A 288358-nucleotide genomic window follows, 5' to 3' on the forward strand; every position below is an offset into this window, starting at 1 on the left:
ATGATGTGCATATGATGTTCATGTACAGAAGACAACATAAATATTAATCAATAAATTTTCTATCGTAGTGACTCATTTTTTTGGTGACATAACAAAATACTAAAGTGGTAGGTCCAAGATACATTTACAGTACAGTCATTTAAGTGTCTAGAATGTAATGCTGGGAATTTACCATGCAATTCTCCATCAGATAGATAGCTTGATAGATAATTTCCGACACGTTCGATCTGATTTCTACTCGTTTTTCTGATTGATTCGTATAGAAGTGATCAGAAAATCGATCAGAAAAACGATCACAATCAAATCTGATCTGTCGTAAATTATCTATCGACCCATTTATCTAACAGGAAATTGCATGGTGTATTCCCAGCTAAACTTATCACTCTTTTCCAAAGAGAAAAATCTTAAAGGGGTCTCGGGGCTGTTTATGGGGGCCTCTAGGAGTACGTGCCGTAGAACAAAGTAAGAGGTAAAGCTGCACCCTAATCAATTTTTCCTGTTCAAGTAAAATTACTATTTTGTTCTTCACTTGAAAACTATGGTTGATAAGGTTCATTAAAATATTTGGATTCATAACCCTGTAACCCATCAGCAGCTTCAAATGAAATATTTAGTTTGATAACTGCTGTGCACTCTAAACATCCGCACTATATAGCCAAACAAGTGGTTGGCAGGGAGCAGTTATAGTTACCTGCTCCGGACAGCTTCTTCTCTTCCTCTGCCAGCACCTCTGAACATGCGGCATGTCTTTTGGGTCCCGATCACATCCGATCACATGATATGACAGAGGGGTGATGGAAGAAACTCTTCCACCACCAGGTGGCACTGTAACACTGACACGGTCTCCTGTCATATAATGTGATCAGATCAACCGCGGCAGAGGAGAGAAGAAGCCGATCCAGCCGTCCGGACAGGCAACTATAAAAGCTCCCTGCCATCTGCTCTGCATACCCTGCCAGGCTGGGGAAGGCACACTTCATACTATAAGAGTCCACATCTATTTACCTAATGCGTGTGTGTGTGTGTGTGTGTGTGTGTGTGTGTGTGCGTGCGTGCGTGCGTGCGTGCGTGCGTGCGTGCGTGTGTGTGTGTGTGTGTGTGTGTGTATGAGAGAGAGAGAAAGGGAGAGACTCAAATGACTACCTAATACTGCTAATTAGGGTACATGTCTGGCTACTTAATACTAATATCTAGGGCAGATCTGAATTTACTATAAGGCACTGTGGGCACATGCCTGCAGGCGCACGATGAAGGCAGCTCACTCCCCTCCCCTAGAGCATAAATGAGAGGTTACTCACCTGGCTCTCATCATTCCAATGATGACATCTCCTTTCAGTCTGGGGCATCACTAGCTGAATACTTCTGGCTAACTAATGCTAAGGGGCACCTGTAGCTACCTATGATGGGCAAGGGAAGTAAGAGAAAAGTGACAGCTGGGACATCCAGCCCACATGCGTTGCAGTTCGGCAGGGGTTTCTAGGTTCATGGTGGGCGAAGTCTAAGGCACCAGGACATCTGTGCCTATAGGCTCCTGTGATGTAAATCCAGACCTGTTCTAGGGACACATCTGGCTTCCCAATACTGCTATCTGGCTGCCTAATTCTGATGAAGTGGGGACACATGGCTATTTAATTATTTTATTTTGGGAAATATGAATACTTAATTATCATATCAGGGGGAACATAGCCAGTTAATTATTGTATCTTGGGGCATGTGGCTACTTAATTCCTTTATCTAGATCATGTGGATATTTAGCTGCTGCATCTGGACAGCTACTTTTTATTTTTGAATATAAGGGGTCACCTAGCTACTAAATTATTTTATCTTGAGGCACATGGCTAATTAACTATTTTATCTAGAGGCATGTGACTTCTTAATTGCTTTATCTGGACTGGAGGAACATAGCTACTTAATTCCTATACCTGAAAGCACATATACAGTGGGATGCAAACGTTTGGGCAACCTTGTTAATCGTCATAATTTCCTGTATAAATTGTTGGTTGTTACGATAAAAAATGTCAGTTAAATATATCATATAGGAGACACACACAGTGATAATTGAGAAATTAAATGAAGTTTATTGGATTTACAGAAAGTGCGCAATAATTGTTTAAACAAAATTAGGCAGATGCATAAATTTGGGCACCACAAAAAAGAAATGAAATCAATATTTAGTAGATCCTCCTTTTGCTGAAAATACAGCCTCTAAACGCTTCCTGTAGGTTCCAATGAGAGTCTGGATTCAGGTTGAAGGTACTTTGAACCATTCCTCTTTACAAAAGAGCATGGACAGCTCTCTTTAACTCATACTGCAGGTTTTCAATTATATTCAGGTCTGGGGAATGAGATGGCCATTCCAAAACGTTGTACTTGTTCCTCTGCATGAATGCCTTGGTGGATTTTGAGCAGTGTTTAGGGTCGTTGTCTTATTGAAAGTTCCAGCCCCGGCGCAGCTTCAGCCTTGTCACTGATTCCTGGACATTGGTCTCCAGAATCTGCTGATACTGAGTGGAATCCATGCGTCCCTTACCTTTGACAAGACTCCGAGTCCCTGCACTGGCCACATAGCCCAACAGCATGATGCAATCACCACCATATTTGACTGTAGGTAGCAGGTGTTTTTCTTGGAATGCTGCGAATGCACAACTGAACGCAGACTGACAAGCCAGAACTGTCCATTTGCGGCACCACCTGCAATGGACAGAACACGTCACAGGAGGAATCCTAACAGCATCACTCTCGCATACAGCATCTCCTTGTGTAAAGTGCACCGAGTGGTTGAACGATGCACAGTGACTCCATCTGCAGCAAGATTATGTTGTAGGTCTGTGGTGCTGGTCTGTGGGTTGACTCTGACTGTTCTCACCATTCGTCGCATTTGTCTATCCAAGATTTTTCTTGGTCTGCCACTTTGAGCCTTAACTTGAACTGAACCTGTGCTCTTCCATTTCCTCAATATGTTCCTAACTGTGGAAACAGACAGCTGAAATCTCTGAGACAGCTTTCTGTATCCATCCCCTAAACCATGATGGTGAACAATCTTTGTGTTCAGGTCATTTGAGAGTTGTTTTGAGATGCCCATGCTGCTACTCTTCGGAGACAATTAAAAGAGGAGGGAAACTTACAATTGATCACTTTAAATACTCTTTCTCATAACTGGATTCACCTGTGTATGTAGGTCAGGGGTCACTGAGCTTACCAAGCCAATTTGAGTTCCAATAATTAGTTCTAAAGGTTTTGGAATCAATAAAATGACAACAGTGCCCAATTTATGCACCTGCCTAATTTTATTTAAACAATTATTGCGCACTTTCTGTAAATCCAATAAACTTCATTTCACTTCTCAAAAATCGCTGTGTGTGTCTCCTATATGATATATTTAACTCGTGTTTGATACATTGGTCCAATTTTTTAAATCAATCAGGAAAATTGATAGTAATTCTCAAATAGAAATTAAATTTAAAAAATGGATGGTGTGTGGCTAGCTACCTTTAGGCCCTTTGCACACTGCGCCGCACTGCGGTACTCTTCCCCACCACTTCCCCATTGCAAGGGCCATGGCAGTCTATGGACACTTGCACAGTTCACACAATGTGACTCAGTGCGCCAGAAGTATCCAAATGGCTGCAATGCTGACACAAAGGCTGCAGCACGTTATTGCATGATCTGTGCCTACCGCATGGATTATGCAGTAATACAAGACAATGGGCAACGCAGGCCAGTGTGCAAGGCGGAAGCACGGTGCGACGTGGCACACACACGCGGAACGACGGCAATCACAATGACATGCTGTACTTACTGCCGAGCAATGAGTACTTCACTAGCCGGAGGGCAGGCATATGCATATGACCATGTTGCCACACCGTGGTGCAGGGTCATATGAAACCTCATACTGTGCCTTGCAAAAATCCAGTGTAAAACCGGCCTCAGACTATGGTGGTCTGATTAGATTGTAAGCCTTTCTAGGTCACAGCTACATGAGCTTTTAAAATGTTCCCTGTGTGGTGCACTGGAAAATGTGTCATTGCAAAAAAAAAAAATGATAATAGTAATAATTAGAAGAAGAATACAGAGTCTGAAATCAAAGCATCGGAAGGTTTATCAGCATGTACTCTGGCTATTGAAGGGTAAGAGTGACATCTAGTGTTCACAGACAAAAAAACATTGCATGGCATGTAGAAACTTGCAAAAAAAAAAAAAGTGGAAGTACATGCCAACTGTCACGATTGGCGTCAGCAAATACAAGGTTCTGATTATTTGGTGATCTGCAGTATCACCAAATAATGCAGAGACTATATCTGATTATATGGTGATCTGCAGAATCACCAATAATCCAAATATAGTAATAAAAGGAAGTAACGTGAGCCTAGTCACACTTTATTGCACTAAGTGTAGTGATTGGTGCAAGCAGTAAGTACTGGCAGAATTGGCAATACCTCACCAGAGGAGCTGGTGGGCACTGTCAGTACAGCGACAACCTCACCAGTGGCGAGGGCTCACTGGTGAGTAGAGTGGTCAGACAAATCGGGTCGGTAACAGACTGGCAGATACAGTACAGAATCGGAAGACGGAGAGGAAACGGTTAACAGGCAGAGCCGGCAGTAAGATCAGATGGGCAAAGTACAGAACCACAGAGCAGAGGGATAGTCAAGAACGAGCCAGAGTCATACACAGATAAATAATACAATCAATGAGGCTAACTAGAGATAGATGTATATTGAAAACACTGCATATACATCTATCACAGGCAGGAACCTAACTAGGACTGGGCGCTAGCACCAAGTGTTTGCAACAACAGACGAGTTGCGAGCGACTCCTCAGCTTTTGAAGCTGAGCAGTCCCTGAAAGCACCCCCCCCCCCCGCCATCCAGCCAATCAGGAGCGGCCGGGACCTCCATTGCCGTCAGCCGACTCTTCGGTCAGCTGACTCCTCTCCTCACAGCATAAAGGTCCTGCCGCTGGGCGCGCGCGCGTAGCCCTAGCCCTATGCGCGGCTGAAGGACCTGGCCGCAAACCCTCCTGAGACCGAGCGGCGGGGACAGCCGCCACCTGAGATGCGGAAGCGGTGGCCATGCCGCTCTCCGCTACGGCGGCATCCTCGCCCGATTGTTACAGTACCCCCCACTTGAGGAGTGGACTCTGGACACTTCTTACAAGGTTTCTCAGGGTGTGTCTCATGAAATTTCCATCTCTATTCTTCAGCATGCATACGATGAGCCGACACCCAGGATCTCTCCTCAGGCCCATACCCCCGCCAATGAACGAGGTACTGTAAAGAGCTACGCACCCAGCGAGAGTCCAAAATCCGCTCAACCTCGTACTCAGGCTCTCCATCAATCACCACAGGAAAGGGGGGGGGGGAGGAATCCACATGCACAGCTGGTTTCAACAATGACACATGAAAAGACTTCACCCCTCTCATACCAGATGGCAGTGCAATGACATAAGTTACTTTATTAATCTTTTTGGACACAGGGTATGGTCCAATAAACTTGGGGCTAGTGTTGCTCGGATAGTGCTTTTTAAAATCGGAATTGATCCGGATCCGGATACCTAGATATCCGGATCCGGTTCGGATATCCGAATCCAGCCTTTTAGATATCCGCGTGAACACGGATATCCGGTTGCATTATCCGCGGATATCCGGGCTATTCGGATATCTGGATAGAAAAACCGGAAGTGCCCTTTAAATAGCTTTAAAAGGTGTTTTTAGGGTAAATGAGGCATGTATCATCATTATTTTGCAAAGGGGAACACTAATTGATGATGTGGGGACTTAAAAAAAATGGCTGTCAATTAACATCAGGCCTAAGTTCCAGTCAGCGGTCGTGCAGCCCACATTGTGTCCAAAGTCCAACTGCACAACTGGGACATGACAGTTTTCAGCCAAGACACCTCCGAAAAATTATGCAGCAATTGTGTTTTGGATTAAATATAGGTGGTATCAGTGGCCTGTGGCACCCTGGCCTGGCGATGGGAGCTGCACAGACAGCAGGAGCAGGGCAATGCAGCAGCAGCAGGTGTAACGTATGCCAGGAGCCTGCCGGACGTGGCACGTGGCACTTGGCATGTGTCATGTGGCACTTGCCAAGTGTCACGTGGCACTTGTCACGTGCTAAGGGACATGTGCCAAGTGACACGTGCCACGTGCCAAGTAACACGTGCCACGTGCAAAGAGACACGTGACAAGTGACAGTCAGACAGCAGAGGAGAAGACACTAGTGCACACTAACACATTAATGAATTAACAATAGTGTAGCGATAGTGAAGGGGTTAATCACTGAGCTTATCACTGTGTAAAGCCCTTGGCCCAGCAACAGCACTGCAGCTGTACAGCACACACTCTAACTGTCACACTATGAGACATCAATCAAGCTAATGAGCGATTTAACTATAGTGTAGTGATAGTGAAGGGGTTAATCACTGAGCTTATCACTGTGTAAAGCCCTTGCCCCTGCAACAGCTTTGCAGCTGTGCAGCACACACTCTAACTGTCACACTATGAGATAATCAATCAAGCTAAATAACGATTACTATAGAGTAGTGAGGGGGTTAATCAATGAACAGATTTAGGTTTATAACTGTATACAGGCAGCCCTCGCTAGGCCATCAGCACTGCAGCATGTCTCTCAGGAAGCATTCAGCAAGTCAGAACAATCTGTCTCATCATGGCAGCCCTCCTTATTATACAGTGGGGCTGGCCAGTGTTCCTTTCTGTGATTGGTTGCTAGGGCTTCTGCTGGGAGCCCTCTGATTGGCTCCAGGAAGTCATCACCTTAGTTACAGTATTTCGGATTCGGATATCCGCGGATATCCGGGTCATGCATCAAACTATCCGCAGATAGCTATTCGGATTTCTATAGCTATCCGGGATCCGGAATCTGATCCGGATAGTGTAAAAATGGTCGGATATCCGGGTTAACCCGGATATCCGGATTCCGGATGAGCATCACTACTTGGGGCCCAACTTCGCTGAGGGCTGTTTCAGTGCCAGATGTCGAGTTGAGACCCATACCATATCCCCTGGCAAAAAATCCCACTCTGCAGAATGTTTTCTGTCTGCTTGTCTTTTCTGAGTAAAAAAAGCTTTCTCTAGATTTCCTTTGACTTTACTCCAGATCTTCTTCAAAGAACCCTGCCACTCCTCCAAGGCAGGAAACGGAGAAGATGCTACTGGCAATGGGGAGAACTTAGGAGATCTCCCCGAGACCACCTGGAAGGGTGAAAAGCCTGATGAAGTACTCTTCAAGTTGTTGTGGGCAAATTCTGCGAACGGCAAGAACTTTGCCCAGTCCAACTGAGTATCAGCCACGTAACACCTAAGAAATTGTTCCAGTGCCTGATTAACTCTTTCTGTCTGACCATTGGTCTGTGGGTGGTAGCCGGATGAGAACGACAGATTCATACCCAAATGATGGCAAAAGGCTTGCCAGAATCTAGACACGAACTGGACTCCCCGATCAGACACCACATTCTCCGGAATACCATGTAGATGGAAAATGTGCTGGATGAAAAGGTCTGCCAGCTCCTGAGCTGAGGGGAGTCCGTCCAAAGGAATAAAATGAGCCATTTTGCTGAACCTGTCGACTACCACCCAGATGACCGTCTTTCCTTCGGACCTGGGGAGTTCACCCTCGAAGTCCATAGAAATATGCGTCCATGGTTCCCTAGGCGTAGGTAAAGACTGAAGTGTGCCTGCCAGAGCCTGTCTAGATGGTTTGCTTCTAGCACAGACTGAGCAATCTTTCACGAATTCCTTACAGTCTAGGACCAGGGATGGCCACCAAATACATCTCGCCAGCTACTCTAGAGTCCTTGCTACACCTGGATGACCTGCATTCTTATGGGCGTGGAACAATTGCAAAATCTGCAAGCGCAAGTGTAATGGCACGAATAAAACCCCTTTGGGTTTCCCCTCGGGGATATCTTGTTGATAAGGCCTTAACATGAGTGACCAATCTTCCTCAGTCTCTGTGACTGCTATAACAATCTTTTCGGGCAAAATGTTTTCAGGGGTTGGCGGCTGTACCGACTTAGGCTCAAAACATCTAGACAGGGCATCTGCCTTGATGTTCTTGCTGCCAGGTTTATAGGTAATCATGAACCTGAACCTTGAAAAGAACAGTGACCAGCGAGCCTGTCGGGGGCTGAGTCTCTTGGCCCCCTCAATGTATTCTAAATTTTTATGGTCCGTATAAACCGTAATTACATGCTCTGCCCCCTCCAGCCAATGACGCCACTCCTCGAAGGCAAGTTTAACGGCTAATAATTCCCGGTTTCCAATATCATAATTTCTCTTGGCTGGTGAGAACTTACGAGAAAAAAAAGCACAAGGATGCAGTCTGCCCTGGAAACCGGAATGCTGCGACAGTACAGCCCCAATCCCTATTTTGGACGCATCCACCTACACAATGAAAGGATAGGTGACATCCACATGTCTCAGAATAGGGGCGGAGCAGAACAAACTCTTCAACAATGAAAAGGCAGACTGAGCTTTGTCTGACCAATTATAAGTGTCTGCCCCTTTCTTAGTAAGATCAGTGAGGGGTGAAACCACAGATGAGAACCCTTTAATACATTTTCTGTAATAGTTGGCAAACCCCAGAAATCTCTGAATTGCCTTCAGCCCAGCAGGCTGTGGCCACTCCAGGACTGCAGCCACTTTTTTGGGGTTCATAGGGAGACCGGAGGTACATATAATATAACCTAAGAAAGGAACCTCCGACCCCTCAAAAAGGCATTTCTCGAGTTTGGCATACAGGCGATTCTGCCGGAGTGTCTTCAAAACAAATTTCACGTGTTTCCTGTGATCTAACAGATTCTGTGAGTAAATCAAGATATCGTCAAGATAAACTAACACAAAGCACCCCAGAACTTCTCTGAACACCTCATTCACTTTAACCACTTGAGGACCCACCCTTTACCCCCCCTTAAGGACCAGCGCAGTATTCTGTGATCTGTGCTGGGTGGGCTCTGCAGCCCCCAGCACAGATCAGGCAGCACGCAGAGCGATCAGATCGCCCCCCTTTTTTCCCCCCTATGGGGATGGTGTGCAGGGGGGGTCTGATCGCTCCTCTTGGCTGGCATGTTGCGGGGGGGGCACCTCAAAGCCCCCCTCTGCGGCGAAATCCCCCCCCCTCCCTCTCCTACCTGTCATCCCCGGTGATCGGGGCTGCACAGGACGCTATCCGTCCTGTGCAGCCAGTGACAGGACGTCCCCTGTCACATGGCGGCGATCCCCGGCCGCTGATTGGCCGGGGATCGCCGATCTGCCTTACGGCGCTGCTGCGCAGCAGCGCCGTACAATGTAAACAAAGCGGATTATTTCCGCTTGTGTTTACATTTAGCCTGCGAGCCGCCATCGGCGGCCCGCAGGCTATTCACGGAGCCCCCCGCCGTGAATTGACAGGAAGCAGCCGCTCGCGCGAGCGGCTGCTTCCTGATTAATTAGCCTGCAGCTGGCGACGCAATACTGCGTCGCTGGTCCTGCAGCTACCACTTTGCCGACGCGCGTTATGGGTGCGCGGTCGGCAAGTGGTTAACACGCCTGACGGGCACTATGAATACTTGGTTATGCCCTTTGGGCTATGTAATGGAAGACGGCGGGGGCATTACATAGCCAGAAGGGCATAACCAAGTATTCATAGTGCCCGTCAAGCGTGTTGAAGGCCGTCTTCCACTCATCCCCCTCTCTGATGCGTACCAGGTTGTACGCCCCTCTTAGATCTAACTTAGAGAAGATACCAGCATCAGTGATTTGGGAAAATAAATCGTCAATCAACGGAAGTGGGTAACGATTTTTTATCATTATTTTCTTCAATTGCCGGTAATCGATACACGGGCGAAGCCCACCATTCTTCTTTTGAACAAAAAAGAAACCTGCTCCGGCCGGAGACTTTGAAGGACGGATAAAGCCCTTAACCACATTTTCTTTAATATAATCCTGCATGGCCAGCTTCTCTGGGCCAGAAAGTTTATAGAGATGACCTCTAGCGGGCATACACCCTGGTCTTAATTCATTAGGGCAGTTGAAACTCCTATGAGGTGGGAGTTTGTCTGCTGATTTAGGACAGAATACATCAGCATAATCAGCATACTGTGGGGGTACCCCTTCGATCTGTACTTTGGTAGTACATACGGCCACTTTCTCTAAACAATGCAGTTGACAGAATGGAGACCAACTCAACAATTGGCCAGAACTCCAGTCAATCTGTGGAGAGTGTTTCTTCAACTATGGCATACCCAGGATCACAGTAGAAGTGGCCATTTTAAGAACAAAAAACTGTAGCCATTCCTTGTGTAATAAAACTGTAAAACAGAATCGCGCTTGAGATATAGCAGTGGTTGGTATTAATCTGTAACCTTAAAAGAGTCGGTGGAGCGCTCCGGAACAAACCACCTTAGTTCCTAAATCAGTTCAATCCACTTCCAATAGCGCTCAATGTTCAGCGATATCAACCATTCACAAATGCTTAAATCCTCTGATCATATGTACACCTTTAAAACAAAAAACACATATCATAGTGCAGCACGCTAAGCATCAGCTGACACCTCCGTGCACCCTTTACACACTCTGCTACGTCCAGGGATGTGCAGGCAAACACCTTCACCGGGGCTGGGAGCTCTCCCCTTTCTTTCCCCTCTCACCAGATAGATTCTTTCTCTTATGCGTATCTCTCCACGCCGTCCTCCGGTGTGTCAATACCTCACAACACAAAAGGAACTTATCATGTGTAAAGACGTTTAATAAAAAACTTGCCCTGCTAAAAATGCATATGCATACATTATAAAAACTTGTAACAAGCCCAACAATAATCACCGTTCTCCTCCAGAAGCGGTCCGGCCACGGCTCTCTTCGTTTCTCTTCCTACTTCCTACTTCAACGCGTCACTCCTAGACTCTGCCCTACCGGTTTCGTCAGCAACGCTGACTCATCAGGGGCCCCTGATGAGTTGGCGTTGCTGACGAAACCGGTAGGGCGGAGTCTAGGAGGATTTAAGCATCTGTGAATGGTTGATATCGCTGAACATTGAGCGCTATTGGAAGTGGATTGAACTGATTCCTTGTGTAATACCCCCACATGACATAAAAGAGCTGGTGTCTGAGAGAGGGCCTGCCTGCCCTGTAACAGAGAATCATCCACTGCCGTAACAAAAATGTGCCTGTCCAAAGGAATCAGGGGTATCCCCCATTTCTTAACAAACTCAGCATCAATGAAATTAGCCTCAGATCCCGAGTCTATAAATGCCTGGGTAGACAAAACTTGGTCTTCCCAGGTAATAGAACAGGGGAGCAATAAACGTTTATCTGGTAGAGGTAGAACTGGCTCGCCTAGGGTAGTACCTCTAGCTACACCTAGGCGACAGAGTTTTCCGCCTTCTTAGGGCAATTCTGAGCTAAATGACCCTTTTCAGCACAATAAAGGCAGAGGCCCTCCTTAGGTCTCCGGGTTTTCTCCAGCTCAGACAGCCGGGAATGACCGATCGGCATAGGTTCATCCGGAGTGGGAGCAGGTGGAGAAAAGGAGAAAGGAACAGTTTTGACAGCCTGTTTCCCCGGGTTTGCTTCTGATATTGGATGTGGATCAATTTTTACCGCCAATGCTATAGCCTCATCCACTGACTTGGGCTCTGGATGGCCGAGCATTAAATCAGAAACAGCATCGGACAGACCTGTTAAAAAACAATCTAACAAGGCAAACTGTTCCCACCTGGCTGATACTGACCACCTCCTGAATTCGGCGGCATAGTTTTTTACGGTATTATGCCCCTGCCTGAGGATCTTAAATTTCCTCTCTGCAGTTACGGCGATATCCGGGTCATCGTAAATGACGGCCATAGCTTTAAAGAAATCCTCATCGGATGACAAAGCCTCATGACCCCTAGGGAGACTGTAGGCCCACGACTGTGAATCCCCAGTTAGTAACGTTTTAATAACTGTGACTCTCTGACTTTCAGAACCCGAAGAGATAGGCCTGATCTCAAAATAAGAGAGGCAACGGTTCCTGAAATTCTGGAAATCAGACTTATGCCCGGAAAATTTCTCGGGCATGGGCATTCTAGGCTCAATGACTTGAGGAGACTGTACTGGTGCAGCCGTCATCCGGAGGTTCTGAACGGCCTCAGACAGCTGATTGATCTGCGCCTGTTGGGTATTGACCGTTTCGGTTAAAGTATTCACCGCTGCGGTCAAGGCTTCAACCTGGCTGCACAGTGCGTCTATAGACATATTGGTCTCTTGTTCTGTCACGATTGGCGTCAGCAAATACAAGGTTCTGATTATTTGGTGATCTGCAGTATCACCAAATAATGCAGAGACTATATCTGATTATATGGTGATCTGCAGAATCACCAATAATCCAAATACAGTAATAAAAGGAAGTGACGTGAGCCTAGTCACACTTTATTGCACTAAGTGTAGTGATTGGTGCAAACAGTAAGTACTGGCAGAATTGGCAATACCTCACCAGAGGAGCTGGTGGGCACTGTCAGTACAGCGACAACCTCACCAGTGGCGAGGGCTCACTGGTGAGTAGAGTGGTCAGACAAATCGGGTCGGTAACAGACTGGCAGATACAGTACAGAATCAGAAGACGGAGAGGAAACGGTTAACAGGCAGAGTCGGCAGTAAGATCAGATGGTCAAAAGTACAGAATCACAGAGCAGAGGGATAGTCAAGAACGAGCCAGAGTCATACACAGATAAATAATACAATCAATGAGGCTAACTAGAGATAGATGTATATTGCAAACACTGCATATACATCTATCACAGGCAGGAACCTAACTAGGTCTGAGCGCTAGCACCAAGTGTTCGCAACAACAGACGAGTTGCGAGTGACTCCTCAGCTCTTTTGAAGCTGAGGAGTCCCTGAAAGCACGCCCCCCCGCCGCCCAGCCAATCAAGAGTGGCCGGGACCTCCAGTGACGTCAGCTGACCCATTCGGTCAGCTGACTCCTCTCCTCGCCGCATAAAGGTCCTGCCACTGGGCGCACACGCGCGTAGCCCTAGCCTTATGCGCGGCCGAAGGACCTGGCCGCAAACCTTCCTGAGACCAAGTGGCGGGGACCGCCGCCACCTGAGATGCGGAAGCGGCGGCCATGCCGCTCTCCGCCACGGCGGCGGCCCCGCCGATTGTTACACCAACATTCCCCTCTGCTCCAATAGGTTAGTCATACTATTATAATTCCTAAGAACAGATTCTTAAAAAAAAAAAACAACTGTCTAAAACTTAATAGGTCTAGTTTAATTTTATCATGGAAGCCTTATCAGTCAGCCACAGTGAGCAGCACTGAGCTCTCCAAGCTAGAGAGATTTTTTATTTACCCCGGCGTGACCAGAAGCTCAAAAACGCTTTCCCAAAGCTCCCTGAATAGCATAGTGACTCCTATGCTCCTATGCGCAGCCAGCAAGAAGAAGACACAAGAAGAAGACACGTGTCATGGGTCCTGGCGAATAGCAGAGGAGAGATGGGTGGTACAATTAGCCCAGCAAAGATACGTGTGATCCCGAAAGGAAACTTTTTTTTAAGTTTTCTTTTTTACAGTAGCTAGGTAGTGAGTCAAAAATTACTTCCTCTTTCCTCTTTAATATACAGGCATGTGGGGTCTCCTTAGTAAACGAGGCTCCCAGATGCTTAAAGGAGCTGGTGAACTCTAGCTCTTGAACTCTAGCCTCTGCAATATCCCCTAGGCCCCCCCATACTTTCCTCTAAGGTGTCTTCTGCTTTGCCAATTCTGTCTTGTCTAGACCCTCTCTCTATATTTGAATTGTCTAATATACCTGTCCTTCAATGTCTGTTACTGCACTATTAGCCAATGCCGTGAGTACCATTAATAATTCCTGGTGCGACTTCAGTCTTACTTCTGATTCTGATCTGAAAACTTCTCGCGTATGTTGGACGGGAAGCATTGCTTCCCAGGGGGTAAGATCTTCAATTGCTTAGGGAGAAATTCTAGAACTCGCCAGTGCATATCGCAGGCAGTTAATAAAGTACATAAGGCCCATACAGGGGTGTAACTAGACTTAATAGGGCCCAACAGCATGAATGATAGCATGGGGTCCCCTTTGTCCCTGAACCCCATGTGATTGGGAGCCAATGAATGGTAGCAGAGAGTGTTTTGCTGTGAAGCAGCCTCTGGAAGCAGGAAATACTTACACATGCTCCTGCACATGTTTTTCGTGAGTGAATGGGAATAGGGAGGTTTCTATGCTAGTTTGCTGCACTTGCGGTTGGGGAGAGGGAGGAGGAGGGCCACCAAAGCCTCTGGGCACAACAGCAAAGGCAGGGGTCACAGCGATGATTGCTACGCCCACGGGCCTATAGCAGTGATGGCTAACCTTGGCACTCCAGCAGTGACAAAACTACAAATCCAATCATGCCTCTGCCTCCCCAAATTGTGCTTAGAGCTGTCAGAGTATTGCAATGCCTCATGGGACTTGAAGTTCCAGCACAGCTGGAGTGCCAAGGTTAGCCATCACTGGCCTATAGTAATACAGTCATAGCCCTCATGATTTAAAAAACAGATTTGCATCTTTTGTATGGACCGGAGCTGCTGAGTGTTCGGTTAGCCACTTTTTCCGCACCCAAATAAGTAAAGTGGTCCCTTTTCACTGACAATAACTTAATTATTATTATACATTTATATAACAAGGACATAATATCATTTTTCACAGTGCTTTACAGGTTACAGTGAATAATTTATGTCACTAAATGTTGCTTAAAGTGGGATCAAATTTAGGTGTCCCTGAAGTGGAGAAAAAAAAATTGAACTAAGCCTATAGTGGGCTACATTACCCGATCCTGAGACTCTGCATGCAACTCTTTGTCTTCGGGACTCCTCCTGTTCCCGGTTCCTCTATAAACTTGACTGGTTCCCTTCATCAAATAGACTCCCAGAAGGTTCCCTGAATGGTGATGAGCGATTCTGAACCCGGCATGTGCAAGTTCCAAACCACACATGCACAGTGAAAGTGCTCGTTCACAAGTCCTTTTGTGCGGTTGGCTGTGGGGAGAAGAGGAGCAGGAGTGACCTGGGCTGAGAGAGGAAAAAAGGGTGCATGCGGCAAGAGGACTAAATGGGCACAGCCATAGGCACCTGTCACGGAACAGCCGTGGGAAACGTAGGCGAATCGGAAACATTCGCGCAGTCGATTTTCTGATCGCTTCCCGGTTAGGTTTGCACAGTCATTTCAGCGATCAGAATGACATTTTTTCTTTTCCTTAAAGTGGATCCGAGGTGAACCTTTACACATTGCATAATTGTGTTCCTTTCCTATTGTTTATAGGGCATTCCTCAAGCCAAATACTTTTTTGTTTTTGTTTTAATACTCTAATTCCCTATAAACTAAATAAGCCACGCCCACAGGTTCAGAGAGCCTTGGCAGTAGCAAGGGCTCATGGGAGCTCAGTCTGGGCAGGAGGAGAGGGAGGTGTTACTAGCCAGAGAATTCAGAGACAAAGGGGAGGAGGGAAGAGGAGAGGGGATTAGGCTGATGGCTCAAGATACAGATAAGCCTGCCTCTGTGTAATGTTTACAAACAACATGGCTGCTGTCATTGTATCACAGGAATAAATAATCATATTCTATTAAAACTGTTTGCAGCTAGCTTTGCTGTGTAAACCATCTAAACTTTAGATAAGATATGTAGACAAGTTACTTGTTATAGTGAGTTTTTCATTTCGGATCCGCTTTAAGTATGTTTGTTGACCAGTGACGTTAATGTTTGTGTATTTAGCTGGTTCAAAAGAAACTTACAGCTGAGTGTGTTTCAGCCCAATTTGGCCTAACCTACTTTAGAATGCAGGGAGCCCAGAAGACAGTTCACACATACCTGTCACAACTCTGACCAGGTAATTACGTAACCTCATCACAGTTACCTGTGAATGACAGCATACACAGGAATAGTCAGGAAAACCCACAGTAGGGGGCCTATTCAGAAACTGCAGTCCCATAGACAGAACGGCAGCAACACAGCATAACTTCATCGTATGGACAGCCCAAAGTGAAAATATAGCCAGTCCTTTTTTGGTAAGATTTTAGCAGAATGCCACTGACTATCTCTACTAAAACAACACATTTAGGCACAGTTGAAATTTGCGCATGTTTTAAGAGATCGTGGGAGTTCGTAGCCCATACCTAAGCAGAGTTATTAATTTTGGTACAACCACTTGGGCTAGACTCAGTATTCTTGGTCTCTGTATGATCCCCCGAATCCACTGTGTATTAATCTGTTATCAGCAGAAAGGTGGCATTTATCGGTAATGAATTACAGCGTTTTATATGTTTAAACCTAATCTCTCTCCATGGACTTAAACTGTGATTGGTTTGTCAACCAGAGGGGCGGGCTTGGTCCCACCCCAAAACTAGCTTCCATAAAACCAAGATGCATACAAGAAGGGGCAGTCCTCCCCTGTATACCATTACCTGATCAAGCCAGCCAGAGGACCACATGGCTGGCGGGTCATTTTCCTGAACTGAAACAAAGGACATTTTCCAGGTGCTCAGATTTCCCAGAAAGGACACATTTTCACCTGGCTTAAGTATCCATTTAATTCTTCCCTTATTTTTATTTTCATACTGCGCTATTATTGTCTCTATAATTGTTGATTTTAATGATTTTCTGTATATATTAATTATTTATATTGCATTTGTAATAAAGACTTATAAAAAGTCATGTATTTGCTCAGCTACCCCTGCTATTCAGCCGCACAACCGAATTCTAGCTTCTGAAGAGGCGTTACTACTGTTGATAGCTAGATAAACTAGAGTGTGTCTTAACCATTTTATTGCAGATATTAGTTAGGTCTCCTACCCCTCTAGGAGTGGTGGCAGTTATACCCTGAAATAGTGTGTAAATTGTATTACTGTAACTCACAAGCTCCCTTCTAGTTGGTCTGCTGCCACAGGTTTTTTTTAAACTTTTTTTGTGTGGTGCCATTAATCATGCGGTCCCGGTGGTTTGCAACGTTAGCTAGGTAGTTTGTGTGGGTGGGGAGTTAGTTTTAGGGATTAGGCAGGTAGTGTGCACAGGTCGGGGGGTTAGTTGTAGGCATTAGGTAGGTAGTGTGTGCAGGTTGGGGGGAGGTTAGTTTTAGGCATTAGGTAGGTATTGTGTGCGGTGGGGGGTTAGATGTAGGCATTAGGCAGGTGGTGTGTGTGTGTGGGGGGGGTTTAGTTTTAGGTATTAAGTAGGTAGTGTGTGGGTGAGGTTAGTTTTAGGCATTAGAGTTGGGCCGAACGGTTCGCCTGCGAACGGTTCCATGCGAACTTCCGTGGTTCGCGTTTGCGTCCCGCAGGCGAACATTTGCGGAAGTTCGGTTCGCCCCATAATGCACCATGGAGGGTCAACTTTGACCCTCTACATCACAGTCAGCAGGCCCAGTGTAGCCAATTAGGCTATACTAGCCCCTGGAGCCCCACCCCCCCTTATATAAGGCAGGCAGCGGCGGCCATTACGGTCACTCGTGTGCCTGCATTAGTGAGAGTAGGGCGAGCTGCTGCAGACTGTCTCTCATAGGGAAAGATTAGTTAGGCTTAGCTTGTTCCTGGCTGCATACCTGTTCTGTGAACCCACCACTGCATACCTGTTCTGTGAACCCACCACTGCATACCTGTTCATTGAACCCACCACTGCATACCTGTTCAGTGAACCCACCACTGCATACCTGTTCAGTGAACCTGCCACTGCATACCTGTTCTGTGAACCCACCACTGCATACCTGTTCTGTGAACCCACCACTGCATACCTGTTCAGTGAACCCAGCACTGCATACCTGTTGTGTTCAGTGAACCCGTCACTGCATACCTGTTCTGTTCAGTGGACCCGCCACTGTATACCTGTTCAGTGAACCCGCCACTGCATACCTGTTGTGTTCAGTGAACCTGCCACTGCATACCTGTTCTGTGAACCCGCCACTGCATACCTGTTCTGTGAACCCACCACTGCATACCTGTACTGTGAACTCACTACTGCATACCTGTTCAGTGAACCCACCACTGCATACCTGTTCAGTGAACCTGCCACTGCATACCTGTTCTGTGAACCCACCACTGCATACCTGTTCTGTGAACCCACCACTGCATACCTGTTGTGTTCAGTGAACCCGCCACTGCATACCTGTTCTGTTCAGTGAACCCGCCACTGCATACCTGTTGTGTTCAGTGAACTCGCCACTGTATACCTGTACTGTTCAGTGAACCTGCCACTGTATACCTGTTCTGTTCAGTGAACCCGCCACTGTATACCTGTTCAGTGAACCCGCCACTGCATACCTGTTGTGTTCAGTGAACCCGCCACTGTATACCTGTTCTGTTCAGTGAACCCGCCACTGTATACCTGTTCAGTGGACCCGCCACTGCATACCTGTTGTGTTCAGTGGACCCGCCACTGTATACCTGTTGTGTTCAGTGAACCCGCCACTGTATACCTGTTCAGTGAACCCGCCACTGCATACCTGTTGAGTTCAGTGAACCCGCCACTGTATACCTGTTCTGTTCAGTGAACCCGCCACTGTATACCTGTTCAGTGGACCCGCCACTGCATACCTGTTGTGTTCAGTGGACCCGCCACTGTATACCTGTTTAGTAAACCCGCCACTGCATACCTGTTGTGTTCAGTGAACCCGCCACTGCATACCTGTTGTGTTCAGTGAACCCGCCACTGTACACCTGTACTGTTCAGTGAACCCGCCACTGTATACCTGTTCTGTTCAGTGAACCCGCCACTGCATACCTGTTGTGTTCAGTGAACCCGCCACTGTATACCTGTACTGTTCAGTGAACCCGCCACTGTATACCTGTTCTGTTCAGTGAACCCGCCACTGCATACCTGTTGTGTTCAGTGAACCCGCCACTGTATACCTGTTCTGTTCAGTGAACCCGCCACTGTATACCTGTTCAGTGGACCCGCCACTGCATACCTGTTGTGTTCAGTGGACCCGCCACTGTATACCTGTTCAGTGAACCCGCCACTGCATACCTGTTGTGTTCAGTGAACCCGCCACTGCATACCTGTTGTGTTCAGTGAACCCGCCACTGTATACCTGTTCTGTTCAGTGAACCCGCCACTGTATACCTGTTCAGTGGACCCGCCACTGCATACCTGTTGTGTTCAGTGGATCCGCCACTGTATACCTGTTCAGTGAACCCGCCACTGTATACCTGTTGTGTTCAGTGAACCCGCCACTGCATACCTGTTGTGTTCAGTGAACCCGCCACTGTATACCTGTTCTGTTCAGTGAACCCGCCACTGCATACCTGTTGTGTTCAGTGAACCCGCCACGGTATACCTGTACTGTTCAGTGAACCCGCCACTGTATACCTGTTCTGTTCAGTGAACCCGCCACTGCATACCTGTTGTGTTCAGTGAACCCGCCACTGCATACCTGTTCTGTTCAGTGAACCCGCCACTGTATACCTGTTCAGTGAACCCGCCACTGCATACCTGTTGTGTTCAGTGAACCCGCCACTGTATACCTGTTCTGTTCAGTGAACCCGCCACTGTATAACTGTTCAGTGAACCCGCCACTGCATACCTGTTGTGTTCAGTGAACCCGCCACTGTATACCTGTTCTGTTCAGTGAACCCGCCACTGTATACCTGTTCAGTGGACCCGCCACTGCATACCTGTTGGGTTCAGTGGACCCGCCACTGTATACCTGTTCAGTAAACCCGCCACTGCATACCTGTTGTGTTCAGTGAACCCTCCACTGCATACCTGTTGTGTTCAGTGAACCCGCCACTGTACACCTGTACTGTTCAGTGAACCCGCCACTGTATACCTGTTCTGTTCAGTGAACCCGCCACTGCATACCTGTTGTGTTCAGTGAACCCGCCACTGTATACCTGTACTGTTCAGTGAACCCGCCACTGTATACCTGTTCTGTTCAGTAAACCCGCCACTGCATACCTGTTGTGTTCAGCGAACCCGCCACTGTATACCTGTTCTGTTCAGTGAACCCGCCACTGTATACCTGTTCAGTGGAACCGCCACTGCATACCTGTTGTGTTCAGTGGACCCGCCACTGTATACCTGTTCAGTGAACCCGCCACTGCATACCTGTTGTGTTCAGTGAACCCGCCACTGCATACCTGTTGTGTTCAGTGAACCCGCCACTGTATACCTGTTCTGTTCAGTGAACTCGCCACTGTATACCTGTTCAGTGGACCCGCCACTGCATACCTGTTTTGTTCAGTGGACCCACCACTGTATACCTGTTCAGTGAACCCGCCACTGCATACCTGTTGTGTTCAGTGAACCCGCCACTGCATACCTGTTGTGTTCAGTGAACCCGTCACTGTATACCTGTTCTGTTCAGTGAACCCGCCACTGCATACCTGTTGTGTTCAGTGAACCCGCCACTGTATACCTGTACTGTTCAGTGAACCCGCCACTGCATACCTGTTGTGTTCAGTGAACCCGCCACTGTATACCTGTACTGTTCAGTGAACCCGCCACTGTATACCTGTTCTGTTCAGTGAACCCGCCACTGTATACCTGTTCAGTGAACCCGCCACTGCATACCTGTTGTGTTCAGTGAACCCGCCACTGTATACCTGTTCTGTTCAGTGAACCCGCCACTGTATACCTGTTCAGTGAACCCGCCACTGCATACCTGTTGTATTCAGTGAACCCGCCACTGTATACCTGTTATGTTCAGTGAACCCGCCACTGTATACCTGTTCAGTGGACCCGCCACTGCACACCTGTTGTGTTCAGTGGACCCGCCACTGTATACCTGTTCAGTGAACCCGCCACTGCATACCTGTTGTGTTCAGTGAACCCGCCACTGTATACCTGCACTGTTCAGTGAACCCGCCACTGTATACCTGTTCTGTTTAGTGAACCCACCGCATCAGTGCGCATACCTGTGCAGTTAAGTGAACCCACCTACCTACGTGAGTGCACGCAGTGTGATATACCACTCCGTGCATACCCGATATGGACAAAACAGGTAGAGGAAGAGGTAGTGCCAGAGCCAGAGGAAGGCCACCCGGCAGGTCTGCGCTAGGTCGTGTAAATGTAATTTCGTGTGGACCTGGCCCACAGTACAGTGCTCAGAAGAAGGCACGTCCCATCACCTCCCAAGATTGTCAGGACGTGGTTGAGTATTTAGCGACACAGAACACCTCATCTTGCTCAGCCACCAGCGCTACTACTAGCACCACTTCCGCTGCATTTGACACTTCGCAAGAATTATTTAGTGTTGAAATCACTGATGCACAGCCATTGTTGTTACAGCCAGATGAATTTTCACCAGCTCATATGACTGAGTTACGCGGCAACACTATGGATGTAACGTGTAAGTGTTGGAGATACAACTGCATGTACTTTATATAGTACTGAGTATTAACACCACTAGACCAGTAGATGGCACTGTAGCAAATACTAAGGTTAACAGTTATGTGTGTCTGTCTGAAAACTTGTTTTTCTTTATCTCTTCCTCTCTCTTCACAACTAAGATGTCTGCTGTTACAGTTTACTGAAATGCTCTGTATGCTTGCAACTTAATCCAGCCAAGTAAACCAAGTTCTGCCTCATCACGAGCTTCTAGTGTCTTCTCTAATACATAACCAACAGGTTATGGGCCCAGCTCCAGACACTAGAAAGAGGAAAACTACAAGCAAGTAAGTGCTGCATCTATAATCATACTGAATCCTGTGTGAGGAAACACGAGCTGCACCCAGAAAGATGGCAAGCGCTTCAGATATGAAGATTACAGTAGCAAAGCTTAACAATAGAAACTACCAGCTGTGGAAGTTTAAGCTTGAAATGCTGTTATCCAAAGATGATCTGTGGAAAGTGCTGGATACAGACAGACCTAATGACAACCCAGAAGAATGGGACAGAAAAAACAGGCAAGCAAAAGCAGTCATAAGCCTACTAGTGGAGGATGATCAACTCATTCATATAAGGAAAGAAAACACAGCTAAAGGTATGTGGACTGCATTACAAAGGCTGCACGAACGTGCAAACCTAAACAGTAAACTATATCTGCTGCGCAAACTGTATAAGATGAGGCTGGAAAAAGGGCAGGAAATGAGTGAACATGTAAATGCTATGCTAGAGATTGTGGACCAGCTGGGTGCAATAGGCGAAGAAATGAAAGACAATCACGTAGTAGCATTACTGCTATGCAGCCTCCCGGAATCATACAGTGCCCTTATAAATGCTCTAGAAACTAGACCAGAAACTGAACTGACTCTAGAATATGTTAAGGAAAAACTAATTGATGAATACAGCAGAAGAAAGGAAAACCTGCATAGTGAAGAGAACGAGAGATCAGAGACAGCTCTAAAGGTGCATGAAGGCACAAGACAAAGCAAAGAAACCAGGGTGTGTTTTCGCTGTAAAAAGGCCGGTCACCTGAAAAAAAAATGCTCAATCTGGAAAGCTGAGCAAAGAAAGCAGGAACCACCCACAAGAGAAAGAGCTAAAGCAGTCATGCAGGAAAATGAAAGTGCATCATGGAGTGGTACTTTTAAAGTGACTCAGAATAGCACCGCAAGCGGATGGTACATCGATTCAGGGGCAACAAGTCACATGACAAGTGACGAGACATTCTTCACAGAAATTGATTACAGTGTTAAAGACAAAGTCTTCCTAGCAAATGGGAAAAGTATTACTGCTGAAGGTAATGGTCAGGGGTTTCTGAACTGCAAAACACCATCAGGGGGCAAGCAGAGTATCCTTGTAAAGAACGTTCTATATGTTCCAAGCCTAGAAGGAAGCCTCCTATCAGTGAAAACCCTTGCAAGCAATGGACTCACCGTCCAGTTCAGAGGTAATGAATGCACAATTCAAAATGGAAAGCAAATCCTAGCAAGAGGAAGGTTAAATGAACACCTGTACAAGCTCGTCACTGAAAATGAGAAGGCTAAAGCAGCAACTCATAACCCACATGACAAGTGCATCCACCTGTGGCACAGAAGATTGGGACATCGAAACCCAGAAGCTATAAAGGACCTTGCAAAGAGAGGTCTATCAGAAGACATGAAGATACTGCCTTGCCACACACTCAGCAAGTGCACGTGCTGCATCAAAGCAAAAGCCACCAGAACCCCTCTTCCACAGATCAGTCAGAGAAAAACCACTAAACCTATGGAACTGATACATAGTGATGTGTGCGGACCAATGAAAACCGTCACACCCGGCGGGAACAGATATTTACTGACTTTCATTGACGATTATTCTAGGTACACAATAACTTATCTGATGAAGCACAAAAGTGAAACTTTAGAAAAACTTCAAGAGTTTATAGCTATGACAAGCAACAAGTTTCAAAGAAAACCTGGAATAATACGCACTGACAATGGAGGAGAATATACGAGTAAGGAGATGGAATCATACCTGAAGAAACACGGTATCCTACACCAAACAACTGTACCATATACTCCTGAGCAAAATGGTGTAGCAGAAAGGAAGAATCGCACTCTTGTAGAAATGACCAGATGTATGCTTTCAGATGCTGGCTTACCTAACAGATACTGGGGAGAAGCTATAATGACTGCAACATACTTACAAAACAGGCTCCCATCAAAAGCTATCGAGAGTACACCATACGAAATGTGGAATGGATCAAAACCTAATGTAGGCCACATCAGAGTGTTCGGCTGTAAAGCATATGCCCACATTCCAAGTGAGAAACGCTCCAAGTTGGAGAACAAAGCCATAGAAGGCATTCTGGTGGGCTACAGTGAGCAGAGTAAGGGATACAGAATACTTTGTCCAAAGACCAATAAGGTGACAGTCAGCCGCAGTGTCTATTTTGACGAAAGCGAAGCACCAGATAATACAATTCTTGAAAAATGCAGAGAGGATTTGCGGGCTGAATCAGCAAGAGACACGGACTCATGTGAAGCAGAACAAGAGCCAGACCAAGAAGTGGAACTTACAATCAACGAGCCAGTAGAACCCACTGAGCAACAAGAAATCAGAAGATCCACTCGGACTACAAAAGGGATACCACTCCGCAGGTTATCATATGCTGCAAAAACACATCAAACACAGGAGCCAACATCCTGGGAAGACATAGAAACTTTGCCAAGAAGGGAAGCTGATCAATGGAGAAAAGCAGCTGAAGAAGAAATAAAATCACTCCAAGAAAATAAAACTTGGTCACTAACAGAACTCCCTCCCGGTCGCAAGACCATTGGAAGCAAATGGACTTTTAAAGTGAAATATGATGCAGAGGGAAACATCTATAGATACAAAGCAAGATTAGTTGCCAAGGGATACTCCCAGAAATTTGGAGAAGATTATGATGAAACATTTGCTCCAGTTGTGAAATATTCCACCATGAGAACACTCCTTAGCGTTGCTGCCGGAAAGGGAATGCAAGTGAAGCACCTAGATGTCAAAACTGCCTTTCTATATGGAGACATCAAGGAGGATCTATACATGGAACAGCCACCAGGATTTGAGGAGAAAAAGAACCTTGTATGCAAACTGCAGAAGAGCATCTATGGGCTCAAACAAGCGGCGAGAGTGTGGAATGAAAAGGTGAACGAAATACTCACGAAAGAAGGATTCTCAAGAAGTAAAGCGGATCCATGTCTGTACTCAAAGAATCAAGAGAACAGATGGACATATATCCTAATTTACGTTGATGACATCTTGACGTGTTTTGAACAAGAAGGGGACTATGACCAAATAGTTCACAAACTGAAACAAAACTTTGAAATTAAAGAGTTGGGGAACATTACTCACTACCTAGGAATTCAAATAGAGCAGGAAGAGGATGGAAGCTATCTTCTTAACCAAAATCAGAAAATTACAGAAATATTAGAACAGTTTCACATGCAAGATGCAAAGGAAGTGAGAACGCCAATGGAACCAGATTATCTGAAATACAATGGAACAGAACATTTGTTACCTAACAATGATTACTACCGCAGGGCAATTGGAAAATTGCTATACATTAGCACCGTGACAAGACCAGACATTGCTGTAGCAGTGGGAATACTTTGCAGAAAAGTCGCATCACCGTGTCAACGCGACTGGAACGCAGTAAAAAGGGTAATGCAATACCTAAAGGGAACAAATCAGATGAAGCTGAGACTTCCAGCATCGTCAAACCCAAAACTGATTGGATATGTGGACGCCGACTGGGCTGGAGACACCACTGACCGGAAATCTACAAGTGGTTACATCTTCCAGTATGGACAAGGAACCATAAGCTGGTCAAGTCGGAAACAAGCGACTGTTGCACTCTCTTCAACTGAAGCGGAATACATAGCAGCAGCCTTTGCATGTCAAGAAGCCATTTGGATTCATCAGCTTCTACTAGACATGGGACTAAATATGTCACAACCCACACCCATCTTTGAAGACAATCAGGGATGCATAAAGCTCACACAATCTGAGAAGGTTAACCCAAGAACCAAGCATATTGATGTAAAATATCATCTGCTTAGGGACATGCAAGAACAAGGAGTTATCGACATTCAGTACTGCCCATCAGAGGAAATGACTGTAGACGCACTCACCAAACCTTTGCCAAGGGAACGTCATTGTTTTCTACAAAAGAGACTGAATGTTGTATAATAACGCACATGCCGTTGAGAAGGGGTGTTGGAGATACAACTGCATGTACTTTATATAGTACTGAGTATTAACACCACTAGACCAGTAGATTGCACTGTAGCAAATACTAAGGTTAACAGTTATGTGTGTCTGTCTGAAAACTTGTTTTTCTTTATCTCTTCCTCTCTCTTCACAACTAAGATGTCTGCTGTTACAGTTTACTGAAATGCTCTGTATGCTTGCAACTTAATCCAGCCAAGTAAACCAAGTTCTGCCTCATCACGAGCTTCTAGTGTCTTCTCTAATACATAACCAACAGTAAGGAGGATGAAGGACCTACTGATGGTGCATGTTTGGATTTTTCTGAGGCAAGCGAAGCTGGGCAGGATGATTACAATGATGACCATGATAGGGATCCTCTGTATGTTCCCAATAGAGGAGATGAAGAGGGGGACAGTTCAGAGGGGGAGTCAGAGAGTAGTAGGAGGAGAGAAGTTGCTGAAAGAAGCTGGGGCAGCTCTTTGTCAGAAACAGCTGGTGGCAGTGTCCGGCACCATGTATCGCCACCTATGTACAGCCAGCCAACTTGCCCTTCAGCATCAGCTGCTGAGGTCCCCATAGTGCCCACATCCCAGGGTGGCTCAGCGGTGTGGAAATTTTTTAATGTGTGTGCCTCAGATCGGACCAAAGCCATCTGTTCGCTCTGCCAACAAAAATTGAGCCGTGGAAAGGCCAACACTCACGTAGGGACAAGTGCCTTACGAAGGCACCTGGAGAAAAGGCACAAACAGCAATGGGATGGCCACCTGAGCAAAAGCAGCAGCAGCACACAAAAGAAAAGTCACCCTCCTTCTCCTCTTCCTCCTTCAGGTGCATCATCTGCTTCTGCCGCTTTCTCCCTTCCACCTTCGCAGGCACCCTCCTCCACTCCGCCTCTGCCCTTGAGCGCTTCCTGCTCCTCTGCCCACAGCAGCAGTCAGGTGTCCGTGAGGGAAATGTTTGAGCGGAAGAAGCCAATTTCGGCCAGTCACCCCCTTGCCCGGCGTCTGACAGCTGGCGTGGCGGAGCTGTTAGCTCGCCAGCTGTTACCATACCGGCTGGTGGACTCTGAGGCCTTCTGTAAATTTGTGGCCATCGGAACACCGCAGTGGAAGATGCCAGGCCGCACTTATTTTTCGAGAAAGGCCATACCCCAACTGCACCGTGAAGTTGAGAGGCAAGTGGTGTCATCTCTTGCGAAGAGCGGTGGGTCAAGGGTCCACAGCAGCCATCCAAGGAGCCCAGGCATATACCCTCTGACGAAGGGATACCCCCGAAACGGCGCTGTCAGGGTATTAACCCCTTTTGGGATAACCTTGTATACTATTTATCCTTTTGTCTACTCTGGCTATTGACTGTTTGTTGTCTACTTCTCTGATTGTACATATGGATAATTGTTGTTTAGCACTCACTGGCTAAAAGCCAACAGACAAGGTTCATTATCCCATGGGGCACATGATTTGCTCCCATTTATTGTGTATACTCAAACTGTAACATTTTGTATATTTATGGCTCAAGCCAACCTTGTTCAACTTTTCTATTAATACAAAACTTTATGCAATTTGACCTCAGTGTTGGTGTGCAAGTCATTTTATATTCTCCTGTATGTGTAGGGCCATTGAGGTGGTCCGGTTTACTGACTTTTTGCACCCATTTGCTACCTATACTGTGTACCTGCATGGCAGGTGTGTGAACCAGGTGTGCAAACCTTTCTTATTGAAATTGTATTAAGGGTCCACCTGACCACGGATGCCTGGTCTGCCAAGCACGGGCAGGGCCGCTACATTACGTACACAGCCCATTGGGTCAACCTGGTGGTGAACGATGGCAAGCAGGGCGCAGCAGACCAAATTGTGACACCTCCACGACTTGCAGGCAGGCCTCCTGCCACCTCCTCTCCTCCTGCTACATGCTCTTCACTGTCCTCCTCCTCCTTGGCTGAGTGGCAATTCTCCTCTCCAGCTACACAGCCCCAGCTCCGCAGGGCCTATGCTGCATGCCAGGTACGACGGTGTCACGCCATCTTAGACATGTCTTGTCTCAAAGCGGAGAGTCACACTGGAGCAGCTCTCCTGGCTGCTCTTAAGAAACAGGTGGATGAGTGGCTAACCCCGCACCACCTGGAGATAGGCAACGTGGTGTGCGACAACGGCAGCAATCTGCTTGCCGCTTTGCATATGGGGAAGCTGACACACATACCCTGCATGGCACATGTCATGAATCTAGTTGTTCAAAGATTTGTGGCAAAGTACCCTGGCTTAGCGGATGTCCTGAAGCAGGCCAGGAAGTTCTGTGGGCATTTGAGGCGGTCTTACACAGCCATGGCACGCTTTGCGGAAATTCAGCGGAAAAACAACATGCCGGTGAGATGCCTGGTTTGCGATAGCCCGACTCGCTGGAATTCGACCCTGCTCATGTTCTCCCGCCTGCTAGAACAGAAGAAAGCCGTCACCCAGTACCTCTACAACTACAGTAGAATGAAACAGTCTGGGAAGATGGGGATGTTCTGGCCCGACAACTGGACACTGATGAAAAATGCATGCAGGCTCATGCGGCCGTTTGAGGAGGTGACCAACCTGGTGAGCCACAGTGAGGGCACCATCAGCGACTTAATTCCCTACGCTTACTTCTTGGAGCGTGCTGTGCGTAGAGTGGCGGATGAAGCTGCGAATGAGCGTGACCAGGAACCGTTACGGCAGGAACAGGCATGGGACCAATTTTCATCAGACCCAGCTGTTTCCTCAACACCTGCGGCAGCACAGAGGGGGGAGGAGGAGGAAGAAGAGAAGTCGTGTGCAGAAGACGAGTCAGACTCAGAGGATGATGAGCAAGGTGTTTCTTTGGGGGAGGAGGAGGAGGAGGGGACGGCGGCAGGAGAACAACCGCAGCAGGCGTCGCAGGGGGCTTGTGCTGCTCAACCTTCCCGTGGTATTGTTCGCGGCTCGGGGGAGGAGGTTGACTTACGTGACGTCACTGAGGAAGAGCAAGAGGAGATGGAGGGTACTGGATCCGACTTTGTGCAGATGTCATCTTTTATGCTGTCCTGCCTGTTGAGGGACCCCCGTATAAAAAACCTCAAGGGGAATGAGCTGTACTGGGTGGCCACACTACTAGACCCTCGGTACAGGCACAAAGTGGCGGACCTGTTACCAACTCACGTGAAGGTGGAAAGGATGCAGCACGTGCAGAACCAGCTGTCAACTATGCTTTACAATGCCTTTAAGGGTGATGTGACAGCACAACGTCAGCAAGGTACCACTGCCACTAATCCTCCTCCCGTGTCCACGCAGTCAAAGACAGCACGCTCTAGCGATCTCATGGTGATGTCGGACATGCGGACGTTCTTTAGTCCAACGCCTCGTCGTAGCCCTTCCGGATCCACCCTCCACCAACGCCTGGAACGGCAGGTAGCCGACTACCTGACCTTAAGTGTGGATGTAGACACTGCTGTGAACAGCGATGAGGAACCCTTGAACTACTGGGTGCGCAGGCTTGACCTGTGGCCAGAGCTGTCCCAATTTGCCATCCAACTTCTCTCCTGCCCTGCCACAAGCGTCCTGTCAGAAAGGACCTTCAGCGCAGCTGGAGGCATTGTCACTGAGAAGAGAAGTCGCCTAAGTCACAAAAGTGTTAAGTACCTCACCTTTATCAAAATGAATGAGGCATGGATCCCGGAGGGCTGCTGCCCGCCCCAAGACTAAGTCAGTCCCCGCACACACAGCATCTCTGCCTGCACGCCGTGTGACTGGCTGCCTGGCCTGCCCCAAGAAGACTAAGTCGCTCCCAGTCCCTCCACACAGCATGTCTGCCTGCAGGCCGCTTGACTACCTTCTCCGCCACCACCAACAGGGTCCGGGACTCCAGTCGGATTGCTGAATTTTTTAGGCCGCTACTACCAGCGGCCGCTGTAATAATTTTTCTGGTGCGTGTACATGACTGCCTAATTTTTCTGGCTGCACTGCGGGCAGCTGCAACAACAAAAGAAAAGGCATGTACATGCGCCCATTCCCCTTCGTGATCATTACCTTGCCGTGGTGAAGGGGCTTGCGTATCACAATGAAGCAATGACCGGCGCCTAGATGAGTGTCTCGGGGGGCACACAAAAGATAATTAGGTCGTTGCTTCATTGTGGTCAGACCAAATTTGATCAGCTGGACAGTCACTGTTCTGTCATTCAGCTACATCAGCCAGGCGACCATATGGGCTGTAAAGCCACCAAAACCTGCACTCTCGCCATGGTGCGCACCAGTCCAGCACGGCCGTCACTACACAAACAGCTGTTTGCGGTGCGTTACACGGTGAGTTTGGTGTGTCAGTGTGAAGCAGTACCTTAATTACACTACCTGATTGATGTATACACATGCAAGATGTTTTAAAGCACTTTAGGCCTGTCATTTAGCATTCAGTGTGATTTCTGCCCTTAAAACGCTGCTTTGCATCAAATCCAGATTTTTCCCGGGGACTTTTGGCATGTATCCCACTCCGCCATGCCCCCTCCAGGTGTTAGACCCCTTGAAACATCTTTTCCATCACTTTTGTGGCCAGCAGAATTTTTTTTCCAAAGTTCGCCTCCCCATTGAAGTCTATTGCGGTTCGCGAACTTTTCCGCGAACCGAACGTTCCGCGGAAGTTCGCGAACCTAAAATCGGAGGTTCGGCCCAACTCTATTAGGCATTAGGTAAGTACATTGTGTGTGTGTGGGGTGGGGTTAGTTTTAGGCATTAGGTAGGTGGTTATGTGTGTGTGTGTGGGGGGATGTTAGTTTTAGGCATTAGGTAGGTAGAGTGTGTGGGTGGGGTTAGTTTTAGGCATTAGGTAGGTAGTGTGTGTGTGTGTGTGGGGGGGGGGGGGTAGTTTTAGGCATTAGGTAGGTAGTGTGTGTGGGAGGGGGGGGGCATTTTAAAGCATGGGGTGGTTAGGGTTAGGCGTCAGGGGGAGGGTTCTGAGTGAGAGTAAGGTCAGGTTTGGCCATAGTATTATATCGGGATTTCATATCGAAATGTTACGCTTTTATAGTGAAATATCGGTATTTAATAACAATAGTTTACTTTCGCCCATAATACGCTCCCAAATTTCCATGCGCTCTTCATTGTCGTACGCCCCCGGAGATAACAAGTAGCATAAGTAGACTCAGGATTTGATAATCTAGCCCACCATAGCCTTAATTCAATTGTTTTTACCTAATTCTTTGTAGGTTTTACATATAGTACCTACTCATTGGTACATATAAGATCATTTTAAACTACTACCCAATAAAATTCAAAGCTGAGAGCAGTACATGCCTGTACTACTTTTGCAGCCGGCCCGGCAATACAAATTATTGTCAGCAAGGAGAAGCTCTCTGTCTCTTTGGCCTCCTAACTGTGGTAATTGGTTACGTTGGCAGAGGAGGTGATTGGTTACGTTGGCAGAGGAGGTGGGGGAGCCAATCACTGTGGCAACAGCTGACATAACCACCTGTTTTTTATGGACTCAGTACTCACAGCGTCAGTTTACATAGGCTCTTTAGTGTCCTATCCTTTAAATTAGCCCTAGACAACAATGGACATATGACAGGGGTTAGATTGTGAGCCCCCCTGAGGGATATGACTAAAGTTAGTGACATGGCTATATTTTATGTAAAAAAACACTGCGGAGGATGTCAACGCTATATGAATACTGAATGGTAGTAATAATATTAATAATACACATTGGTTTTAATAATTAAACAAACTCTACAGCATAGGGTGCACTTTCCTAAGCATTGTTTACCATTTTGTTTCCACACAAGCTGGTATTCCCAAGGGAATTGGAGAATGCCAGCATGTGGCTCCACCCCCCTAAGTGATACCAGCCACATGTTCCATAATATTGGGGGTACCAGGGGCAAACCCAGGATTTTCAAGGGTGGGATTCCTGAAAGGTCTCCCTCAGCCACACACAATACAGTAGAATAATATGGTAGGGCATCATGCTGGGTACACATAATGCAATTTCCCATCCGACCGACAATGGGATCGATCAGGAGCAGTTTGGATACAGATAATAATGAGGACAGCCGACATTGGTAATAAAGGAAAAAGTGAAGCATTCACACAGCAGGGCACAGCGCTGTGCTCATACCTGACTCTGTTAAAGAGACTCTGTAACAAATTTTTCAGCCTTAGTTCTTCTATCCTATAAGTTCCTATGCCTGTTCTAATCTGCTCTGGCTTACTGCAGTCTTTCCTAACTGCACTGTCTCTGTAATAAATCAATGTATCTTTCCTCTGTCCTGTTTGTCGGGCTAAGGCTTGATTGTGTGGAATGTGCAGGGCTGCTTGTGATTGGTAGAAGCGATACACACCCTCTGCAGGCCCCCTGCACACTCTGAATGACTCACACACTATGCTTAGCTGAGCCTATTAGAAGCTGGTTAGTTTGTTTGTAAACACTGCCTAAAACTGTTAATTACAAGCCAGGATTGCAGCAGAGAGTGGCAGAAACAGCACAGAGGGGCACAGGAGAAAATAATGAATAGAATGGTATGCTTTTTATTGTAAGAATATTAGAGTACAGATTCTCTTTAAGTTCCCCAAACCTGCTGCATGCTCTGTATACACACTGCTGCTAGGGGTTTGCCTATGGGTACTCTGCACTGCAGTATTATAAACTGTTTTCATTCTTTATAAAAAAAAAAACAAATACCTCTAATTAATGAAACCATACTAATATCCACTAGACCTTGCTTGAGAAGGAGCCTTAAAATGACCATCCACCCACAACGATCCCCTGTGTCATTATGCTGACTGTCTTCCAGAGTACGGATTGTTTGTTCTATGGGCTGTTGCTGTGACTGTAAGTAAGTCTTATCCATGCAAAAATGAAAAAAAAATATTTGTAATTGTAACAATAATTGTAATAGTATTATATTTTAAATATTTATAAAAAAAGGAGGAAAAGGAAATCTCTTTGGTTCAGTTCTACATATTGCAGCAATTATGTAAAGCTTTATTTCAGTTCAGTAAGAAGTGGGAATGTAAAACATGCATCACTAAAACACAGTTATTGTACTCTTTTCCTTGCATACGTGAGTCCGGGTGTGGAAAATGAGTTTCAAATTCCTGCTATGTGCATCTTCTTATTCATGCAGCAAGATGGGTAGATTCCAGGCAGTCCTTCCTCTACAAGAAAGCATAGACATTCCAGAGACTTGCAAAGAAGAGCAATTACAATTTTTTAGAAATGTATTATATTAGAAAGAAATGTTAACATTACATTTCAAAAACTCTTCTGCAGCACTGATATACGGTATGTTTGTTGGAAACTTTGAGTGAAATTGGAGTTTCATTTCAACTCCTGCTTAGTCAGACGTTACTAATCTTACATGTGTAGCCCAGATATTATCTCATGAGACTTAAGCCTCGTACACATGGAGGGATCTTCTGGGATCTCTGTCCTAGGCTAGCCAAGCGTGTGTAGGTAGGTTAACCTGCCACTGATCTCTCAAAAGTCTCCTGCAACTGCACCAAGAGATGATTTTATATCTCATTCTCTCATTCCCGCCACATGCAAAAAAATGCTTAAAAGCCTCTAATAAACAATTGATTTTCTGGAAAATGGATTGTAAGTAGCGGTGTACTTACATACCACCTGGTACCTTTTCTCATAGTTTGGGCAACATTCCAGAAAATAGCAGCAGGCAGTGCAGGGGACTGTACTACTTCCTGCACTAGATGTAGCACCACTACCCATTCCTGTCCTGTGGGCAATGTGTCTCCTTGCTCACTACATACAGCCTGCAGTGAGTAAATGTGCAGAAAAGCAGGGTGAGTAGAGAGAATTAGTGCTGTGCTGCAGCTGGGACATTAGCAGGGAGCGGTGGCAGGATGTGTTTAGTGCCTCAGAAGATGGCTGTCATTAGTAGCTATGTGCACTGGCTGCTGTAATACCAGAGTGTCCTGGACTATTGATTATTTATCCTGATCAGTGTAATTAATGAATAATGCAGCGCTGTCTGCTGTTGCAGAAACCAATGATACAGATGCTGATAGCCGACTTCTGTAGTGAGCAGAGAATCAAGATCCAGTCAATTTAGATTAGCTTGATTGCAGGTAATTTTATTTCTTTGCCCAGCTCTCCCTCCCACCTTGTTGTCTTCCCCATGATCCTTTCCTCTTTTCAGATTTTAGTGACTTCTTTTAACAGCATGTCCCTGCCAAACAGCATTGGTGATGTCTGCAGTCCTGGTGAGAGGTCTTCCTGCCATTTCTCCTCTCCCACCAGGCTCTCAGTCTTGTGCCTCTACCTCTCCCCCCCCCCCCCCCCCTCTTCCTATGCACCCCGCTCTTTTTTTTTTTTTTTAAATCAGCCTTTATTAAACTAGAAAAGACAAGTATAAAACAATACAACACTAGAACCATACTACAAATAATGGAGCATAGCAGTATCCAGTTAAAACCTCGACATAGCACAGAGTATTTCAAATATAACATGTATAGCATGGAACTGTAGTAACCACCATCTATAATATAATTGACTTTTAAAGCTTGTTACCCCAAACTGAATAACCTATTAATAATCATATCCCGATCAGGAAGACCAGGAGTATCCAGCTACGGTGCCCAGATTTTTTCAAATTTTTGAGGTGCACCTCTATGAGCATAAACCAGTTTTTCTAATCTAATATATGAATTAATTTGAGCTATCTAGGAGGAAATGGATGGAGGAACAGGGTCGATCCATACTAATAGAATACGTTTTCTAGCTTGAAATAGCATTCAGTGAAGCATAATTTGCGTTGATTCTGAAATGTCCAACCCTGAGAATAGCCCTAATATGCAAAATTGAAAAGTTCTTGGAACGGATAAATTGGAAACAGTGTCAAGTGTATCTAAGATGGTCCCCCAATACCTATGCAGTTTGGGGCAATGCCAAAGCATATGAATAAGGTCACCGTGGTCTCTACTGCATCGGGCACAAATCGGGTCAGTTCTGTAATGCATAGAATGCAGTCTTTTAGGTGTCAATAGGGTTCTATGTAGAATATTCAATTGGGATAATTTATGGGTGGCATTAATTGAGACCATTGGTACATTTTGAAGAATCTCGTCCCAGTCTTGTTCAGAGAGATCACCCAGTTCCTCAGCCCATTTATCATAGCTTTTTAGAGGGAACCTCTATCTAACAGCATAGCATAGCATTGTGAAATAAATCCACTCTTTGAAGTAGTCTGAGCTATCAGTTTAAAAATAGGAGTGGGGAACAGTTTAAGTGAGTGGCACTTTTGCTGTTTACGAATTTCATGTACCAATTGAGCATATTGGAAAAAAAAGCAAAGGGGTTGTTGTGAGCCTCATTGAATCAGCTAGAACTGAAAGAGGGCTAACCTCAGTGCCATTCAGAACCTGTACTAAATAAGAGATGCCCTTTTTAGCCCAAAAATTCAAAAATGAGAGGTCTCTTAGCTCCACAAGGCGGGCGTTACTATTCACTGGGGTGAATGATGTCATACCATCTATATTTTGCATTGACCGTAATCTGTCCTAATTTTTTTGCATTATTACTGTCACGATTTCGCGAACGCCATTGCGGCAAGCTCATGTAAATTGCGCACAAAATCGGTTCTGGAGTACCCCTTTAAATTCATTAGCCTGCTGTTAGAAAATGAGTGTTTTCCCATCTCACAACCCCTGCACTGGGGGAATGTGAGTGCTTGTTTACACTTCCTGAAGATCTCCAATAAAACCCTAAAACCAGAGCCATTCACATAGCACACAAATCTTCTTCAAAGGCGATACTAGCTAGGCCTGGACAAACAGGCCGGGTCGTAAACTCATTAGGACCCATTCACATTCCTGCATCTAGCCTGAGGGGAGTTAGAGGGTTAGAGAGAATGACTTTTAATTCACCTGGATATGATGGAATAAGTCATTCAGACATTTTACTAAATTAATCAGTTTTCTGTCGAGGCTAGCCATTACAAAATTAGCAGACCATAATTAGTAATGATTTGTGTGTGGTAGAACCAATCAGAACGTTCCTACCATTATCTGAAAACAAGCAACAGTGTGATTAGCCTCGGGATACCCCAAGATGCACATGTTTGGTATCAGTGTAACACAGAGAATGCTAGAAGCGCGCCCGTGTCACTCGCTGCAGGTAGTGTTGGGCGAAAAGTGTTCGCCACTGTTCGGGTTCTGCAGAACATCACCCTGTTCGGGTGATGTTCGAGTTCGGCCGAACATCTGATGGTGTTCGGCCAAACTGTTCGGCCATATGGCCGAACTAAGAGCGCATGGCCGAACGTTCGGCTAGCGCTGTGATTGGCCGAACAGGTCACGTGTAGTGTTGGACGAACATCTAGATGTTCGGGTTCGGGCCGAACATGGCCGCGATGTTCGGGTGTTCGAGCCGATCTCCGAACATAATGGAAGTCAATGGGGACCCGAACTTTCATGCTTTGTAAAGCCTCCTTACATGCTACATACCCCAAATTTACAGGGTATGTGCACCTTGGAAGTGGGTACAAGAGGAAAAAAAAATTAGCAAAAAGAGCTTATAGTTTTTGAGAAAATCGATTTTAAAGTTTCAAAGGGAAAACTGTCTTTTAAATGCGGGAAATGTCTGTTTTCTTTGCACAGGTAACATGCTTTTTGTCGGCATGCAGTCATAAATGTAATACAGATAAGAGGTTCCAGGAAAAGGGACCGGTAACGCTAACCCAGCAGCAGCACACGTGATGGAACAGGAGGAGGACGGCGCAGGAGGAGAAGGCCACGCTTTGAGACACAACAACCCAGGCTTTGCATGAGGACAAGAAGCGTGCGGATAGCAATTTGCATTTTGTCGCCATGCAGTCATAAATGTAATACAGATGAGAGGTTCAATAAACAATAAACAGTAATTGGTGTTGTCCAGAATGCGCACAATGCGTGGGTCGCGTTCAATGCAGTCCTAGGCCGAAGAGGTCATAGCCTAGGGTCACAAAAACCTGTTTATTTGGGCAATTTCAATGGTGGCGAGTCTGACGTACATAAATCGCAGCAATGGCCGTTAGCAACGTCTGAATCTCACGAAATGTCTCATGCAGGTAGAAGACATATTGTTAGACTTGGGCTCCAAAGATGGGTTCCCTACATCTCTGCAAACTAGAGTTACAGGGCTCCAAATTTGGTAAAATCCCCCATAGGCTTTCATTGCCTCCCTATTTACAGTTCCAAAATCTCACATCTTTTCAAAGGGCAATTGCTCAGCAGTGGCAATTTTTTTAGCATTGTAGGGACCCTTAGGGGGAACATGACTGGTGAGTTTCGGGCCCCTAGGCCAAAGAGGTCATAGCCTAGGGTCACAAAAACCTGTTTATTTGGGCAATTTCAATGGTAGTTATGCTGACGTACATAAATCTCAGCCATGGCCGTTAGCAACGTCTGAATTTCACAAAATGTCTCATGCAGGTAGAAGACATATTGTTAGACTTGGATTCCAAAGATGGGGTCCCTACATCTCTGCAAACCAGAGTTACAGGGGTCCAAAATTGGTAAAATCCCCCATAGGCTTCCATTGCCTCCCTATTTCACTTTCCAAAATCTCACATCTTTTCAAAGGGCAATTGCTCAGCAGTGGCAAATTTTCTAGCATTGTAGGGACCCTTAGGGGGAACATGACTGGTGAGTTTCGGGCCCCTAGGCCAAAGAGGTCATAGCCTAGGGTCACAAAAACCTGTTTATTTGGGCTATTTCAATGGTGGCGAGTCTGACGTACATAAATCGCAGCAATGGCCGTTAGCAACATCTGAATCTCACGAAATGTCTCATGCAGGTAGAAGACATATTGTTAGACTTGGATTCCAAAGATGGGGTCCCTACATCTCTGCAAACCAGAGTTACAGGGGTCCAAAATTGGTAAAATCCCCCATAGGCTTCCATTGCCTCCCTATTTCACTTTCCAAAATCTCACATCTTTTCAAAGGGCAATTGCTCAGCAGTGGCAAATGTTCTAGCATTGTAGGGACCCTTAGGGGGAATATGACTGGTGAGTTTCGGGCCCCTAGGCCAAAGAGGTCATAGCCTAGGGTCACAAAAACCTGTTTATTTGGGCTATTTCAATGGTGGCGAGTCTGACGTACATAAATCGCAGCAATGGCCGTTAGCAACATCTGAATCTCACAAAATGTCTCATGCAGGTAGAAGACATATTGTTAGACTTGGATTCCAAAGATGGGGTCTCTACATCTCTGCAAACCAGAGTTACAGGGCTCCAAAATTGGTAAAATCCCCCATGGGCTTTCATTGGGCCTACTATTTACCGTTCCAAAATCTCACACCATTTCAAAGGGCAATGGCTCAGCAGTGGCAAAACTCACCAGTCATGATCCCCCTAAGAGTCCCTACAATGCTAGAAAAATTGGCACTGCTGAGCCCTTTGAAAAGATGTGAGATTTTGGAAAGTGAAATAGGGAGGCAATGGAAGCCTATGGGGGATTTTACCAATTTTGGACCCCTGTAACTCTGGTTTGCAGAGATGTAGGCACCCCATCTTTGGAATCCAAGTCTAACAATATGTCTTCTACCTGCATGAGACATTTCGTGAAATTCAGACGTTGCTAACGGCCATGGCTGAGATTTATGTACGCCAGCATAACTATCATTGAAATAGCCCAAATAAACAGATTTTTGTGACCCTAGGCTATGACCTCTTTGGCCTAGGGGCCTAAAACTCACCAGTCATGTTCCCCCTAAGGGTCCCTACAATGCTAGAAAATTTGCCACTGCTGAGCAATTGCCCTTTGAAAAGATGTGAGATTTTGGAAAGTGAAATAGGGAGGCAATGGAAGCCTATGGGGGATTTTACCAATTTTGGACCCCTGTAACTCTGGTTTGCAGAGATGTAGGGACCCCATCTTTGGAATCCAAGTCTAACAATATGTCTTCTACCTGCATGAGACATTTTGTGAAATTCAGACGTTGCTAACGGCCATGGCTGAGATTTATGTACGTCAGCATAACTACCATTGAAATAGCCCAAATAAACAGGTTTTTGTGACCCTAGGCTATGACCTCTTTGGCCTAGGGGCCCGAAACTCACCAGTCATGTTCCCCCTAAGGGTCCCTACAATGCTAGAAAATTTGCCACTGCTGAGCAATTGCCCTTTGAAAAGATGTGAGATTTTGGAAAGTGAAATAGGGAGGCAATGGAAGCCTATGGGGGATTTTACCAATTTTGGACCCCTCTAACTCTGGTTTGCAGAGATGTAGGGACCCCATCTTTGGAATCCAAGTCTAACAATATGTCTTCTACCTGCATGAGACATTTCGTGAAATTCAGACGTTGCTAACGGCCATGGCTGAGATTTATGTACGTCAGCATAACTACCATTGAAATAGCCCAAATAAACAGGTTTTTGTGACCCTAGGCTATGACCTCTTTAGCCTAGGGGCCCGAAACTCACCAGTCATGTTCCCCCTAAGGGTCCCTACAATGCTAGAAAATTTGCCACTGCTCAGCAATTGCCCTTTGAAAAGATGTGAGATTTTGGAACTGTAAATAGGAGGCCCAATGAAAGCCTATGGGGGATTTTACCAAATTTGGAGCCCTGTAACTCTGGTTTGCAGAGATGTAGGGAACCCATCTTTGGAGCCCAAGTCTAACAATATGTCTTCTACCTGCATGAGACATTTCGTGAGATTCAGATGTTGCTAACGGCCATTGCTGCGATTTATGTACGTCAGACTCGCCACCATTGAAATTGCCCAAATAAACAGGTTTTTGTGACCCTAGGCTATGACCTCTTCGGCCTAGGACTGCATTGAACGCGACCCACGCATTGTGCGCATTCTGGACAACACCAATTACTGTTTATTGTTTATTGAACCTCTCATCTGTATTACATTTATGACTGCATGGCGACAAAATGCAAATTGCTATCCGCACGCTTCTTGTCCTCATGCAAAGCCTGGGTTGTTGTGTCTCAAAGCGTGGCCTTCTCCTCCTGCGCCGTCCTCCTCCTGTTCCATCACGTGTGCTGCTGCTGGTGCTGGGTTAGCGTTACCGGTCCCTTTTCCTGGAACCTCTTATCTGTAGTACATTTATGACTGCATGCCGACAAAAAGCATGTTACCTGTGCAAAGAAAACAGACATTTCCCGCATTTAAAAGACAGTTTTCCCTTTGAAACTTTAAAATCGATTTTCTCAAAAACTATAAGCTCTTTTTGCTAAAAAAAAATTTCCTCTTGTACCCACTCCCAAGGTGCACATACCCTGTAAATTTGGGGTATGTAGCATGTAAGGAGGCTTTACAAAGCACGAAAGTTCGGGTCCCCATTGACTTCCATTATGTTGGAAGTTCGGCTCGAACACCCGAACATCGCGGCCATGTTCGGCCTGTTCGGCCCGAACCCGAACATCTAGATGTTCGCCCAACACTAGCTGCAGGTTTTGGTTGGCTGTTGCCGAGCTAGGATCATTCCAGTTATTTCCTATTCTTTCTGCTTGTCATGACAAAGGGCGGGAGAAGGTATACAACACCCATCTCCTTTTACAACTCCGCCCTCTGGCAGAGGAAGAGTTAAAACCAACAATGCTGGACAGAGAGGGAAGTCTTTTTGCCCAGCCATCCTGTACCATCACGGATTTGGGCTGGATGAGAAAAGGATTAATACCTATTCCGCAGAACTTTCCAGAATTGGAGTACATATCTTCTGTGGGACTTACTGCAAAGGACACAGTAACTTGACAAACTGCTCAGACTGTAATCAGCTATTATTTTCATTTTGAACCCTTATTATTTCTGTATCCATTTGTTTCTATTGATATATTTTGTTCTGCATTAATTCTTTAAATAAACGATTTAAAAATCGTTCGTCTAAGTGCTGTTCTGAAACAAATCTCCGCCAAAAGAATTCACATCTTCAGAGAGACATGTTACCATAACTGTTTTGATATTTAATATTGTTAGTTTTGCTATTTCTAGAAAGGTTGTCTAATTAACCCTTTTTCCTACAGGATTTAGCTAGAATTAGTATTAGCACATTCGCACGCTTTTATTGCTGATTGGTGGCAGCGACCTGGCCTCTATATGAGAGCACAGATTGTATCCATTGTATATACAGTCGAAATTGGACTGTGTGTGGACTCACCAACCAATCCAAAAGGTTACTTTGCCTGCAGTTCTGACTGTCTTCAGGATTCCCTCAGGGTATGAGGCTTTATGGTAAACTGCAGCAAAGGGAACAGGAATTGGTGGGTGACTGCGCATACGTCACAATTACTATGGTGGGGAGCTTACCATTGCAAAAAGACCGGCCAAGGCCTGCTTTTAATGCAGCATATATAGAAGAAAAACCAAATTTAGTGTTTAATATCTTTCTAATAGAATCCAACAATTCTTCTGAATCCCATCCTACTAGGTGCTAGGCTTGAGAGGCAAGGAAATATACCCAGGCATTAGGGACAGCTAAACCCCCTTCATCCTTAGGATACTGCAGGTATTGCAATTTTATTTTCACCCTCCCAGAACCCCAAATGAAATGCCTAAAGATTTTATCTATAGTTTTAAAAATATTGAGATGCAGCCATATTGGAGAGTTATGTAGGATGTATAGCAGCTGTGGCATTGTGACCATTTTAAGTAAATTAACCCGTGCTACTGGGGAGAGAGGCATCTTTGACCATGTCTTAAGCTTCAGACGAATCTCAGTTAGTAATGGGGAAAGATTTTGCGACTCAAATGAAGAGATATTTGGAGAGATGATAATCCCTAGGTACTTAAAAGAGGTCACTTTTGGAATTTGACTACAACTTTGGGGAAGCGGGGAACTTGCCTGTCCAAAGTTAACAGACAGGATTTGTCCCAATTCACTGTAAAACCAGAGAACTTACCAAAGTCTGACAGAGCTACCATAGCGTTAATTAAAGAATTGTTAGTATCCTGTAAGAACAGTAAGGTGTCATCGGCATATAATGCTATTTTTTCCTCCAGCTCCCCATATTTAAATCCCCGAATTTGATCACTACTTCTAACTAACTCGGCAAGAGGCTCAATAGCCAATGCAAACAGGAGAGGGGATAAAGGGCAACCCTGCCTAGTACCCCTACTGAGACTAAAGCATGCCGAGTTTAAGTCATTTACTCTAATACATGCCACAGGACTGTTATACAAAATTTGCACCCATTTACAAAATCTTGGCCCAAATATAATGAAATCAAGCACCTTGTAGAGATACTGCCATTCAACGCTACCAAAGGCCTTGGCAATATCAAGGGACAAGATAGCCCGGTCACCACTGTTGTCTGCAGGAAGTTGCATATTAAGATAAGCCCTTCTGATATTAATGGCTGTGGATATAGAGGGAATAAATCCAGATTGGTCTGATTTTACTACAGTGGTGACCACCTTGGCCAATCGATTTGCCAAGACCTTTGCAAGAATCTTAACATCAGCCGTTAAGAGTGAAATAGGTCTGTACGATTCTGCCTTGAGAGTATCTTTACCAGGCTTGGGAATCAAAATAATTACTGCCTCTGTCTTGGGTAAAGCTCCAGAAATTAATGAGGCATTAAACACCTCCAACAATTTAGGTAATAACAATTTGGAATATCTTTTGTAAATTTCTAGTGGCAGACCATCAGATCCTGGCGCTTTATTATTTGGAAACGATGCCACCGCAATTTCTATCTCATCCAACATAATAGGGGCCTCCAGCATGGCTGCATCCGTTTCACTCAACCCAACCAGAGGAATAGAAGAGAGATAACTAGAAACTCTTGAGGGCTATACGTTACTCTAGAGGAATACAAATCAGTGTAAAATCTTAGGACTTCCCTTAGTATCCCATCAGAGTCAGAGAAAATGTCTCCTTTAGGAGTAGAAAGGGCTCCAATAATGTTAGAAAGGGTTTGTGCTTTAGTAATAACAGAGAGCAAGTGACCAGTTTGGTCACCCTGCTCAAAGAATGCTTGCTTGAGAAAAAAGCGTTTGTGATTAGCCTTAGGAACCAAGTGATCCTTCAGGTTCTCTTGAGCCTCTAGCCAAGCCGCTTTATTAGCTTCTGAAGGATCAGCAATGTACCCTGCTTCCATAACACCTACGTCACTGACCAATGTAATGTCTCGAATCTTTGTTTCGACCTCAATTTATTAATTTCTCTAGAGAAGAGCCCCCATAAAAAGGCTTTAAATGCATCCCAGGACCACAGTCTATTATTAGGATCGTTATTGAAGGAGAAAAAGACATTAATTTCCTCGATAATATCTGAATGGGAGTTAATTAGTGATAGCCAATAGGGGTTCAGTTTCCACATTGGCCTCGGTTTCCTATATTTTGAAGAATTAGTGATTATTACTTTAAGTGAAGTATGATCGGACAGAGATCTAACTAGGTACTCAGCATTCAGAATTAGGAATTTCATTGACATATTACAAATGGCTAAATCAATCCTTAAGAGGGACATGTGGGCAGGGCCATATTTGTGCTTTTTGCCGCCCTAGACCAACTATCACCAGCCCCTGCCCCCCTCCCTCCCCCCACCGACCAACAGCACCCCTCACACACGCACATAATTTATATGCACCTTTTCATCAGATTACATAATTTAATAGCCACTATGCCCCTAGTTAAAAAATAAGTTAATAAAAAGTGTACCAGAGCTCAGTAAAAGGCAAAAATGTATACCTACCTGGGGCTTCCTCCAGCCCCATACGCTCCGATTGCTCCCACGCCTCCATCCTCACCCTTCTGCAGCGCCGGTACCGGGTCCCTGCACCTCCGTGAGTCTGAGCTAGTCTGACGTAAGAGAAGTGCGCCCTCTCTGTATCTCTCCGTCAACTGCTGGAGAGATACGCGAAGGAGCGCACATCTCCTGCATAGACTGGAGCCGACTGACGGCAGAGCGGGGACGCCGGCGCTACAGAAGGTCAAGGACAGCAGTGTGGGAGTGATCCAAGCGGATGGGGCTGGAGGAAGCCCCAGGTATGTAAACATTTTTGCCTTTTACTGAGCTCTGAGTCCCTTTAATTAGCCATGGCTACAGGATGATTAGGATGCCCTGACCTGTGTGATAGTGTAAAAAGCTAAAGGCCCATATCCACTACACGATTTTTCCGACAACTGGCGATTTTTTTGAGCGACAAGTGATAGTTTCGGTATCACGACATGGGTACAGGAGCATGATTACATAAACAACGTTTGAGATGCGCAGCGACAATGCCTGTCACAGAGGATCAGATTCAACAACTCCTGAGCAAAGTACAAAGATCTATTGAACTCTTGTTTGCATTTGTGTGCCGTCGCATGTACAAGCCAGCAGGAAGATGGATTGGGGAACGCTCGTCAACGTCTTTGTGATCCTTCTTCCTCTGTAGTTAGGTGAGTATTCAGCTTAACAGCAGTGGAAGGGTTACTAGACAAGAGGGGGGGATGCAGCTGGTGTGAGCAGAGATAAAAGCAGCAAAGATCAAAGCTGGTCAGGGAGAAAATGGGGGGTGGAAGGAAGGGGGGGGGGGGGCATTTACCTAGCATACTGCTGGTGTCTGCAGGATGTCACTTGCCCCTGTATTAGCATGTGCTTCCGAGAGGGAAAGGCAGACTGCAGCTGTTGCCGACAACCAGAGATGCGAGCCTGGGAGTGAGAGGATGATTGGAGCTTATCTGCACAGCCCACTATATAACAGACTGTCATGCAGCTAGCTTCAGTCTGAATCTGGCGCCGGGGAAAAGGGGACGGGCAGTCACAGAGACAGCACTAATATTCCCTAATTGTGTGTACAAGCACACTGAAAATGCTAAATATATACAGGCACATTTGTCATCTGGAGGGCTGAGCCGTGACTCACCTGATCCCCTGTATGATAGCAGCTTCCCTGGTCTGCTGCCCCGCTCGCTAGTGCTGTCCACTTCCTTCTCTCCTGCATCTTGGTGTATTAGCCGGTGCTGTTACTGCCGGCTTACTCCCTGCTTTCACCTCCACTTGTCCGCCTTTACTGAGACCCAAACTTCTCCTTGCTCCGCTGCCCGGGCTTTCCTCTATCAGACCTGCAGGAAATCAGCGTGGCCCCAGTGATGAGTCAGGCAAGTGGTAACCAATGAGGGCGCTGCATAATTACATAAAGGAAGTGTGAAGTATACAGTGCTCTGACTCATCACTGGGGGTCACGCTGATTGCTGCACGTCTAATAGCGGCAGCGGTGAAAGGGGAAGTTGCATCTCACAGATAGGCAGACAAGCGGGGTTAATGCGGAGAGCAAGCTGGCAGTAAGAGGTACTTAGCAGGCGTCCAAGCTCCCCCTTTCGCCCTTGGCCTTTGCCTTGGGGGCCTGCCCACAAATCCGGCCCTGCATGTGGGATTTATTAAAGCAAGAGTACTGTATATCCTGAGGATGCAAAAATCGCCATACATCAATGAGACCTAGCTCCGCTAGATATCTAGCCAATATAGACGGTTGGGCCGGTTGGGCTCGAGATCTAAATCTATCCATCTTACTATCAAGAAACAGATTAAAATCACCTATCCATAACAAAGGAATATGCAGCTTATCTTTTAGGGCTCTTTCACATTAGGGCAGATTTTCTGTGTTTCAACGCAAAGGGTAAAGTTTGCGTTACCCAAGGTGAAATGAAAGTCCATAGACTTTCATTTTAGCTTTCACATATAACGCAGCCTTTTTGTGCGTTGCGTTACACTGCACCCAGGCGCAGTTTTTCGGCTGACGCTAGCTTTATGCGTTACAATGTTAGTCAATGTAAAACGCACACTATGCGCGTTTTTAATCCGTTAACGCAGGCAATCAGTCCCAGAATGCAACAGAGGAACAATGTAGAAAGTTGAAAACTAAAAGAAAAAAAAATTACCTGCGTTTTCCTATGTGCTGTAACGCATTGAAAACGGATTAAAAACGCACACTCACTGCAGTGCAACGCATATCAAAACGCATTAAAACGCATACAACAAAACGTATGCTTTGAGCGTTCTCCAACGCAAGCTCTGATGTGAAAGAGCCCTTAGGGAATCTATAATAGGCTGTAAATTCGATAAGATGAAAGGAGGGTGTGAGTAGATGGACACCAGGATGCATTCTATCCCACTGAACCGGCCATGAACTATCACGTACCGCCCTTCAGAGTCCACAGTAGATTCAATAAGAGAGAAATGCACACGTGCGTGAATTAACATCGAAACTCCTCTGGAATAGGAGGTATGTGTGGAGTTAAAAGAGTGTGAAAGCCATCTTTTGTTTAATAAGTATGTGGATTGAGATGTCAAGTGGGTTTCCTGTAAGCAGTAAATAGCTGGCCCAGCCTTCTATAATGAGTAAAAAATTGAGAAACGCTTTGTTGGGTCCGAGAGCCCTCTTACATTCCAGCTTAAAATGGTCACTTTTTACATTTTACATGTTTAAAGTAAACAAATACAGGGAGTGCAGAATTATTAGGCAAATGAGTATTTTGACCACATCATCCTCTTTAGGCATGTTGTCTTACTCCAAGCTGTATAGGCTCGAAAGCCTACTACCAATTAAGCATATTAGGTGATGTGCATCTCTGTAATGAGAAGGGGTGTGGTCTAATGACATCAACACCCTATATCAGGTGTGCATAATTATTAGGCAACTTCCTTTCCTTTGGCAAAATGGGTCAAAAGAAGGACTTGACAGGCTCAAAAAAGTCAAAAATAGTGAGATATCTTGCAGAGGGATGCAGCACTCTTAAAATTGCAAAGCTTCTGAAGCGTGATCATCGAACAATCAAGCGTTTCATTCAAAATAGTCAACAGGGTCGCAAGAAGCGTGTGGAAAAAACAAGGCGCAAAATAACTGCCCATGATATGAGAAAAGTCAAGCGTGCAGCTGCCAAGATGCCACTTGCCACCAGTTTGGCCATATATCAGAGCTGCAACATCACTGGAGTGCCCAAAAGCACAAGGTGTGCAATACTCCGAGACATGGCCAAGGTAAGATAGGCTGAAAGACGACCACCACTGAACAAGACACACAAGCTGAAACGTCAAGACTGGGCCAAGAAATATCTCAAGACTGATTTTTCTAAGGTTTTATGGACTTATGAAATGAGAGTGAGTCTTGATGGGCCAGATGGATGGGCCCGTGGCTGGATTGGTAAAGGGCAGAGAGCTCCAGTCCGACTCAGACGCCAGAAAGGTGGAGGTGGAGTACTGGTTTGGGCTGGTATCATCAAAGATGAGCTTGTGGGGCCTTTTCGGGTTGAGGATGGAGACAAGCTCAACTCCCAGTCCTACTGCCAGTTTCTGGAAGACACCTTCTTCAAGCAGTGGTACAGGAAGACGTCTGCATCCTTCAAGAAAAACATGATTTTCATGCAGGACAATGCTCCATCACACGCGTCCAAGTACTCCACAGCGTGGCTGGCAAGAAAGAGTATAAAAGAAGAAAAACTAATGACATGGCCTCCTTGTTCACCTGATCTGAACCCCATTGAGAACCTGTGGTCCATCATAAAATGTAAGATTTACAAGGAGAGAAAACAGTACACCTCTCTGAACAGTGTCTGGGAGGCTGTGGTTGCTGCTGCACGCAATGTTGATGGTGAACAGATCGAAACACTGGCAGAATCCATGGATGGCAGGCTTATGAGTGTCCTTGCAAAGAAAGGTGGCTATATTGGTCACTGATTTGTTTTTGTTTTGTTTTTGAATGTCAGAAATGTATATTTGTGAATGTTGAGATGTTATATTGGTTTTACTGGTAAAAATAAATAATTGAAATGGGTATATATTTATTTTTTGTTAAGTTGCCTAATAATTATGCACAGTAATAGTCACCTGCACACACAGATATCCCCCTAAAATAGCTAAAACTAAAAACAAACTAAAAACTACTTTCAAAAATATTCAGCTTTGATATTAATTCGTTTTTTGGGTTCATTGAGAACATGGTTGTTGTTCAACAATAAAATTATTCCTCAAAAATACCACTTGCCTAATAATTCTGCACTCCCTGTAGAGGCACCCGGACACACTCCCATTCCATCAAAAATAAGGCTGCTACCGCTGCTGCATTTAGACCAATGAAAGAGTAACAACAAATAGAAACCCTTAGATTTAACCCCCCCCCCCCTTCCCCATCCCCAAACATAATATCCAGCATTACCTGCAGAGACCCAAACATTTTCATCATATAAGCAAGGACCACTAAATGAGAATACCCCCACACATTGTTATTAAAAATACGTCCCATAGAACCTACACTATGGTTTAGCCCTAATAGCCAAACCAGAAAAAATACCGTAGCATGTACTACTAAGTGCATAAAGATTCCTCTTCTGCCCCCAGAGAGTCCGGTATTAAGCAAAAACATATGTTAAAGCATATCACATTGTATAACCCCTGAAATTAAGATGGCTGTGAGCTGGCTTATAAGAAGAAAGAAAAAAAAATAAACAGGAAAAACATAAAAAGAGTCCCAACATCATATAGCTGCCAAGAGTACTTTATATTACCAGCAGCTGGATAAGAAAACCTCTCCAGCTACCTAGAGACAGGTGCAGACAGCAACCATACTGCGCTTCCATTTTCTTTATTCATCCAGGCTTTTCACCCTAAGGAAAATGTCGGCTACTCAGCAGGAAGAGCAGGCTTTGTTTTAATATGCTGCTCGTTCTCGTCCAGCCAGTCCACTGCTTCACGAGGAGAAAGAAAGAATAGAGCTTCGTTGTTTGCTATAATTTTGAGTTTCGCAGGGTATAGCATGGCATACTGCAATTGCAGTTTCTGGAGCCGCTTTTTGATCTCATAGAACTCTGCCCTTTGTTTCTGGACCTCTGCCAAAAAGTCAGGATAAAATGAAAGTTTAACATCATTATAAGTAACAGATCCTTTGAGCCTGGCTGTGTTAAGAAGTGCTTCACGGTCTCGGTAATGAAGAAATTTAGAAATGAAAGGCCTTGGAGCCGCCCCAGGTATTGCGTGCAGGAACACGATGCGCGCGTTCTATTGCATATATATTAGTGAAAGTGTCTCTGCCAAAAATGGTTATCAGCATATTTTCAATGAATAAAGTGGGATCAGAGTTCTCCGTTTTTTCCGGTAGGCCTACTATACGAACATTATTGCGGCGCAACAGGTTTTCCATATCATCACTTTTATCAGAATTTGCAATGGTGTGCCCAATAACCCGTTTAAGATCCCTTGTGATAGGGCCTAGCCTATCCTCCACATCGCTGATTCTAGTTTCCATTGCTGACGTTCTCTCCCTAATATTGCTTAGCTCTTGTCGCAGCAGGCCCAGCTCCTCCTTGATTCCCCCGGTCTGCTGTGTCAAGGAGATTATGGCCTCATTGCATGCCTGCACCGCTGCAAGGATTTCACTGGGTAGGGGCTCTTTGGATTTCTTTCTGCCTCCGACCTTACCCAGTCTTGCCGCTTTTGGCTTCTGGGTAGCGGCAGGTACTCCTGAGTCTGCCTCAGTTTCCCACTCCTGCTCCGCTACCGAGCCCTCAGTCTCCATTTGGGGGCTTGCCGCCTCCGCCAAGTCCGGTTTATCCGCTGCTTTATCCCTGGAGTCACCCTTGGAGACTTTGTGGGCAAATTTCTCCAGCCGGGAGGCTATATCACCGCGCTGTAGGTCCGTGGGTTGTACTTGAGCGGGAAGGTCAGCGCCATCTTGTCTCTTCGGGAAGATCAGGTGGGGCCTTCTCTTCTCTATGTCTCAGCCTCATCGCCATGGTCTCTTTCTTCCTGCCGACTCACACTACCAGTCTCAGATCCTTAGCCGTCACCAGCCAGGGTCAGTTCAAGGGGTAAATTCGGTCTACCGGATCAATTAAAAACGGATCAAGCGGGAGCTGTGTGAGACGCGTGTGCTCACATCGCAGGCCGGCCACTCCCCCCACACTGCTCTTTGGTATGTAACCTTTTCTGACTGTCATCAGAGGAGCTCACAATCTAATTGTACCATAGTCATAACGATTAGCTCCGTCCACATCCTGACGACTTATTTTCCCCAAAAATCAGAAAATTTGCATTGCAGCAATACGCTCAGTGCCCCAACCTGTCAACCCTCCCATCAATTTTTTTTTTAGGGGGGGAGGGGGGGATGAGGCGGGTGTCTGTAAATAATCAGTGCTGGGTGTCAAAATCCCTAGGTACGCCACTGATTGTAAGTGAAGTACTATGTGTGGATGTGTGGATGGTAGATTGAATACAGAGTAATGTAGCCATCTTTGCTGATTCATGCAGATTTATCAACACTAAGGGCTTGATTCACTAGAGCATGATAACACAGTCATCACGTGTTAAAGCTTGCACAAACCATTGTGTGCACATGTTGCGCGTGAAAAGTTTAGACCATTGTGTGATAATTTTTATCGTGCGTACGGCGTTGCGGTTCGCGCGATAAGCACACATTTCACGTGATAGTAAGCAGATAGAGTTTGGTGCTGAAAACAGCAATGGTGCTGTGAAACATGTGAGTTAATTAAATTACCGCGTAATTCATAGAGATGGCTCGAACCTCCGATTTTAGGTTCACAAACCTCGAACCCGAACTTCCACAAAAGTTCAGGTTCACACGAACTTTGCGAACCACAATAGACTTCAATGGGCAGGCGAACTTTCAAAACTTCAAACACAAATTCTGTCCACAAAAGTGATGGAAAAGATGTTTCAAGGGGTCTAACACCTGGAGGAGGCATGGCGGAATGGGATACACGACAAAAGTCCCGGGGAAAATTACGAATTTGATGCAGAGCATGGCTTTAAGGGCAGAAATCACATTGCATTGCTAAATCGGATGCATAAAGTGCTTTAAAACATCTTGTGTGTGTATACATCAATCGGGTAGTGTAAATAGTGTACTGCTTCACACTGACAGACCAAATTCATTGTGTAACGCCCCCCAAACAGCTGTTTGTGTAGTGATGGCCGTGCTGGACTGGTGCGCACCATGGCGATGGCGGTTTTCAAGCCCATATCGTCGCCGGGCTGAGGTTGCTCAATGACAGAACAACAGTGACTGTCCACCTGATCGAATTTGGTCTGTCCACAATGAAGCAACAACCTTATTATCTTGGGTCAAGTGTGCCCCCCAATACACTCATATAGCCGGTCATTGCTTCATTGTGATACGCAAGCCCCTTCACCGCGGCAAGGTAACGAACACGAAGGGGAATTGACACATGTACATGCCTTTTGTTTTGTTGTTGCAGCCACAGTGCAGCCAGAAAAATTAGGCAGGCATGTACATGCACCAGAAAAATTAATATTGGTTTTGTTAGCGGTCGCTGCTAGCAGCGGCCTTAAAAATTCAGGAAGCGGCCTGCAGGCAGAGATGCTGTGTGGGGACTGGGGACCGACTTAGTCTTGGTGCAGGCAGTCACACGGCGTGCAGGCAGAGATGCTGTGTGTGGGAACTTACTTAATCTTTGGGCAGGCCTGACCGTGCTTTGCAGACCAGGCATCCGTGGTCAGATGGACCCTTGACCTAAAGCTGTGTGCCAGAGATGACACCACTTGCCTTTCAACATAAGGGTACAGTTTGGGTATCGCCTTTTTTGAGAAATAATTGCAGCCTGGTATCTTCCACTGCGGTGTGTGGCTTCGCTTTTGTGTGCTGCTTTTTCTCAGGTGGTCATCTCATTGCAGTTTGTGCTTTTTCATCATGTGCCTTTGTATGAAAGTTGTCCCTATGCGGGTCTTGGTCTTTCCACGGCTCAATATTTGGTGGCAGAGAGTACAGATGGCATCGCTGTTATCTGAGGCAGACACACCAAAAAATGTCCACACCGCTGAGCCCTGGGATGATGGCACTTTGGTGGCTGCCGCCGACTGAGTGTTAAGTGGGGTTCTAGAATCAGAACAGGAGGAGGAAGATATGTCACAGTTCCATGCGGAAGCTGAGGAAGATGAGGTGTTCTGTGTTAAATAGTCAACTACGTCCTGACAATCTTGGGGGTTGATGGCACGTGCCTTCTGAACACTGTACTTTGGTCCAGGGCCACACAAAATCACGACAGCATGACCTCAAACAGACCTGCCAGGTGGCCTGCCTCTGGCTCTGCCTCTGCCTGTTGTTTTGTCGATATTGGGGGGATGAAGTGAAACGTATGCACTGACTTGACTAATACAATGTGCAGTCACACAGGTGCAGTGAAAGGTATACACTGACTGCTGGTATAATACAATGTGCAGTCACACAGGTGCAGTGAAAGGTATGCAGTGACTGCTGGTATGGTATAACAATGTGCAGTCACACAGGTGCAGTGAAAGGTATGCAGTGACTGCTGGTATGGTATAACAATGTTCAGTCACACAGGTGCAGTGAAAAGGTATGCAGTGACTGGTATATAAAACAGTGTGCGGTCACACAGATGCAGTGAAAGGTATGCAGTGACTGGTATTACAATACAATGTGCAGCTGTCACACAGGTGCAGTTAAAAGGTATGCACGGACTGGTATATAACACAGCGTGCGGTCACACAGGTGCAGTGAAAGGTATGCAGTGACTGGTATTACAATACAATGTGCAGCTGTCACACAGGTGCAGTTCAAAAGTATGCACGGACTGGTATATAAAACAGCGTGCGGTCACACAGGTGCAGTGAAAGGTATGCAGCGACTGGTATTACAATACAATGTGCAGCTGTCACACAGGTGCAGTTAAAAGGTAGGAACTGAATGTGCTGGGCCTGGCACAGTATAGCAATTAGCAAGGGCCAGCTGCGACAGACAGGGCTGTATATGCAGTGTCAGTGGGCCACACACACAAAAACACACAAGAGCCTAACTAAGCCTTCCCTATCTCTGCAGCAACCTCTCTCCCTTCTCTCACTAAAACAGCAGCACACAGAGTGAGAAAATGGCCAACACTGCTGCCTTTTATAAGGGGGGGGGGGCTCTAGAAGGGAGTGCAGCCTGATTGGCTGCCATGTGTCTGCTGACTGTGATGTAGAGGGTCAAAGTTTAGCCCAATGATGTAGTATAGGGGGCGGGTCAGACTCACATACAGTTCACGTTCGATCGCGAACGCGAACCAGCGTTGTCGCGCAATTAAGTTCGCGTCAGAACCGTTCGGGCCATCTATAGTAATTCATTGTGCGCATTATTCTTTACGTGCAGTGTGTCATTTGGTTTCCTGCTGTTTTCAATTGGACTATTTAGTGTGTTTATATAAAAGGGTTTTTTTGAGGGGGGGCTTTGTTCTACGCTGATCGCGCGCAAAGTTTCAAGCGGATCGCGTGATGTGCTGTGTGCAGTTATAACCTGTGATCTGCACTCCGTTTGCGTGATCTGCAGTGATATCACGTGATACTGATGTTTATCATGTGATATCCCGCCTTTGCGCGCAAAGTAATTAGTTATCGCGTGTAAACCTTTACGCGCATGAAATCATGCGCAAAAACTTTATCACAGCCGTGATAAGCGTTATCACGATTTAGTGAATCGAGCCCTAAGACTGATAGTGAGATATTACAACAGGACCTTGACAACATGGCCATATGGGCAGGCACATGGCAGATGACATTTAATGTTGATAAATGTAAAGGCATGCACCTTGGAAGCCCCAATGGTAGATCATCATACAAAATAAATGGCATACAGCTGGGAACATCTGACTTGGAGAAGGACTTAGGAGTACTCTTTGATAACAAGTTAGGTAATTGTATACAATGACAAGCAGTGGTAGCTAAAGCAAATAAAATTCTGGGATGCATAAAAAGGGAAATAATGTCTCGAGATGCTGGTAAACTACTCCCTCTGTATAAATCACTTGTGAGGCCACATCTGGAGTATGGAATACAGTTGTGGGCTCCACACTATAGAAAGGACATTGACCTTCTGGAACAGGTACAAAGACGGGCAACTAAATGAATCAGAGGGATGGAAGATCTTACTTACCAGGAAAGGTTGGACAAACTGGGCTTATTTAGCTTGGAAAAAAAGGCGACTAAGAGGTGACCTGATGCATACATTTGAAATCGGCGCCGGTAGACTTGGGCGCAGGATACAGCCGGTATATGGCTGATCCTGCTTCTGCACGAGTCCAGGCCGTGTTAATTACTATTCCCCCTCCAGGCCGCGATGGATAGTGGGGAATGATATAATTCGGCTTCCAACTGGAGGCCGAATGATTGAATTTTTTAAGCAACTTCGGCTCCGTCTTCTGATGGCGCCGACGTTACTCACTGAGCGCCGATATAGATGTGATTCCTATTCTAGTCTATGGTGGCGCCGGCTGTGCCCAAATCTAGCAGCGCTGAAAAGCACTGCTCCAGACCTGATTAACATGTATAAGTACATCAGAGGGCAATACAAAAGCTTGGCAGATGAGCTTTTTGTCCCTAGGGTTGTACGACAGAAAAGGGGACATGATTTGCGAGTGGAAAGGGGTCCTTCACAGTGAGAGTGGTTAAAATCTGGAACATCTTACCTTAGGAAGTAGTTATGGCAAACTCTATGGGCTTGATTCACAAAGCCGTGCAAACTGTTTAGCATGGGTGTGCTAAACAGTTAGCACGTGAAGTGCCGTTCACGGACTTTTGCGTGTGCAATTTGCTGCAAATTGTGCGCACAAAAGTCAGCGATCGCGTGAATTGCGGCACTTTGCACGCGCAAAATTCAGCGAACGGCACTTCACGTGCTAACTGTTTAGCACACCCGTGTTTGTGAATCAAGCCCCATATCTGCATTTACAGAGGGCTTGGATGCTTTTATTACATTGATCGGCATACACAGCTATAATTTTTAGGCTATTCCTGGAAGCTTTGATCCAGGGAATTATCTGACTGGCATCTGGAATTGGGAAGGAATTTTTCCCTTTTAAAGCTGATTGGCCCAAGCCTTGTACGGTTTTTGCCTTCCCCTGGATCAACTGGGATATGTGCAGGTTCAGGATGGTGTTTTATTTTTATTTTATTTATTTATTTATTTTCTGTTATTTATTTATTTATTTTCTGTTGGACTTGATGGACGAATGACTTTTTTCAACCAAACTAACTGTGTAACTATATGTGTAAACTATCCTTGAAGATGCTACTTTAGATTTCCAGCCTGACAGACCTTTCAAATGACTAATCTGGCAGGGATAGTGACCATTTCTAATCCATAGAGGAGAAGTTGGTGATATGATAATTTAACCACTTAAAGAAAAACCTCCCCTGGGGGGTACTCACCTGGGTTTGGGGAAGCCTTCGGATCCTATTGCGGCTTCCCCGTCCTCCTCGGTCCCACGGGGCTGGAGATAAAGCTCCCCAAACAGCGGGGATTTAAATATTTACCTTCTCGGCTCCAGCGCAGGCGCAGTATCGGCTTTCTGCTCGCAGATAGGTGGAAATAGCCGATCGCCGTCAGCCCACTCTACTACGCAGGCGCAAGTCTCCTGCACCTGCGCAGTAGAGCGGACCCGACGGAGATCGGCTATTTTCACCTATCTCCATGCAGAGAGCTGCAACAGCGCCCCCACTGGAGCCAGGGAAGGTAAATAAATCAGCGCTTATCAGGCTTATCGAGGGAGGATTCCGGGACACTTCGGGGGAGCCAGCGCTGGATTGCCTGCAGCTACAGGGGCGTGGGAAGCCTCATTGGGACCCTGAGGCTTCCCCCTCCCGAGGTGAGTACCCCCCCAGGGAAACTTTTTTTTGTTACAGGTTCTCTTTAAAGAGAACCTGAACTGAAAATAAAAAGTCAAAATAAACATACACAGGTCATACTTACCTCTCATGTCGTCTGCTCATAAATCTCTTTCTCCTCTCCTGCATCCTGTTTGTCCACTGTGATCGATGGAATTCTCTGTCCTCCATTTTGAAAATGGCCATTACCCCATAACAGCTTCCTGGTCAGCACTCTGATAAACTGTTATATCGCCCACTTGAGTGATAGGTAAACATAGACATTACCTTGCACATTCAGTTGTAACTCACAGCAGTTGATATACAACTGACAGCAACTGGTATATTTCAGTTCTAACAAAATCTTGTCAAAACTGGAAGGGATCAGAAAATGGTGAGCTTCTGAGAGGTACTGATGACGAGGTAAGTATGTAATATTCATTTGCAGCTACATCATGTATTTATTTTAAATAATTTTAATCAGTTCAAGTTCCCTTTAAAGACAAATGGACAAATATATTTGTCCAGTGTAGTTGTGATCAGTTGTCACCAGTTTGTTACTAAATGAGATACATGTGGTATAATTTTAACTGTGACGAGTTGTAGAATACATTTTGGTGTGTCTTAAAGCTTGGACCCACGTCCCATAAAAAATTGGTGAGGAGAAACTCAATCTAACATAAAAAAGTAATTTTCAAAATTAAGATCAAACTTGGGAAAGTCTTAGCAAAACTACTTTATTACTACTTTATTACTGTATGTGGTAACATTTTAACCATGATAAGTAGTAGAATAGAGTTCAGAGAATATTAGGGGTTTTTGCATATTTTCACCTAAATAAAAGATTTGTAAACTGAAAACAAAACTACAGTCAGAATATAAAAGAAAAAACATATATAGTACCTTAGGAACTTGGCTTTTTAAATATGTATGCCAGGAGGGTATATTACTATTATTTTTGCAAATAAGGTCGTGTAATCATCGATAGTGTACAATGAGAAATCAAAAAACAGAAAACAGAAAAAAAGAAACCTTTATTTCCAAATACAATAATGTCACCATACATTGTACTAGGAACATAATCTAAATGTTGTAATAACCAGGATGGATAAACATATACAATTTGTGGGTTTAACTTATAGTTAGCACTGTTAAAGCGGAATATAACCCAGAATTTCTTCTTTGCTCTAAAAGATTATTTACAGCATATAATATACTAACACAATGTTTTTTTTTTTTAGTAAAACAGCATTCAAAGGGTTACATCACAGGGCTGACTCTTTCTTCTGCAGGGAGAACCCGCATCCGAACTGCTGTTAAGCTAATCTTGTGTACACATTCTTTACTTGATACATTTATGTAAACATTCTCTGGCTGTGCAGGACTTCAGCTGATTAGTCCTGGGGTGAAACACAGGTCAGAAATCACTGGTGGCAGCATTTACAACAGAATTACAACAGTTATGAATAAAATGCACCAGCAGCTTTGAAAATAAATTAACTGAGCTTTGGGAAGTTATAATGTCTAAATGAATAATATTAATTGAGCACAAAAGCAAATATGACAATTGTATGGGTTATAAAAAGTAGGAAAAGACATTTTTGTAAAAAAAATTGTCAGAGTTTTAAACCGCTTTAATTGTAAAGCTATAGTGGATGTAAATGAAGAAATAGTGTATTTTTTTCTATTTTTCCCTTATTTTCCCTGTAAAATAGAAAATAAGATCATTACTAAAAAAACAAAATTCACACACTAAAAGCCTAATTTGTTCTGAAAAAAACAATACATAGATCATTCAGGTGTGATAAGTAGTAATAAAGTTATTGGCGAATGAATGGAAGCATCGCTGATATGTGAAAATTGCTCTCGCCCTGAAGTGGTTAAGATCAAAAATTACGATCAATTCAATTGGCAGGTCATGTCATCCCATGTGTGGTGATTTTAAGGCCTTGGCTACACTGGAAATACGACTGCTCCAAATTTAAATATTAAACTTCTTTTAGGCATTTGCTTAGTTTGCAATATGCAGGTTTTAATTTAAGTAGTTGAAAATAATATGTTAAATGCTCTTGAGTCTTGATCTTAACCCATTAATATTGCTTGTATAGCACAAGCCAAATCTTACTCCTACTAGAGTTTTCATTGTATAATGGGAAAGTATACCCATCTTTATGGAGCTAAGGAGACTGACATCTTCACCTTCTTTCAAACAAAAGTATGTTGTTTCCTCACTTGGTGACTTATTGGCCATAAATATAACATTGCATTCTAAATTTAGATTTCTAAAGCACTATCGTTTTCTGTCTTTCTGCTGATTTTCTTGATTAGCATATTTTTTTTCCAAGGGAGTGACTCAAAAAGAGGATTATCTTTACAAGCAGATGTGTTTAAAAGTGTAGTTCTCATGACAGACCTATAGGGGCTGCCATTGCTGACCTGTTTCTGCATATAGAGGTCTCCTAGCTGTGAGGCTTTTTCTTTAACTCGGGATTCACACTGAGGGTTGAGTGATGCCAGATTTCTGGGAAGGGTGGGAAAGGCCATGGCCTTGGGTGGAAAAAACAGAAGGGCGGCAAAAGAGATAAGAGGCTACATGTCAAAATAAATGATGTCTCCTGGTCCGCAGGCACTGTAGCCTATTTATGGCTTTTTTCTTTCAGAAGTTTAGTCAGCAACCAAATCCAAAAAAGCTTTATTGGCAGGACTTATTACATTTACAAGTCTCTGTGATCATGTTTAACCCCCTCCTACCTCTTTTTTGTAAGATGTGTTGCCTTAAAAGCCTTTTAAAGATGAGCCTAACTAAAGAAAAGTTTGACTATATTGCACCCACAGCAAGATAAATAGAAAGTACAAGAGTACTAACTAGCTAATCCTCACTTACTAGGGAAACTTTCTAATAAGTGGGTTCCTGTATGAAATTCAGGCTACATCCATCTTAAGAATGAAACAGCAAAACACAAACTAACGACAAAAAAGCAATATACAAATACAACAGCAAAAAACACAAATGGAAAATGCAAACGCATAACTGGGAGGGGTGCTCCCAGGAACACTTGCAATCTTGAAACCAAGACTGTTGTGGTGAGAGCTTAAGGGGAGAGGCTACATTACTTTGGAAGGCGATGGGCTGGGGAGGGGGGGGGGCGGGGGCGGCCATAACATCTACCGCACATGAGGGATTGAAGATTGTGATTATACCCATAAGCGCATGAAGCTGGTCTGTTGCAGGGTCAGCCAGGGCCGGGCCGAGGCATAGGCTGGAGAGGCTCCAGCCTCAGGGCGCAGTGTAGGAGGGGGCGCAGAATTCATTCAGCTGTCATTCCTAATTGTGTTTGAAGCAGAAAGAAATAAGAAAAGGGGATACATAGCAGTGACTGCAAGCCAGATAACTAGATATTAAGGTGTTGGGGAGGTTGTGGGCACTGTGGTCCTCTTAGTCTAATAACAATCAGTGTGTGACGGCTGGGGTGGCAGGGATGGAGGGGCGCACTTTGGTGTCTCAGCCTTGGGTGCTGGAGGACCTTGTCCCGGCTCTGGGGTCAGCCATGACATCTGGTGAGCATGTATTCAGATCTTTGTGAACTAAGGAGAGGGTATTACACAGAGTGTGCACGGTGGTTTTGCACTAGTGGAGTAGAAAGCTATACGTTTTTCTGAAACACGATTACTCTATGTATGCCCCTTCTGTCTTTTGAGCCATTACTAGGAGGAAGTACAAGTGGTCGTAAGGATCCTATATATGACTAAGCCTGTGTTGTGCTGAATCAGCCATGGAATCTGGTGAGCATATTCTATGTTACCATATGATTCCTGCTTGGATAAGTGCCATCACAGTGGACTTTTTATGGTGGAAATTTCCTGGTTATTCATAAGGACTCTTGATTTAACCTCATCTGTGTTTTTGCTATACATATACTGTTGTGGTGTATTCATTTATAGAGTCTAGTACTATAAGGTGTAGAGCGCTGTGCTACGTCATACCATATACATACAATCATCACTTTGCATCTTTACAGTAGGTGTTTAGGAATCAAAACATTCAGTTTAGCAGCTGCTTGGTATTTAGAAAGTCCAAATAATCTCTAGGCAAAGCATGTTATTCCAAGAGAATTAATCGGTTGACACCATGAGCTAACCTCAACATGAAAGAGTCCAATAACACTTTTCAGCTAATTCACCTGGTATAAGGATGCAGATAAGGAGGGTCTGGATCACCTGATCTGCATACTCATTGTTTCTGGGTTATTTAGAAAGGATTGCTGCCAACTGATAGCATTACAGTCAGAAAGCTAGCATTTTAGGAAGGCCAGCAATAACATTTTCCATTTTATTTACCTGACAGGCTTTGAATGTGATTCTATTATTCGCTTGTGCTTGGTTTTACAAATACTGTATGTCCTCCTGTTTTCTATATGACATTACAAAAAGGAGTGATATTTTTCATAAAAGTCTGTTTAAAGAGGAACTGTAATCAAGGATAGAACTTAATCCCAATCAGTAGCTGACACCCCCTTTACCATGATAAATCTGTACCTTTTCTCAAACAGATCATCAGGGGGACCTGTGTGGCTGATATTATGATGAAACCCCTCCCACAGTGTGATGTCAGCACCTAGGTACTGACATCACACTGTGGAAGCCTTGTCGCATAGTGGGAAGTAACAGCTGTTTCCAACTGCCAAAAAAGCAGCATCTCCTTCCACAGAGATCACGTGCCAGCAGTAAAAACTGTCGCCATGTGATACATTTCAGAATGTAAACCAGGATGAAGAAAGATTTTACAATGGGCAAACACAGACTAAATCATTTATAAATAATTGTTGTAAAAATTAAGTACTTTTTCATTACATTAATTCACTGCAGTTCCTCTTTAATAAAGGTTGATTTTGAAAATAAAATATACCCTTACCATTGGCTAAATCACTTTTAAAGTGTACCTGATCCCCCCCCCCAGAAGAAAACATGTTAGTTGCCTCAGTGGGGGGACACCTTAGAATGGAGCTGCTTGTGCAAGGCTCTATGCACAAGTGCATCCATGCAGGTGCAGACTATACTTTGCGCCTGTGCAGAATATGGAGAGGAGCATAGATGTTAGGGGTGCTTGGACACAAAGAGGAAGACGGTACTGGCCTTCAGCAGAGGTTTTGTGGAAATTGACTTCCCCCTACTAATGTAAGTATGTAATGTGTTCTAACCTTTCAAGTTTATGGTAAATGAAATGTAGCAGTTGCAGGGAGAGATTGTCTGGGATTGAAACAAAATTAACATCGTATATCTGTGTATCAGATTTCTCTCCTCTCCATTGCTATTTTAATAAATACACTTTGGAGGTTGGAGTTCTCGCTAAGACAGGTGATTAGGTGGGAAATAAAAGGCTAGATTAGATAGTCCAAAGCTGTCCTGCTCTGGGAACAACATGACCAGGGCTGGATTTGTACATTATACTGTTCAAGGCCCACTATCAACCCCACCCCTTCCCTCGTTCCCCCATCCTGTGTGCTCCCCTGGTCTTGAGCTCCCCTGTCCAGTGCTCCCTCAGTCCTGTGCACCCCCCCCCCACACACACACACCCTGTGCTTACTCCATCCTATTGTAACGAATGTGGAACTATCTCCATGATCAGCGCACAAGGAGTGCGCTGACACGGCGGAAGTCTTCCACAAGCGTAGGGAAAAAGAGTACCCAGCTTTGGTGCAAGCACCATTAGAGGGAAATTCCCACCGGCAGATGGAGCTGTGGAGTCCAGAGGATTAAAACCCTCTGCACTGCCACAAACGCCAGATGAGAATTGTCTGAATTGCAACAATGCAGGGCAAGATAGCCCTTAAAGAGAAGAGCACAGAGATAGGCTAAATGTGTGTTCCCCAATCTAGTCACCTCCCAGCGACGGTGAACACACATTCGCAGAAACAAAGTATGAACGCGATTGTGAGAGAGGCGATCGCCAGAAGTGACACAAGACTGACCAGAACAGAACACAAGAGTAGCAAAGGCACAGCAAACGACAATGAGAAAATAACGAAAATAACAAACGCTAGCTAAACGCAAACACCGCACTCATTCGCAACAGCGAACGCGCTTACAGCGCAATCTCCACGCGTTAAGCGCAACAGAGACAAGCACGCCTAACTAACCACCGACAGACAAACACGAAACAAAGAACGCGAGCGCTTGCTTAACGGTTACCTCACCGAGCCTACAGCAAGCGTTCGTATCAGACAAGACCGACAAAATGAAAACAGGAATATGAGAGGAAAGGTCCACTGCTCTTTCCGTCAGAGCGAGTGCGATCCGAGTTCAGGAACAAGAAAGCAGATCAGAAGGATCCACAGCCGCTACTGCTAGGGGCTAGTGCGATCCAAGCACGACAGACAGATGAGATAGCATGGAGCAACCGCTGCTCCAGCTATACTCCAAGAACAAAGATCAGAAGGATCCACAGCCGCTATCGCTAGAGGCTAGTGTGATCCAAACACGACAGACAGATGAGGTAGCCGGTAGCAACCGCTGCTCCAGCTTACACTACAAGAACAAAGATCAGAAGGATCCACAGCCGCTACCGCTAGAGGCTAGTGCGATCCAAACAAGACAGATTAACAGAAGGGGCTACTAGTAGCGACCGCTGCTCTGGTTAGCACCCCAGACAGACAGAACGATTTCCTGACAACCACCGTTGGTGACAGGACAATCGCAACAGAGAGACAATACAGACAAAACAGATAGCAAGCTAACTGCACTAGGGAAGCTGCCTAGTGCAGTCCCAAGAATTACTCTAAGATAACATTAACAAGCAATAGCACGGCTGACACTCAAGGAGTGTTTCAACAAACCATAAAGGAATGACCAGCAAAGGACTCTGGGAAACATAGCCCTTTATACTGCCAGCCTACACAGGAGTTAGCTGGGTGATTTGCATAACCAATGTATGCAAATTCCTCAGCAGCAGAGCAGATCAGAAACTTGCAAAGGAAAGACCGGTCTCTCTTCCAGAGACCTGCAGCCCACAGACTAGAGGAATGGTCAAACAGCTGTCTGCCTGTGCAGCCAGCTGAACGGATCATTACACCTATGCTGTGCTCCACTGCTGTACTCACTTACCGTCCCTTGCTTTTTAGTGCCCTAGGCCATGGCCATGCCTCAAATCTGGCCATTTACATGACTGGAATGGACTGAACAAATAATGTATCGGTGTTATGTGCTATAAAATACTTCATTGTGTTTACTGCTGTTCCTTTTTCTCACAGTATGTTTGCTCCCAGTTAAGAGCATTCTAAGCGTAAAGTTTAGTGGCAAAGTTTTTTTTTATTTATTTTTTTTATATTTGGTTACCTATTTTTCTGAAAATATTGTAAATAGCCTGTACAGCACAATTATTGCTGTGGTGTTGGTGAGTCACAAAGTTTGTCTCCAGACTTGCTTTGTCCTGTTCCTGTCCCAGAAGCCAAAACGCGCCAGATACACCTATCTCCCTTTGCTACAAAGAATAAACATTTTTAAATAAGCCAGCTTATTTACTGTCTGTTTGTTGTAGCCTTATTGGTTTTGTTTAGAAATATGACTGTGCTGTCCTTGAAAGCAGCTAGTATACAGAGAGTATATGGTCACCATTTGTCCCACATCATGGCACGCATGGTATAAGGGTAGAGCTACATTACTGTGATGAATAATACATTAGGTTATTAGAGGGCTGGCTCTGATCTCTGGCTTGTGTTTTCCTCGGCTTTTATCTGTACCCAGCGGAAAGCTTCAGAGAGGCAGATTCCCCGGGGAGATCTGCCATAGGACTGAAGGCAAACCGAGGAGACTCCTGTCTTCCTGTGTCTGACTCAGTATGGTTTCTCTATATCTGGAGCAGACAACACGAGGTGCTTGCCAATGATACCTATAAAATGCAAACACAAGGTCACACAAAAAAGCCTAGTCATATTCATAAACCGTCTATCCCATTAGCAAAAGCTTTCAGTCTCCTAACAGCAGATTGTCATGCCTCTCCTGTATGCTAATCCTACTGGCTTCATTTTAAAAGTATTGTTATTTTTACAATTTCAAAATGAAACATAGCGGACTATAGTTTAAAAAATATAAAGAAAACCTGTAGTGAATACAAAATAGATGCTGGCAGCTTTGACTACATTTTGATAGTACTTTTTTACCTACTCTTTGGTACTTTTTTCAATGGCAGAGTTCTCAAAAGTTATTTTATAAATTAGACTTATCAAAATCAGCAAAAGTGTGTTCGATTAGTCTGGTTCTAAACTGCATTCAATTTGCATTTTCTCATTGGCCATCAATGTTGACATACAATAATAATATAACTGTTTATTAATTACGATTAATATCACGGTCACACATTTTTATTTTTTATAGACTATAATAAATGTACACATTAATTATCTAGGGGCAGTGTTCCCCAACCCTGTCCTCAAGGCCCACCAACAGTGCATGTTTTGTGGAAATCCACACAGGTAGTTAATCAGCTCTGCTGACATGCTAATTACCCCACCTGTGCATGTTTGGTTTCTTGCAAAACATGCACTGTTGGTGGTGCTTGAGGACTGAGTTGAAGAACACAGATCTAGGGTATCAATAGAAGGGAACCGAGAAACAATGCATCATATAAATTGCACACTGTTGATTTACTACTGCACATTGCTAAGACAAACCTGAACTAAACTTAATTTGATCTGTGCCTGCCCACCAGGTCCATGTTCAACATGCTTGCATCACATTTTATCTTAAAGAACCAGAACACCCTCCCCAATTTTTCATAGTTAGCAAAGGTGAGTGGGGAATAGTTTTTATCACTTATATAAATCTTATATATTATGCAACTGTTTCATAAGAATTATTTTTGGAAGAGTCAGTCATGTGACCCAGAGACAGGGACATATCAATAGCCCACCCAACCCCTGCAGGGGGACCCAGGGACCTGCTCCTCCTTCTCCCCGCCTGCATGCAGAGTAGTGTGGGGAGCAATGTAACATCTACCTGATCCAGCGTGGTGGGTCTCTTCCATGCTTCATAGCCACACACTCTTTGCTGCCATTCGCCACCTGCCAATCAACATGACCGATGATAGTCAGGTGATTGGAAGCCTGACAATGGCAGCAGAGAGTGCGCTGCTGTGAAGCATAATGGGGATCCACAATGCTTGAGCAGGTAAATATTACACCACTCCCTGTGCTACTCTGTATGGCAGGAAGGGGTGGCAGGGGATGGTTTGTGTGTGTGTGGGGGGGCGGTATTTTTTTTATCTTTTCTTAATGGCTAGGTGCACATAAGGAGCATATGGACGCAGGGGCCGCATAGCGTCCCAGGGGGTTTCTTTTTGTGCGTGTGGGGGGGGGGGGGTGCATACATACTAGTTACTGGCCAGAGATCTCTCTACAAAGCATAAAGCTGGCTGCAGAGTGGGTGTTCCCCTGCTAGTGAGCAGCTCTCCCTCAGCTGAGAGAAAAACTCTTTGTGGGTAGCAGTTTTTTTTATCATTTGGAGACTTTGCTGTAGGTGTTATGCTGACCACAAAGAGTTAATCTTTTAGCAAAGGGAGGAGATAGGCAGGGTCATGTAAACTGTGCTCTGAAGGAGAGGCTTACTATTGCCTCTTTCCATCTCCTCCCCAGGTACCTCCTGTAAGTGATGATGAAACAGGAACAGGAGTCTGAACAGCTTTATGTCATCACTACAAGAAGAGAAGAGAAGCTACAGGCGCCAGCCACCTAGGTACTTTCAATATATTTATAGCAAGTGTGGATTAACAATAGTGATGATCACAATGGTATATTTCACTTACCCATAATTTTGCTTAGTTTTCATAATGGCAAAATCTTAATCGCGAGCAATTAAACAAAATTTTGTGTAATTACAGGTATATGCCGAATTTTTGCAATTACATTTTTCATAATTACAAATATTTTGGTAATAGCTCATGCGTAATTACACACAATTTTGAGTAATTATGAACAATTTTTGCACGATTACAATACATTTTGCAAAATTATGCGTAAACACAAAATTACGCACAAAATTATAAGTAATGTTGAATAATGCAACATTATGAATTACAATGAAATTCATTACGAATTTGGAGAAAATTACAAATTACAATTTTGCATTATAATTGCAAATTACATTGAGAAATTACACATATGCAAAATTTTGTCTCATCTCTAATGCACAATGCATGCAACATTAGTGCAAATTTACTGTAATAAGAATTAGAAAAAATGCTGAGGTGAAAGGTTATTTGTAAATAAGTTCCTGAGTTTATGTACACTTTAAAATTTTCTGCATGTTTTTAGTACTGGCCACCATTTTATATTAGTATTATTATTATTATTGATTTATAAAGCGCCAACATATTCCGTGGCGCTGTACAAAGTAAGAAACAAACATGGGGTACATAATAATACAGACAATGCTATACACCAAAATACAAGATACATAATAAGTGACAAAATACAAAGAATGATACAAAAGCAAATTATAGAATTGGTGATTACAGTGATAAAATTAACATGATGAATAAAATGTATGATGGTTACTAAGACACAAAAGGGGGAGAGAACCCTGCCCTTGCGAGCTTACAATCTGAAGGGAATGGGGGGAAACAGGAGGAGGGGTAGTATGCAGCAAATATATAGAGGCTGTGTGTTTTAGGATACCTAGTAGGAGTGCCATTTGGTCTTAGAACAAAGGGAAGTGGCCTAAGGTAGCGCATATGCTTGTCTGAACAAGTGTGTTTTTAGAGAGCGTTTAAAGGCAACAAAGTATATGGTAATCCCTGATTCTTTCCCTTAGCATATCCCAAAGGACAAATATATGCATGCTCTGTGTTATAATAAGGACTAAAGCTGGCCATACACTAGGCCGATTCCCCGCCGATCGACAGCAGATTCGATCACTGGGATCGAATCTGCTGTCACATCGTTCATGCTACACGCTAAATTTCGATCTATTTCGTCCCGAAATAGATCGATCCTGTCGATCGCTCCGTGCGGGAAATTACCGTTGATCGCCCGCGGGTAGGGAGCGCGTCGCTAGCGGCGTTGGAGTGCCTGACGACCGACGCAATACAGCTGCAATACATTACCTGATCCGCCGGCGCGACTCCCCAGGTCTCGGCTGTCTTCTCCGCTCTGGTCTGGTCTCCGGGTCCGGCAGGCTTCACGTCTTCTTGTCCCGGCAGGAAGTTTAAACAGTAGAGGGCGCTCTACTGTTTAAACTTCCCCTAGACATGGGAGAAGTGAAGCATGCCGGACCCGGAGACCAGACCAGAGCGGAGAAGAAGACAGCGGAGACCTGTGGAGTCGAGCCGGAGGAGCAGGTAATGTATGCGGGGGGGGGGGGGGAGCGGCGGCAGCAGCACCACCACCACAGATTGTGAATGATTTCAGGCTGAAATCGATTCACAATCTGTTTGCAGTAAAGGCAGCCATACGATCCCTCTCTGATCAGATTCGATCAGAGAGGGATCTATCTGTTGGTCGAATCTGATGGTAAATCGACCAGTGTATGGCTACCTTAAAGGTTATAATGTTCAGAGTGAACCAGTTCTCTAATGCCAGTGTCAGACAATGAAAGGAGAAAAGATAGCATCCACAGCAGCTCTATCAGTGCTGGGATTTGACAGGTGTCGGTATCAGAAAAAAAGAAAGACGAGAGCTCATCTGTGGTGCAACACCTTTAATTCAGTTTGCGAATTGCGAAAGAAATGACAAGCATATCTCACATCCCCAATGTTCCACTCCTCAGACGTCAACCGCGTCCATCAACAAGGGTATGTTGGGGGTTTAGAGTTTAACTGATCTTTACACAAGTAGCCAAACAAGCATTGTTCACATTCCACACCACATGTTATGTACTTTATACTCACATTATAGACATAAAGTGTGTTGTGAACATAATGGGAGTTGTGCTATGTGCTCTATGCTACTTATCGCAATACTGGGAAAATTGCCATGCACTGCCTGCACTCAGCGATTTTACCACCGTTTAGTGAATACATATATATTCACAATTGTATAGTCACAATTGATCTCTCCTTAACTGACTAAACTACACTATGGTAAATTGTTTAGTGTATGTCACATTGATTGTGTAAACACTTGGAACATTTCTATTGCTGTACACAGCAACTTTACTGTACTTTAGTGAACAAAATTCCTTATCTGTTTATTTCCCCAGGGCAGAACTGGATCATCCACAAGGCAAACTTAGGCAGTTGTCTAGGGCCTGGAGAGAGTCTAGGGGCCTGGCAGACACTAGTCCCCACCAAGTCTCACTATAAAAAGCCAGTTGAAAACAAAACAACAAAACTTCTATTTAGCCTAGAGTCCTATTTCATATTAATCATTTTTTGCCTATAAGTGTGTGTTCACTTGACAACAGTAAAATTGCCATGCACAGGAGTGCCAGGCCCAGATTGACATCACAGGAGCCTATAAGCACAGATGTTCTGGCACATTTGACTTCACTCTCCATGAACCTACAAACCCCCAGCTGAACAGCACACCAAATATGCTGGCTGGCCCAACTGTCACTTTTCCCTTACTTCCGTTGTCCTCCTATCATAGTTAGCTACCTTAGTATTAGGTAGCCAGACGTACCCTCAGTATTAAGTAGCTAGAGGTTGCCTCTGACTGGAGGGAGATCTCGCCAGTGGAATGCCGAGAGCTGGGTGAGTAACCTCTCATTTACACTCTCATCAGGAATCTGCATAGGGAAGGAGGGAGGGAGGCACTCAGGGAGGGGAGTGAGCCGCCTTACCATAGTTAGGCGCCTGTAGGCACATGCCTACAGTGCTTTATGTTAAATCCGGCCCTGGAGAGTGCACAATTATTTTACCAGTACTTCCACCAGGTACGAAGTGCACTTTATGCAGTAAACGCTACCAGCAATACCTAGCATTACGTATGTTGCCATGGTACCATGCGCTACACAAATTGCATTTTTACCAAACGTTAGTGCATCAGTCCCATTGTTCTTAATTTCATGTCCAAGTTCTATAATCCAATAACAATCCGAACATTTGCATAGCGCTTTTCTCCTGTCGGGCTCAAAGAGCTCAAGAGCTGCAGCCACTAGGATACGCTCAAGAGGCCACCCTGCAGTGTTAGGGAGTCTTGCCTAAGGACACCTTACTGCATAGGTACTGACCCTAGACAGGATCTCCCATGTCCAGAACCCTTAACCAGTACACTATCCAGCCAACAATTCTAATTTATTGACCTTCTTATCCCCATATGATAATATACTGTAGATGACAACTGATGATGGAAGAAAGGGCAAGTGTGACTTGAAAAATAAAGGTAGGTCCTTTGCTCATGAGTTCCTCATGATTTGCCTGTTGGAAGGAGTAATAAGGTCTGACTGCAGGTGGTGTGAAGGTGTTTCTTTTGCCCATATATGTTTTTGCCACAAAAATGTCCCTCTTTGACTAAACTAAAGTTTAGAGACATAGCGATGAGACATAGCGATGTATTCATTAATATGCAAAATTCATATCTGCCCTTACAGTTTTGTTCATTGGTGCTATACTATGTTTATCTATAAAACTAAGCATTTAGCACATCAAGGCAAAGGGAGGTGTCTCGATTGAATTGTAGATATTGCTTGAAAGACAGGAAAAAAGAACCGAGAGCCAAATATGGTGTAGTATGTTCAACCAAGTATGGGAAAAAATTCAAATGAGAATATACTCACAAGTGTGGGTCACCACGCAGGCGACCAATATAACGGCAGGTGGGGAGAATTATAACCTGACCCCACTCAGGTTTAAAAAGTCGCTCTCTATAGAAAGGAAAAATAGGGATGCACCCCTCCACCTAGGGTGGACAAGATATGAGTGAAAATGGAAAATAGAGGCGCCAAAATAGAATAAAACAAGTTAAAAATGTCTAAAAGGAGGGGGTGGGTGGATCCACTACCCTTACATAAAAAGACCAGGCTGAATTCAAGCCGTAAACAATATAAAAGGTATTTATTAGTCTCCAAAAACAGTGCAACGCGTTTCACGGGCACACATCCCGCTTCATCAGGCAATTCTGAGGTAGGAGAACACAGCTGTAGGTCATATGTGAACTAGAGCGCCTCTGTAGAATGGCTCTATTTTCCATTTTCACTCGAATTGTAGATATTGCTCACCCAATGCCACTAATGATCCTGATCTGGTTCTGGATCATTGGAGGTAGAGATGTTTACTTTTTCTGTTAGTTCCTCACTCCCAGCATTCCTTGTGCTGCCTTCATGCTTTAACATAGGCAGTCCATTTTTAGGCATGGCAACTAGGCAAATGCCAGGGGGGGACACCTGCAGTTGGTGCACCACACAGATATTCTGACCACACTGTGTTTATACAATTCTTGTACTCAACTTCTATTTCTATTGATAAATGGATGCATTGTCATTTTACCAGACCAATTTAACCAGTATAATGTTTTTTTGAATTAGCTACACTCCTTCCATAACACTTATGGGAAGGGTTTGTTGTTGTGTGGATACTGTGAGTTTTGGCTGGTGAGGTCAATCTGGAGTGGTAATAGTTTAATAATTTGTGTATGCTTTATGGATGTATTTCGAGAAAATTGGCCATTTTGCCTGCAATATAAATGACTGTATGGTACAATCCGTATTTTCCGGCATATAAGACAACTTGACGTATAAGACGACCTCTAACTTTTCCTGTTAAAATATAAATTTTGGGATATATATTTATCATAAAAGACTATCCCTCTTGACTGTTTGACATTTGTATACTGTACTCCTGTATGTACTGGTGCTATACTGTATAAACAGGTACTGATACTGGTGCTGTACTATATGTGGTACCCAGTATACAACAACCAGCCAATCACGGCAAGCGATGTACCTTACCAATGATCCCTGATTCCCAAACTATCCGACCAGTAGCGCAAACACGCCTCTTTCACCCGTCTGGCCTGCCCTTGTATACTATTACATCCTTCTCTGCCTCTCAGATCTCGCACATGCACACCTGCACTGCAGTCCTCAGGAGCAAACTCTGAGAGGCATAGAAGGAGGTATGGTAATAGGATACAAGGGCGGGCCAGATGGGTGAAAGAGGCGTGTTTTTCCGGGCACATCGCTGCTCTATGTCTTTTTTCCATACCTGGGCATCCTGGACGCCTGCAACGTGCTCCGCCTTTCACTTACACCTTCCCAGTGGGGTGCCCCCTCACCTTGTCATCGGGAGCGTGTTAAGTCACTTCTTTCCACGAATCCTGGTGAGTGGATTTTCTTCTACTATACAGCACCACCCTTGCTGCTTTCATGTAGTCACCGCATACCACCGGGATGCGGCCGCCAACGTTTTTGAGGTCCCCGCACCATATGCGGCAGCTGCATATTCTCTAGTCCGGCTTGGAAGTTTCAGCGCTGGCTCTATAAGACTACACCCAGCGTATAAGACGACCCCCATTTTTTTTAAAGATTTACCATTTGCAGTAAAGGGGGTAGAGTGAAAGAGGGAGGAAGTGGTGTAAGTTGTGTCTTATCTGGGGCAACAAAAAGCCCAAAAATGGTTCTAAACATAGGTGAGTGAGGGTGTGTAAAGATCTGTGAGATGGAATTGTATTTAATGGGGCTCTAGGCAAGGTACTAGAGTTCTCCCCCTCCCCCCTCGGTAGTCTTTTTGGCAAGCTGAAGTGGAGAGAGGTCAGAGAAGGTGGCTGGTGGTCTCCTTGACACACACTGAGCCCCGGGCACCTGCCTAGGTTGCTTGGTGGTGGATGATCCTGCTCTGTCTGTGAGTTACTACAATGTGGCCATTATCCTTTCTACTGTGAAACTGCTTCTAGAAGTGAGGGCACACTGTTAAATGTCTCCTAGCTTTTTGAAAACAAAAACAATTATGGAGACACTTACCTCCAGTGCTGCAAAGCTACTCTTCAGTGTCTTCACTCTTCTACCAGCCAGCACTCTTCATGACTGTGAAAGCTCCTGATCTTCCAGCAGCCAGAGAGTCCTGTCTTGTACAGAGAGAGTGCATCTCCATTCTCTGTAATGGAGAGACAGACCTTTATATACAGTGCCACAGAGCCAGAAGATCACCAGCTGGCTGAGCAAGACTGAAGATATAGAGGAGCAGGAGGTGACTGACAAAGACATAAGGGACAGAGTCTATGTGGAACTTTTGGTAATTAAGAACAGATCTAGGCCTGCTCATGGATGTAGATATAACTGGCACTTACAAACTGTTATGGGATCCAAATATATTGCCGACACTGGTCTCAGTAATACTGTCCACCAACATGTCACATTTGTGGCTTCTGCACAACCGAAATGGGCTTTGCTGCCTTTCTCGGTTACACTATCAGCAGCTGGACATCAGATATTTTTATATCCCACAACAGCAGAGGAGGCAGATAACAGTGAGAGCATCAGTAAATAATTGATCTAAATTAATGAGCAATAAACGAGACATCTCCTTAGGCAGGAGTATTTACGGGAAGTATCATTTATATTTCATGTGCCTGTGTTTCTCCGCTCGCTGGGCCATTTTTATATCTTGGATTCTGCCAGCGGTTATAGGCACAGTGCCATCCTGAAAGCAAGCGGGCACTGGCTGTGCTTTCTGCTCTTAATTGTGACTAATCCATTCTTACTTATATATATGTCTAGCCTTCTGACCCGAGTTAATAATAAAACATATATACAGTATATACATAAAGGGAATAAACATGTGTATAGCAAAGCATGTATTACTGCAATACTTTTCTGTGAGAAATACTTGATTTTCTGGAAAGATTTCTGGGGTGGCAACAATTTTGGCCACGGATATATATATATATATATATATATATATATATATATATATATATATATATACATATATATATATATATAACATTTTTTTTTTATATATACATATATATACCCTGTATACCCTATATACAGTATGTATATATATATATATATATATATATATATATATATATATATTATGTGTACAGTACATATTATTGCAATACCTTTAGGACGGGTTACCACTAAGAGCCGCTGCCATTTCTGATTCAACTGTGGCTCCTGTCATGCTGCGAAGACGCAGCCTGAATTGCTAAGTTGTGCCATGCACAGCTATAGGAAGTCCAGTCCCATTCAGAATCGCACCTCAGTGCAATTCGGATGGCAGCCCATTAGAGGTATAGGCAGCATTTACCTGCCAGAATCACCTGTGCAGAAACGCTTCCATTCAGCCTGAATTTGGCCATAGTGAAAACGGGCCCTTACACATCAAAGAATACATCAGCTTAAAGAGGAACTGTAGAGTAAATGACATAATGAACTTCCACTGGTGCCCAAATTGCCTGCTGGATGCTTTCTGGATGCTGTGTGGAGGGAGGGATATGAGATAGAGGACTTGATTCACTGCAGACTGCAGAGATGTAGACAAGGTGGAGAGCATTCTGGTGGAGAGTGGCCGTGCTCCTCGGCCACTCTCCACCAGAATATTGCACCTGCTCGAGTATGGCCGCACCTTGACAGTAAGTCGAAGCCTCTAGTCCACATGTATGAAGAGGAGCGCAGCTGCAAACTGTCAGAGGTTCTTGGGCAGTAGTGGTGGTCTCCAGGAGGACGTGGAAAGCCAGAAGCTTCCCTCTTCTTAGGTACTGTAAGTATCAAATTTTTTGTTTTAAAACTGCCTCAGGTTCACCATAAAAAAATGCAAATTGTATTGTTCCTAATCGTACAAAAATATTCCCAACCCAAAGGTTCACCTTAAAAAACCCTATACCTACTTCTGAAGTGGATCGCTCTACTTCACACCACCTTCAACACGTGACCTTACACTCACATCCCTGAGAGTATTCCCATTTGGTGTAAAAGTGAGCTCAATATGTCCCAATATATGTCCACAAGTATAGCTGGGTCGATGCTAAGCCAGCAACACAAATTTCCTTGTGGTCTGCTTATGGGCTCAACTTCTAGAACCCATGTGGGGGAACAATTAGATTTGCTTCACTGCTTCACTATCCCAGACCAGCTTCACCGTGGATGGCAGGCTTCATCGGGAGGTGCTTCAGAGCAACACACTGTTACCTCTCCATTCAAACCACCACATGCCCATGGGCCAGTCATGGAGGGTGCCTGTGCACAGGGTGTGAATTGAGTGGTTTCAAGAGACATACTCCTCACTGCAGATAGATTAAAACCAGGCCCACACAAAGCTCTGAATACTTATGTAAATTTGATATTCCATTTATTTTCCTTTTCAATAAATTCACAAAACTGTCTTAAATACTGTTTTTTACTTTGTTATTATGGGGTGTTGAGTGTAGATTAACCACTTCCTGTCACTTCCTGCAAAATGAATGTTTATGAATGTCCTATTTGTGCACCTTTACTGCAAATAGGATGTTTATAAAAGTCCTGCTATACTGCCGAAGCGCACTTGCCCACACGGACATGCATTTGGACCATTCACTAGAGTTGGGCCGAACCTCCGATTTTAGGTTCGCGAACCCTGTTCGCGAACTTCCGCGAAAGGTTCGGTTCGCGAAAAAGTTCGCGAACCGCAATAGATTTCAATGGAAGGCGAATTGAGTGAAATACACATCACTGCTGGCGGACCCGCCCTCCCTCCTCCAAGCAAGGTCCTTTATACCATTTGACTCAGTTGTCTGCCTACACTAATTAGTTATGGGACAGCTGCTACACACTCTGCTAGGGAGATTTTAACCTCCCTCCTCCCTCCTCCCACCTCCCTCCTCCCACCTCCCTCCTCCCTCCTCCCTCCTCCCACCTCCCTCCTCCCTCCTCCCACCTCCCTCCTCCCACCTCCCTCCTCCCTCCTCCCTCCTCCCTCCTCCCACCTCCCTCCTCCCTTCTCCCTCCTCCCTCCTCCCTCCTCCCACCTCCCTCCTCCCTCCTCCCACCTCCCTCCTCCCTCCTCCTTTTAAAATAATACCAGTTGCCTGAATCGCCTGCTGATCCTGTGTCTCTAATACTTTTAGCCACAGCCCCTAAACAAGCATGCAGATCAGGTGCTCTGACTGAAGTCAGACTGGATTAGCTGCATGCTTGTTTCAGGGTGTGATTCAGCCACTATTGCAGTCACAAAGATCAGCTGGACTGCCAGACAACTTGTATTGTTTACAGGAAACAGCCATATCACTCTCAGTTAAGGCCCGTTCACACTTAGAACCGCAGAACGCTGGCGATTACCGCCGGCGTTTTGCGGGAGTGATTTTCCTGCGATTATTGCGGAAAAATCACTGGACACTGCAGCGGTTTTGGAGCGATCACGATTAGCGCTAATCCCGATCGCAAATCGCGGAACGCTCATCGCCGGCAAACTGCTGCATGCAGCGCGGTTGCGGTTATCGCTAACCACAACCGTGGCAGTGAGAACACTGCCATTCGCTACATTGTGTAGCGGTTCTTGCAGAACCGCTAGCGGTTTGCCGTGAGCGGGAATTGTGCGATTCCCGCTCAAGTGTGCATGGGCCCTTAAGGTTCCCTTTAAAGGAGAACTGTAGTGAAAGGTATATAGAGGCTACCATATTGATTTCCTTTTTAGCAATACCAGTTACCTGGCTATCCTGCAGATCCTCTGCCTCCAATACTTTTAGCCCTAGACCCTGAACAAGCATGCAGCAGATCTGGTGTTTGACATTTTTGTAAGATCTGACAAGATTAGCTGCATGCTTGTTTCTGGTGTGATTCACACTGCAGTGGCTGGATAGTGTACTGGTTAAGGGCTCTGCCTTTGACATGGGAGACCAGGGTTTGAATCCTGGCTAGGTCAAGTACCTATTCAGTAAGGAGTTCAAGGCAAGACTCCTTAACACTGCAGGGTGGCCTCTTGAGCACGTCCCTGTGGCTGCAGCTCTTGAGCGCTTTGAGTCCGACAGGAGAAAAGTGCTATACAAATGTTTGGATTATTATTATTATTATTATTACTGCAGCCAAATAGATCAGCAGGGCTGCCAGGCAACTGGTATAGCTTAAATGGAAATCAATATGGCAGCCTCCATATACCTCTCACTACAGTTCTCCTTTAAGCAACCTAATGGTTCTATTGCATTGAGCATAAATGGTACATTTTAGGCTAGCTTCACTTACTACTGTAGTGGTACAGTGCTTAGGGTGACGTGCCCACCACACAGTGAGATCTGGGTTCGATTCCCAGCTATGGTGTGATGTATACTGGTTTTTAAAATAGTATAATTCCCTGCCAGAAGAGACCCTCCTCCCTCCGGTAGGAGGGAATAGGTAGAAGGGGAGGAGGGAGGAGGCCAATTAAAATCTCCCTAGCAGAGTGTGTAGCAGCTGTCCCATAACTAATTAGTGTAGGCAGACAACTGAGTCAAATGGTATAAAGGACCTAGCTTGAAGGGAGGGTGGGCGGGTTCTCTAGCAGTGTGTTTGACAATAACATGTCTGCTGACAGTGAAATGGAGGGTAAAAATTTTGCTCAATAGAGCATTATGGGGGCGAATCGAACTTCCGCAAAAGTTCGCCTGATGCAGGCGAACGCGAACCCCCAAAGTTCGCCTGGAACCGTTCGCAGGCGAACCGTTCGGCCCAACTCTACCATTCACACCATGGCATAAAGCGGTTAGTGAGAAAAAAATAATTTACACGATTGTTACATTAGGCTACAAAATAACTTTTTTTTTTTTAATGAGTGGGGGTCTGAATACTTTCAATAGCTACTGTACTTGGAGCAAATACTTCATGTAGAGCCTTCTTCAAACTACATAGATGTAGTAAGAGATTAGAAAAGACTGTACAATAAAATATAACTTGTACATTTAAAGATAACTCACTAGCCTACAGGCTAGCAATCCCTGATGCATGAGTAGTCTCAAATGTGCACAAGGCTTTAGCTTGCACTGGCCTTACCTCCCAGCCTAATCAAATCAGTATTTACTGACCCCCAGGTGGATTAGTTTGCTGCTTGTCTTCTCTGGTCTGGTTGTCTTTCCCCTACTCTCTTTGCCGCAGTATGCTACACTCTTGTGTGGCTGGCTTTTGTGTGGAGTAGGAGGCTGTGGATGAGATGTCTTGCCTTGGCCACTCTGGGACATAGTAGCTGTAGTTTGCCCAACTGGTTGATGTGCTATGGTGCATGACTAGTGTTTCTAGTAGCAATAGAGTATTGGACCATGTTAGCCATCAATTAAAGCAAGAAGTTTTGAATCAGGGTGATACCATTTATTGGCTGACTTAAAAGAAAATGACTAGTGTTTCTGTGATCCTGATACCAGTGTTATATTTATGATCTTACACCGACAATCCATTAATTTTTTTAATGGAAAAATGACAAAGTACACCTTACAATGTACCGGATGTGATATGTAACACAAAGACATCAATATGTATATATTGTGCTAATACTCCCTAGAACCTACCTGCTTTTCCTTTTTCATTTTTTTTACACTGTAAGTATTATAATCCAGTGCCGTAATCCAGTCTTCCTGCACCTGGGTGAAATTGGACTGCAGCATATATTTACTTGATGACATAAAACAAGTGTGGCTGTGACAAAGATTATGGGCAGAAAGAAGGGATGAGATAAAATGTCCAATATGTCATAATTTCTCTGTGTGGGACCTGGATATACATCTGGCCCCTTGCACACTTGCGTGCGCCCTGTTCACTTCCCCGTCACATCCCCATTGCAAGGGCCATGCAAGTCTATGGAGACTTGCACTCTTCATGCAATGTGCCAGCAGTAACCAAAACACCGTAATGCAGACGCAAAGACTGCAGCACATTGCATGATTGATGCCTACCACACAGATTATGCAGTAATGCAAGTCAATGGGCAACACAGTAAATTTGCATAATGGGAGCATGGTGCAATGCGCGAACCGAAGAGAATTGCAATAATGTACTTCCTACCCAGCAGGGAGTACATCACTAGTCGGTGGCTGCACTATGCATATGATCCTGTCGCAGCACCATGGCGCTGGTTCATATGAAGGCTGACTTCTGCGGTGTGACGCAGTGCTTGAACCACATCGCAATGCTAACATTTGCTGTGCAAACATCCTTAAGGAAAGACCAGAGACAGCATCGAACTAAGATTTTTTTTACTTACCCGAGGTTTCCTCCATCCCCATAAGCACATCTGAGTCCCTCGTCATCCTCCCGCAGTCCTCCGTTTAGCGGCAGTCAGCCCCGGGAACTGGATCAGTCAGGATTCTCTCCCTCAGTGGAACTCCCTGTACCACGTCCATCACTGAATGTCTGTGCCTTATCAGTAGGAAGAAATACTTTATATGTGTTCTTGGTCTTGCTTTAGTACATTGGAGAGGATTTATAGCTACTGCATTTCTTACCCCCGGCTTATGCTTGGGTCAATCATTTTTTCCAATTTTAAAGCAAAAGTTGGGGGTTGGCTCATACTCGGGTCAGGTTATACTAAAGTATATACAGTACATAGATTTTTTTTTTTTTTTTTTTATAAAATTGCATTATTCTTTAATATTTGCAGTTTACAAACTACAGAGCAGAACTGATGACTCTTTGCATTTCCCTGCAGTAAAACCTTATCTGAAGTTGTTTTTCACTGCTTTTTTGATGTATAAGTGCTTCAGAAAACATTGCTGTCTTTGACCCAAGTTGGGTCGGAGAGCACAGATAAGCTCTTTTGCATAGAATACAACTGAATTTGCTTAACTCTTCCTGTACAGGAAGCAATATGAGACTCATATCTTTGCTACTAATGTTCTATTTCTTAGTAGTACTACACATATAATTCATTATCTCATAAGTTTATTGTCACTTCAGATTCCCTTTAAGTCCTCAGGATAGACCTTTCTTGGAAATCTGTCAGTACTTCAGTATTAATTCTTGTAATTACAGTCCATCACCAAACACCCCTTACAGAGCGGGCTTACCAGGTTATAAAAAGACCTAAATCATAAGGCCTAAGCATGTGTGTCAATCAACTTGGTCAGTACCAATGTTTTATCGCCACTCTCCTTCTCCTGCAATTATCCAAAAATGCTCCCAGACAAGCGTGCATGGAGAAAGATAAATAAAGGACATGCCTCTAAGTGTTAAATGTATAATAGTTACATAGTTACATAGTTATTTTGGTTGATAAAAGACATACGTCCATCGAGTTCAACCTGTATAAAGTACAACACCAGCCTGCTCCCTGAAATATCCCTGTTGATCCAGTATCACAAGTATTTAGTTCTATTTATTTATTTATTCATTCATTTATTCATTCATTCATTCATTCAGAAAAACCCAATGGTGCAACAAGTATGCAGCAAGTACACAGATATGTTAAACTCTGACAAAATATTCAATAAAAATGTGTTTTCCTACTTTTTATTATCCATAAAGGTACCAGATTTCCTTTTTGTGCACAAATAATATTGTCAGGGCTTGATTCACTAACCGGCGCTAAGCCGGTTAGTGTGCCTTATGTGAGGTTAGTGTGCCTTATCTGAGGTTAGTGTGCCTTATCTGAGTTAGTGTGCCTTATCTGAGGTTAGTGTGCCTTATCTGAGTTAGTGTGCCTTATCTGAGGTTAGTGTGCCTTATCTGAGGTTAGTGTGCCTTATCTGAATTAGTGTGCCTTATCTGAGGTTAGTGTGCCTTATCTGAGGTTAGTGTGCCTTATCTGAATTAGTGTGCCTTATCTGAGGTTAGTGTGCCTTATCTGAGTTAGTGTGCCTTATCTGAGTTAGTGTGCCTTATCTGAGTTAGTGTGCCTTATCTGAGGTTAGTGTGCCTTATCTGAGTTAGTGTGCCTTATCTGAGTTAGTGTGCCTTATCTGAGCTTAGTGTGCCTTATCTGAGTTAGTGTGCCTTATCTGAGGTTAGTGTGCCTTATCTGAGGTTATTGTGCCTTATCTGAGTTAGTGTGCCTTATCTGAGGTTAGTGTGCCTTATCTGAGTTAGTGTGCCTTATATGAGTTAGTGTGCCTTATCTGAGCTTAGTGTGCCTTATCTGAGCTTAGTGTGCCTTATCTGAGTTAGTGTGCCTTATCTGAGTTAATGTGCCTTATCTAAATTAGTGTGCCTTATCTGAGTTAGTGTGCCTTATCTGAGTTAGTGTGCCTTATCTGAGGTTAGTGTGCCTTATCTGAGTTAGTGTGCCTTATCCGAGTTAGTGTGCCTTATCTGAGGTTAGTGTGCCTTATCTGAGTTAGTGTGCCTTATCTGAGGTTAGTGTGCTTTATCTGAACTTAGTGCCCCTTAAGTAGCTTTGTGCACACTAAAAGATGCACAAAGCTACATCGAGCACTGCACGATAACATCGCACTCGCTATGCTGTACATGATGCGACCTTAAGGTCGCATAGGATGTGACCTAAACGGCACATCAGTGCACCGTTATCACCGCATCCTATGCAAGCTTATGGTCGCATCATATACAGTATAGCGGGTGCGACGTTATCATCGCACCGCGCGCAAAGATCGACTCATTACGCTGTGTGCGCGGTGCAGTGCGCGATGTAGCTTTGTGCATCTTTTAGTGTGCACAAAGCTACTTAAGGGGCACTAAGTTCAGATAAGGCACACTAACCTCAAATAAGGCATACTAACCTCAGATAAGGCACACTAACCTCAGATAAGGCACACTAACCTCAGATAAGGCACACTAACCTCAGATAAGGCATACTAACCTCAGATAAGGCACACTAACCTCAGATAAGGCACACTAACCTCAGATAAGGTTAGCACTGTAGTTTGTGCCCACTAAGTGATAAGGCACACTAACCGGCTTAGTGACGGTTAGTGAATCAAGGCCTCTGTTGCTGACAATGAAAGTGTAACAAAGGATAACGTAATTACCTTTTTTGATTTGGCAATAAGCTTTCCACTGAAGAGGAAAGTGCTGTGTTGGACTGTTAGAATGCTGTTCTGCTACCAATGTTTTGTGGTAATAAGTATTATGCTGTAAATAATCTTTCAGAGCAAAGAAGAAATGCTAAGTTTCATACCACTTTAAAAAGCACTCCTTGAGCCCTGTGATGGTGTGTCCTTTATTTATCTGTCTCCATGCAAGCTTGTCTGGGAGCATTTTTGGATAATTGCAGGAGGAGAGCGGAGCTGAAACTTCAGTAATGATCAAGTTGGCTGATACACACTCTTAGAAGTTATGATTTGGGCCCTTTTATGATCCGGTAAGCCTGCACTGTGATGGGTGTTTGGTGGTGGACTGTAATTACAAGAATTAGCACAGAAGTACTGACAACGTTAATGATACTGTTCCTCAATTTGGTCTGGAGCTCTTAGATAAGTTTCAGAGGAGGATTCTCTATGCAATCCCTCTTAAGTCTTTAGCGTCGCTCTTATGGAGGTCTATTCCTCTCACTCTCACCCAATTTATGTTAAAATATGATCCAGGATCTACCTTTGCCACTGATAAACAACAACTTGACAGATATGGTGTTTTTTTTTAGTTTGTTTGTGTGAAGGCTGTTGTTTTATGTTCTTTCTTTCATCTGCAAAAGTTGTTTGTATATTGTTTATACTAGTAATTTATCCTATTACCCCCCCACCCCTTCCCTGTGCCCACTACCCCACATGCAACTGTGACTCCTCCTACATGCACACGCACATTGGTGGCTCTGCGCCTGTGCACTGCTCTGACATAGACGCAGACAAAAGGCATAAAACCCATGAGTTTTATTAGGTAGGATACCTCTTAATAAATAGTTTTGGGACTAAAAATAGAAAGAAAAAAGTAAAGGTTTAACTGACGTAAAAAAAATACATACAAAACTAACACTATATTTACAGTATATACTCAAGTATAATCCATCCCCCAAGTTTTACCTTTAAAAAAAACAAAAAAAACAGGAAAAATGTTTGACCCGAGTATAAGCCAGGATGGCAAAAGCCACAACTACAACACCACTCACAGCCATGGCTGGCCACAGTCATATATTAGAAAAGCAGCATAAAGTCAGCAGATTGCAATAATAAGCAAGAACCTACAGTGGAGATGGACATGAAAAGAACTCCTGCTGCAAAGTTTAAGTAGGCATAAAACAACAAAACAAACAAACACAGAACATTTATAATGCGCTTTTCTCCTGGCGGACTCAAAGCGCCAGAGCTGCAGCCACTAGGACGCGCTCTATAGGCAGTAGCAGTGTTAGGGAGACTTGCCCAAGGTCTCCTACTGAATAGGTGTTGGCTTACTGAACAGGCAAAGCCGAGATTCGAACCCAGGTCTCCTGTGTCAGAGGCAGAGCCCTTAACCATTACACTATCCAGCCACACACATAAAGATAAAGCAAGGAATACAGAGCCACATAGTCATGTATCTAAAACTTGATATAGGAATGCAAGGATTCTCACCACTCAGTAGACACTGTCCCTGTATGTCTTCCAAGGCTACAACTCGAGATGAAGTTAGCTGGGACCTTAGATGGAAATGTCAAGTGTGTGGTGTCCCTCAGATAATGCACCACTGTGCATATAGTGGGGGCACTGTTGGGGTTACTCAAAGAGTAGTGACTCGAGTATAAGCAGAGACCCCCATTTTTGGGCCACTTCTTTTGGCCCCAAAATTAGGCTTATACTCGAGTATATGAATTAGTAATTTAAATATGTATATTACAATGGAAAATACACGTTAAAACCATTTATACATCAAAGCGTACAGAGTTATAAAAGAAGTATATTTAGCAGCATTTAGTGTTAGGGCCAGTTCACTCTGCAATAAAAAATGCTGCATTTTCCGGAATGCAAAAAAACACAAAACCAGATGATGAATGCATCTTATGTTATTAATAAGATGAATTTACACTGTCAGCTGGAACACAAACACAATGTGCAGGGATTGGAACACAAATGCAGAATCCTGTCATTTTCCCTGCATTTTACCACAACCTTATTGTGATCACACTTCAAACACCGCAAATCATATGCAATGGAAGCCTCTTGGAATGGATGGTGTCTGTTTCCACTGGGCTGACCACCGCATGAAAAACACAGACTCATTTGTCTGGTAGATTCAGTTCTGCCGCCGCTGGCACCCACTATTCAGTCCAAAGCAGATCAGAGCCCGTCAGAAACAAGGGGCGTCCCACTGGTTTGCAAAAAAAAGTGGGAAACCTGCTTCAACAGAAAAAAAATTCACTGGTTCATGGTAGACCAATGAAAATCCTCTCTGTTGTTAGGTAGGAATCCTGCACATTTTTTTTACAATCCAACAGAAAGCCCTAAGCTTCTGCCAGGCTCTGATTGATTTCAGGATGAGCAGCATGCAGTAGTGTAGCAGGGTATGGCGGACGATGACTTGAATACAGCGGATGCAAAGCGGTAAGTATGTGAATGGCGCACCGCAGACGCCAGCACATCCTGGGCGGATGTGCTTATCCTGCCGTTTCTGCATCTGCTGTGTTTGCAGTGCAGTCTGCCTTATGTTATGTACTCATTTTAGCAATGCATTGCATTTAATCACCTGTAATAATAGATATGTACCCACCTTATTTGGAGACATAATTACACTGTATCATGCTGCAGATATAGGTATAGAAGAAAGTGAAGAAAATTTATTTTTCTAAACAACAAGAAGAAACATAAAATCCTCCTTTTAAAATCATGTGACCAATGGAAATCCCTCTATCTCTGGCTACCAAAAAACAAGTGCAACTTCAGTGTTAACAGTGGCGTAACTAAGGGGCCTGGTGCGAGTTTTACGTGGTGTCCCTGTGCAATGTATTGATATGGAGCCCCAAAACCTAACAGCTGCAGCATCAGAAACGTGTAGTAGAGTAAGGAAACAGTTTGTTAAGGATTACCACTATGCAATGCACATATAAAGGTGTTCATTACTAGCATAGCACCAATAAAAACCTAATAAGATGGATTGGATAAAGAAGGGCCCCTAGTAGGCCCCTCTGGCCCAAGGGCCCCAGTGCAGTCACATCCTCTGCATTTCCTTTTGCTATGCCACTGTGTGTTAATACACTAAGTGGTTAAAAATTAGCGGCTACTGGCTAACCACTGCAGAAATAACGAAGTTTCTTCTCATTGCCAGGTTATAAAATACCCTCAGTCATAAATTGCTTTTATACCACAAATAGCCACAATCAGGCATGAAAGTGTTTTAAATATCAATCTATCAGAGAAAATTGCACTTGTGAGTTTGTATGTCTTTTTTTACAGACATGTCTATTTAATGTTTTCTCTAGTTTGCTTGCAGTACTTTTATTCTGTGCATATTACAGGGTGCTGTGCCAACAGCCAGTATATCTGCCAGGCAGAGAGATGGGGCCACAGGGAGTACGCACCAGTCAGGAAGGAAGGAAGGAAGGAAGAAGGGCAGAGAGATGTAAGAAAGCTCATCGCATCACATCAGAAAAGCTTTGATAAGAAGACAGTGTGCCCTGACTGGACTGCTCTGAAAAATTGATGATGATTCACTGACAGACACTACTATGTGGCTGCAGGACTATAGCTGACTTACAGGTGAGTTTCCTTTTATACTTAACACTTTTGTAATTCCTCCTCACTCATTAAAAGAGGTTCAGCAAGGCAAGCTGTTGAATGATCATCATAAATTCAAAGCAAAATATAGTGATTATCTGTCAAGATATGAACTATGGATTTTCAAAAAAGTGCTTAAAGTACACCTGACAATAGATTTAGCTGAATAGTGCTGGTATGAGACTTATAGGGTTCAGGTGATCTACCTCTAACCCCACAAGTAGCATAGCAATGTTTGATGACTTTACAGAGATTGAGTCTCTCTGCATGGATACAGGGATCATCTATCAGGCAGAGGTGGTGATGTAAGTGGCTGATGATCCTGTATGTATCCCATTAACTGCATGAAATGAAAGGAGGATAATAACTTGTGTGTCAGGCTGTGAGACGCAACACGTAGTCCAGTGTCTGCATCACCACACTTACCCAGTAAGGACAGGGCTACAAAAACTGCAGAAATATTGTCACGTTACTTTTTATCAGTGTCCACTCCTTTTTTTTCTGTTTTCCAAGCATTGCATTTCTTTATTGTGTTTAACACTTTTTTCTCTCTTACAGTTACATTGATTTCTTTCCTGCCATTGGTGTGATGACTGTGAGATCAAGCACCAGAAGATGGAGTCGGGAGTTTGTGCCACACACAGAGATCCGGTCTGGGTCCAACTCCCGGGAGAGATCGCACTCCAGGGAGAGACCCAAGCAAAGGCAAGTTTTCTCAATTGCTGTGAGGTTGCTGCAGAATAATTATGCACAGTTGTACACAACAGAATACAATGCTTACCACCAGAGGTTTGGTTTGTTTCTCACATCACAATGGAAATTATTATTTCAGTAAGATTTTTATAAGATCTCACTGGTGTGGACCTTAAAGTGATACTCCACTTTTGTAGTAAATGCTAAGCAATTCCCTTCAGGGCATCAACCATCTCTAAAGTAGCTTGCCTGTTGCTTTTGATTTGCTTAGTTTATCTCACTTGCCATCTCAGGTATATTGGTGGGGAACTGTATGTTTGCACATGGCCAGTGTCAGACATATGGGATCCTGATATACATTTAGTGGTGTGAACAGTCACACCTGCAAGAATGAAATACTCACTGCAGAAAGAAATGGGTATGTAAAAAAAATAAAAATACAAAATGAAATTTTGAAGTTGTATCAATCAAATAGTGGACTGTTGCCATAGGTACAAGGAAGCAGAGTGCAAGCATCTCTTGGAAATCTTAGCTGGCTATAGGCAGGACTGAAAAGCTCATTTTGAAAACATTACATTACATAGTGTTTGTGTAATAATGGCATATACTGTATTCTTAACAAAACTAGAATACATAATAATGTAATATTAAACAAACAAAAATACAAAACACACACAAAAAACAAAATAACAATCTGTAATTATAGGTTTTATGTTTGAACATTCATCTTTTATTTTTACATTGCTCATGTATATAACACATTAAAATGCTTGTATGGCAGTGTTACCATGTTTGGTTGTTTATTTATTGTGCAAATCACTAAAATATTAATTCAATAAAAATAACGTTTTAGCCAGAGAGGTATATAATATATGAATATTTTAGTTTTTGCAATGCTCCAAATGCACCTCTATTGATAATGTTTTGTGTACAGAAATTTCGAAAAATCAAAGATAAAAAAGGCAATTTAAATTTGTGAATACATTGGCAGACATCTAACCCATAAAAACAAATGGAAAAAAAATATAGTGCCACAAATTTTCAATAGTGTCCTTCAGTGGAGTCAGAATAGTCACCCATATGGGGAAAGTGGGTTCCCTAAAATGGAAAAATATATTTTAATATCCACAAAATATAAATTCTTTAGACATTCATATACATAAATAATAGACCCTGCTGTTTCCAAAAAGCTATAACTAAACTACACTGCTATAGATAAGGCCTTTCTTGTCATTGCAGCTCTTACACTGATAGGTGGAGCTCTAAAAAATAAAATAAAAAACTCTTGCAAAAGTAAATTACATTACCCACCTGCACCCTCCCCCAAAATTCAAGTGTGTCTACAGAATGGGAAATTTGGGGGCAGTGGTACAGTGCAAATATATCTAGGAAGATATATGCCTTTCCGTTCATATGATGATGTAGGTGGAAGGTTGGGCATCATTTCTGACAAGTGTAGTTTTCTAGTGGAGGGTGCCAGAATCCCGCCCCTACCGCTATGTCATGTGGGCTGACAATGTACTGAGGCATATGGCCTCCTTGGAATGTCTGACATGCAGATGGAAGTAGTAGGCTCCTGCCTTTTTTCCCTTACTCCACTGGTGGTAAGGCATACCATGGAGTGTATGCGAGTCTAGGACATTACTCTTGCAAGTTTACTTTTTTTTTTGGGGGGGGGGGGGGGGGAGGTGCCTAAACCTAATAACTAAGAACAACTATTACTTGTGCCATTGCATGTCATTCAAAATTATTTGTTAAGACCTCATGCATTTTTACAGTAAATTAATATAACAGGTCTACTTTGTGATATGGGTAAATGGGTCCTTCTTAGTCTGTTACGCATCCTGTTTATACAGGCAGTTTCGCTTGCCATAGCACATGATGGACATGTTTTTGTAACCTTGACAATTGTAGCCAGGTACTATAGTGTCTGATCTGAGTCTGTACAAATCAATGTCCTGTTTTATACAATTCTATCTACTTTATTTTATCAAGCAATCAAAACAACTAACAGGTGCATAAGTTTTGCAGTTCAATGATTGTTCATTTCTACTGTATATACTTTGACCTAAAACTGAAGGCCATTGTCCCATATATTTCATTTGTATCTTTCAAACCCATAAGCAAATAAATCTGGTGGAGTAGGGGAAATAGTCTCTATCACTTTGTTCTCATTTATTACACTTCTAACCAAAGAATTTCCTTAAGCAACAATAGGAAAAAGTCATGTTTTGATCTGAGGTATGATAAAACTGCAGTGTTAGCCCTGCCCTGGCCCATGTATGTTATATGCATATGCATCCACCTCAGTGTAAGCGCTCCCCTTCTCAGTTTAGGTGACAAATCTTGTATTGTATCACAGTCTTTTTTGATGAACAGGAAGTAGCATCAGGATCTTACAAAGTAGAACCATAGATGCATGGAAGTATGTCCGTGTTCCATGCCTGGTTGATGCTGCCATCAATGCTGGAGGGGAAGTGTTGACAGGGGAGCTCGAGGTGAGGGGGGGAGATGCCCCACCCACGGTTCTGTGTGGCCATTGTTCCCCCCTCATGTGCTGCACTCCCTCCTGCTCCAGAGCCTCCGAGGACCAGAAGAAGAATGGCTGCCAGTGCCTGGATCCCGGGGGAGGTGAGTTGAAACATGTTGTGCTGCACTTTGCATACCTCCCGGTGGCTACCCCGAGACAGCCTCGGGATTACTGCTCTTGGCTTCTTTTTTCTACCCCAAACCTGACTCAGGGTTGCTGCCAAGGAGGTCATGACAGGATATGGCACTGTTAAATTCTGATCTGATCCAGCTTTGATCCCGCTCTGATCCAGCACTGATCCAGCACTGATCCAGCACTGATCCAGCAGTAGTATAATGATTAAGGGCTCTGCCTCTGACATAGGAGACCTAGGTTCAAATCTCCTGCTCAGTAAGCCAACAGCTACTTAGTAGGAGATCTTTAACAAGACTCCCTAACACTGCTACTGCCTATAGAGTGCATCCAATGGCTGCAGCTCTGGTGCTTTGAGTCCACCAGGAGAAAGGCAGGATACAAATGTTATTTGTCCTGATATGTCAACTAATCCCCCAAAAAATGGGTGTGTACCACTCTCCCACACTAAATTTATATCACAAAACAAAGTGAATATTTCAAACATCTTGTACAACTTTCATAAGCCTCAAGGGTGTCCTAGACACTGCATAAAAATTAGATAGACAAATGTGTTGCAAATTGTACGGTAACAAAGAAATATTGCAAACTGCATAATGGAGCAAAAAAAATAAAAAATATTACAACTCATTTGCTCGCAAAATGGATGGAACAGAATCAGTACCAATATAAAATCACTTGATTTAAACTCATAAAAAACATGAGGTAAAAAGGATTGCAATAAAGCATGAGGGAGACATGTGCAATCTGCAGACAAATTGGAAGATTAGATCATGAAATGAGTTAATTTCATGAAATCTAAAAATGATTCCATGGGATAGATATGTAGCAACAAGTGTAAAACGAGGTAAGAAACAAAATTCATTTCATTTCATTTTTTTAGGAAATGAGTGATTGCAAATAGCCCAATTGAATTGACTGCATGGTAAGTGCAATACCAGACTACTAACAATGGTGATGTGAGACAGGTAGGTACATACACACAACCCGAGGAGAGAGAGTGACGCCACCCCACATATTAAAAACAGTAAAATATTGGATTGAGAGTAACTTGGTTTGAGAGCGCTTTGCAAGACAAGGAAACATTTTTATGAAATTTTGACTAGATAAGCAAGCAACGTCTTGATATACAAGCACAGAACGCATACACGCTTAAAATATGGAACTAATTATCTGAGTTTCCATTAAAGAAAATCTGTAGCAACAAAAAAACTGCCCCTGGGAGGTACTTACCTCAGGAGGGGGAAGCCTCTGGATCCTAATGAGGCTTCCTCGGTCCTCTTCACCCTCCGGGATCCAGCACTGGCAGTCCCCAAAACCAGAGTTGTTAGCCATCCATTTCACCATTAATTTTCTCAGTCTTTATTACGTTCAATAAAAGCGTCCATCAATAAAGGTGCCAATCATGGCGGTCTCTCGTAATGCGCATGTGTGGCGCACACTGTGGGTCCCAAGTGCAGGCGTGGACTAGCCAGGTGGCAAGGAGGGAGATATTCCCCCAGGCTGCCTCTTATTCAGTGCCTGGAGTATTCAGGGGTTTTTTTTGTATAAGGCAGGGCCGGATTACCGACCAGGCAACAAAAGCAGTCACTTGGGGCCCCATTCAAAGTCAAAGGGGCCCCATCAGCACATAAACCAGCCCTCACCATCCTGTCAGCGGTGGCTGGATGGTATAATGGTTAGAGGGACTCTGAGCAGTGCAGTAACTATGGAAAGATGCATATCATTTTAAAGCTCTCTTTCTCCTCTTTCCAATGATATATAAACCGCCACCCTATGCCTTTTAGTTTTCGCTATTTTCACGGCCACAGCAATTTCGATCACGAAAATAGCGAAAACTAAAAGGCGTAGGGTGGCAGTTTATCTATCACCAAGAAAAGCGCGATATAAATGTTATTTGTCTTGTCTTGTCAAATGATGCCATGCGCTGCTCATTGTCTTCAGAGCCAGGCTCTCCCCCTAGGTCCCCCTCCTGCTACTGTACACTCTGCTACTGCCCACTCCTCCTTCCCTTCCCACAGAGAACCACAGCTGCAGCAAGAATGATAGCAGCAGATGGCAAACCCTCACTCACCTTTCCATGATCCAAGCGATAGAGATCCCGTCATCTGAAACCCATCTGTCTCTTCTACAGTGCAGCTGCTCGCTCTGAACTTCCTGATTCTCAGATCAGACAGGAAGTAGGAAGTAGTAATAGTAGTAGTAACAGAGTGGCAGCACTCTAGAGGAGACAGATGGACTCCGGATGATGGGACCTCTATTGCTTGGATCGCAATCGGTGAATGTGAGTCATCTGGTGCTGTCACTCTCCCCCGCTGCGGCTGCCTTCTCTGCTGGACTATCGTATACACTGGGATGGAGGCTGCATGGTGGCTGTCTAGTTTGGGAGGAAATCGGTTGTTCGGTGGTGGGGGTGGTTATGTAATTCTGTCTGGGGAATGGCTTCCGGTTTGGCGGTGTCCAGAGCTTTCTGCTATTGCCAGGCTGGAGATGCAGGTATTATTATGAGTTAAGGTATTATTATCAGAAAGTACAACCCAACCTAACCCTATTTTCACACAGAACCCTCCTCTGGCAGGCAACTAATAACCCTCCCTAGAAGTAAATACCCCCCCCCCTTGATGGGCAACTAATAACGCCCCAAGGGAAGTAATAGCCCCCCTTGATAGCAACTAATAATTCCCCTGGAGGGAACTAATAACCCCCCCTTGGTGGCAACTAATAATCACCGTTGCAAGGAATAAGGAAGAAATAACGTTTAATCACAGGACACCGGCGGTTGCAAATAATTACAGGTGAGATGCCTGAGATAAGCTGCACATGATCAGTTATACTCAGTCCGTACAGCGCACATGCACTATATGGCAAGTTGCAAAAATTAATTTGTTGCTATTTCTGTCATCACACCAGCTCTCCCTGCTACTGCTAAACTCCCGGCGGCATTAAATATTATTCCCCCTCCGCATCGTTGCAACTTGGAGGGAGGTGTAACTCGGGTCCAGTGATCGCTGGAGCCTCGAATTACCCTTACGCACCCAGTGCAGCATAGCATTACTGCTATGGGGTGCCTGGTTTTGGTGCCCTGTGCTGAGCGCCGAGTGTCACAACCACCTGCTTCACCTTCTCTCTCCTCTGTTACTCTCTACTGTGTCCCCCATCTTACGTCACAATTTAATCATCCTAATCTTGTTATTAGTAACCCTAACCTGAAGCATTGATGCATACATGCATACATGCATCGTTTGTTACTGACAAATTCTCTCACTATGATGGAATCATAATGGATTTTCCACATGTACTGAGTGAAGTGGGTCGTGGGCAGACAGTGATGCAATTCCACTGACCACCGATAAAAAGCAGGTAAGCAAGGAATGGATGTTGGATGGATGTTGCGGGAGGGGGGGGGGGGATTGCATGCAGTGCTGCTCATCCAATATTCAGGTATCCGACCTACCCGGATTATCCAAACTTTTTCCACTATCCGAACTTTGAATCGGAATTCGGATTATTTTTTAAAATCCGAATAGCACTATCTGAGCAAACTCGGATTTCCCATCTGAAATCCGAAATCCGGGCGGATAGTGAGTTCAGATATCCAAGCAGGAGTCAAAATCCTCTTCAATGGAAAAAATGAGAGAGAGAGAGTGAAAGAGAGAGAGAGATCCAAAAGTGATTTTTGCCATTTGAGGAGATTTGGAAGCATTTAAAGTCATTTTCAGGTCACTTCTGGTTTTCTATCCGGATATCCGAATTCGACCGGATATCCAGGATATTGGGTTCGGATATCCGAGTTTACTCGGATACCAAAAAGTTTTGATTCGGATATCCGATTCGGATCCGGATATATGGGTATCCGGATCCAAATTCAATTCGGATTTTGAAAAGGGGTATCCCAGCAGCACTGATTGCATGGTTTGTACCAGGCATAAGAGTCATTTGAACGATAGTTGGTCCAATGTTGGCTTCAATTCATCAAAGGCTGTTCAATTAAAAAAAAAGTCGGGAAAATACCGCATTTGGTGTTTTAGATTTTTTTTTATTTCTAATTCATCAATATTTTCACAGGTGCGGTAGAAATTCAATAATTTACAGAAATACGATGCTTCGATTTACAAAAACCTGCTGTTTTGTAACAGCAGAGCAGTGTGGAGTGTCTCTGTGTTGTTACAAGCTGTTCCGTGCAATGAGGTAATTACAATAGTAAGAGGCAACCCCACATCCTTTTAGAATGTACATGTTTGTTATACTGCCTCTGCTTGCTTTGAATCTGTCCATTAGTCTTTCTTAACATTTGATTTAATTGCCACAGCTTAGATGCACTTCCAGGAGATATTACCCACGCCATGCTTAGGTGATTTCCCCACTAACTACTCTGCATCTTCAAACAGGAACCTAAAAGGTTAAACATCTGAAGGGAGGCAGGGGAAAATACTTTCGTTCTTTTCTCTCTGCTCGCTCCCTGGGGGGTAGAAAAGCTGGACCCTCCCAACAATCCTTCACAACCTATCAATGTCAGATCAGCAGGACTTGCAGGAGAAAGGGGATGTTTCTATTGGCTCCCTTTCCTGTCAGTCATTAGCTTATCCCTCTCTGCTTGTGTGAGTCACGGCTCCTTGCACTGTTTCTGACAGACGAGAGCTGCCGGTAATTATCGAGTAGGTTACATGGCTTTACCGCATGCTGTAATCTTAATGAATTGACATTTACTGACATGTGTTGAGGTATTTATTACACAAGTCGGTAATTTACCTCACTGCTTGGTAATTTCAGCTTTCAGCTGAAAAAGTGTGTCAAATGCAGGACATGGAAAGGTTTATTATAAAGAGCAAAAGTGGTCCATAAAAATAAGTCCCAATCAGCCCTAAGTAAAAGAAAGGGGCGGGACCAACAGGAGCTGTTTCAGTCAAGCTTTGGAATTGCCAGCGACTGCAAAAGCAGAAAGCTAATGAAAGTCAAAGATTCGCAATCATGGGTCCTGCAGCATTTTGGGAGCAATTGTGCTCCAATACAAAGTATAGGATTGCTGAAAAAACACTTTTAAATCACTTGTATAAAGCGATTTTGAAATGATTTTAGTACTAAATGGGCCCTTTGAAGGGACTAAAAGGACAGGTTAGTATGCATTGATGACTTGATGATGAATAATATATGTCAGAGACTAACGTAACTAACAACAGATCTGGCTATTAAGTAAACACATATGTCCCCTTATTTAATTCACTTTTTCTCATAAGTTTTCTCTCAGGAGATAATGTTTCATCTTCTATTTAAAATAACCATTCACTGCTCTGCAATTGAAAAAAGTAACATAAAGTTGGTTTAACCTGCTGGGCGGTCTGGACGAGCTCAGCTCGTCCAGTACCGCCGGAGCCTGCCGCTCAGGCCCTGCTGGGCCAATTTGGCTCAAGTAAAAAGCAGCACACGCAGCCGGCACTTTGCCAGCCGCGTGTGCTGCCTGATCGCCGCCGCTCAGCGGCGATCCGCCGCGAGCAGCGGCGAAAGAGGGTCCCCCCAGCCGCCTGAGCCCAGCGTAGCCGGAACAAAAAGTTCCGGCCAGCGCTAAGGGCTGGATCGGAGGCGGCTGACGTCAGGACGTCGGCTGACGTCCATGACGTCACTCCGCTCGTCGCTATGGCGACGAGGGAAGCAAAACAAGGAAGGCCGCTCATTGCGGCCTTCCTTGTTTATTCTGGGCGCCGGAGGCGATCGGAAGAACGCCTCCGGAGCGCCCTCTAGTGGGCTTTCATGCAGCCAACTTTCAGTTGGCTGCATGAAATAGTTTTTTTTTTATTAAAAAAAAAAACCTCCCGCAGCCTCCCTGGCGATCTTATCAGAACGCTAGGCAGGTTAAAAGTTCTGTCTAAATGATTCTGATTATTTACTTGCTTGCTCAAGAAAATGAAAATGTCACCTAGGAGAAAACTTGGGAAAAAAGTGAATGAAGAAGAGCCATAGAGCTGAAAATTCTGCTTCTATAAGATGGGGGGGGGGGGGGGGTAGGGGGTTGGTGGGAGGTGTCAAGGGGAAAAGTGTCACATTAAGTTCCAAATATAACTAAATTGGTTGGGAGAGGTGTCCCATATACACAGAAAATGTGTATATCCCTCCTGTGTGAGCAGGTGGAGCAATGTGTGTCGGTTCTCTGTTGACTGGTTGGGTCCTGGAGAATGCGGTGTCTATGCAAAAACATAACCAAATGGGGAACAAAGGATAAAGAATGTCACATGTGGCCCTGCACTTCACCCGGATAGTATCTCCTTTCATAGGGTGGTTAGAAGAACTTCAATGCCATATCAGATGACAATATACACAGTTCATAAAGGGGAAGGTGCCAACTGTGCTGGTCTCTAATGGGACAATGGAAGTCCCCAAGTCGCCTCATACTAATTTATTCTGAATTATAGGGGGTTTTTTATATGCCATCATAGGCATATTTTTAAAAGAGGGGATCTTGTCATTAATACTTGATAAGAGTGGCAAGTGTTATTAATGATCTTTCCTATTTGATGAGATAAAGTATTATATAAGGAAGAGAAAACTGTTTGATTTTCTTTTTTATCCCTAGATGTGGGTTTCAATAGTGTAGAGCGGCTAGTGGTCAATGCCTGCTCTCTGGTGCTATTAACAAGCTTTCTCGGGTAGCCCCGTTCACAAAATCTCTAGATCATGCCATTCAAGTTCTCAATGGATCTACTTTCATTGTCAACTATATATCTGACTCAAAAAAGTTGTGACTTCAGAAATGATTCGCATTTGTGTCCTGGATGGAAACTTCTGTAGTTTAATAATGTATTTAAATCAGTCGGTGTATGGTAGAGATCACTACCAATTGACTTCTCTAATAATGCAGAGTAGCAGGGATGTGTCAGCACTCTAGAAAAAAAGACACAGGAGACAGTAGTGCAATATACGGGATATCAACAGTTAAGGTAACTGTTCTACTCACAAAGGCGGGTTGCAGAGGGGCAACTGACCACAGGAAGCAGGAGAAGACAACAAACCCGACTCCACTCAGACCCCTCCAACAGGGTGTGTTGGGGTACGTAAAGCACAATTTGGGTAAAGAGGTGACTCAGTTTGAATAAAATTGGATTAAAAGCAAGATAAAATTGAAAAAAAAACAAGGTGGCTTACCTGAATGATGAGATCTTTGTATAACAAATAAATATTTATTTAGCACAAGCAACCCGTTTCACATGTTTAAGCCCGCTTCTTCAGGCCAATAGCAGTGCCTAAAAACTTTTTATTGGCCTGAGGATGTGGGCTTAAACCCGTGAAATGCATAGCCTGTGCTAAATAAATATTTCTTTGTTTATACAAAGATCTTGTCATTGAGGTAAGCCACCTAGTTTTTTGTTTTTTTTTTATCTTGCTTTTAATCCAATTTTATTCACACTAGGGCACCTCTTTACCCAAATTGTTCTATAATAATGCCTATTTTCCCCCTTAATATAAAGCTGTACATTTATTTCCTGATTTATTAGTATTAAAGCATGTAAGAAGGAGTGACTTTAAAGGGATACTGTAGGGGGTCGGGGGAAAATGAGTTGAACTTATCCGGGGCTTCTAATGGCCCCCCGCAGACATCCTGTGCCCGCACAGCCACTCACCGATGCTCCGGCCCTGCCTCTGGCTCACTTCTGGAATTTCAGACTTTAAAGTCAGAAAACCACTGCGCCTGCGTTGCCATGTCCTCGCTACCCCTGATGACACCAGGAGCGTACGCGCAGGCACAGACCATACTGGGCCTGCGCAGTATGCACCTGGTGACATCAGCAGGAGCGAGGACATGGCAACGCAGGCGCAGTGGTTTTCTGACTTTAAAGTCTGAAATTCCAGAAGTGAACCGGAGGCGGGGCCAGAGCATCGGTGAGTGGCTGCGCAGGCACAGGATGTCTGCGGGGGACCATTAGAAGCCCCAGGTAAGTTCAACTCATTTTCCCCCGACCCCCCCTACAGTATGCCTTTAAAGAGCGAGGCCTGGGATTTGCTGCTCTCATGAAGGACTCATCATTCAAGCAACAAAGGGTCATCACAGGTTTAGTATGTTATAGAGTTCCAGTTGTATGATAAATATGCTTAGGTGCTAAGACTTACGCATTTACCATGGCTACTTACAATTAAAATAGGTGGAATAAGGTGTGCTACCATGTTTTAATGAAAGTGCATAGTATTGTCTTATTTTCAAAAGAATTATTCCAATAAAGAGCAAATCTGCCTGTTTTAAATGACTTTGTAGTGCTTCTTTGATATGACCCTTCTCTTCTATCTTGGCCAAAGAACTTATCTTATTTTTGTAATCCCCTACATCCTTCTGCTGTTGCCCCTCTTAAAAAGATCTTTCCCGGCTGGGTCGAAGCTATGGTGCATGCTCTGTCCCATCTTTGTACTTACTTGATAGTGTTCCCAAGCAGCTGTGCACAACACCTGTGGTCAGAAGCATTCTGTGCATGTGTGGTCACAATTCTTTCTGAGCCCCAAAGAATACACCCAGCTACGGCTGCCGGGCACAGTCACTCATGAGCTCAATCAAAGTGGCACATGGATGGGACAGAGCATACCCTGTAGCTACAGCTTTCAAAGATGGGTGACAGTGGCACCTCCAGTAAACAATACAGAGCCAAACTAAAGCAGTCATGAATGTGAACCAACAGCTAATATACAAAAACAAAGCCGTCCATCTAGCCAAAAATACTAAGAGAGCAACAGAAATGTCTGAAATAATATTTAATTAAGGGACATATCCCAAAAATATAAAAACAATTAAAAACAACAGCAGCATGGATGGGAGTATCAATAATAAACAGTTTCAAGAATCCATGTAATAATGGTCACAAAAACATAATACAAATCACAGCAACCCTACACCACAAAATGTCAGCAGAAGACAAATTATGAATTCAAAATCTACCATGCATTTACAAGCGCGATATCACAGAATTAAAGTATGTAATCAAATTTGTAGTTGATTGTGGCTGTTTGAACATCGCTCAAGAATCTTATATCACCAATAAGTAAATATTACAGCAAACTGCCAACCAACCTGTAAATTGAAACAAATTAATAGCAAAGATGATCCTTCTGACCTAATGGGTAGGGCACTGATAAACCCAGGATCCACTGCTGCGTGAATCTCGTGATAATGGCACAACCGAGCGTAGAACAAAGGAACTGAGAGGCCACTGTGATTATGGGGGCTGGAGGAAAAGACAAAGATCCTCTTGGTGTTACCAGGGGGCTGACTATTTAGCAACTCTTGGCCATGGTATTCATTTGCATGTTACTCTATTCCCCAAGTATAGTTTTAGAACAAAAATGTGCTGTTTTGATGAAGGTAACCACTGTACATCTGTGGGTTATTATCTTATTCTAAGTTTATATTGCTTGGGTTTATCTAAAGGTCAGTTTAAGGAAATGGCTTTCACTGGAAGCCACTCCAAGATCTGTAGACTTAAGACCGAGGGAAAGTGATTGGCAGCCTGATGCTGACTCTTCCACAACCAACAAAACCATGGACTGACACTATTCTCCCACCACACTCCATCCAATAGGACTGAATAGGATGGCTGGCATGTGTAACAACTTAAACATTACCCCAATCAAAGTGAAGTGAAGCACACACCATACATTGTTTTTATTTACAGGTTTGATAACATTATTAAATTGAAACATTCATCTAAAAACTAGGGCCCAGACAATCAAGTGTGTCTGTCCATCAAAACTTAAAAAGGGTGTTTTTTTATGAACTGGAAGCAAACAGGAAAAGTAGTACATCAGCTGCTGCAGAACTAGTACTGCATTGATTGATACAATGCTAGTGCTGGCAGCATTTTCCTCAATTTTCTCAGTTTCTGATCTAGAAGAATCCTCCATTTTAATGAATCCCATTGGTCAGAGGTATGATCAATAGGAAACCCCCGCAGCAAATTCAAGGATGCTTTTGCTGGGTTACCTGTACTGCCACAATACAACAGTATAGGGAGCCGCATCATAAAGCATTTTTGAATTTGTACCAATAAAAATTCTACCTGGATTGATTGAATCAATTAGGTCAATCAAATAACCAATGGGGAGAACTTGTGGCAAATCCAAAAATGCTGTTTTTGGGACTCCCTATGGGAGTATTACGGCACTGACCAGCGGGCATCGGCAGGTGTTGTCTCAGGGTGCCTCGTACTTGTGTGACAGTATCAATGGTGTCTTTGTTTATAAAATAGGTATGATCGGCACTCGTTGCAAAAGTATTCTGAAGAAATGTGCCATTTTATTCAGTATACAAACAGCTTTCATATAGTGACAAACCCATTTATGCTAGGAATTAAAATATAACATCAGGTCCATCAGTAAATTGTCCATCTTTTAACTTTATAGCTATAACTGAGTAAGTGAACAAAATGACAGCAGCCTCAATGTGCAGGAAAAAGTTACACAATTATTAAGTGCATGTGTATCTGCCGGTGCTCTGACAGATTAAATGTTTTGCTCTGCAGTATTTTTACCTGAAGTGCGGCCAAAAAACCTTGGTATATACAGTGTCAGTGGTGTGGCGTCAGTAATGTGGTGGGTGGCGTTACTGTCTGCAGGTTTTGTGTCAGTGCAGTGGGGAATCTTCAATCAAGAAAAGAAAACAGATGCGCAGAAGAATGCAAGACCAGAAGACTAGAGGAAAAGTAAAATAGATGAATACGTTTATAGATAAAAAATAACAGAAGAAAAAATTATGTCACAAGAAAGGAGTACTAAGATAAAAAAAAAACTGATTAAAAAAAATGCTCCCTCTAAAATAATGTTTATTTTTTATTACTTTTGTCTCAATAGGTTGGGTGCCAAAAATGAACCCCCTTTACCTATCAAACTGGGAATTTTTTTTATTACGGATCTCTCAGATTCCATCATAAGCTCCTCAGGTCCTACCTCCTCATGCGTGGGGGTAGTAAATTACCCCAACCTCCCTGTGCAGAAGGTGGGAATGAGTCCCTTCCCATGACCAGGGACGGATCTAGGGGGGGGCAAGCGGGTATCTTGCCCCAGGCGCAGTTTGTTGAATTCTTAAAAAGGTGGCAAAATGAATGGCAGTTTAGGCGCCAAAACCTGACCTTTAGGCGCCAAAACCTGACCTTGCCCCAGGCGCAACTTCGTCTTGATCCGTCCCTGCCCATGACATACATGGATGGGGCTTTGCAGGAGTGAGGGAAGCTTTTGATGCCCCTTTGTTACAGAGCCTCCCTATATCATGGACCATGCAGGCTGATAAATTTCAGGATGCAGAGCCCCACAAAGGCCTCAATTCACTAAGCAGTTTAGACTAGTATACAGATGGTTTTTAGTCTACTGATGGTTTGGTGTAATGTTTTAGACCTGTTTTTAGACCTGGTCTAACAAATAATTATTTACACAATTCATAAAAGCAAACAAGGAGTATCCACGGCCACTTTTTCTGACAGAGATTAGACCAGCCGATTTCTGTTGGTAAAGTAATTCTGTGAGGTATTTTAGATGTGAGGATGGAACCTTTTGAATTAATTATGCAGGAGTTTAATTGTATGCAGAGGAGAGCTCATCAAAGAAGAAGGATGTCAGTCATAGCTACTGGTTTGTGAATTGCATCTTTTGATGTTTTACCTTGTTTTACCGACCTACCGTAATTACCAAATGTTTTAGACCAGGTCTAAAAACAGGTCTAAAAGATTTGATAATAGTGAATTCCCCTTTGATGCAACTGACCAAACCATCAGTAGACTAAAAACCATCAGTAGACTAGTCTAAACTGCTTAGTGAATTGAGGCCAAAGTCTGGCTCTGCCATTCTGCCACTACCAGCCTGCATGGGGAACAATGGGCTAACAGTGCCTGAAAGGGGGGATCCTACACTGTCAATTTTTTTTAAATGAACAGAGTAGTGAACACTAAAGACCGGTATACACGCTGGAAGCAGCCAATAACAACCGCCTCAGCCGATACTCCATTACGTGTACAAGGGCCCATGCCCCCCTCCCCTACTGCCACCTGGCAAGAAATCTGCCAGGCAGATGAACTTGGCAGAGTGACAGACAATAGCTTTGTTCATGCTGCTCACCCCGCCTGCCGCATGGCTTCCTGTCTGTGGAGGAGGGTCTTTGGCCCTCCGCGCCCCCCCCTCCCCCACATAGCAACAGAACGGATCATCAGCTGTGCAGCTGACTCCGAGTCTGTAGCAGGCTCGTCTCAGCAATGTCACCCTTGGGTTCCAATCCCCATCAGGCAACATCAATGTATCGTGTGTGGGAGCCTTTATGAGACCATATTTATTTAATGTGTTTAAAAAGCATTTGTTGAGCCAAAATTTCTCAAACACTACAAGAGGGCTTCTCTTGAGACCCCAGTGCCCACAACCCTTACTTTTCAGTTTTCTTTTTAGATTCATGGATCTTTTTTTGTAAAATGGCAAGTTCTCATTCTGTCTCACATTGCCATGAGCTTATGGTAAATGGGGCATTAATTAAACTGCTATTCGTTTTTGTGCTACACTATCTCCTTGCCATAATACATAATGATACAGTGTCGGTACAAAACCCTGCTATTAGCAGGAAAGAGTTACATAAAGGCTTCTTGCATCTTTTCTGTGGTTTTTAAATGGTCCTGTACCATCTCCGTTATCTGTCCCAGAATATCACACCATCAATTGAAGGAAGGTTGGGCTAGAGGTGGAGACTTCCCACAGGTTATAATAACTTACCTGAGCTCACAATACAGACCTTTTGCCATTACAGCTGGAAGCCTATTTCCTTTTTCAGGTAATGCCACTAGCTGTGTCTCTTTGACATTCTTGCATGTGTATTGCATTATTAATGACTTAAGTTATTTATGGACTTGTCTGTGCTTTTATTGCTGAAAAGAGACATTGCTAGACAGAACATAGATAGATAGATAGATAGATAGATAGATAGATAGATAGATAGAGAGATAGATAGATAGATAGATAGATAGATAGAAATCCTTGTTCTTGACTCCTATTTCTTTTTCAGCACATTCCTTCAACTATAGAATTCTAATTATTTTCTTAATATATAATCTTGTCTTGTGTTTGTATAAGGATGGGATTATGGCAATAGCATGAGTCTTTAGTGCAATATTTGAATTTACACATTTCGGTACCATAAAAACATTTCTCTCTTCATAGTTCAGACAAAACACTATTATTAAATTAAAGCAGTGTGTGAGCAGTCGTGTGAATATACAAATGTTTACCTTGCTATTTTTGTAATTCTCATGTTCCATCGAATCCTGTAGCCTTTTTACGAGATAAGGCCTGTTCTGTGTACAATAGATTAATCTTAAGGTGCATAAACACCTGTTATATATGTCGTTCATCAGGGTTCGCTGGGCAGGCCACTACAGATGCGTGACAGCTGTGTAGCTTACAATGCGTTCTGCTGTTATGCGGGGGAGCAGAAGGATGACTGAGCAGCATGTGTGTGATATCACTTAACAAGAGGCGGGAAGCTGTGTCTTCAATGAAGATGGCCGCCCGTCGGGTGACTAGATCTGCCGGGCAGATTGCTCACTGGTTGGGGTCGGGGGCTGCCATAAACACGATTGATTATCGGCCAAGGCGGTCGTTCTCGGCTGCCTCAGCAAACTTTAGTCAAGCATGTGAGCCTTTACAGAACTGAACTGACAACACAAGCAAGATGGCATATTCCATGTAAGAAGAACACAGACAGCAGATGTTACCCATGTGGAAAAGTAATAATTGAAGCATAGGGATTGACTTCAAAACTTTTCTCACAAAACACTTTTTTCACTTCAGTTATATGGAGAGAAAATGTATAAGAAAAATAGATAAGAGTGATAAATTGTATGCTAAAACAGATAAGAAGAGATAGCAATGAGCTAAAACAGATAAGGCGATATAATTCATGAGCTAAAACAGATAAGAAGAGCGAGATCAGTAAACACATACAGGGTGCATTTCTCTATGTTTTCCTTCTGTCCTGAGCAAAAGTTCATGTCCACTTTAAAGTGAACCTCCGGACCAAAAAACTACTCAGCAGAACTGAAAAGGCTTGGTGTTTCTTTAGCAGTTTCACAGCATCAGAATTTTTTTTCCTTACCAAAGCATCCTTTTTAGCTGCATTTTTAGCTAAGTTCTACCCATTAAAGAAAACTGCCCGGGCTTTTTTTCCCCTGATGCTGTGCAAAGCATGATGGGAATTCCTATGTTGTTATTCACCTTGCCTAGCAACTGGGAGGGGTGATCAGCACACAGGACAGTTGGAACTGTGTCTCATGCTCCCTGTCACCTCCTTTCAACCAAAAATATGGCTGCCCTCATGAAATCAAACATTTGCCTGTTCTTTTAAAACAGGGTGGGTAAGAGATTATATTACCTATCTATTTTAATTAACATAAATAATGTAACTTAATGACAGTATGTTTGTTTAGGCTGAAGTTCCTCTTTAAAGTTTCTACTTCAGGCATGATACAGAACTGGTATGGTTCTGATCCAGTTCTGTATCATGCCTGAAGAAGAAAATTAAAGTTTCAAAAAGCTTGCAAATAAAGCTTGTACAGTTAGTCATTCTCAGTTTTTTCATCATTTACTTAGGTTATTGGAGAATTCCACAGATTTGTCCAGGATGAGGAGCCGCAGGGGTGTGCTGCTGGAAAGCACACGCTCGTTGTACTCCAGTATGTCCCGCAGCATTGAGTTGTCACTGGATGATTTGGTAAGTTTATGACCCTCATGTCTACCATCTAGTCCAATAAGTCCTCCAGTTTTCTAATGATGGGTATCACTGTCGCATTTACAGGATGCTGTCAAATTCATCCAGGAGAACTTTAAGAAGAGGGACTGCATAGCATACACCAAGGATACAAAATCAGCGTAAGTATTAGACTAAATGTCCTGGTCATACAGCATCCAACCCTTCTGTACCCCTGACATGGTACTTTATATGCTCCCACATATTGAATCCCACCAGTTGTTAATAGATTACTGGTAAGTAACTGAAATTCACTGCAGAGCTTTCCAATTGGGTACAGGATGTTGAGGAAGTGGCTGGGAGTAGCTCCTTTCTGATCTTTACAATATCTCCAGTGTCAGACTGGGAGGTGGAAAAAGTGAGGAAAGCCACCTGCTGGCCAAGCAGTAGAAACCCTGTGTTATCACTCCCAATAGACATCTGTAGCAAGTCTTCACTGTGAGCAGCAACACCTGATTACTGCTGCTCGGCCAGCAAGTGGATTTCCTCAGCTTTTCTAGCTGGCAGTCCAACACTGAATATCTTAGTGCCAGAGTTCTGATTTCTTTTATAGGCTACCCATTTTAGACTTGCTAATGTCTTTAGTTGCTTCATTTACACTGCTAAGCTTGCCCAAACTTGCGCTTGCCTGCTATCTTTGCTTCCTATTATACGATTACTGTTGACTTACAACTACTTTTGTTCTTCATCCTGCCTAATCACTAAGTGCTGAATGCTTTATTCCGATTGTTACCTGATGACTACATATTTTCCTAGCTTTGTCCTTTCTGCTTGCAAATATCCTGTTTATCTTCATCCCACTTCTATCTCAGCCTGGTTGCTCAGTCTTCTCATGTAGATGGCAAAAAAATAAAAAATCTATCGTCTCTATGCCAGTGTTCATCATGTGCCAAAGTTTAAGGTCCTCCTAAATGTAATCAGTCATCTGTGATTTCATGTATAGTTGATCTCTAAAGCAGGGTATTTTTTAGTAAAAGGCAAACCAGGTAGAAGCCTAGGGTGACAGCGGTAAGAGAGTGCACCACTGAGCTTTCCTTAGCACACTGTCTGTATGGAGTTCTTGTACACAACTATTAGTTCCATTAAAGGGCCAGTTTTATTAAAGGACCACTTCAGCTAACAAAGTAAGCAGTTAAAATCTGACAGAACCAAAAAGTTTTGGACCAGTCCATGGTCTCGTGGGGGATTCTCAGGGTTTTCCTTGTTCTCCAAAGCATTTCCTGAACGGCAGCTGCTAAGTCTCGGAAGACTCAGAAGTATTAGGCCAATCAAAGAATGCATACGTTTTCCGCAAAATTAATTAACTTTTTTGACATACAGTGGGTTGCAAAAGTATTCGGCCCCCTTGAAGTTTTTCACATTTTTTCATATTACTGCCACAAACATGAATCAATTTTATTGGAATTCCACATGAAAGACCAACACAAAGTGGTGTACACATGAGAAGTGGAACGAAAATCATACATGATTCCAAACATTTTTTACAAATAAATAACTGCAAAGTGGTGTGTGCATAATTATTCGGCCCCCTTTGATCTGAGTGCAGTCAGTTGCCTATAGACATTGCCTGATGAGTGCTAATGACTAAATAGAGTGCACCTGTGTGTAATCTAATGTCAGTAAAAATACAGCTGCTCTGTGAGGGCCTCAGAGGTTGTCTAAGAGAATATTGGGAGCAACAACACCGTGAAGTCCAAAGAATACACAAGACAGGTCAGGAATCAAGAAATTTAAAGGCTTAGGCTACAAAAAGATTTCCAAAGCCTTGAACATCCCACGGAGCACTGTTCAAGCGATCATTCAGAAATGGAAGGAGTATGGCACAACTGTAAACCTACCAAGACAAGGCCATCCACCTAAACTCACAGGCCGAACAAGGAGAGCGCTGATCAGAAATGCAGTCAAGAGGCCCATGGTGACTCTGGACGAGCTGCAGAGATCTACAGCTCAGGTGGGAGACTCTGTTCATAGGACAACTATTAGTCATGCTGCACTGTACAAAGTTGGCCTTTATGGAAGAGTGGCAAGAAGAAAGGCATTGTTAACAGAAAGCATAAGAAGTCCCGTTTGCAGTTTGCCACAAGCCATGTGGGGGACACAGCAACCATGTGGAAGAAGGTGCTCTGGTCAGATGAGACCAAAATGGAACTTTTTGGCCAAAATGCAAAACGCTATGTGTGGTGGAAAACTAACACTGCACATCACTCTGAACACACCATCCCCACTGTCAAATATGGTGGTGGCAGCATTATGCTCGGGGGGTACATCTCTTCAGCAGGGACAGGGAAGCTGGTCAGAGTTGATGGGAAGATTGATGGAGCCAAATACAGGGCAAACTTGAAAGAAAACCTCTTGAAGACTGCAAAAGACTTGAGACTGGGGCGGAGGTTCACCTTCCAGCAGGACAATGACCCTAAACATAAAGCCAGGGCAACAATGGAATGGTTTAAAACACAACATATCTATGTGTTAGAATGGCCCAGTCAAAGTCCAGATCTAAATCCAATCGAGAATCTGTGGCAAGATCTGAAAACTGCTGTTCACAAACGCTGTCCATCTAATCTAACTGAGCTGGAGCTGTTTTGCAAAGAAGAATGGGCAAGGATTTCAGTCTCTAGATGTGCAAAGCTGGTAGAGACATACCCTAAAAGACTGGCAGCTGTAATTGCAGCAAAAGGTGGTTCTACAAAGTATTGACTCAGGGGGCCGAATAATTACGCACACCCCACTTTGCAGCTATTTATTTGTAAAAAATGTTTGGAATGATGTATGATTTTCGATCCACTTCTCACATGTACACCACTTTGTATTGGTCTTTCACGTGGAATTCCAATAAAATTGATGCATGTTTGTGGCAGTAATGTGACAAAATGAGGAAAACTTCAAGGGGGCCAAATACTTTAGCAACCCACTGTAAATAACAAAAATTTACATGCTGAGGACATCAGAAATCAGTATGCGGAAATTCCGATTTCCTCTGTATTCCATGGAGATTGGAAAGACACTTATCAAAAAGCAGAAAACTGTCAGAATCAGGAATTGGCATTTCCGACCATCCCTAATCCAGAGCCTTCCCTCTTCTTAGGTGAGTATCTAACATTTTTAGGAGGTTACTATTGTCTTTTTATTGTAGTCCTTCTTGGAAAAAGTAGAGTGAAAAGTGTCTTCTTTTTAAGTCTATGCAAACTGATACATGAGTGGGAAATGAAGTCACTGATTGTTGTCTCTAATGAGTGCTGAAGACTTAACATTAGAATTTGACATCAGTAGCTGCTGAAATGATGAATATGTGTATTTTATCATTGTAGAGATGGGGTATGTAAATGCGGATATTCCAAGATACAGCATACCGAAGGGTCTCAGTCCAACCAGAACGATAAATGGAACTATAAGAAACACACAAAGGAGCTTCCTACTGATGCCTACGGGGACATACAGTTTGAAGCATTTGGGAGAAGAGGGAAGGTAGGTTGCTTCAGATATAGTGTTAACTGGAAGAAACCTTTACTGTACCTTTTGTAGCAGTGTTTTGCCATACTGGCCATTGGTTGGAGAAGGAAGTGTTAAATAATATCTTTTATAGGCTAACTGTGTTGGTTACAATAACAACATTGAACAGTTTAACCACTTCCCCTTCAAAGGGGGTTTCCCTTAAAAACCAGATACATTTTTTTAACATTTCAGCTCTTCTTCCATTTATTCAGCAATAACTTTATCACTGCTTATCACACCAAAATGATCTACACATTATTTTTTCACCACAAATTAGGCTTTCTTTGGGTGGTACTTTTTCCAAAAATATTTTATTTTACATGCATTATAAAGGGAATAAGAACAACTTGAAAACAATCACTATTTCTCACTCTTCAGCCAGTATAGTTTTAAAATAAAATGTGCTACTTTAGAAAAAACCCACACATTTTGTTTGCCCATTTCTCCCGTTTAATACAAAATTTAAAGTATGCCCGTAGAACAATGTATGGCAAAAATATTTTATTTGGAAATAAAGGTGTATTTTGTTATTTTGGTTTTCTCATTGTACTCTATCAATAATTGCAAGCCCTTATTTGTTTAAATAACAGTAATACACCCTCATGGCATACATGGGTGACAATATATTTATTGTCTTTTAAATTCAGTTTTGTTTTGTTTTGCTTTACAATTGTGGTATATGGGGCCAGGGAGCCAGTAAAAGGGGTTAATGGGCTTGTTATATGGATAGGATTTTTTTTCTACCACTAGAGGACCCCATACAGATTCGTGTCTGGTTGGAATGCTGAATCACTGTGTTCCAGCCAGCAGGAAATTACCATATCTTCTGTTTACAAGGTAAAGATCACTTACACATTAGACACTTAGATTTTCTTTGAGAACATATGTTCCCATTCACCAATCTGTGCATTACTGTGTGCCACTCAAAAAACAGGAAGGGACAAGTATCTACATCCCTGTTAGCTGAACTGCGGTTTGCAAGGGTGTAGATACTCGTCCCACAGAAGGGCAAGTGGTTAAAAAGTAGTTAAGCAATCGCTTACCTCAAGGAAGACAACCATACAGTATATGGTTCACAAGGTTTTTTTTTTCACAAGGTAAGGACAATGTATTTCATTGGGTAGATCCCACTTTTTTAGGTCAATACAAAAAGTGCCTATTGCAATCACCATCAGGCTTGGAGCATCTCTATCACACAGACACAGATATAGGAGATATCAGATTTGCCGAATGGCCATCTGGTGGCCATTTAGCAAAGTGCAAAATACAGGCTGTATAAACACTTCCAAAATATAGTCCTTGTGTAAATAACAAACTTACTTTACCTAAATTAACTGTAAAAAAGTAAAAGAATAATTTTTCTACTGCCAAGATAAAAAAAATATAAAATACCTCGCTGCTGATTGTCCGCACTTTTCTTTTTTTTCCTTCTGCTTAATATCTCTCTTGACCACAGTGCGACAGGCTGCTTTTCTAATCCTATTTTATTCTACTAACTTATTTGTTGTTGACTTATACAGTTTTATTCTTTATGGATATATGGGATATTTCTATCTATGGATTTTGTTTCTGTGATCTTTTACTCTGCTATGCATATGTTTATTAGCATGAGTTTTAGATGAGATGAGTATTATAATCTTAACATTTTTTTACTCTGAAACTTACACAGTTAGAAGTAAGTACTGGCCAATTCAATTACCTTTATGGATGTTATTTACTTTGTATTTCCTTATGCCAGTACATCCGCTTGTCCCGGGACACAACACCAGACACGTTGTATGAGCTGATGACTAAATACTGGCAGCTGAAAACCCCAAACCTCATCATCTCTGTGACAGGGGGTGCCAAGAACTTCTCCCTAAAGCCACGGATGCGCAAGATCTTCAGCCGTCTCATCTACATTGCGCAGACCAAAGGTGCATTGAAATAAACCATTAACATAATTGAGAATGTTATGCCTGATAATTTACTATGCTCTACAAGTATACTACTGTATGTGTTAACAGTTAAAGTGACACTGAAGCGAAAATAAATTTATGAGATGAATTGTATGTATCAAAAGTTTCTCTTTCTAAAGGGATTTGAAAGCTACAGCCGTATACTCTTTATAAAAATGGTATTTGTAATAGCATATTTAAGAGACAGTGTCTCCAACACAAGTTTCCTACAGGCTCCACAACTGTGCATTAGAGAGGAACAACTGTTATTTCTGCCTCGTGTTTTAAGCCTTATATGTTGTATATGGAAATACATTACCAATTCAGTGTTACTCATCACGAGCTCGTGATCACAGGCAACCCATGATCAGGAGCTGTTTTTCCTGATCATGAGGTTGGATTCCGAATTCGTGATCGCCTCTCGATCACGGATTCAGTTCCGAATGCACTCGTGATCGTGGTTTAAATCCGGCTCGTGATCATGGATTTAGCTGTGATTATTACCTGAAAACCCGCTGATATTAGCAGTTAACAAAAAAGCCCCTTTACATGCTAGAAACACCAAATTTTCCAGATATGTTGAGAAAAACTGTGGGAACAAGAGGAAAACTTTTTTTTTTCAAAAAGACCTTATAGTTTTTGAGAAAAATCGATTTTAAAGTTTCAAAGGAAAAAAAATATACTGTACATTTAAATGAGGTAAATGACAGTTAACGGAGCAAACCTAATGGTGGTGTAATTTTACATATAGCAAAAGAAAGAGCAATTCATTTCCTGACGGGGTTTCCAGGGGTCTGTACACAGTTCGTACGGACCTCCCGGAAACCCCTCTGGAGCCGCAACGCTTTGGCCAGGGATCTCTATACAGCCGCAATATGGCTGTATAAAGATCCCTGGCATCGTTTCCTACTTTTTAAAACTTTTTTTATGTCCCCCATGCAGGCTGGGATAGCCAGAATGCGGAGCCCTGGCCTAGCGGGGCTTCGCACCCTGACTATACCAGCCTGCATGGTACATGGTATGGAGAGGCTCCAGGGGAGAGGGGGTGGCCAAGCCTTCCCCTTCCCCCTGGACTCCTTGTCTAATCCATGGACAGGGGGCTCTTCCTCACCTCCAGTGTCCCAGGAGGAGGTGGGGGTGATGACTCCCTGGGGAGTCATGGTGGCATCTGGGAGTCCCCTTTAAGTAGGGGACCCCAGATGCCCGCCCCCTCCAAGGAATAATGAATATAGGGGTACAAAAGTACCTCTTACCCATTTCCACTAAGGATCACGGCCATGATCACGGATTCTGCTTGTAATCACGGTAAAAATCCAAGTCGAATTTGGATTTCGGCTTCAAATCTGGATCCCGATCACGGCGTATCTGGATTTCAGTACTGCTGTGGTCGGATTTACTCGAGTCCATGATCAGGGGGAACTAAACACCACTCACTGATAACAATAATCACTCATATTCTTAGAAATTAGTGACCGGGGCCTCAAAACATTTTTCCATTTTGTCATCCCTCTTTGTGCATTTTGTATAAGTATACTTTCACTTTATAAATAGTAGACCAGGCCTATTACTTTCTTTAAAGTTTTATTTTAGTTACATCGATTGGTTCCACTTACAGATATACAATATTCCTGCTTCACAACTAAAGTAGATCAGTTATAGCAGACATAAGGGAAAAGTAATGCAGTATTCCATTCTTATGTGGCACCCCATTAACAGATTATTATGAATATCATAGCCTTGATTCACTAACTGGCTCCAAGCCGGTTAGTGTGCCTTATCTGAGGTTAGTGTGCCTTATCTGAGTGAGTGTGCCTTATCTGAGGTTAGTGTGCCTTATCTGAGGTTAGTGTGCCTTATCTGAGGTTAGTGTGCCTTATCTGAGGTTAGTGTGCCTTATCTGAGTTTAGTGTGCCTTATCTGAGGTTAGTGTGCCTTATCTGAGGTTAGTGTGCCTTATCTGAGGTTAATGTGCCTTATCTGAACTTAGTACCCCTTAAGTAGCTTTGTGTACACTAAAATAGATTTATTTGATGCACTTGTAAAGATTTTTGGATGCACTTGTAAAGATTTTTATCATCAGCTTGTTTAATCCCCTAACTTACTTGAGTTTTTATCCTGTCAGTATATTATCTTATCTTTAGAATTGTAAGTACAGTCAGTTGCAAGTGGAATAGACCCACACAGGGTCTTAGTACATGCATTGGTTGATTGTAAAGTGCTGTGAACAATGTAACAATGCTATCTAAATGTAAAATATGAATAATATGTACACTAATATATTTAAGACTAAACAATAATAGGTGGTTGTGATTTGGTAGAGTTTTTTTTTTTTTTTTACTATATGCAAGTCATCTAATTAAAACATGCCTCCCTGCCACACATAGGAGCTTGGATATTCACAGGAGGAACTCACTATGGCCTGATGAAGTACATAGGAGAAGTTGTTAGAGATTACACAATTAGCCGGAGCTCAGAGGAGAAGGTCGTAGCCATTGGAATTGCAGCCTGGGGAATGATCGCTAATCGCGATACACTGACCCGGGTTTCCGCAACTGAGGTGTGTGAAGTTAATTTCCATTTGAAATATTCATAACCGTGAATTGTGATTGGCTATTGAAAAGTACTTTCTGGCTAAAACAGTGTTTTTCAACATCATTATAGCATGAACCCTTTCTAATAATGGCTGCTTTAGCCAAATGCCTTGCATTGGGGGTAACATCTGCTCAAATATTTGTTAGCAGTACTCCATTACATGCTTACTGAACATACTTGATGATTTTATTTAACTATAAATACTTGCTTTGATTTGTCTATGTACCATTTATTATTATTTTCTAAACTTTCTAAATTAATTTACTATAACAAGTTCAAGTACCATTGAGCAAAACGAATAGTGTACCCATACCAGCACACATGCAAAAACAGCGCTGGGAAATTTGGACGCAGGACAAAGCCGAAATACAGCTTACCCTGCTCCAGCAAAAGTCCTAGCAGTGTTAATTACTATTTCTCCACCAGGCCGCCATGGACTCAGGGGAAAAATGTATTTTGGCAAATGAATTGCACTGCGTTTGTTTTTTCATAATTTGGGCTCCGTCTTTTGCCGGCACCCAAATTACCCTCTGAACCATGCTATAGCTGTAATTCACATAACAGCCTATGGTGGTGACCAGCTGTAAAGGTTAGTGTCAGCTAGTGACAGAGTTCTGATTATTTGGTGATCTGCAGTATCACCAATAATATAGAAACTATATCTGATTATGTGGTGATCTGCAGAATCACCAATAATGCAGAAATAGTAACAGAAATGTCAGTACTTTAATCAGAGTGATCACATGTGTCTAGGTGCACAGTAGCTCAGGAGCACCCCCAAGTGATAGCCCCTGGCTGTGGGACTATCACCAGAACAGGAGAGGTCATACAGGCAGGGTCGGTAACTGGTCGGTCAGGCAGCAGTACAAAATCGGCAAACAGAACGTAGTCAGAGGATAGCCAAGGTCGGCAGAAATCAGATATGTGGAAGTACAGAATCAGAAGGCAAGAGCAGAGTCGAGGTCAGGCCGGGGTCGGCAACAAGACAGATAAGCAAAGTACAGAATCGTGAGGCAAAGGATAGTCGAGAGTTCAGGCAAGGTTCATACACATAAAGACAATAATATCAATTATAATTATAGCTATCAAACTATTCCTATCTATGTGTGAAATCCTCGGTTTCCTCCCGGATCAAAGCACACCGGAACTATCTAAGGTCTGAGAGCTTAACCGCAAAGTTTCAGCAACAGCAGACAATGATGCACTGACAGTTTAGGCCTTAAATACAGACAGAGCATTCACAAGTTCCGCCCAGCAGATTCCAGCCAATCAGTGCCAAAAGTCAGCCCAGCCCTGTCAGCTGACCAGCAGGTCAGCTGACCCGCCTCCTCAAAGCATAAAGGTCCTGTCTCCTGGTGCGCATGAGTGCTGCCCTGCTTTGATGGACTCTGGAAAGACCTGACCTGGTGGGAATCCGCCGTGACGTCAGATGCGGAAGCGGCGGCCATGCCGCTCTCCGCTGCAGAGGTAATTTTGCTGTTACTGACATTACCCCCTCCCATCCCCCCCCCCCCCCCGGGGCATGGCCTCCGGACACACCCCTGAAGCACATTCAGAATGCAACAAATGAAACTGTTGTTTTAATTCTTTAGCATGGAGATGCCGAGCCGGGACCCATGACCTCTCCTCAGGACCATATCCCTTCCAGTGGACCAAATGCTGTAACGAGTTCTGCACCCTACGAGAATCTAAAATTTCTTCCACCTCATACTCAGGTTCTCCATTGATAATTACCGGGGGGGGGGAGGGGGGGAGAGGACTCAGCATACACAGCTGGTTTAAGCACAGAAACGTGGAAAGATTTAACTCCTTTCATGGTAGCTGGAAGGGCGACTTTGTATGCTACTTCATTGATTTTTTCTGAAATGGGGTATGGCCCAATATACTTAGGCCCCCAACTTAACTGATGGCTGTCTTAGGGCTATGTGGCATGTGGAGACCCATACCATGTCTCCCTGGGTGAAGTCCCATTCAGGTGAACGCTTCCTGCCTCTTTTGTGTATTAAAGGCTTTTTCCAGGTTGGCTTTTACCAACGACCAAATCCTCTTACACAACTTTTGCCAGTTGTCTAATGCTGGAAAAAGAGAATTGGACGTTGGTAAGGGGCAAAATTTTGGTGACTTTCCAGAAACCACCTGAAATGGAGAGTATCCCGAGGAAGTGTTACGAAGATTATTGTGGGCGAACTCCGCAAAGGGAAGAAACTTTACCCAATCCTGATGTTAATCAGCCACATAGCATTGGAGGAACTGCTCCAGTGACTGATTCATTCTCTCGATCTGGCCATTAGTTTGAGGGTGAAAACACGAAGAAAAAGACAGAGTGAGGCCCAAATGTTGACAAAAGGCTCGCCAAAACTTAGACACAAATTGTACCCCTCTATCAGACACAATATTAACTGGTATTCCATGCAAACGGAAAACATGAACGAGAAACGGATCTGCCAACTCTTGGGCCGAGGGAAGCTTTTTTAATGGAACGTAATGGACCATTTTACTAAAACGATCCATGATAACCCAGATCACTGTATTCCCCTCAGAATTGGGGAGTTCTCACACAAAATCCATGGATATGTGGGTCCATGGTTCTGAGGGAGTGGGTAATGACTGCAACATACCCGCAGGAGCCTGTCTGGATGGCTTACTGCGAGCACAGATGGTACAGGAGGTGACAAATTCCTTGCAGTCATTTCTCCATGAAGGCCACCATACACTGCGAGACAAGAGCTCCTCTGTCCTGCCTATACCAGGATGCCCTGCATTCTTGTGGCTATGAAACATCTGTAGCACCAGTAACCGTAGATGCAAAGGAACAAACAACACCCCCTCTGGCTTCCCCTCTGGAGTCTCAGACTGATATGGCTGCAGTGTGACTGCCAGATCCTCCATGGGTTCTGTGGCTGCTATTACAATATGTTTCGGCAAGATGTTTACAGGGAGTGAGGGCTGTACTGTCTCTGGTTCGAAACAACGGGATAATGCATCAGCCTTCACATTTTTATTACCTGGTTTGTACGTAATTATGAATCGGAACCGCGAAAAGAAGAGTGCCCATCGAGCTTGTCTCGGGTTGAGCCTCTTGGCACCTTCAATATATTCCAGATTCTTGTGATCTGTGTAAACTGTCTTAACATGTTCTGCCCCCTCCAGCCAATGTCGCCACTCCTCGAATGCCATCTTTATGGCCAAGAGCTCCCTGTTCCCGATGTCGTAATTTCTCTCTGCTGGGGAGAATTTACGGGAAAAGAAAGCACAGGGGTGTAAGCGCCCCCGAGACCCCTGTCAAAAACCTGAGCGGTTTTTGCCTTTTTCATGATTGCTAACTCAGTAAAGGACCAGCCCTTAAAGCGTTGCTATCATATTAATCCGGCATAGCGGGGTCTAAACCCTCTATAACAGTAATTATAGATTGACGGTATACCTTGATATGAATCAGAGCACTTAGTATATGATTTTATATAAAAAAATTGTATTTGCTTATCATACAGCATATATACAAAATATGAACAGTTCCAAGTAGTGTTTCCTTCTAACAGTATTCCATCTCATGAAGGCTTTATAGCCAAACGATCATCAATCTTCTAAGTACATTCAAAAAAGAATATAACAGTTGTGTTATGTAGAATAAGATCAAAAGTAGTCTCATCTGTATCAATAGCTGTGTATCTAGTAGCTGTGTAAAACTTGTAGTAATCTTCTTAAAGAAATAGCATAAAAAATAGCTTCTAAAAATCTTCTTGCTAACATCTTAACCCTCCTGGCGGTATGAAAAAATCCGCCAGGAGGGAGCGCGGCGTTTTTTTTTTTTTAAAAATCATGTAGCGCGCCCTCTTCGATCGCCTTCGGCGCCTTCCGATCGCCTTCCGATCAGGAAATCCCGTTCAAAGAACGGGATTTCCTGGAGGGCTTCCCCCGTCGCCATGGCCGCCAGGAAGGTTAATAAAACTTAATGCTGAAAAATTAATAAACTAAATCACCAGAATATTAAGCATATTACCCCTTCTCTGTCATCTCTTCAGCATCTAGAACCACTTGTGGGAAGGTAGCTTCTGCCTCATGTGTCTTTTCAGGAGATTGTTGGGCTTCTGCAAACTATGAGCTTACAGCTCCTACCTTTATAGGGGCTGGAGGCAATATGGCTGCCTAATCTGGAACTTCCCTGGATCCCAGGTTCTGATTGGCTAAAGCTTTCGTGCGTCAATGCTTTATCATGTTTTGATTACCTAAGTCACAATATTATTGTTTATAAATTCTTAATTACCTTATCTTGTGGGAATTTACGTCATTTGGAGTGCTTGACATTTGATATAGGGTCATTTCTAGAGTTGGGCCGAACGGTTCGCCTGCGAACGGTTCCATGCGAACTTCAGTGGTTCGCGTTCGCGTCCCGCAGGTGAAGTTTTGCGAAAGTTCGGTTTGCCCCATAATGCACCATGAGGGTCAACTTTGACCCTCTACATCACAGTCAGCAGGCCCAGTGTAGCCAATTAGGCTACACTAGCCCCTGGAGACACTCCCCCCCTAATAAAAGGGCGGCCATTAAGCTCACTCGTGTGCCTGCGTTAGTGAGAGTAGGGCGAGCTGCTGCAGACTGTCTCTCATAGGGAAAGATTGGTTAGGCTTAGCTTGTTCCTGGCTGCATACCTGTTCTGTTCAGTGAGCCCACCATACCTGTTCTGTTCAGTGAGCCCACTGGATACCTGCATACCTGTTCAGTGAACCTGCCACTGCATACCTGTTCTGTGAACCGACCACTGCATACCTGTACTGTGAACCCACCACTGCATACCTGTTCAGTGAACCCACCACTGCATACCTGTTCAGTGAACCCACCACTGCATACCTGTTCAGTAAACCCACCACTGCATACCTGTTCAGTGAACCTGCCACTGCATACCTGTTCTGTGAACCCACCACTGCATACCTGTTCAGTGAACCCACCACTGCATACCTGTTCTACAGTGAACCCGCCACTGCATACCTGTTGTGTTCAGTGAACCCGCCACTGTATGACTGTTCTGTTCAGTGAACCTGCCACTGTATACCTGTTCTGTTCAGTGAACCCGCCACTGTATACCTGTTCTGTTCAGTGAACCTGCCACTGTATAACTGTTCTGTTCAGTGAACCCGCCACTGTATACCTGTTCTGTGAACCTGCCACTGCATACCTGTTCTGTGAACCTGCCACTGCATACCTGTTCTGTGAACCCACCACTGCATACCTGTTCTGTTCAGTGAACCCGCCACTGCATACCTGTTCTGTTCAGTGAACCCGCCACTGTATACCTGTTCAGTGAACCTGCCACTGCATACCTGTTCAGTGAACCCACCACTGCATACCTGTTCAGTGAACCCACCACTGCATACCTGTTCAGTGAACCTGCCACTGCATACCTGTTCTGTTCAGTGAACCTGCCACTGTATACCTGTTCTGTTCAGTGAACCCGCCACTGCATACCTGTTGAGTTCAGTGAACCCGCCACTGTATACCTGTTCTGTTCAGTGAACCCACCACTGCATACCTGTTCTGTTCAGTGAACCCGCCACTGCATACCTGTTGTGTTCCGTGAACCCGCCACTGTATACCTGTTCTGTTCTGTGAACCTGCCACTGCATACCTGTTCTGTGAACCCACCACTGCATACCTGTTGTGTTCAGTGAACCCGCCACTGTATACCTGTTCTGTGAACCTGCCACTGCATACCTGTTCTGTGAACCCGCCACTGCATACCTGTTGTGTTCAGTGAACCCGCCACTGCATACCTGTTCAGTGAACACGCCACTGCATACCTGTTCTGTTCAGTGAACCCGCCACTGCATACCTGTTCTGTTCAGTGAACCCACGGCCCCAAGACTAAGTCAGTCCCTGCACACACAGCATCTCTGCCTGCACGCCGTGTGACTGGCTGCCTGGCCTGCCCCAAGAAGACTAAGTCGCTCCCAGTCCCTCCACACAGCATGTCTGCCTGCAGGCCGCTTGACTACCTTCTCCGCCACCACCAACAGGGTCCGGGACTCCAGGCGGATTGCTGAATTTTTTAGGCCGCTGCTAGCAGCGGCCGCTGTAATAATTTTTCTGGTGCGTGTACATGACTGCCTAATTTTTCTGGCTGCACTGCGGGCAGCTGCAACAACAAAAGAAAAGGCATGTTCATGCGCCCATTCCCCTTCGTGATCATTACCTTGCCGTGGTGAAGGGGCTTGCATATCACAATGAAGCAATGACCGGCGCCTAGATGAGTGTCTCGGGGGGCACACCCACGATAATAAGGTTGTTGCCTCATTGTGGTCAGATCAAATTTGATCAGCTGGACTGTCACTATTCTGTCATTCAGCGACATCAGCCAGGCGACCATATGGGCTGTAAAGCCACCAAAACCTGCACTCTCCCCATGGTGCGCACCAGTCCAGCACGGCCGTCACTACACAAACAGCTGTTTGCGGTGCGTTACACAGTGAGTTTGGTGTGTCAGTGTGAAGCAGTACCTTAATTACACTACCTGATTGATGTATACACATGCAAGATGTTTTAAAGCACTTTAGGCCTGTCATTTAGCATTCAATGTGATTTCTGCCCTTAAAACGCTGCTTTGCGTCAAATCCAGATTTTTCCCGGGGACTTTTGGCATGTATCCCACTCCTCCACCTGGGGGTCCAGGTGTTAGACCCCTTGAAACATCTTTTCCATCACTTTTATGGCCAGCATAATTTTTTTTTTCAAAGTTCGCATCCCCAATGAAGTCTATTGCGGTTCGCGAACTTTTCCGCGAACCGAACCTTACGCGGAAGTTCGCGAACCCGGTTCGCGAACCTAAAATCGGAGGTTCGGCCCCACTCTAGTCATTTCTGATGCACTTTATTAAAAATGGACGTCAACAGCCATCTTATCTGTTGGCTGACCCAGGCATGGAGACTAAACAATGTCATTCATGACACATTTCTGATAAAGTGTTCGCTGCTAATTATGTTGAAATGTCTTGGTACTTCCCCAGACATGAGATTGGTCAGGTTGACACTGTAACCAGACCTGTGAGAGCCTTCAGCAATTTAAGGCTTATTGAAATATACAAGGCTTCTAATATACTTATTTAAATATAAAGCTTATTATATAATTCTTCTTAAAACAATTAATCATAAAAGAAATAATTGCACATTAAATCTTGATAATATAAAATCCTTTTCCATATATTTGTCTTTCTGATGAAGAAATAAATATCTAATTTCAACCGGCAGAGGTCAGCCTTTCATAACAAATAACAAACAGTATTAATAATGTTGACCCCAGATGGCATCATGGAGTCATCTTTAATTAATTGGGAAAACCCCTTGTTTTATTTTTTATATCTCTCATATTTTGACTTTCTCTGTCTGGGAAATGTTTTGCTGGCCTTGGCCTTCAAGCTAAGAAACGTCAACATCTTCTAAAACTAAAACAATCTCACAAGAAGGTTTCACAGACCCAAATCATCACTAGCTTTTAAATATATTTTAAAGTAATAGATTCTATTATATAGGGTTTAACAATAACTATTTCTTTCTTTAAAGGGTCTGTATTAATCATTAATATTTAGATTAATATATGTGTAAGAATTAAGAATATGTGCATATATAATTACTGCAGTAATGTGAGTTTAACTTGCATCTCTGTCTTCACACAGAAGCTTCTTTAAATGTCAAGGCCATGCACTAGCATAAACAAGAATGCTCTGACTTTTTGTAACTAGAATAATCTTATAGGCCTCACAGCCTGGAATATGCTATGTCACAGAGCAATATAAAGTACTCTAACTTTTCACTTTACAATGAAATTTTGCATAGAACATTAAAACTTAACACATATCCATATGACATATTTTCCTGCATAAATAAAACCGCTAGAATTCTGACACCCCGAATATTGGGACAGAACAGCCCCCACCCCAACTTCGGAGGCATCTACTTCCACAATAAATGGGCGTGAGACATCCACGTGATGCAAAATAGGAGCAGCACAGAACAAAGATTTAAGCTGATTAAAGGCTTCACAGGCTTCCTGAGATCAATTGTAAGTATAAGCCCCTTTCTTTGTTAAATTGGTGAGAGGTGCTACTACTGAAGAAAATCCCTTGATGAACTTTCTATAGTAGTTTGCAAAACCTAGGAAGCATTGGAGCGCTTTCAGACCAGCAGGCTGTGCCCACTCCAGCACTGCGGAAACTCCTCGCTAGATAAACCAAGCGAGGAGATAATGTACCCCAAGAAGGTGATCTCAGGCACCTCAAACAGACATTTCTCCAGTTTTGCATATAAATGATTCTCTCAGAGTTTTCCCAACACAAACTTTACATGATCCCTGTGTTCCTTCAGGTTGCGAGAGAATATCAGGATTTCATCCAAGTATATGACGACAAAGCGTCCCAGGACATTCCTAAAAATTTAATTGACAAATTCCTGGAAGACCGCAGGGGCATTACACAACCCGAAGGGCATCACCAAGTACTCGTAAAGCCCATCGGGTGTGTTGAACGCGGTCTTCCATTCATCCCCCTGTCTAATTTTGAATCAAGTTAAATGCCCCTCTCAGGTCTAGTTTGGAGAACACTTGCCCCCCAGATACTTTATTAAGCGCCCTATAATCAATACACGGGCGCAATCCACCATCTTTTTTCTGGACAAAGAAAAAACCCGCCCCTGCTGGTGACTTGGAGGGACGGTTGAACCCTTTCTCAAGGGGACGGATGAACCCTTGATGTAATCCTTCATAGCAAGTTGTTCTGGACCTGAGAGGTTATACAAGTCCCCCCTGGCAGGCATGGCACCCGGCCTCAGATCAATGGGTCAGTCAATGGGGCAGTCAAACTCTCTCTGCGGGAGAAGTTTATCAGCAGCTTGTGGGCAGAAAACATCTGAGAATTCTGAATAGGGGGAAGGAACACCTTCCATTTCAACCTCAGTGGAACACAAGGCAACTTTCTCAAGACAGGAAGATTGAAAAGCGGGGGACCAGGCCAGTAATTGCCCCATGTTCCAGTCAATCTTAGGTGAGGGTTGACGTAACCATGGGAGTCCTAAAACAATCATTGCAGACAACATTTTTAACACATACAATTGCAGTTCCTCCCTATGCAAAACTCCCACATGACAGGTGAAAATAGGAGTTTGCGAGAGGGGTTGCTTGTTCTGCAGTGGAGAGTCATCTATAGCGGTTACGTATATCTGCCTGTCTAAGGGAAGGATAGGAATTCCCCACTTAGAAACCAGACTCAAGTCAATAAAGTTAGCTGCAGAACCCGAATCCACAAAGGCCTGCGTACAAAAAACTTGACCCTTCCATGTCACAGAACAAGGCAATAACATTTTGGAAAACTTCGGAGGTAAAACAGATTCGCCTAGGGTAGTACCTCCAACTACACCTAGGCGGAGAAGCTTCGCCTTCTTGATGCAATTTTGTATGAGATTCCCTTTCTCTCCACAGTACAAACAGAGGCCCTCCTTTCGCCTTCTGGTTTTCTCGGTTTCCGACAACCTTGAATGACCGATCTTCATCGGTTCATCCATAGCAGTAGTGAACGGAGGGGTGAAGACAACAGCTCTGGGAACACCACGTGACCTGCCTTGTCTATAGTACCGTACCCTGTGATCAATTTTTATAGCTAAAGTAATAGCTTCGTCTAGAGTTTTGGGCTCAGGGTGGCTGATCATGATGTTTGACACTGAATCTGACAACCCTGACAAAAAACAGTCTAGCAAAGCTTAATGTTCCCATCTGGAAGAGACCGCCCACTTCCTAAACTGTGAAGCGTAATCTTCCACAGTACAGAAGACTTCCACAGAAGACTCTTTAAATTTCTTTCTGCCGTGGCTGCAAAGTCTGGGTCATCGTATATGACTGCCATGGCATCAAAGAAAGCCTGAAAAGATCCCAAAGCATCATGACCCTCAGGCAAGTTATAGGCCCAGGTTTGTGAATCCCCAGACAGCAACATTTTAAACAAGGTTACATGCTGTAGTTCAGAGCCTGACGCAATGGGTCTCATTTCAAAGTATGATTTACACCTGTTTCTAAAATTTCTGAAATCTGACTTATGACCTGAGAATTTCTCAGGAAGTGCCATCTTAGGTTCAATAACACAAGCGGGAGGCACTGATGTGGTGGATACCTGCAGGTTATGCGCAGCATCAGTCAAACGGTTTAATTGGGCCTGCTGCAAAACGACTGTGTGATTTAACTGATCCACAGCCGTGATTAAGACCTGAACATGTAAACCTAGTGCCTCCATGATTTTTGAGGTCTGCTGTTATGTAACGGTTAGTGTCAGCTAGTGACAGAGTTCTGATTATTTGGTGATCTGCAGTATCACCAATAGTACAGAAACTATATCTGATTATGTGGTGATCTGCAGAATCACCAATAATGCAGAAATAGTAACAGAAATGTCAGTACTTTAATCAGAGTGATCACACGTGTCTAGGTGCACAGTAGCTCAGGAGCACTCCCAAGTGATAGCCCCTGGCTGTGGGACTATCACCAGAACAGGAGAGGTCGTACAGGCAGGGTCGGTAACTGGTCGGTCAGGCAGCAGTACAAAATCGGCAAACAGAACGTAGCCAGAGGATAGCCAAGGTCGGCAGCAATCAGATATGCGGAAGTACAGAATCAGAAGGCAAGAGCAGAGTCGAGGTCGGGCCGGGGTCGGCAACAAGACAGATAGGCAGAGTACAGAATCGTGAGGCAAAGGATAGTCAAGAGTTCAGGCAAGGTTCATACACATAAAGACAATAATATCAATTATAATTATAGCTATCAAACAATTCCTATCTATGTGTGAAATCCTCGGTTTCCTCCCGCATCAAAGCACACCAGAACTATTTTAGGTCTGAGAGCTTAACCGCAAAGTTTCAGCAACAGCAGACACTGATGCACTGGCAGTTTAGGCCTTAAATGCAGACAGAGCATTCACAAGTTCCGCCCAGCAGATTCCAGCCAATCAGTGCCAAAAGTCAGCCCAGCCATGCCAGCTGACCAGCAGGTCAGCTGACCCACCTCCTCAAAGCATAAAGGTCCTGTCTCCATGTGCGCGTGAGTGCTGCCCTGCTTTGATGGACTCTGGAAAGACCTGACCTGGTGGGAAGCGATGCCGAGGAGGCGGCGGCGGAATCCGCCGTGACGTCAGACGCGGAAGCGGCGGCCGTGCCGCTCTCCGCTGCAGAGGTAATTTTGTTGTTACTGACACCAGCAGTGCCCAAATATCCAGCACCCTTTGTGCTTGCCTCGCCCATACCATGTGTAAGAGCCTAGAGGCTGAAACACACACCGGCATCTTGTAATTGTGCCATTATGAAGACTGATCTAACACAATATAGTCCATATCGTATTAACTTTTTGCCTGAGATTTCTCAAAGGAGATATTTTCAAACCTGATCAATAAAATACTTTAAAAGCTCCCACCAAGCATAAATTTACTCAAAATAATTTTGATATTGCCTTTTTACCTAAGTTTTAGTACGTTTTCAAGTGCAAAGTGCTGAAAAGTTATTTTTTAGATAAGAATATTAATTAACTTAATTAAATTATCTCCTTGGAGAAAACTCAGAAGAAACACTTTTTGGTACTTTTTGAATAGTAACATGCTGAAAAGTTATTTTAAAAAGTTGAAAAATTCTCTCGTAGGAGGAAACTAAGGAGATGCCCCATATACTTTGAAGTGGGGGAAAATAATCAGAAGTGAAGATAATGCCCCCCTTCTAAGATAATGACCTTTCTCTTAAGTTTTTGTCTCAGGAGAACATTTTTCATCTTAGCATAAAATAACTTTTCAGCACCTAACAACTGAAAAGTTACTAGCAGGGGGGAAAAAAGTAATATCAAACTTGTTTTCAGTTTTTTCATATTTGCTGGGGGTTTAAAAAGTACTTTATTGATAAGGTGATAATATCTCCCATGATAACTCTGGATAAAAGTTACTTGAATAGAGATTAATTAGTCCTTCAACTGATTTCATAAAAACTACTCTAAGAACTCCACTGCTACCAAATCCAACTAAAGGTGATGTTCAGACAATTAGCGTTCAAACCATATGAAATACAGGGGAATGCGAAAGTTTGTACAAACTTGTTAATCTTCATGATTTTCCTGTACAAATCGTTGGTTGTTACGCTAAAAAATGTCAGTTAAATATGTCATATAGGAGACACACACACAGTGATATTTTAGAAGTGAAATGAAGTTGATTGGATTTACAGAAAGCACGCAATAATTGTTTAAACAAAATTAGGCAAGTGCACACATTTGGGCACCACAAAAAAAGAAATGAAATCAATATTTAGTATATCCTCATTTTGCAGAAATTACAGCCTCTAAACGCTTCCTATAGGTTACCATGAGAGTCGATATTCTGGTTGAAGGTATTTTGGACCATTCCTTTTTAAAAAACATTTCTAGTTCATTCAGGTTTAATGGCTTCCGAGCACAGACAGCATTCTTTAACTCACATCACAGATTTTCAATTATATTCAGGTCTGGGGACTGAGATGGCCATTCCAGAACGTTGTACTTGTTCCTTTGCATAAATGCCTTAGTGGATTTTGAGGAGTGTTTAGGGTCGTTGTCTTGTTGAAAGATCCAGCTCCGGCGCAGCTTCAGCTTTGTCACTGATTCCTGGACATTGGTCTCCAGAATCTGCTGATACTGAGTGAAATTCATGGGTCCATCAACATTGACAAAATTCCCAGTCCCTGCACTGGCCACACAGCCCCACAGCATGATGGAATCACCACCATATTTTACTGTAGGTAGCAGGTGTTTTCTTGGAATGCTGCGTTCTTTTTCCTCCATGCATTGTTATGCCCAAATAACTCAATCTTAGTTTCATTAGTCCACACCATCTTATTCCAAAATGAAGCTGGCTTGTCCAAATGTGCTTTAGCATACCTCAAGAGGCTCTGTTTGTGCTGTGGGCAGAGAAAAGGCTTCCTCTGCATCACTCTCACATACAGCATCTCCTTGTGTAAAGTGCGCCGAATGGTTGAACGATGCACAGTGATTCCATCTGCAACAAGATGATGTTGTAGGTCTTTGGTGCTGATCTGTGAGTTGACTCTGGCTGTTCTCACCATTCGTCGCTTATATCTAGCCGAGATTTTTCCTGGTCTGTCACTTCAAACCTTACCTTGAACTGAGCCTGTGGTCTTCCATTTCCTCAATATGTTCCTAACTGTGGAAACAGACAGCTGAAATCTCTGAGACAGCTTTCTGTATCCTTCCCCTAAACCATGATGATGAACAATCTTTGTCTTCAGGTCATTTCAGAGTTGTTTTGAGACCCCCATATTGCTACTCTTCAGAGAAAATCAAAAGAGGAGGGACACTTACAATTGACCCCCTTAAATACTCTTTCTCATAATTGGATTCACTTGTGTATTTAGGTCAGGGGTCACAGAGCTTACCAAGCCAATTTGATTTCCAATAAGTAGTTCTAATGGTTTTGGAATCAATACAATTACACCAGTGGCCAAATGTATGCACCTGCCTAATTTTATTTAAACAATTATTGCGCACTTTCTGTAAATCCAATAAACTTCATTTCACTTTTCAAATATCACTGTATGTGTCTCCTATATGATATATTTAACTGACATTTTTTATCGTAACAACCAACGATTTATACAGGAAAATCATGACGTTTAACAAGGTTGCCCAAACGTTCGCAACCCACTGTATACTTTGATTACCACTCTTATGACCAAAGAACAGATTAGGTACAGTTAAAATAATAGCTGAAAGGGAAATCTGAGGGCTATTATCACTGCAGAATATTTTATTGCTATGATTTTCACAATGTCTGTGCAACGCACAGGTTTGATTGGCTGGAGTTGAGGAGACTGGTTCAGAGCCCTTGGCCTTCACTAGTGTAAATTTTAATGGATTTTGCCTTCATAAACTTTTACATAATTTTCACGTTTATGATCTTGATCACAATGTTGATTTTGCATGTAATCTACACTTACGTAATATGTATAAGTTACACAAAATTAAATTAGCGTTATTTACAAAAGTGTTTTAAACATATTTGTGAAAGTGCATGGCATGCATGTGAAAAGTCATTTTCACTAAATGCATTGAAGTTAATTTTAATTATGGTTACGTATGAAATTGATTTTGAAATAATGTAAACCTTTGCATTGCAATTTTGCATCCTAATTGCAAATTTTGCTGCAAAATGACTATAATGCAAATTCCAATAAAATATTGGGCAAACACAAAGTCAGTCAGGTTGTTTGACAACCATCCAGTATACCTGATGTCATCATCTACATACAAACCAAATTGTAATATACAGTGTATGTGCACCCCTTGAGAGCTCACATCTTATATTGCACCACTATATAAAAACTTTGGGGGTTTAAAGGATATTGTTAAAGAGAACCCGAGGAGCTAAAAAGTTCAAAAAGTAAATACTTACCTAAGGAGAGATAAGCCTCTGGCTCCTCCAGAGGCTTCCAATTATGTAATTTGGTCCTCCACCTCTCCCCAGGACCCTCTGGAACATTGGAGCTGTGAAATGCCTGACATGAATTTCACAACCCCCTGACCGCTTCCTCAGAGGCTCAGTATTAACTTAGAGCAATCCTCATTACAGTCCATACATCCATGTATGGCGTGAACTCTCAGAGGAGGCCAGTATAATGCTGGGTGCAAACTGCCACATTAACCACAAGGAGTAGAAAAACAAAAATTGTGTCCACTAGGAGACTGCACATGAACCAGTAGCAAGTATAGGTAATATGCTCACATGCCTGATGACAGTCATCAGTTAGGGATATTGAACTATTTGTCTTCATTAAGCTGTGCAGATTCAGCCAGGATTGCAGCTGGTAAACACGATAATTGTGTTTTTCTCCAGATTATTTTCAAATAGTTTTCAATCTTTTATTTTATGTTTGACTTTCTGTAACTGTAATTATTTCCAAAGTTGCATTACGAAAATTGCAGGTTAAAAGGAATCAGCATAGAACAACAACATTTTTTTTTTTTTTTGCTATAAATAGTTTCTGAAATCGTTTGTCTCTACTAACCCCTTTTTTATGGAGACTACTCATTTCCTACAGCATACTGAAACAGAAAGAAACTGTTGCTATTGTTTTGGCTTGTTCGGGGGTAACAGCTCTGAGTGGGACTAGTTGTGGAGGAAAGGGGGAAGCGTCAGTGGGATCCAGAGTGTTAGGATAAAACTGATGAAAAAAAGTAAATTGAATAAGGGCCAATGACCTTGGTTCAATTAAAATTTTTTCCTAAATTTCCTCCCCAGTGATATTTTAAAATCTTGTCAATAAAATGCCTCTTACGTGGAACCTGAAGTGAGAAGTATATGGAGGCTGCCATGTTTATTTCCTTTTCCTGGCAGCCTTGTTGCTATTTTGGCTAAAGTAGTGTCTGAATCACACCAGAAAGAAGCATGTAGCTAATCTTGACAGATTTGACAAAAATGTCAGAACCACCTCATCTGCTACATGCTTGTTCAGGGCCTATGGCTAAATGTATTAGAGGTGGAGGATCAGCAGGCTAGCCAGGCAACTGGTATTGCTTTAATGGAAATAAATATGGCAGCCACTATATACCTCTCACTTCAGGTTCCCTTTAAGCCATCTGTATGCAAAATACTCATAAAAATGTTGACAGTACTAACTTCATCTCCTTTTTGGTACTTTTTCAGTTGCAGCGTAAGGGCTCAAAACTCTTAGCAGCCTTTTCTAAGTGGTAGTGATTTGAAAAAGCTCTTGCTAATGCAATGCTATGGGGGATTTTTATAAAATCACATCGCTTAAGTGGGATCACACCCATAGCATTACATTAGCAAGAGCTTTTGAAATCACAAAGCGCTCAGAAAAGCGCTCCTAGTGGGTTCCAGGCCTTGGTATTCTTAAAGTGTCAAACAAACACAAACTGAGAGGGTTATATACCGGGGATATATAAACCAACACTAAGTCCAAAAGGACAGGCCCTATAGGTACTGAATAAACACAAGCAGATTACTTGTATATAAAAGAGCTAATTGCTCAAAGGGAGGAAACATAAATGTCAAGGTATCCTCAGTAAGTTTAGACAATTATAATGTAGTCACATAGAAGTAAATATATGATGTGGAGGTCTTTGCTCATCCCCCACAAATGATTTGTGGTGTAGCTATTACACATATATATATATATAAAGCACATAAACTTACTACACAGTGCAGGATGTACAAAAGGTCTGCTCAGATATAGGCTTGATAACCTGACTACAGGGCCCCTTAAGAGTATGGTACAATTCAATTTAATTCACTTTATTGTCATTGTGTAACACAACGAAATTACTTTTCATGACAACTCCACGGTGCATATAGGGAACATAGTGATAGTAACAAGGAAGAGAAGAAATTATACACATATGCCAGGTATTACAGATATTTAAACAATTTGTACACAGTGTTAATTATTTCAGAGACGATTCAGAGTTCATCAAGTTTATGGCAGATGGGAAAAAGCTGTCTTTCAGTCTGTTTGTGTGTGTGCGGATTGATCTAAAACGTTTACCTGATGGAAGGAGCTCAAACAAGGCATTTCCAGGGTGAGTGTTGTCCTTGATAATGTTTTTGGCCCTTCTCACGCTGCGAGTATTATACAAAAGTTCCAGTGATGGTAGTTCAGTGCCAATAATGGCTTCTGCTGTTTTAACAACTCGCTGCAGGGCTTCTCTAGTAGCCTTTGTGCAGCTGTTGTACCAGGCCGTCATGCAATTGGTCAGAATGCTTTCTATAGTGCATCTGTAGAAATTAACCAGCAGCTTCTGTGGGAGGTTAGCACTCCTTAGTTTTCTCAGAAAGTAGAAGCGTTGTTGTGCTTTGCCAGTTAGAGCTAAAGCATTGTCAGCCCAGGACAGGTTCTCTGCGATGGTGACTCCCAAAAATTTGAAGCTGGAAACTCCACAGCCTCTGCATTGATCATTAGCGGTAGGTGAGTGGTCTTTTTTGGTGGTCCTAAAGTCCAAAATAATTTCTTTGGTCTTCTTTGTATTTAATAACAGGTTGTTAATGTCGCACCATGCAGTCAGGTTCCTAACTTCTTCTCTGTATGCAGCTTCCTCATTGCCTGATATAAGCCCAATGACAGTCGTATCATCTGCAAACTTAACAATTATGTTTGAGGTATGGATAGGCTGGCAGTCATGGGTGAAAAGTGCATAGAGGAGACGGCTTAATACACAGCCCTGTGGCATGCCAGTGCTCAGGGTAAGGGTGGAGGATGTCTGTTTTCCTAGTCTGACAGTTTGAGGGCGATTAGTAGACATAATGGAGGAGTTACAGAACAATTGTGAGGTGCTCTGACTTGGGCTTTTGCTGGGGGATTTACTGTTGGTGGGGGGCTTGCATTTTGTAAATAATTACTGTATATATGTATAGCACTCTTTGATAAAGCCGTAGGGTGAAACATGTTAGAGATTCATATTGCAGCACTTTGTAAATAGCACCTCACAATTGTTCTGTAAATCCTTCATTATGTCTACTTTGCAGCATGTACCATACTTTTAAGGGACTCTGTAGTCAGGTTATCAAGCCTATATCTGATCAGACCTTTTGTACATCCTGCACTGTGTAGTAAGTTTATGTGCTTTATATATATGTGTAATAGCTACACCACAAATCATTTGTGGGGGATGAGCAAAGACCTCCACATCATATATTTACTTCTATGTGACTACATTATAATTGTCTAAACTTACTGAGGATACCTTGACATTTATGTTTCCCCCCTTTGAGCAATTAGCTCTTTTATATATGTTACGGCCAGAACCCGAAGTGTGGCCAATGTGCGAAGTGGCCGCAGCGCAGAGGCCAATGTTAGAAATGTAATGTTTAAATGTATTAAAACCTGCTTAATTTCATGAAATATAGCCGGCTGCAATGTAATAGATGAAGCCGCCGGCTTTTGCACTGCATCCTCCTCCTCTCCTCCTCCTTCCCCCCGCCTCTCTCCTCTCTCTGCCTCCTACACAACATACGGAGCAGCCGGGGACACGCGTGTCCCCGAGAGTCGTTCGTCGCGGCAGGGGAATCCTGCCGTTCCTGCAGAGCGGGTGCTGGCAGAAGCAATGTCTGCAGCCTCCCCGCTCTGCTTCCCCTGCCGCGACGAACGACTCTCCGGGACACGCATTGTCCCCGGCTGCTCCGTATGTTGAATAGGAGGCAGAGAGAGGGGAGAGGCGGGGGGGAAGTAGGAGGAGAGGAGGAGGAGGCAGTGCGAAAGCAGGCGGCTTCATCTATTACATTGCCGCCGGCTATATTTCATGAAATTAAGCAGGTTTTAATACATTTAAACATTACATTTCTAACATTGGCCGCTGCGCTGCGGCCACTTCGCACATTGGCCGGCCAGAACCCGAAGTGGCCACACTTCGGGTTCTGGCCGTAACATATACAAGTAATCTGCTTGTGTTTATTCAGTACCTACAGGGCCTGTCCTTTTGGACTTAGTGTTGTTCTTAAAGTGTCCAGGCTGTAGCACTTTAATGTGTATTGATATAATGAAGCAATTTGTGTTAGTTATTTTCAGTCTTATATATGTTATTAAAGACCTAGGATAACATTGAATTCCTCATGGCAGGGAAATTACGTGGCAAATTACAGCATGGAAGAGCAGAAGCGAGATCCCCTCTACTGCCTAGACAACAATCACACACATTTGATTCTGGTGGATAATGGAACAAATGGACAGCCAAGTGTAGAGGCTGATCTTCGAGCTTCGTTGGAGAAGTACATCTCAGAATTAAATGTACCTGGTACAGTAGTTGGCTTATTTTGACTTGTAGTCTAAAAGTTTGGGACTTAAATGACAGTTGAGACTAGATCACATGACAACAGTCTCATGTCTGTGGGCTCCCTTGTACTGTTAAACAAGTTGTGAAAAGGAAAAAAAGAAAGAAAAAGTTAGAAAAAGTTGTCAGATCGTTAAGCTATTCCATCCTAATTAGTAACGTTGCTAATGCTAGGTGGTTCTTGCCTAGCTAGCTTCTTAAAGAGTAATGGTTCTTACGTATTCACATCCCGTCTGGAAAGTTTGGCAACTTTTTGTTAAAGTTCTGTTTGTTCCCCTAGCCAGATCTAACCATTTTTGGAAAGCTGAAAGTCCCGGCTTTCCTTTGCACTGGGTCCCACGTCAATGTGATGCCCCATTCCCAAGTTAGGGGGTGTTTGGGAGACAGGTGTCCCCTGCACTTTGCTGCAGAGAGCACAGTGGAATTGAGTCTCCTGCCCATGCCAGTAAGACAGAGAGGATACAAGGGTGCATAACTGTGCTGCTCCTTTATCTGTAATGAGAGACTAAGGGCACTTGACATAAGTTTAGAAGACACAGATTTATGGTGTTAAGGAAGAAGAAGACCTACTGGGTGTGCTGCTTATCATCATGTCGGGTTTGTCCCGTACTTCTGTAATTGCACTTTCTGCAGCCAAGTTCATGGGACACCCCTCCTTCAAAACCCCATAACTTGGGAACTGAGCATCATACCGACTCAGGACCTGCTGCAACAGAACGCCGGGACTTTAAGCTTTCCAAAAATGGTGCTGTACAGTGCTGTATTCGCTTCTTCCGAACTACATCTCCCAGCATGCTTTGCAATGTGCATGTGTGACCCCTGCCAGGCATTACAAATGCCCACAGAAGCTGTGGTCAGATTGAGAAGATGGTGGATCCCGAGTGAGTCGGCAGCCAGAGAATCAGCACTCTTTGGGTATGTAATGCTGCTTCCCTCTACTGCTGCACCCACAGCGACAAACACTATTATGATCCTCCCTTATGGGGAGGATCGTTTTTGAAAAAGTACAAAAATGATGCTCTGTGAACTGTAACATTCCCCAGAGACAGTATTGTCCACTTACCATAACGCTCCTGACCCTTTAAACTGTAGATATTGCTGTTATCTAAAGCATCATATATTCAATTCACACATTCTGTCCATGAGAGCCTGAATGCTGGCAGTTTTCCTAATGGCTGTGTTCTACGTCAATGAAAGCTGTTGCCCGCCTGTTATTTTAGAGATCGCAGCTGCAATTTCTGTTTCCAGACATTGTTCCATTCACTCTAATGGAGCAGTGATTAAAAATAGAGATTTTGGCTGCTAGCTCTGCATTGTGACAACAAATGGAGCCAGAGGGTTTCAGAAGTGTGAGGCACAGCACAGGCACTGAGGGACGTGCAAGCAATCAGACTACCCAGGAGGAGGTTAGTATATAATACTAGGGGCCTGCCAGCAGTCAGACTGCTAAAGAGGAAGTTAGCATATACTGAGATAACTGCCAGCAGTCAGACTGCCAAGGAGGAGGTTAGACTTCTCTGAAAGACCTGCCACAATTCACAGGGGCCAAGGAGAAGGTTATTTTAACCGGAGTGAACTGCCAGCACTCAGACTGCCAAGGAGGAGGTTAGTATTCCCTGAGAGACCTGTCAGCAGCCAGACTGCCAAGGAGGAGGTTGGTATACACTGAGAGACTTCTGAGCAACAGTCAGAATGCAAAGGAAGAGGTTAGCAGGGGTGTAGCAATAACCATAGCAGCCATAGCAACTGCTATGCTCAGTCACCTCATATCCATAGGGTAGGGGCAGGTGGCATTGCTCAAGAGTGCCTAGATCTAAGGGACCCATAAAAAACTTTCTATGGAGCCCCATCATTTTTAGCTATGTTACTGGAGGTTAGTATTCTCTCAGAGATCTGTCAACCCTCAGAGGGGCAAGAAGAAGGTTAGTGATAGTATACACTATCTTACTATGACTTTTTTTTTCTTTTACCTAGATACTTACTGTAATAATCAGTATCCGGTACAGTAATTACTACCTCAACCTATTAGATGAAACTATCAATGTGAAAATGACTACCAAATTAGCTTATGTTGTCAGCATACTGACCAATACAGGACAAAGACAAGACTATCTAATTAATGTTATGTTACCATCAGCTAGTCATTCTAATAACAATTCTGTTTGTTAAAGGAGCACTAAGGCAAAAAAAAACCCAAAACTGTAAGACTTAAAATGTACAATTGCAAAATCGTACCAAAGCAATATTGCTTCCTATGTAGCTGTCACTGAGCCTGCTGACAGCAGGTGTGTTGGTTACCTTAAGCAACAGTAATTTCCCTCACACACTGCACTGTCTGAGAGATCTTCCTAACTCCTCCTATTGCTAAAGGTGGCCACTAACGATCCAATTTCTAGCAAAAAATCATTAGAGCGATCAGAAATTCTGATGGGAAGTGAAATTGTTCACTACACCATCAACGAACCAACAAGAAAATCCAAATTTTGGTTCGATGAAAATCCAATCGGACAACTGATTATATAATTGATTGTGCCCATCACCTGAGATTATTTACAACCAATTCAAATCTGATCGCTCAAACTATTTTTCGCTAGAAATTGGACCGTTAGTGGCCACCTTTACAGTTTAAAGGAGTCATCAGAGAAAATGTAATAAAATAAGTGCTACTTACCGGGGGCTACCTCCAGCCCTAAGCTCCAAGCATGTTCGTCGCCGCAGCTCTCCCCCCAGCCGTTCGCCGCAGCTCCGTCCCGGTCCCCAGCGATGACGTCAGGGCGACCTCCAGGTCGGCCTGTACTACGCCTGCGTGAGCGGCACTGTCAATCACCGCCACGCGGACTGCGCAGGAGCAGTAGTTCTGTACCTGCGCAGTCCGCTCCGGCTCACGTGGCGGTGATTGACAGAGCTGCCCACACAGGGGCAGTACAGGCCGACCTGGAGGTCGGCCTGATATTACCGCCGGGGACTGGGAGCGAGTTGCCAGATTATAATACCTACTGTAAGTGACAGCTCTACAGTACTGGAAGTAGACAAATATTGTGTAATAACTCTGGGACAAGTGTAGGTATGTGTACATATGTATTTTACTTTTCCAGTTTTTCGCACTTTTAAATAGCGACCTCAAAGCAGATTATATACTATTTAATTTGTCATTTGTGGAATGAGCACTACTGAAGGTATTGATGACATGATATATGTATCCTATTGCCACAGATTCAAAATATCCTTTTGCAATTTTTTAATCACTGTTTAAGGCAAAGACAAGGTTCATCAATTTTCATTACTTGATCAATGTGTTTCATGGGCACATCTACATTTGTGACAGACCTTCACACCTTCTATGGAAATCATACACTTGTGTTACACTGAATTTGTCCCTGTGTTTGACTTTGTGCAGATTCCAATTATGGTGGAAAAATCCCTATAGTTTGCTTTGCCCAAGGTGGTGGGAAGGACACACTGAAGGTGAGTTTAACATGATCCAGAACTGTAGGTGTCTTTCCTAAACAAAATCTGTTCACCTCTAAGCCAGAATTTTATACCTGTCACTTGTTTAAGTCTGTGTTGTCCCAGTAGCTCAGGGCAGTAAAAGCTCTTCTTTTACTTCCAAGGATGTCAAACTCCACTCCTTAAAGGAAACCGGTAATAAAGAAAAGTTCCCCTGGGTGGTACCTACTTCAGGAGGGGGAAGCCACTGGATCCTAATGAGGCTGCCCCATGCTACTGTGGAGCCCCGATCCAGCGATGACTCTCTCGAACAGCAGTAGACGGCAATATTTACCTCTGTGCAAATAGCTGATTGGGTTTGCTCTACTGTGCAGACGTCAGGCGCCTGCACAGTAGGGTGGACTTGATCGGGTTTGGCTTTTTCTGCCAGAGCCCAAGGGGAAGCTGGTACTGCGCCTGCACTGGAGCTCGTAGGTAAATATCGCTGCATGCTGCATCTACTACTGCTTCTTCACGCAAGCTTGTCAGTGTATTTTCGGGGGTGCCATCGCTGGATCAGGGCTCCACAGTAAGACAGGGAAACCCTCATTAGGATCCAGAGGCCTCCACCTCCTGAGGTAAGCACCCCTAGGGGCAGGTACACTTTAAGGGTTAGGGTCCTCCTCACAAATTTTTTGGCCAAAGAACAGTCAGGGGCATAGCAATAACAAACAACAAACAAACAAACACAGAACATTTATATCGCGCTTTTCTCCTGTCGGATTCAAAGCGCCAGAGCTGCAGCCACAAGGACGCGCTCTATAGGCAGTAGCAGTGTTAGGGAAACTTGCCCAAGGTCTCCTACTGAATAGGTGCTGGCTTACTGAACAGGCAGAGCCGAGATTCGAACCTTGATCTCCTGTGTCAGAGGCAGAGCCCTTAACCATTACACTATCCAGCCTTACAATAGGGGATGCAGAGGTAGCAACCGCATCGGGGCCCTGAGGGGCCCTCCTTCAACTGTAGTATTAGCTCTCTATTGGTCCTGTGCTCATAATAATCACTGCTATGGATACTTTGAATAGTGGTAATCTAATGATTACCATTAGATTAGATTAACAAACTGTTCCCGAACCCCTTCTTGCACTTCGGACATTGTAGTTGCCATTGGCAGGTTTTGGTGCGCCGTATCAATTGTTATGTATAGAGTGCTTGGGAGGCCCAATGTAAAACTTGCATCAGGGCCCACATCTCCTTAGCTACGTCACTGAGAACAGTGGTCATGAATTACTTAAAGACTTGTAAGATTCGGTGGCCTTAGTTTAGGAGAAGCACTGACAGAGGTGGTAGCAGCAGTGTTAATGGCTAATGGCTGCCATGTCTAAATGATGATAGGGAAGTATCACGACTCACGAGTCAGCCAACCAATTATTTCTCCTGCTCTGGTTCTGTCATGGTGTCATGGTGGTGGTACATTCCTCACTCCTTGTTTAAAGGGTCCCGAAGTGAGAGGGATATGGAGGCTGACATATTTATTTCCTTTTAAGCAATGCAAGTTGCATGGTTGTCCTGATGATCCTGTGAATGTAATACATACTTGACCACAGAACTTGGACAAGCATGCAGATCAGGTGCTCTGAGTCAAGTCTAAACTGGATTAGCTGCATGCTTGTTTCAGGTGTTTGATTCAGAAACTACTGATGCCTGAAATATCATCAGGGTTTAAAAGAAAATAAATATGTCAGCCTCTACATCCATCTCACCTCAGGTTCCCTTTAATCCTGTGCCTCTCCTACTTTTAGTGTAGGTGTTGCTTTACCCACCATATTTGCGCTCTTTGTCTTTCAAAAATATAGAGAGTGGTATGATGGCACCTACCTTGTTCAGAGCACTCTGTCTTATTTTTCCTTTCGCTCTCCCTGACAGTGAAACAGGTTATTTAATTTCAATGGGAGGGAGAGGGCGCCCCAAAAAATAACCATGGATGTAATACATGTAAAATGGCTTACCTCTAAGAAGAAGAGGCAATGCCAATATTAGAAAGACATTTGAACATTCAGACACAAAAACGATGATGCCTTTCGTGGAGCACAGTCCGCTTCCTCAGATCTAATAAAGCAGTGTGTGGGGAGCGCTCCGAGCTTCTAATATTAGCCCCTTCTTCTTAGAGATAAACCATTTTACATTTATTACATCCATGGTTATTTTTTGGGGCGCCTTCTCCCTCCCAGTGATATTGTTTACATTTCCTCACTAGCTTTTATACCGTGGTTGCTGATCTTGCAACCCACCTTTGTGAGTACCTCATCACTTTGTATTTATCCAGAACCTGACGTTAGTATACTGCATCATAAGGGGCTCCTGGTCTCTCTGTGTGTTTTTCCTGTATCTGTAGGAAGTCTCTGGACTTCTCTGGACTACACACCTCCCCACAGGTTATTTAATTGTATTATTATTATTATTATTATTATTATTATTATACAGCAGGAATCCTCAGTACAAACCACTTAATTGTGGCTAAAGGTGCAGGAGGCAGTTGGATGTAATGTAGGATGTGGTTTTGTGTTGTGTTTAATATTTACAGAACACATTTACTAAATACACCTTCACCTTGCAGGGATAGCAGATCAAAAACCACAAAGAAAAGAAATTGGCTTTCAGAAATGAAAAAGATTTTTTTATCTACAAAATGCAAAAAGAAACATCTACCATGTTGCAAGGTGTCACCCATAGAAACAAAAGTGATGCCCCTCAGGATGGTGCAGTACTGGGGGCACAGGAAGGGAGTGAAAAAAAAAAATCTTGTTGTCACTTAGGGGCTCTGTGTCACAAGTAATTTATGTTTGCATGTACAGAAATGTGTGGATTTTTCTCCCCGCTTCAGTGTGATTTTCATGCAAAAATGCATTTCTGCTAACCAGAAGAGTTTGTTTGACAGAAATATATTCAGCATGTGCTCTTAAAGTGACTCTGTAACAAAATGTTCATCCTTATTTCTTCTATCCTATAAGTTCCTATACCTGTTCTAATGTGCTCTGTCTAACTGCAGCCTTTCCTATTTACACAGTGGCTGTGTTATCTCTGTTATATGATGTAATCTTCTCTCTTCTGTCGGCTCTGTCGGGATGAGGCAGTCAGGCTGGAATGTGATGTGCTGCTTGTGATTAGATAGAAGCTATACACACCCTCTCCAGGCCCCCTGCACACTCTGTATGACTCACACACTGAGCTTACTCTCAGCGTATCACTTGCTCTGTCTTTTGTTTGTAAACACTGGATAGAAACGGCAATTAGATGCCAGGATTGCAGCAGGGAGAGGCAGAAACAGCACAGAGGGGCCCAGGAGAACATAATGAATAGAATGGTATGCTTTTTACTGTAAGAATTTTAGAGTACAGATTCTCTTTAAAAATGTAATACAGCATGAAAACACGCAAACACACAGTTGTGAAAGTGAAATGGTTTCTATGGAAAACCACATGCAACGTGATTTATTTATAGAATTTGGGGGTTTGGATAAACAGATGTAGTGTTAATTTTGGCAGTAGCTAGAAAAGTATTTTTTTAACAAGTGGTTGGACTCTTACTTGCCTTCAGTTGAGATGGTCAAGGAGGAACTTGCTCACATTTTTACTTTGGAAAAATTAAACACAATTAAGCGAAGGAAAAAAGAATTAAACAACGATTTGCAGTATGGAGACTGTATGTACATTTCATGGCAAATCACAAGCAGAAACTATTAATGGGTAACTTTGGAATTAACCACTTGTTATTGTCTTGAAGACATAAGTGGTACATTTGGGAACTTGCAAGCTATGCCCTGATAGACAGTCTGGCCAGCTGTTACAATGCAGAGATATCTTAGGGTGGAGTTTGAGGTACTGCGGATGGGAAAGGGATTTGTTGAGGTCTATTGTTTAAAATGGAAATTTGTGTATCTGTTCAGAACAGAAGTTCTTATGGGACAGTACAATTTCTGCTAAACTAGTTTATCAATAAAACATTGTTGAAAAAACAGGAATATTATGAGAGCCCATCCATCCTCAATGTACACACTAGTGTGTGTCCTGTCTAGCGGCTACCATCTCAAACCCTCAAAGTAATCACAAGGAAAAGAAATGTAAAAAAAAAGGAAAAAGCTAGATTAGTTTTAGGAGGGTTAGGCTAGGTTTGTAGTGGGTGTTGCGTTTCCTGTAAAAGCAGGAGTGCAATAGAACGGAATGGAAGTTGGGCCGCTTGTTATCTGCATGTTGTGTTGCATTCAGTAAAGAATACCATCAATGAAAAGTATCTTTTCTTTAAAATATTTTTCCTCACTTCACAATTAAAAAGTACCAAAAAGTAGGTGAAAAAAATACTGCACAAACTTTGAGTAATTTCTTGCTTGCTGGTGGGTTAAAGAGAAAAAAGAGAAAATCCTTCTTAGAATTTTCCATTTTGACTGTGTCTATCTTGAAGCCAATCCTGACATCATTTCCTCCCTTACTCTGTCTGTGTATCATTGCCCGCCCTCCTCCCAGTCTTCAGACACTCCCATCCAGCTCTGCAATAGAAAGTACATTGTCTCAGCATGATAAATATTGGCCAATCAGAGAAGAACAGAGGTGTGGGAGGGGAAAACGGGAGGGAAAGAGGCTTCAGCTATTCAAGCTGCATTAGTTATGTCTGAGGGGAAAGTAAAGAAAAAAAAAAGAATACCCAGCATGCCCTGCAACTTCCTTTGTGCAGCAGATGTACCAAATAAGAGCCAGGGAAACTGGGGAATTATGTTTTATGGAGAAGAAAAGTAAGCATGATTTTTAACTTTTGGATTGCCTGGTTGACATCCTTATTACTTGTTTACCAGATGAAAATAAAGAATTGATTTTTAATTTTATGCCTGACAGTTACATTTTAAAGGGCATTTTTTGACAATAAAATATAAAAAATAATAAAGCAATATAATAGAGAAAGCGTTAATTGCATATGGGCCACAGTGTGCCATTTCATTGATCTATTCTTTTTACTGGACATTTTTCTCAAAGCTGCACAAGAGATACTCTGTAATGGCATCATATGAATTATCCTTTCACAAGCAATTTTAATACATTTGTTATTATGGAAATGTCACCAAGAGTTTTTTATCCTTATGCCTAAATTTGGTTTCTTCCTCTAACAGGCTATAAATACAGCTATTAAGAGTAAAATCCCCTGTGTGGTAGTGGAGGGATCTGGGCAGACTGCTGATGTCATCGCCAGTTTGGTGGAAACAGAGGGCACTTCCATAGCATCGTCGGTCATTAAGGAGAGGCTTGTCCGATTTTTGCCTCGCACTATATCTCGCCTGGCAGAAGATGAGATGGAGAACTGGATACGATGGGTATGGTACTGTCTATTTAAATTATATTGCCATAAAAGTCTGAGGAGAAGACATTTTAGTCTTGCTGGAGAAGGCACATTAGTTTGCAAAGGTTATCCAAGGTTGGAGAATACTGAAGATCGTAAGTGATCCAACAAACCATAACCAAGACTTGTTATATTAAAAAAAAAAAAAAAACCTGCTGTAACTTGCCAAAATTTGCAACCCTCATCTGAATCATAGCAGACCTAGTGAGGATTGCTACATACTGTACATACAGTATATACAGTATACATCCTCAAATGTTTTATAGTCTAGATGTCTTTGCGAATTTACTGCTAGAGATGGCCCGAATTTATTTGCGCGAACTTTGCTGGAACTATATGGGAGTTCGACCCGCCCCCTATACTACATCATTAGGATCAACTTTGACCCTCTACATCACAGTCAGCAGACACAGGGTATCCAATCAGGCTACACTCCCTGCTGGAGCCCCCCCCCCCCCTTATAAAACGCAGCATCAGCCATTTCACTCACTCATGTGGCTGCAGTAATTAGGGAAGTGGGAGAACCTGCTGACATAGGGAAAGCTTAGTTAGGCTCTTGTGTTAGGCTTGTTAGGTTGCTCCTTCTTGCTGATAGTTATTGCTAAGAAGCACTCCTCATCCTCAACAGCTCTGTTGAGAGCTAATGTTGTTCTTGTAATCTATTTTTTGTGTGTGTGTGTGTGTGTGTGTGTCCCACAGACACTTGTGTTGCATATACAGCCCTGTCATACAGTCAGTCGCAGCTGCTGGACCTTGGCCCCTTGGTAATTCCTACTGTTCCACTGCCAGGCCCAGCACATTCAATGACTACCTGTGTGTGTGACAGCTGTACATTTGTAATACCAATCACTGCATACCCACCTGTTCAGTGCACATACCTACCTACCTACATGAGCGCACACAGTTTTATATTCTACCAGTCGCTGCACCTGTTCACGGTACCTGTGTGTGTGTGATAGCTGCACATTTGTAATACCAATCACTGCATACCCACCTGTTCAGTGCACCTACGTACCTACCTACGTGAGCACATGCAGTTTTATATACCACCAGTCGCTGCACCTGTTCACGGTACCTGTGTGTGACAGCTGCACATTTGTAATACCAATCACTGCATACCCACCTGTTCAGTGCACCTACCTACCTACCTACCTACCTAGCAATCTCATGGTGATGTCGGACATGCAGACATTCTTTAGTTCAACGTCTCGCCTTAGCCCTTCCGGATCCACCCTCTACCAACGCCTCGACCGGCAGGTAGCCGACTACCTGGCCTTAAGTGTGGATGTAGACACTGTGAGCAGCGATGAACCCTTGGACTACTGGGTGCGCAGGCTTGACCTGTGGCCAGAGCTGTCACAATTTGCCATCCAACTTCTGTCTTGCCCTGCCTCAAGCGTCCTGTCAGGACTGTCAGCGCAGCATTGTCACTGAGAAGAGAAGTCGCCTAAGTCAAAAAAGTGTTCAGTACCTCACCTTTATCAAAATGAATGAGGCTAGGGCCGGCCTGAAGACTAAGTCAGTCCCCACACACAGCATCTCTGCCTGCATGCCGTGTGACTTCCTGTCCCAAGACTAAGTCACTCCCCACACAGCATTTCTGCCTGCATTCCGCTTAACTGCTTTCTCCGCCACCACCAACAGGGTCCAGGTCTCCAGGCGGATTCCTGAATTTTTAAGGCCACTGCTAGCAACGGCTGCTATAATAATTCTTTCTGGTGCGTGTACATGCCTGCCTAATTTTTCTGGCTGCACTGCAGCTGCAACAACAAAACAAAAGGCATGTACATGTGTCAATTCCCCTTCGTGATCGTTACCTTGCTGCGGTGAAGGGACTTGCGTATCACAATGAAACAATGACCTCCGGCTATACAGTATGAGTGTCTCGGGGGAGGGGGGGCACAACCAAGATAATTAGGTCGTTGCTTCATTGTGGACAGGCCAAATCAGCTGGACAGTCACTGTTGTTCTGTCATTGAGCTACCTCAGCCTGGCGACCATATGGACTTGAAAACCGCCATGGCCTGCACTCTCGCCTTGGTGCGCACCAGTCCAGGTAGGCTGTCACTACACAAACAGCTGTTTTCGGTGCGTTACACAGTGAGTTTGGTCTGTCAGCGTGAAGCAGTACTCTAATTACACTCCCTGATTGATGTATATGTTACGGCCAGAACCCGAAGTTTGGCCACTTCTAGTTCTGGCCGGCCACTTCGGGTTCTGGCCGGCCAATGCGCGAAGTGGCCGCTGCGCTGCGGCCAATGTGAGGAATGGAATGAATCCTGTAACATTCATGTATCTTCTGACCGCAGCGCAGCGGCCAAACGTATCGCAACTTAGTTATTTTAATGAAATTAAGCCGGCGGCAATGAAACAGATGAAGCCGCCGGCTTTTTCTCTGCCTCTCTCTCTCTCCTTCCTCTCCCCGCCTCTCTCTCCTTCTCTTATTATGGGCAGCACTCGTGTCCCCCCTTCAGAGTCGTTCGTCGCGCCAGGGAGAGCAGAGCGGGGAGGCTGCAGACATCGCTTCTGCCAGCACCCCGCTCTGCAGGAACGGCAGGCTTCCCTGGTGCGACGAACGACTCTGGAGGGGGACACGTAGTGCTGCCAATAATAAGAGAAGGAGAGAGAGGCGGGGGGGGGAGGAGAGAGAAAGAGGCAGAGAAAAAGCCGCCGGCTTAATTTCATTAAAATAACTAAGTTGCGATAGGTTTGGCCGCTGCGCTGGGGCCAGAATATACATGAATGTTACAGGATTCATTCCATTCCTCACATTGGCCGCAGCGCAGCGGCCACTTCGCACATTGGCCGGCCAGAACCCGAAGTGGCCGGCCAGAACTAGAAGTGGCCAAACTTCGGGTTCTGGCCGTAACATATACACATGCAAGATGTTTTAAAGCACTTTAGGCCTCCAATTTGTGATTTCTGCCCTTAAAACGCTGCTGTGCGTCAAATCCAGATTTTTCCCCGGGACTTTTGGCATGTATCCCACTCCTCCATGCAAAAACTCAGATGTTAGACCCCTTGAAACATCTTTTCCATCACTTTTGTGGCCAGCATAAATGTTTATAGTTTTCAAAGTTCGTCTCCCCATTGAAGTCTATTGCGGTTCGCGAAAATTCGCACGAACCAAACTTTTTGCGGAGGTCCGAGTTCGAGGTTCGCAAACTGAAAATCGGAGGTTTGAGCCATCTCTATTTACTGCAAATGTTCTCACTGCAGGTCCAAGCACGCTACTGCAATCACACAACCCCTATTCTAATAATCTTTCAGCGGTGCTCACTTTGACTTGCTACAATTCCACCTTATAGCAGACAAAGTTTTAAAATAAGTGTCAGAATTGGAGGGAAAAGATGTCACTGCACCTTAAAAAAGAACACAGAGACAACTGGAGCTCAAATGGTGTAGTACCAAATAAAAAGTACCACTAGGGGAAGCAAAATATTACTCACAAAATAAGGTTGCATTTGAGAGAACCAACCAATATGGCATGTGGAGAAATCCTGTCTCTACTCAGGTAGCCCAAATACTCCTTCTGATGGCCCTTTCTTTAAAGGGAAGGTTCAAGTAAAATAAAAAAATGAGTTTCACTTACCTGGGGCTTCTACCAGCCCCATGCAGCCATCCTGTGCCCTCCTAGTCACTCACTGCTGCTCCAGTCCCCCGCTGGCAGCTTGCCGACCTCGGAGGTCGGCAGGACGCATTGCGTACATTTTTACGCATTCCTGCTAGTACAGGAACATCAACGCATACATTTGTACGCGTTACTGGTTTAATGCGTACATTTTTACGCATTGAACCAGTAACGCGTAAAAATGTATGTGTTGATGTTCCTGCACTAGCGGGAATGCGTAAAAATGTACGCAATGCGTCCCGCCGACCTCCGAGGTCGGCAAGCTGCCAGTGGGGGGACTGGAGCAGCAGTGAGTGACAATAAGGGCACAGGATGTCTGCATGGGGCTGGTAGAAGCCCCAGGTAAGTGAAACTCATTTTTTTATTTTGCTTGGACATTCCCTTTAAAAAAGTTGTGAATTCCTGCCTCTTAAAAATAGTGTAATGGATGGAGTATGAACATATAAAATAGGGGTAAAGATGCGGCCAAAAGGTACAAAACAGGTTAAAAAACAATAAGACATATAATGAGAGGTAGGCGTAGCTTCCCTCAAAGATGACACTGGGTAATGTAAAAAAAAGTTTTATTTATATAGTGGCTTTAAACAATGATGACGCATTTTCATGGGTTGTGGTATATAATATGACATTTTATCATCTGGAGAATTTGCAACATACTTAACTGATAACATTAACAAAATCTGAAATTATTTTTTCATGCAGCCCTCAAATTCAATCTCCACCCCTCTTATTGACTGCTCTCTATCTTCCTGGTCACTAGGGGGGGGGGGGGGGGGGGGTTAACACCACAGTCCTCAAGAGGTTAAAAAGGCTGTTGTGACACCACTAATTAATAAAACCATCTCTATATCCCACTGCACTCACCAACTACCTTCCTGTGTCACTACTCCAATTTGCATCCAAATTACTTGAACACTATATACTGTACATGCTGAACTACACTGGCTTAAGCTCTAACCATTTCATAGAAACAGCTCTTACTAAAGTGGCAAATGATCTTCTTACAAGTAAATCCAAAGGCGGTTATACCAAACTCATCCTTCTTGATCTGTCATTAGCGTCTGATACTGTCAACCACACCTTACTCCTACAGATACTTTCATCTATAGTCATAAAAGGCCTTGCTCTTTTCTGGATATCTTTCACAGTCTCTTACTTAGATCAGAGCTCCTCTCCACATAATTTCTCTGTGGGGTACCTCAAGGCTCTCTCCTTGCCCCCTGCTCTTTTCCATCTACATGCATGCTCTTGGCAACTTAATCAACTAATTTGGTTTTCAACACCACTTGTATGTAGATGATACACAACTGTACTTCTCGGCCTTAGACCTTAACACCCTCTTCACACTTGTTCCTAATTACTTGTCTGCTATATCCACTTTCATGACCTCTCGCTCCTTAAAACTTAATATAAGTAAAACAGAACTAATCATTTCTCCGCAGTCTCTGTCCACCTCTTTGCTTGATATAACAATAAATGTTAATAACACCCCTATAACTAGGGCTTAGTTCCCAAAACACCGTGCTTAGGGGTAAAATTTGACTCCTTTCTCGCTTTTATTCCTCACATTCACCCCCTAACCAGCTCCTGTCATCTCCAACTCAAAAGCATATCTCGCATCCAACCTTTTCTCACTCAGGACACTACTAAAATGTTAGAACATGCTCTTATATCTCATCTGGAATATTGTAGCATAGTACTTTCTGGACTACCATCTAACAGACTGGCACCACTCCAATCTGTACTGAACTTGCCTGCTCGATTCATGCGTCTTTCTTCTAACTTTTCCTCTGCTGCTCCTCTCTGTCAAGCTCTTCACTGGCTGCCAATTAACCAGAGGATCCAATTCAAACTCTTAACCCTAACCTACAAAGCTCTCCACAATCTCTCTCTTCTGTACATCTCCTCAATAGTTTCCAGATATGAACCCAACTGCAATCTCAGATCTGTTCATGACCTTCTTTTGTCCTCCTCTAGAATCACCTCCTTGCATTAACGTGTATAAAATGTCTCGCATGCTTCAGCCCTCCTCTGGAATCCCCTGCCACAACACATCTGTCTCTCTTCAACCTTTAAAATCTTTAAAAGCTCCCTCAAAATTCACTTTTCCACTTCCGCTTTGCCCTCTGACCAAGTTGTACTCCTTACTAAATAACCTAAAAACTCACTGCTTCTAATATTGTATACTACCCCCCCCCCCCTCTTGTTTCCCCCATTCCTTTAGATTGCAAGCTTACAAGAGCAGGGCTCTCTTCCCCTTTTTTGTCTTGTAATTTGTTATTCATTTTGTGTCTTGGTATTTGTTATACAGTTTATTCATCATGTTACTTTTGTCACTGTAATTACCAATTCTGTTTTTTTGTGCCATATCTGTATTTTGTATATTGGTGTACACTATGATCTGTATTGTTTTGTACCCCATGTTTGTTTCTTACTTTGTACATCACCACGGAATACGTGGGTGCTTTATAAATCAATAATAATAATTTTCATAATATACACCACAATCATGTTTATATGAGAGAGTGCCAATACCTTTATATTATATTTTATATATACTGTTGTATTAATTATATGGCTTGCAATAACCTTGACACAGTGCTTTGAGCATCAGGGGCATAACTACAAATCATGGGCCCCCCCAGCAAAACTTTGATGGGGCCCCTCCAAAGTTCCCTTACTGACCCTCACAGCCTGGGGGCCCATTTTGTAATTGTCATAAAACAATCATGGTCATCATGATCGTCACACCCAAGTGTAGCCCCAAAAACACATTGTCTGGAGGATGGACTCCTGTATGAGAAAGAGTAAAGTAATAGTTGGGGGCCCCTCACAGCTCTGACCCCCCCCCCCCCTCCCGTAAAAAGAGCTATTCCCCTGTTGAGCATATTTTATATTAATGTTTTTAGGCACAAATTACTAGCCTGAGGAAGTGGGTATGAACCCACAAAACGCATTGCCATTGTCTAAAGCCTTTGTGTAAATACGATTTTTCACAATACACAGTGTCATGTTTTAGATAAGCCACCCTTTATTATATATGTTACTGTTTTTTAATCTACTATATACCTTTCTTTGCCCCTTTTCCCCTATTGCATTTTTTAAATAAATTCAGTCTATGCTCTTTGTGTTATTTCTGGTTATCCCTAATGCTTTGTAGTCCCAGACCCATTCTGTCAAATGAGCATCATTTAAAAGAGGCCATACAGTATATTTACATGTTTTATAATTATTAGATTTAATAATGTTGATTCAAAAGACACAGATCACCAGATTAACGTCTCTTCTGGAGATACATTAGTAAATCAGGTCCATTCAGATTAGGTACTTCTTAACTCTATAGTTATTAGTCATAACTTCTTCTTCCTAGAAAAGAATACCCAGTTTTATTGAAAGGTTTGTATTGGCCAGGTTGCTATGTAAAAAAATGGATACTTAATGGACAGCATAAGCTGAAGTCTTTCTCTATAGGTTGGGTCATAGTTATTTTTATTTTCCTTTTGAATGGATACTCTTCAGATTTTCCCTGTGAATAATCCACAGTGCTATCTGACCTGCTTTTGGTCTTCTAATTATTTCCATCCACTCATATTGCTCTTCAAAACATTACATGATGGAAAAAGTAATTTTATAGAAATATGTTGTAGATCAGATGTAGAATGGCTTTTATCTTCTCATGTTCTCAGAAGGCTCTCATTAAGGCAAAGCAGTGCTTGTTGAAAGCTCCATCGGGCCCCAGTCACAGCTATGTAGACAGTGTTCTGCTAATAATCGTGTTCTTAAATAGATGAATTTGTAATGAAGGTTTTAGCATTAAGACTGAAGCTGCCTGTGTTCTGCTCACAGAACATATAGTTCCTCTATCAAAATAGCATCTCTGGCAGTTAAGAGGCTGCGGCGCCACTCGTGTTTATTAACAGCCTGAAATTCCATTTTTCTATGTATAGAACTGAAAAACATTATTGTATGGCTGTGCTGGTCATATGTTAAATTATACTTGAGCTTTTAGCGTTGTCCTAGATAGCCATTTTAAGCAATATACTTATTAGTATGCTTTTAGTGTGTCATATAATGGAATATAAGCAACAACCACTGTAGAGTCCTGCGATCATTTTTAATGGTAGTTGACTGACTAAAGAACCCCATAGGATTCATAAAGAGAAGGAGAATACATGATACATATTTTTAAGAATCACCATATGTACTCATGGTGGATAAGCCAACATTTTCATTGCAAAAGTGGAAGCTAAAAGTTTGGGAGGGGGCAGCTTATCCATGAGTTAAAATTAAGATTCTGCTTGTGTGTGGGTCCCCCTCAATGCAGAGCGCACACTGGAAGCGGGGTGGGGTTACATACCATTATACAGCAATATATAGATTGAGGAAGTGTTTCTGATGCTTACCAGTGATGGGCAGATAATTTCTGTGATCACGGAATACCTGTGATTCACAAGCACTTTTTCACTATTCGACTTCCGAATCCGTTAATAATTCTGGACCACGGAAATCAGTGATTGCAAATATTTGGAAAGCGATCTGTAAATTTGTGATTAGGTCATGATTGGGAGGAAATAGGCAGAAATGACATCCCTGGGCCAATCAGAGGCCCCCAGCCAGTCCCAACCAATTATAGGAGGGGAGGCTCGGCCCTTCCCTCCTGTATATAAAGTGGGTGCCATTTCCAGAGCTCCATCCTTGCTAGACTCTGTGGCACTGAGAGGATCATCTCCAGGCCATATGTATCTGCATAAGCAAGAGTGTTTTCAGTCCTTACATTGCCCTTATATTGTATCTGATACTTGTATTCTGCTAGCTAGCCAGTGATTACTTAAGTTAGTTGTAGTCAGTGTAGTTGTCAGTGAGAGAGTGTACTGATTGCTGTGCTTACTGCAGGCAGATTCACTGATTCTACTGCTCTCTATTGCTGACTGTATACTTGTATTTAGCTAGCCAGTGAGTGAGTAACTTAAATCAGTTTAAAACTCTGACTAAATATTCAACAAAAATGTGTTTTCCTACTTTTTATAACCCATACAATTATTATATTTGCTTTTGTGAACAAGTATTGTTATTCATTTAGAAATTATAACTTCCCAAAGTTGAGTTTATTTACTGTGAAAGCTGCTGGTGCATTTTATTCATAACTGTTGTAATTCTTTTGTAAATGCAGCCAGCAGTGATTTCTGACCTGTGTTTCACTTCAGGACTTGTTAGCATAAGTTTCTGCACATCCAGAGAATGTTTACTTAATTGTATCAAGTAAAGAATGTATGCAGAGGATAAGCTTCTCGCCAGTGGATGGGGCTGCCCCTGCAGGAGAAAAAGTCAGTCCTGTGATGTAACTCTTTAAATGCTGTTTTACAAAAAAAAAAGTGTTAGTATATTATACTAGTAGACCCAAGCACGTTTAAAAACGGGCTCTTGGTCTTTTTTTACCGCCGCCGCCAGTCACTGCGCATGCACGTGCACCCACCGTGCGTGCCCGCCGCGCGCACGCAACTGCTCTTCCACTCACCTCGCTCCTGGTCCCTCCAGCTGTCCGTTACTGCGCACATGCGCGGTAACAAAATAACAGGGACACAGAGACGCTGCATAACTGCTGGACGCAGCGACACAGCCTCATTATTACATAGGATGCTGTAAATAATCTTTTAGAGCAAAGAAGAAATGCTGGGTTATATTCCGCTTTAAGTTAGTTGTAGTCAGTGTAGTAGTCAGCGACAGTGTACTGATTTGCTGTGCTTAGTGTAGGCAGGTTCAACTTCACACTGATTCTACTGCTTTATTACTCTATACTTGTTAGCTAGCTAAGTCAGCCAGCCAGTGATCAACTTCAGTTAGTTGCAGTCACTGCTACTGGTCCATCACTAAGTGTAGTCAGTGACATTGTACTTTGCTACTAGCGTGCAGCCAGTTAGTTTGCTGTGCGCATAGTGCAGGCAGACCGCGGCACTGTCCACTGATTTTGGTGTACTATTACTGTATTCAGTGGTGTTTTTTTTTCTGAAAAATCAATAAAAGCCCCCTGTTATATTTGGTCTGTCTCTCCCCAGGCCCACACACGTATTCACTGTAAAAATCATCACACTTTCTCCACCTTGAAATCTTGTATCTTGCATACAACATGTCTGGCAGGGGTCGTGATAGGAGAGGGAGTGCCATTGCCTCCACCACTTCTGGGACTGGTCCACGGCCAGGAAGAGGGCCCTCACCTGTAGTGAGTCCGTTTCAAACCCGGAAATTAATCACGGAATTTCCAGATTTTTTTTTCGACCACGGCCGAATAGGTTGAATCCATGATTGGGGGTATCCGAGCATCACTGATGCTTACGCCAAGATGCTTATTGTGACAGTGGTATCCTGAATAACTTACTGCATTCTACTATGTCTCATATGTCATTACCGTGCTTCTCTGACAGGGTTGATTGGAACAGTCAAATTTCGATTTCATAGAAAGTTGGTATTCCGCTGGCATATACCAAATATCGTGTTCTATTTTCGTGTTCTGAAGGCATTTTCTATTGCAGTCAATGACACCCTTTAATAAGCGGACCCCCAGATGTCCGCCCCCTCTCCAGGAGAATTTTACCCATTTCCACAAAGAGTTAAAAAAAGAAATAAAAACATAACCATGAATAAATTCCTTTATTGTTCTAAATTAACCATACATACTTACCTGTGGATAATGCCGCGCAAGTATCCTTAGAAGTAATCCAACACCAGTATCCTCCAATGAGGTCCCGTGCAACCACCAATCCTGACAAACTCCCAGAGCTGAATGGCCATAGACAGCCTCTGCATCTGTATTGCAGGAGCTGGGAATGCGAAAATTGGTTTTTGAAACAATAATTTTTGGCAAACAGTGACACCAACAAGATGGCCACTGGGGAATCCCTGGTTCCACAGAGGCCACATTAGAGTGACAGAACGAACAGTTTTCCACATGGATCTGGGGTCTAGGGGCCAGGGTAGAGGATACCCTGGTCCCCTGGACCTTCTATTCATGGGAAAAAAACTTGTTCTGTCACTTTAGTGTGGCCTCTAACTGGTTGGGAAATATTTAGAGACCATTTTGTTGATGTCAATGTGTGCCAAAAATTCTTGTTTAAGAATCCAGTTTTCATGTTCCCAGCCATCGTGTTAATGCTGGGTTTGCTGAAAAGTCTTGTTTCTTTTTTTTTTCAACAATAGTTTTTATTGAATTTTTCAACATAACAAGTCATGTAAAACATCCCAAGTAAAGATAATACAAATGAAGGCCTAAACATCATATAGACCATGACAATGTTTAGTTAGCATAGCAGAGTTATCTTTACCTAAGGAAGAGTGTCATTAACACACACACACACACACACATATATATATATATATATATATATATATATATATATATATATATATATATATATATATATATATATATATATATATATATATATATATATATATATATATATATATATATATATATATATATATATATATATATATATATATATGTGTGTGTGTGTGTGTGTGTGTGTGTGTGTGTATATATATATATGTGTACAGTATATATATATATATATAAATATATTACTCAGCTTACCAAGAATGATGGATTCTTAACTCAGTTTAGAGAACAAGAACAGTAACACTAAGGTGTGAGCTTATGGTGGGGAATACCTCCATCTCTCACCTATCATGACACCACTCTCAGGAGAGAGAACGGGAGGAAACTCCCAATGCAGAGAACCATAAAAGGCAGTTAAGTCACTACCAAATAACAAGTAACATATACTGCACAATAACATAACCAATAACAAGCCTGGCTAACATGTAATGCTAAAGACCAGCTTTATGTATCCCCTTATGTATGTATGTATGGGTTGATAATTATGTAACAGATGTCTAAAAAAAACCCACAAAAAAACCCCTAGTAGCACTGTGTATTGGTTTATATTGACCAAGTCAGAGGTAAAGTGTATACTACAGCTTCCGAGAGATCTGATCCTAAAGGCCCGTACACACGCCGTACTAAAGGCAACGGGCTGTCATTACTTCCCGCTGGGCGGGCGTAGTGTTGGGCGAACAGTGTTCGCCACTGTTCGGGTTCTGCAGAACATCACCCTGTTCGGGTGATGTTCGCGTTCGGCCGAACACCTGATGGTGTTCGGCCTTTTAAGTTCGGGTTCGCCCCGAACTTCTAATGGCCGCCGAACAGGGCCGAACAGGGCCCCTGTTCGGCCGAACAGGGCCCTGTTCGGCCGAATACGGCCCCCCTATGGGGTCGCAGGCATAAGGGGGGAGCATGCCCCGATCGCGGGGGGGGTCGGAAATTCCCCCCACCCCCTCCGCTAGCGCTCCCCCCTCTGCCCACTTCCCCATAACAAAGTTTCAAGAAGTACCTGCTGTGTCCGGTGGTAGTGTGGGTGGCTGGCAGTGGGCGGCACTATGCAGTGACTGAATGAGGAGGAGGAGTCCGGAGAGTGACGCGTTGAGGGAGGCCGGGCAGCGGGCGGTTCAGCAGTGAACCGCCCGCTGCCCGGCCTCCCTCAACGCGTCACTCTCCGGACTCCTCCTCCTCATTCAGTCACTGCATAGTGCCGCCCACTGCCAGCCACCCACACTACCACCGGACACAGCAGGTACTTCTTGAAACTTTGTTATGGGGAAGCGGGCAGAGGGGGGAGCGCTAGCGGAGGGGGTGGGGGGTAGTGTTGGGCGAACATCTAGATGTTCGGGTTCGGGCCGAACAGGCCGAACATGGCCGCGATGTTCGGGTGTTCGACCCGAACTCCGAACATAATGGAAGTCAATGGGGACCCGAACTTTTGTGGTTTGTAAAGCCTCCTTACATGCTACATACCCCAAATTTACAGGGTATGTGCACCTTGGGAGTGGGTACAAGAGGAAAAAAAAATTTAGCAAAAAGAGCTTATAGTTTTTGAGAAAATCGATTTTAAAGTTTCAAAGGGAAAACTGTCTTTTAAATGCGGGAAATGTCTGTTTTCTTTGCACAGGTAACATGCTTTTTGTCGGCATGCAGTCATAAATGTAATACATATAAGAGGTTCCAGGAAAAGGGACCGGTAATGCTAACCCAGCAGCAGCACACGTGATGGAACAGGAGGAGGGTGGCGCAGGAGGAGAAGGCCACGCTTTGAGACACAACAACCCAGGCCTTGCATGAGGACAAGAAGCGTGCGGATAGCATGCTTTGTACCACCATGCAGTCATAAATGTAATAAAGATAAGTGGTTCAATAAACAGGGACCACGCGGCAACGCTAACCCAGCAGCAGCACACGTGATGGAACAGGAGGAGGCGCAGGAGGAGAAGGCCACGCTTTGTGAGACACAACAACCCAGGCCTTGCATGAGGACAAAAAGCGTGCGGATAGCATGCTTTGTACCGCCATGTAGTCATAAATGTAATTAAGATAAGAGGTTCAATAAACAGGGACCACGCGGCAACGCTAACCCAGCAGCAGCAGCAGCAGCAGCACACGTGATGGAACAGGAGGAGGCGCAGGAGGAGAAGGCCACGCTTTGTGAGACACAACAACCCAGGCCTTGCATGAGGACAAAAAGCGTGCGGATAGCATGCTTTGTACCGCCATGTAGTCATAAATGTAATAAAGATAAGAGGTTCCATAAACAGGGACCGGCAACGGTAACCCAGCAGCAGCAGCAGCAGCAGCAGCACACGTGATGGAACAGGAGGAGGCGCAGGAGGAGAAGGCCACGCTTTGTGAGACACAACAACCCAGGCCTTGCATGAGGACAAAAAGCGTGCGGATAGCATGCTTTGTACCGCCATGTAGTCATAAATGTAATAAAGATAAGAGGTTCCATAAACAGGGACCGGCAACGGTAACCCAGCAGCAGCAGCAGCAGCAGCAGCAGCAGCACACGTGATGGAACAGGAGGAGGCGCAGGAGGAGAAGGCCACGCTTTGTGAGACACAACAACCCAGGCCTTGCATGAGGACAAAAAGCGTGCGGATATAGCAGCAATGCTTTTTGCCGCCATGCAGTCATAAATGTAATACAGATGAGAGGTTCAATAAACAGGGACCGGAAACGCTAAACCATCCCAGATGTTCATCGGTCATGTTACTTGGTTGGGGTCCAGGAGTGTTGCGTAGTCGTTTCCAATCCAGGATTGATTCATTTTAATTTGAGTCAGACGGTCTGCATTTTCTGTGGAGAGGCGGATACGCCGATCTGTGATGATGCCTCCGGCAGCACTGAAACAGCGTTCCGACATAACGCTGGCTGCCGGGCAAGCCAGCACCTCTATTGCGTACATTGCCAGTTCGTGCCAGGTGTCTAGCTTCATGCCCGGTTTCAGGTCCAGCGGTGCCAGCCACAAATCCGTCTGTTCCTTTATTCCCCTCCAAATTTCCTCCCCTGTGTGCTGCTTATCCCCAAGGCAGATCAGCTTCAGCAACGCTTGCTGACGCATGCCAACAGCTGTGCTGCACTGCTTCCACGATCCTACTGCTGCTGGTGCTGGGTTAGCATTTCCGGATGAGGTACAGCTTTGAGATGCGTTGGAGGAGAAGGAGTCAGAGAGGTAGGTGCTGCTGTTGTTATCCAGCTGTTTGCGGCGTGGGCAACACCCGCGCCGTAGCAGGTGAGGAATCGCTGCCAGGCTCCACAAGGTTCACCCAGTGCGCGGTAAGGGAGATGTATCGACCCTGGCCGAACGCACTCGTCCAGGTGTCAGTGGTGAGGTGAACCTTGCAGGCAACGGCATTCTTCAAGCTTCGGGTTATTTAGCTGACCACGTGCTCATGCAACTCAGGCACTGCAGAGCGCGCAAAGTGGTAGCGGCTGGGAACAACGTAACGTGGGATGGCCACTGACATCATGCCCTTGAAGCTGTTTGTCTCCACCACTCGATATGGCAGCATTTCGCAGGCCAGAAGCTTGGCTATGCTGGCTGGCTGTTACTGCCACGGCCCGGGGGTCATTTGCTGGCAATTTCCTCTTGTGCTCAAACATCTCAGAGACAGACAACTCAACCGTAGCGCTGCACACCGAAGGGCTGTTGGTTGTTGTGTTTGATGAACACTGGGAGACCTCAAGAGCACTAGTCCGGAAAGTGACAGTGTCAGCATCGTCTGATGTTTGTGAATGTTGTGAACCACGCAATGGCTGGGCTACTGCTGCTGCTGAGGCGGGTCTGGTGGTGAGTCTGGTGAACCCAAGGGAGGCAGTGTTGCTGGTGGTACCCTGTCCTGCCGCGTTTGCCCACAGAGTGGGATGTTTGGATAGAATGTGGCGGCTCATGCTGGTGGTGGAGAGGTTGTTAATACTTTTCCCCCTGCTCAGGCGGGTCTTGCACACCTTGCAAATCGCCATGGTAACATCCTCAGTGCAGTCTTCAAAGAAAGCCCAGACTTTAACTGGCTGAGGACTCGGACCTCGTGCGTGATGTGCTGGTGCTGCTTAACCCACTGCTGGACGCTTGAGAGGTCATCCAAGTAATTATCTGGTCCTGTTCTTTTGGATCTGTGAGGGTTGTTGTCCTGGACAACATGGGCAGTATTGAGTGGGTTTTCTTGGGTGCTCCCCTGTGGCCTGTACGTGAACCGTCAGGGGAAACACCTCTTCCCTTGCCCCTCCCTCTTTCACCGGATTTCTTCCTCATTTCACTTATCCTTAAAGTACACGCTGACTGGCAGCAGTACAGTGGCAGTACAGAAATGCTATACAGTGGTGGGTGAGCGGTGTACCACTATTGTCAGCAGTGACACAGAGCACAATGCTATACAGTGGCGGGTGAGCGGTGTACTACTGTTCCCAGCAGACACAGAGTGGAAGTAAACACAATGCTATATAGTGTGGCTGAGCCGTGTACACAGAGTGGCATTAAACACAATGCTATATAGTCTGCTATATAGTCACCCCGAACAGGGTGATGTTCTGCAGAACCCGAACAGTGGCAAACACTGTTCGCCCAACACTACTGGGAGGGAACGCAGATTTTAGTACCTAAACACACGATACAACATGTTTTCCGGGGTCGGACTCTGAGGCACATACAGATGGTCCCGATCATCATCCTCATCATACAACTCTTCTCCTGAGTCTGACCCACCCACCACCTCTGCCACCCCAACATCCCCAGACACAGACCCCTCATCGTCCTCAACATTAACTTGGGATGCTGGCCTGAGCCAGACCTCCTCCTCCACATCAGGCCCCATCATCTCCTCAATGGCAGCCCTCATTAATCGCTCTGGCGACGGACTGATGGACACAACGTTCTCCTCCGGGGAGGGCTGCTGCTGACCACTGGCTGCTGGGGTGGATGTTATAGCTTGCGTGGGGCGTTGGCTGTTGCTGTTGTTGGGAGTGCTGCTCACAGCGGAGGTCTCTGGGGAACTCATGTTGAGCTCATATAGTGGTTGACGGTGAGTGGAGTATTACTGATCCCAGCAATATACACACTGACTGGCAGAGTACGCAATGCTATATAGTGTGGCTGAGCGGTGTACACAGAGTGGCAGTAAACACAATGCTATATAGTCTGGCTGAGCGAGCGGTGTACTACTGTTCCCAGCAGAATCAGAGTGGCAGTAAACAATGGTATATAGTCTGGCTGAGCGGTGTACACAGAGTGTCAGTAAACAATGGTATATAGTCTGGCTGAGCGAGCGGTGTACTACTGTTCCCAGCAGAATCAGAGTGGCAGTAAACAATGGTATATAGTCTGGCTGAGCGGTGTACACAGAGTGTCAGTAAACAATGGTATATAGTCTGGCTGAGCGGTGTACACACAATGCTATATAGTCTGCTATATAGTGTCAGTAAACAATGGTATATAGTCTGGCTGAGCGAGCGGTGTACTACTGTTCCCAGCAGAATCAGAGTGGCAGTAAACAATGGTATATAGTCTGGCTGAGCGGTGTACACAGAGTGTCAGTAAACAATGGTATATAGTCTGGCTGAGCGAGCGGTGTACTACTGTTCCCAGCAGAATCAGAGTGGCAGTAAACAATGGTATATAGTCTGGCTGAGCGGTGTACACAGAGTGTCAGTAAACAATGGTATATAGTCTGGCTGAGCGGTGTACACACAATGCTATATAGTCTGCTATATAGTGTCAGTAAACAATGGTATATAGTCTGGCTGAGCGAGCGGTGTACTACTGTTCCCAGCAGAATCAGAGTGGCAGTAAACAATGGTATATAGTCTGGCTGAGCGGTGTACACAGAGTGTCAGTAAACAATGGTATATAGTCTGGCTGAGCGAGCGGTGTACTACTGTTCCCAGCAGAATCAGAGTGGCAGTAAACAATGGTATATAGTCTGGCTGAGCGGTGTACACAGAGTGTCAGTAAACAATGGTATATAGTCTGGCTGAGCGGTGTACACACAATGCTATATAGTCTGCTATATAGTGTCAGTAAACAATGGTATATAGTCTGGCTGAGCGAGCGGTGTACTACTGTTCCCAGCAGAATCAGAGTGGCAGTAAACAATGGTATATAGTCTGGCTGAGCGGTGTACACAGAGTTTCAGTAAACAATGGTATATAGTCTGGCTGAGCGGTGTACACAGAGTGTCAGTAAACAATGGTATATAGTCTGGCTGAGCGGTGTACACAGAGTGGCAGTAAACACAATGCTATATAGTCTGGCTGAGCGAGCGGTGTACTACTGTTCCCAGCAGAATCAGAGTGGCAGTAAACAATGGTATATAGTCTGGCTGAGCGGTGTACACAGAGTATCAGTAAACAATGGTATATAGTCTGGCTGAGCGGTGTACACAGAGTGTCAGTAAACAATGGTATATAGTCTGGCTGAGCGGTGTACACAGAGTGGCAGTAAACACAATGCTATATACTCTGGCTGAGCGAGCGGTGTACTACTGTTCCCAGCAGACACAGAACAGTGAACAGAATGCTATATAGTGTGGCTGAGCGAGCGGTGTACCACTATTCCCAGCAGACACAGAACAGTGAACAGAATGCTATATAGTGTGGCTGAGCGGGCGGTGTACCACTATTCCCAGCAGACACAGAACAGTGAACAGAATGCTATATAGTGTGGATGAGCGAGCGGTGTACCACTATTCCCAGCAGACACAGAACAGTAAACAGAATGCTATATAGTGTGGCTGAGCGAGCGGTGTACCACTATTCCCAGCAGACACAGAACAGTGAACAGAATGCTATATAGTGTGGCTGAGCGAGCGGTGTACCACTATTCCCAGCAGACACAGAACAGTGCACAGAATGCTATATAGTGTGGCTGAGCGAGCGGTGTACCACTATTCCCAGCAGACACAGAACAGTAAACAGAATGCTATATAGTGTGGCTGAGCGAGCGGTGTACCACTATTCCCAGCAGACACAGAACAGTAAACAGAATGCTATATAGTGTGGCTGAGCGAGCGGTGTACCACTATTCCAAGCAGACACAGAACAGTGAACAGAATGCTATATAGTGTGGCTGAGCGAGCGGTGTACCACTATTCCCAGCAGACACAGAGTGGCAGTAAACAGAATGCTATATAGTGTGGCTGAGCGAGGTACACAGAGTGGCAGTAAACAGAATGCTATATAGTGTGGCTGAGCAAGCGGTGTACTACTGTTCCCAGCAGTGACACAATGACAGGGGGGACCCTGGCTAGCGTGGCTGGAGCGCGAACTACCCTGCCTGCCTACCCAAAGCTAAACCCACAGACAAATGGCGGAGATATGACGTGGTTCGGGTATTTATTTACCCGAACCACGTGACCGTTCGGCCAATCAGAGCGCGTTCGGGTCCGAACCACGTGACCCGTTCGGCCAATCACAGCGCTAGCCGAACGTTCGGGGAACGTTCGGCCATGCGCTCTTAGTTCGGCCATATGGCCGAACGGTTTGGCCGAGCACCGTCAGGTGTTCGGCCGAACTCGAACATCACCCGAACAGGGTGATGTTCTGCAGAACCCGAACAGTGGCGAACACTGTTCGCCCAACACTAGTGGGGGGAATTTCCGACCCCCCCCGCGATCGGGGCATGCTCCCCCCTTATGCCTGCGACCCCATAGGGCCCCCAAAAGCTGGATGTTCGGAAAGTTCGGGGTTCGGCCCGAACATGCCGAACATCTCGGCCATGTTCGGCGAACTTTCCCGAACCCGAACATCCAGGTGTTCGCCCATCACTAGGCGGGCGTTCCAGCGACAGTCCGGCGTGTGTACAGTCTGTCTGCAGACTGATAAGGCTGTTTCTGAGCGATCCGCCGGATCGCCCAGAAACAGCCTTATCAGTCCGCCAAAAGACTGTTCACACGCCGGACTGTCTGCTGAAAACCCGCCCAGTGGGAGGTGACGACGGACCCCTCGTTGCCTTTAGTACGGCGTGTGTACGGGCCTTAAGTCTGCGTCCCTTGTCTAGATTGCTGTTGACTATAGATAGTAAGTGAGATAATGGAATTTGGGCAGCTGATTTCCAATAGGAGGTAACTAAAGGCCCGTACACACGCTTGATCTGTAGGAACGACGGGTCCGTCAGACCCTCTCGCTGGGCGGGCGTTCCAGCGACAGTCTGGCGTGTGTACAGTCTGTCAGGCAGACTGATAAGGCTGTTTCTGAACGATACACACCAATTTTCATATTGGCAGAATGGAACATGGTACTCGGAACAGAGTAATTTCCGATTTTAGAGATTTTACTGGAAATGGCCGAATTCCAATGCGAAAATCGAAACTGTTCCCTACCCTCTAATAGATTGTTTAACACACATCAGTGTATAAAGCAAACTGATGACTCCAGAATGAAATTCTTTAAAGAGCACATTACATCTGTGGTGACTGGTGGATTGGATTAGTGCTATATGTTCTGTTTGGGCAGATTAAATCTGTTTAATGATACATTGTTGATTAAAAATCTTCTGAGGTGGCCACCATTTGACAATAGTATTCGGTACTGTTTTCAGATTAAAGAAATTATGGAACATCTCCATCTTTTGACTGTTATTAAGATTGAGCAGGCTGGAGATGAGATTGTCAGCAATGCCATATGTTTCGCTCTGTACAAAGGTAAGAAGAGAATTCCATGTGTTATTGCACATTATCATGTCATGATGCTGAACTCTAATGATAGAATGCTACTTGTTCTACATTCTACACATTCACCACTATTCTAGGGGTTATAGCACCTTATCATGTCCTGATGCTGAACTCTAAAGATAGAATGCTACTTGTTCTACATTCTACACAATCACCACTATTATATGCATTATAGCACGTTATCATGTCCTGATGCTGAACTCTAATGATGGAATGCTACTTACATTCTACACATTCATAACTATTCTATGCATTATAGCATGTTATCATGTCCTGATGCTGAACTCTAATGATGGAATGCAACTCCGTCTACATTCTACACATTCACCACTATTCTATGTTTTATAGCACCTTATCATGTCTTAATTCAAACAGAAGACAAACTGATCAAATTAACTCCAAGATGCCTATTTATTAATGAGTTAATGAGTTGTTTGATGGAAAATTGCATTATTTCTTCAGAAATAATGTCCTTTTGCAGATCATCCTATTCATAAAACTGATGGTAAGCTTTTAAAAGTTCAGTCAATATACTGTGTATAATATGAAAACGGCGCCCACAACAAGTCACGAGTAGCCAGAGACAGCACTGTGTCTATAAAACAGTTTCCTCCATGTTTAAAATATGATTCACAACAAAAGGTCTATGCAATATTTAGTTTTTTTTAAAGTTCTGTTATTCAACAGTGGTTTTGTGCAATAATCAAATTTCTAAAGTAATTTTATAAGGTTTCATGCAGATAGAAATACGGTATCGGTAGCAACACAGCCCAGAGGAAAGAGCATAGAACAGTGTAGTGTTTTTTTTTCGAACATCTGTACCCTCCAATTGCCGTTATCACCAATTTTCAGATAAGGTATGCAGGATGAACTAATGATTTGATGTAAAACATAATTTTGCCTTCTTAAAACAAAAGGTATTTGTGATTATTTAGGTTGGAGTAAGCATATGAGGTGTCCTACAGTGCATCACTGCTGAATATGCAAATCATCCCCTTGTTGTCCTTGCTGGACAATCTAATGATTTGATGGGCGGGGGGTACTGTGATTCTTTACTTTACTTCAATGCCAGATTGCCATGGCTCCCATTTTATAAATACAATGCTATAAATGTTCTTTGATGTGAGGAAAAAAATTGGAGGTTTTTTTGCTTGTTTGTTTTTTCTTGATAACAGTTTTCCAGGTTTTTCAGATTATCACATTTTCTTAAAAAGGCTCCTAAGGGATGTTAACCACTTAAGTACCAGCTGTCTCTACCCCTTAAAGACCAGAGACCGATGGTATAATAACGTCAGAATCCCGACAAATCGCCGCGCATACTCGCCGCAATCGCCGTCAACGCCGCATGCCAGGATCCTTCTAACATCCACTCTGCCGTCTCTATGACGGCAGAGTCATGTGAGCCGGTCAGGAGCCGCTTTCATTGGCTCCTGACCGTGTCTATCAATGTAAGCCAATGGGAGCTGCTTACATTGATAGACACAGACAGAAGCCAATGAAATCGGCTCCTGACCGGCTCACATGGCTCTGCCGTCATAGAGACAGGCAGAGCCAGTGAGCTACGGCAAGAGACGTCGGGTTTGAGCGATGCGATCGGGGCGGAGCGACGGAAACGGCAGATGCGTGCTGCGGGCGGTGATTGAAATCTACGCCCTGCCAGCCAGGAGCCCACCAAAACAGGGCGTAGATTTCAATCACCTCGGTCCTTAAGTAGTTATATTGAAGCTGAGCTTAAAGGACAACTTTCTCAAAAATGTATAAAATTGAAAATACATGTGTATTAGTTATACCCTTGTCCCAGAGTAAAATGAGCTACAGTATATGTCTTGTTCATGTATGAGGTGATGGGCTATTTATTTTTTACCACCTACTGAAAATGACAGGAACATAGGAGAAAAGTAATGTACACATTTACTTGTACGCATACACATGTATTTAGATTTTGCAATATTTTTTCAATAAGCCCAAGAAGTACACAAGCCCTGAGACTTAATATAGAGAAATGTCTGATAGGAGAGGATTTACAACCTGAGGCTGTAAGTGGCTATTGTCCTGTGTGGCATTTGCTAGCAGCTGGAAGTAATAGTTGTATAGTCCTTACACAGGGCAATACCCAGGTTGCCAAACGTTACATTCAATGTTTTTTTTTTTTTAAAAAGGACAATGCGGTAGTATGTCCCTTTGGACGGCAGATTCTTTGTAGCAACAATCAGACCAGAACAAGGCAAAATTAGAATGATAAAATTGTGAGTTTTATTCTAAAACTATACACACAAATATACTTTACAGCCAACAGATACCTGTCATTTAGAACAGACTGGTTGATAGAAATGAGTAGAGATGAAAAAGGAAATAAAATGTCTTATAATACAGTTCAAAATACCGTTATTGGTAGTGTGTCTAAGCCATAGAGGCTTTGTAAGAAGTAGTCCAAGATGGCGATTTTGCCGGGGTCCAAGCGGGCCTTCAATTGATGATATTTCACCGTCACATTTAAGGTATAGGTTTTGAACCCTAAAATTACTATGTGGTAAATTACTGCTGATCCTATCCATCTATGTGGGTGATGTGGGTGACCCCATTTAGTTGCATGTGCAGCATCCCATTAGCAGTCAATCAATGGTTGCTGGTTGGGTGAAGTGGGTGGAGCCTTGCTTGTATGAACTAGTTCTACTACTGTTTATTATGAAGAAACCATGAGGTATTGAAGTAAAATGGTAATAGAGGAACATTTTTAATAAACAGATCCAATCAAATTGCTTTCATGAATTGGTAATGCAATGCTAGCACAGGCGGATCTTCAAATAGTGCACACATTACAAACTATACATTACAAACTATACATTACATTACATGATGCCTTCTAATCATAAATGCCCTGCTACCTACATGTTAAAAAGTTGTGATATCCTCTGTGTTTTAATCTAGTAACCAATAGTAATATTGAAATATGTAAAGCTCATTTCTAACACAATCTTATAACCATTCCTTCTGATCTCAGCTTTCAGCACTAACGAGCAGGACAAGGACAACTGGAATGCTCAGCTGAAATTGCTGCTGGAGTGGAACCAGTTGGATCTTGCTAGTGAAGAGATCTTTACTAATGATCGACGATGGGAGGTATGACATAACTAATCCTTATACATAAATAATAGCTGTTAGTGGCACTTTGCCTACTATTTAATGAACACAAGATAAAGCCTTTAAATTCATACCATTATTATGGTTAGTATGGTCCTTTTTTATTAATTATCTCTCCTTATCTGTTTATCTCATGATTTGCCTTTCCTTGAACCCTATGCAGTTAACAAACTCGCAGTGCTGACAAAGTGGTAAAATCAGTTGATTTCTAAATTGCCTAATTCAGTTGTCTTTGCATTGCCAGGTGAGTATTAGCTTTTCTGGCAGTGAAGAAAAGAATTAGAACTTTATTCTATCTCCTAAACCAGATCTTTTCACTGAATCCAGTTGCTGTTCCCAATGATGCTTCCCAGCAAATATTAGAAAAAAAAAAACCGAGATGGACTAGTCCAAAACCTGTTGGGTTTCAGATTTTAACTCATTTTTTTTTACTGTAATTGTCCTTCCAGCTTTATTAAAAACAGACAATAACACACATACAGAGACATCTGAACATGCTTCTTAATGTCATACCAATCCTACAAGATGTCCAATGCCCAATGGGTGTACATTTGCTAGTCAATAATAATTGTCAATAACAGCCAAATATATTGTCCAACCTCAGCAACAGTATAATGTCTGGTGTATAGAATATCCCCATTATTCTCATTCACTACCAAACTGCTTCTGTAGTAGATTGGAAATGAAAAGCAGTGAACTTTTAGAGGTATTCGTATCAACAACAAATTACTTTTTATTTCTTAGTGCCCCTTTTTATCAGTTCCCTGGGAAGTCATCTGTCCATTCAGGAAGGACTAAAGATTGTCCAGTATAATATGACTGGGAGGAACGTAACCAAATGCATTATTTTCATCAATAATGTGATGCAGAGTAACCAGTGACATTGAAACTGACCTCCAGGGTTTCCCTGCCTGTACTGAAATAGGGGATATTGGCTGCAGAATGACCAGAGTGACCAGCTGATGCATGCAGCTCATCACAGGCTGCCCCAGGAACATCACAGATATTAGAAACTAAACAATGAATGATATCTGTTGTCTATGGCAAAACAAAAAATAAAATAAAAATGTTTGTGAGGATCTGGGCAAAGATGCACTTGCAAAAGCGTACATGCAAAAAGGGTAACAGGAAAATGTGGGGGCTGAAAATAGTTACTTATGTTCTATAGGGCAGTGGTAACGCGATATTAAAATATCTGTGTCGTTTACCAATATTTTACTAATGCTAAACCTAACTCTATTCTCACACACTTCCTCCCTCCAATGCATTACACTAACTGCTCCCCCTCTGGAGCCTAACCCTAACCGCCCCCTATCCACTGATGCTTAACCCTAAGCACCCCCACCTGTTCCTTACCCCAAGCGACCCCCGCATCACTTCCTAACCCTAACCAAAACATCCACCAATGCCTAACACTATCCGCCCCCCAGGCTCCCCCACACACACTGATGCCTAACACTAACTGACCCTCATCTATGCCCCCCGAACCCATGCCTGCCCCTAACTGTCCCTTCCCCCTGCAAACCTGTGCTGCCTTTGCCACTATACAGATTAAATAGTAGGTGCTGTGTAAGTTTTCCCACCCCATGGACGTCCATGTTAATTGTGCCTATAAAGGTAAATTGGGGCACCTGAGACACGCAATAAACTAGCCGGCGCCGGGGCTGTCCATGAAAAATTGTGACAACAAATAGTGAGCAGCCAAATTTCCCTTTATAGCTAAACTTAACATGGATGGCGATGGAGCACCTAGATTTCTGCGGTGCTTCCAGTGACCACATTTCCTGTTTCGCTTGCAAAGTACCTCTATACACATTGGTAAATATATTGAAAACAATTTATATGGGAGTTGGGTACATAATTGTGTGGTCAGACTCAAATATCTGCTTAATATAGCCTTCATTTTTGTCTCGCCAAACATTTTAAAATTCCTTGCATAGAACTTGTATTACCTTATGCAAAATCATGTACTTACAACTGTACCCTATTCTTTTCTCATCTGTATTAGTCAGCTGACTTAGAAGATGCCATGTTTGCTGCAATAGTGAAGGACCGGCCAAAATTTGTGCGTCTTCTCCTGGAGAACGGTCTTAATCTTCGCAAATTTCTGAGTAGCGAAATCCTTAGTGAACTTTTTTCTCAGCATTTTAGTACTCTAGTATTTCGGAACTTACAGATTGCCAAAAACTCTTACAATGACTCTTTGCTGACCTTCATCTGGAAGATGGTCTTGAGCTATCAGAAAAACCGTAGGGACGACAGGAACAGTTGTGATGACTCTGAAATCCAGGTGAGAGCATGCCTGCATGACAAACATTTTAGTTACCCTTGACAGAGGATACAAAAAGAAATAGTGTAGATAAGGCCTAGCTAATGCAGACAGTTGGGGAGCTGTGTTGCCTCAACCATAATCAACCTCCTTCAACTATGAACATATTTGCACATGGTTGTGCAAAGCATTTGGTAGGTGTTTTGTGCATCACTGCTGTAAGCCATTGTTCAGGTTATTGAAAACATAAAAAGTTGTCCAGTCAGGTCATTTTTACTAGATCAGGTAACAATGCTGGATCTATAGATTCTCTTAGGACCCTTCCATGCTGAGTCCATTGTGTTGCACCATAACAGACAATATCACCGCAAAACAATGTAATGCATTGATATTCCTATGGGGCTTTACACACCGAGTGCAGTGTGGCATGATGTGGTGAGATCCGACACAGTAACTTACAGCATGCTGTGCTTTATCCAGATAACTTATGGCAGTGAGGCATACTTTCATTGTACTATATTCCTCACTGTATGCTTGCATCACTGCAGCAACTTTTCAGCTACGTTGTGTTGCAACAGAACACTAGCCATTATGCAATTGGAACACTTTGGCCACATACAGTAGCATGGTCATGTCTAACTAGCTATACTGGCAATTTAAAGAGACTCTGTAACAAAATGTTGAGCCTTATTTCTTCTATCCTATATGTTCCTATAGCTGTTCTAATGTGCTCTGTCTTACTGCAGCCTTTCCTTGTTGCACAGTGGCTGTGTTATCTTTGTTATATGATCTAATCTTCTCTCCTTTGTCGGGTCTGTCGTGCTCAGGCAGTCAGGCTGGAATGTGCTGTGCTGCTTGTGATTGGATAGAAGCTATACACACCCTCTCCAGGCCCCCTGCACACTCTGTATGACTCACACACTGAGCTACTCTCAGCCTATCACTTGCTATGTCTTTTGTTTGTAAACACTGCATAAAAATGGCAATTACAAGCCAGGATTGCAGCAGGGAGTGGCAGAAACAGCACAGAGGGGCCCAGGAGAACATAATGACATATTGAATAGAATGGTATGCTTTTTATTGTAAGAATTTTACAGTACAGATTCTCTTTAAGTGACGTGAGGGTTGGTGGCTTATGCGTGTTACAGCAAATGGTTTAAAGAGACTCCGTAACAAAAATTGCATCCTGTTTTTTATCATCCTACAAGTTCCAAAAGCTATTCTAATGTGTTCTGGCTTACTGCAGCACTTTGTACTATCACAGTCTCTGTAATAAATCAATGTATCTTTCCCTTGTCAGACTTGTCAGCCTGTGTCTGGAAGGCTGCCAAGTTCTTCAGTGTTGTGGTTCTGCTATGCACTCCCCCCTCAGGGGGGAAAGAAACACACAAATGATCTCTTGAGATTCAAAAGGAAGGCTGTATACAGCCTGCTTGTGTATGGATGTATTTTCTATGTGTGGACATACTGTACATCAACCTACTTCCTGTTTTGGTGGCCATTTTGTTTGTTTATAAACAGACTTTTTAAAACTGTTTTTAACCACTTTTAATGCGGCGGGGAGCGGCGAAATTGTGACAGAGGGGAATAGGAGATGTCCCCTAACGCACTGGTATGTTTACTTTTGTGCGATTTTAACAATACAGATTCTCTTTAAGGGCATGGGGCCATATGCACTTGTTTTTTTCACCTGAGTTTTCACCTAGAAGATAATTTTTTAACGTCTTTTTAAAATAGACTTTCAGCATTTTATAATTGAAAAAGCATCAAAAAGTACATGAAAAAGTACTATCAAAATTATTTTGAGTATTTTCTTGCTTGCTGGTGGCTTAAAAGGCATTTTATTGACAAGTTTAAAAATATCACCTAGGAGAAAACTCAGGAGAAAAAGTTAATTGCATATGGGCCATGTGGTGATACCAGACAGTCTTATCTCTTGTTCAACACATCATGGCCCATATGCAATTAACTTTTTCACCAGAGTTATCTCCTAGGACATAATTTTTATCTTCTCTTTAAACTAACTTTTCAGCATTATATAATTGAAAAAGTACCCAGAAGTTGGGGAAAAAAGTACTATCAAATTTATTCTGAGTATTTTCTTGCATGCAGGTGGCTTAAAAAACATTTTATGACACACTGTAAAAATATCACCTAGGAGAAAACTCCAGAGAAAAAGTGAATTGCATATGGGCCATGGCCCTTATTCAATTCACCTTTTCAGTGATATTTTCACACCTTATCAATAAAATGCCTTTTTTAGGCCACCAGCAAGCAAGAAAATAATCAAAATAGTTTTGACAGTACTTCGATGCCTACTCTTTCCTTTTGCAGAATGCTAAAAAGTTATTTTAAACAGAACATGAAAAATTATTTCCTAGGAGAAAACTAAGGAGGTAAAGTGAATTGAATAAGGGCCCATTGCCCATATGCAATTAACTATTTCTCCAAAGTTTTCTCCTAGGTTAAATTTTCACACATTGGGCCAATGTGTCAATAAAATCCCATTTAAACCACCAGTAAGCAAAAAAATACTCTAAATAATTTTGATAGTACTTTTTTACCTACTTTTTGATACTTTTTTCCATTGCAAAGTACTAAAAAGTTACTTTAAATCAAAGATGAACATTTTTCTCCTAGGAGAAAACTCAGGTGAAAAAGTGAATTGCATATGCCCCCTTATCAATAAAATGTCAATAAACCACCAGCAAGCAAGAAAATACTCAAAATAACTTTTATTGTACCATACCTTTTCACATACTTTTTGATACCTTTTCAGTTGCAAAGTGCTTAAAAGAAATTGTAGAAATAAGTTGAAAATTATCTCCTAGGAGAAAATTCAAGAGAAAAAGTTAATTGCATATGGACCCTTGTCAATAAAATGCCCTTTAAACCCCAAGCAAGCAAGAAAATATTTAAAATAATTTTAATAGTACTTTTTCAACTGCTTTTTGATACATTTTCAATATCAAAATGCTGAAAAGTTAATTTAAAGAGAAGATGAAAAATTATCTCCTAGGAGAAAACTCATGTCTCAAAAAAAACCCCAACAAACCCAACATCAGCAGAGTGAGCTCAGTGGGGAGGATGCCAACAATCTATGTATTAGCATGTAGTTAAAATTGTTGGTACTCAGCTGCTAATGGTATAACAGATTGTCCAATTCATATTACTGCTCTGAATTTCATTATTATACAGATATTTACATTTTGTTTTATTGTTTTCTTTTTTTATTCAGGATCTCACACCAATAATCAAACATCCAGTCCAAGTTCTCTTCATATGGGCCATATTGCAGAACAAAAGGGAGCTATCTAGAGTAATATGGGAGCAGGTAACCCGTTTTGTGTGGTCAGTACACAGAATTTCCTGGTTCATTGATAAAAGATCTCAGACGTCTGTTGCTCCTTTACTCCTGCTTGCATTGTAATGTAATTGAGATTTACAATATTATGAGTTCTATTTGAATATTATGGATGCCATATGATAATATTTCAGTTATGGTTTGAATCATGGAGACTTGATCATTCAGTCTATTAGCTTTTATATTTCACAGAGAACTCTATAAGGAGATTTCCATGTTGCAGTTCATGTGTTTGCTTGTAGTGGTGAGCACTATAAGTAGCTAATCATAATCTATATTTAAATTAGATAGTACTGCCCACGGCAGAGGGGAGTTAACTTACCTAAGCCGCCTATAGCCGATGCAGTCCACTCACAGTTCACATAACTTCACTACTTCCTCCTTTGAACCCAGAAAGAGGAAGTAGTGAAGTTAAGTGGACCTCAAGTGGAACGCATCGCCTATAGGCAGCGGCGTAGATAAGTTAAACCTACCCTGCCACGTGGAGCACTAATTTAAATTTTGATTACGAGTAGCTATGTACTCATAGTGCTCAGAGTCACCACTATTTGCTTATCCCTACCAGGAATTCCCACAAGCAGAGTGCGATCATCCACAAGCAACTTAGGCAGGTGCTTGGAGCCTAGCGGCCCAAGCATCAGGAGGCCCAATTGCCACTTTCCTGTCTTCTACCTCAGATTGCCAATAGGAACATCAGGATGAGCCAAAGCTACTGCCTGCCTAGGGCTCCATTTCCTCTTAATCCATCATTGCCCACAGGACCTCTGATCTATGCTTGCAGTCTCCGCTCATACACATGCCATTGAAATACATCTCTTATCGTAGCAGTTATTTGTTCATGTAGCCTCTGCTGTTTATCCATTTGGAAATTTGGTTGTTTCTCAGATTTCTATAAAATTTGTCTTCTAAAATGATTTTATTTATTTGCTATTCATCACTTTTACCGACCTGCAATTCCAAATCTTCCATTAGTGAAAGCAACAAACAATGAATAATCTGGAACAGCAGCAATTAAATTATATGCACAATGCCGTGCGATCCATTTTCTTTTCTTACAACAGCCAAAGCCCGTTTCGTGTACCGGTAGGAATCAATAAAAGGCAGAGCCAAAAATAAGCTTAATATAGCAATATAAAATTAAAGCAATGTAATAGACCAGTGCTGGAAAATTTTCTCCTGCACCAGAAGCTTCCAAAGTTTGCCCACCCCCATAAATTGTGCCCCCCCCCCCTCCGTATAAGTAGCAGATGTATCCCCAGTAGTAAGTAGCCCTTCCCCCCGCTAGGAACCAGGGCCTATTCTGTCAGCAGTCACATCACACTGCCTGACACACACTACTCCTCCTCCTGTAGCTGCATTGAACTTCTGCTGTCTGTGTGCTGCTATCCTGCAATGAATGCCTGTTGTATTGCGCAAGCACCCGCAACCCCGCACACATGGCCGTGACACCCCCCCCCCCACAAGACACACACATGGTCGCAACCCACACGGGCATGCACATGGCTGCAACACACGCACACATGGCTGCGCCCCTCCATGACCATTGTGCGAAGTCTGTCAGCTCGCCGCGCATGCATGCCAGCCACAATGGACGCACGGACACGGCAGGATGCAGGGACAGGGAAATTATAATATAGGATTGCTGATGTCACATTTCCCATCAGACCAGGAGGTGTCCATAGAAGAGTTCATACATCTTTTATTTATCTGTAATGTACAAATTGTCTACTACATGATTCTGATTTTTTTATTGGTATATTAAGGATATTTTTGGACTCAGCCTCACGTCTTTAAACATTTTAGGACACTTTATATTAATGTTTACAAAGCTGCAAGCATTTATTGAAGTAGTTTCATCTAGTCCTTGTCAGGAGCTTGCTGTATGAGAGAATCACTAATAGGTGCATGGAAGCACATGTCATTTACAAAGGCTCCAGTATTAAGAGCATGACTCCAGTGACACAGCTGTAGATGGCAGCATCACTGAAGAGATTTATTCCAGCCCTATCTGCACAGCTAGTCTTTTGGACATAGATCTGTCATATTCTCATTTATCTTCAGCACCAGCAGGCTTTGTCACCACCAGTATGGAAATGCTGCAATTTTCCATGTGGCTAATTACTGCCACAAGTGAGCTATGCTAATGTTACACTGATTTGCTTTGTAGCAATACATTATTGTGAGGCTGAGCATGTTAAATGAGTGCTTTCACTGTACATTTTCATGTACTGTTACTGTATTGCTACACAAGCCGTATTTATAATGCAAATGAGCCAAATATGGTTACCCCTGTATTGACAAGGGTCATTTAAACAGTACATGAAAACAGAGCAGTCTATTATCCAACCTTCACATGCCTTCATCTATTAGAGACTTAGGGGTCTGTTGATGAATAGAAAAATGGAAAACAAAACACTGCCTATTTCTCAAATCCCTATTTGATACACATAAAAGTCATACCAGTATTAACAATAACCTTTTGCACTCCGAATACATGTACACAGCAACCTGCAACACAGACAGCAGTATAAAAAACAACTTGCTAAAATGCAGGGTATGATTTTCCAGAAAACAGCAATAGTTTGAGGTATACCTGTTCACCCCAACATAGTTTTCACTTTCAAACTGAAACTTGTCCAATGAAGGGAGTAGCAGAACGGGGTGGCTCCTATTGACAAGCTGCTTTGGCTGTAACATTTTATTGAATGCTATTGGTTGGTTACTGACAGCTGTAGCCAGAGAGATAAATACCAAACATCTCACTTGTTTTTTTTTCCTGAATGCTCAAATCTTTGTGAATTGACCATTACTGACATATGTTGAGATATTTACCGTACAAGTCGGTAATTTACCTCACTGGTCGGTAACTTCAGCTTGCCATGCGGTAACAGCCTTAGTGAATTGACATTTGCTAAGATAAAATCTGCTGTTTTCTGCATTACCGCATGTGATAATACTACATGAATTGAAGCCAATAAATCTGTCCCATAATGATCCATAGAAATGCAAGCTGGAACCGGAAGATCATTTTTAATAGCATTTCATTGCAAAATGACTTGTTCAGCTCTGATATATGTTGATAGCGCTTTCATGCAGTTGCAAATTCACATTAACCTATATTCATTACATATATAATGTATTAACCAATATTTTTTCCCAAGACACGGGGGTGCACCCTGGCCGCTCTGGGTGCCAGTAAACTGCTGAAGAGTCTGGCTAAAGTCAAGAATGATATCAATGCTGCGGGGGAATCAGAGGAGATTGCGAATGAGTATGAAACCAGAGCAGTGGGTAAGAGGATGTTTATTATTTTATGCCTTCCCTGATTGAAATTCCTGTTACACATGGCTTATTTCTTGCCAGTATTCTCTCGGACCAGACTATTTTTTTTAAAGCAAAACAAAATAAGCAAAACTACCAGATTTAGCTGTGTAAATATTTTTGAAAATACCCTTTTCAAGTCATGCATTTTAGACTTCATTGTAGTCTTGACTTAGCAGTAGGCACACGCCTAGCTAGATGTACCTGTTTGTTGAGAGGTGGCTATTGGGGCTTTGCCAATCTGCGCTCGCTGTGCTAGAGCCATGTGGATGTCACCGCAACCAGAGAACTCTGCGCATGTAATGTCTTATCATTCAAGACTCAACTCAAGCAGGAAACACATGGGCAAGAACAAACTTTGCACCTGCTATCTGCTTACTGGGGATGTTCGAAAAATTTCTGCGGAATACCGTTTTTTGAGTTTCCAATCGGAAATGGGCTTAACGCAGTGGTAATCAGAAATCTGTATTCCATGCAAATACTGTATTACCACAACTCGGAAATTTTAGCCTAGTCACAGAACTCTGAAGCATTGGACTAATCACAGGCTGCAGAGGTTTTGACTTGGTAAAATTCGTAAGTAACTAAGTCTATTGGTCTAAAATGTCTTTTGTATTCCGATTTCTAAAGTAAACCTCAGCATTCTCTGATTGGTCCCATACTACTACTTTCCAAATTCTGAGTTTTGTGATTGGCCCAATATGTGATATTTTAAGGCAATCACAGGACTCAGAAATACTCAGTAGTATTGGACCAATCAGAGAATGCTGAGGTTTACTTCAGAAATCGGAGTTTTACTGAGTCTTGTGATTGTTCTAAAATTTCTGCGGTATTCAAATTTCGACAGAAAAATTCTGCAGCGTGTAATTGGGCCAATGCTTCTGACTCTGAAGTATTTGGCCAATCAGAGAATTTGGTAGTGTATCAAGGATGTCTGCAAAATACCTCGGGTTACAGGTACAAAAATAAGTACCTAAAAAAGATGGAACCCTGCCCTCTGAAACCTATAAAGGCTTCCCATGCCCTCCTCCAGTCCCCACTGAACCCGGAACCCTTCAAAGCTTACCGACCAGGGCTTGCTGATTGGAAACTCGGTGCCACACTCCTCTTCAAGAAGGAGCACTGCCATACTGCACCTGCATGAGTATGGCCTCACCTGCGTAGTAAGCCCAGTAGGCAGGCCCAGCCATGCTCGTGGGATGCAGCATGGCCATGCTCGTGCCAAAGAGGAGTGCAGCCTCGAGGTTAAGGAGGGTCCTAAGCAGCAGCAGAGGACTGGTGGACAGTGTGGGAAACCTCTAGAGGGTCCAGAGGCTTCCCTCTCCTTAGGTAAGTATCTGTTTTTTTTTAATATATATTTTTCACCTCGTGTTCTCTTTAAGCTTACTGTATTTTGTTAAAATTGAAAGTAAAAAACAGTTTACATCAAGCACACTTACTCTAGCTGACTGTATTTCTCCTTTCTGACGTAACCAGTGGTGTCAAACTCAAGTCACGTCAAAAACTAAAACCTAAGTCATGGGTCGAATTGTTTTTTAAGATTTAACAATCATTAAACAGTCTCGAACTAAGTAGCGTAATTATAGAAAACATGGAAGGCCAGCTCCCTCTCCCCCCTTCTGCAGAGTAGCACCGTGGAGCAGTTTAATATTTACCTGCCCCTGTTAATATTTACCTGCACTAGTTTAATATGCACCTGCCCCAGTTCTGTTTCGGCAGCAAAGGATCAAGAAGAAATGTGTCCCAAGGCAGGATGTTAGCCTTCACTCCCTCCACAGTCTTTTAGATAAGTTGAGGGGAGGGTCAACAGTTTGCTCCTCTGGGTGGGAAGGCAGTGTGCTGTTATTTTTTTACTGCTTACAGTGATGCATAATTAAAGTTTTGAAGGGCCACATAAAATGGCAAGGAGGGCCGCATTAGGCCCACGGGCCTTGTGTTTGACACCTGTGGTCTAAGCCTCGAAGGTACAACTAATCACATTTGCCCCAGATATTATTTAAAAGATTGAAACAGAAACCTTGAGTGGCAGATAAAAGAGAACAGGTACTGGGAGGTGCAAAGCAAACCCATACTGCCTACCAGCAACCTAAAAAGCCATTTTTGCTGCACAATTGAATTTGCACAAAAAATCAGTCATGGTTAATTGTGAGTCAGAGTTTAAAACAAAATCAGATTCATACTAGAAAATTGGTTTATTCAGTTTTGGTCTCAGTGAGCTAGAGATGTGTTGTGTAAAAGTTAACCTGTACGTAAAACCACAGAGAGACCTGCATTTAATCACTGCTAATATACAACCTGAATCCCGGAGGAGTACTTCAGCACCATCTATATGGAGTTCATATAATTGCTCCCTGGCTAAGTAAGTATTGATGTGCAATGGATCGGGATGAATATTTTATGCCACTAGTGCGGTATAAGGTGAGGAAAGCATTCTGGATCTGACACAGGGTGTCCTCAACAGAGTAAACTGCTCATATCTAATTCATAGCTTGCCTTCTATTTTCAGTAAGTCGTAAATAGATGCTTGAAAGTTATATTGAAAATAAAGCAGCCATGAAATGTTAGAGATAAATGTTTAGTCAGTGTACAGCATATTTCATATGTATGCACTCTTGTAGTCTAACCTAGTTATTAAATGTATTTGCAAGGCAGTGAGATGCATTGATCTACTCTAATCTAATGAAGGACGCTAGACTGATTACAGCTCAACACACGCAAGATCAACCACTTCCAGATAGCAGTAATTGAAATCTACACCCTGCTTGTGGCTGCTTATTCCTGCCAGGGCGTAGATTTCAATTATCGCGCCGCACGGACCCACCACTCTCGCCGTTCCCGCCAAACTATCCTACACCTATCCTTCTTATCCACGTACCGGCACAATGCACCAATGGAACATAGCTAGGAGAGGCAGCTCTTGATGGGGAAGGTGATTTTGATGCCCTTGCACCTAGTGAACTGGTCCTACTTTGTATATCTTCTTCAGGGTTACCAGACTAGACAAAGCCTGGCTGGGAAACAACCATGTAAGGAAGTTGGTAACATTAAACTGTGTTAAAGTTTACAGTACCTTCCTAGGCATCCCTTGCCTTATCACATGACCAAGAAAAGGGGATGTCTGGAAAGGTGCTATCTACAGATGACAGCATAACCTTTGTACTTAACCATAATCTTCTTTATTGGTCTAGAACTATTCGCAGAGTGCTACAGCAATGATGAGGAATTGGCAGAGAGCTTGCTTGTGTATGCCTGTGAGGCCTGGGGGAACAGTAATTGCCTTGAGATGGCAGTGAATGCAAAAGACCAGCAGTTCATAGCACAACCAGGAGTGCAGGTAAGAATAAAGTACATAATAACTATACACAAGATCCATACATAGCTGCTAGGGGCATAACTATTCCCCTGCTGGGCCCCCCTGCAAACAACAATCATGGGACCGTGCAGCAAACTGCCCTCCCCTTTTCCCTTTTTAACCCAAGGGTTATGCGTCTCACTCCTCCGCTCTTCCCTCTTATAGAGTGCAGTGGAGCTGTCTCATCACTTCTGGTCTCCTCCTCCTCCCAGGTGCCACTCACTCTCCATGCTTTGTCCATGTCTGGCTCCATGTTTACATGTCATGTAATCAGAAGCCACAGGAGAACAGCATAGAGTGAGTGGCCCCCAGGAGGAAGAGGAGACCCAATGCAACGAGAGCAGGTAAATCTATTTACACAGCTTTGCTGTACTCAGCAAGAGGGAAGACAGAAGGAGTGGCCTCCCATAGCCCCTGGCTAGTTTAGGGAAAAGCCAGTTAAAGGGGAACTGAAATGAGAAGCATATGGAGGCTGCCATATGTATTTCCTTCTGAACAATACCACTTGCCTGGAAGCCCTGCTGATCTGTCTAGCTGCAGTATTGCCTGAATCACACCAGAAACAAGCATGCAGCTAATCTTGTCAGATCTGACAATAATGTCAGAGACACCAGATCTGCTGCATGCTTGTTCAGGGTCTATGGCTAAAAGTATTAGAGGCAGAGGATCAGCAGGGCAGCCAGGCAATGTGCAATGTTAAAAAGGAAATAAATATGTCAGCCTCCATATCCCTCTTGCTTCAGTTTCCCTTTAAAGTATCTGTATGTTTTTGAGGTGTGGGAGGAAACCAAAGTGCACGGAGGAAACCTAGACACGGGGAGACCATACCTTGAGCAGATAGTGCTCTGGCTGGTATTTGAACTGGGGACCCAGTGCTACGCAACAGGAGAGTGCTATCCACCATGCCACCACACCACCACATAAACCCAAGTGTCCTGTCACACCTCCCACAACCTCATCTTGCGCATAGATGTTTTAGATTCCGTGCCACCATCTATGCACTACCAGTCAGCTGAGAGCTGTGTTATGCCTAGTACACACCATACAATTTTCTGTAAGATTTTCTGTAAGATTTACCTACCAACATGTTGGAAATTATCTAACCATCTATCTGCCAAGCAATTAAAGGAATACTATCGATTCACATATTTTTTTCAATTGACACAGGAATTGTTTGGGAAGTGCTGCTAAGTACTGGTGTATACATTTTAGTAGCAACTTCTTTGTTTACTGTTATCAATATACATTCAAACTTTACTGACGCCAAAACTGACGGCTGACTGAGCCATGAGGAGAGGGGAAATTCCCCACACACTTGATCAGTTAACTCTGTGTAGCTCTGTGTGTGACAGAGAAGAGAGCTCCCAACAGCTGCAGCTCCTGTGTCCTGTGTTTCTGACTGACCTGTCTGAAGAGAGCAGAGGAAATGTAACTAATTGTCACAGATTTTCATACTGTTTTTGCTTTCAGAGTTTGATATGTTTGATATTTGCTTTCTGTAGTCTGATATGCAACTCTGGCTGTGCATTGAAGCAGACACCCCTTCTGCAATTGATTTGTCCCAATATAGCTAAATCCTACCCTCAATATATTACAGTTTTTACCTCTGATATTTAACATGAAAAGTAGGAAAATGTTTACACAGCTACTTAGACATTATTTGCACCGTCTTTTTAGAACACTTGGGTATCGATAGTATTCCTTTAAGTATTGTTCTACTCAGCAGGCGATAACCAGAAGACAATGCACCAGAGATAATGACCAGTCTCTACCAGTACTTCATACACGTCTCGTTTTTGCACCGGTGTCGAGCCAGCGGCTCGATGCTGGTGCGTCACCGCTCATCCGCGCGGATCGATTCCCGCTCGTCCCTGCTGGCACTTCCTTCTCTGTGCTTATCAGCGCTTTGATTTAGCCCAGGGGTAGGGAACCTACGGCTCGGGAGCCAGATGTGGCTCTTTTGATGGCTTCATCTGGCTCACATACAAATAAGTGGGGATTTATTCACTAAGCTACCGTATTTTTCGGACTATAAGACGCTCCGGACCATAAGACGCACCCAGGTTTAGAGGACAAAAGCCAGGAAAAAAAATATACTAAACCTGGGTGCATCCATGGTGCAGGGGCATCTTGTAGACCTTTTTCCCCCCAAGCTCTCCCCGCCAGCTACAATAACTAAGCTCCAGTGCCCAGCTACACTAACCCCTGCTGCCCTCACCAGTAGAAGTACCCTACACTAAAGCCTGATGCCCCACCAGTAACCTTACACTACACTACATTACATTACACTAATCCCCAATTACCACTACAGTTACTACACTACACTACACTAACCCACCCCTGCTGCCCCACCAGTAACAATACACTACATTAAAATATCCCCTGCCTCCCCACCAGCTACAGAAACTAAACACTACAACTTGTGATCTCACCTATCCAGTTGTCCCTCTGCGCACTCCTTTCCTTTGATGTCAGCTGTGATGATCCCCCGGTGGGGGAGCAGTGGCACAATCCTGGCATTCCTTTGAGGTGCGATCTTAGCGGGGGCTGCAGCGGCTGTCTTCATGTATTGTGGCGGGGGGAGGCAGAAGAAGAGCGATCCAGGGCCAATTGCAGCATCAGTCATAGTTGTTCATCCTCCTCCATGCCCGCTCTCCGTGCCACAGCAATAATCCGGCTCTGGCTAGCTCTCCAATGTGCCTCCATGTCTGTTTTCCAAGTTCCTACACGGCGGTGGCAGCGTGGCATTAGACGGGAGATTGTTTCAGTAGTTATGACTACCGATGCCTCAGTACTTCCTTGTTTACTAGTGCCCCCTCATGACGTGTGATGCTCGTGCGTGGGACGGAAGTACAAGGAAGTACTGAGGCATCGGTAGTCATAACTACCGCTACGATCTCCCGTCTAATGCCACGCTGCCACCGCCGTGCTGGAGCTTGGAAAACAGACATGGAGGCACATTGGAGAGCTAGCCAGAGGCGGATGTTTACGGCGGCACGGTAGAGCGGGCATGGAGGAGGATGATGACGGCGGTGCAGAGATCCGGCATGGAGGAGGATGATGGCGGCGGCGCAGAGAGCCTGCATGGAGGAGGATGATGGCGGCGGCGCAGAGAGCCTGCATGGAGGAGGATGATGGCGGCGGCGCAGAGAGCCGGCATGGAGGAGGAGGATGATGGCGGCGGGCATGGAGGCAACTAATAGGCGGCAGCATTGAGGGCAGGCACAGAGGCAGATCGGCAACGTTGAGCCGGGCTGAATAGCTGCCGAATTTAAATCCTGACCCAAAGATGTATGGCTGCAGTGGCGGGTACCGAATGAGGCTAGCAGCAGAGCGAGGAGGAGGAAAGGTGATTGACTGCACCGCACATACAGAGACCCTAAATAGTAAAACGGTTTTATTTTTTTTTCAATTTGTGTGCTACTTTTTTTGATACATTCGGACTATAAGACGCAGGGACTTTTTCTCCCCACTTTTGGGGGAGAAAAAGTGCGTCTTATAGTCCGAAAAATACGGTACACTGCTCAAGCTGTAGCATGCACTGATAACTTAGTTGCGCTACCCCAAAACGAATGGCTGCTCCGATTGTCCCACTCTGTCTGGACCCTATCAGGTTCATTGACTTTGTAGGATGAGGTCTCCGCACTTTGGCCCAATAAGCCTATTGGGCCGGTCAAAGTGCGGGGATCTCATCCTACAAAGAAAGTCAACCCTCAAGTCAGCTAGCTAATTGTACAAGCTGTTAGTCAGTATTTCTCCTGTCTGGCTCTCAGGTAAATTGCTGATGTTGCTGAAAGCCAAGAGAAGCTGAAGAGGTGTCTGACGCTTCCGCTGCCCAGGAGATCAACTGTATACACATCACCATGGCAACAGGGACTTGAGCCCTACTGTCCCACTTTGAAGCATATTGTACGGCTCTCACGGAATTACATTTTAAAACATGTGGCGTTTATGGCTCTCTCAGACAAAAAGGTTCCAGACCCCTGATTTAGCCTATTGTCTGCCTGCGGGTATCGAGCCGGGAATCGATCCCCTGCGTGATCGGACATGTCGGAAATTATCAATCGAGCCATCAGCGGCTCGATTGATAAGAAGAATCTGGGCCGTGTATGCCCAGCATTACAGAAAATAATATAATTACAGAAAAGCTTACAGAAAATCTAACAGAAAAATCTTACAGAAAATTGTATTGTGTACTAGGCATAACAGACAACATGTGGTCACACACATACAATCAAATCGCTTGTCACCATGTGTCTTTACATACAGTCCTTAAACAGTTAGAAACACTTATTAGGTGGTCTTTGCCTATTCCCCCTACAATAAAAAGTCCTGCTCCCTCCTCCTTCCTCAGCATGCACCGCCCTTTCCCTGCCGGCACCTCTTCTCCATTCTCTGTAGTATGTAGGCACTGATATAACCTGCCAATATGTCAGGTGCCAGAGGCATTGCTGCAGGGAGCCATCAAGACAGGAGCAAAGCTGAGGAAGGAAGGAGCAGGAGCAGCCCAGACAGGTAAGATATAATGTCCTGCTGTGCACTTTACATTTACTTCCAGCTTTCACCCCCCTAATGGTGGCAACCCACATAGTGATGCCAAAGTAGTGGAAACTTGGGATGCCCTACAGACTTCTAGGGCCCTGGGCAGTTGCCCGCTGTGCCATAATGAAAGCATTGGCCCTGCATCCCTAGCACTGAAACATGCCACGTTCCCAGTCTCTCCATCATCCCCTGCTAAACCAAATAATGTTCCTCTGTCTCAGTTCACCTTCTCTCTTTTATTACAACACAGAACTTTCTTTCCAAGCAATGGTATGGAGAGATTTCAAGAGACACCAAGAACTGGAAAATCCTTATGTCTCTTATCTTTTTTCCTCTCATTGCCTGTGGATTCATTTCTTTCAGGTACTTCTTTCAAATGAGACTATTTCAGATGTATTTATTGTACTGTACATTGCAACACAGCATTCACTGGGCTGTATACACAGTCATTTCCATTTTACATTTTATTGATACTTGAGTTTCATCTCCATTAGAATAGGTGTTTTGTTTGAATATGAGCTGAGTTCTGTCAAAGCCACCTATTACATTCAATGCAATCAGCAAAGCACTTCAAATGCAAAATAATAGGCTAGGTTTAGAAATGTAGGGCACAAAATTAAGCAAATAACAAATGCAGACTTACACTGCTCCAAAAGAAAAGAAACCATTTATACTTCAGAAAGTATGAATATTCTAAATTATTTCAGAAATGTATGTACATACAGTATTTCAATAATGCATGTCATAAACAAAATACTAACACTCATGTATTGTACAACAATCATATACAGCCCACATTGTAGCACACAGTAAACTTTATGTTTATGTTTTGTTTTATTGCAGGAAAAAAACAGGCGAGCCTAAAAAAAGTCTCCTTTTTAACTATTTCGCTTTCTTCACTTCACCTTTTGTTGTCTTCTCCTGGACAGTCATTTTCTACATTGGATTTTTGCTTCTCTTTGCATATGTTATTCTGATGGACTTCCAGATATTCCCTTCAGGACTTGAGATTGCTGTTTATGTACTTGTTTTTATTTTGCTTTGTGATGAGATCAGGCAGGTATGATATCAACATTAATATTCTTTAATTCTTCCTTATTCAGAAGGGAGGGAAGCAGAGGTAGAAAACCTTTTGAAAACTATACAGTCACATTGAGATGCTAATGATTATGAGTTTATGTAAATGTTATGTTAATTATATGAAAACGTGTGCATACATTTGCATTAACCCATAATTATTAGCATCTCAAGCAGTGGTGCTCAGCAGAGCTCGAATATTCGAGTAGCTCGAATATTCGAGCTCTTTTTCAGCTATTCGAGCTCGGTATTCGAGCTCCGAATAGCTGCAGCTATTCGAATGGGCTATTCGAGTAAACGCGAATAGCCCATTCACTATTCGAGCTATTCGAGCAAACGGCGCTATTCGAGCTCGAATACCGAGCTCGAATAGCGTCATTGCCCAGATTGATGTCCTTAGAGCCAATCAGAGGGCTCCCAGGCCCTCTGACGGCAGCCAATCACAGAGGGGGACCCTGGCCAGCCCCTACCCTATAAATAGCGGCCGCCATGTTCCGTTTCTCCGTCCTTGCCTGAGACTTGCATAGAGAGAGAGTTGCTCCTTTGTGCTTTGGCTTAGCAAGAGCTCTATTGTGGTCATTTACCTAGCGGTTTTGCTCACATACACCTCCTATACACACCTATATTGTTGTTAGGTAGATAGACATTGTATTTTAGTTAGTAGCTTTTGTGTTACATAGAGAGAGACTCAGACAGCTGCTGCAGGCTTACAGCTTTAGGCCTCAGGGCCTTGCCTGTGTGGGCAGCTGTCCTCCTGTCCTCTGTTAGTTTATTTCTCATTAGTATTTAGACAGTATTAGATAGTATTAGACAGTATTTCTGCTGTCCTCTACTACTTAGTGATTGTATTTTGTATTGTAGTTATATACTGTAACTGTACTAGGACACTCACTGACTGTCACTGTTCATAGGCTAGCTCCTGCGTGTGCTTGCACTCACTGTCTGTGTACACACACTCTATTTCCTTCTGAATAGTTATATACTGTAACTGTACTAGGACACTCACTGACTGTCACTGTTCATAGGCTAGCTCCTGCGTGTGCTTGCACTCACTGTCTGTGTACACACACTCTATTTCCTTCTGAATAGTTATATACTGTAACTGTACTAGGACACTCACTGACTGTCACTGTTCATAGGCTAGCTCCTGCGTGTGCTTGCACTCACTGTCTGTGTAGTACACACACTCTATTTCCTTCTGAATAGTTATATACTGTAACTGTACTAGGACACTCACTGACTGTCACTGTTCATAGGCTAGCTCCTGCGTGTGCTTGCACTCACTGTCTGTGTACACACACTCTATTTCCTTCTGAATAGTTATATACTGTAACTGTACTAGGACACTCACTGACTGTCACTGTTCATAGGCTAGCTCCTGCGTGTGCTTGCACTCACTGTCTGTGTAGTACACACACTCTATTTCCTTCTGAATAGTTATATACTGTAACTGTACTAGGACACTCACTGACTGTCACTGTTCATAGGCTAGCTCCTGCGTGTGCTTGCACTCACTGTCTGTGTACACACACTCTATTTCCTTCTGAATAGTTATATACTGTAACTGTACTAGGACACTCACTGACTGTCACTGTTCATAGGCTAGCTCCTGCGTGTGCTTGCACTCACTGTCTGTGTAGTACACACACTCTATTTCCTTCTGAATAGTTATATACTGTAACTGTACTAGGACACTCACTGACTGTCACTGTTCATAGGCTAGCTCCTGCGTGTGCTTGCACTCACTGTCTGTGTACACACACTCTATTTCCTTCTGAATAGTTATATACTGTAACTGTACTAGGACACTCACTGACTGTCACTGTTCATAGGCTAGCTCCTGCGTGTGCTTGCACTCACTGTCTGTGTAGTACACACACTCTATTTCCTTCTGAATAGTTATATACTGTAACTGTACTAGGACACTCACTGACTGTCACTGTTCATAGGCTAGCTCCTGCGTGTGCTTGCACTCACTGTCTGTGTAGTACACACACTCTATTTCCTTCTGAATAGTTATATACTGTAACTGTACTAGGACACTCACTGTCACTGTTCATAGGCTACTAGCTCCTGCGTGTGTGTGTGCACTCACTGTCTGTGTACTGTACACACACTCTATTTCCTTCTGATTACTGATTGATTATTGTAAATTCTACTTCCTGACAGTTACTACTTACTTACTGTAGTAGGGACACTCACTCAGTCACTGTTCATAGGCTAGCTCCTGCACGTGTGTGCGCGTGCGTGCACTCACTGTCTGTAGTGTACACACACTCTATTTCCTTGTGATTACTACTGATTATTGTAACTTCTAGTTGTACTTCCTGACTGTTACTACTTACTTACTGTACTAGGGACACCCACTCACTCTCTGTTCATAGGCCAGCTCCTGCGCGTGTTTGCGCATGCGTGCACTCACTGTCTGTAGTGTACACTCACTCTATTTCCTTGTGATTACTACTGATTATTGTAACTGCTAGTTGTACTTCCTGACTGTTACTACTTACTTACTGTACTAGGGAGTCGGGACACTCACTCAGTCACCTCACCCACCAACCCACTCCATTAAAGTACCCCACTTTTCACCCGCCCTTTTCAAAAACTTTTGTGTTTACGCCCAAAACATCGAAGATGTCTGGAAGTGGCAGCCAGCGCGGTTTGGGCAAGGGGAAGGGCAGCAAGGGAATCAGGAGGAGAGGGAGCAGCATTGTGGCAAGCCGCGGGCGCGCCACCATGCACAGTTCCGCAGCAGCAGCAGCAGCGTCAGTGGCTAACATTCCTCCCATAGCCACTGGCCGTGGACGCCTTGGGCGCCGCCCAGCAGGAGCATCTGCAACTCACGCTGCAGAGACACAGCAGCAGCAGCAGCGTGTAGCACCTGCTCCGATTTTCCTCCAGCCGGGTCGGAAACGTCCCATTGAGGAAAAGGATGCAGACACTGTGGTGCAACTGATGACGGAGGATGAGCAGCCCGCCATCAGCTCTGCATCCGAGGCCTCCACCCTCACCACCACCACCACCCCTGTTCGCAGCAGCCGCCCAGCAGGGCCTGGGGAGGAGGCCAGTTCACCGTCACTCGCGACCTGTCATTCAGCAGTCTTTTGACCCCAGGCATCATGAGTAAATTGTCTGCTGTTGTTGGCGATCTTGAGGAGGAGATGCTGATGGGCACTTTGGGGGATGAGGGATTGGACAGCAAGACTGTGGCGACAGTCAAGCAGCCCATCCATGCATCAGGAGAGGAGTTTGGGGGGTCATCATCCCAGCAGGACATGTTTCAGGAGGGGGAGGATGATGATGACACGGTGACAGACAGAGACTGGGTGCCACCACCTCCAGGGGATGTCGTCCTCAGCAGCTCTGAGGAGGAGGAGGAGGAGGATGCGCTTGTGGGCCTTGCAAGGAGGCGCATCATTGCAAGCATTGGCAGCAGTAGGCAGGTCCCACAGCCTGCTGAGGTCTCAGGCTCAGCAGCAGCAGCAGCAGCATCTGCCAGTACCACCACCAGCCGCACCAAAGCCCCCCCCCCCCCAACCACCACAAGGAGACAGGCAGCAGCGGTTCCATGCCGTAGGGGGTCGTTTTTGTCACCAATCTGGCGTTTTTTCACCATGCCCACAGTGTACAGCAAGTACGCCACTTGCAACCACTGTCAGCAGAAGTTGAGCAGAGGTGCAGACCCCTTAAAGTTCAGCACCAGCTCGCTCATCAACCACCTTGCTGCGAAACATTTCCACCAGCATGAGGAGTTCCAGAGGCTGAAGGCATCTGGTGCTGGCAGTGGCACCACACTCATCACTGTACAGCCTTCAGCAGCAGCAGCAACAGCAGCCACCCGCCCTCCTGCTCCTCCAGCAGCACCAGCAGGAGTGCGGAAACGCACTGCTCCTCCCCCCTCTGCAACTCCTGCCGCCGACACTGAGGCCTGTTCTGGCAGCCAGTCCTCAGTGGCCTCCTCTGCTGTGTCTGCTGATTCCCGTGCCAGCAAAAGGCCACGCCAGAGCCTTTTGAGCGAGTCCTTCCAGGGGGTGGTTAGGGCTCTGCCTCCCAGCAGCCGTCGCGTGCGGCAGCTGAACGGCTTGCTGGCACGGGCCATGTGCTCCCAACTCCTGCCGTACACGCTTGTGCAGGAGGGAAGCGATATGCGTGCGCTGCTTGCTTGCGCAGCCCCAGACTGGCAGCTCCCCAGCAGACACTTCTTCGCCCGCAAGGCCATTCCTGCACTGCACCGCTTTGTGATGGCCAATGTGGAGCGAGGGCTGCAGCACGCGGTTGGTGAAAGGGTCCACGTCACCATGGACTCCTGGAGCAGCCGCTTCGGGACAGGCCACTACCTGTCCTTCACTGTCCACTGGGTCAGCTTGGTGGAAGGGGGTGAGGATGGGAGAGCAGCAGCGGGCACAGCAGCAGCAACACAGTGGGTGGTAACCCCCCGCAGGGTCAGGGGAACTGCAGCAGGTTCCTCCGATCCTCTGCCATCCTCCGGCACACCTGGCCAAACCCCCCGCCTCAGCAGCAGCGTGAAGGCCCGCCACTGCCAAGCGCTGCTGCACTTGGTCAGCCTTGGGAAGACCAAGCTGACGGCAACCCATGTGTTGGCCAAACTCCAGGAGCAGGAGAGGATTTGGCTGACCCCCAGAGGCCTCAGAGTCGGAGAGGTGGTGGCCGACAATGGGGCCAATCTGGTTGCCGCAATAGACAGGGGAAACCTGACCCACATCCCCTGTCTTGCCCACGTGCTGAACCTGGTGGTGCAAAAGTTCTTGCGCACCTACCAGGGGATGGGCGAACTGCTGGAAACGGCAAGGAACGTTGTGCGTCACTTCCGGCGCTCGGCTGCAGCCTGTGCGAGCCTGGAAGACGTGCAAAAGGAGCTGGAGCTGCCACGCCATCGGCTGATCCTTGACGTTCCGACTCGCTGGAACTCCACCCTGGCGATGTTGGAGCGTCTGGTTGAACAGAAGCACGCTGTCAACCAGTACCTTGCCCTGGCCACTGTTTCCGCCGCTCGGAGAAGGGACAAGACCAGCAACATCCCGTCCATCGTCCCCGATGATGACTGGAGGCACATGCAGCAGGTGTGCTTAGTGCTGGCTCCCTTTCTGCAGGCCACTAACATGGTGAGCATGGACCATGCTATGGTCTGCGAGTGGGTGCCCCTGGTTTGTCTGCTGAACAGGGCCCTCGATGCTTTGCTGGAACAGGGAGCGGCAGCCTTGGACCAGCAGGAGCGGCAAGCAGCTGCACAGTCCACCTCTGAGGGTGAGGAGGAGGAGGACTTGGTGGAGGTCCCTGACCTTGCTGCTGATGAGGGGGATCAGCACAGCGCAGCTGAGTTGGTGCGGGGGTGGAGAGAGGATGAGGCGGCAGAGGAGGAGGATGAGGAGGACAGCACTGCCGTCGATGTGCCAGCACACGTGGCCCGCCTCTTCCCAATGGCAGCGCACATGCTGGCGTGCCTGCGCAAGGACCCCAGGGTGATCCAGATGAAGCAGAGGGAGGACATCTGGATCAGCATGATGTTGGACCCACGCCTCAAGGGGAAGTTGAGCCAGTTCCTGCCGCCTGCAGGAGGAGACCCAGTGCAACAAATAAGGAGCTTGCAGCAGGCCCTTGTTGAGCGCTTGGAGGAAGCCTTCCCCCAGCCTTCCACCCCCACTGTCCAGCAGCCAGCACAGAGGCAGCAGCAGGTGCCTGCATCCAGCAGCAAGCGCCCCACAGACCTGCTGTCTCTCAGCCACGAGCTCTACAGGACTGTAGAGGCTCCGGCAGCAGTGACTAGAGAGGAGGTGCATGATTCAGCAGCATCCTCCTCCGGTCACAGCCAGCGCCTGACCCGCATGGTGGCTGACTACATGGGGTCCTACAGCGGGCTTGACAGCGATGCCCCTGTTGATCCCATGGAGTATTGGGTCAAGCGCCTGGAGATCTGGAGCGAGCTGGCGCAGTACGCCCTGGAAGTGCTGTCCTGCCCCCCTTCCAGCGTGCTGTCCGAGCGCTGCTTCAGTGCAGCTGGTGGCGTGGTCACCGAGAAACGCTCACGTCTGTCTCACAAGTCTGTGGACAGACTGACGTTTCTCAAGATGAACCAGGCGTGGGTGGAAGGCGAGTTCCTGGCCCCTGTTGTCGGCGAGAGGGGGACATGAACTGGCTAAGAACCATCGTTAATGTGCCTTACCACCCTTTACCACCTCCTGGCTCCTGCTCACTAAGCCAGCCTGGTTCAGTTTGACTATTACGTCGCCTGCAGCCACACATTTTACACCTACAGTGGGCTGCTGTGTACTGCCCTTCTGCTGTCTGTCTGTGTTTCCCACTGCCAGGGTACACAGAATTACATTCTGCTGACACTCTGCCACCAGCTATTACGTCAAACAATAGCTATATATCTGTGTAATTGGTTGTACAAACAAAACCAAAAAACCATAAAAAAAAAAAAAAGGTTTAATTTTTCTGAGGTGCCCGGGTTGAAAACTGTGTTGTCCCAGTTGTGTATTGGACACGATGTGGGCTGCACGACCGCTGTCTGGGACCTCCTGTTGTGTTTATTTACAGCCCTGGTATCACCGCTAGGTACCAGGGCTATTATGTCACGCTGCCTGCCTGCTGCCACACTCACACTACTCCTCCATTTCTCCTGCTGCTGCTGTCTGTCTGTGTTTCCCACTGCCAGGGTACACAGAATTACCTTCTGCTGCCACACTGCCACCAGCTATTACGTCAAACAATAGCTGCTCACATTACTCCTCCATTCCTCCTGCTGCTGCTGCTGCTGTCTGTCTGTGTTTCCCACTGCCAGGGTACACAGAATTACCTTCTGCTGCCACTCTGCCACCAGCTATTACGTCAAACAATAGCTGCTCACATTACTCCTCCATTCCGCCTGCTGCTGCTGCTGTCGGTCTGTGTTTCCCACTGCCAGGGTACACAGAATTACATTCTGCTGCCACTCTGCCACCAGCTATTACGTCAAACAATAGCTATATATCTGTGTAATTGGTTGTACAAACAAAACCAAAAAACCATTAAAAAAAAAAAGGTTTAATTTTTCTGAGGTGCCCGGGTTGAAAACTGTGTTGTCCCAGTTGTGTATTGGACACGATGTGGGCTGCACGACCGCTGTCTGGGACCTCCTGTTGTGTTTATTTACAGCCCTGGTATCACCGCTAGGTACCAGGGCTATTATGTCACGCTGCCTGCCTCATTGACTGCCTGCTGCCACACACTCATCCTCCTCCTCCTGCTGCTGAATTTACCTCCTGCTGTCTGTGTGTTTCCACTGCCAGGGAGCACATACAATGGCGCTTCCAACATGCGTGCGCCACCAGCTATTTGTTACGCTCAAAAATAGCTGCATTTCTGTAAAAAAAAAATTGAAAAGAGAAATAAGTGAAGAAGAAGACGATATAGAAGAAGATGAAGAAGATGAAGAAGATGAAGAAGATGCAGAAGAAGATGAAGAAGAAGAAGATGAAGAAGATGAAGAAGATGAAGAAGATGAAGAAGATGAAGAAGATGAAGAAGAAGAAGATGAAGAAGAAGAAGAAGAAGATGATGATGAAGAAGATGATGATGAAGAAGATGAAGAAGATGAAGAAGAAGAAGATGAAGAAGAAGAAGAAGAAGAAGAAGAAGAAGAAGAAGAAGAAGAAGAAGACGACAATATAGAAGAAGAAGAAGATATAGAAGAAGATATAGAAGAAGAAGATATAGAAGAAGAAGATATAGAAGAAGAAGAAGATAGAAGATAAAGAAGAAGAAGAAGAAGAAGAAGAAGAAGAAGAAGTATATACAGTACTGAACAAAATTCTGGACACAACTTCTCTTTTCACCTTTTTTTTTTTAAAGGAACATCCCCACATAATCACTTGCTGTTGTTACTTGGAAAAAAAGATGTTTCTTGCATCATTCACCCTCAAAACAAGTGTTGGAAGCTATTTAAGGCCAATTCGAATAGTCAGCTCGAATAATGAGCTCGAATACCGACTCGAATAGTGAGCTCGAAGTCCGAGGTCGAATCGAATAGTAAAAATTATTCGACTCGAATATTCGACTGACCTCGAATAATTTACTATTCGAATTCGACCAAACTCGAATTTTAAAAAGGGGTATTTGAGCACCACTAATCTCAATGTGACTGCATAGTTTCAAAAGGTTTTCTACCTCTGCTTCCCTCCCTTCTGAATAAAGTAGCTAACACCATTGTGACATTAACCGCTTACAGACCGCGTGTGATTGAAATCTACACCCTGTTTGTGGTTGCTTATTCCTGTCAGGATGTAGATTTCAATTACCGCGCTTGCATGAACTAGCTACCTACGATTGCGCTGCTCACCCATCACCACAGGTCCCTCGCTTTCCCGTTGCTATGATGGTATAGCTCTGTGTCAGAAGCTGGTTTCATTGGCTCCTGACCCTGTGATTACTGTGAGCCGATATCATTGGCTCACATTGATCACAAAGTCAAAAGCCAATTAAATCAGCTCCTGACTGGCTCACAGTGTTCTGCTGTCATAGCGACAGCAGAGCGAGGGGACTGAGATGATGGGTGTGCACCGTGCACAGCGAGGGCGGTGGGTCAGTGCACCGATTCATCAGCAGGAGCCATCTTTCGGTACCAGCAGTCTCTGGTCCTTAAGGGGCCAGAGACTGCTCGTATGCAAATGGTAAAAAAAAAAAACACCACCCAAATACCTTCTACTTTGGGGTGGCCAGAGAAAAACAGAAAAAGCTCCTGTTTAGAAGTCTTTTGTTTTAGCCCTCCCCTCCTGGTGCTCTACAGCCCTACAATCTTACCGTGAACCTGAAGCGAGGAAATTTGCTTGAGGTTTGATACGTACCAATGAAGAGGGAAGGCTTTGGAGCCTTCTCAGTCCTCTCGGAGCCACTAGCGGAGCGGCTGCTATCTGATTGGCTCATATGGTAATGGTGGCATTGCCTGATTGCGAACAAGCCAATAGACGTTCAGCATACAGATCACCACTGGACTGGATTTAATGGTGGGTGATAGAGGGGGAAAAGTGGAGAGCCTGGCTGGTTTCTTTAGTGGAAGTGGTCCACATACTATTGATAGTAATAACAATGGCACACTTAGGACCAAGATGAATAGGGAGGGAAGGCGGATTAAGCTTCTGCTGTAAATGTCCCCCACACTACCATTTATAAAGGGCCGTGTAGCTTAGACAGAGAAAGATTGGGGGGAGAAGCTCCACAAGAGGACCCTGCATTATGGGCGCACCAGGTTTATTATGTTTTTCCCCCTAGTTTTGTCTTCTAAACCTAGGGGCATCTTATGGTCAGGCACATCTAAAGGTCCAAAAAATACAGTATGCGTTTCTTAACCCAAACTTCGGTTTGGGTTTTCATTAAGTTACCGGTCCAGGATGAACATGCAGATCAGATACATTGACTCTGGACAGACTCCATTGGCTGCATGCTTGTTGCAAGTGTGTGTGACTCAAAATAACTAAAGCTAAATGCTCAGCATGACAGCCAGGCAATTGGCATTCTGTAAAGGGGAATAAAGATGGCAGCCCCCGTATCCCTCTTACTTCAGGTTCCATTTAAAGAGGGATGGATGTTTTTCCACATAAAATGTGCATTTTAACTAAATGCCACAAATTGAAAAATAATAATGAAAACGTGTAAATATTAACACATTATTTGTCTGTGTTTGTGATGACATTCTAAAAACTTTTCCTAACAAAACCTAAGTTTAAAAGTAGCAAGTACAGCTAGTTGCAGCTGAGGTCTGTGGCAAAGATCCCCCATAGTGATGAATATGAATTCCTGAAGTAACAATGAGTGTTGTGTGTGCTCCAGTGCATGGGCAGGCTTGCAGTACCTTGGAGTATACACTTCCAGCCACTGATCCAGTTAAGTAGTAGAAGTCTTATTCCAGCTTCCCCATGCTGGGTACAGCTAATCAGTTGTTAGGAGCTTTGCTTGTTCATAGCCATTGAGTATACAATTACTACACTAATGTTTATTTCTATTGCCATAGATGTACATGAGTGGAGTCAAATATTTCACTGATCTGTGGAACATCATGGATATCTTGGCCATCTTATATTTCATGGCAGGAATTGGATTTAGGTGGGTCCATTTTCTATAACTTTTGACCAATATAACTCCTGATTTACAGATACGTGTACAGATAATGTATATTTCATGACCTTATATCAACCTTAGAGAGTAAACAACGCCATATAATATTATAAAGGAAAATGGAGCATCTTTCTTAAATCTGATATTTATAATGATTTATAAGACTTGAAAACTCACTGGCTGACCATATTCAGAAGAAGAGCATGCAAGTTAACGATGCTCTTTTGGATTCCGCAGAAATTAAATTTCCACATTTCCAGTCGGAAATCTGTATTTCCGATTGGAACTTGGAAATCAGAAAATGGAAACAGGATTTTTTCGAAGAATACCACATTACCACAACTCGGTAATATTAGCCCACTCCCTGAATTCAGAAGCATTGGACCAATCAGAGAATACAGAGTCAAATCTGATGTATTTAGACAATCAGAGAATGCAAAAAATGACCAAAAAAAGACTCACTGGAAATCGGAAATCCACACAATCAGTAATCGGCATTGGCGGAAATTGAAATTCCCAACGGAATTGAAAATCAGCATTTACAACCATCACAAAGGCAGGCTGCAGTAAATACAACCCTGTCCGCAAGGGTGAATGGAGTCAGCTATAGCAGATTCCAACATCTTGTTATGACAGGTATACTTTACCACTCAGTGGCCACAATCAGTACATTGTCCTGTGTGTATGGAGACTATTAATTCACATCCCTAATACCAGTTGGCTCATATGCTGTGAATTGAAAAATATACTGTATATGATTAGCAGAGTAGCTAATTCATAAACCCTTAGGGCCTGTTTTCATTGCAACGTAGCTGGCCGTGAGTCAGCATGGCTCTGCGTTGCATCATGATATCCAGAGGCGACATTTGGATCCCATTAATTATAATGAATGAAATAGTGGGCCCAATCGTGCCAAAATGCGTGCAACCATGCGCTGCAATTCAGTGGTGAAACATTAGACAGTGCAGTCTATGCACTCTCTGATGCCACTGCGATCGTGTTTCCATAAGCATGGCTAAAAGCGTGCATATGGAAATGAGCCCTTAGACTGCCACTAAATGGGTTTGTTTTTTGTTTTGTCTTTTTACATGCCTGTGCCCGTTGCATACTTTACTGTGCACTGATAATGTACCAATGTTTAACGGGCAGTACACATTGGGTCCTGTGCAATTAACGTTTTCTCCTAAGTTTGTTAATATTTTTACTCCTTGTCAATAAAATGCATTTTAGGTCACCAGCAAGCAAGAAAATACTCGAAATAATTGTGATAGTACTTTTTTCACTACCTCTTTGGTATTTTTTCAATTACAAAGTGCTGAAAAGTTGTTTTAAAGAAAAGATGACAAATTAACTCTTATGCTGGTCATACACGGCTGGATTTTGCCACTCGATTTCGCGCCAGATCGTTTTCCACGCTCGATTATGCAGGCAATTTTCTAATCTTCCATTCGTTTTTCTTATCTTTTCCCATTGTTCCCTATGCATTATTGAGCGCGGCATCGATCGGGCGGGAGATCCGACATGTCGGAAATTATCAATCGAGCCATCTAAATGGCTCAAAATCGAGCCATGTATTCCGAGCATTAGGAGAAATATCAGGAGAAAAAGTTAATTGAATAAGGGCCATAGTGCATAACTATGGGTGGGCTTGTTGGGCACCATATCTCATTTTTAATTGAATAATATTATTATTGTTTAAACTGTTTATCTATGGCTTTAATCAGTTTTGATTGGTCGCTCAGAACTTCAGATTAATTCCAATTAGTAAATTTGATATAAAATGGAAACAAAATATGAAAAAGATAGTTTAAGTAGAACTACAATTCAGCATAACACATACATATTTTCTATTTCCTTATTAAATATAAATTGATCCAATATTCCTTTAATATCATCTGTGTACATAATCTTTATAGTAAGTATAAGCTGAACATCCAGTGCAGACTGCAAGTACCACACCGTTATTTTAGACTGCGCAGAGAAAAAATCTAAAACTCTTTATCTCCTGCATTCAAAGATAAAAGAACACTTGGCAGTCTAGAAAGCTCCAAGCTGCAGCTCAGCACATCACAGCTCAGTAACTACAGGAGAAAATTAAGCTAAAACTATTAAAGCCAATGGGTACTAGTTTAAAAATAAAAAAGTCGGATACTCACCTAAGGAGAGGGAAGGTTCGGTCCTAATGAGCCTTCCCTCTCCTCTCCCAGTGCCCTCGGTGCTGCGCTGGCTCCTCCGTTCGCGTCCGCCGCCGCAGGGACTTCGGAGGTCTTCGTGAGCACTCGGGCTTCCGAAGACGGGCCGCTCCATCCATACTACGCACGCGCGAGTGCGTCATAGAGGGCGCTCGCGCATGCGTAGTGAGGAGCGGCCCGTCTTTGGGAGCCCGAGTGCTCCCGAAGGCTTCCGAAAGCTCCCTTTGGCATGCGGAAGTGGCAGTATTTGACCGAACTGGTCGAATACTGCCACGGGGGATCCTGCGCGGGACTGGGCACCGGGAGAGGAGAGCCTTCCCTCTCCTTAGGTGAGTATCCGACTTTTTTATTTTTAAATTGGTAAACACTCACTTTAAGCCTTTCAGACCAAAACTACGGTCAATCTACTGGCATAAGGCAAAATTTTGAATATAGTTTCAACAGGCTTCATTCATCAAGCTACACTGCTAAAGCAGCTTAGCTTAATGTTCTGTAGTACCCGCTATGCATGCCTTACATAGCAGCGCTTGCTGCCATGTAAGGAGAGTGCCTTCCTTAGCATTGCTACCTTAGCAATGTGCGTAACATTAACTGTGGGTGGCCCTGCTCAAGTAAATTATCGCTACCGCGATACTTCACTCACGGCCGCTACTGTGTTAATTTACATAACAACATAAATGTATATCATTCAAGCCCTATGTGAGCTCCAATTCAAACAAGTATGGTTAAATACCTGTCTCTAAAAATATATTTTTGAAAAGGATATCAGTCATGGCTTCACAAGAGGCTTCATGCATGTTTAACTAATGCCTGTGTTTTTTGCTAATTTTTGCCATTGATACGTCTTGCAAACTTGGGAGGGGGATTTTGGTGGGATCTTGAGCTGGGCTCGGTTTTGTTTTGATGGACTGCCCCACCCAATTTGCTCCTGTGGCATAAAATATAAAGTGCACCGTTTGATTATAAGCTTCAAAGTAAAATTAAGAGTTTCCTCTTATAATTGTATTGCTGTACTCTGTCTTACCTTCCTCTCTACTACACAGAATGAACAAGGGAAACTCCAGCTCGCTTTATACTGGAAGAGTCATTTTCTGCCTGGATTATATAATTTTCACTGTCCGTCTCATCCACATCTTCACTGTTAGCCGTAACCTAGGACCAAAGATTATTATGCTGCAGAGGATGGTGAGAACAGAACTGGGAGTCTTGTCAGTGGGCAATCTGTTTCCAATCAAATGCACATTGAAAAATACAAGGACATCTTCAAAATAATAAAAAACGCAGGAACCCTGGCATACTACCAGGGTCGGATTTGGACAAAGGCCACATAGGCCAGTGCTTAGGGTGCCTGGGAAGCTGGGGCTTCCAAATTTGCTCTATCGCAAAGGTGCTGCATGCTACATTTCTTCTGTGGTTTTCCTTGTGTTCCTAGCAGCCAGAAAAAAAGAAATTACAAAAACAATTGCATTGTAAAAAGAAAGAAATCGCATTTGCAACTTTATATGTGATTTACTGTATGTTATGCACAGGAGAGGGAATGAGGATGTGGAATGGACATGGTGCAGGGTTAGGGTTAGGATAGGTATGGGGGGAGTTAATAATAAGTCAAGGAAGTCAGCGTAACTATCAGTTGAAATCTGTCATAGCAGTAACCGTAGCCACTCAGATTATTGTCACCAGACTCATACACATACTCCACAGATCACAAGAAGTGATCATTGTGATGCTAACCATTTTGAATTGAAACACGTTTTATGTTAATTTAATGCTAATTTGGGTAGCATGGCATTGGACCATACGATAGCAGCAGCTGATGATTTTGGATAGGCCACTTCCAAGCTGCATACATTTGCATGAAATTTGTACAACATGAAATTATTACCATCTCATTAATCATCTTTACATATCTCCAATGCAAAAGAGCAGCTGTAAAAACGGAGCATTAAGGGCTCAGTCACACAATGTGCGTCGACAATGCAACCAATTTCAGGCCAAGCATGAGCATTTGGGCCGGCGTGGTCGATCGGGTGCATGGCGGTAACAGCGAGCGACATCAGGACGAGCGTCGAATGTGACTAAACCCCCAGCGCTGTTCCTCCAGTGTATATATGTGCATGTACATGTGCATTTATACATTACCTGTCCTGTGTCGTGGTGCCCATCAGTCTTCTGAATCTGCCACTCTTCCATTAGCCCCATACACGCCACCAGCGCATAGCACTCCGGCACGTGTGTGACTCCACGCCCGCGCCACGCCGGTGGCTTGTATAGTGCTAATGGAAGAGCGGTGGATTTGGAAGATGGATGGGCACCGCGACACAGGACAGGTAATGTTTAAATGCATATACAGTATGTACATGCATATTTTTACACTATGGCGGATGTGGTGCACTTCAGCATGAAATCGATTGTGAATCAGCCTGCGGTTTATAGGCAGCCTCTCTAATCAGATTTAATCAGAGAGAGATTTGTTTCTTGGTTGAATCTGCCCATCATTGCTAGGTGTATGGCTACCTTAACTAACACAAAGGCTGGTACACAGAATGCTATTTCCTGTTAGGTCGATGGATCAGAACAATAATTTCCATCATGTCCAATCTACACCTGTTCGAGAACAGGATCAATTTTCAGATCACTACTTCATAAAATCCTGTTCTTGATCAAGTCGGACATACCGGAAATTATCGATTCGACCTGTCGATCTGACGGGAAATAGCATCATATGTTCCAGCCGTAATGTTTTCCCTTTATTGTATCCCTATCCCCATAAACAATAGTAGCAGAAAAGTTTCTGTACCGTGTTAGCCAAACAAATTATGTAGGTAGAAAAAAACAAAGTTTTGTACAAATAATACCTTTTAATGGCTAATGGTTAAATTATGCAAGTTTTATGTAATTTAGTCACCTTCTTCAGGCATATTGCCAGATGTTAGCTGAAGTATATACTGATGCAGGTAAATAGAAGATGTCAGTTTATCAGTTTATATCCCCATAATCCTAATCCTTATTCTAATCCTATATTGTCCAAGTACCTACAATGCACTGCCCAGGCATCCCCAGAGGGCGCAAAAATGGTATTTGTCCCCGGGTGCTGAAAACCCTAGCTACGCCTCTGATAAGGGCCTGAGCCCACTAACGCATTTGTATCCGCTTCTGTCCACTTTTCAGCATCTGTAATATTGATGTGCTGCAGAAAAACAGACACAAATTTGTTATTGGGCTCATCCATTTGCAAATGAATAATTGATATAGTTAAAAAAAATTACATAAATCTTTATTTTAACAACTGATGTTTAATACAGTGTGTTGGTGATATAACAGCATATACTGTTACCACAGCAATGCATACAGTAATCTTTCCTTCCCGTTTCTACAGCTCATAGATGTTTTCTTCTTCCTGTTCCTGTTTGCCGTTTGGGTGATTGCATTCGGAGTGGCCCGTCAGGGAATCCTGAGATGGAATGAGCACCGTTGGGAATGGATTTTCCGCTCTGTTGTGTATGAACCCTATCTGGCTGTGTTTGGGCAACTCATTAATGATGTGGATGGTAAGATACTTAGTTCCAGTATTATCTATACAGTAGTCATTTCTTTAGCATACAACTGATTAAACACAGTACAAGTCCTTCTGTGTTGTAAGAGATCTAACAACAATTAAATGTGAAGGAAAACCTGCATGTAAAAAACGATGTAGGCCAATTTCACAATCTTAAAGGGACTCCGAGCACCTCTCATGGGTATGTTTTTAAGACTCCGACCAGTACTGCAAAGTACTTAAATATGCATACCTTTCTGTAGATTGTGCTCTCCTCTTTCATTTGATGCCTAAATCACCATTCTACATCAAATAGTTTTTCGTTTGATTTCAATTTAAAAACGCGGCTGCCATCTTGGCTATGTTATAACTTTTGGGTCACCCCTGTCTTCTTTGTTAGAGAAGTACATCACTAAATGAAGCAGGAAGAGGAAGTGACACGCATGTCCATTGCAAGAGGCTCCTCCAGAGGGGTCATAGCACGACTTTGTTGGAAGTCGTCTGGCTTAAAAGCATGCCCATGCGAGGTGCTCGGAGTCCCAACATAATACAATTGTAATTCTTTCACAGCAACACGAGGAGTTAAGTACCTTAGAACTATGGCTGGGAACATGTTTTTTCAGTGACATTTCATTATGTGTATGTGATTTTGGTTGTATATCTCATCCTGATATATGAAATTATAGTGCACATCGTCTCTTGTCTATAACCCACTAGTTAATGTAATCCTAAACTCACCCTTGCTTTATATACAATCCTAATCTCCCTACCCGCCTGTGTCTAATACTAACCATAATGCTTTAATTCAATTACTTCCTCCCACTTAATGACAATAATCTTAACCCTGAAGCTAAGCAAAAGTCATTATTATTATTATTATTTATTTATATAGCACCAACATCTTCTGTGTCGCTGTGCAATGTACAAAAACATACAATAATGGGGAGCATAGATACATGAGCAGTTTAGCCCACTGTACAATCAGGAAAACCATTGATACAAGTACATACACATACAACTGATGTGTAGTTGTAAAAACATCACAAATACTAATGGATGTTCATTTGATAAAATGCACAGAAACAGGAAACACAAGGGAGAGGTCCCTGCTCTAGCAAGCTTACAATCTAGAGGGTAGTGGGCTGGAGACATTGGGGGAGATGGAGCTATTGGGCTGGAGACATTGGGGGAGTAGATAAAGGGACGGTTAGCAGATGAGGCAGCGAGCTCTAAATTTATAGCAAATTATAAGCTTGTTTGAACATGGATGTCTTGAGGGTACGTTTGAAAATTTCCGGATTAGATTTCCAGTGGGTAAAGGTGACTTTTGGGTACAGTAATGCAATGACTGTTTTGTGTTTTGATATGTACAATATATGTTGTAAATATACTAATACTTTTCCATCTGAAAATAAACTAAACAAAAACTAAAATAGTTTAAAAAACCAAATATATTTTCTCTTAGGGACGACTATTGATTTTGAACATTGCACAATTACCGGGAATGAGTCCAAACCACTGTGTGTGGAAATGGATAGTGATCACCACCCCAGATTCCCAGAGTGGATCACAATCCCGCTCGTCTGTATTTACATGCTTTCCACTAACATCCTTCTCGTAAACCTGCTCATTGCCATGTTTGGGTGAGTGAAGCACAAAGATGAATGTTATAAACTAACATGCATGTGAATTTCTATGGGCTGGGGAGTGAGTGTGTGTGAGGGTGTGTGTGTGTGTGGGGGGGGGGGGGGGGGACAGAAGTGGGTCCCTGGAGCTGGCTTGGCTCAGGGAAAACAGAGTGGATTACTATTTCTATCAGACAGGCTTGGTCAGAGGATGTTAGACAAACTACCGTATATACTTGTGTATATGCCAACTTCTGTATAAGTCAACCCAGCAACATTTACCCCAGAAACCAGGCAAAAATAATTGACTCGCGTATAAGCTGAAGGCAGGAAATGCAGCGGCTCCTGAGGCTTTTATGCACATGCATGCAGTGGTTCTCAACCTGGGGTCCGCAGACCCCTGGGAGTACATTGGCAGCTGTCAGGGGGTCCCCCAGGGGGCCTCAGACAAAATGGTGGATCTCGCCCCTAGGAGAGAAGTCAGGGCAGGCTCGGAGGCATGGAAGCAACTTACTTAGTCCCGTTCCTGCGTGGAGTCCTATCGCTGGGCTCTCCTCTTGTCCAGGGTCTCCCTGTCACCACCTCGCATCCTGTTGCCATGGTTGCCCGACAGCCTCTCATGACGTCAGAGTTGCTGCCGGAAGTAACCATAGCGGGAAGACGCAGTGAGAGGAGGAGAGCCCAGCGACAGGAGGAGAGCCCAGCGAGAGGAGTCTGCGCGGGAATGGGGCTACGTAAGATTATACTGGGGCACCTATTGGCTCGCTAACTACACTGGGGCACCACCTGTACCTGACTATTCTTGGGCACCACCTGCACCTGGCTAATCTATTCTGGGGCACCACCTGCACCCGGCTTATCTATTCTGGGACACCACCTGCACCTGGCTAATCTATTTTGAGGCACCACCTGCACCTGGCTAATCTATTTTGGGGCACCACCTGCACCTGGCTAATCTATTCTGGGGCACCACCTGCACCTGGCTAATCTATTCTGAGCCACCACCTGCACCTGGCTAATCTATTCTGGGCCACCACCTGCACCTGGCTAATCTATTCTGGGACACCACCTGCACCTGGCTAATCTATTCTGGGACACCACCTGCACCTGGCTAATCTGTTCTGGGGCACCACCTGCACCACCTGGCTAATCTATTCTGGGGCACCACCTGCACCACCTGGCTAATCTATTCTGGGGCACCACCTGCACCTGGCTAATCTATTCTGGGGCACCACCTGCACCTGGCTAATCTATTTTGGGGCACCACCTGCACCTGTACCTATACAGGAGCACCTATACCTCTTTGCCTGCGCTATGGCATCTGTACCTTGCTACCTACACTGGGGTACATATAGCTCGCTATCTATACTGGGGGATCTCCTCTTGTATGGGCTCTCTCTGTCACCGCCTCGCATCCTGTTGCCATGGTTGCCCGGCAGCCTCTCATGATGTCAGAGTTGCTGCCGAAAGTAACCATAGCGGCAAGACGCGGCGAGAGGAGGAGAGCCCAGCGACAGGAGGAGAGCCCAGCAAAAGGAGTCTGCGCAGGAACAAGGCTGCATAAAATTATACTGGGGCACTTATTGGCTCGCTAACTACACTGGGGCCCTATTCTTGGGCACCACCTGCACCTGGCTAATCTATTCTGGGGCACCACCTGCACCTGGCTAATCTATTCTGGGGCACCACTTGCACCTGGATAATCTACTCTGGGGCACCACCTGGCTAATCTATTCTGGGGCACCACCTGCACCTGGCTAATCTATTCTGGGGCACCACCTGCACTTGGCTAATCTATTATGATGCACCACCTGCACCTGGCTAATCTATTTTGGGGCACCACTTGCACCTGGCTAATCTACTCTGGGGCATCACCAGGCTAATCTATTCTGGGGCACCACCTGCACCTGGCTAATCTATTCGGGGCTACCCACTTGCACCTGTACCTATACAGGAGCCCCTATACCTCTCTGTCTATACTATGGCATCTGTACCTGGCTACCTACACTGGGGTACATTTAGCTCGCTATCTATACTGGGGGCACCTGTACCTTGCTAACCTATACTGTGGTGGGCACCTATGCCTTGCTACCTATTCTGGGGAACCTTTACCTGGATACATATATGGGGGCACCTATACCTAGCTAGGATGAGGGTCAAGAGGCGACACAGGGGGACCTAGAGGGGGCCAAAAGAGGCACAGGGAGAACAGAGATAATACGGGGAGATGAGGTGACACAGAGGGAGACAAATGAGGCACAAACTGAGGTGACACAGAGGGGGACAAAAGAAGCATAGGGAGAACAGAGAGGGACAACAGAGAATGGATTCAGGTTAAAAAGGGATATGGTCCTTATATCATTTGTTAACCAGGCACTACCTGTATTTCGCTAGTAGTTGGCTCCACCCACATCATGTAATGTTCATGCCCACTTTTTCACTTTTCGTTAGGGGGTACATTTGCCTAGGGGCACAAAGGGGTACCCGTGCTAAAAAGGTTGAGAACCACTGCACTAGATGAAGCCAAAAGATTAGCAAAGGTGGAAGGTTTATGTGTGAACACATCCATAGAAACACATATGAAACTGATACCAACTGCTAACTGAACACCTTTTTATGTGTGAACCAAGCCTGAATGCCTTTGGGTGATGAATGCTGCTGATCGATTTGTTAGGCAATACTGAAGGGGTGACTAAAGATGGTCTATCTATCAGATGCAAATAATTCTTTCTTGCGTGCAAACTTAATGCAATCTGGCAAGTGAGGGCTGAAAGAATCAGGGCTGGGAGACTCCAGTCCGCGATCTGTATACCACTTCATAACAACAACTTAACAGTGATCATTTCCGCACTCTCCCAACAGAAGAGAACACACAAAACAGGCAGCAGCAGTTGGATGCCCTGGGGGGAGCAGAGCAGGACCGATGAATGGACACCCAGAAACACAGTGAGGGGTGACCTGCTGAGGATCAGAGTGTGGCCTCAGAGAGTGCAGCAGTGATGCTAAACAGTGAGCAGGCTTGCAGTGCCTGCAGTGACATGCTTCACCAGCTGATCTGGGCCAAAGGGGATTGAAAAGCTGAATGTTCGGATGCAGGGCTGGAGAGCAGAGCAACAGCCGTTGGATGTCCTGGAGGGAGAGCAGAGCAGGAGCGATGGATGGCACCCAGAAACACAGCAGGAACACTCTTCTGTGTTCATAATCTCGCACTTCCTGCTGTCTCCGCACCTTGTGAGCCCATTTGCTATTACCAGCTATTACCAGCCAGTGGGCTCACAAGGTGCACTTCTGCTGTGTTTCTGGGTGGCCATCCATGTCATGTCATGAAGCATGTTGCTGCAGGTACTGCAGGCCTGCTCACTGTTCAGCATCACCGCCACATGACCACTGCACTCTCCGAGGTCACTGTCTGATCCTCTGCAGGTCAGTCCGCACAACCCTCACTACATGCACAGGCGCAACAAATAAGTGACTCGCGTATAGGCCGAGAGGGTGACTTTGCAGCACATTTTTGTGCTGAAAAATTTGGCCTATATGCGACGATATGTGGTATGTTGTTTCTCAATTGACAATGTTTTGCTTATGCAAAACATCTATACATTCAAGTCCTACACACTAAATGTGTAACTCCATGAATAATTTTCAATTGTTATTTTTGATAGTAGGGAAGAGTGAGAATCATTGCCAGGCTTTTCGTCCTTTCTGTTGCCTGTTCTCAGTGACCCTCTTTCCATCACTGGAATGTAGAGAAATATCAGCAGAAGAAGAGAAAGAAGTAAAATCTTCACAGATGACCCACGTCTTCCTAACAATACTAAAAATACGTTTTTAAATAATACTGTTTTTGTTCCTATTTGAAATATCCCTTCCCACCATGTGATTTGATTACATAAATAAATTCAAATTATCACATTATCGACCTATGGGGTTGCTTCACTAAATTGCTGTGCGCATGCAGTGCACAATCATTTTATTGATACGTATGCAATGCACACATTACGTCACTTGCCGAACACCCAGTACAATTGCAAGAAGCATAACATGAGCATTGCTAGCAGTGCGAGTAACTTAGATAATGCTAGTTGTTCTATTTTGCTTTGCATGTCATGAACCTTATGTAAGTGTCCATAAAATTGCTGTGTTCTGCCTGCAATCAGCAACGTTACCAACATTTTGTGATATGTGGCTGATTGCTGGACTTTGCAACTGAATACATAAGTAACTGGAAATCTGAGAAGAGGGTTCACTTATGTTGACCCCAGTTGGATGGAGAACAATGAAAAACCTATGTAAAGGCCCGTACATACGCCTGACTTAGGCAACCGATAATGACCGTCTGAGCCGATAGTCAGGCGTGTGTACAGTGGGCGCCAATCCACAAAATCGCAACCCATGAGAGATCCGCCCAGCGGATCAACTCACCTACTGCGACCGTAGATCAAATTGTCTGCGCTGCTCCCGCGCCCGCCACATGACGCGTCATGCATGTGCTGATCCATCGTCCTTTTACACACACACCCCCTTCCCCCACGTACCAACAGAATGCATCATTAGCTACATAGATGACACACATCTGTACAGGCCGGCCAGTGATGCCACCCTAGGGGATTGGGTCCCGATCCCCGACAGGTGACATAAAATCAAGAGGTGTGTACGCATCTTAATACCCCAATTTTGGCCTAGATAGCATCAGAGCATAACGAGGGTTGCTGAAGTTTTTGAATGGGCATTTGAAGTTCTGGAATTGTGTGCATGCCTCTCCAGCAAAAATCCAGAAGATCTTGGATTTACATTTAAAAAAAAGGAAGTTTCAACACCTTGCTTTCAAAAATGTTTCTGATGTCAATACATGTCGCATGCACCATGCATTGCTAAAACACGATTAGCAAATGCACAAGTGGGGAAAAGGCATCAGGCTACTACGTGATAAATTCAATTGGATCCTAGAAGCAAATTTTAATGATTCTGAGTGGAAGATTTGTAAATAGTAAAATGTAAAATACACCTTTACACATACAGTACATAAAAAAGCACACTTGTCCCAAATAAAATGCCCTGGAAATTACTTTTTTTCCTATGTAAAAGTTATTAATTTGATAACTCTGAGCCATCAGTAGTGTCTTTATCACACACTTGAAACAAGCATGAGGCAAATCAAGTCAAACTTCAGTCAGACATTTGATCTATGGCTAAAAGTATGAGAGGCAGGCGATCAGCAGAACAGCCAGGCAATTTACATTGTTTAAAAGGAAATAAATATGTCAGACTCCATATGTCTGTCTTTCACTTCAGGTGTCCTCTACTAATACCTCCTGTAAGTGACAGCTGCAAAGGAAAAAAATACTTTTACTCTGGGACAACTGTACATCTCATATATGTATATGCATATCGTATTTCATTTTTTCCAGTTTTTCTTCCCGATAGCCTTTTAAAATATTTGTAAAGGTTAAAAGAAAAAAAGTAAGTTTTACACTTTTAATCCTCTATATTAAATAGATAAGGGGTGAGTCGTACCTATCTACATGGGTGGGGTGACTATTCTATTGCCCATTACTAAGGGGGTGACGTGACCAGATAGTGACAAAAGATTTCTGCCCTTTTATCCTCACTCTTCACTAGGCACCAGAGAGACAGATGAGCTCCTTGTCCCCCTCCCCTGCACAATACCCTCCCACTGTAGCTACTATTGGTTTGGGGTTGGAGCCCCGCCCTTACTGAGTGTGGTCTCTTTGTTACCACACCTACATGGAGTGATCACTGCTTCTTTTCCTGCTCTTCCATGCATCCTCATACTTGATGTTTTTGAATAAAACAATTATTAGGCATCACACTGCACAGTCAGATTTTTAAAAAAAAGTAAAGGATGCTACTGTCTGTAGCCAAGGAAGTGTATATATTGATGCATGCTGTTATTAATATATTTATGTTGGTACCTACACCTAAAGTTCTTTCTGTATCTTTATTAATCCCCTTTCATAGATACACAGTGGGCACGGTTCAGGAAAATAATGACCAAGTGTGGAAATTTCAGCGCTACTTTTTGGTCCAGGAATACTGCAGCAGATTGACCATTCCATTCCCTTTTGTTATCTTTGCATACATCTTTATGATACTGAGGAAAATATGCAGCTGCTGCTGTAAACAACAGGAGCCCCCACCCATACCCTGCTGTAAGTCCATTGTTAACCACTACAACACTTTTGCTACTAACTGAATTAATTTGGGCAAGACTCAGAAGTCATAGGCCAACCTCAATGTCTAGTGGACATCTCCCTCCCTTATAAAGTTATGTGGTGTCTAATGCCCCCCACTATACAGTTCCCTGGTGTCTAGTGCCCCCCTCCTTCCCCTAGACAGTTCCCTGGTGTCTACTGGCCCTCCTTTATCCCCTATACAGTTTCCTGATGTCAAATGCCTCCTCCCCTATACAGTTCCCTTGTGTCTAATGGTCCTACCTCCCTGGTGTTTAGTTACCCCTCCCTTCTTTATACATACAGTTCCCTGGTGTTTACTGGTTCCCCCTCTTACCCCTACACAGTTCCCTGGTGTCTAATTACCACCCCTCCTTCCCCTATACAGTTCCATGGTGTCTAGTGCTTCCCCCTTCCCTCTGCCAAATGTCTTCCCTGGTGATCTAGGGCTTCACCTTCATTACACCTTCCCTGGGGTTCTAGAGTTGGCTGAACGTAATGCAAAGTAGGGATGGGGAAACCACTTGCAGGCTGAATTTGATGTCTCTGCGGGCCAGAGTTTTACATGTAGGAATTAGGCTGACAAAGTCTGAGTAGTATCAGGACAATTCATATATGATTTTTTAATGTACAAACTAGCAATGCCACCGATAGTTATGATCAATGAGATGCCAATAACCAATAAGACCAATCAGAATAACCTCCTGTCAGCTTTTATTGGTCCAAGTTCAAGCTGCATAACATTTACATGAAATTTGAGAAAAAATTATTTGCATCTCATTGATAATCCCTAGCAACAAGCATAAGGCTTATGAAGAGTTTTACATTTTTCTTGCCTCTTGGCAAATTTTTAAAACTCTTTCGCGCCAGACCCAATCCCCCCCCCCCCCCCCCCCCATTTCTTAGGAGGTAAAGTACCTGGGGGTTGATTAGCAGAACATATCTAATGAATTATCTCTACTATCTGTTTTATCTCATGATTTATCTCTCCGCACAGGGGGGTAACTACAGGGGAGCAGAAAGGGGGCCCATAGCTATAAGGTGGGCCCAACTACTACTTTTACTCCTCCAATGAAGGAGTCTCTCCTTCAGATCAGGTGTTTTTGTGGCTACACTTGTTGTGGGAGTGAAGATTATGATGATAGGCTAAGGGAAAGGGTGTGACTATTGGGGGGGGGGGGGGCATGTTCTGTAGTTATGCTCCGTCTCCCTATCACACATTATCTCTCCTTGGCCCTGATTCACTAAACAATGATAAAATTGCGGTGCTCAGACACCATTCGGCAACTTATGCTGTGTACACAATGCACATGTAGCTTCCGTAATGCACATTCTGCTATTTGCATAACTTATATTTTACTAGCAATGTGCCAGTTATTTACATAACACAAACTGCGCCAAGTGCGCAATGCATGTTATGTTGTTGGCATAGACAGTGGAACGTCTGTTGTTTAGTGGATCAGCCCCCTTATCTGTCTCAGGCCTCTGTGCATGTAGTGGCAACTACATGCGTTTCCAATTTTATTATACGATCCAATTGTCGATTTCGATTTAAAAAAGTACTGCATGCTGCTATGTTTTTTTAATCAGAATCGCATGTAGTGTTCAAGACGCCTCAGCTCATGTGTATCCTGAAAATGAAATATGATTCATCGTTTCTCTAGGTAGCAAGAAGGAAGACGTGGAGACCATGGCGTGGGAAGCTGTGATGAAAGAGAACTATCTGGTGAAAATGATCAGCCAGGCGCACAACAATTTGGAGTGAGTGTCCACTCAGTGATCAGTTATAGATCAGGCTGGGCCAGGAGGTTTATTTTAGCTTATTCATATGAGGCTGATGTGCTTGAACCTGTGGTCAGTTTATGTACAGTTTCGGCTTTGTGTATAGATATGGACAAATCTGATTAATCCAATTGTTTAACTATTTATGCCGCGCGGACGTGAGCTTCACATACCCAGCGGCAGCTGTTAGAGCCGCAGGGACGCACTAATCACGTCCCTGCAGTTTGGGGGTGTTTGCACGTGATCGTGCGGGCAGGTGCCCGTGATTGTAATGTTGCTAGTAGCAGGGAGGATTGGCTGCAGGGGACAATCCAAACATGTCCGCAGAGAATGAACACTGTTTTTGTTCAAAAACAGTGTTTATTCTTAAATTGAACCGCTGCGCTTCCTCCCACCGACGATTTCCGCCACCCAAACGTTAGATTTATGAACGGGAACTTTGCTCCCATTAATTAATATTCCCTCAGCCCACCTGTGATGCAGGCTTCCATTGAAACCTGCGTCACTTCCCTAGTAACAATGTAGAAAAACATTGTTTCTTATGTAGCGTACTTGTACGCTACATAGTATTTTTCTCAGCGGGGACATCTTGTGGCCAAATAGTAAAATTACATCTACAGACTTTAGGGAATAAAAAAAAAATAATATGTATGTCAAGACGGCAATATTATTATACATGTATGGGTTAAAAATTAGCAATGGATGTAAAACTGAAAAAATGTACCTTTATTTCCAAATAAAATATTTTCACCATACATTATACTAGGGATATAATTTTAACGTTGCAATAACCGGGACAAATGGGCAAATAAAATGTGTGGGTTTTAATTACGGTAGCATGTGGTATTTTAAAACTATAATGGCCGAAAACTGAGAAATAATGATTTTTTTCAATTTTTGTATTAATTATTCCCGTTAAAATGCATTTAGAATAAAATAATTCTTAACATAATGTACCACCCAAAGAAAGTCTAATTGGTGGCAGAAAAAACAAGGTATAGATCATTTCTTTGTGATAAGTAGTGATAAAGTTATTGGGGAATGAATGGGAGGAGCGCTGAAAGGGGAAAATTCCTCTCGTCCATAAGGTGAAAAATACCCGCGGGCTAAAATGGTAAATACCTCTATTTAAAGGAATACCAAGGTGAAAATAAACTGATGAGATAAACAATTGTATCTATCCTCCTTCTTCTAGATATCCCACAGTTTTATTTTATGTTTAAATCTACCTTTTAAGTTTTTACTGTTTCATTGTCTCTCCCTAATGACACATTCATTGAAGTATGCCAGAGCTAAAATCTACATACTATTAGGGGTCAATATTGACCCTATCCAAAGTACATAATTATATACTGTAGATATAATAATTTACTTTTGATACACACATTGAATGCAAAAATAGCAAAGTGTTTATGAAACATTTAAATGACATCAACAAATCTATAAATCTATAAAGTGCAACAACTGGTGCTGAATACAATGGAGTGACATACAGGTACATACGGTGCAAACTTATGTGCAAGGAGATATTACAATGGGCACAGGATACTGAGTTCCGAGGTCTGCAGAGCAGGGGAGGAACAAGAGTGTAAGAAATCCCTATGACAAGCTCCACATGTATTGCGGGCAGTACGTTCTGTTTCCTCAAGAGCTGGATATCAGTGAGGGTTATACTATTGTCTCCCAGGTCTGGACAAGGTCCCAACTGGACAGAAACTGTCACTTGCATTCCTGATCATTTACATTTTTCAGGCAGAGAAATAAAATAAGGAACACAACATAGTTATTTGTATGCTTATCACTTTACATACACGTCTACTTCATGTCACTTGTAACCTTGGTATTCCTTTAATTTAACTACTTGCTGACCGCTCCGTGCCAATTGGCGTGAACATTGCGGCAGCCCCAGGACCACTCCATGCCGATTGGCGTGAATGACTTTCAATAGGGCTAGCAGCCGATGCGCGCGTATCTCCGCTTGGAAGGCGGAGCGGCGATCGCCACTCGGAGACTGTTAGAGGGTGAAACTGCTGTCTAATTACCCTGTACAGTGCTGCGATCTAAGGCAGCGCTGTACTGGGGACAGCCGTGTGACAAGGCTGTCTTCCTGGTAGGCTCAGGGGTGATCTGCTGTCATAGGCTGCGCTGCGATCTAAGGCAGCGCTGTACTGGGGACAGCCGTGTGACATGGCTGTCTTCCTGGTAGGCTCAGGGGGGATCTGCTGTCATAGGCTGAAACCTATGACAGCCGATCACAGTGATTACATTGGCTCCCAGCGGCGGGTATGTGCGGTGATTCGTCGGCAGGCGGCGTTTTACCGTACCAGCAGTCTCTGGTCCTTAAGGGGACAGAGACTGTTGGTACGGAGGTGGTTAAAACTCCTTCTCCTATCTTAGAATCGTACCATATGATTTAAATAGGAGCTGGGAAGGGGCCCCAGCCAGTATTTCCCTGTGAGCACAGAGCTGATCACCTAACACCTGACCTCTTCCCTTTGCAGCTAAGAGGTTAAAACTCTGTGGCCAGCACTGCAGCAGCAGTGTTAAGTGGAACCTTATCTCCCTATCTCTTTTTAGTATATAAGAAAACCTTCTAAAATAGTTAATCGTATGTGTAGTACTAATAGGAAATAGAAAATTAGTAACACAGAACTGAATCTCGTATATTAATTTCAGTGTAAGGTCTGAATTTTTGAGGCTAGGAACAAACTAGGCAGAAACACTAGTGTTGGCGAAAATTATAGTGTTTTTGGCGCTTATGAAAGTCTATAGGCCACATCTAAAAATGCATTTATGTGTGTTTTACATTGTGCATTTTTGAAAATGCACAACTTGCTGCATTATTTTCAAAAACGCTTGAAAACGCACATAATGTATCTCAATGGAGACGCTGAGAAATGCATTTTTTTATAAATTTTTTGTAAAAAATTTATAAAAATACAAACGTGAAATGCACAAATAAAACATTTAAAGCACAAATGCAAAACTCAAACAAAAAAACGTATTATAAGATAGGAGGATTTTAAACAACAACAAGAGAAATTATCACCCACTGAGCGGTGTGGCTGTGACAGTTTGTGGGCATCGCCAAATAATATCTGTGAATTTAGCAAGGGTGTATCTCCCACAAGCTTTTGGACAAAGTCCCCTCTAAAGGCACGTACACACACCGGACTTTTTCAAACTACGGGTCGCTAGACCCGTCCGCAGGGAGGTCGTTCTGACGACAGTTGCACGTGAGTACAAGCTGTCATCAGACTGATAAGGCTGGTTTTGACTGATCCACTCGTGCAACGTGCAATTGTCGTCAGAACGACCGCCCCACGGGCGAGTCTGACAACTCGTGGTTTGAAAAAGTCCGGCCCCGTGTCTAGTTAACAAATCCACTTAAATACACTGGGAGGAGTGCAGCATATACTTCAGTGTATCAATGCCAGTTCTTTTTTTTTTCTTTACAGGGCAGAACAAAGATTCAAGCAAATGGAATCAAAGGTAAATTACGTTTGGTGTTACAATTGTATCATTTAATAGTGTTGATGTTCAAATCTGGGTTTCTTCATTCGGAAACACTAATAGTGCTGTACACCACACCTCAGCACCAAAGCTAGTGGAGAGGGACATGGGGTTTGTGTAACCAAGTCACGTGAAGTGCGACGTGGACCACAGCCCCGTGACCCTCTCCACTAGCTTTGATGCTAAAGTGTGGTGTACCGCATGATTCATTTTTCCAAATGAAGAAACGCAGATTCAAACACTAGCACTGAATGAAGTGTCAATAGTAGGTTTTGCTTTTCCATGTTACCTACATGTACACTATGTTTTTCCACAGCTTCACGACTTGAAAACGTTAATCAAAGATCTTAGTAACAAGATAAAGTAATGTCCTGTTCCTGGGGAGAAATATGGTAATGTAGTTTACAGTGGATTATAGTTTTCAATTCTAAGTTTTGCTTGTCTACAAATGTGGTGGCATTTCAGTTTATATCACCCTTTATTGCCTAATCCAAGGCACTTTTCATATGGTGTAACTTAAGGTGTAGAAATGACCCAGTGTTTTGCTTAAAATCTGATTAGTGACCATCAGTAACTTTTTACTTTTGTCTCATTAAAAGCGCCAGGTTAATTTCTGCACAGATCTTCCTCATAGTAATTTTAGTGATATTCTTCTATCGGCCTACCTTATCCTATCCATTCCTCGCACTAACCTCCCTCCATCTATAACATCAATAACAAACTCAGGTGTCTCCTGTGAGGAAACGCGGAAAAGCCGCCGTGTGTGCCAAGAGGCAGGCGGCTGACTCCGCGTCCTACGCGGCGGTTTGCTTGCGTCTGGTTGTGTGGTGGAACGCGGAAAAGCCGCCGCATGTCCTGACAGCAAAGCGGCTGTATGCATGCAGCAGCATCATGTGCTTGGTGTGGCTGGGTCTGTTAGTGCATCTAGGCAGATGGAGAGCTATGCTCGCGCGGGCCTGAATTCAGGTCCTTTATACCTGCAGAGGAAGTGTCAGCTGATCAGGAAGGTCAGCTGATTCCTGCAGGACTCATAATTGGCTGAATGGTTCGGGCGGGGGAGCAGAGTCCAGCAACTATATATTCTGCTGCTTAGTCAGTTGCTGGTTGCCTGTCGTTGCAATCACTTCGTGGTAGCACGCAGACCCTTAGTCAGATCCGAAAGTGTGCCGGGACCAGCTGGAGCTGTAATCCTACACTTAGCTAGATTCTGTTGATAGTCTAAAGTACTTGTTTGATTGTGATTATCTGTTATGACTTTCTGCCTGTCTGACTACACTGCCTCTGTCTTCTGATCCTGGACTTTGTTTGTCTGTGAGTTGCCGACTTGGCCTTCCCGACCCTGAGAACTATCTCTATCGCTAGGAGAAAGTTCATGCCTGTATGTGCTGGGCACCTGCTTCACAGGGCCAGCTCTGTATGTGCTGGGCACCTGCTCCATAGGGCCAGCTCTGTATCTGCTGGGCACCTGCTCACAGGGCCAGCGCTGTATTTGCTGGGCACCTGCTCCTCAGGGCCAGCGCTGTATTTGCTGGGCACCTGCTCCTCAGGGCCAGCACTGTATGTGCTGGGCACCTGCTCCTCAGGGCCAGCACTGTAAGTGCTGGGCACCTGCTCCACAGGGCCAGCTCTGTATTTACTGGGCACCTGCTCCCCAGGGCCAGCGCTGTATTTGCTGGGCACCTGCTCCACAGGGCCAGCTCTGTATTTACTGCCCCAGGGCCCATGCTGTATTCATTGGGAACCTGCTCCTCAGGTTCATCAAGCTTGTTACTATTCTTCTGTATTCTGATCTTGTACCTTGTCATTCTGATACCCTGTTGCCGAACCTCGGCTCGCTCTTAGACTCTGCATCTGACTCCTGATTCTGTACCCCGATATTTCTGTTACCCTGTTGCCGAACCCTGCTTGTTTATTAGTCTCTGCCTCTGCGTTCTGAATCTGTACTGTATCTGTCCGTGTGTTACGACCTGGCTTGCCTGACTTCGAGAACTGACCTTACTGTTAGAGGCAGTTCCCAGATCTATTAGTGACACTCTCGCCTAGGTGTCACTCACGTTCTGTCCTTCCTACGCTCCGCCTGACTCCTCCCCCGGGAGAGTCAAGGCCTTTGGAAGGAATCTGCATTGCTGCAGTACTTCATACTGTACGGCACTTGTTTCTGAGGCTTAGTGCTCGAGGTATTACTGTTGCACCAAGCACTTACACTACTCAGGTGTTCAGAGGTTAGCGTTATATCGGATTATCGGTGATACTGCAGATCATCGATGATCGGGTATATTCTGCATTCTCGGTGATACTGCAGTTCACTGGTAATCAGACCCTCTCTCTGCTACACCGATCGTGACAGGACGACATGCCCAAAAAAACATGGTGACACTTGATGAACGGATCGATGTGTTAACCGCTACTCTTAAGGAGGTTAAGAAAACGGTTGATACATTGCAGACTCAGGTTAACCAACTGACTGAGTCAATTAAGTGTATTTTAAACTCTGTTGCACCAGTGTCACCCCCCTCTGTAATTCAATCTAGAGTACACCCACCTGGGAAATTCGTAGGGCACCACTCTAGGTTATCTGAATCAGAGAGGACGCGAAGACGCCTAGAGGGTCTTTGCTTCTATTGCGGACAACATGACCATTGGGTACGAAATTGCAGGAAAAAGTCAAGAAAATTTTTTTGGGGGATGGTGAGAGGCCCGAGTTCTAAGGAGTCTGCTGCGCCATCCCTGGGAAATACGAGTTCTGGTGCTAGTTCAGATCCCGGCCTCCAGAAAGCATGTGTTGGTGTAACTAAACTTATGGTGGGAAATCTGTCGCTTAAATATCACCCCGATTTAGATGTCTCCCGTCCGTCTGATAAATCTTTTCCATGTTCACAGTGTAAACAGGATTTTGTATATTATGCAGATCTCCTCAATCATAGAAAGTCCCACATACATCCTGCACCACCTATTATTCCTGAGGAATTGCATTCTGGTGAGAACTCGTATAGGGGAAGTGCGACCTCACTGGGATCAGAGATTAGTTTTGAGGAACAACAGATAGAGAGCTACTATGCGGATAACATTTCCGAACTTTATGAGAGTGATGGCTCTATCTATAGTCATGAATCTGCTGTGCAAGGGTCAAGCTTGCTTATTGCAGCAAATCGAGTTCAGGAGTCTGAAACCGTACAGTCTTCAGCTCCATCATCTGACCAGATTCTAAGTAACAAGAAACCACATTCATGTCCTGAGCATAATTTAGATCTTGTCAACCATAGTAGGCCCCACTTTAAGGGATACATATATTCGTGTTCTGAGTGTGGGGACTCTTTTGTACCTGAGGGCAGTGGTGCTCAAATACCCCTTTTCAAAATTCGAGTTTGGTCAAATTCGAGTTTGGTCAGTCGAATATTCGAGTCGAATAAATTTTACTATTCGATTCGACCTCGGACTTCGAGCTCACTATTCGAGTCGGTATTCAAGCTCATTATTCGAGCTGACTATTCGAATTGGCCTTAAATAGCTTCCTACACTTGTTTTGAGGGTGAATGATGCAAGAAACATCTTTTTTTCCAAGTAACAACAGCAAGTGATTATGTGGGGATGTTCCTTTAAAAAAAAAAAGGTGAAAAGAGAAGTTGTGTCCAGAATTTTGTTCAGTACTGTATATACTTCTTCTTCTTCTTCTTCTTCTTTATCTTCTATATCTTCTTCTTCTATATCTTCTTCTTCTATATCTTCTTCTTCTTCTTTTATATTGTCTTCTTCTTCTTCTTCATCTTCTTCATCTTCTTCATCATCATCTTCTTCTTCTTCATCTTCTTCGTCTTCATCTTCTTCATCTTCTTCTTCTTCATCTTCTTCTTCTTCATCTTCTTCATCTTCTTCTTCATCTTCTTCATCTTCTTCTTCATCTTCTTCATCTTCTTCTTCATCTTCTTCATCTTCTTCATCTTCTTCTTCTTCTTCTTCTTCTTCATCTTCTTCTTCTTCTCCTTCTTCATCTTCTTCTTCTTCTTCATCTTCTTCTTCTTCATCTTCTTCATCTTCTTCATCTTCTTCTTCATCTTCTTCTTCATCTTCTTCATCTTCTTCATCTTCTTCTTCATCTTCTTCATCTTCTTCATCTTCTTCTTCTTCATCTTCATCTTCTTCTCCTTCTTCTTCTTCTTCTTCTTCTTCTTCTTCTTCATCTTCTTCTTCTTCATCTTCTTCATCTTCTTCTATATCGTCTTCTTCTTCACTTATTTCTCTTTTCAATTTTTTTTTTAAAGAAATGCAGCCATTTTTGAGCGTAACAAATAGCTGGTGGCGCACGCATGTTGGAAGCGCCATTGTATGTGCTCCCTGGCAGTGGAAACACACAGACAGCAGGAGGTAAATTCAGCAGCAGGAGGAGGAGGATGAGTGTGTGGCAGCAGGCAGTCAATGAGGCAGGCAGCGTGACATAATAGCCCTGGTACCTAGCGGTGATACCAGGGCTGTAAATAAACACAGCAGGCAGGAGGTCCCAGACAGCGGTCGTGCAGCCCACATCGTGTCCAATACACAACTGGGACAACACAGTTTTCAACCCGGGCACCTCAGAAAAATTAAACCTTTTTTTTGTAATGGTTTTGTAGTTTTGGTTTTACAACCAATTACACAGATATAGCTATTTTTTGACGTAATAGCTGGTGGCAGAGTGGCAGCAGAAGGTAAATCTGTGTACCCTGGCGTTGGGAAACACAGACAGACAGCAGCAGCAGGAGGAATGGAGGAGTAATTATGTGAGCAGCTATTGTTTGACGTAATAGCTGGTGGCAGAGTGGCAGCAGAAGCTAATTCTGTGTACCCTGGCAGTGGGAAACACAGACAGACAGCAGCATCAGCAGGAGGAATGGAGGAGTAGTGTGAGTGTGGCAGCAGGTAGGCAGCGTGACATAATAATCCTGGTACCTAGCGGTGATACCAGGCCGTAAATAAACACAACAGGAGGTCCCAGACAGCGGTCGTGCAGCCCACATCGTGTCCAATACACAACTGGGACAACACAGTTTTCAACCCGGGCACCTCAGAAAAATTAAACCTTTTTTTTGTAAGGGTTTTGTAGTTTTGGTTTTACAACCAATTACACAGATATAGCTATTTTTTGACGTAATAGCTGGTGGCAGAGTGGCAGCAGAAGGTAAATCTGTGTACCCTGGCGTTGGGAAACACAGACAGACAGCAGCAGCAGGAGGAATGGAGGAGTAATTATGTGAGCAGCTATTGTTTGACGTAATAGCTGGTGGCAGAGTGGCAGCAGAAGCTAATTCTGTGTACCCTGGCAGTGGGAAACACAGACAGACAGCAGCATCAGCAGGAGGAATGGAGGAGTAGTGTGAGTGTGGCAGCAGGTAGGCAGCGTGACATAATAGCCCTGGTACCTAGCGGTGATACCAGGCCGTAAATAAACACAACAGGAGGTCCCAGACAGCGGTCGTGCAGCCCACATCGTGTCCAATACACAACTGGGACAACACAGTTTTCAACCCGGGCACCTCAGAAAAATTAAACCTTTTTTTTTTTTTGGTTTTTTTTGTTTTGTTTTTACAACCAATTACACAGATATAGCTATTTTTTGACGTAATAGCTGGTGGCAGAGTGGCAGCAGAATGTAATTCTGTGTACCCTGGCAGTGGGAAACACAGACCGACAGCAGCAGCAGCAGGAGGAATGGAGGAGTAATGTGAGCAGCTATTGTTTGACGTAATAGCTGGTGGCAGTGTGGCAGCAGAAGGTAATTCTGTGTACCCTGGCAGTGGGAAACACAGACAGACAGCAGCAGCAGGAGGAATGGAGGAGTAGTGTGAGTGTGGCAGCAGGCAGGCAGCGTGACATAATAGCCCTGGTACCTAGCGGTGATACCAGGCCGTAAATGAACACAACAGGAGGTCCCAGACAGCGGTCGTGCAGCCCACATCGTGTCCAATACACAACTGGGACAACACAGTTTTCAACCCGGGCACCTCAGAAAAATTAAACCTTTTTTTTTATGGTTTTTTGGTTTTGTTTGTAAAACAAATTACACAGATATATAGCTATTGTTTGACGTAATAGCTGGTGGCAGAGTGGCAGCAGAAGGTAAATCTGTGTACCCTGGCAGTGGGAAACACAGACAGACAGCAGAAGGGCAGTACACAGCAGCCCACTGTAGGTGTAAAATGTGTGGCTGCAGGCGACGTAATAGTCAAAGTGAACCAGGCTGGCTTAGTGAGCAGGAGCCAGGAGGTGGTAAAGGGTGGTAAGGCACATTAACGATGGTTCTTAGCCAGTTCATGTCCCCCTCTCGCCGACAACAGGGGCCAGGAACTCGCCTTCCACCCACGCCTGGTTCATCTTGAGAAACGTCAGTCTGTCCACAGACTTGTGAGACAGACGTGAGCGTTTCTCGGTGACCACACCACCAGCTGCACTGAAGCAGCGCTCGGACAGCACGCTGGAAGGGGGGCAGGACAGCACTTCCAGGGCGTACTGCGCCAGCTCGCTCCAGATCTCCAGGCGCTTGACCCAATACTCATGGGATCAACAGGGGCATCGCTGTCAAGCCCGCTGTAGGACCCCATGTAGTCAGCCACCATGCGGGTCAGGCGCTGGCTGTGACCGGAGGAGGATGCTGCTGCATGCACCTCCTCTCTAGTCACTGCTGCCGGAGCCTCTACAGTCCTGTAGAGCTCGTGGCTGAGAGACAGCAGGTCTGTGGGGCGCTTGCTGCTGGATGCAGGCACCTGCTGCTGCCTCTGTGCTGGCTGCTGGACAGTGGGGGTGGAAGGCTGGGGGAAGGCTTCCTCCAAGCGCTCAACAAGGGCCTGCTGCAAGCTCCTTATTTGTTGCGCTGGGTCTCCTCCTGCAGGCGGCAGGAACTGGCTCAACTTCCCCTTGAGGCGTGGGTCCAACATCATGCTGATCCAGATGTCCTCCCTCTGCTTCATCTGGATCACCCTGGGGTCCCTGCGCAGGCACGTCAGCATGTGCGCTGCCATTGGGAAGAGGCGGGCCACGTCTGCTGGCACATCGACGGCAGTGCTGCTGTCCTCATCCTCCTCCTCTGCCTCGTCAGCCTCATCCTCTCTCCACCCCCGCACCAACTCAGCTGCACTGTGCTGCTCCCCCTCATCAGCAGCAAGGTCAGGGACCTCCACCAAGTCCTCCTCCTCCTCCCCCTCAGAGGTGGACTGTGCAGCTGCTTGCCGCTCCTGCTGGTCCAAGGCTGCCGCTCCCTGTTCCAGCAAAGCATCGAGGGCCCTGTTCAGCAGACAAACCAGGGGCACCCACTCGCAGACCATAGCATGGTCCCTGCTCACCATGTTAGTGGCCTGCAGAAAGGGAGCCAGCACTAAGCACACCTGCTGCATGTGCCTCCAGTCATCATCAGGGACGATGGACGGGATGTTGCTGGTCTTGTCCCTTCTCTGAGCGGCGGAAACAGTGGCCAGGGCAAGGTACTGGTTGACAGCGTGCTTCTGTTCAACCAGATGCTCCAACATCGCCAGGGTGGAGTTCCAGCGAGTCGGAACGTCAAGGATCAGCCGATGGCGTGGCAGATCCAGCTCCTTTTGCACGTCTTCCAGGCTCGCACAGGCTGCAGCCGAGCCCCGGAAGTGACGCACAACGTTCCTTGCCGTTTCCAGCAGTTCGCCCATCCCCTGGTAGGTGCGCAAGAACTTCTGCACCACCAGGTTCAGCACGTGGGCAAGACAGGGGATGTGGGTCAGGTTTCCCCTGTCTATTGCGGCAACCAGATTGGCCCCATTGTCGGCCACCACCTCTCCGACTCTGAGGCCTCTGGGGGTCAGCCAAATCCTCTCCTGCTCCTGGAGTTTGGCCAACACATGGGTTGCCGTCAGCTTGGTCTTCCCAAGGCTGACCAAGTGCAGCAGCGCTTGTCAGTGGCGGGCCTTCACGCTGCTGCTGAGGCGGGGGGTTTGGCCAGGTGTGCCGGAGGATGGCAGAGGATCGGAGGAACCTGCTGCAGTTCCCCTGACCCTGCGGGGTGGCACCTGGGTGGGTCTGTGTTGCTGCTGCTGCTGTGCCCGCTGCTGCTCTCCCATCCTCACCCCCTTCCACCAAGCTGACCCAGTGGACAGTGAAGGACAGGTAGCGGCCTGTCCCGAAGCGGCTGCTCCAGGAGTCCATGGTGACGTGGACCCTTTCACCAACCGCGTGCTCCAGCCCTCGCTCCACATTGGCCATCACAAAGTGGTGCAGTGCAGGAATGGCCTTGCGGGCAAAGAAGTGTCTGCTGGGGAGCTGCCAGTCTGGGGCTGCGCAAGCAAGCAGCGCACGAATGTCGCTCCCCTCCTGCACGAGCGTGTACGGCAGGAGTTGGGAGCACATGGCCCGTGCCAGCAAGCCGTTCAGCTGCCGCACGCGACGGCTGCTGGGAGGCAGAGCCCTAACCACCCCCTGGAAGGACTCGCTCAAAAGGCTCTGGCGTGGCCTTTTGCTGGCACGGGAATCAGCAGACACAGCGGAGGAGGCCACTGAGGACTGGCTGCCAGAACAGGCCTCAGTGTCGGCGGCAGGAGTTGCAGAGGGGGGAGGAGCAGTGCGTTTCCGCACTCCTGCTGGTGCTGCTGGAGGAGCAGGAGGGCGGGTGGCTGCTGTTGCTGCTGCTGCTGCAGCTGAAGGCTGTGCAGTGATGGGTGTGGTTCCACTGCCAGCACCAGATGCCTTCAGCCTCTGGAACTCCTCATGCTGGTGGAAATGTTTCGCAGCAAGGTGGTTGATGAGCGAGTTGGTGCTGAACTTTAAGGGGTCTGCACCTCTGCTCAACTTCCGCTGACAGTGGTTGCAAGTGACGTACTTGCTGTACACAGTGGGCATGATGAAAAATCGCCAGATTGGTGACAGAAACATCCCCCTACGGCATGGAAGCGCTGCTGCCGCCTGTCTCCCTGTGGTGGTTGGGGGGGGGGGCTTGGGTGCGGCTGGTGGTGGTACTGGCAGATGCTGCTGCTGCTGCTGCTGAGCCTGAGACACCAGCAGGCTGTGGGACCTGCCTACTGCTGCCAATGCTTGCAATGATGCGCCTCCTTGCAAGGCCCACAAGCGCATCCTCCTCCTCCTCCTCAGAGCTGCTGAGGACGACATCCCCTGGAGGTGGTGGCACCCAGTCTCTGTCTGTCACCGGGTCATCATCATCCTCCCCCTCCTGAAACATGCCCTGCTGGGATGATGACCCCCCAAACTCCTCTCCTGATGCATGGATGGGCTGCTTGACTGTCGCCACAGTCTTGCTGTCCAATCCCTCATCCCCCAAAGTGCCCATCAGCATCTCCTCCTCCAAATCGCCAACAACAGCAGACAATACCCTGATGGTGCCTGGGGTAAAAATACTGCTGAGTGACAGGTCGCCAACTTGTGACGGTGAACTGGCCTCCTCCCCAGACCCTGCTGGGCGGCTGCTGCGAACAGGGGTGGTGGTGGTGGTGGTGAGGGTGGAGGCCTCGGATGCAGAGCTGATGGCGGGCTGCTCATCCATCCGTCATGAGTTGCACCACAGTGTCTGCATGCTTTTCCTCAATGGGACGTTTCCGACCCGGCTGGAGGAAAATCGGAGCAGGTGCTACACGCTGCTGCTGCTGTGTCTCTGCAGCGTGAGTTGCAGATGCTCCTGCTGGGCGGCGCCCAAGGCGTCCACGGCCAGTGGCTATGGGAGGAATGTTAGCCACTGACGCTGCTGCTGCGGAACTGTGCATGGTGGCGCGGCCGCGGCCTGCCACAATGCTGCTCCCTCTCCTCCTGATTCCCTTGCTGCCCTTCCCCTTGCCCAAACCGCGCTGGCTGCCACTTCCAGACATCTTCGATGTTTTGGGCGTAAAGACAAAAGTTTTTTAAAAGGGCGGGTTAAAAGTGGGGTACTTTAATGGAGTGGGTTGGTGGGTGAGGTGACTGAGTGAGTGTCCCTAGTACAGTAAGTAAGTAGTAACAGTCAGGAAGTACAACTAGAAGTTACAATAATCAGTAGTAATCACAAGGAAATTTAGTGTGTGTACACTACAGACAGTGAGTGCACACACACACGCAGGAGCTAGCCTATGAACAGTGACTGAGTGTCCTAGTACAGTAAGAGTAGGTAGTAACAGTAAGTACAACTAATTACAATAATCAATCAGTAATCAGAACTTCAGAAGGAAATAGAGTGTGTTGTACACAGACAGTGAGTGCACACACGCAGGAGCTAGTAGCCTATGAACAGTGACTGAGTGTCCTAGACTCCTATAGTACAGTAAGAGTAAGTAGTAACAGTAAGTACAACTAATTACAATAATCAATCAGTAATCAGAAGGAAATAGAGTGTGTGTGTACAGTACACAGACAGTGAGTGCACACACGCAGGAGCTAGTAGCCTATGAACAGTGACTGAGTGTCCTAGACTCCTATAGTACAGTAAGAGTAAGTAGTAACAGTAAGTACAACTAATTACAATAATCAATCAGTAATCAGAAGGAAATAGAGTGTGTGTGTACAGTACACAGACAGTGAGTGCACACACGCAGGAGCTAGTAGCCTATGAACAGTGACTGAGTGTCCTAGACTCCTATAGTACAGTAAGAGTAAGTAGTAACAGTAAGTACAACTAATTACAATAATCAATCAGTAATCAGAAGGAAATAGAGTGTGTGTGTACACTACAGTACACAGACAGTGAGTGAGTGCACACACGCAGGAGCTAGTAGCCTATGAACAGTGACTGAGTGTCCTAGACTCCTATAGTACAGTAAGAGTAAGTAGTAACAGTAAGTACAACTAATTACAATAATCAATCAGTAATCAGAAGGAAATAGAGTGTGTGTGTACACTACAGTACACAGACAGTGAGTGAGTGCACACACGCAGGAGCTAGTAGCCTATGAACAGTGACTGAGTGTCCTAGACTCCTAGTACAGTAAGAGTAAGTAGTAACAGTAAGTACAACTAATTACAATAATCAATCAGTAATCAGGAAATAGAGTGTGTGTGTACACTACAGTACACAGACAGTGAGTGAGTGCACACACGCAGGAGCTAGTAGCCTATGAACAGTGACTGAGTGTCCTAGACTCCTAGTACAGTAAGAGTAAGTAGTAACAGTAAGTACAACTAATTACAATAATCAATCAGTAATCAGAAGGAAATAGAGTGTGTGTGTACAAGACAGTGAGTGCACACACGCAGGAGCTAGTAGCCTTAGCCTTAGCCTATGAACAGTGACAGTGAGTGTCCTAGTACAGTATAACTACAATACTAAATACAGAATCAATCAGTAGTAAAGGACAGCAGAAATACTGGTATAGATGAGAGAAATATACTAACACAGGACAGGAGAGAACAGCTGCCCACACAGGCAGGCCCTGAGGCCTAAAGCTGTAAGCTTGCCTGCAGCAGCTGTCTCTGTCTATGTAACACAAAAGCTACTAACTAAAATACAATGTCTATCTAACTAACAACAATATAGGTGTGTATAGGAGGTGTATGTGAGCAAAACCGCTAGGTAAATGACCACAATAGAGCTCTTGCTAAGCCAAAGCACAAAGGAGCAACTCTCTCTCTATGCAAGTCTCAGGCAAGGACGGAGAAACCTAACATGGCGGCCGCTATTTATAGGGTAGGGGCTGGCCAGGGTCCCCCTCTGTGATTGGCTGCCGTCAGAGGGCCTGGGAGCCCTCTGATTGGCTCTAAGGACATCAATCTGGGCTATGACGCTATTCGAGCTCGGTACCCGAGCTCGAATAGCGCCGTTTGCTCGAATAGCTCGAATAGTGAATGGGCTATTCGCGTTTACTCGAATAGCCCATTCGAACAGCTGCAGCTATTCGGAGCTCGAATACCGAGCTCGAATAGCTGAAAAAGAGCTCGAATATTCGAGCTACTCGAATATTCGAGCTCTGCTGAGCACCACTGCCTGAGGGACAACCTGTGACTAATGGGAAATCTCACACAGGTGAGAAATTATACGTGTGTCCTGTATGTGAGGAGAAACTTCTCAGTCATGGGAAGTCTCACATTGATGAGAAATCATATTCATGTTCTGAGTGTGGGGACTCTTTCGTACCTGAACTGCGACCTGTTGCTCATGGGAAATCTCACACTGGTGAGAAGTTGTACTGGTGTTCTGTATGTGAGGAAGAACTTCTCAGTCATGGGAAGTCTCACACTGATGGGAAATTACATTAATGTTCTGAGTGTGGGAAATGTTTTAAACATAACACAAATCTTGTCAATCGTAGAAACTCACACTGCGGGGGATAGCTTTATTCATCCCCCTGAGTGTGTAAGATGTTTTGTAAATAACACTGAACTTCTCAGTCATTGGAAGTCTCACACCGATGAGAAAATGTATTCATGTTCTGAGTGTGGGAAATGTTTTTTGTCACTCATGAGAGATCTCGCACCTGTGAGAGCTTGTATTTATGTTCGGAATGCGAGACATTTAGTGACTGTTACATTTATACCTTGTTCCAAAATACTGAATCTGACATAGGACGGTCCTCGATTTTGGTATCTGATCAGGTGAAGATGAGATGAGGACGTGGCTATCATTGTCTCCTGGGGCGTGTCCGGAGTCCACGCCTCAGGGGGGGGGGGTACTGTGAGGAAACGCGGAAAAGCCGCCGCGTGTGCCAAGAGGCAGGCGGCTGACTCCGCGTCCTACGCGGCGGTTTGCTTGCGTCTGGTTGTGTGGTGGAACGCGGAAAAGCCGCCGCATGTCCTGACAGCAAAGCGGCTGTTTGCATGCAGCAGCATGTGCTTGGTGTGGCTGGGTCTGTTAGTGCATCTAGGCAGATGGAGAGCTATGCTCGCGCGGGCCTGAATTCAGGACCTTTATACCTGCAGAGGAAGTGTCAGCTGATCAGGAAGGTCAGCTGATTCCTGCAGGACTCATGATTGGCTGAATGGTTCGGGCGGGGCAGCAGAGTCCAGCAACTATATATTCTGCTGCTTAGTCAGTTGCTGGTTGCCTGTCGTTGCAATCACTTCGTGGTAGCACGCAGACCCTTAGTCAGATCCGAAAGTGTGCCGGGACCAGCTGGAGCTGTAATCCTACACTTAGCTAGAATCTGTTGATAGTCTAAAGTACTAGTTTGATTGTGATTATCTGTTATGACTTTCTGCCTGTCTGACTACACTGCCTCTGTCTTCTGATCCTGTACTTTGTTTGTCTGTGAGTTGCCGACTTGGCCTTCCCGACCCTGAGAACTATCTCTATCGCTAGGAGATAGTTCATGCCTGTATGTGCTGGGCACCTGCTTCACAGGGCCAGCTCTGTATGTGCTGGGCACCTGCTCCATAGGGCCAGCTCTGTATCTGCTGGGCACCTGCTCACAGGGCCAGCGCTGTATTTGCTGGGCACCTGCTCCTCAGGGCCAGCGCTGTATTTGCTGGGCACCTGCTCCTCAGGGCCAGCACTGTATGTGCTGGGCACCTGCTCCTCAGGGCCAGCACTGTAAGTGCTGGGCACCTGCTCCACAGGGCCAGCTCTGTATTTACTGGGCACCTGCTCCCCAGGGCCAGCGCTGTATTTGCTGGGCACCTGCTCCACAGGGCCAGCTCTGTATTTACTGCCCCAGGGCCCATGCTGTATTCATTGGGAACCTGCTCCTCAGGTTCCTCAAGCTTGTTACTATTCTTCTGTATTCTGATCTTGTACCTTGTCATTCTGATACCCTGTTGCCGAACCTCGGCTCGCTCTTAGACTCTGCATCTGACTCCTGATTCTGTACCCCGATATTTCTGTTACCCTGTTGCCGAACCCTGCTTGTTTATTAGTCTCCGCCTCTGCGTTCTGAATCTGTACTGTATCTGTCCGTGTGTTACGACCTGGCTTGCCTGACTTCGAGAACTGACCTTACTGTTAGAGGCAGTTCCCAGATCTGTTAGTGACACTCTCGCCTAGGTGTCACTCACGTTCTGTCCTTCCTACGCTCCGCCTGACTCCTCCCCCGGGAGAGTCAAGGCCTTCGGAAGGAATCTGTATTGCTGCAGTACTTCATACTGTACGGCACTTGTTTCTGAGGCTTAGTGCTCGAGGTATTACTGTTGCACCAAGCACTTACACTACTCAGGTGTTCAGAGGTTAGCGTTATATCGGATTATCGGTGATACTGCAGATCATCGATGATCGGGTATATTCTGCATTCTCAGTGATACTGCAGTTCACCGGTAATCAGACCCTCTCTCTGCTACACCGATCGTGACATCTCCTGTGTCATTCTCCAGCTTCCCAGTGAATTCGGCCCCAGTTCTATCTTGGGCAGCAAAACTGCCATGGCCCGGCGAGTGATGCCAGTGCCCAGATCTGGTGTAGGTGATAAAACTAAATGGCCTTCAGGAGAGGTTCTGTGACACCCTAGTGGATGAGGGGGATGTATACAGCTTGGAGATTGCAATATCTGGGCCTCCCAACACCTTCTACGAAAGGGAATATATCAAAGTGAGGACAGGCACCACTTCAGAGTTTTCCTGTCCCTGCCACTACAGAGTTCGGCTACATAGTAGCCAAACTGCACCACCAACAGTGAACTCCAACACCCAACAGACAGTGAATAAGAAAATGACTAAGGTCACTGGGTACAGGTTAGAGAGGAGGAGAGACCTGCATTCTCTAAATACCTTGGATCCATGACATCAAACCAAACCTTTAATTTTGTATAAGAAAACCTAAACACAAAAGGTCTGAATTACTTAATTGAATTAAATTACTGAATTCATTGTAGAACTCAGTGGTCAGGTCAAAATCTTGCACCAAATAATTACTGGCTGTAGAGGGCTGTTTTATAATCATTGTTCCTGACAGGAAGTAGACATTAGCTGATGCCTGGAAAACATGCAGTTTCTGCACAATGTGGCCCGCTCTTGCAGTCTGGATCAGTGCACTGCACAGACCACAATAGTAACTGCGGCTATAGCTGTGGCCAGTGGACAATAGCCAGGAACAGGATAAGCTATCGGATGTGATCCTGTAGGTGTAGATTAGTGTTAGGAGTAGGTAGTAGGTAATTGTTAGGTTAAGATAGAGGTAGGTTTGTGTATTTAGGCTTAGGTAGCCATAGGTTAGCATAGATAAGGTGGGTTGATGTTAGGCTTAGATAGTGGTAGGTCAGTGTTAGGAATAGATAGGGGAAGGGTTATTGTGAGAGGAAATGTAGGTAAAGTGATAATAGAATATTGGAAAAATTACATATGGTATATTCTAATATTGTAACTACAGTGGGATGCGAAAGTTTATTGTCATGATTTTCCTGTATAAATTCTTGGTTGTTACAATAAAAAATGTCAGTTAAATATGTCATAGGAGACACACACAGTGATATTTGAGAAGTGAACTGAAGTTTATTGGATTTACAGAAAGTGTGCAATAATTTTTTAAATGAAATTAGGCATTTGGGCACTGTAATCATTTTATTGATTCCAAAACCTTTAGAACTAATTATTGGAACTCAAATTGGCTTGGTAAGCTCAGTGACCCCTGACCTACATACAGTGGTGTGAAAAACTATTTGCCCCTTCCTGATTTAGGCTTAAAGAGTGGAAATTTCTAGATCAACAAGTAGGGGAGTAAAGGATGGTTAAATAAAAATTCCACTTTTCTTGAGAAAAACTCAGTGTTTTCTGTTTGGCTTAATAAAGTGCAAAGACTTGTAACAAACATTATCTCAGCTTAACTACTTTGTATTTATAGCCTACCATATTTCGCGCCGTATAAGACGCTCCGGAATATAAGACGCACCTAGGTTTAGAGGGCAAAAACCTGTGGGAAAAAAAATAATACTAAACCTGGTGCGTCCATATTCCCAGAGCGCCTTGTACATGTTATCCCTCAGATGGTAGCCTCCTGTCCTGTGTCCCCCATGTATCCTCCATGTCTGCCCCATGTATCCTGTGTCCCCATGTCTCCCCCATGTGTCCGCATCTCTCCCCCATGTGTCCTCCTGTCACTTCCACCATGACTCCTCCTGTCTCTTATGTGCCCCCCAAGGTTCTCCTGTCACCCCCATGCATATTCCCGTCACCCCACCATGTCTCCTCCTGTCTCTTCCATCTCCCCCATGGTCCTCCTGTCACCCCCATCATGTCGCCTTCTGTCCCTTCTGTCTCCCCCACAGTCCTCCTGTCACCTCCATGTATCCTTCTGTCTCCCCCATGGTCCTTTTGTAACCCCCCACCATGTCACCTGCCATGTCTTAAGTCCCCGCTATGGTCCTTCTGCCTCCCGCATGTGTCCGCCCCCCCCCCCCCCGCTTGTTTCCACTACCTGCCCCTGTGTTGTCTGTCCCCCCGGGTGTTTCCGCCCCCTCCCCTTGTGTGGTCTGCCCCCCCCCGGGTGTTTAGCGGCAGCTGCTTACCTCTTCCATCATGCCCGCGTGGACTGCAGACCTCCGGCTTCTGTGTGCGGCTTCCTCTAGTGCCGGCTTCTAATGACGCGTCATTGTGACGCGTCATTAGAAGCCGGCGCTAGAGGAAGCCGCACACAGATGCCGGAGGTCTGCAGTCCACGCGGGCATGATGGAAGAGGTAAGCAGCTGCCGCTAAACACCCGGGGGGCCAGACCACACAAGGGGAGGTAGTGGAAACATGCGGGGGGGCGTGGACACATGCGGGGGGGCTGCGGACACATGCGGGAGGCAGAAGGACCATAGCGAGACTTAAGACACGGCAGGTGAAATGGTGGGGGGTTACAAAAGAGACAGAAGGAGGAGACAGGAGGAGGCACACAGGCAGGGAATCCCCGACATGGCGGCGGTTCGTATCGGCGGGTGTTCGGAAGTCGGGGATTCCCTGTCTTTGCCGTATAAGATGCATAAGATGCTATTCAAGGTTATAAGTAGCTTGCACATGTGAGCTACGTATCACCTGACCATCACATGAGGAAGGATTACCAACAAATCCGATTGCCTATGGCTGAGTGTAAGAGAGCATTACCCAGGCGACAGCCTGACCCATGCTCCCATATCCTGGGCGATGGGGAGAGAGGTTTTGTGCTGTGGTGCTGTCCTTCAGCACCCTGGCACTGCTGCCTTGCTTCCCGGGAGATTCACGCACATCCAACATCTGCCGCAAGAGCCAGCAAGCTTCCAACCACTTACCAACGTCCACCAGAGCATGACAGGCACTGCTGGCATTGTTGCCTCCTGGGTCACTGTGCTCCGTCCGTGTGACCTGCCATGACCGCTGCCATCCTCTTCTTACTAGGAGCTCCAGCAAAAGCACCTACGAATGTTCCTCTTGGGCTCCCCATGCGCCCAATAGGTGGCCCATTCTTAATGGAACTTGCTCTTCTCTCACAGAGCCCCCCTTATCATGGACCAAGTGGGCTAGTATGGCTAGAATGGAGGAGCCGCACACAGGTTCACTCAACCATCGTGGGTATACCAGCGTGCATGGGTGACAAGGGGTTAATCAAAGTTTAGAGGGGAGGGGCTTTGCCAATTTTTTTTACGGTGAATAAGAAAATTACTAAGGTCACTGGGTGCAGCTTAGAGAGGAGAGACCTGCATTCTCTAAATACCCTGGATCCATCATCACTGGAAGATTTCTGCTAAATTATTTTAAACATGCAATTTAGGTAGTCATGGGATTCTTTTTAAAAAGCTGACACACCTATTCAGCTGTGCCTTCTGTGTTTCATACTGGAGTACTACTTTTTTAGTTTATTTTTACTGCTGGCCGTAAAAAAGAAACAAGGAAAAAAAAACATATCTAAGCATGCCTCCACTGATCCTCAAGGATTCTGGGGGAAATGTATATTGGCCGAGAAGATTTTCCCTATTCTCTTTAGTGCTTATCCACAGCTGAAGAACATTGGCTAATCTTCACAGTTCCCTTTCTGCATAGAAGAGCAGGCAAGACTGGTGTCTGTTTCAATCTGATACTGTGTGGCACATCTGATTATCACTGCATTTCTATAGTCCGAGTCAGTGCAATATTTTCATTGTAACAGAAGAAGAAGAAACAACGGAGCGCTCCTTGGTGCATTAACTTTTTAATCTTGAAAAACACGCAACATAAATACACTTACAGTGTGTTGATGAAAAGTGCGCTTGTCAGGCCTGCGGGCGGTCCTTTCTCTGCTCCTGTGCCTGGCCGGGACAGCAGGAGCGGTGGTATCGGCGGGAGTGACACGCGGTGGGCGAAGCCTGGTGCGCTGGAGCCGTATGACGTCACGACGCGTTTCGGCGTAACCACGCCTTCATCAGGTCTGTAAGTGTATTTATGTTGCGTGTTTTTCAAGATTAAAAAGTTAATGCACCAAGGAGCGCTCCGTTGTTTCTTCTTCTTCTGTTACCTAGGATTACTGGCGCCACCCAGCTAAAAGGAGCAGCACACTTACACCTTCTTAGTACCAGCACAGCGCAGGTTACTTTCTACCTTTCAATATTTTCATTGTTACAATGCCATTTATGAAGTTTTGTATAAAGGTCTCATCTTTAAGGCTGTGCAAACATGGTAAAGGTAGCACAATCTATTGATTCCCTGGATGATCATTTAAATGTATTAACCGTTCTCATTTATGTATTTGTATGGCTTTTATGAGTATTGCATTATAGAGTACTTTGCTTCATGTACAGTATTTTGTCACTGGCGGTGCAGCAGACGGGGGCATCCCGATTCCCAAACCACCAGACAAGACTAAAGTCCAGCTATAGTCTAGGAAAGACTTCCCTGTATTGCATATTGCTATTACATTGCAGAGTGAGGAAAACTTTTCTGACCTCTGTCCTTAAAAGCTATGCTCTGCACTGCAGTAGCTATATGGAATAAATCAAGATTCTGTCCAAGTCTGTGGTTTAGTGCCAGTCCCCAGGCTTATTTGACTGTTTTGGATTACACTATGGGGCTAGTGGGTTCCACTTTTTTGTGGATAATCACTCCCTCGATATAGTGGTATTTTTAAGAGAACCCGAGGCAGATACTATATACATTATAGGACACAGAGGCATGTTCTCTGCCCAATGACATGCCTCTGTGTCCTTCTGGTGCCGCTGTCAGTCCCCCCAGGGCTCTGCTGTGCCCCCTCAAAAATAGCGGCCAGCTAGCGACAATCTGATTGTCGAAGAATTTAGATACCCAAAGCACTATACATTACCTGTCCGTGCGTACATGCAAAAAGGGCGTTGGGAAAAAAAGGGTGCGTGGGGTAAACGATAAGCGGTAAGAGAGTTTATAAAAATATTGTGTTGTATTTTATTTACAATAACGTTTTACAAATTAAGAAACATTTAATAATGTGTATGAAATCGCAAATTGTAAAAACGATAATCTTCCCTGTTTTAAAAGTGAAACTTATAATTACGTTTGTTAAAAAATGAAAATATATATGTATAATCGTTATAATTGTATAATATTGTGAATAACCTTCATTTATCATTTCTTTATGTAATAAAATCTGAAAATATTGTTTATAACAATGAAAAAAATATATAAGTACGTTCATAATAACTGTTGTAAAACATTAGTGAATATTACTAACATTTTACTACAACTAAACCTAACCTTAATCTCACACAGAGCCCTCCCTGTACCTATCCCTAACCCTTAGACCCCCTGGTGGTGCCTAACCCTAATACCCCCCTGGTGGTGCCTAACCCTAAGACTCCCCTGGTGGTGCCTAACCCTAAATCCCCCCAGGTGGTGCCTAACCCTAAATCTCCTCTGGTGGTGCCTAACCCTAAGACCCCCCTAACCCTAGGACCCCCCTTATGGTGCCTAACCCTAAATCCCCCCTGGAGGTGCCTAACCCTAAGACCCCCCCCCCTGGTGGTGCCTAACCCTAAATCCCCCCTGGTGGTGCCTAACCCTAAGACCCCCCTAACCCTAACCCTAGGACCCCCCTGGTGCCTAACCCTAAGACAACCCTGGTGGTGCCTAAGCCTAAGACCGGAGGGGGGTGGTACCTAACCCTAAATCTCCCCTGGTGGTGCCTAATCCTAAAACCACCCTAGTGATGCCTAACCCTATATCCCCGCTGGTGGTGCCTAATACTAACCCCCCCCCCCCTTAGTGATCACTTTATTGTGTGGATAATAATGTTTTACAAATAGTGACTGTAAAAAATATATTACAATGTACGTACTGATCGCTTTATTATGTGAACAATAATGTTTTACAAACAGTAAGGGATACAATTTTAAATAACATTTTAGTTAAATACGATAAATATATTTAGTATTTTTTTAAACGCTATTCGTCACTGGCGCATTTTGTAAATTTAAATAATCACAAGCGCAGTTTGAAAACATTCATAATCTCCGGGCACCATTTGAAAACGTTAATAATCTCCAGGGGCCCTTTTTTATTGTTCAGCGCCCATCAAACGATATTTATTATGGGAGTGAATAGCGGCGCCATTTTTGTTCACTTGCCTTATGCGCCCAAATTTCCTGCCACCCCTGTCCATGTCCGCCGCTAGCTCCAGGTGCCATCCTTTGTCAATACATGAACATCAGGTGGTTGCCAGCGTAACCTGGGTGCGTGCGTGACGTCACACATGCATCCACATGTATTGGGGCGAGGTGGCAGATGAGGCATCACAAGGACATTTCCGGATCGATTTCAGCATGCAATTGAACAGGAATCTGTCTGTGGTGTAAGGGCAGCCGACAGATCTCTCTCTAATCAGATTCGATTAGAGAGAGATTTGTCTCTTGGTCAAATCTGCCCAACATCACTAGATGTATGGCTACCTTTAGTCCTCTTTATCATGCATAATTTGCAATATCATACCTAACAAAAAGGCTCATAAAAAGTCCCAGATGCTTGCATCTATAAAAGTATATTTGGACAATAAAAGGTATTGCCTGCTACCCTTATTCTTTTTCTATTGGTAAATGTGGCCAGCAGGTTACCACATATTACACCTAGCATTTCATTGCTAGTATCCCTTAATTTTTAAATACTGAGAAATTATTTCATTATTCTTTGTGAACATGTATAAAGTTCTGAACTTCCATTATATATTTATGTTTTTATTATAGATAATTATATTTCATTTATTCTGTCATTTTAGAGTGTTGCTTCCTGTTCTAATCATGAAATTGTTACCTTTATACTCCTTACTCCCACCTTTTGCCTTGACCTCCCTCCAGAAACCCCAGGTGCACCATTCTCCAGGGGTCATCTTGAAGAGAGCTGAAGAGAGGATTTTTAGATGGTCACAACATCACCAGATGCTCTCGGGTCCTGCTGTCTGTTTATGGAATCTGAACATGACCTTATACCTTTTTTGTGCTTGTGAAGAACAGGATATCTTACTATTAATGAAGCACAGCAACGGGATTAAAATGAGAATTTGGTTCATTTGCAAAACAATTACAAGACTTGTTTAAAGGATACCTGAACTGACATAACATGAGACAAACTTTAGCGTTAAACAGTCCCAAGTCTACATAAAACTGGTTTGTGTTCCTTTTTTTATTCTTTCTCACTGTAAGAGTTAAACCTCTGAATTACAGTTTCTCTCCTGTTGGTTTTAGTTGGACTGTTGTAGCTCAATGTTAACTAATTACAAGCTATAATATTTTACATGACAGAGAGACCATTCTAAGTGAGGGGAATAAACAAAAAAAAGTCAATAATTTAAAGGGACTCCGAGCAGTGCAGAAACTATGGAAAGATGCATATCATTTTAAAGCTCTCTTTCTCCTCTTTCCAATGATATATAAACCGTCGCCCTACGCCTTTTAGTTTTTGCTATTTTCGCGATCGAAATTGCCGCAGTGTAATACAATCGCCCTGTGTAATACAATGTAACTATGGAAAGATGGATATCATTTTAAAGCTCTCTTTCTCCTCTTTCTGACAACACCTAAATTGTCACCCTACGCCTTTTAGTTTTCTCTATTTCCGTGATCAAAATTGCGGCCGCGGCAATTTCGATCGCGAAAATAGCAAAAACTAAAAGGCGTAGGTTTATATATCACTGGAAAGAGGAGAAAGAGAGCTTAAAATGATATGCATCTTTCCATAGTTTCTGCACTGCTCGGAGTCCTTTTAAGATGGGGGTTGTAAAGCATCCAAAACTATCATCATCCAGCTGAGACAATAAAAACTTTAATCTTATGTTTTTAGCTTTTAAAACTCAAAAAAACACTGTGAGATTCTAAGAAAATCTTATTAAAGAGTAGGACCATGGACACAATTGTTTATCTCATCAGTTTATTTTCAGTCCAGGTTTAATTTAAAGTGTACCTGAGACATTAAACTAAAGGGATATCTAAATACCTGGGGCTTCCTCCAACCCCTGAGGTCCATTAGCTCTCTTGCCATCCTCCTCGTCCCCTCTGTTGTGCCACTGTTAACCCTGGTGAAGCCATCGACTGAGCCAGTCACAGTCTTAACTAACTGCACATGCACAGAATGCTGCCGGTCATTGGAACGTGATCAGGGGGTGTGCGCAGCCAGGACCATAAATATGCAGTGGCCCACAACCTGGCTCAATAATTGACTCCACAGTGACACAACAGAGAGGACTGGACTGAAAGGAGCTAACAGATCATAGGGGTCTGGAAAAAAGCCCCAGGTAAGTATAAATCCTTTTAGTTTGATTTTCTCAGACTTACTCTGTATACTTGAGTATAAGTCTAGAAATTTAGGGCTGACTAAATAAAAGTATAGGGGTCGACTTATACATAAGTCACTGGCAATGCTGAGCAAACTGAGTAATGTGTGTACTATTAGTGACACTCCCATTTGCAGCAATTTACCTAGTAGTAAGCAACACTTTCTTGACAAAGGAAATGCCAAGAAAACATAGGTGTGAAAGTCCTTGCCACAACAATTAACAAGAAAAAGGGTCAGGGGGAAATACTGCAGGAAGGGGACTGAATAATTGCTGCACTTGGGGCCTGGAGGAGTTATTGGCTGCACTTAAGGGACAGGATGGGTTATTGGCTGCAATACTGTATGCAATGCAGCCAGTAACCCCTCCTGGGCCTCAAGTGCAGCTGTTCATTCTTTCTGGCCCCCAAGAGCAGCCATTAACTTTGCTGGATAGGCTTATACTTGAGTCAATAAAAAGTCCAGCTTAACAAGAGTTAACAAGAATTAAATACTGTTTGTTCATCAGTGTCATGGGTCAGGTGACTGATCAGTATTAACCTAAAGCCTTAATGCACATTTAACCTATTACATCCTACCTAATAAAAGCCCAGGAATTTGCATCCTTGTCCATGGGCCATGTCCATGTCAGGCCAAGTGCGCAGATGCAAAAAGCCGTGGTCTTTGCCACATGCGCAGGTAGCCGCATGTGCTGGATGTCTTAGGCTACTTTCCCACCAGGACGTTGCGTTTTAGAGGACGTTATGGTCGCATAACGTGCCGCTAACGCAACGCCTGGTGGTGTTGGATGTGGACGTCAAAGTGAGCCGCGTTGTGCAGCTCACTCTGGCGTCCGTGATGCCGTGATGCGTAATCTTGGATGCATGCGGCATCACGTGGTCCCGCCAGCCAATCGCCGCACAGAGCAGCCGCTCCAGGAAGTAAACACTGCACACATCACAAAGTGCAGTGAATATTAATTAGCCATGTGCCTGGCTGCTCTCCCCTCCTCCCCAACATTACTGAGCATGTGCAAGCAGTCTAACGTATAAAGTACTGCATGCAGTATGTTGTCTTGACGTCTTGCGTTACAATGTAACGCAACGTGGGCACTGTGAACAGCCCATTGATTTTTCATTACTGTGTGGTGGGCTGCGTTACAGGCTGCACTAACGTGCGCCTGTAACGTCTCAATGTGAAAGCAGCCTTACTAGTGCCCGTTTTTGAAACCCGCCTACATGCCCAGTTTGAAATAACATTGATAAAATAATGTAAATTAGTGGCTTGTGCGCTCCTCTTAAAAACTCCAATAGACTAACAGTGCCTGGCCTGGTTTTAAATTATTTGTCAAAATCAACTGTGATGGATCACTATACCATGGGGGGTATCACCACCCTACTACAAACTGTAAATTATTGCCCAATTATGCACAGAGGTACAGCGCTCAACATCTTATTGAACTATATAACTGCATATCATAGTCCTCCTGTGAAAACAAAACTTGAGCAGTGTCCCAATGTTGTCCAGCTATACAGACACCACAGTCTGCATAACAGCATAAAGTTCAAATTAATCCACTTAAATTCGATACCAGCTCCAAAATCTTCACATAGACTTTCAACCTATATGAAGATTGTGGAGCTGGTATCGAATTTAAGTGGATTCATTTGAACTTTATGCTGTTATGCAGACTGTGGTGTCTGTATAGCTGGGCAACATTGGGACACTGCTCAAGTTTTGTTTTCACAGGAGGACTATGATATGCAATGTTATATAGTTCAATGGGATGTTGAGCGCTGTACCTCTGTGCATAGTTGTGCAATAATTGATAAAATAATGAAAAATGTTTAGTTCAGGAATCATAGCAGCACCATTACTGCATCTGATTCTCCATAGACTTGGGAAAGAAGCCTTGAGTATTCCCTAAAAAGAATCCATTTACAATTTCAACTAGAATATACTGTAATTCAGAGATCTTGGGGTGAATAAAGAATATAGGCCTTCAGACCTTCAGGCACTCACTATACCAATGTGTTTCTCAGTATTAGACTAGAACAGTGCTGTTAAGCAGTGGTGAAAGTATTGGTGAGTTCTCGTGTCTCTTTATTTTGGTCCTGAATACTGTTCAAAAGAGTTTCCTACAACAAAATGTTGGCTCCTTGTAATGTTGTATCTGGCCATCGGTTGGACAGTTCTGGCCACATGTTAAAACCACAGTCAGTTCTTAATCTGCCTGTTGCTGGGATTTCAGGAGAGCATTATAACTTCATTGGTTATTTATTGGCCTGTTCAACATGGTTATAGAGCTTTTGGTCTATTTGAGATGAGCCATTATGTTTTTAATGTAATTTTTGATTCTTGTATCTACAGTGTGTTCAATAAATAAACCTCATGAAGTCATGCTTCTTTTCCTTTGTTTTTTTTTTTTTATATGATATGGTCACATTCAAAACACATGTCCTACTGCACAATATCAACCCAACAGTCATGTGAGTTGAACCACCAGGTAGATTTGGTAAATTGTCTGTTATCGATCATTTGTCTAGTCATTTGCCATGTGTACACATGCCCAACTATCATCCAACAGATGATAGTTGGGCAGAATAGTTGCACGTGTGTATGAGCCTTTAGGGGAGCTGTCTGATACTGGGGTTTGTCATTGAGGGTGATTGAGGAGGCACGCAGCCTGGAACAGTGCAAGCACAGTAGCCTGTGACTCGCAAACTCTAACGGGGGTGACAGCAGAACAGCCGAGCGGACCAGGAGGACACTGAGGGGGCTGACAGACTACAGGGTGCTGGAAGAAGCCCCAGGTAAGTAAAAATCCTTGCTCCTTTGGTTTCAGGTTTACTTTAAACTTGTTTTTTATGAAATTCATAGTTTTAGTTGCCCGCTTGCTCAAATCCCTGTTAAATGCCAGGTCTAATGTTACTATATTGTGATTTTTATTCCCAAATGCACCCCCCCCCCCCCTCCCCCATCTATCCTACTTTTTCTAGTTTCCAAAAGAGGTTTGTAGGACATTAAGGTTCAGGGACAAACATGTGCAACTTTTCAACACATTTTCTTAGAACTGTTGTATCCAAAGGCCAAAAAACCTTATAATGTTAATAATTTACCTGTGAGGCAGATTATGGTGTTGATCTATAGGGCATGTATGTTTTGTACAGCACGGTGGTCTCAGCCTCTCAGATTCCTGTAAAGATGAACAAAATCCTGCTTTGCATTCTCCTCGCTATTTTTTCCTGCTGCTCTGGTAAGACTTTAATAAACATTTTACCATCACAGTTTATTTATATAGAGAGAGTGCTTATGATTCATGGTGTTTGTAAAGTAAAACAGGGTGTTTTATTACTGTACTTCAATTATACTGTGGTAATTGGCCAAGAAAAACTAAGTTAAAAAAAAGCCTTCCAACAGAAACTCATTCATTTTCCTTTGGAATTACCATGACCTAGATCAATGAGAGCTTTCATTTACATTTAGGAAAGTGAAGCTGTACATAAGTTGTTGATTCCTAAAGTGGACATGGCCTTCAGATCAATATTGTATGTGTGCAGATAAGCGAATGCCTTGCACACCATGCAATTTCTTGTCAGATTGACGGGTCAAATCGATCATTTCCATCATGCCCGATCTGCTCTCGCCAAAAAACGGTATTGATTTTCAGATCGTTACTGTACAAAATCGGTCCCATTCTTCATCAGGCGCAGATGAAACATGATAAATATTATCAATTTGATGTGTCAAGCAGATGGGAAATTGCATTGTGTGTACCAAGCATTACAGTGGCTTGCAAAAGTATTCGGCCCCCTTGAAGTTTTCCACATTTTGTCATATTATTGCCACAAACATAAATCAATTGTATTGGAATTCCACATAAAAGACCAATACAAAGTGGTGTAGACGTGAGAAGTGGAACGAAAATCATATATGATTCCAAACATTTAAAAAAAATTAAAAACAGCAAAGTGGGGTGTGCGTAATTATTCAGCCCCCTGAGTCAATACTTTGTTGAACCACCTTTTGCTGCAATTACAGCTGGCAGTCTTTTAGGGTATGTCTCTACCAGCTTTGCACATCTAGAGACTGAAATCCTTGCCCATTCTTCTTTGCAAAACAGCTCCAGCTCAGTCAGATTAGATGGACAGCGTTTGTGAACAGCAGTTTTCACATTCTATATAGACCAACAGTGCTTTTGTAACGTGTCCTGTAGTTCCACAAAAGTTCATATATTATCATTCATACAGCGCTAAATCTCTAATGATTCCACATTAACCATGTTAAATATAATTTTGCCTTCTTAAACCAGAAGGTATTTGCAATAATTCAGCTTTAAGTGAGCAACTGTAGCTTCCCATGATGCATCACTACCGAATATGATATTGATATGACTCTATGTGACAGGGCTATGACCAGTACTACAAAATACCTAGATAGCTCATGGTGACCCACCACCACTAGGAGAGTATAAGGGGCTAAAACATATATATACAGTATTGCAATAATTCAGCTTTAGCAAGTGTGATTTCCCATGATGCACCACTCCTGAATATGCAAATCATGTCTTTATGCTTCTGAAAACCAGGCTTACATCATTAACCGCTGGGGCATAGTGAGCCTATAGCTTATAAAGTTTACAGACCCACGTGAACCCACCAGGCATACAGCTGTTTCTGACTTTATGGTCCTCATTAGTGCATGGCAGGGATAGATATGGCTCTATGGGTTAGGGCTTGGACCATTTTACAAATGAGAGATTGCCTGTAATAATAATAAACCATTCAGTTAGTGGGAATAGAAGAAACTTAAAAAGCACTGCATTCGCAACCGCAGACATACAAGGTTAAATTTAAAACTAAGATTTTTTTACATTTGATACAACAATTGATCATAATTTTAGCTTTTACTTTTTTTTTGATTGAATCAATACATCATTTGTTTTAAAGGTTATATTACATATGGCTAGTATGTGTATGGAAAGAGGCAGCAGGTCCTCTCTGCAGAGTAGTATGTATGGAGCCTGGGGTATGGAAGAGATTTCCTATTCAATGGTGTGATGATAGCAAGGCCTGATATAACCAGTCAAGTTCTCTTTTAAATCCCTTCTAACTAGATGACCCATATTACAAAAAGAAATAGCAAAAATCGCTAACACAGAAACTATGTCTAAAGAACCCTATGTGAGACTAGAAATGTAAGTTATATGCCACCAGCATCCTATATATCCTATATATATATATATATATATATATCTCTACAGTGGCTTGAAAAAAGTATTCGGCCCCCTTGAAGTTTTCCACATTTTGTCACATTACTGCCCCAACATAAATCAATTTTACTGGAATTCCACGTGAAAGACCAACACAAAGGGGTGTACACGTGAGAAGTGGAACGAAAATCATACATGATTTTAAACATTTTTTACAGATCAATAACTGCAAAGTGGGGTGTGCATAATTATTCAGCCCCCTTTGGTCTGAGTGCAGTCAGTTGCCCATAGACATTGCCTGGTGGGTGCTAATGACTAAATAGAGTGCACCTGTTTGTAATCTAATGTCAGTACAAATACAGCTGCTCTGTGACGGCCTCAGAGGTTGTCTAAGAGAATATTGGGAGCAACAACACCATGAAGTCCAAAGAACACACCAGACAGGTCAGGGATAAAGTTATTGAGACATTTAAAGCAGGCTTAGGTTACAAAAAGATTTCCAAAGCCTTGAACATCCCACGGAGCACTGTTCAAGTGGAAGAAGGTGCTCTGGTCAGATGAGACCAAAATGGAACTTTTTGCCCAAAATGCAAACTGCACATCACTCAGAACACATCATCCCCACTGTCAAATATGGTGGTGGCAGCATCATGCTCTGGGGTTGCTTCACTTCAGCAGGGACAGGGAAGCTGGTCAAAGTTGATGGGAAGATGGATGGAGCCACATATAGGGCAATCTTGGAAGAAAACCTCTTGGAGCCTGCAAAAGACTTGAGACTGGGGCGGAGGTTTACCTTCCAGAAGGACAACGACCTTAAAGATAAAGCCAGGGCAACAATGGAATGGTTTAAAACAAAACATATCCAAGTGTTAGGCCCGGTTCACATTAGCGGTGGCCGTCCGGAATCGCCGTGCCGGAGCCGCACCGCTTGCAGAACGGACGGAACGGACGCACGGCATAGCAATGAAAGCCTATGCGTCCGTTCACATGCGTCCGTTCTGCCGGACCGGAGCCGAACCGGATCCGGGCCGGATCCGGACTCCGGCCTCCGTTCCAACATGCGCTATTTTTTGATCCGGCTCCTCCGGCAGCCGTATCCGGGGCGGAGCCGGACTGCACCATCCGGCCAATACAAACCAATGGGAACCGGAGAGCGCACAACACACTGGCTGAGAAATCCGGATGTTCTACCCCACTTCCTATGCGGATTGTTGCGGCGATATTGGATGGGGACACGTGGGCAAGCATTTTGGAGTGGAGCAGCACAGCTGGATCCGGATCCGGAGATGTTGGCAGCATGTCGCAGGTGGAGGTGAGTGCTAAACAGCAGAGGGCCTGATTCCACAGGTCCCCCTTCTGCTGACCTCCCAGACCCCAACATTTTTTTTGTTTTTTACGTTACTTTTGCCAAACGGATCCGGATCGCATCCTGATGAACACCTGATGCAACCTGACCGGATCGGATCCGGATCAGAACCGTACGGTTCCGATCCGGATCCGGTCCGGATCCGGTCAGGTCATCCGGTCCGTTTGGCAAACAACCGCAAGTGTGAACCGGGCCTTAGAATGGCCCAGTCAAAGTCCAGATCTAAATCCAATCGAGAATCTGTGGCAAGATCTGAAAACTGCTGTTCACAAATGCTGTCTATCTAATCTGACTGAGCTGGAGCTGTTTTACAAAGAAGAATGGGCAAGGATTTCAGCCTCTAGATGTACAAAGCTGATAGAGACATATCTTAAAAGACTGGCAGCTGTAATTGCAGCAAAAGGTGGTTCTACAAAGTATTGACTCAGGGGGCTGAATAATTAAGCACACCCCACTTTGCAGTTATTTATTTGTAAAAAAAAATGTTTGGAATCATGTATGATGTTTGTTCCACTTCTCACGTGTACACCACTTTGTATTGGTCTTTCATGTGGAATTCCAATAAAATTGATTCATGTTTGTAGCAGTAATGTGACAAAATGTGGAAACCTTCAAGGGGGCCGAATACTTTTGCAAGCCACTTTTGCAAGCCAATATATATATATATATATATATATATATATATATATATATATATATATATATATATACAATGAGAGACTAAGGAAAGAACTAAGAAACACCATGGGGGAGGACTTTGCCCTTGCAAGCTTACAATCTAGAGAGTGATTTGAAGATGCTAGGTAAGGAGATGAAGGAGCTAGCTCAGGCATGGGCAAACTTGGCCCTCCAGCTGTTAAGGAACTACAAGTCCCACAATGCATTGCAGGAGTCTGACAGCCACTGTCATGACTCACAAAGGCAAATGCATTGTGGGACTTGTAGTTCCGTAACAGCTGGAGGGCCGAGTTAGCCCATGCCTGAGCTAGCTGATGAAGTGACATCTGACATAGATGCTGGGCCATTTCTAGAGACGGGCAAGGTGGATGCAGTGCCAGAGGGGGGAAGCAGTATGGATGCAGAGGGAGAAGAATGTTAAGAGAGTAGCAGCAGAGCCAGAGGCAAGTAACTCACCATCCAGGAGGGGAAAGACAAACGCAATCTGGCTTCTTCGGGGGCCCAGCTTCCATAGCTGCAGGATGTTATCATGTGTCCCGCTTCAACCAATGGTTTATGTGATGACTGATGCCATAGTTATTGCAGTACCTGAGCCAAAAGAGGAAGACAGATTACGTGCATCCATCTCATTGCCAGATGGTGAGTTATTTACCTCTCACTCCGCTGTACTCTGCATGGGGGGGTGGCTCTGGCTGCCTACACAGGGGGCTCCTCTGGCTACGCATACTGCGGGGGTTATCTGGATACCTATATTGGGGGCTATGATCTGGCTACCTCTACTATGGGGTCAACTGGCTACCTGTACTGCAGGGGACAACTGGCTACCTATATGACGTGGATCATCTGGCTACAAAGCAAGTAACCACTGCAAGACTGAATTGATTTAGTTAAAAGATGGAACAACCATACATCTGCTACTTTAACAGATGAAATCTTGCTGTGGGCATGGACCTTAAAGAGGAACTTCAGCCTAAACAAACATACTGTCATTAAGTTACATTAGTTATGTTAATTAAAATAGATAGGTAATATAATCTCTTACCCAACTTGTTTTAAAAGAACAGGCAAATGTTTGATTTCATGAGGGCAGCCATCTTTTTGGTTGAAAGGAGGTGACAGGGAGCATGAGACACAGTTTCAACTGTCCTGTGTCCTGATCACTCCTCCCAGTTGCTAGGCAAAGAGAACAACAACATAGGAAATCCCATCATGCTTTGCACAGCATCAGGGAAAAAATAGCCCAGGCAGTTTACTTTGATGGGTCGGAGCTTTGTTTTTGTACAGCTAAAAATAAGGCTTATGTAAGAAAAATAAAGTTCTGATGCTGTGAAACTGTTAAAGAAACACCAAGCCTTTTCAGTGCTGCTGAGTAGATTTTTAGTCTGGAGGTTCACTTTAAGCGAGAGAGACATTACTACGCAGGCATGCTCAGTATCTCAGCACATTCATCGCCATTATACACTCTGGTCTATGCCAAAAAAGCTATACCATCAGGGGCTTAGTTAGAAATCAGGGGCCCCATAGCAACATTTTGATGCCCCCCCCCCCCTCAAAAAAAATGATAAAGTACCTTTGTGATGCAGGTAGCCCCCTAGTTTAGAGAGCTAGAGCTACCTTGTAATATTAGGTAGCCCCCAGTATAGGTAGGCAGATAAGCTCCCCAAGAATAGGTAGCCCCCAAGTGTAGGTAGCCAGATTAGCCCCCCAACTATGGGCCTCCCACTCCATATGCAGAGCAGCGAGGGGAGCACTGGAGAGAAGTAACATACCTTTCCGTGGACTCCACCAACAATCTACCTTCTCCATGTGTCCAAATCCCTATAATTACCGACAAGATGAGAGAGAGCACTGTAGTCATGGATACAAGGGGGAAAGTAGATCATCGTTGCAGCAAAAGGAGGTATGTTACATAACTCCAGCACTCTGCTCACTACTCTGCAGTTCAGGGGGTCCACAACAGCTGCTGTGCCTTCTATGGTAATCTCTATGTCACTGTACAGCATAAAAGTGAGACAGATTTTCCACTCCCTTTCTCATATCAGAAGCAGTGGTACCAAGGGAATGTGCACACCGTGTATATAATCATTTGCGCTGCTAAAAATAGCGCTGCAAAATTATGGCACAGGGTGATGTCGGTAATGACGTGTTGTTGGTAGTGAAATATAACATCTTAAAACGTCCTAAAATATTACTTATCTAAAATTTTACATTACCTGGCTGCCACCAGACTAGAGATCACATCTCCTCTTCCTGGAGAATGATGAGTAACAGAGGCGCCAAATTAGAGTAAAATATTTTAAAAACAATTTAAAAGGAGGGGGGTTGGTGGTTACCACCCTCAAGTATATAGTGACCAGCCAATGAGTCATATATATGTAGACAATATGGTTTATTTTAAAATCTCCGGGCAAGCAACGCGTTTCACGGGTCAAAAGCCCGCTTCCTCAGGCAATCAATTATGGAGATACACACGGCTGTGTTAATTCCAAGTTGGCGCTTTACCTTGGAATTAACACAGCCGTGTGTATCTCCATAATTGATTGCCTGATGAAGCGGGCTTTTGACCCGTGAAACGCGTTGCTTGCCTGGAGATTTTAAAATAAACCATATTGTCTACATATATATGACTCATTGGCTGGTCACTATATACTTGAGGGTGGTAACCACCAACCCCCCTCCTTTTAAATTGTTTTTAAAATATTTTACTCTAATTTGGCGCCTCTGTTACTCATCATTCTCCATTGATCTAGTCCACCCTTGGTGGAGGGGTGTATCCCCGCTTTTTTCCTGTCTACAGAGAGCGACTTCTTAAACCTGAGTGGGGTCAGGTTATAATTCTCCCCACCTGCATTTCCAGTGGTTGCCTTTGCGGTAACCCAGACTTGTGAGTATATTACTTGTTGTTGTTTTGTCTTGTTCCATTTACCAAGACATACTGCACTATATCTGGCTCTCGGTTTCAAATCTTTACATTTCTTCAATCTCTTCCTGGTTAGTTTGCAGGTATCAAAATGGGAAACTATTAGCAGTGGGGTACCGCAGTACTTGGTCCAATTCTTTGCAATTTATTAATGATTAAGTACACAAAATACAGAGTAATGTAGCCATATTTGTAGATTATACAGAATTATCAACACTAAGATGGATAGTGACATATTACAACATGACCTTGACAACATGTCCATATGGGCAGGCACATGGCAGATGAAATTTAATGTTGATAAATGTAAAGTCATGCACCTTGAACGTACCAGTGGTAGATCACCATATGAAATAAATAGCATACAGTTGGGAACATAAGACTTGGAGAAGGACTTAGGAATACTGGTTGATAACAAGTTAGGTAATCGTAGTCAATGCCAAACAGCAGTAGCGAAAGTAATTAAAATTCAAGGGGTGTATAAAACGGGAAATAATATCTCGAGATGCTAGTATGCTACTCCCTCTGTATAAATCACTTGTGAGGGCACATCTGGAGTATGGGATATGGTTTTGGACACCACACTATAGAAAGGACATTGACCTTCTAGAATGGGTACAAAGACGGGCAACTAAATCAGATGGAATGGAATGGGATGGAAGAGCTCACTTACCAAGAAAGGTTGGACAAACTGGGCTTATTTAGCATGGAAAAATGTGACTGAGAGGTGATCTGATTGACATGTATAAATGCATCAGAGGGGAATACAAAATCTTGGCAGAAGAGCTATTTGTCCCTAGGGCTGAACAACAGGCAAGGGGACATGATCTTCATATAGAGGAAAAAAAGTTGTTGCCATCTATTTAGAAAGGGGTCCTTCACAGTGAGAGTAGTTAAAAATCTGAAATTCCGTACCTCCTCAAGAAGTAGGTATGGCAAACTACATATCTGCATTTAAAGAGGGCTTGGATGCTTTCCTTTGCATTGAAGGGCATCCATGGCTATAGTTATTACCTGATTCCTGGGAGAGTTGATCCATGGATTTATCTGACTGCCATCTGGAGTAGGGAAGGAATTTAGCCCAGGCCTTTGCAGTTTTTTTTTTCCTTCCCCTGGGTCAACTGGGATATGTGCAGGTTCAGGATGGTGTTTTTTTTCTGGTTGGACTTGATGGACGGATGTCTTTTTTTATCCAAACTAACTATGTAACTATGTGTTCTGCAGCCAGCCAAACACCATGTTGGGACTGAAGCTGCATGGTGATTGGCTGGCTGCACGACGCCTTCAAACCAACCAGGAAGTGGAGGAGAGGAGATCGCCAGGAGCAGGTAATGTATAATTACGCCCATTCCTACTGTCACACTGAACTCTCCCTCTACCTATGCCTAACCCTAAGACCCCACCTTGTGCATAACCCTTAACGACTCCACCCCACTGCGTAACCTTAAGCAACACCCCCATCCCCGATGACAACCACTTAACCACTCCACCCCTGCTGGCTAACCTTAACTAACCCCCCTTTTGCCTAACCATTAACCACTCCACTACTGCAGCCAAACCTTAACCAACAACCCCCTGTTGCCTTACCCTTAACCACTCCACCCCTGCTGTCTAACCTTAACCCCCCCTCTCCCCCAACTACCCCACTGCCGCAAAAAGCAGCAGTAGTAAAAGCTTAGCGACAGTGAAGAAAAGTTATGGCGCTTAATAAATGGAAGGTGCTGGTCACCCGCTATTTACAGGGTGCCATAATTACTGTTCGTTGCCGCTAATTAGACCTTTTACTATTGCCGCCTATGGCAGCACCATTTTTCTCAGTGCTCATCCTGAGCCATTTTTACTCTTCTCCTTTGCAAGTCAGTGTAAAGTTACATTAAATTATTATGATGCACTAAGCAGGTTTTTTTTTTAAGCAATATTTATCTAATTATATCAGGGGTCGAGTGGGGCGTGTATGTGGATGGACGACGTCCACCTGCTTTTTTCAGAGGGTGGACGCCGTCCACCCTGGCATGTGTGGAGGGGAGCAGCGCAGTGGAAGGAGAGTAGTGGGCAGCGGTGGAGAAGGGGGGACGTCTCCCCCCCCCTTCCCTCACCTTGGGGCTCTCCATCCCTCGCTCTCCCCTCCAGAACTAAAATTTGCGGGCGAGACTTATCTTCCTCGATCTAAGCGCCAGGTAATATCTGTGTGCCGCATCTCTGGTCTAGACCAGACCAGACTAGCGGCAGTGGAGTGCTCCCTCTCGCGCTGGAACGAGGAAGAGGTAAGTCTCCTGCCGCCTGCACATTTTAGTTCTGGAGGGGAGAGCAAGGGATAGAGAGCCCCAAGGTGAGGGAAGAAGGGAGGAGACGTCCCCCCTTCTCCACCGCTGCCCACTACTTCTCCTTCCACTGCGCTGCTACCCTCCTGCTGGGGGGACACCAGACTACCTATTCTGGGGACATACTGTATACCCCTGACTACATACAGTGGGTTGCAAAAGTATTTGGCCCCCTTGAAGTTTTCCACATTTTGTCTCATTACTGCCACAAACATGCATCAATTTTATTGGAAAAGACCAATACAAATGTGAGAAGTGGATCGAAAATCATACATCATTCCAAACATTTTTTACAAATAAATAACTGCAAAGTGGGGTGTGCGTAATTATTCGGCCCCCTGAGTCAATTGTAGAACCACCTTTTGCTGCAATTACAGCTGCCAGTCTTTTAAAATATGTCTCTACCAGCTTTGCACATCTAGAGACTGAAATCCTTGCCCATTCTTCTTTGCAAAACAGCTCCAGCTTAGTCAGATTAGATGGACAGCGTATGTGAACAGCAGTTTTCAGATCTTGCCACAGATTCTCGATTGGATTTAGATCTGGACTTTGACTGGGCCATTCTAACACATAGATATGTTTTGTTTTAAACCATTCCATTGTTGCCCTGGCTTTATGTTTAGGGTCATTGTCCTGCTGGAAGGTGAACCTCCTCCCCAGTCTCATGTCTTTTGCAGTCTCCAAGAGGTTTTCTTCCAAGTTTGCCCTGTATTTGGCTCCATCCATCTTCCCATCAACTCTGACCAGCTTCCCTGTACCTGCTGAAGAGATGCACCCCCAAGCATGATGCTGCCACCACCATATTTGACAGTGGGGATGGTGTGTTCACAGTGATGTGCAGTGTTCGTTTTCTGCCACACATAGCGTTTTGCATTTTGGCCAAAAAGTTCCATTTTGGTCTCATCTGACCAGAGCACCTTCTTCCACATGGTTGCTGTGTCCCCCACATGGCTTGTGGCAAACTGCAAACGGGACTTCTTATGCTTTCTGTTGCTACTCTTCCATAAAGGTTAACTTTGTACAGTGCATGACTAATAGCTGTCCTATGGACAGAGTCTCCCACCTGAGCTGTAGATCTCTGCAGCTCGTCCAGAGTCACCATGGGCCTCTTGACTGCATTTCTTATCAGCGTTCTCTTTGTTCGGCCTGTGAGTTTAGGTGAATGGCCTTGTCTTGGTAGGTTTACAGTTGTGCCATACTCCTTCCATTTCTGAATGATCGCTTGAACAGTGCTCCGTGGGATGTTCAAGGCTTTGGAAATCATTTTGTAGCTTAAGCCTGCTTTAAATTTCTCAATAACTTGATCCCTGACCTGTCTTGTGTGTTCTTTGGACTTCACGGTGTTGCTGCTCCCAATATTCTCTTAGACTACCTCTGAGGCCCTCACAGAGAAGCTGTATTTGTACTAACATTAGATTACACACAGGTGCACTCTATTTAGTCATTAGCACTCATCAGGCAATGTCTATAGGCAACTGACTGCACTCAGATCAAAGGGGGCCGAATAATTATGCACACACCACTTTGCAGTTATTTATTTGTAAAAAATGTTTGGAATCATGTATGATTTTCATTCCATTTCTCATGTGTACACCACTTTGTGTTGGTCTTTCATGTGGAATTCCAATAAAATTGATTCATATTTGTGGTAGTAATATGACAAAATGTGAAAAACTTCAAGGGGGCCGAATACTTTTGCAACCCACTGTATACTGGGATATATACCCCTGGCTACATATACTGGGGACATATACCCCTGGCTACATATACTGGGGACTACTACACCCCTGCCTACATATACTGGGCACATATGCCCCGGCTACATATACTGGGCACATATACCCCTGGCTACATATACTGGGGACTACTATATGGAGATGGGCCGAACGGTTCGCCGGCGAACGGTTCCAGGCGAACATCGGGTGGTTCGCCTTCGCCGGCGAAGGTGAACTTTCACGGAAGTTCGATTCACCCCATAATGCTCTATGAGGGTCAACTTTGACCCTCTGCATCACAGTCAGCAGGCGCATTGCAGCCAATCTGGCTATACTAAGCCCTGGAGCCCCACCCCCCCTTATATAAGGCAGACTCCGGCGGCCATTAGACTCACTCGTGTGCCTGCTAGAGACAGAATAGGGACAGCTGCTGCAGATTTGTTCTCCTAGGGACAGATTAGTCAGGCTCTTGCCTTCTTAGCTTGCTTAGCTGAATCTTATTGCTATAATAGCGCCCCAGAAAAGCTCTTTTCAGAGCTCATCCTGCTCGTGTGATCAATTTTTTTTTCTGTGTTTGAAATTGACACTTGTGTTTTTTAGACAGCATTGCTAATTCATACTGTGTGTCCCACTGCCAGCAGCAGCGGCACATTCAGTGACTACTACCTGTGTGTGTGAGACACTTGTGTTGCTTAGACAGCATTGCTAATTCATAATGTGTGTCCCACTGCCAGCAGCCCACCAGCATTCAGCAGCACATTCAGTGACACCTGTGCAGTGTGACAGGGAGCTGCACATTGTACTACCTACCCAGTACTGCATTTACCTACTACTAGTACCTGTTGTGTTTAGTTAACCCACCTCATCACTGCATACACCTACGTTTGTGTTGAGTGAACCCACCTCGCTGCACATAACTACCTTTTGTGTTGAGTGAACTTGCGTCACTGCATATAACTACCTTTTAAGTTGAGTGAACTCACCTCACTGCATATCTACCTTTTCTGTAGAGTGAACTCACCTCACTGCATATAACTACCTTTGTGTTGAGTGAACTCAGCTGACTGCATATATAACTACCTGTTGTGTTCAGTGAACTCACCTCACTGCTTATAGCTACCTTTTGCATTCAGTGAACTCACCTCACTGCATTTCTACCTTTTATGTTGAGTGAACTCACCTCACTGCATATAACTACATTTGTGTTGAGTGAACTCAGCTGACTGCATCTAACTACCTGTTGTGTTCAGTGAACTCACCTCACTGCATATATAACTACCTTTGGGTTGAGTGAACTCACCTCACTGCACATAGCTACCTTTTGTGTTCAGTGAACTCACCTCACTGCATATATAACTACCTTTGGGTTGAGTGAACCTGTATCAAAATGAACCAGGCATGGATCCCTGAGGGCTATTGCACGACCGAAGACTAAGTCAGTCCCCACACACAGCATCTCTGCCTGCAGGCCGCTTGACTGCCTTCTCCGCCACCACCACCAGGGTCCAGGACTCTAGGCGGATTCCAGAATTTTTAAGGCCGCTGCTAGCAGCGGCCGCTATACTAATTTTTCTGGGGCGTGCACATGCCTGCCTAATTTTTCTGGCTGAACTGCAGGCGGATGCAACAAAAAAACAAAAGGCATGTACATGTGCACATCCCCCTTCGTGATCATTACCTTGCCACGGTGAAGGGGCTTGCGTATCACAATGAAGCAATGACCGCCGGCTATATGAGTGTCTCGGGTGGGGGTGGCACACCAAAGATAATAAGGTCGTTGTTTCATTGTGGTCAGACCAAATTTGATCAGCTGGACAGTCACTGTTCTGTCATTCAGCTACATCAGCCGGGCGACCATATGGGCTGAAAAGCCACCATCACCTGCACTCTCGTCATGGTGCGCACCAGTCCAGCACGCCCGTCACTACACAAACGGCTGTTTGCAGTCACTGCCTTTCACTGCATCTGTGACTGCACATTATACCTGGCAGTCAGTGCATAACTTGCACTTTAATGGATACAGTTTTAAACAATTTAAAAATACAACCATCTACATTTTAAAACAATTTAAAAATACAACCATCTACATTTTCAAACAATTTAAAAATACAACCATCTACAGTTTCAAACAATTGAAAAAAAAGGCAAAAAACCTGCCCTCCGTAAAACATTCTTGGCAAATGCTTTCGACTTGGTTTGTCTTCCGCTGGGTCCATCTGATCACAGATGCCTGGTCTGCAAAGCACGGTCAGGGCAGCTACAGCATGGGTCTCAGCAGGCTCCCATCTATCTATTCTATCTATTCTATATATATTCTATATATATTAGAGTAAGTGCCTCAACCTTCAAGCAAGAAGAAGTAGAGCCCTGCCCCCAGGGCTGGTCCAATCAAGAGGAAGAAGTAGTGTCATATCAAACCAAGGGCAAAGAGGGATAATTTGCATATTCAGTAGCAGTGCATTGTGGGTAACCACAAATGTTCATTTATAGCTGAATTATTGCAGATTTGCTTCTGTTTTAAAGAGAATCTGTATTGTTAAAATCGCACAAAAGTAAACATACCAGTGCGTTAGGGGACATCTCCTATTACCCTCTGACACAATTTCGCCGCTCCTCGCCGCATTAAAAGTGATTAAAAACAGTTTTAAAAAGTTTGTTTATAAACAAACAAAATGGCCACCAAAACAGGAAGTAGGTTGATGTACAGTATGTCCACACATAGAAAATACATCCATACACAAGCAGGCTGTATACAGTCTTCCTTTTGAATCTCAAGAGATCATTTGTGTGTTTCTTTCCCCCTGTTCTCATGCACTGAAGTTTCAGGCTGCTTGTTTCTTCCTGCAAACAGCTTTGCCCTTGTCTGTAATTCTTCAGTATGTGAAAGCCCAGCCAGCTCAGAGGACGATTTATCCAGCTTGTAGGAGGGGGAGCACACATGGGGGACCCAGGTGAGGGGGGTCCAACCCCCCCTCCCCACCGCTGTGCCCAATACCCCCTTCCTGCCCTCTACCCTCTTATGCGGCGTATGCTACGCCGCAGGTCGGCTAGTTTTTTTCTATTTTTCAAAGTTCGCCTCCCCATTGAAGTCTATTGCGGTTCGCGAACTTTTCCGTGAACCGAACCTTCCGCGGAAGTTCACGAACCCGGTTCGCGAACCTAAAATCGGAGGTTCGGCCCATCACTACTACTATACCCCTGCCTACATATACTGGGCACATATGCCCCTGGCTACATATACTGGGCACCTATACCCCTGGCTACATATACTGGGCACCTATAACTCTGGCTACATACACTGGGGACTACTATACTCATGGCTACTTATACCATTGACACCTATAGACCTGGCAACCTATGCTGGGGTACCTATTTTGGGGGAACTGCTGTCAGATTATCTGCATTGTTGTGGAACCGTTGTTAACAGACTAAGTGTATTTTGGGGAACAGCTGCCAGATTATGTGTATGTTAGGGGAATGGCTGCTGCCAGATTATGCGTATTTTGGGGAACTGCTGCCAGATTGTGTATGTTTGGGGGACCATTGCTGCCAGATTACATGTATTTTGGGTGTTACGTGTATTTTGGGTGATCCGCTGCCAGGTTTCGCGTATTTTGGGGAATTGCTTCCAGATTATGTGTATGTTGTGGGAACTGCTACTGCCACATTGTCTATTTTGGGGGAACCACAGCCATATTATTTGTATTTTGGGGGAACTTCTACTAGATTATGTGTCTTTTTGGTGAAATGCTGTCAGATTACATCTATTTTGGGGGGATACACTACGGCAGAGCTTAAACTTCCCAGGCAGACCTTTTATATCACTGCTAAGGTCATGTATATTTGGCCCCACCCATGACCACACCCACGTTATGCTTGACCACGCCAATTTTTTGGCACTACGCGCGGTGCAGGTGTTTTTGGGGTAAGTCCACTCACCTCTTTTCCCAGGACTAGACCTCTGAATTATATTATTATTTTATAATTGTAGTTGTTGTACCTATTCCTAACTTACAACAGATAAAAAATATTTTTTTTTATCAAACCCATCCTTATCTGTTCATCTCAGGCCGTCCAACATATGATGTCAGACAAGAAGCACTTAACAAAGCTCTAGATGCATCTCTTGACCGAGTAAACAGAGAGTCCCGGGGGAGGAACTTATTGAAGTTGTCACGTATTAAAGTAATGAGGATCACACCCTTCCTACAGGTTAGCTTAAAACTAGATTTATTTTATTTTACAACTGGACTGGCTACTTTACTCACTCGTCCATCTAAATGTAATCACGTTACGCCACCTCAAATTTGTGATTTGTTTTGGCTGCAGGTAAGAGGTCAAAGGGGTGATGATGATGAAGTTTTTGAAGTAACTTTACAATTTAGTGTGAGAGAAACCACCTGCAATAAGTACAGAACCAGAGATCCCAGCCACTGTGAATTCCAAATGGAACGGTATATGGTAAGTAAAACATGAACATTGCTACAGTGTACACACAGTCTATGTAAGATATGTATGAATCTGTTAAAAGATAATTGTTGAAAATATCATAAAATGCTGAGTACAGACAGCCCCCTTCTTATAAACAATAAATTACTCTAGCTACAATCTTAATACATACAAAGTTGTCTTCACAAGTACTGTACTTTTTAAGTTATTGCACATTTTTGCTGAATGTTACAGAATTGTGCAAACTGTTTCAAGTACATGAAAACACATTGAAAGCACAATGAAAACAATCATAAAAAACATTGTTTTTACTATATGTCCAAAACCAAAGTGGTCCAAACAGGGGCGTAACTAGAAGTCCCCGGGCCCCCTGCAAGAATTTGAGTGGGCCCCCTCCCCCACCCTGGGGCCTGCTCATGGCCGTTTTGGGGGGGGGGGGCAGGAGGGGTCGCCGCATGAGGGGAGAGCTTTGCACATCAGCGGGGAGGGGGGACAGCCCTCACCCTGGGCTCTCCCCTCTGTGCTCCCCTCCTGCATATACCTAAGTGTCAGCAGCGGCGGTGGCAGCAGCTATAATTACCTCCGTTCACCACTAGAGGTCTCCGATCTGGAAGGGCTTCACATTACTTCCTGGTTTAACAGGAAGTAATGTGAAGCCCTTGCAGATCGGCAACCTCCGTGGTGAATGGAGGTAATTATAGCTGCTGCCGCCACTGCTGACACTTCGATAGATGCAGGAGTGGAGCACAGAGGGGAAAGCCCGAGGTGAGGGAGGGGGGGGGGGACTGTCCCCCCTCCCCGCTGATGTGCAAAGCTCTCCCCTCATGCTGCGACCCCTCCTGCCCCCCCAAAATGGCGATGAGCGGGCCCCATCCACCACCCCCCCCCCCCCCCCCCCCCCCCCGTGGGGGCAGGGGCTGCTTCCCCTATTGTTACGCCAGTGGGTCCAAAAGTAAATCATTTATCCATGTTTAACTATGTATAACGACCTTCCAGAACAGAACATGTTTGTAAGTAGGAGACCACTTGTATAGTTAGTTTAGTTATATATAAATATATAACATTTTTAATGATATGGATTATAATATAGAACATGGTGCTGTTTCAGTTTCTGTATTTTATGTTAGTAGGTAGAGATCAAATTATTCCAAGATAATTACAGTACGAGTTCTGCCGACTGAAGTCAAAAGCAGGGCACTTATCTCAAATGAGATAACTCTACTGAAGCTGCTAATAGGTTAAGCACTTTCAGTAACACATTTTGCGGGTATTTTTATTGCTTCCTCAAGTATCTTCTGTGACAATACAGAAACAGCATAGGCGCTTGTGAGCTACTCTCTTAATATAGTTTACAGTTTCTGGCCTAAATATTGACACAGTAGAGTCCTGAGGAAGGAGAATTTACATCAGCAAAATGGAAAAAGTGCTTAATGCGGATCCGAGATGAAAAACTAACTATAACAAGTAACTTGTCTATATATCTTATCTAAAGTTAAGATAAGATATATCTTATCTAAGTTTACACAGCAAATCTAGCTGCAAGCAGCTTCAACAGAATATGATTATTTCTTCCTGTGATGCAATGACAGCGGCCATGTTCTGTTTATAAACACAGGCAAGCTGATCTGCATCTCCAGCCTTCAGCCTGTGAAAACCTAATTCCCCCTCCTCCCTCCTCCCCTCTGCCTCTGAAATCTCTGGCTAATCTCCATTTCAAAATAAAAAAAAAAATGCACCAAAACCTCAGAACGAGAACAACATCAGAAATCCCACCATGCTTTGCATAGCATCAGGGGAAAATGCCTGGGCAGATTTCTTCTGTGCAGCTAAAAATGAGGCTTGGGTAAGAAAAACAAAGTTCTGATGCTGTTAAACTGTTAAAGAAACACCAGGCCTTTTCAGTGCTGCTGAGCAGATTTTTAGTCTGGAGATTCACTTTAATAAGGGCTCATTCACACTAGTTAGTGAGTTGAAAATGCATTAAAATGCATGACTAAAAACTTGTGTATTGGATTGTGAGTTGTTGTGCATTTCTATAAGTTTGAATCACTCCGAACGAGTTGAAATGCACTGCACAACAACTCACTGATGTAGTGTGAATGATAAAATGAAAGTCAACGGACTTTCATGTTACCTTGTAAAACGCACACTATGCGCAGTGCGTCAAAACTCACTGCCACTCACATAGTGTAAATGAGCCCTAAAGTTGGTTTTCTCTACCTATAGTGGTGTATGATCTTCTATTGGAAGTTAATTCAACAGAGACACTGAAGCGAAAAAAAAATATATGATATTATGATTTGTATGTGTAGTACAGCTAAGAAAAAAAACATTAAGATCAGATACATCAGTCTAAGTGTTTCCAGTGCAGGAAGAGTTAAGAAACTCCAGTTGTTAACTCTATGCAAAAAAGCCATTAAGCTCTACGACTTTCAAAGTCGTGGAGAGGGCTGTCTTCTGACTTTTATTATCTCAACTGTAAGTAAACAAATGTCTTTTTCTCTGCCAGAGGAGAGGTCATTAGTTCACAGACTGCTCTGAAAGAATCATTTTGAATGCTGAGTGTTGTGTAATCTGCACATATTAGAGAATGATGCAATGTTAGAAAAAACACTATATACCTGAAAATAAAAATATAAGAATATTTTCTTTGCTGCTAATCTTCTAGTAATTATTCATAGTACACAACCAATTCATTATATCATATATTTTTTTTCGCTTCAGTGTCTCTTTAAAGGGACTCCGAGCAGTGCCTGTGGGTATGCCTTTAAGCATACCCACAACTAATTAATTATATGCCTATCGGCATGATGTTTGTAATTATATCCCCCTGGGTTCCTAGTATTTAATTGCATTGCACTGAATGGAGTTGCCAACACTAGTGAAAGTGTCGTCCTGCATAATGCAATGCTGAATAAGGAATCCAAGATGGCGGCCGCGATTTCGATCACGAAAATAGTGAAAACTAAAAGACGTAGGGTGGCGGTTTATATAGCAATGGAAAGAGGAGAAAGAGAGCTTCAAAATGGTATGCATGTTTCCATAGTTTCTGCACTGCTCGGAGTACCTTTAATCTTCCTGGCGGTAACCCCGCAGGAGGTTTTCTCAGGCCCTGCTCGGCCGATTTACTTAAAAATTTTTTTGCTGGATGCAGCTAGCACTTTGCTAGCTGCGCCAGCACACCGATCGCCACCGCCCCGCGCCTGATCGCCGCTATCCGTCGCGGCGCGTGCCCCCCCAGACCCCGTGCGCTGCCTGGCCAATCAGTGGCAGGCAGCGCCGAGGGGTGGATCGGGACTCCCAATGACGTCACGACGTCGGTGACGTCATCCCGCCCCGTCGCCATGGCGACGGGGGAAGCCCTCCAGGAAATCCCGTTCTTTGAACGGGATTTCCTGATCGGAGATCGCCAAAGGCGATCGAAGCGGGCGGGGGGATGCCGCTGAGCGGGCTCGCTACATGATATAGCCCTGGGCTCGCTACATGATATAAAAAAAAAAAATAAAAAAAAACTGCTGCACTGCCTCCTGGTGGAATCTTTCATACCGCCAGGAGGGTTAATAGTCCATTTTATATGTTTTTTTTAATATCATTTCTACAGTATTTTGGTGCCTCCTATTTAGTACAACTAGAAGACAAACACTTGTCTCAGAGGTGGACAAAATTACAGGAAGGAGGGCCTGCCCAGACCAAAAGTGACAATAACACATCAAGTTGGGGACAGGATTGAACCATTTTTGGCCACTTTTCCAAAAAAGAAAAAAAAGAAAATACCAATCAAGTTCCATGTGTTTGTTGCTGCCCAAGAGACTTGTGTCATTATCTTTTTTTCCTATTTTGATTTTACAGGAAACCCTTTGTGAAAGTGAAGCATTAGTGAGTCGTACAAAAGCTTTAGTAGTAGAAGCTCGTTGCAACCTTCGCACCTCCAGCTCATCTGAATCTGACAGCAGTGAGGAGGTAATGAGGCATTGCAGATAGTCATTGTTTATGTATTTAATGGGTTCTTTAAAGCGGAATGAACCCCAGCATTTCTTCTTTACTTTAATAGATTATTTACAGCATATTATATACAACCAGCATTTTTTTTTACTAGAACAGCATTTAAAGGGTTACACACAGGACTTAGAAGTTCCCTGCCAGTGAAGCTGGACGCATCCGAAGTGGAGATAATGTTAACTTGTTTTTAATTGTGTCAAGTGAGGAATGTAAATAAACACTTCTCTGACACTGCAGACTCTCCTGAACAAAGTCAGACAATCAGAAAGCATTTCTGCTTACGTTAGAACATGAATAAAGTAGTTATAAATAAAATGTAAAGTCGGCTCTCATAAAAAAAAAAACTTTGGGAACGTATCATTTCTAACTGAGTAATAATACTTATGCACAAAAGCAAATATGATAACCGTATGGCATATAAAAAGTAGGAAAACATGTTTTTATTGAATATTATGTCAGGGTTTTATACCGCTTTAAAAGTGTGCTGCTTTTTGAACTCTTGTTTTAATTGTCTATTTTGTTAACTACAAACCTCTTCTAATTTAACAAAGAGGTTTGCTGAACAATACAATTACAATGGTTTTTGGCAAATTGTGTCCTTTGTTTTAAAGCTTACAATTTTACTAACACATTTCATAACATTTTTTAATACGTTACAAACATTTAATGCAAGGTACATTTATAGCACTCAGTTGGTAAAGTGTGCTGTGTTCTCTTACTTGAAAGGTACCAGCTGCATATTTGGAGGCATCCCCTGTAACACTTATGTAAGATACAGTAGCTGGAATCCTCTCTGGATCATTTGTCCAAAAGCATGGATAGGGGTGTCCCTCTTGTAAGAGTCAAGGGGTACTAGGCCTACAAAAAGAATTGTAACCCCCATCAGAAGTTCTTATCTACTTCCTTGCTTCTTTAAAGGACCACTATTGCAAAAAAATAAAAATGTGAAATACAGTAAAACCTTGAAAGTAACTTGGTTTGAGAGCACTTTGAAATACAAGGAAACAAATATTTTACATGATATACAAGCAATGTCTTGATAGATGAGCAAAACATGTTTACACGTGTCCCATCCTTACAATTGAGCCGATGGTTCTTCTTTCCTTGATGCAGGATTGTACTTATTCTGAGTGTAGGGACTGCAGAGTGGGACAAGATCCTCCAACACCCAAGGCTGAGTCACCAAAGAGTGCCCCCCATCCCTCCCACCCTAGCCGTCACACACTGATTGCTATTAGATTAAGAGGTGTCCCAGGCCCCCCAACACCTTAATCTCTAGTTATCTGGCTTGCAGTCACTGTCATGTATCCCTTTGTCTTATTTCTCTTTGCTTCAAAAACTATATGGGAGTGATAGCTGAGTGAGTTGTGCGCCCGCTCCTACACTGCATCCTGAGGCTGGAGCCTCTCTCGCCTCTGCCTCGGCCCGGCTCTGAGGGACTGTACAAAGTCACATTTCCGTGAAATCCTCAAAAGTAATCAACAGCAACTGTCATTGGATAACTTTCTTGTTAAAGCCACACACAAAGAAAAGGTTGGGGTGAGCCAACATATAGCAATGATTCTGTTAGTTATAGTGAAAGCCTTGTTTATATCTTTATTTTATACAGTACAGTACTTTGCATTCAATATTTTCTGTAACTGTTATGGATTGTGGAACAAATCACTTGAATTTACATTAATCCTTATGGAGAAAGTCGCTTTGATATAAGAGTGCTTTGGATTACAAGCAGGAATTAATTATGCTTGCAAACCAAGGTTCCACTGTACATGTAAACCTATACATAAAAGAAGTATATTTCTTCCAGAATAAAATAAGCCATAAATTACTTTTCTCTTATGTTGCTGTGACTTACAGTAGGTAGTTGAAATCTGACCGAACCAACAGGTTTTAGAATAGTCCATCTGTTTATGGGGGATTCTCTGCATGGCCTTTATTATTTTTAAAGACACTCCCTGAAAAGGATTTATACAAAGACTCTGGACAGCCTCCCTGCTCGCTACACACTTTTTTGGCAGTTGGATGGAGCAACTGCCATTCACTAAGTCATTTTGAAGATAAAGAAGACCCTGAGAACCCCCCCATGAGGAAATGAGTTAGACCAAAACCTGTCGGTTCTGTCAGATTTCTATTACCTACTGTAAGTGACCCCAACAAAGGAAAAAAGTAATTTAGGCTTATTTTACACTGGAAGAAACATACTTCTTATTTGTATGTGTTTACATGTATTTTACATTTTAAAATTTTTGCGATAGTGGTCCTTTAAGAAGACATGAAAATGTCATGATTGTCTACAACTCTGACTAGGAACTGGAGGGACACTAAAGCTCAATATTCGCCTGATGATGGATGGGGGAACCTCACAGCGACGCCTTCCTGACGAACAAGGTTCAATGATCCATCTTCCTGCCTGCGAGAACACATTGGCCTTGATTCACTAAAACAAATAGCATGCCTTATCAAAGTTAGCACGCCTTATCAAAGTTAGCATGCCTTATCTGAGTAGCATAGCGAACTTATGCCTGCTAATTGGCAATGACAAGAGCTGCCCTGAGCCCCTGCGGATTTGTAGCACTCGCTATGCTACTCTGAGAAGGCGTGTTAACTTTGATAAGGCGTGCTAACTTTGATAAGGCATGCTATTTGTCTTAGTGAATTAAGCCCATCATGTCATGTGACAGCACATGGCGGGCGCAAACGAGAGTTCAAATGCTCATGGCACTTTGCGTGGGAGTCGTCGGGGATCTTAAAGATCCGATCCGCCGTGATGTTTTTTGTCCCTGCATGTCGCAAAGCGTCATTTGCCGGATCGCGCACTCGTACCCACCTCACAAGATTGTGGAAATGAATGCTTGTCTTTTAAAGAAATTGCCGGACATCAGAAGAACCGTGCAAAAAATGGTGAGGTGGGTATGAGCCTTTAGCCACAGTGGCCAGGTCGCTGCATTCAGGTATGCAAAACAGGACATATAATGTAGTATTTTGATCCTCTTTTAGGACAAACAGCAAACTGGACTCCAATGCTTAGTTACAGTTATGCGTGTTGCCTGTAGTAATCATTAATTATAATAATGTTACGGTAGTTAATATATTTTGACATTTTTTTTCTTTTATGCCAAGCTATACAAGAGAAGCTCTACTCGAGGATATTTAAGAAATAATCTAGGTAAAGAGTTATTTTAATTTAAAATTGCTTTAATACAAAAATGTTTACAACAATGTTATTTTCTTAAGAATTAGCATGTTTCACTATTAAACAGCACCTGTACATTGTCCATGAAGGTGGGTCTACTTGGGCAACGAAACACAAGGTCATCTTCACAGGAATATTGAGCGATGTCATCTCTATCCTGTAAGCCAGTGTTCCCCAACCCTGTCCTCAAGGCCCACCAACAGTGCATGTTTTGTAAAAGCCCACACAAGTAGTTAATTAGCTTGTACTGAGACACTAATTACCCCACCTGTGAATATTTGTGGTCCTGCAAAACATGTACTTTTGGTGGGCCTTGAGAACAGGGTTGGGGAGCTCTGTTGTAAGCTATGCATGTAGAGAAAGGATCCTTTAAACATGATCCTGTGTCTCTAATACTTTTAGCCATAGTCCCTGAACAAGCATGTAGATGAGGTGCTCTGATTCAAGTCTGACTGGATTAGCTACATGCTTGTTTCAGGGTTGTGGACTCTCAGACACTATGGATGCCAGAAGATCAAGAGGGCTGCAAGGCAACTGGTATTGTTTAAAGGGAAATAATAATGGCAGCCTCATATCAACGCTCACTTCAGGTTCACATTAAACACTCTGTCTAATGCAATGGAAAAAAAAAACATGTAGTAGTCCTAGGCAAGATTTATAGGACAACTGAAGTTAGAAAAATATGGAGGCTGCCATATTTATTTTCTGTTAAAAAATACCAGGTGCCCGGCATCCCTGCTGATCTATTTGGCTGCAGTAGTGTCTGAATCACACCAGAAACAAGCATACAGCAAATCTTGTCAGATCTGACAATAATGTCAGAAACCTTTGATCTGCTGTAAGCTTGTTCAGGGTCTATGGCTAAAAGTACTAGAGGCAGAGGAACCGCAAGGTAGTCAGCAGGAAACTGGTATTGCTTAAAATCAAATTACTATGGCAGTCTCCATTTACCTCTCACGTCAGTTGTCCTTTAAGGTCTGTGGAAACTCTTATGACTAATTATTCGTTAGAAGACTTAAACAAATATTACAAAAAAAGGTAAATTAGCCAGCCACCCAAAGCACGTGCTTCAAATGTTTGAATAAGTTTTACTTTATGCTATATTTCCTCACTTCTATCTCAAGCATAACATTATGAGCACACTGTCTGGACTTAAAGCGGAATATAACCCTGCATTTCAACTTTGCTCTAAAACATTATTTACAGTATATTATATGCAACCAGCATTTTTTTTTTTACTAGACCAGCATTGGAAGGGTTACACAGGGCTTTAAAGTCCCTAGAGATTTCTGCAGACGCATCCGAAGTTGAGTTAGATACTTTTTGTTTACAAATATGTATCTAAGTGTTTATTGTGACTCATCTCTCTCAGTTGGAGGACAGCCAAAGAGTGTGTAACATTTCTAAATATATACATATAACTAAATAGAATGTAACTATCTGAACGTCTGCACGGAACTTAAAACCTCTGTTTAACCCTTCCAATGCTGGTCTAGTAAAAAAAAAAATGCTTTTTGCATATAATATGCTGTAAATAATGTTTTAGAGCAAAGTTGAAATGCAGGGTTATATTCCGCTTTAAGGTAGCCATAGATCTAGCGATGATGGGCAGATCTAACCAAATCTCTCTTTTGAGCTGACAAATCTCTCTCTGGCAATTTTCCAGACAACCAGTGATTTTCAAACAGCATCGCAAGTACAGGCGCACGATCGCGAACGTCTCCTAGTGTTGCGCCTATGTCATCGCCAGGTGCCTCCCTAATTAATCAGGAAAGGCCGCTCGCGCGAGTGGCTGTTTCCTGTTAGATCACGGAGCGGGTCTCCGTGAAAAGCCTGTGAGCCGCTAATCGCGGCTCGCAGACTAAATGTAAACGCAGGAGACGTTTGTCTCCTTTGTTTACATTGAACTACATTGCCTTATGGCGCTGTAGCAGCAGCGCCGTAAGGCAAATCGTCGATCCCCGACCAATCAGCGGCCTGGGATCACCGCCATGTGACAGAGGACTGCCTGTCACAGGCTGCACAGGACGGATAGCGTCCTGTGCAGCCCCGATCACCAGGGGTGAGAGGGAGGGGGGAATTTCGCCGCGGAGGGGACTTTGAGGTGCCCCCCCCCCCGCAATACCCAGGCAGGCAGGAGCGATCAGACCCCCCCTGCACATCATCCCCATAGGGGGGGAAAAAGGGGGGGGCGATCTGATCGCTCTGCCTGCAACCTGATCTGTGCTGGGGGCTGCAGAGCCCACCCAGCACAGATCATAAAATAACACGCTGGTCCTTAAGGGGGGGTAAAGGCTGAGTCCTCAAGTGGTTAAATCTGAAGTGGCATATTGGCCTAGGATACTGGACATACAGTGTATACCACATGCCTGCATTCTGTTACAGAAAAGGTGCAATATAAATGGCAAAATGGGCATTAGTTTGTGAAAAAGATATATTGAATATCAATGTCAGGTTTAACTGTATCTACATTATTACAAATTACTGTCATAACAGCCTGTTAACGTCACACTCATAAACGTTTAATTTTCTTCTGTGTTTTCCCTTAGAAAGGTTCCAATCCCCACGGGATCCAAATGGAATGAGGAATCAGAATGTTGGCAATCCCTGGCAAAAGGAAGAGAGGATTTGGGACCCTATGCTCCTGGAATAGACGCATGTAGTCAATTTTACATTAAATGCATTTCCAATACTCCATAAGGCTTGACTTTTGTTACGTTATCTGTGTTATTACTCATTCTGCTATTATGGTGGGAGGTTTTTTTTTACAGTTCAGTGCTCTGCAGCTTTAACAGCTCACTGCAGAGCCATACAACTTAGCAGACAACTGGATCTCCCTCCCCCCCCCTTTCCCTTTTATGCCCACCAACAGAGCTTTCTGTTGGTGGGCTCTGATTGCTGTTGCGGGTAGTACCGTATTTTTTTTAATCAATTTTATTCATACTTTTTGTAATAAAATGTTTTATTTTTTTTTTCTTTTTACCCTCCCAACCTCCCTCCCTCCCCCTGAGATCCAATCAGTGATCACCTCTCATAGGCATCGGCCTATGAGAGGGTATCACATTGTGGGCCAAAGCTGCCCCCTTATAGTAGTGTTGATCGGATACCTCATTATCCTATTCGAGTTTGGTCGAATTCGGATAGTAAACTATCCGAATTCACTCGAAGTTTGATATTCGAGTTAATCGAATATCCGATTCGACCTCGGATATCCGACGTCACTATCCGATTCTGTATTCGAGTAAAATATTCGAGATGGCCTTAAATAGCTTTTAAAACTTGTATTGGAGGTCAATGATGCATGAAACCACCTTTTTTATGAAGAAAAACATCAAGTGATTATGTGGTGATGCAGTAGTAATAAAAAAGGTATCAAAAATAGTAAATTAACTTCATGAAAAGTGTTTGCATGAGAAGGTGTGTCCAAAATGGTTGTAAGTTGGAAGTCTTCTCCTTCTCCTTCTCCTTCTCCTTCTCCTACTCCTTCATCATCATCATCATCATCATCATCATCATCATCATCTTATGTGTCTTGGTTTTCCTTTCTTTTGTAATTTTTTTTACTTCATTTGTGGAAATATTTTATTTTAATAACACCATCGTTATATTTGTGTTGATGGCATAATAGGTACTAGTGGCACATTGCAAGCCACAGCGCCTTTTTCTGTGTACCCTGGCGGTGGTAAAACACAGACATCAGCAGGAGGAGGAAGTAGTTGCAGCTATTGTAGTGTGGCAATAGCTGGTAGGAGAGTGGGTGGCAGCAGAAAGTAGTTCTTCTTCTGTTCTCCCTGGCAGTGGTACTAGCAGCACACAGACAGCAGAAGCTCAATGCAGCTACAGGAGGAGGAGTAGTGTGTGTCAAGCAGTGTGATTTGACTAACATAATAGGCCCTAGGTCCTAGAGGTGGTTCCAGGGCCGTAAATGAACAGCATGAGGTTCCAGACAGCGGTCGTGAAGCCCACATTGTGTCCAATACACAATTGGGACAGCACATTTTTCAACCCGGACACCTCTTAAATAATTACAATTTTTTTTTTCAAATTAATGCAGCTATTGTTGAGCGTAATAGCTGGTGGTGCATGGGTAATGTGTTCCCTGGCAGTGGAGACACAGACAGCAGGATGAAACAGCAGCAGCAGGTGTATGTGTGTGTGCCAGTCGTCACTTCATGTCCCCCTCTCGCCGACAACAGGGGCCATGAATTCGCCTTCCACCCAAGCCTGGTTCATTTTGAGAAACGTCAGTCTGTCCACAGACTTGTGAGACAGACGAGATCGCTTCTCAGTGACGACTCCACCGGCTGCACTGCAGCAACGCTCTGACAGTACGCTGGAAGGGGAGCAGGAGAGCACTTCCAGGGCGTACTGCGCAAGCTCGCTCCAGATCGGCAGGTGCTTGACCCAATACTCCATGGGATCAACAAGGGCCATGCTGTCAAGTCCGCTGAAGGACCCCATGTAGTCAGCCACCATGCGGGTCAAGCGTTGCCTGTGACTGGAGAAGGATGCTGCTGCAGGCACCTCCTCTCTAGTCCTTGGCAGCTCTACACTCATGTAGAGCTCTTGGGTCAGAGACAGCAGGTCTGTGGTGCGCGTGCGCTTGCTGCTGGTGGATGCAGGCACCTGCTGCTGCCTCTGTGCTGGCTGGACAGTGGGGGTGGATGGGTGAGGGAAGGCTTCCTCCAAGCGCTCAACAAGGGACAGCTGCAAATCCCTCATTTGTTGCGCACGGTCTCCTCCTGCAGGCAGGAACTGGCTGAGCTTCCCCTTCCGACGTGGGTCCAGCATCATGCAGATCCAGATGTCCTCCCTCTTCTTCATCTGGATCACCCTTGGGTCCTTGCGCAGGCACCTCAGCATGTGCGCTGCCATTGGGAAAAGTCTGGCCACGTCTGCTGGCACATCATCGGCAGCCCCAGAGCCGACAGTGCTGTCCTCTTCCTCTGCCTCCTCCACCTCCTCCTCTTTCCACCCCTGCACCAGTCCAGCTGCGCTCTGCTGCTCCCCCTCATCAGCAGCAAGGTCAGGGACCTCCACCAACTCCGAGCCCTCCTCTTCACAGGTGGCCTGTGAAGCTGCCTGCAGCTCCTGCTGGTCCAAGGCTACCGCTCCTTCTTCCAGCAGTGCATACAGGGCCCTGTCCAGCACACACACCATGGGCACCCACTCGCACACCATTGCATGGTCCCTGCTTACCATGTTGGTGGCCTGCAGGAAGGGTGCCAGCACTGAGCACAGCTGCTGCATGTGCCCCCAGTCCTCCGTGGAGATGATGGACGGGAGGTTGGTGGTGGCATGCCCAGTTGCAGTGATGGAGGCAACTGTTGCTTGTGCAACGTATTGGCTGACAGCCTGCCTCTGTTCAACCAGACACTCCAAAATCGCCAGGGTGGAGTTCCAGCGAGTTGGAACATCGAGCATGAGCTGGTGCTGTGGCAGGTGCAGCTCCTTCTGCACCTCTTCCAGGCTCGCTACGGCTGCAGGCGAGTGCCGGAAGTGACGCACAACCTTCCTTGCTGCCTCAAGGAGTCGGTCCATCCCCTGGTAGGTCCGCAGGAACTTTTGGACTACCAGGTTCAGGACGTGCGCCAGGCAGGGGATGTGGGTCAGGTCTCCCCTGCTGATGGCAGCAACCAGGTTTGCCCCATTGTCGGACACCACCTCTCCGACTCTGAGGCCTCTGGGGGTCAGCCAACTCCTCTCCTGCTCTCGGAGTTTGGCCAGGACGTGGTTCACCGTCAGTTTGGTCTTCCCCAGGCTGACCAATTTCAGCAGCGCTTGGCAGTGTCGGGGCTTCACGCTGCTGCTGAGGCGGGGGGTTTGGGCTGGTGTGGCGGAGGATGGAAGCGGATCAGAGGAACCTGCTGCAATTCCACTGACCCTGCATGGTGGCACCACCCACTGCGTTGTTGCTGCTGCTGCTCTGACAGTGCCCGATGCTGCTCCCCCCTCCTCACCCCCTTCCACCAAGCTGACCCAATGCGCGGTGAAGGACAGATAGCGGCCTGTCCCAAACCGGCTGCTCCACGAGTCCATGGTGACGTGGACCCGTTTACCCACCACGTGATCCATCCCTCTCCTGACAATGGCCATCACAGAGTGGTGAAATGCAGGGATGGCCGTGCGCGAAAAATAATGTCGGCTGGGGATTGGCCAATCGGGGGCTGCGCACATCAGGAGCGCGCGCATGTCACTCCCCTCCTGCACAAGGGAATAAGGCAGGAGTTGGGAGCACATGGCCCGTGCCAGCAAGCCGTTCAGCTGACGCACGCGATGGCTGCTGGGAGGCAGAACCCTGACCACCCCCTGGAAGGTGTCGCTGAGCAGGGTCTGGCGACGCCTTTTGCTGGCACGGGAATCACTGGAGGGAGCAGAGGAGGCCACTGAGGACTGGCTGCCAGAACAGGCCTCAGTGTCGGTGGCAGGAGTTGCAGAGGGAGGAGGAGCAGTGCGTCTCTTAAAAACTCCTGCTGGTGCTGCTGGAGGAGGTGGAGGAGGGCGGGTGGCTGCTGCCGATGGCTTCGCAGTGGTGGCGGGTCTGCCACTGCCACTGCCAGCTTCCTTCAACTTCACGAACTCCTCATGTTTGTGAAAGTGTTTCCCTGCAAGATGGTTGACCAGAGAGGTGGTGCCAAACACAGAGGGCTCCTTCCCTCTGCTGAGCTGCTTGCGGCACTGGTTGCAGGTGGCATACTTGCACTCCAAATATGGCAGGGTGAAAAAATTCCATATTGGGGAGGTGACGTTGCCCCTTCGGCTGGAAGGTGCTGCTGCCGCTGGTCTCCCTGTGATGGTTGGGGGGGGGGGGTTCTTGGTGCGGCTGGTGGTGGCACTGGCAGAACTCGTCTCCTGATCAGCACGCTGTCTGGCCTGCCCACTTGTGATCCTGCCCATGCCTGCGATGCTGATCCTTCTAGCAAGGCCCACAGACGCATCCTCCTCCTCATAGCTGATGACATCCCCACTCCCAGGACCTGGCACCCGGTCTCTGTCCTTCACCCTGTCATCATCATCCTCCCCCTCCGCAAACATGTCCTGCTGGGATCCCCCAATCTCCCCTTCTGCGTGCATGGGCGGATGGACAGTCACCACTGTCTGACTGTCCAAAGCATCATCCCCCAAAGTGCCCATCAGCATTCCTTCCTCCTCCAATTCTGCCGCAACAGCACTCCGTAACCTTGCTGTGCTTGGGGATAAGAAGGTGCTGAGTGACAGGGTGCTGGTGTCGCCCGCTGGGGCTGGAGAACTGCACTCCTCCTCCTCCCCAGGCAGTGCTGGTCGGCTGCTGCTGCTCTTGCGAACAGGAGTGGTGGCCTGCTCATACACAATCAGTTCCACCACAGCGTCTGCATCCTTCTCCTCAATAGGACAGCTACGACCTGGCGGTGGGAGGAACATCTGCGCCACATGCTGCTGCTGCTGTGTCTCTGCAGCGTGACTCCCAGCTGTTGGGCGGCCAAGGCGTCCACGGCCAGTGGCTAATGGCGGAATAGCCACTGGTGCAGATGCAGAACTGCGCATGGAGGTGGTGGCGCGGCTGCCACGCCCATGACCTCCTCTCTTGGCGATGCCCTTGCTGCCCCTGCCCAAACCGCGGCTGCCAGTGCCAGACATCGTATATTTTTAATATTATACAAATGAAAAACAAAAATGTATGTATGTAAAGGCGGGTGGGACAAGTGGGGTACTTTAATGGGGTGGGACTGGTGGTGGTGGGTGTGTGAGGTGACGGACAGGTGTTGTACTCTACAGCAGAGATCGGTGTAGCGCCAACGAGAGAGTGCGCAGTGCGCACACAAAGACCCTAGCTGACGCTGACTGACGGTGTCCCTATACACAGACTACAGTAGAGTATAGTCAGCTAATACACAATAGAAGTAATATAAACAATAGGACGGTTGTAGCACTAACGAGAGGGTGCGGACAGCGCAGACGTGCACTGCGCACACAAAGACCCTAGGTAACGCGGTGACGGACGGTCCCTATACACAGACTAGAGTACACTACAGTACTACTAACTAAACAATAGAAGAATCTAGCTAAATAATACAACAGGTGTGACTAGATTACAGAGAGCAGATACAGCAGGACAGGTATAGCAGTAAAGCTGGGCCTTGCTAACTACAAAATACTATAGTACAATAATCTATCTAACACAGAAGTAGTAGTACAGGAGTAGAGTAGGACAGGTGAGAGCACAGGTAAGGTAGAGACTAGAGCACAGAGCAGGGTAAGCTGCCTTGTGTAGGCACAGGGCCTAGCTGCTGGCTGCAGGCCTGCAGCAGCACCAGTGACAGTCTCCCTCCCTAGTCCCTAATCACACAACCTAAACTGCCTAAAATACAATCTATCTACAATACAAAGCAATACAGTTAAATATTAAGTGTTGGAGTGTAAAAACGCTAGGGTTAGAACAATAGAAATGCACTTGCACACAGACAAAAAGCACTGGAGCAGTCTCTCAGTACATTCAGTCAGTAAGTCGCAAGCAGGACGAGTGAGGCAAGATGGCGTCCGCTATTTATAGAGGGGGGCTTGGCCAGGCTCCCCCTCTGTGATTGGCTGCAGTCAGAGGGCTGTCAGAGGGCTGGGAGCCCTCTGATTCGCTTGTGAGGACCCGAGGTGACGTCTGCCGTGACACTATCCGAGCTCGTGACGCTATCCAAGCTCGGATAGCTATAGGATATCTCCGGATAGCTGCTTGCTATCCGAGTGCGCTCGGATAGCACAGCCCGGATAGCTAATACTATTCGAGATCGGTATTCGAGCTCGAATAGTGAAAAAAGAGCTAGGATATCCGAGGAACTCGGATATCCTAGCTCAGATGAGCATCACTGCATTACAGTGCTGCGCATAGATTGCAGCACTGTAAACAGTAAAAAAGCTGTGTTTTTTTCTTCTATCAGCCTACTTGCCATGATCGCAGGCTAGCAGGCTGTTTACGGAGCTGAGCTCCGTAACTAAAGTGGGGATGCACACGCATCAATGCACGTGATCTCTACTAATCTCTGCTCACCACTCTTGATGCCATTCGGTGTTAGGCGTTCTTGGGGCTGCCACCATCGCAACGCCTGTCGGCGTTAGGTGGTCGGGGAGGTTTTAAAGGACATATTCCTTAAAATATGGCAAAATGGCGTCTATTTGAAAAGGGCACCTGGAAAAAAGGGTGCCTGGTGTAGCCCATATATGCCAAATCCGGCTACAAAAAGGGTGCCTGGTGTAGCCCATATACCAACTCCGGCTACAAAGGGCGCCAGGTGTAGCCCATATATTAACTTTGGCTACAAAGGGCGCCTGGTATAGCCCATATATTGCAAATTCGGCTACAAAGGGTGCCTGGTGTCTCACTGGAGAGTGAATTATTCAGCAGCCACTCCTATATAAGATGCCACTCCTATAAAAAATGCAAAAATTCACAACAATAGTCCAGGTTTACAAGTCCTAAATGCAAAAAAGTCCTGAAATAACAAATCTTTTCTTTTCATTGCATCATTGGGTGTTATCCTTATTAAGAAAACTATTGTGCTCACCAGACTTGACTGCCAATCATAACAGTTGGCGATCAGCGCGTGTGGCCCAGCCAGTTTATCACATCCGATCCTCCTGTATACCTCCAGTTATGTTCAGACCATACATGAAAAGGGAAACAAACTCTATGACGTAGTACGTTTGTAATTTCTCACCACAAAGTGCTCATCACATCTAGCCTTGCATACGGTGACCCAGCACCCTAGACTCCTCCACATGCAGGCACTCCCAGAGTAAAAACTAGCCTCTTACCAAATCATGTGGCTGACCCGGCAAGACCAGCATAAGCGTTTGTTCAGCAGCTTGAATCCCCTTGTACAACATACGTAGCCTCGCAGCACCTTAAACTCAGACAAATACTTGCACTAACCACGGAAGGAGACGCTAAACCACGTAGATGTTTTACTGATATGCGCATTTTTATCAAGTTTTGTGAGTGCAATTTTAATTATTTTTACTCGGAATAAACGGTATCACACTATGCAAGTATTTGTCTGAGTTTAAGGTGCTGCGAGGCTACGTTCTGAGTACTAGGTCATTTGACACCTTAATTGTACACTGATTCATGTATTTATATATGGATCTGACTAGGTAGCACTGTATATTGGTGGTGCTTTATTTTAGGACTAGTGCTCTAGGTCCTTTGGAGAAGTGTTATATATTCCCCTGTCCTTTTTAGATTCTCATAAGTTTCTTGTTTGGATATGGAAGTGGGGAATCTGTGCTGTGTACATTGATATATCAAATATTTATAGAGATAAGACCTGTAGAGCGCTGACATCATTTTAATATAATACTATTATTAATGTATTACTGTTTAGACATACATTTCAATCAAATGCACTGTAAATCTCAAAGGTACCAGAGATGAATGAGCATTAGGGAATGGATCACAATCTGTTATGGTCATCATGCATGACAAGTGAATAAGGCTAGACAAAATATTATCAAACATTAAAAATATCACTTCTATTCAACAGCAGTTATTTGAGTAACCAGTAGGTGGCAGAAAAGGACAATAAATAGGAAAGAACTCTACTTGAACCTTCTCTTCACACAACCCTACATAATTTATAACCTGAGACCAGAGCTAGTACAAGAATTCCAGACGAAGCATTTCTTCAGATGATCGAAGCATTTCTTCAGATGATCGAGGCATTTCTTCAGATGATCGTGCTTTCTGTTTACATCTGTGCTGTATTATACGTCTTTGCATGTGCTGTTTGATATTCATCATTTGGTAAACATGTGGGTATGTAAGGTTAAAGCGGAACTAGGCTTTTCAAATATATTTGCACCTTAAAGGAAACATAATGCTAAACATACATGGTTAGTTTATGTGCCCGGATGGAGCCAGCGGTTCGATGCCGGCGCGTCACCGCTCGTCCGCGCGGATTGATTCCCACTCGTCTCCGTGGGCATTCCTTATCAGCCGCTCGATTCCCCGCTTTTGTCTGCCCGCTGGGATTGAGCGGGGAATCTATCCGGCGGGTCATCGGACCTGTCGGATATTTATCAATCGAGCCATCAGCGGCTCGATTGATAAGGAATAAACGCACCGTGCATGTTTAGCATAAAATGTGAATAATGGGTGTATTTATACTTACCTGGGCTTTCTCCAACCCCATGCAATGCATTGGCTCCCTCGCCATACTCTCCTGGCGCTTCATTCTTTTGTTCTTGTAGTTGGAATTTCTTATCAGTGAGGGTCACACTGTAGTCACTTCCTGTCTGGATCAGGAATGAGTCAGCCACTTACATACCTGATATTTAAAGGGACTCCGAGCAGTGCCTGTGTATGCCTATAAGCATACCCACAACTAATTAATTATATCCTTACACCTACCGGCATCATGTTTGTAATTATATCCCCTTGGGTTCCTTGAATTGTATTGCATTGCACTGAATGGAGCTGCTGACACTGGGGAAAGTGTCATCCTGCATAATACAATGCTGAATAAGGAATCCAAGATGGCAGCCAAAATTTCGATTGTGAAAATAACTAAAACTACAATGCGTAGGGTTTATATATCATTAGAAAGAGGAGAAAGAGTGCTTCAAAATGGTATGCATCTTTCTATAGTAACTGTACTGCTCGGAGTCCCTTTAACTCTTTCAGGCAGAGAAAGAAAAAAAGGAACGCAGCATAGTTATTTGTGTGCTAGGCACTGTACATACCCATGTCTATCTCATGTCACATGTCACCTCGGGTATCCTTTAAAGAGAACCCGAGGTGGGGTTCTAAGAATGATATCTGCACACAGAGGCTGGGTCTGCCTATACAGCCCAGCCTCTGTTGCTATGTAGTGTCCCCCCAGGCCCCCCCTGCGCTCTGTTATGCGCCCATAAATCACAGCCGTGTTACCTATGTAGTGTCACTCTCGCCGCTCCCCCGCCTCCTGCATAGCTCAGGTCCCCGCCGCTGATTGGAGGGAAGGGACGCGGGCGGGGACCGGAGCTATGCAGGAGGCGGGGGAGCGGCGAGAGTGACACTACATAGGTAAACACAGCCCGCTGCAACACGCTGCGTGTCGACAGCGCAGCTGTGATTTATGGGGGCATAGCGGAGTGCAGGGGGGGGCTGGGGGGACACTACATAGCAACAGAGGCTGGGCTGTAAAGGCAGACCCAGCCTCTGTGTGCGGATATCATTCTTAGAACCTCACCTCGGGTTCTCTTTAAGATTCCCATTAAAATGCATTTAGGAAAAAAAAAGTTTGAGCATAATGTACCACCTAAAGAAAGCCTAATTGGTGGTGGGAAAAAAAAAGTTATAGATCATTTCATTGTGATAAGTAGTAATAAAGTTATTGGTGAATGAATGGGAAGAGCGCTGAAATATGAAAATTGCTCAGATGAATAAGGTGAAAATACACTGAAGGCTGAAGAGGTTAAGGAAACCAGAAAACTGAAAAACACACAAAAGAAAACTTGTAGGCAGAAAAACTTTGTGGGTAACTCCAGCACATTGCCAGCAGCTGTATGTTGAAGCTGCCCTGCATAGTGAAAAGTTGAAATCCTAATTTAAAAGCCTTATCATAAAACAAAAAGTTCCTCTCCCTTCTTATGTTCTCAACCCATCAAATTCTAAGGGTGCCCAATACATTACTTGATATTGCAACCTGATCAACCTTCCGATATGATAATTTTATCAAATCGGAAGAGAATCGGTGCTGCAACATGGCGCTTGAATTGCCTTTTGGTCAATTTCCGTTTGAAATCGTGAATGGCAGAAAAATCTTAGTGGCAAAGACTCGATTGGGTGTGCGACATAACTTCTACAATACATTAGATCACACTCTGAATATGCAGTTCAGTTTTGAGCAGCTACTGTATACACAATAAGAATTTTCTGAAACTGAAAAAGTACAGGAGAGTACAACTAAGTTATTAAGAAACATGTATGCATATGCAATTCGAGGAGATAAGAAGCTTAAAACATGCAAGCTTCTTATCTCCTCACATCGCTCAGGATTTACCGTCAAATTAAATTGCCAGTTTCACCTGAGCGATGTCCTTGCATAAAGGAGCATAACTCAGGCGAATACTAGGTATTCGTTGAGTGATGCTCCTGTGTAGTGAGCGATGTGGTGAGCGATGTCCTTCAGCACCACAGCACTGTTGCCTCGCTCCCGCAGGAGATGCGCACACATCCGTCGCAAGAGCCAGCCTTTGCTCTTACCCGCCCTCTGTCACCTCCCGCCGCTCGTCGCTACCTGCGGGACCCGCTGGGATCTTTTCTCCTGCCACCTCCATCCTCTTCTTAATGGAAGCCCCAGCAGAAGCATCTTTGAATCTCCCACTGGGACTCCCCATTCGTCCACTAGGTGGCCCAATGAGAATCATCCTGATTCTAATTGGACCAATGAGAATCAGAATGATTCTAATTGGGTCACCTAGTGGACAAATGCAGAGCCACGGCGGGAGACTCAAAGATGCTTTGCCGGGCTCCGAGAATACACAAACACAGAACATTTATATCACGCTTTTCTCCTGGCGGACTCAAAGCGTCAGAGCTGCAGCCACTAGAACACGCTCTATAGGCAGTAGCAGTGTTAGGGAGACTTGCCCAAGATCTACTGAATAATAGGTGCAGGCTTACTGAACAGGCAGAGCCAAGATTCGAACCCAGGTCTCCGGGGAGTGTTAAATGCAATTGCATTAGGTGACCTTATTGACGCCTAATTTAAGAATTTAAGAACTCGCCAGCCAGTTTGGTAATTGCATAGGGCCCATGGACCCATACGCAATTAATGTTTTCTCCTGAGTTCTCCTATTTTTGAACTTGTCAATAAAGTACCTCTTAAGCCACCAGAAAGCAAGAAAATACTCAAAATAATTTTAATAATACCTTTTCATCTACTTTTTGGTACTTTTTAGTTGAAAAGTTCTGGAAAGCTAATTTAAATCAAAGATGAAAAATTATCTCCTAGGAGAAAATCCAGGTGAAAAATGTAAATGTATATGGCCCAAGGTGTGAAAATATCACTGAGGAGAAAACTCAGGAGAAAAAGTTAATTGCATATGGGCTCGGCCCATATGCAATTATCTTTTCCTGAGTTTTCTCCTTGGAGATAATTTTTCATCTTCTATTTAGAATAACTTTTCAGCACTTTGCAAATAAAAAAAAAATCCAAAAAATAGGTGGAAAAGTACTATCAAAAGTATTTTAAGCATTTCTTACTTGCTGGTGATTTTAAAGGCATTTTATTAACAAGATTGAAAATATCCCTTAGGAGAAAACTCAGGAGAAAAGTTAATTGAATATGGGCCCTTGTCATAAAACGTGTTTTTAAACCATCAGCAAGCAAAAAAATACTCAAAATAAATTTGATAGTAGGTTTTCACCAACTTTTGAGTACTTTTTCAATTGTAAGATGCTGAAAAGTTAGTTTAAAGAGAAGATAAAAATGATCTCCTAGGAGATAGCTCAGGTGAAAAAATTAGAGAGAGACAAATGACATGAGAATAATATGCAGATATTACCCCCAAAGCGGCAGAGAAGGAACTAGAGAGTGTGGACTCCTTTGTCCTGCCTTTTCTTGGGTAATGTGGTACAAAAAACAGGAGGAGCTGAAGAAAATTTTTAGGATTGGATAAAGAAAGCAAATGGGCTTTGTTTCATTCAGCTCACCAGGTACAGAAAAATAACATCTCCTGAAACAATAAGGTTTGTGTACTTATGTAAAATCTGTCCTGCTTTATATACATGTGAAATATGGAAGTGTTAGCTTCCAGTTACAGACATTCATACATTTATGTCTCAACAGAATTCTAAATGCAAGATGTTATAGAAATCTAAAGGTGTCCATTCACTTATTACACTTAGTTCACAATTGAGGAGCGCTGATGGCCGTGCGATCCGAAAGCAGCGCATTTGATCGCACACCATCTGCGTCGCTGCCCACTGACAGTGATGGGATTAGCTCTGCGCTTGCGGGCAAAATGCAGGCAGCAGTACGCAAGCGCTTCCCAGAGCATCGTACTGCTGTGCAGCAAAGTAGATGTGAACGGTAGAAGGGCAGTCTATGCCCTTCTGCCGTTCCTGCGTTTCAGCACATCATACGTGCTTCCATATGCACACAGAAGCGCGTATGATGTGAACGAGGCCTTGAGAACCACAGCTCCCTGCATGCCCCCATAAAGGCATCACAGCACCCAACATGGCATCACAGCACCCAGTATGCCAACATAGAGGCACCCGAGCTGACTCTGCCTGGGACACATCTGGGGCACCCCAGAATAGATTCGGGGCACGTGCCACTGATCTTTGGGGCTAGCAACGCCCCTGCCTAAACCTAACCTCCCACTAGCTTTAACCCCTTTCATGCAACCTAACCCTAGCCTAACCTCCCTTAGGTTTACCCCTTTCATGAATAAATCTTGTTTCTAGTGTCTCGCCCTAACTTCCCATTCTCAACACTAGCCAACGAATCTATCCTTTCCCTGCCTTATTTCCTCACGCTAACCTTAAATTGGTGCCAAACCTTGACACTATCCCTAATACCCACTTGCCATCATTATCACCTCCAACGCTGTAAATCCAAGTACCAATTTATAAAATCTTACTAGACAGTGGTTTAGCACCCGAATTAAGTAACCTTCAAGCAAAAGCATAAAGGCCAGTACAATGAGCAATTGCTCATAAATGAAGTACCCCTTGGCCATCAACTTGCTCGCAGCCACTAATGTAGGCTAGCAACTATGTAACCACTAAGTGTGTGTGCCTAAATCTAACATGTTCTAACATATTCCCCATATATAACATGTTCTAACATGTTCACCAGCTATGGCTGCAGTCTTTTCTCTACCTCAGGGTGAAATGAGGAGCAGAGCATACATAGGAGGGCTACCTCCATCTCATAAGCTAGAATGATGAGTCAGAATGCTAATGTTTATCTTTATGGTTGCATGTATCTTCTACCCGATGATGGATGAGATTACTTCTGGCTTGTAGCTGAGTAGTGTCTTTCAGAAGAGATTTGGTCTGGATGTCTGAATAGTGCTCCAACCACCAATTTTAAAACTCACTGGATCCAACATGGCTGCCTAATTTGAAATTTCCCTCTGGTTCTGATTGGCTGAAATTTCTGTGTGTCAATCTTTATGTTTTCAATACCTAAGCCATAATATTTTTTGTTTACAAATTCCTTATTTAACTCATCAGCGGGAATGAACTACGTTCACATCATGACGCACATATCGCTGTGCAATTGGAATGCAATGTGTACGATCGCACACCCTCTGCAACGCTACTCATTGCGCTGCTGATCTCATCCATTACAGTGAATAGGTCAGCGCTGCGCTTGTGGACAGAACGCATGCAGCAGTATGCAAGCGCATCATAGCGCATTGTACTTCTGTGCTGCACCTATAATGTGAACGGCAGAAGAGCTGTCTATGCCCTTCTGCCGTTCTTGCGTGTTGCACACCATATGCGATTACAAATGCGCATGGAAGCACGTCATGATGTGAACGAGGCCTTATGTAGTTTGCGATATTTACACAAACTGACATTTGCTTATCAGGTCAATTTGATCAGTGTTGCATGCAAATTTTTGCTTTTAAGATTTTTCCATAGAAATATACCAAAATGTTCACGTTTTTGCCCAAATATCAATTTCTGAAAACAACTGCAATATTTGAAATGTACTTTTAGTGAAAACTAGCTGATTGCCCGGCGGTGCCCGGAAATGTATTTGGCTGGTGTTGGCTCTGCATACTTTTTCTAACCCTAACACACAATTACTCACTGACCAAGTTTGTGAGCTTTGCGGTCTTTGGTATCAATAATTTGCATTGAAATGAAAAAATCTGATTGGCTGTTTGTGGCTCCACACCCTTTTCTGAATTTGAACCCCAGTCACCCAATGACCAACTGTACCAGGCTTGAGGCCTGTGCCATTAACAGTTCACGAATGGTAGCAATGAAATATTCCCCTTGAAAAGCAATAGGTGAAGTTTGATTCACTTTTGTAGGCTCCACTCACTTTTCTGAATATTAATCCCATTCACTGAGTGACGAATAGGGATGCTCGGATGTGCCTCATCCACGAATTCGGCAATCCACGTGGTTGCAAAAAAAAATCCGCATTCGGCCCCGCCGCATGCAGATTTTCGTCCGTGTCCACGCAACCACGCGGATTTTCTGCCGTGAATGGCGTAATCACGTGTGGATTCCCGCCCGGAGGCGGATTTTCTTTTAACGTTAATAACAAAGCCCCCATACATGCTACAATCCCCCAAATTGCATGGATTTTTTTTTTTAATGGCTTTTAAAGACAAATCACCACTGTAAATGGAGCTATTAATTGGTAATACGTGGTTTTAAAAAGGGATATACGCGTTAAGCAATCAAAGAGGTGAAAGCGAGTTCCAATGGCACTTGGCGGCGAAGGTACCGCTGGAGGAGGATGAGTGGCTGACGCCAAAAAGGCCCCAGAGAGGTTTTTGTAATTTTTTTTTTTGTTTTTGTTTTTTTTTTGCAGCAATTAGCAATGACATCGCAGCAGAGTTGTCAGTGGACACGGGCAGTGTGAACGCAGAGTGCAGTGGTGGTAGCGACTGAGTCAGGAGAAGGACTATGCGGGCGGTCAGTTCAGCAGCACAGAAGGACCACGGCAACATACTGGTAGTAGTAGTAGCAGCACAGCGTCATAGTGCTGGTCAAAAAATTAAATGCACCCGGTGACCCGGGCAGTGTGAACGCAGACAGAGTACATTGGTGGAAGCTAGTGAGTCAGGAGGAGGAGGACAATGCGGGCGGTCAATTCAGCAGCACAGAAGGACCATGGCAACATACTGGTGGTAGTAGTAGCAGCACAGCGTCATAGTGCTGGCCAAAAAATTAAATGCACCCGGTGACCCGGGCAGTGATAACGCAGACAGAGTACATTGGTGGTACCGTGGTAGCGACTGAGTCAGGAAGAGGAGGAGGACAAAGCGGGCGTTCAGTTCAGCAGCAGCAGCAGCACAGAAGGACCATGGCAACATACTGGTGGTAGTAGTAGCAGCACAGCGTCATAGTGCTGGCCAAAAAATTAAATGCACCCGGTGACCCGGGCAGTGATAACGCAGACAGAGTACATTGGTGGTACCATGGTAGCGACTGAGTCAGGAGGAGGACAAAGCGGGCGTTCAGTTCAGCAGCAGCAGCAGCACAGAAGGACCATGGCAACATACTGGTGGTAGTAGTAGCAGCACAGCGTCATAGTTCTGGCCAAAAAATTAAATGCACCCGGTGACCCGGGCAGTGTGAACGCAGACAGAGTACATTGGTGGAAGCGACTGAGTCAGGAGGAGGAGGACAATGTGGGCGGTCAGTTCAGCAGCACAGAAGGACCATGGCAACATACTGGTGGTAGTAGTAGCAGTGCTACTACTACCACCAGTATGTTGCCATGGTCCTTCTGTGCTGCTGAACTGACCGCCCGCATTGTCCTCCTCCTCCTGACTCAGTCGCTTCCACCAATGTACTCTGTCTGCGTTCACACTGCCCGGGTCACCGGGTGCATTTAATTTTTTGGCCAGCACTATGACGCTGTGCTGCTACTGTAGCAGCACAGCGTCATAGTGCTGGCCAAAAAATTAAATGCACCCGGTGACCCGGGCAGTGTGAACGCAGACGGAGTACATTGGTGGAAGCGACTGAGTCAGGAGGAGGAGGACAATGCGGGCGGTCAGTTCAGCAGCAGCAGCACAGAAGGACCATGCCAACATACTGGTGGTAGTAGTAGCAGCACAGCGTCATAGTGTTGGCCAAAAAATTAAATGCACCCAGTGACCCGGGCAGTGTGAACGCAGAGTGTAGTAGCGACTGAGTCAGGAGGACAAAGCGGGCGGTCAGTTCAGCAGCTCAGAATGAGGACCATGGCAACTTACTGGTAGTAGTACCATAACACCAAAAAATTAACCAAGGTAGGCACTAGGCAGGTAGTAACTGTCTTTATAAAGGCAGGCATAGTTAACAACAGCACATGCAGCAGCCACTTCATGTCCCCCTGTGTCCGACAATAGGGGACAGGAACTCACCTTCCACCCAAGCATGGTTGATTTTCAGGAAGGTGAGTTTGTCCACAGAGGCGTGGGAGAGCCGAGAGCGCTTCTCTGTGACCACGCCACCGGCCGCACTAAAGCATCTCTCTGAGAGGACACTGGAAGGAGGGCAGGATAGGAGTTCCAGGGCGTACTGGGAAAGCTCGCTCCAGATGTCCAGTCTCTTGACCCAGTACTCCAAGGGGTCCACGGGGCTGTCGGTGTCATTGAGCCCGCTGGATGACCCCATATAGTCAGACACCATGGTGGTCAGTCGTTGCTTGTGCTGGTTGGTGGTGGATGCTGTGGCGGGCACCTCTGTTCTGGGCTGCTGCACTGCATACAGGCTATTGCTTAGGCTCTTCAGGTCTCCGGGGCGCCAGTTGCTGCTGCTGCTGCTGCTGGTGGTTGTTGTTATGCTGCTAGTGGCAATGGCAGGCACCTCTTGCTGGCTTGGCAGAGCAGTTACAGTGGGGGTGGAAGGCTGGGGGAATGCTTCCAGTAGTCTGCGCACAAGGGCCTCCTTCAACTCCCTTGTGCGTTGCTCGGTGGTGGATGGCGTCATTAAGTCCCCCAGCTTCCCCTTCAGACGGGGATCAAGCATCAAGGTAATCCAGATGTCCTCCCTTGAACGCATCTGGATCACCCGGGGGTCCCTGCGAAGGCAGCGCAACATGTGCACAGCCATGGGAAACAAGTGGGCCCTGCCAGCAAGATCTTCCTCGTCCTCGCCATTGTCCCATAACGCATGCCTGTCCTCTTCCTGTGCCATGTCGTTGTCCTCCTCAAACCGCCATCCACGTACAACGCCTGCTGCACTCTGCTCCTCCTCCTCCTCCTCATTCACGTTAGGGACCTCCAACTCTTCCACTACCTGCTGTGAGCCCTCCCCTGAGCTGGACTGTGCTGCCATCTGCTCCTGTTCTTCCAACTGCCTCAGGGCTTCATCCCCACGCTCAATTAAATTGTCCATTGCCTGCTCCAGTAGACAAACCAAGGGCACCCACTGGCACACAGAGGCCCGCTCCTCACTGACCATCTTGGTTGCCTCCAGGAAGGGACTCAGCACCAGGCATACTTGCTGCATCAGTGTCCACTGAGTGGCAGTAATCATGGAGACTTGCTGGTTGCTGGGGACACTTGGGTCTAGCATGTAGGCCCTAAGAGCCAGCCTGTGCTGACAAAGCCGCTCCAACATGGCCAGAGTCGAATTCCAGCGAACTGGCATGTCGATGATCATCCGGTGTTGTGGCCTTCCATACTGCTGCTGTAAGGTGGACAAGAGTGCAGAGGCAGTGGCTAACAGGCGGAAAAAGCGTACCACCGCCCGGGCATCCTGCAGCAGCTGGCTCATCCCCTGGTAGGTGCGCAAGAAGCGCTGCACCACAAGATTGAGCACGTGGGCCAAGCAGGGGATGTGCTGGAGGTTTCCCTGTGCACTGCTGCCACCAGGTTTGCCCCGTTATCGGCTGCCACATACCCCACTTCCAGGCCTCTGGGGGTCAGCCACCTCCGCTCCTGCTTCCTGAGGGCGGCCAGGACGTTGGTGGCCGTAAGCCTCTCCTTCCCCAGGGTCACCAATTTTAAAAGGGCTTGGCAGTGCCGAGGCTTGGCGCTGCTGCTGCCGAGGCGGGCTTGCTTTCCGGGTGCAGAGGGAGTGTCGTGACAGGACCCTTCTGCATCCCCCCTGATCCCGCGTGGTGGCACCACTAGCTGGGCTGATGCGCTCTTGTCCTCCCTCCCTTCCATCAGTGTCACCCAGTGGGCCGTAAAGGACAGGTAGCGACCTGTCCCAAATCTGCTACTCCACGAGTCCATGGTCACGTGGACCCGCTTGCCCACAGAGTAGTCCAGGGAACGGGCCACATTTTCCACCGCAAACTTGTGGAGTGCTGGGATCGCGCTCCTGCTGAAATAGTGGCGATTGGGGACTTGCCACTCGGGGATGCCAAATTGGAGCAGCGTCTGCATGGCGCTCCCCTCCTGCACCAGGGAGTAGGGAAGCAGCTGTGATGCCATGGCCCGGGCCAGCAAGCCATTTAGTTTGCGGATCCGCCTGTGGCTTGGAGGCAGAGGCTTGGTCAGACCCTGAAAGGTGTCGCTCAGCAGGGTCTGACGACGCTGGGATGCAGGGGAGACAGAGGAGAGAGACGAACACTGGCTGCCAGCCTCAATGTCTGTGTCCTGAGTAGCCGAGGTGGAAGAGCGCTTGCGTGCTACTACTGCTGCTGCTGTGGGGGATTCACGACCCTGAGGGTGGGATGATGCTGCTGCGCTGGTGGGCCTTCTGCTCTCAGGAACCCCTACCAGCAGTGCCTGCTTCCTCTTAAACTCTGCATACTCGCGGCAGTGGCGGCTTTTCAGGTGGCCCTGGAGGTATGAGGTACCCATCTTGCTCAGACTTTTCCCACGGCTCAATCTTTTGCTGCATAACCTGCACACCGCATACCTTTTGTCATCAGTACATTCGTCAAAGCAATCCCACACTGGTGACTTTAATTTACTGCGGCCCCCACTAGCAGAGGGTGCAGCGGAACAATGTGTGGTAGTAGTTGCCGGGGGTTGCATGGTGGTGGTGCCGGCTGAAGCAGTGTCCTGTCTACTTCCTCCACGCCCACTGCTGCCGATGCCCCTGCCTGACATATGGCGATATCCTTGCCTAGGCCGAGGTGACTCGTCATCCTGCTCTGACCATTCTTCCACGGACTCAGCAGGCTGCACATAGTTAGGGTCCACAACGTCGTCATCATCAGGAGCATCATCATCATAATCCAGCTCTTCCTCTGACTCCCCCACCTCCTCTTCTGTCCCTACATCCCCAGACACAGACCCCTCTTCTTCATCACCAGAACTCAACAACGCTTGTGATTGTGGCGCGATCTTAATCTCTGCCACATCAGTCCCCAGTAAGTCCTGAGCTTCTTGCATCAGCAGGTTCCCAGAAGCCGGACTGAGGGACAGAATGCTGTCATCCTGGGAGGGCTGCTGACCAGTGGGTGCTGGGGTGGATGCCACAACAAGCGTGGAACATTGGCGGCTGCTGCTGCTGCTTGGAGTGGTGCTCACAGTAGAGGTCTGGGAGGAAGTCATGATGTCCATGAGTACGTCAGGTTCCATTTGCTCAACCACCACACGGGGACCAGAAACTTTAAAATATTTGGACAATGGCGTCCGCTGACTCGGCCCAGGCTTTGCTGCCCCCCTTTCTGCTGCATCACGACCACGTACAGCTGGGCGTCCTCTCCCTGGACGTGGAGCAGTCCCAGAAGTGGCTGAGGCAATTGAACTCCCTTTCCTCTCACCCCGCGAAACCCTGCCAGACATGTTGCTAGAAATGAATCACTGGATGCAGTGGGCACAGTACAAGGTCACTGAAGGATGCAGTGGGCACAGCAGTGGGCACTGGATATACAACTAGGTCACTGAAGGATGCAGTGGGCACAGTACAAGGTCACTGAAGGATGCAGTGGGCACTGGATATACAACTAGGTCACTGAAGGATGCAGTGGGCACAGTACAAGGTCACTGAAGGATGCAGTGGGCACAGCAGTAGGCACTAGATATACAACTAGGTCACTGAAGGATGCAGTGGGCACAGTACAAGGTCACTGAAGGATGCAGTGGGCACAGCAGTGGGCACTGGATATACAACTAGGTCACTGAAGGATGCAGTGGGCACAGTACAAGGTCACTGAAGGATGCAGTGGGCACAGTACAAGGTCACTGAAGGATGCAGTGGGCACAGCAGTGGGCACTGGATATACAACTAGGTCACTGAAGGATGCAGTGGGCACAGTACAAGGTCACTGAAGGATGCAGTGGGCACAGCAGTGGGCACTGGATATACAACTAGGTCACTGAAGGATGCAGTGGGCACACAAGGATGTCACACTGTGTAATGAGATGCTTATATGCCAGCGAGCGAGCAGTGGGCACTGGGCACGGCACAAGGTCACTGACAGAATGAATGAACAGCGCTGGCAGAGAGTGGTGGCGCCGGCGGTGTGACTGGCTGCCTGCAAATAGTACAAGTGTATAACTGTCACTGGAATATACAAGTGAACACTGCAGCTGCACTAACCTGCCTGCCTGCACTACACACAGATAATCCCCACTCCCACTACACTGACTACACTGCAGCACTGAACCTGCCTGCACTACACACAGTTAAATAATCACTAGACTCCCACACTCCCACTACACTACACTGACTACAACTAACTACAGCAATCACTCACTGACTAGCTAACTGTGTACAGTATAAGAGCAGTGTTAGCAAAAAAAACGCTTTGTTTTTAACACAATAAATGCACTTGCTCAAACAACAATGGCCTGGAGATAATCCTCTCAGCTCCACAGTCTAGCAAGGACAGAGCTTTTCCATCATGGCCGCCGCTTTATATTTAGGAGGGGAGGGCATAGCTCCCCTCCTGTGATTGGTTGCTAGGGCCTGGCTGGGGCACTCTGATTGGCCTGCAATGTGTCACTTCCGCATAGTTTGACGCATTTCTGCAAACCACGACTTCAGCGGCGGGTTTCACGAGCGTGAATGCGGATTTCTGTCCGCATTCACGCGAAGCCGAAGCAGATTTTCGTGGTTGAAAATCTATTCACGGCTTAGCGTGTCCGAGGCGGAATGCGTCAAAATGGTCGTGAATCCACGCGTAAGCGTGATCACGACCTGGCGGTGAGCACCACTGGTGACCAACTGTGCAAAGTTTAAAAACCCTGCCATTAACAGTGTAAGAATGGCTGCAGTTTACATTGTCCCAGTGAAATTTGTATTTGTCTCCAGCCACTGATGACCCGGAGGTATGTATTTGACTGGTGTTGGCTCCGCCCACTTTCTAACCCTGACACACAAACACTCAATGACCAAGTTTGTGTGCTTTGGGGTCCTTGGCATAAATAATTTGTATATTCCCATAGAAATTAAACAAATCTGATTTGCTGTTTGTGGCTCTGCCCCTCTCCAGCATTTGAACCCCAGTCACCCAATGACCAACTGTAGCAGGTTTGAGGCATATGCTATTAACAGTGTAAAAATGGCAGCAATTTAAATATTCCACTTGAAAATCAACAGGTGAATTTTGATTGGCTATTATAGGCTCCACCCACTTCCTTGAATATTAATCTCAGTCACTCAGTGACCATCTGGGCAAAGTTTGGGAACCCTGCCACAAACAGTGTAAGAAGGGCTGCAGTTTACGCTTTCCCAGTGAAATTTGTTTTTGGCTCCTCCCACTTTTTGTAACCTGGACACAAAGTCACTACTCAATGCCCAAGTTTGTGAGCTTTGGGGTCCTTGGCATCAATAATTTGTATTTTCCCATGAAATGAAACAAATCTGATTCACTGTTTGTGGCTCTGTCCCCTTTTCTGAATTTGAACCCCAGTGACCCAATGACCAACTGTACCAGGTTTGATGCTTGTGCCATTAACAGTGCAAGAATGGCAGCAATTTTAATATTCTCCTTGAAAAGTGACATGTGATTTTTGATTGGCATTTTTAGGCTCGACCCACTTTTCTGAATATTAATCCCAGTCACCCAGTAACCAGCTATGCTAAGTTTGAGAACCCTGCCATTTCCCAGAAAAATCTGTTTTTAACTCCATCCACTTTTTGTAACCAGGACACACAGTCACTATGTAATTACCAAGTTTGTGAGCTTTTGGGGTTCTGGCATCAAAATTGTGCTAATGGAAGCAGTTTATCCAGCAAATAAATCTGGCTGTTTTGGCTCCGCCCCTTTACTAAATTTGAACCCCAGACACTTAACGACCGACTGTAGCAGGCTTGAGGCCTCTGCTATTAACAGTGTGAGAATGGCTGCAGTTTCAATATTCCCCTTGAAAATCAATAGGTGAATTTTGATTGGCTCTTTTAGGCTATACCTACGTTTCCAAATATTAATCCTAGTCACCCAGTGACCAACTGTGTGAAGTTTGAGAACCCTGCCATTAACAGTGTAAGAAAAGCTGCAGTTTACATTTTCCCATGTAAAAAGTTAGTTGTGTTTGGCTCCGCCCACTATTTCTAATCTTGACATACAGTCACTTAATTGATTAAGGAGCCTTCCAGAGCTCCGATATGCGTCAGCCTTTTGTGTGTCTACTGATGTGCTAATAAAGGAAGATATATTTTTAAACCCACCCTCGGTGTAGCGGGATATCCCTCTTTTTTGCCTGCATATAGCCACTTAATGACCAAGTTTATGAGCTTTGGGGTCCTTGGTATCAATAAGTTGCATTTTACCATTGAAATTAAACAAATCTGATTGGTTGTTTTTGGCCCGCTCCCTTCAGAATTTAAACCCAGTCTCCCAGTGACTGTAGCAGATTTTAGGTCTCTGCCATTAAGAGTGCATGAATGGCAGCAATGTAAATATTCCATTTGGAAATCAAAAGGTGAATTTTGATTGGCTGCTGTAGGCTCCACCCACTTTTCTTAATATTAGTCCCAGTCACCCAGTGGCCGACTGTGTCATGTTTGAGAACCCTGCCCATAACAGAATGGCTGAAATCAATCTAACAGATCTGATTGGCTGTTTGTGGCTCCACCCCTTTAGTGAATTTGGACCCCAGTCACCCAATGACTGACTGTATCAGGTTTGAGGCCTCTGCCACTAACAGTGTAAGAATGGTAGTAATGTGAATATTCCCCTTGAAAATCAATAGGTACATTTTGATTGGCTGTTGTAGGCTCAACCCACATTTCTGAATATTCATCCCAGTCAACCAGTAGCCAATTGTGTAAAGTTTGGGAACCTTGCCATGTTAAAAATTTAGTTGTTGGCGCCGCCCACTTTTTTTAACCTTGACATACAGTCACTCAATTATCAAACTATGATTAAGGGCAGATGGTAGGCCCGATACGCGTGAGTTGATCCTGTGATTTTATTGCACTGTCTGTGGATTTTTCAAATAAACATATCAGCCTTTTACTTCAACCTGGTCTGGTTTGCGGATCCCTTTCTTGTTTATCCACTCAATTATCAAGGTTATCAGCTTTGGGGTAATTGGTATTAATACTTTGTATATTCCCATTGAAAAATAAACAAATCTGGCTGTTTGTGGCTCTGCCTCCTTTCTGAATTTGGACCCTAGTCACCCAGTGACCAACTGTACCAGGTTTGAGGCATCTGCTTTTACCAGTATAAGAGAATGGTAGCAGATGAAATATTCCCTTTGAAAATCAATAGGTGGATTTTTATTGGCTGTTGTAGGCTCCACCCACCTTCCAAAATCTTAAACTCAGTCACCCAATGACCAACTGTGCAAAGTTTGAGAACCCTGCCATTAACGGTGTAAGAATGGCTGCAGTTTATATTTTCCCAGTAAAAGTTGTTTTGGCTCCGCCCACTTTGTGTAACCTTGACACACAGTCACTCAATGACCAAGTTTGTGAGCTTTCAGGTTCCTGGCATTAAAAAAATGTGTGAATGGAAGCAGTTTATTCACCAAGAAAATCTGATTGGCTGTATGTGGCCCCGCCCCTTTAGTGAATTTGGACCCCAGTCACCCAATGACCGACTGTAGCAAGTTTGAAGCCTCTGCCATTAAAAGTGTAAGAATAGCAGCAGTTTAAATATTCCCCTTGAAAATCAATAGGTGAATTTTGATTGGCTGTTGTAGGCTCCACCCACTTTCTTGAATCTTAATCACATTCACCCAGTGACCAAGTGTGCCAAGTTTGAGAACCCTGCGATTAACAGTCTAAGAATGGCTGCAGTTTACATTTACATTTTCCCATTTAAAATGAACTGCTGAAATTTGATTCCTGTTTTATGCTCCGCCCACTTTTCCTGGATTTGTAACCTCGGTCACCAAGTGGCAAACTGTGCCTTGTGTGGGGACTCTGGCTTGATTACATGTCAGAATGGTAGCCTTTTACATTTTTTCCATTGACTTGAATGGGTGAAATCTGATTTGCTGTTTGTAGCTCCGCCCATGTGTGCAGGGGGGACCCTAGACCCCCAGAACCTTTCATCCCAGGTAGTAAGGGATCTCTATACCAAGTTTCGTTCAAATTGGTTAAGCCGTTTTCGCGTGATCGCGGCACATACACACACACACATACATACATACATACATGCATCCGATTTTATATATATAGTTTAATTAATAAGTAGTAATTTCTTCTTCCATGCCGCACTATTGACCTAGGAACCAGCTAACTAACAACCAATCAGACAACAAACAGCCCCTTTAGCTTACGACCAGCTCTCTGACACCTCATCACAGCAACATACAACAAAATGTATATATATTGAATTGCATGACCAAAGATGTCAGAGAGGAATCCATAGATGATGACATACTCTGTACAGAGCAGTTCTGTACAGTAAGGGTCCTTTTACACTTAATCAGTTGGTGTGCGCTAGTGCGCGTTGGTATGTGTTAGTACGCGTTGGTACTCGTTTTTTCCATAGCAGTGCATTGTGAAAAAGATTTCAGTTAAAACGCGTTAAGTGTAAAAGGTGCCATAGGAAAACATGGGACTTACTTTGAAAATCAGTTTTCTTTCCGTTTTAACTGAGATCAACTGATTAAGTGTAATGGGGCCCTTAGCGTTATCATGCCTTGATATTTCTGCCATTTGCTAATACAGTGGCTATGGCTCTGTCTTGTCGCATTTACTTAGTGGTCTCTCACATGGTTTGGGGCAGTCTAGCATAATGGGTGGGTGGGCTGCTATGTGGCGTAGTCGGGGGTAGCATGTGCAGACAACTGAGGATTGTTCTCAGTTGCACTGGAAGACGTGGCCCAGGCACCTATATTTTGCCAGTTGTTTATGATGCGAGCACAGACAAGAAGCTCTTTAATGGTTACCTAAATTGTAGGCACAAAGACTACAATGCAAGTTATGTGGAGGATGGTGGCGTCACGCTGTCATTAACCCTAGAGGGGAATTGACAGATATGGTTGATTGGAGGACTTTATTGCATCTGGACATCATCCACTATTGTTCTGGTTGTGCGCTCAGCCAAAAGTCTATGTGGCTGGCACAGCTACAACCAGAAATCCTTGATGTGGGCACAGTTGGCCACCATTGTGCTTCTCCTGTGACCGGCAATATTTGTCAGCTCCAGTGTGCATGATGACGTATTACATCTACTGAACATTTAGTAAAATAGTCTGGATGTAACATTAAAGGGAACCTTAAGTAAGAGGAATACCAAGGCTGCCATCTTTAAATAAACAATGGTAGCTGCCTGACGTGTGTGCTGATGCTCTGGCTCTAATACTCTGGAGCGTTGCTAGGACCCTAAACATGGGTGTGGCCATGCACCAGAATGTGGGTTTGGTCATGGGTGGAGCCATATTTACATGAACTTAAAGAGGAACTTCAGCCTAAACAAACATACATTCATTAAGTTAAATTAGTTATGTTAATTAAAATAGATAGCAAGACGTTTTAAATCAGGATGATACCATTTATTGGCTAACTAAAAAAAATAAGAATAAGCAAGCTTTCGGCCTTGCAGCCTTCGTTGGGCTTACATCCTGTTTGTTTGCAGGCTGATGGTACAGACAGCTATGTACATGCAACATTAAAAGGGAAAACATAGATTTTTTTTTCAAGCATAAATACATGTCATTAAGATGCTTTAAGTGAAACAGAACATCTAAATGGGGTGAGAGGTTGTTTGCTGAGATAAGGATCCTTGTTTACTCCATGCTCCCAGACCTGGGAGTTGGACTGACTCAGAGGTATCATAAATTCTAAATTCACAAGTTTAGCTATACCGGCTGAGAAAGAGTTTAAATATCATCAGCCTCATACCAATATAAAAAGTTTTTGTCCTTATTCAAGCCCTTGTCCACTGCTTTGAACCAATTTATAAATTTTGTTTCTGCTATTAATCGATCATTTGACATTTTGAAGTTACCCTTTAGGGCAGTGACACGAAGATCATACTTGCTGTGTCCGTTGGAACGAAAGTGTGTAGCAATTGGCAGTTCAGATTTGATATCGTTAATAGTTTTCCTGTGTCCATTCATACGAACAACAACATCAGAAATCCCATCATGCTTTGCACAGCATCAGGGAAAAAATGTCTGGGCAGTTTGTTTGGTGGGGTGGAGCTTAGCTTCTGCGCAGCTAAAAATGAAGCTTGGGTAAGAAAAACAAAGTTCTGATGCTGTGAAACTGATACTGAAACTGAGAAACACTAAGCCTTTGCAGTGCTGCTGAGTAAATTTTTAGTCTGGAGGTTTACTTTTACAGCGGTCTACATAGGCTTGCCCAGTAAAATGTTGGCTGAAGCCCCCCTCTTTATTAATACAAATAATAATGCTGGCTAGTCTGGCTTTCTACTGGTCGGGCTGGCCTGATACGAGGTTATCTGGCACTTCCCCCCATAGCATTCCCTGACCTTATAGTGGACCCCCCCCCCTTGCTTCCAGGGGTCTCCCTCCCATTGAGGCACCACAACTGCCAGCATGCCCCCATAGAAGACCCACAGCTCTCTGTATGCCCCCATAAAGGCATCACAGCACCCAATATGCCCACATAGAGGCACCTTGGCCTACATGGGGCACGCTGGGTGCTGTAATACCATGCTGAGTGATGTGTAATGCCATGCAGAGTGCTTTGGTGCCTCTATGGGGAATGCTGGGTACTCTGTGGTGCCATGCTGGGTACTGTGGTACTTTATCTCTGCCTAGGGTACATCTGGGGCACCCTAGAATAGATCCAGGGCACGTGCCACTGATCTTTGGGGCTAGCAATGCCCCTGCTCTGGCCCAGATCGAGCATCCAGATCAGATGCTGTGACTCCGGTGAGACTCCACTGGTTGCATGTTTGTTGCAGGTCTGTGACTGTCACTCAAACACAACTAAAACCAAAAGCTCAGCATGACAGCCAGGGGACTGGCACTGTTTATGAGGAAGTGAAGATTACAGCCTCTGAATTCTTCTCATTTTAGGATCATTTTACAGTCTAAACCAATGATGTTTTAAAGCAATTAATTCCACAAATTTAGTTTTTCTGTGAAAACTACATAATTTTTGGTGGGACTTTTGCCATGGATCCCCCTTCGGCATGCCGCGGTCCAGGTGTTAGGCCCCTTGAGCCAACTTTTCCATCACTTTTGAGGACATAAACAGTCCCTATAGGTTTTAAAATTCTCCTGTCCATTGACGACTATGGCGGTTCGCCCATTTGCGATCCTTTGCGGAAAATTTGTGTTTGCATACCAAAACTTTTGCTACATCCCTAGCCAGTACTGCACTGCGCCAGTTCCCGGACACGGGTGCATGATGGGGGAGCATGAGCGGCTGGACTGTGCCTGCGTTGACTGGCCCCAACTAAAGGCCAAATTGCAGAAGATCCAGGTGGTGCAGGCCCAGGAGGGCGGTGAGGGAGCGATCAGCCTGGAGGGGGCTGGAGGAAGCCCCAGGTATGTATCATTTTTTAAACCCCTAACCCCCCCCCCCCCCCATTTTAGGTGCACTTTGAGTAGGATTTCCCCTGTTTTTATTCAGTTTTTTTTCTCCATTGAGGAGATTGCATTATCCTGTTCTTGGTAACCTAACAGTGCTCAGCGTAGACAGGTTATTCCAGTACTCTTACCTCTTCCCCTTTTTACCAACGTGACTCATCTGACACAGGTTTATGTTTTATAATCACAATTTAAACTTACAACAAGGCTAACCGCTGTCAGAGAGCTAAATGATGGCAAGTGATTCATCAATTGAATTCCTCTTTCAACATAACCACAGTAGAAAAAAGCCTAAGTGAACTGTAAATTATGACCAAAATCTACGCACACGCACATGCACAAGCACACGCACACACACACACACACACACTTTTTTGACCCTTCAATACAATAGGATTTGTAAAGCGTTTTTCTCCCATAGAACTGAAAGTGCATAGATATGTGTCAAATCAATATAGTTGCAGGGTGGACTGTGTTACAGAGGAATTAGTTAGATAGTTATAAATGCCAGAACAAACAGATGGCTTTTCAGTTTGGACTTAAAGTGTACCTGAGATTAAAAAAAAACTAAATATACATGCCTGTTGGGACCAATCAGTGCACATGCTGCTGCGCCGTGCATGCTAAGTTCCCTTGGCTAAATTACCGGGCCGACTAGCGGAGGATCCAGGCGGCTTAGGGGGACAGCGAGGGACCAATGAGCCTGAAGGGTGCTGGAGGGGAGGAAGCCCCAGGTATATATACTTTTTTTTTTATTTCAAGTTTACTTTAAATGCTTCCAGGGTTAGAGATGTCCATCATGTCCTGATTGGGTGTGGCAAAGCGTTCCGCTGGTGCAACCGACCTCGCCAGGTTGGGTTCCGGGTCAGCTTCTTCTGCGATCCACCGCACGGGTCACGTGGTCCCTCCGACGTCATCAGGACGGTACTGCGCAGTGGCAGAACTATTGCTCCTGTGCAGTACTGTCCTGATGACGTCAAAGGGACCACATGACCCTCGCGGTGGAGCGCAGAAGAAGCCAACCCGAAACCTGACCTGGAGAGGTTGGCTGCACCAGCAGAGAAGACCAGGAGCCACCAGAGCTGTGGCGAGGGCACAGGACGGCTGCCACGGGCTGGAGGAAGCCCCAGGTAAGTGGATCTTTTTTTTTTTTTTTTGATAAGCTTGGATCACTCCTTTAAAGGTAGCCATACATCTAGCAATGATGGGCAGATTCGACCAAGAGACAAGTCTCTCTCTAATTGAATTTGATTAGAGCGAGATCTGTTGGCTGCCCATACACCGAAGTCCGATTCCCAATCAATTTCATGCTGAAACTGATCAGGAATTGACCTTGTGATGCCGCATCCGACCACCTCGCCGCCCCAACGCTATCCCCCTAATGTTAAATGTCCCCGCCCAGTGCAAGTTATACATTACCTGTCCGTGATCTCTGCTTGTGCACCGATGGCTCCGGGTGCACTCTGTTTTCCATACACGCAGGGCACGTTGTTGCCTAGTAATGTGGCTGCGTGTGTGACGCCTGACGTCATACGCGTGCCCTTACTAGGCAACCAAGTGGGGTGCACGGCGTGCGTCCGGAGTCAGCGGAGGCCGCGGACAAGTAATGTGTAACTTGCACTGGGCACCGGGGGGGCATTAAACATTAGGGGGATAGCGCCGGGGGTTTCGTAGCATTTGTCGATCACCCCGGAATTGCACACCGCTACAGCCGTGCACCCGATCGAGCAAGTCGGCCCTACATCTTGCAGCATGTGCAATCAACATATGCAACCAATGTCGGCCTGAAATTGGTCGCATTGTCGGTCGGGCATGCACTTGGTGGCACTGATTTTCATCCAATTCGATTATAATAATCGAATCAGATGGTCGGTCTGCGCCAAGTCACATGATATATGGCTACCTTTAGTCTTGCAGATATGCATAAACAAAGCAGAAAAAGATCAGTGCAGATTCAGAGACCGTACACACTCTCAACCAAACCCAGCGATTGTCGTCTCATTTTGGTCTGTTGGACAACAATCAGGTGTGTGTACGCATGGCAAATGATTAGATGAGCAACTGATAACAGGCGGATTGAGGGATCCATCTGGTGGATCAACTCACACGACTGTTGGGCTGACACTGTGCAGTTTGCCATGTGTATACAACATTGTTTGAACGACACACTTGTTTTGAATGCGGCCATGACGTGCAAACGGTTTGTTGTGGGGTCAGTCGTGTTGTGGTGTTGGTCATGCACTTTGTTGGATGTGTGTACGTACCTTTAGCTGAGCAAGCGGCTTGGATGTTTGCACACATAAAGCACCTTTATCTTATCTCTGCACTAACCTTTTCCTTTTCACAGCATACACCATCTTAAGGCTCGTCCACATGTCCAACAAGAGCACATGACCACGAAGACATGACTGACCGCACAACCAAGCGATTGCATGACTTGTATTTTCTGCACACCAACCAATTGAACGACCAACTAAT

The 288358-nt window shown here is 44.6% G+C and overlaps 1 protein-coding gene across 4 annotated transcripts; it reads left to right on the forward strand.

Moving 5' to 3' along the window:
• The first annotated feature begins 83081 nt into the window (after nucleotides 1–83081).
• On the forward strand, nucleotides 83082–228545 carry TRPM8 (transient receptor potential cation channel subfamily M member 8). 4 transcript variants are annotated; one of them, XM_068246968.1, is made up of 28 exons: nucleotides 83082–83189; nucleotides 83278–83518; nucleotides 84095–84241; nucleotides 101478–101598; nucleotides 101683–101756; nucleotides 104943–105099; nucleotides 106865–107042; nucleotides 109448–109620; nucleotides 128274–128448; nucleotides 131882–131949; nucleotides 137069–137269; nucleotides 156844–156946; nucleotides 159978–160096; nucleotides 162126–162407; nucleotides 165625–165720; nucleotides 168912–169041; nucleotides 172260–172405; nucleotides 177216–177328; nucleotides 177809–178025; nucleotides 188049–188140; nucleotides 191388–191529; nucleotides 193721–193892; nucleotides 195345–195522; nucleotides 201484–201674; nucleotides 203360–203456; nucleotides 206936–206969; nucleotides 207307–207382; nucleotides 228065–228545. In XM_068246968.1, exons 3-27 carry the CDS (start codon nucleotides 84126–84128, stop codon nucleotides 207355–207357), a joined length of 3426 nt encoding a protein of 1141 aa, XP_068103069.1. In that variant the 5' UTR covers nucleotides 83082–83189; nucleotides 83278–83518; nucleotides 84095–84125; the 3' UTR covers nucleotides 207358–207382; nucleotides 228065–228545. The 4 variants fall into 4 exon arrangements, with proteins under 4 accessions (XP_068103069.1, XP_068103066.1, XP_068103067.1 ...); XM_068246965.1 differs by lacking the exons at nucleotides 83082–83189; nucleotides 83278–83518; nucleotides 84095–84241 and having other exon boundaries at nucleotides 101482–101598; XM_068246966.1 differs by lacking the exons at nucleotides 83082–83189; nucleotides 83278–83518; nucleotides 84095–84241; nucleotides 228065–228545 and adding an exon at nucleotides 227986–228038 and having other exon boundaries at nucleotides 101482–101598.
• The last annotated feature ends 59813 nt before the right edge of the window (nucleotides 228546–288358 follow it).

This window comes from Hyperolius riggenbachi, chromosome 7, assembly GCF_040937935.1.
Source record: "Hyperolius riggenbachi isolate aHypRig1 chromosome 7, aHypRig1.pri, whole genome shotgun sequence".
Taxonomy (NCBI): Eukaryota; Metazoa; Chordata; class Amphibia; order Anura; family Hyperoliidae; genus Hyperolius; species Hyperolius riggenbachi.

What these genes read in the sequence shown, in the direction of transcription:
- TRPM8 (XM_068246968.1), top strand. Translation starts at nt 84,126, where the DNA reads ATGACTGTGAGATCAAGCACCAGAAGATGGAGTCGGGAGTTTGTGCCA. An exon ending in CTAGAGTAATATGGGAGCAG is followed by an intron (nt 165,721 to 168,911) that starts GTAACCCGTTTT and finishes TTTTTTCCCAAG; the next exon opens with ACACGGGGGTGCACCCTGGC. An exon ending in TTTGTGATGAGATCAGGCAG is followed by an intron (nt 178,026 to 188,048) that starts GTATGATATCAA and finishes CTATTGCCATAG; the next exon opens with ATGTACATGAGTGGAGTCAA.